This window comes from Lycium ferocissimum, chromosome 8, assembly GCF_029784015.1.
Source record: "Lycium ferocissimum isolate CSIRO_LF1 chromosome 8, AGI_CSIRO_Lferr_CH_V1, whole genome shotgun sequence".
Taxonomy (NCBI): Eukaryota; Viridiplantae; Streptophyta; class Magnoliopsida; order Solanales; family Solanaceae; genus Lycium; species Lycium ferocissimum.
In genome coordinates, this window is record NC_081349.1 from 29,664,026 (window position 1) to 29,888,360 (window position 224,335).

Below are 224,335 nucleotides of genomic sequence, written 5' to 3' on the forward strand. Positions count from 1 at the left end.
ATCAACTAGCTAACCTTGGAGTGCGCATAATTGATTTAGGCGATGCAGGAGTCAGTGTTAACAATCCCACAGTTTCATCCTTGGATGCGGAGATAAAAGAGCGTCAATACGAGGATCCCAAATTGAAGTATTATAAAGGTGTGAAATTTCCAAAAGAAAATTCACCATTTGAAGTCTCGGTAGATGAGGTTCTCAGGTATCAGAATAGGTTATGTGTTCCGGATGTGGCGGGACTACGCCACCGAATTCTAGAAGAAGCTCATTATTCTCGGTATTCTATTCATCCTGGAACGACAAAGATGTACCATGATCTCAAATTGATGTATTGGTGGGATGGCATGAAAAGAGACATAGCAGAATTTGTAGCTAAATGTCCAAATTGCCAACAAGTAAAGGTAGAACATCAAAAGCCGGAGGATTATTGCAAGCAATGGAAATTCCTACGTGGAAATGGAAAGTGATTAATATGGACTTCATTGTAGGATTGCCCCGCTCTCGAGGCAAGCATGATTCTATATGGGTGATTGTGGATAGATTAACAAAGGCAGCTTATTTTCTCCCAGTCAGAACTACACATTCAGCTGAAGACTATGCAAGGCTATATCTTAAGGAGATTGTGAGGCTTCATGGTATTCCAATATCTATCATCACAGACAGAGGAGCACAATTTACAGCTAAGTTCTGGAAATCCTTCCAAGAAGGTCTAGGTACCCAAGTAAGGCTTAGTACGGCATTTCACCCGCAGACTGACGGACAAGCCGAACGTACTATACAGACCTTGGAGGATATGCTAAGGGCATGTGTTTTAGATTTTGGTGGTAGTTGGGATGACCACTTACCCCTAATTGAATTTGCCTACAACAATAGCTACCATTCCAGTATCCAAATGGCTTCGTATGAAGCTCTATATGGAAGGAAATGTAGATCCCCAATTGGATGGTTTGATGTCGGAGAAGTGCAATTGATAGGCCCCGAGCTGATTCAGCAAGCAGTAGAAAAAGTCAAGGTGATCCGAGATCGGTTATTGACAGCCCAAAGTCGCCAAAAATCTTATGCGGATAACCGCCGGCGAAATTTAGAGTTCCAAGTTAATGATTGGGTATTCTTGAAAGTATCCCCGATGAAAGGGGTGATGAGATTTGGCAAGAAAGGAAAGCTAAGTCCTCGATACATTGGACCCTACAAAATCATCCGCAAAGTGGGTCAAGTGGCGTATGAATTAGAATTGCCTTCGGAGCTTGAATTAGTTTACCCAGTATTCCATGTCTCTATGCTCCGCAAATGTGTGGGAGATCCCATAAAGATTGTGCCAATAGATGATGTTCAGATCACAGAAAAGCTAGCTTATGAAGAAGTGCTTATTGCCATACTAGACAGGCAAGTACGAAGACTTCGAAATAAGGAAATAGCTTCCGTGAAAGTCTTATGGCGAAATAACAATCGGGAAGAGATGACTTGGAAAGCGGAAGAGAAGATGAAATCCACATACCCGCATTTATTTCAGCCCCCAGAAGAAAGCTATGACGAAACGCCGAGATGATAAGGTATGTATGCTTTATTTGTATGTATATGGGTCGCGTGTGGCCAGTTTATATTGCTATTATGTTGTGGCCACCGCGAGGCAATGGTATTATGGGTTGTTGTGACAGGATGGTAGTGTCATATTACAGGGGAAATTCTGGCGAAATTTTTCTAGAATCCCCGACGACTTAACATTCGAGGATGAATGTTCCAAAAGGGGGGAAGAGTGTTATACTAAGGTACCAACTGAATTGATAAGCAGGGATAAATTATGACGAGTTTATAGTTAGAAGAAATAATAGTATGATTGAGACAAGAGTACAGAGGAAGAAGAATTGCGACGGATATGAATGTATTGATAAGACAGCTTGTGAGATATTAGGGATAAGATTGACCAGAAAGGGCAAAAAGGTTAAGAAGTTTTACACTATAAGATTGATTACGAACAGGATATTATGTGAATATAATAAGGATGGTTATGAAAATGAGCAAAGCCTAGCGAGGAAGTGACTAAAAGATATGACGTGATCTATGTGACTAAAGTATAAAGGTGAGCTATTGAAAAAAAAAGAGGGGGGATTTATGAAGTTCTTCTACAGGGGAAGTTCAGAATAGAGATTATGAGATAAAGGAAATGATAGCGAGCACAAAAGAAGAAGGGGTTAATTGGAAGAAGGAGATGAAAAGAAAAGCGGGCAAGATAATAGTGCAGTAATAGATTATGACATGTGTAGCCGAGAACACGAGTAGTATCGTGACTTTAACCGTGAAAGACCAAACTATAGAAAGATGAGCAACAAGGTAGAATGAGTGCTAGGAAATGACTGGTATGATAAGAACAAATAGGGATGAACAGAATATGATTTGAAAATGAGAAAGGGATTATGTAGGAGTAGTATTTTCTTAAGGACATAGAGGTATTATAAAATTCCTCGTGCGCAGAAAAGAAGGACGGGCATAGACTGGAAAAATATGGTGAGGGGATACTAAAGGAAGCACCCAAGATAGACGTGATTAAATAAGTACGAATATGGGACAAAAAAAAAGGGGAATACATAGTTATGAATTTAAAGGTGTAGTGCGACGACATGGTGATAAGATAAGACCATTATTGAGACGAACTTGGTATGTTTTTGAGTAAGTTAAAAGCCTGTGTTGGGTACATAGTAAGGGTAAGAAGGCAAAAAGCATAAAGGGGTACTGCGTGCACGCGACTTCACCTCAAAAATAATGGAATCTTTAAGCGGCAAAGATGGTAGGCTTAAGGAACAGATGGTGCAATATAATTTCATGAAAAGAAGCAGATGGTATAGGTTGAGATAAAGATACTATTTCAAGAGAACTTTGGACACTCATCGTTGGAATATAAGTGCTACCTAACAGAGAATTTGGAATGCCTACAAGTATTAAATAATTATTGATTGGAGTAAGAGACCCTTTCTAATTCGGAGGGAGATGTGTTATGAGAACGTTTCAAAATTTGTTAAGACTTTAACTTACTCCAGATTAGGTGATGAAGGTCATCCGGTGAGGTGGACACTATCATACTAGCATTAGAGCATCGTATTTCATTAGAGTTCCAATGTTAAGCGTGCTGGAGTGGGAGAAATTTTAAGATGGGTGACCCCCTGGGAAGTGTACTAAAAGTCCTATAAAGTCGGATATAGGAGAGCCAAATGGGAAGCTAGAGTAGCCTAAGAGGAATTAGAGTATACAGAGTAGGCAAAAACCTCAAGGGGTCACATAGGACGGGGCAGACTGAACCAGTGAAAAGAAGGAAGGTGCATTACAGCTTTAGAAGCAGGGTAAGTTGAATAGCGTTTGGAAATATTTTGTAAACAAGATGGTAGTAATTATGTATACGTATGTATATGATATCCCATATGTGGATATATTAGCGGGTATGTGTATCCCAGCAATCGACGTTGTGGCATATTGGAAGGCATTAATCGGACAGGGTAACGAAGCTCAAGTGAAAAAAAAATGGCACAAATGTTATAAGGCAAGTGATGTCGTTTTTCACTACAGGTTAAACTCGGAAAGTTCTAATACAATGATATTTGGAAAAAAGAAAGAAAGTGAGTAGATGGAAGGTAAAGTGACCAAAATGTCGAAAAAAGCGAAAGAGTAAGAAACATGAGGGAGTAAAGCCTCCAAGAGAGACGACGGGCAAAGCACGGCACTATTTGGATAAAATTTCGAGGGTAGGCATATGAGAGGGATAGAAAGGTGTGGTAGTATGGAACAAAAAGAGGAAGGTGTGGGGTTGGAGAACAGACTTTGACAAGTGGGACGAAAGGATAGTGACCACGACGAGGAATGAGAAGTAAAGGAAAGAATGATTAGGCCGTGCAATGATGCTAAGAGATTTCTAACTCTCGAAAGATAAGTGCAAGACGAGCGGATATCTAAAAACTATCGTGTATTAGGACCTCCTTAATAAAGGGGGGAAGAACATATTGGACTTGGAAGGGATTAGGGCGTTCTCATGCTCCAGGAGGGGAAATTTATTAGCTTGGAGCCAGAGTTCAAAACGATCGCCAATACAAGGAAATCGAAGACACGTATACTTGTGTTATGTGAAACCCATAAAGGAGTAAGAATTTTCGTAGCCCTATGCTTTTGGGTTGTATTGTAGGATTTGAAGGATAAAGGTTAAAGAAACAGTTGTGGCAGAAAGTCCAAGGGTTTAGTTGAACTCGAATTATGAGTTGCCATAAGTGTAGCTGTACTGTGAAGGATGACGAAGGGTGCAGAACCATTACGCATATACATACTTTGGATCGATGGAAGTAGTCCTGGGAAGGAACTAGGAGGAATAGTTTAAGGGACATAACCATTATACTCACTAGTGACAAAGTCATGTTGGGTGAGCACTCGGAATGTAAAGGTAAATGGTGACAAGGATGTAAGGACTAATGACGTTGACCATTGGACCGCAAGTGCGTCTTAGCATGGCATTTCACCCTCAGTCTGACGCGCAGGACGAACGTACTATTCAGACGCTAGAAGATATGTCGCGGGCCTGTGTTATTGATTTCATAGGTAGATGGGATGATCATCTGCCACTTATGGAGTCTGCCTATAGTAATAGCTACCATTTTAGCATCCAGATAGCCGTACGAGGCTTTGTATGGCAGAAAGTGCGGGTCACCGATTGGCTGGTTCGATGTTAGCGAAACTAGGTTAATTGACCCAGCTATGACTCAGCAAGTAGTTGACAAAATGAAACTCATTCGAGAACAGTTATTAACAGCTCAGAGTCGACAGAAGTCATATGCCGATAATCGACGTCGACACTTAGAGTTCCAAATTGGCGATTGAGTATTTCTGAAAGTGTCACCCATGAAGGGTGTTATGAGATTCGGCAGAAAGGGGAAGCTCAGTCCGAGGTATATTGGACCTTATCAGATCGTCCGTAAGGTAGGCAAGGTAGCCTATGAATTATACCTACCACCTGAATTGGAGGCATGCATCCAGTCGTCCACATGTCAATGCTTCGTAAATGTGTAGGCGACCCTTCCAGAGTATTTTCCCTAAGATGATATCCAGGTGACAGAGGAATTAGTCTACGAGGAGCAGCCTATAGCCATACTGGATCGTCAGGTGAGAAGATTGTGTACTAAAGACATAGCTTCCGTTAAGGTAATGTGGCGGAACAATAACAAGGAAGAGATGAAGAATACGGATCCCTACTTATTTCCTATGTCTTCAGGTAATCTAAATTCCTACATTGGTTGTGTTAATTGATGAATGAACTGTATGTGAAAGCTATAAAAGAGACTCCCCCGAAGTGCTTATAAGACCCTGTAAGACTAGTTTAACATTCAAGGACGAATGTTCTAAAGGGGGGGAGGATGTTATATCCCGTATTTTGTACATCGGGACGTTCCGAGCTAACTACGATAAGTTAAGGACAAGACTATTCCGAGATACGAGGTAGAGACTTTTTGACCTCCAATTTTGTTTTAGGGCACAAGTTGCTTGTGATTTCATTGGTATGGAATATTAAGGAAGATTTGGGGTTAAAAGTGAATTATGGAAAGTTATTATTTCATGAACCAAGCCACAACTTGGCCGTGTGGAGTGAGTGGCTCCCACCCATGGCTTGGCTAATTTTAATTCATCCAAGCCATGTGTGGGGCATGGTACACTTGTATTAATTATATATGTAGATGAGTGATGCCAAAGCAAGACTAATTCATCATTTTATAACTCTAGAAACTTGGAGAAATATGGAGAAAAAGAGAGGACTATATTCGGCCATGGCTGGCCGAATTTGAGGTCCATGAGAAGTGATCAAAAAATAATTTTCTTCTAGCTTTTCAACCAATTGGAAGGTCCTTATTAACGTGGAGTAGTTGTTGGAGCAAGCAAAACATTCATTCTTGCAAGACTCAACCCTAGCCAAGTTGAAGAACAAGTGGGAAAGGTAAGGTTCAATCTCCTTTTACATGTGTTATGAATGGTTGATGTGTGTTGTGGTGTGTAGAAATGGATTAAATTCATGAAATTTTGTATATTGATGTTGAGCCATGTAGTGGGCTGTTTTTGTAAGACATAGTGAATTGATTTTACTTAGTATTTTTGATTGTTGTTGTTGTAGATTCTATGATGAAAATGAAGGTTTGATGGTTCAAATTGAAGTTGTAATCGTTTGTGGGCTGTTTTAGAAGCTAATGTGATATTAATGTAGCTTCTTGTATTTATGAGAATGATGTTGTTAACGTGTGGATTGTTGGTGTAGTTCATGAATTTGGAAGAAAGAAATGTGATGTTGTTGTTCCTATTGAGTTTGGAGGTTTCGGGTTATGTTGCATATTGGTTGGGTTGTTTTGAATATTATGCGGGTTGTTTGAAATGTTCTTGAGTCTTGTTCGAAGGGTTTCGGATTGGTACTTGAACGTGTGACCATTGGTGTTGGCTTGATTGTATGCGGATGATTTGAATGTAAATGAAATGCTGTCGAATTATATAGAAAGGAATCACTAACGTTAGAAAACGTTTTGAATTGTTTGTTGATGTTGTTAGTATGGTTGTTGGTATTGTTGTTGATGATTTGGCCGAGTTAAATTCTCGGGGTTTGTTGAATTTATAGGGGAAATGCTGCCCAACTTTCTGTAAGTAAAGTGCTAGCTTGGGATTGGATTCCTAAGTGCCTATGACTAATGTTTGGTGTCTAATGACGTTGTTATAGATCTTGAGAAGCCAAGACTTAAGTTCGGATTAGCTTAGGAAGCGGACGAGGTATGTAAAGCTTACCCTTTCTTTCTTTTGGCATGTCTTAGTTGTAAGTAGGCTATGATACAAGCCTCGGGGTAACTCTATTCTTAAGATCTGAGCATGTCTGCGATTCTTATTCACATCTTGATATTGGCATTCTTAACATGGTCGAACTATGGTCCTTAAGTCTTTTGTATGATTGGGTTTCAAATGTTGCATAAAGAGTTTTTGCTCCTAAAAGATTCTATGTCAAATAATGTCCGTAACTTTCATAGACGGGCTCGGATCGCTTTGATATGTTCGTAGAAGGTTCTATAACGAATAATGTCCCTAACTTTCATAGGCGGGCTCGGATTGGTTTGATACCTGTCCGTGGTCTCCGAGACTTTCCTTTGTATAGTTCTAACGACTTTTGAAAGAACTTACATGACTATCGTCTTAACCCCCGAGCGTTGACTATTTATTTATCTATCGAGTCTGGAATGATGATTTTTATGCATATGGTTATTCACGACTCTGCTCGTGCATATGGTTGTTACATCTTTCGCCGAGTCCCGGCCCGGTTATGTCATCGTGCGCACTATGCTATATTCCGGAGTATGATGTGTTACGGTGCACCGAGCCCCTCGCTAGAGGGCCGGGTACCGCTTATTTTGGTGTTATGATGTGTTATGGTGTTATGATGTGTTATGGCGCTATGATGTGTTACGGAGATATGAAATCTTTCGGAGTATGATGTGTTATGGCGCCAACGGCGGGAGGGCGACCATATTCCCGAGCCCCATGCATGATTTGTGTTTTAATAAGTAAGCATTTTGGTATTCTGGTTATTGCATTTACTTTTTGTACTTCTTGTTCCGATTATGATCCTGTTTACTGTATTTCATGCTTTGCATACTCAGTACATATTTCGTACTGACCCCCTTTCTTCGGGGGCTGCGTTTCATGCCCGCAGGTACAGGTACACGCTTTGGTGATCCGTCAGCTTAGGATATCTATTCTGCTGTTTTGGAGCGCTCCCTTGTTCCGGAGCCTATGTTTTGGTATAGACTCTTCCGATGCATATGTATATGTCTATTCATGGGTACGGCGGGGCCCTGTCCCGTCATATGATTCTGTTATTACTCTTAGAGGTCTGTAGACATATGTGTGGGTTGTGGGTAGTTACTGTTCAGCTGTGTCTGTGTGATTTGTGTTTTGGACGTCCCCCTGTATTATGATAGCCTTGCCGGCTTATGCTCGACATTATCTGTTGAAAGTTGTGACTGCGATATGTACATATATTTGTGACAGCTTTGGGGCGACGTTTTACTTTTCTGTATGTATAAGTTATTTGTATCTTTGTTTCGGTTAATGGGTGTGTACGGGTGCCCGGCTCGGGCACTAGTCGCGGCCTACGGGGTTGGGTCGTGACACCGTCCCTGTCACGACCCGACTAGGGGCCATGACGGGTACCCGGGGGGCGACCACCAAGCACCACTCATACTACTACTCATCATACTCATCCTGTGTTCATTCATTATTCTCACGCTTCTAATAATGGGAAAACCATTTTCACTGTGAAACATATTTATCTCTATATACATAAGCCCTTCGGCTATCAAAATAATATATATACAGCGAGGAAATCGTGAGACCATGCTACCTACACATACGTATCTACGAGCCTCTACTAGAGTACTAGACATATGGACAGGACAGGACCCCGCCGTGCCCAAAACATATATATACACAAAATAATAAATCAATGGCACCTCCGAAACAATGGAGTGCTCTCAAAGTCCCATTGATAGCTCCTACGAATCTGGATCACCTCCCTGTCTACCTTCGGGCATGAACACAGAGTCCAAAAGAAAAGGACGTCAGTACGAAATATGTACTGAGTATGGAAGGCATGAATAGTAACATAAATAAAACGCGAAGAGCAACATGAAATCAAAGACTGAGTATACCTTGGAAGATGTTCGTCATACTTGGTTTACCTTTTCTCACGAATTATGGAATGCACATACATATACATATCATAGTGCCGCATCTGCTCATACACATTAAACATTATCCGTATTCGGCCACATAGTGGCTCGACAGTATCCGTATTCGGCCACGTAGTGGCTCGACAGTATCCGTATTCGGCCACGAAGTGGCTCGACAAATTCACATACCTGTCATTCGTACCCTGCCATAACAAAGCTCGGTATATCTTATCATTATCATTGCCATCAATACGGGAGTCTTTTATCAATATCATCTTAAGAGTCTTGGAAGTCGTAAATTCTAGCTTTTCTTGGGAGTGGGACATTTCAGACATTTTTACTGAATTTGTGATAAGGGAATTATGCTTCTATATTACCTGGAAGGCACAATCATTTCTTCTATGATGATCATCATTATTGTCATGTCTCACTTCTAAAGAAAATAATGACATAAGACAAGGCCAACTATCATGAATGTGACAGAGACTCATACGGTAAGCTCAATCGTCCCATGAGGACATGTGGAACTTTAGTCTTTGGGTATCACTGAGAGGGGAACGACCATCGTAATCGTTGTCACGAAAAACATCCATCAACATCATCATGAGGGCTTTAAGAATCATGGAAGCCTAGCATTTTAGGAATAAGGGCAATATGGAAATCACATGTGGGGTCACAAAGATAGAAATTTCTATCATAAGAACCACTATCAATTTTATCGTAAGATTCATGAAAATTGTGGACCTCTAGTATTTCTGGGCTAGGAGCGTCGTAAGTGTCGTATGTAGTTTGACGACTTATGGAATCATCGTCATTATCATAGAACATATCTCTTAACTTTATCTCATGAGAGCTCTTTGTAACATAGACTCATATTTTTTTGGAATGTAGGAAGATCATAGAAGATGAGGAAAATCATGTCATAGGATTCATGCCTTAGAAAAGAAGGGACTAGCCTTACATACCTTTACGTCTCCTTAACGACTAAGTGTTCTCCTTCCAAGCTCACAACTCCACATCAAGAGAATTCGTGCTAAATTAGATCGTTTCAAACATGCTTGAGTCTAAACTAAAGCGACTAAAAGCTAGCGAAAATTGGGCAGCATTTCCTTTGTTTCCAACAACTTTCTCTATGTAATAAAACAACTCCCACAATATCACAATCAATAGATTTCTCAAGTTAAACATTGTTCGCTTCTCAAATTCACTTTCAAAGTCATCCATAACCATGACTATAATACCACAACATATTCATTCTTCCCATAATACTTCCTCAACGTCATTAGCATTATTCATAACAAGATTATACTCATCTTATACTAAGAATCATGACTCAATTTAACTTACCACTCAAAATACCATACCATTATTTCCATATTTGAGCTCATATGCTACTTTCTTCTCTAATCCAAGTCTTCCAACAACCTAATACTATTAATAACATGAACTAGATGTAAAACTCACCTTTGATTATGTAGGAATGATCTTTGGATGAAGACACTTCACTTGAGAAAACCCCCAACTCCAATACCAAAGGATTTCTTGACTTCTACTAACCCTAGTGAGCCTCTTTGCACTTGATTCTTGGTGATTAATCTTTGATTTCTCTTGGATTTGCTCTTGATTTTGGGCTTAGATCATAAGAAGACTTGTTGAGATAGTTTCTAGAGATTTCTAGGTCCAAAAATGGTAAAATAATGAGTTAGGGTCGAATTTGGTCTATTTATAGTGGTCCAGAAAATTCTGGACCGACACAACATGCTGCGAGCTTTGCTAGACGCAAAGCGTGCTTTTCTAGCCGCATGTTGTGTCGCAGACCTCGCAGCATCACCAAATTTCACTGTCACACTTTGCTAAGCAACTGTGTTACCGCAAAGAGTGCTTTGCTGCTAGCATGTTGCGCCACATATTGCGCCATAATGTGACACTTTGCCAAACTTTTGCCGAAACTTAACTCCGATGGTACGACGAGTCTTAAACCTTTTCGAGGCTTACTAAACATGGTTTTACTCCATTATATACCCAAGATGGACATGTCTATCCTCATGACCTTGAAAAATTTGTCCTGCCTCCCAAGACTAGGACAACTAGCATTCGGCGAAACTCAACGTATGAAAATGCGTGGTGTAACATCCTTCCCCCCTTGGAAACATTTGTCCTCGAATGTTAGACTCTTAGGAATCCTATGATAATTTCGACAGAGTTTCCCCTGTAAATATGCCACTACCATCCTATCACAACAACCCAAAATATATAACGCCACACAGGGCCACAACAATAACAATTATGGCCACGCACGACCCAAGAGCATTAAAGTAAAATATTGCATACCTGAGGACAATGGCATCTCATCTTGAATCTCCTCCGGAAGTGGAAACAAATACGGATACGTGGACTTTATATCTTCTTCTGCTTCCCAGGTCATCTCTTTTACTTCCGCATCCTTTCATAATACCTTTATCAATCTTTCGTTTCTAGTTCTTAATTCACAACCTGGAGCTATTTGGGAGGGCAATAGGAACTTCTCATATGATAACTGTTCTGTAATATCATTAGTCGGCACAACTATGGGAAATTATCAATGCACTTACAAAGCATAAACATATGAGAGTCCGAATTTACCAATTTCAATTCTGGAGATAAGTTAATCGAGCTCTCGAAATCACCTCGCGTCTATTCTCAGGAAATCTCTTAATAATTTTCATGACTCTTCCAAAGAGAATTTCTGCATCTCAACAATGTGATACCGAGGGTCACTGTCGTCAAACTTTCGTATGCTTTCAAATAGTTTATCCTCATTTCAATTAACTCGCGGCAGCTATTCCACTTATCTTCCCGTCTTAGTTCATTATTTTCTTCGAATACCTTCTTATTCAATCCTCTTTACCACTTCATCGTTGACCTTCTTGCTACGCCTTCCTCCTGTCACTCGTATTCCCATTTTATCACCGTAGTAGTATTTAGTACCCAACTCTATTTTCCAAAACAAATTTGCCTGATTATTAATATTTTCTCACTTCTTCATTACCTGAACACTTTTTCTTTAGACAGGTCTCTCTTAGACTACAAATTCATCTCGACAATTGAGGACGCGTTCTATATCCACCTATACCTTTCCCATTCCCTTTCCACCATACAGTTAATTCTTCTAGAACATCTCTCATTTCCTTCGTTGATTATGCAGCCTTGTACTACTAACTCAATAAACCTGTAACGGTAAACTTCTAAAGTACTATAACTCATGTCTCGTATATTTTCTTTACACTCATATCTTTATAAAACATATTGACAATATAGTCTATACGATGAGGAAGCTTTCATTAATAACTAACTTACTCGGTAGCGTACATCATTCTCTTACTTTTTCTAACTGACCTCATCTCTTCTCTAACATTTAGACAACTACTATCTTAGAAGTTCTACTCTCCATACCTTGCTTCGCTAAAACTTGAGTACCATTATCCATACAACCCATTTTTTTTCCTAAGTCTCATCGGTAGTACTTTAAAAGGTATCTCATGAAAATCGCAGATGATGGATCAACATTATCCTTAAGGATGTATAAACATTGTTACTACCACATATCATACTTTACCAATTACCGTCGCTACATAGCATAAAACCTCTCAATTCATACTTGCTTAATAATAAAAATATTTATTCTTCCTTTAACACATTATCAAAGGTGCAGATATACCTGTGACAGCTTCATGGAGGGACTCTAGATCCTGTTGCTCCGCTAATGCTTACGTACGATGCTGAGGACCACTCGAACTGAGCATTTTCCCCCTACCCCTACCCTGACCTACTAGTGTCTGGGAGCCTTGCCCCAGAGGGCACATGGACGACGAAGAACCAGCTGCGGATCCTGTGGGCTGAACCGCACGCCTACCACCTCGAAATGGGTACTCTCTCATAATATGGCCCAACTGGCTGCAAACATCCAAACCCAATCGGCACGGCCCCCAATGTAGTTTACCGCACTGGGTACATTGTGGTATAGATGATCTTATCTGGCCTGAATCACTCCTATACCGAGAGCCCGACTCTCTGAAACTCAGGTCCGATCCAGAATGAATAGGGCGATCGAGCCTCTGGCCTGCAAGTTGTGGTGGTGCATTAGTCGCCGACTGGCCTGAATGTCTAGAATATGACTGTCTCGACCCCCCTCTATAGTCGCTACCGGCACCCATATATCTGGCCCTCTTACTCTGCCCTTTATCTGTATCATGTTCTCCCCTTTGCGGTTACTGCTGCTCTTCTAAGTTCTGGGCATGGGCCTATATGCGGGAAATATCCATCCCCTCTTGCAATGAAGCCGTTAGGCAACCTTTGAACAAATGTGGCCCTAGGCCACTCACAAACCTGTGCACGCTATCTCCCATGTCGGCCACCATGGTCGGAGCATATCTAGCCAATGAGTTAAAATGAAGGCTATACTCCCGGGCACTCATATTTCCTTGCTTTAAATTTAAGAACCTATCCGCTCTAGCTCGACGGACCTCGGGTGCCAAATAGTGATGGATGAAGGCATCTACAAATTCTCGCTAAACCGGAGGAGGTGCATTCTCTTTTCTTGAAGATATCCAATTATTATACCATAAGACCGCCACATCCCGGAGTCTATAAGATGCTAGCTCCACAGATTCAGTTTCGGAGGCATGAATAATCTTCAATGTCCTCAACATTTCATCAATGAAACCTTGTGGGTCTTCATCCGGCTTTGACCCGAAAAACTCCGGAGGATTTAGACTCATGAAATCACGGGCTCTAGTACTAACTGCCCTGTCACTTGGACCCGAACTCTGCCGCTGTGCCTGGGCGGCAACTAACTGTGTCAATAAATGAATAGCTTCGGTCATTTGGTGACCCGAAGCAGCCGGTGGAGGAACTGTAGGCATAGGAGCTGAAACCGAAGCCCCCTCTTGTTCTTCTAGAACAGGCGGAGTGGGAGAAGTATTAGATGGAGCCTCATTATGCGATTCACCCTCTTCTATATTCGTTGGCGGCTCTCTTTCTACCCACCTTTCTATCGTAGTCTTGCCCTTCTGGGCGGCTGTAGCTTTTCTCTTTGGCGGCATCTCTGAAATCATAGTGCACAATTATGGAGGAGAAAATCTTATAACATGGCTCTATCGCACGATTTCATAAGAAGAAGAATAGTCATTTTTCCTAAATGCCCTGTAGCCTCCTGTTTATGAATGTGGCGCACAACACACCATAAACAAGACTCTACTAGACACGGCTCGTAGACACTTCCTAGGACTGAACTGCTCTGGTAAAACTTTTGTCACGACCCAACTAGGGGCCTGAAGGGTACCCGGGGCTGACCACCGAGCACCACTCATACTACTACTCATCATACTCATCCTGCGTTCATTCATTATTCTCACGCTTCTAATAATAGGAAAACCATTTTTACTTTGAAACATATTTACCTTCATATACATAAGCCCTTCGCCTATCAAAATAATATATATATATACAGCGAGGAAATCATGAGACCATGCTACCCACATATACGTATCTACGAGCCTCTACTAGAGTACTAGAAATATGGACGGGGCAGGACCCCGCCGTGCCCAAAACATATATATACACAAACTAATAAATCAATGGCACCTCCGGAACAATGGAGTGCTCTCAAAGTCTGCTGATAGCTCCTACGAATCTGGATCACCTCCCTGTCTACCTGTGGGCATGAACACAGAGTCCAAAAGAAAAGGACGTCAGTACGAAATATGTACTGAGTATGTAAGGCATGAATAGTAACATAAATAAAACGCGAAGAACAACATGAAATCAAGGACCGAGTATACCTTGGAAGATGTTCGTCATACTTGGTTTACCTTTTCTCAGGAATCATGGAATGCACATACATATACATATCGTAGTGCCGTATCTGCTCATACATATTAAACATTATCCGTATTCGGCCACATAGTGGCTTGATAGTATCCGTATTCGGCCACGTAGTGGCTCGACAGTATTCGTATTCGGCCACATAGTGGGTCGACAGTATCCGTATTCGGCCACGTAGTGGCTCGACAAATTCATATACATTTCATTCGTACCCTGCCATAACAAGGCTCGGTATATCTCATCATTATCATTGCCATCACTACGGATTCTTTTATCAATATCATCTTAAGAGTCTTGGAAGTCGTAAATTCTAGCTTTTCTTGGGAGTGGGACATTACAGACATTTTAACTGAATTTGTGATAAGGGAATTATGCTTCTATATTACCTGGAAGGCACAATCATTTCTGCTATCATGATTATCATTATTGTCATGGCTCACTTCTGAAGAAAATAATGACATAAGGCAAGGCCAACTATCATGAATGTGACAGAGACTCATACGGTAAGCTCAATCGTCCCATGAGGACATGTGGAACTTTAGTCTTTGGGTATCACTGAGAGGGGAACGACCATCGTAATCGTTGTCATGAAAAACATCCATTAACATCATCATGAGGGCTTTAAGAATCATGGAAACCTAGCATTTTAGGAGTAAGGGCAATATGGAAATCACCTGTGGGATCACAACATAGAAATTTCTATCATAAGAACCACTATCAATTTTATCGTAAGATTTATGAAAATTGTGGACCTCTAGTATTTCTGGGCTAGGAGCGCCGTGAGTGTCGTATGTATTTTGACGACTTATGGAATCATCGTCATTATCATAGAACATATCTCTTAACTTTATCTCATGAGAGCTCTTTGTAACATAGACTCATATTTTTTCGGAATGTAGGAAGATCATGAAAGATGAGGAAAATTATGTCATAGGATTCATGTCTTAGAAAAGAAGGGACTAGCCTTACATACCTTTACGTCTCCTTAACGACTAAGCGTTCTCCTTCCAAGCTCACAACTCTACATCAAGAGAATTCGTGCTAAATTAGATCGTTTCAAACATGCTTGAGTCTAAACTAAAGCGACTAAAAGCTAGCGAAAATTGGGCAGCATTTCCTTTGTTTCCAACAACTTTCTCCATGTAATAAAACAACTCCCACAATATCACAATCAATAGATTTCTCAAGTTAAACATTGTTCATTTCTCAAATTCACTTTCAAAGTCTTCCATAACCATGACTATGATACCACAACATATTCATTCTTCCCATAATACTTCCTCAACGTCATTAGCATCATTCATAACAAGATTATACTCATCTTATACTAAGAATCATGACTCAATTTAACTTACTACTCAAAATACCATTATTTCCATATTTGAGCTCATATGCTACTTTCTTCTCTAATCCAAGTCTTCCAACCACCTAATACTATTAATAACATGAACTAGATGTAAAACTCACCTTTGATTTTGTAGGAATGATCTTTGGATGAAGATACTTCACTTGAGAAAATCCCCAACTCCAATACCAAAGGATTTCTTGACTTCTACTAACCCTAGTGAGCCTCTTTGCACTTGATTCTCTTGATTCTTGGTGATTAATCTTTGATTTCTCTTGGATTTGCTCTTGATTTTGGGCTTAGATCATAAGAAGACTTGTTAAAAGAGTTTCTAAAGATTTCTAGGTCCAAAAATTTTAAAATAATGAGTTACTGTCGAATTTGGTCTATTTATACTTTCTGGACCGACACAACATGCTGCGAGCTTTGCTAGACGCATGTTGTGTCGCGTACCCGCATGTTGTGTCGCAAAGATCACCAAATTTCACTGTCACACTTTATATAAACTGCGTTACCACAAAGAGTGCTTTGCTGCTAGCATGTTGCGCCACATATTACGCCATAATGTGACACTTTGCCAAACTTTTGCCGAAACTTAACTCCGATGGTACGATGAGTCTTAAACCTTCCCGAGGCTTACTAAACATGATTTTACTCTATTATATACCCAAGATAGACATATCTATCCTCATGACCCTGAAAAATTTGTCCTACCTCCCAAGACTAGGACAACTAGCATTCGGCGAAACTCAACGTATGAAAATGCGAGGTTTAACAGTCCGAACTTGTATACTTCAGTCATGTTCATAAAGGCTTTGCAGATAGTTTCTTGTATATAGCTTAGTTATCTCTTGTCAGTGGTTATGTCGGCATTGTGGGCCCATTATACATATACATATGCATGATATTATATTCATAGTTAGCCTCCTTCACCTTATTTTTCCATTTGAGACATAGAAGATGCAAGTTACAGCTTGGTTCGCTCGGCCCCAGTAAGGTGCCGGGTGCCAATCACGCCTTACCAAGGTTGGGGCGTGACAGGAGCAATCCTTATCCTACGCTGGCATATGTAGTTTCTGGCTGTTTGAGCCTTCTCGGTAATCTATGCAACTCCCAAAATATGAACATGGATAAAATTTGCTTAGAAGCCCATGAATTACATAAAAATGATTATAAACATGATTCGTGAGTGTAATATGCCATGAATATAGATATATAGTATGTGTAATATACCATAAATATAGTCTATAGTATAACTTGTATAAAAACATGGAAGGCACGTAGATTTCATGAAAATAAGCATATTAGTTCATATCTTGCATTTAAGAACCCATGGAATGCAAAGCATGAGTGTTCATGGATTACAGATGGATTCCCAATAACCAAAAATGGAATATTAGGAACATAATAACGAATTATTAATACGAACATGGTATGTCATGGTACATGTACTTAGGGTCATCATGAATTTGACTAGAAACTCTAGTTTTGGTGAAACTTCATAATTTCATGGAGGAACAAGGCGTAGGGAAGAACAACGATATTCCTACACGTGGATAGAAATCCTACATACCTCAATCGCTCCAAAACACCTGAAGAAGAATCAAACTTTGAAGAAACCCAAAAACCTTCACTTGAAAACCCTAGGTTGGTAACATAGGATTTCACTTAGAATTCATGTATAATCATTAAACTTCACTTAGGAATATATAGGAGGGACTTACCTTGATGTATGAGGATAAGGAGAAGAGAGAACAGTCATTCTAGGGCTTGAGGATGTGAAGAATGAAGTGAAAAAGCCAAAAAATGAAGTTTTAAAGTTGTTGTCGGGCCTGTTTTATGCTCACTTTAGGCCCATTTTACGGATTGTAAATCCGACTATGAATCTTTAGCAGTATGCTAGTTTTTTTGGGAAATTTTACGGCCTGTTTTTACGGACCGTAAATTCTGCTGGAGTCGACAAAATACTATTTAGTAAATCATACATAACCTTTTATACAGATCTCCGTTTGACCTCCATAATATAGCATTGGAAAGGTATGTCAAAGAGCTACAACTTTTATGTGGGAAGTTTTCCCATATTCGTAATAGATTTTCTTCGTATACTCACTTTAATTGAAACATTACGTAAACTCACTTGAAAACATGCTCTGTAGAGTAGCTTCCGACTTTACTTTCCCCAAGGACTCTTCTTATGACTTGATTCTACACTACTCATATTGGGTTCATTATACCTCCATCTTATGAGTCAAATCGTAGCCCGAATGCACGAGGTGTTACAATATCTCTCCCTTGGAATCATTCATCCTCAAATGATGGGTCATGGTTATGAACGCAATTGGACATGACATGAGTACATGAACGTGAGGAAACATGACATGGAACATGGAGGCTGAAATAACATGACATGGTTTCATGGAAATACGAACGCTCGGACATGAGACATGAGTAGTGAATACATGAACGTGAGGTGTGAGGCATGAATAAGTAAGGGACATGTCATAGATACAGAAGGTATTTACCTTGAACGCTTTCTGCTTGCTCCTCAAATAAATGCGGATATCTGAATTTCATATCTTTTTCGACTTCCCATGTAGGCTTTTCAACTTTTTGACTCCTCCATAGCACCTTTACTGAGGCTACTTCCTTGTTTCTCAACTTTCAAACCTGACGATCAAGAATTGCCACAAGGATCTCCTCAGAGGTTAGGCCATCCTTAACTATTATAGTGTCAGTAGGAACAATCAACGATGGGTCTTCCACACACTTCCTTAACATAGATACATGAAACACTGGGTGTACAAAAGAGTCAATCTTTTGGTAATTCAAGCTCATAAGCCACTTGACCAATCCTTCGCAGGATTCTATATGGCCCAATATATCTGGGACTAAGTTTCCTTTTCTTGCCAAATCTCATCACACCTTTCATAGGTGAAACCTTTAAGAATACCCAATCATCAACTTGAAATTCTAGGTCTCTACGCCGCACATCGGTGTAGGAATTTTGGAGACTCAGAGCCATTCTTAAACGCTCTTGAATCAACTTGACTTTCTCCATAGCCTGATAGACCAAATTTGGTCCCAACAACTCTTCTTCACCAACTTCAAACCAACCAATAGGTGATCTACAGCTTCGCCTATACAGAGCTTCAAACAGCACCATCTTAATGCTAGCATGATAACTGTTATTATAAGAAAATTCAATAAGAGGCAAATGATCATCCCAGTTACCTTTAAAATCTAGGACACATGCTCTCAACATATCCTCAAGAGTATGAATAGTACGCTTCGCCTGGCCTTCTGTCTGTGGATGAAAAGTTGTGCAAAGGTTTACCTTAGTACCTAATCCTCTTTGAAATGATTTCTAAAAGTTCGATGTGAACAGAGCACCACTATCTGAAATAATGGGCACTGGGGTCCCATGCAATCTGACAATTTCAATACAACTTGGCGTAATCTTCTGCTGAATATGTCGTCTTGACTGGCAGAAAGTGTGCTGACTTAGTAAGTCGGCGATCACCCAGATCGAGTCATGTTTTCATGATGAGCAAGGTAGACCTATTATAAAGTCCATATTTATCATCTCCCATTTCCACATAGAAATATCGATAGTCTGGGCCAAGCCACCCGACCTCTGGTGCTCGACTTTCACTTGCTGACAATTTGGAAACTTGGCCACAAAAACTGCTACATTCTTCTTCATGTCATTCCACCAATAAATCTCCTTGAGGTCATGATACATCTTCGTGGAACCTGGATGGATGAAATATCTGGAACTATGAGCTTTTGACATATTTCACTCTCTAAGTCCATCTATATCTGGAACACATAATCTGCCTTGGTACCTCAAGGTACCTGTCACGCCCCAACCTTGGTAAGTCGTGATTGGCACCTGGCACCTTACTGAGGCGAAGCGAACAAAGTTGTAACTCTGATTTTCTATGTCTCGAATGGCAAAATAAGGCCAAGGAGGCTAACTATGAATATAATATCATGCATATGTATATGTACAATGGGCCAACGATGCCGACATAACCACTGACAAGACATAACTAAGTTATATACAAGAAACTGTCTGCAAAGCCTCTATGAACATGACTGAAGTATACAAGTCGGGACAGGGCCCTTGACATACCCGTAACACACAACAATACATATACGAACCCATACTCGGCAATGATCTAGGAAGAAGTGGAGCCCATGAATCAAGACTAGTACCTGGAGACAGCTTACTGTGGAAGGTCCTCGTCTCGTCTGACTATACCTGCGAGCATGACGCAATGTCCACAAGCAAAAGGACGTCAGTACGAATAGTATACCGAGTATGTAAGGCAGAAATGTAACATAATAAACATATACTGTAAAAAGAAGGATAAGAATCAACCTGGTACTTCTGACTTACCAATGAGAATCTAGTCTGGATATCTCTCTATACTCTCATATATTTAACCACATCTATGTACAATACTGTGTCTCTAACTTACTTATCGTCCCGGTGCTAATTGCCCAACTGATCAGTGGTAACTGCCCGACCGGTCGTAGCACGGTGGTAACAGCCCAACCAGCCGTAGCATGATGGTAATACATATCTGCCCAATCGACCGTAGCACGGTGGTAACTGCCCAACCAGCCGTAGCATGGTGGTAATACATAGCTGCCCAACCGGCCATAGCTCGGCGTTAATAATTGCCCAACTGGCTGCAGACCAATGGTAAATATGAATGTATGTGTTACGGAATGTGCAGCCCGATCCAAATATCCCCTATAGGTACCCTTTATATACTTCTAGTACTCATTCTTTACCTATTAGCTTCTAAGGGCATCTCATAGTCATCACTTATCCGTTAATGCCTACATGATCACATAAAGCTTATAAGCATATTTCTAAGCCATTAGGACTTCTTCCCGATTGACTAAACCTCAAACAAATTCTGAGATACATCATAACCCTCTCCTCTAGCATTAAATGCCTCGTTAGGGATCTTCTACTGTCTCACTATTCATGTCCTACAAAGCATTCCTTAAGAACACATTTCTAAATCATCGGAGTGAAGTAAGGTCGGTAAACCTCCGATTTCCATTATGGAGCTAACATCATTGGCATATCTCATCTTGAAGGAACAATAATCTTAAGGTGAGACCAACATCAATAACATCTTAAGAACATCAAGAATGTAAGCTTCTAGCATTTCTATGAGAGGAATCATTATGGACATCATTTGTAAAAGTTCGTAACAATAGGATCATGCCTTAAGAAAGAAAGAAAAGGAAAGCCTTAACATACCTTTTCGGTCTCCTTAATTACCTAATGCTTGTCCTCCCAAGCTCATATATCTACATCCAAGAAAATTCATATTATTGTTAGGCTTATCGTCACATGCCTATCTTAAGCCTTCAAATTAAACCCCTTTAGAATCTGCCAAAATTCGGGCAAAGATCTCCCCTATATCTTGTACTCCCTCCAATCTTCAAAAGAACTCCCAAAGCACAATAAAACATCAACAATTCCATAATCACAAGATTACATTCAAACTATACTCAATTCAATCCCAAAACTTCTTTTCATAATCAATCCATAACAACAACTTCATACAACCCCTTATACACTCGTATACGACAATTCCTTAACATCATTATTATCCCTTATAACAAGATTATGCTCAAAACATACTAATAACTATAACTCAAGTTAATTCACAACTCAAAATATCATTAAATACATATTTGAACTTTCCCTCTAATTTTCTTCTCCTCAAATCTTAACATAATTACCAAACAAACTCATAAACATGAAACTAAGATGAAATCTTACCTCAAAATTCAAGAACACTTCAATTACACGGTTACTCCACCTTAAAAATACTCACCCAAACATCTTCAAGAAGAGGAGACAAGTGTAGACCTCACTTGGAACCCTTAACCACTTTAATCTTCACTTTGATCCTTGGTTTGGGCTTGGAAATATGTTGGAATATGTTTGGAGAGGTTTCTAGGACTTCCTAGGACTTGGGGCTATGTTAAAAATAAAAATGACCAAAATTGTCATATAGACTTACAGGAATATATGTGCTTGTTGTGGAAGTTGGAGGAATGTTCTAGAGGATTTGGGATATGTTTAGGGGTGTTTGGATGAAAAAATAAGGGTTGAAACCCCTTTTATAGAGTTCTAGAGTCAGTTGGCACCGACCTAGAATTTTCGGGTACTATAGCGCACTGTAGCTGCACGTTTCTGCTCTGCGAGCCTGACTTGTAACGTCCATAATTCTATCCTTTGACGTCATATCGATGAGTGGTTTGTTGCGTTGGAAACTAGACTTCATGAACTTCAATTTAGGCTTTTGCTTTACTTCAAAACTCCTCATAGAGTAAAAGATATTATTTCCCCAAGTTAGCTCATACTTTGTTGTTCAAAGTAATGCTCATCTTTTTCCAAAGTCATACTAACTCAACTCCTTCCACTCAATTCCTTATAGGACCTTCCAGAATTCCTCATATCCATCCTTTACTCATAAAATATACTTAATAACGCTTCGTCCCTTATACTCCAAAGTCATTTTACTTAGCCATAGTTCAACATACTTACGCTTAAATTTGATAAATGCTTCTCCGCAAGTACAGGGTGTAACAGTACCATCATCTCCCCCTTGTTCAAAAGCTGTTGTCTTATGCTTTTGAATCCCCTCCTTTATCTCCAATAAGAATGGATCACTAAATTGCTTCCCCTTTACTTTGGCCACTAGGGAGGAATACACCCTATTTTGAACAACAACTCTGTCACGCTCCGAACCATGGCCTGGGCGTGACACGGCACTCGGTGCTTGACTGTTTATGACTGAGCAAACCCATGGCTGCTGAGTCTAACAGCTGTATCATGAAATCATGCAAGATATAAAATGAACCAAGAGAATATTCTAACTCAAATACAATAGAGGATGCGGAAATAAATGTTGTGAGGCAAAACCAATATAACTGACTAAAGACTGTGTCTACCCTATGATCAAAATACTGTAAGAATAACCAGGTCAAGACAAGACCCTAACATGCCTCAAATACTAATGAACTAACTAATACTCGAAAGCTGGAAATAGACGGGAAGCCCTGAATAAGAGGGGCTCACCAACTAGCTGATTTAGTCAAAGTGCTGGAAGCTAAGCGGCTGCTGTATCCTCCTGAAAGTCAGACTCTGCACCGTGAAGTGCAGGCCCATGCATAAGGACGTTAGTACATTTGAATTGTACAAGTATGATAAGCAACTGAAGCAATGATAAGGGATACATGAACAATAAAGTATAATGAAACTGAATACTCATATCATGAGTTGATCTGTATAGAAACCACCTGTGCAAATATCATGTAACTATGGCCTCGGGCCCAATAAATAACGAGATCTCAAAGCTATGGCCTTAGGCCCAAAATAATTACATATGCATATGAATCATAACTATGGCCTTGGGCCCAATCAAACATGAAGAAACAGGGGTAAAACTGACTACTGACTCTTTATCATGACTGATGACTTAGACTGCATTCTGAGACTCGTAGATTGATTATAAGTCTTTTAGATTAAGTTAGGGCCCATAGCATATATAAACAAGTATGAACATAATCAGAAAACTGAACTCTAACCCTAAGTTATGAAAATCAAGAACTAGGGCAAAATCATAAACTTGTTGGATTACTGGGAACTATGATTATTGTATGAGGATGATTAAACAATGTTCAGCATGTATATAGTATGCTTAACATACCTGGAATTGCTCCCAAACTTGAACAATAATTTGGTCTTGGAAAAGAGTTCCAAGGTTTTGCTCTTTATGCTCTTTAATTGAGTTTTCTTGAAAACTCTATGTTAAGAACATGGTTTCATGATTAGATTAAGAGCATATATGATACAATTGATTTGGAAGAGCTTGGAATGACTTACCTTGCTGTTGTGGTTTGTTGGGAGAAGAACACTTCGTTTCTAGGGCTTGAAATTATGAAAAACGAAATAAAATAACTGAAGGCTGGTATTTATAGGTTCTGGTGCGGGTTGGGAAATACGGACCAAAATACGGTCTGTATACTGAATTACGGTCCATAAACCTGGACCGTAATTCAACATATTTCAAGCAGAAACACTACTTTATGTTTCCTTCTTAAATACGATCACAGTTTACGGCCGTATTTCAAAATACGGTCCGTATTTACCAATATAAAATTCCACAAGCCAAATTCCAGAATGCACAGTGATTTTGGGTGTCACTTTACGACTTGAAATACGGGCCGTATACTGAAATACGGTCCATATTCTGGGGCGTAAATCCCCAACTGACGGATGAAGAAAAATTTCCAATCCCCATATTCTTTATCTTGTTTTCTAAGTCTGGAATCATGGTCAAAGCTTAAGTTAAAGGTCTGAGGTGTTACAATATCTCCCCCTTGGGATCATTCGTCCTCGAATGACGGATTTTGGTTAGAAGGGATTGCTGAAACATGTGCACACGAACTGACATGAGCACATGAAAACTGAACTAAAAGGGTCTGGACTGAATTATCTATTAAGCTGAGTAACTATTAAACTGACTGTCTAACAGGCTGAATACTGATAATGTGGAAACTATATAAGGAAGGATCTGAGAGGGGAAGTACAATACCTTCACCGGTTTCTGCTGATTCTTCAAAAAGATAGGGATATCTGGACTTCATGTCTTAAGAGTTAAGGATATCTGGACTTCATGTCTTCTTCGGCTTCCCATGTAGCCTCTTCAACTTTCTGACTTCTCCACAAAATTTACTGAGGCTACCTCTTTAGGTCTCAACTTGCAAACCTTACGATCAAGGATTTTCACTGGGACTTCCTCGTAAGTCAAACTATCATTGAATGCTATGCCATCAGTTGGAATAACCAACAAGGGGTCTCCCACACACTTTCTCAACAAGGACACATGAAATACTGGGTGTACGGCGACCAAGTCTTGTGGCAATTCAAACTCATAAGCTACTAGACCAACTTTTCGCAGAATTCTGTATGGTCCAATATAGTGGGGACTAGGTTTCCCCTTCTTACCAAACCTCATGACACCCTTCATAGGCGAGACTTTAAGAAATACCCAATCATTAACTTCAAACTCTAAATCTCTCCGTCTCACATCTGTGTAAGACTTCTGGCGACTCTGAGCCGTCTTCAAATGCTCTTGAATTAACTTGACCTTTTCCATAGCCTGATAGACCAAATCTGGTCCCAACAACTCTGCTTCACCAACTTTGAACCAACCAATCGGTGATCTACACCTCCGCCCATAAAGAGCTTCAAACGATGCCATCCCAATACTAGCATGATAACTGTTATTCTAAGAAAATTCAATAAGGGGTAGATGATCATCCCAATTACCTTTGAAATCAAGGAAACATGCCCTCAACATATCCTCAAGGTTCTGAATAGTGCGATCTGCCAGGCCATCTGTTTGAGGGTGAAAAGCTATACTGAGGTTAACCTTTGAACCCAATCCTTTTTGAAAGGATTTTCAAAAAATTTCTTTGAACTGAGCACCACGATCTGAAATAATAGACACTGGAGTCCCATGAAGTCTGACAATTTCGCGAAGATACAAGTTGGCATAGTCCTCCGCTGCATCTGTGGTCTTAACTGGTAAGAAGTGCGCTGACTTCGTAAGTCTGTCCACAATCACCCAAATTGAATCATGCCTCCTAGCTGAACGAGGTAAACCTGCTACGAAATCCATATTTATCATCTCCCACTTCCAAACGGGAATATCAATATTCTGAGCCAAGCCACCAGGCCTCTGGTGTTCGGCTTTCACTTGCTGACAATTTGGACACTTAGCCACAAAATCTGCTACATTATTCTTCATGTTATTCCACCAATAAATCTCCTTAAGATCGTGATGCATCTTTGTGGAACCTGGGTGAATGGAATACCTGGAGTGGTGAGCTTCAGACATAATTCGCTCTCTGAGCCTATCTACGTCTGGCACACACAATCTGCCTCGATATCTCAAGGTTCCGTCAACTCCCCCTTGTTCGCAAGCTGTCATCTTATGCTTGTGAATCCCCTCTTTCAGCTGCAACAAGTAGGGTTATTTATACTGCTTCTCTTTAACTTCAACGACTAAGAAGGAAAGGGCTCTATTTTGAACAACCACACCGCCATCCTCGGAGTCCAATAGTCGAAGCCCAAGACTGGCCAAACGGTGGACTTCCTTGGTCATAATTTTCTTATCTGCATTAACATGAGCTAAACTTCCCATGGAACGCCAACTGAGAGCATCGGTTACAACATTCGCCTTCTATGGATGATAGAGAATATCCACGTCATAGTCCTTAAACAATTCGAGCCATCTTCTCTGCCTAAGATTCAACTCTCTTTGCTTGAAAATATACTGCAAGCTTTTATGATCTGTGAAAATATCAACATGCACTCCATACAAATAATGACGCCATATCTTAAGTGCAAAAACTACAGCTGCCAACTCTTGGTCATGAGTCGGATAATTCTTCTTGTGAACCTTGAGCTTACGAGATGCATAAGCTACAACCTTATCATACTGCATTAAGACACATCCGAGACCCACTCCCGAAGCATCACAATAAACTACGAACCCCTCGGTCCCTTCCGGCAAGGTCAAAACCGGAGCTGAAGTCAACCTTGTTTTTAACTCCTCGAAACTGCACTCACAAGCATCTGACCATCGAAACTTAGACTTTTTCTGATTCAATCTAGTCAACGGAGCTGAGATGGAGGAAATTCCCTCTACGAAACACCTGTAGTAACCAGCCAGATCCAAGAAACTATGAATATTTTAAACAGATATAGGTCTAGGCCAACTCTTGACAGCCGCAATCTTAGTGTTATCAACTCGAATACCCTCTTTGGAAATAACATGGCCTAAGAATGCCACAGACTTGAGACAAAATTCACACTTGGAAAATGTTGCGAATAGCTGATGGTCCTTAAGTGTCTGTAATATTACTCTGAGGTGCTGAGCATGATCTGACTCGCTGCGGGAGTATACTAAAATATTATCGATGAAGACAATCACGAAGAGATCGAGATACGGCTTAAACACTCTGTTCATAAGATCCATGAAGTCTGCTGGCGCATTCGTCAACCCGAAAGACATGACACAAAACTTCTAGTGCCCATATCTGGTCCTGAAAGCTGTCTTAGGAATATCTTTGTTATATCCCGCATCTTCGCGTATTCGGAAATTTTGAAATAATTGTGACTTGTAGGAGGTGAGGTGCTATTTTGATTTTAGATAATATATGTGTGTTGTTCATGAAAAATATTGATGTGGAAATACGGAGGAAGGCCAAGGGCAAAATTAAAATTTTGAAAATTTGTTTCGGAAATTACGAAATACGATTTATAACCTATTGGGCTCAAAAAAAAAAGAAGAAATCAAGGCCCAAAAGAAAGGCTTGGCCGGCCATGATCCATGAGGGATATCCAAGCCCATTTATTTAGTCATGTGATTAGTCATGTGACTAATTAATATAAGGGAGCTAATCTTCAAGAAAATTCAAGAAACAAAAAAGAAACTTGAGAGCTCCATGGGAATGGCCATTCGGCCGAATAAGAAAGAAGGAGAGAAAGAAATTTCTAGCCTTCCAACTTTGATCTTAAAATCTCTTTCTTCTTGAATTCTTAGTAAGTTCAAGACGCTCTTCGACGTGGTATAATTAGTTTAGCGAAAGGACGACGTTTGTGGCAAGTGGAAAATTGAAGAAAAAGGTAAGAATTTCCTTCTTTCATGTTATGGAATAAGTGTATATGTTATAATGATTGGAATTGAACGAGAATTATGGAAATTGTGTTGTGTGTGCATGGCCGTGTGTGGGTGTGAAAGGGTGTATGGCCGAATGGTATGCATGGTGTAGAAAGATAATGAAATGAAATTCATTTAGGTTGTTAGTTGTGTCGTTATGACATTTATGACGTAAATAAAGGTTTAACGATTTAAGTTAATATTGGAGTTGGTAGTATGTTGTTATGGGAAATTATGTGATTTTTATATGAATTGTTATATAAGTATGGAAGTAAGATTCTAGATGTGAATTATGATTGTTGATGACGAATTTGGGAGACGAAAATGTGTTATGAACATTTATGTCGAAGAATGGAGGTTTTGAATGAATTATGATTTCGGTGGAATTTTTGTATGTTTTGCAAATACTTTGTGTAATGATATGGAATACTTCCGGATTGTGTTGGAATGATTTTGATTAGTAAATGAATGTGGAAATATTGAAGTTAGTTGGGAATGTGAAGTTAAGAATAGAAGTTGTTGCATTATGTTGGAAAAAGACTATTTGTATTAGAAATGTGTTTTCGGTTGATTGTTGGTATTGTTGATATTGTTGTGGTTGTTGTTGTTGATATTATGGCCGAGCTAAGTCTCGGGGATGTTGAATTTATAGGGGAAATGCTGCCGAAATTTCGGTAGACAAATATGGATTTGAGTCGAATGCATAAAAGCTTGAAACCTATATTTGGCAACCATGACCAATTGCAGATTTTGAAGCAAACGGGATTTGAGTTTAAGCGAGCGTAAGACGCACGTAAGGTATGTAAAGCTATCCCTTTTCTTCTTTTGGCATGTCCGAGATATACTAGGTTTGAATTTGAGCCTCGGGGTTATCCCGCTCATCGAAACCCGAGTTTGATTTTAGTTACTATTCATTCAAGACAATTGAATCATGACTTCTATGTTTTGTTGGAAAACTATTCAAACATCCATAATTTGCGCAAATGTGATAGAATTGTTTTGAAACCTACATAGCTGACTCCATGAGTCCAATGTTCGTAATTTGTGCCCGCCGCCTCGATTTGACCCGAGGTGGGCCCACTAGTCCCAAGGTTTTTCTTTGTTTGTCCTACTTAATCTACTTTGGTTTGACATAAAGATGGGACCTTTGCCTATGAATTTAAGACTCCGTCTGGTTTGTTCCATAAGTTATTTAAAAGCTCTTAAATGTGAACGACACTAAATTTTCAGAATATGGCTCATAAAGTACTTTTCGAAAGCTTGGTAAATCTAAAGGCTCGCATCTTTTGTGTGCTAATCCTGACCGACTCGATACTTATTTCGAGCCTTCCGATCTTAACATGAGTATGTATATGTATCTGTTTGCCGATTCTTGGAACATAATTGTGTTTGCATATGGCTTCTGCACTACTCTGCTCGTGCCTATACTATGATTTCGTTCACCGGTTCCCGGGCCGGTTTGTGATCGTGCGCACCATGATAAATTCGGAAGTATGCTGTGTTGCGGTTTCCGAGACCTCGCCATAGGGCCGGTTACCGTATATGGAGTTATGCTGTGATATGGCTAATGCTATGATTTGTTTTGCTGACGCGAGACGTCGCGATATGATATGTGTGTGATATGATATGTTCGGGGTTTGTACGGAGATTTGAAACCTTCTGGAGTATGCTGTGTTGTGGCACCAGCGTCGGAGTGGTGACCACGTTCCTGAGCCTTATGCATGATTTTCTATTTGCATTATGTACATGTGTCTTCAGTACAGATTCTGATACTTTGATCCGGTATTTTCTCTCTGTACCCTTCACTTCAGTTATGGTTTGGATTTCTGTACTTTATGCTTTACATACTCAGTACATCTTTCGTACTGACCCCCCTTTCTTCGGGGGCTGCGTTTCATGCCCGCAGCAGGCTACGGAGGTTCGTGATCTCGCAGTAGGCCACACATTCTCGCTATTACGCAGTGCTCCTTTTGATCCGAGCCCGATGTTGGTACATATCTTTTGTGATGTATACGCATTTGCACACATGATTATTTGGGGTACGGCGGGGCCCCGTCCCGTCATATGTTGTTTCGATTTGTAGAGGCCTGTAGTCATATGTGTGGGTCGTGGGTCCTATGTATGTTCGATTTGTTTATGATTTGCATCTGAATGCGGTCCTGTTTGTTATGGTGGCCATAATGGCCCTTACGTTTGTATATGTGCATATATGTTCGGCGATGTATATTCCGCCGCCCTCCGACTTTCGAGGTGACACTCTTGCACGCGCGACCGCTTAAGATAGTATTTATTTTCACTTCTCTAAGCTAATAATGATGAGTATGATATTTGAGTCGATAGATGGACGTGTCACATTCTCCTTGTATGCATATTTGTTGTTGATTCCACTCGAATTTGACGGTACCGATGCAAAGTAGATGGCACGGCTCCGGCCTTCGATCCACGGCCTTCCTAACAACATGTTGTATGTCGTGGGGATATCAAGTACTTGAAAATCCATAATGAACTCAACTGGTCCAATCAACACGTTTAATTCTATTTCTCCAATAGGACGCCTTTGAGCCCCATCAAATGCTCGAATATTCATATCACTTGTTTTAAGCTTGCTAGTATTATATCCGATCTTCTTCGTACTCGGCCACGGCAAATGTTAAGCCCGAGCCTCCATCAATCAACACTTTAGACAATAAACATGTTACGACATTTGACAATATATGGAGCGCTTTGTTGTGACTACATCCCTGCTGGAGTGCGATTCATCATTATCGAAAGGCCGATCGATGATCGTCAAGCACGTGCCCAATCATTAGGCTAATGTCTCACTAACAGTTTCGGTCGAACACATGCTTCCTTAGAATCTTCAAGAGTGCATTTCTCCGTGTACATCCGAACTCAAAAGCAAAGAAAGGATAGGAATACGGGCATTAGTCTTTTTCAACCGATCCACAACTCGAGTATTCACCGGCCTTAATCTTCCTCAAAAATTCTTCGGCCTCGGAAACTTCCGTCGCCTCTTTTTGGAGGCACATCGCCTTCTTTGGTTTGCCTCAATCTAGCTAGCTCTTCCGGGGTATAACATCTTCCCGACCTTGTCATTCCCGACGTCTTAATCTTGTCGACATCGTTTCTTTCCCTCGACATTCCATCCCATGCCTTGTTGATAATTCCGTAGTAACTTTGGTGATATTGCGCGGCAACCGATTTGGCGCTGAGCTATCTCCATAGGTGTTGATGAAGCTTTCCCTAATATCTCGACGAGGACAACCTCTACCACTATAGCCGGAGAAACCAATGACTATAAGATCGCATCTTCCACGCTATTCACCGGTGCAACTATAAATTTGGCGGATCATCATCATTTTCATCTATACCAATCATATTTATCGAGGCCTCATCATGTGTCGGGAGCGGGTTATCCACGATTTGTGCTCGGTTGTTTGACCATGATCTCGCTTGCTTCAATAAGATCTTCAACCTTATGTTTCAACGCGTAACAACGATCGAGTACGGCCTTTTACCCCCGAACGATATGCACACGTTTTAGCAGGATCAAAACTTCTGCGGGCAAAGGATGGAATTCTACCTTCCACGGATATAATAAGTCCGAAGCTTGCGGCTTTCAAAAACAACGCTTAACGGCTCTCTCCAATGGTGTAAAATTACGAAAAGGTCTATTTGGGCGAGGTGCGGGTACGTGTTTGGATGACGAGATCGATACGGAGCTTGGTATGTTGGGCGGTCGTGGAGGTCGGTATGTTGGTTGTGTGTGGTAGACGGGGTAGGAAATTTGTGGTGATTGAGGTTGGTAAGACGACAAAACTTGGTTGCGTGGATGCGATGAATATTGAAAATATTGTGGGTGGGGAGCGTTAGATCGGTATCGTGGGAGGTTGTTGATGGTGGTATGGAGGTGTTTCCTGTGAGCCATTACGCGTCGCTTCTTTTTCTTTTTTCTTTCCATTTCGAGAGCGCCGATTTGTATGGTCTTACTAGTAGACCGCAATGCCGCTAGACTTGTTATTCTCCCCGTCTTAATGCCATCTTCGATCACGTCCCCGCCTTGATCACTTCGCAAAAGTTTTTCCACCCATTGTCACCAAACGTTCATAGTATTCTCGTTCTAATGCCCGAATGAAGAAAGTGACCATTTCTCGCTTCCTCCATCGAGTGTACCTCGGATGCTTCTTCCTCCACCGTATAGCATATTCTCGGAATGATTCAACCGACTTCTTCTTTAATTTTGTAATTGAAATTCGTTAGGAGCGATCTCAAATGAAACTTGTAATGATCCACAAAAGCATTTGCCAAGTCATCCCAAGTACGCCATTTGGTTGTATCTTGTTTGGAATACCATTCCAAAGCTTTCCCACTTAAACTTTGATTAAATAGTTTGACTCTTATCCCTTCATTTTTCCCGACGCCAATCAACTTTTCGCAATAGACTTTCAAATGAAGAAAGGATTTCCGACCCATCAAACTTCTCAAATTTTGGAATCTTGTAACCCGGTGGCAATTCTACCTCGGAAAATGCACACAATTCTTCATATCTCACGCTTGGTTACTACCGAGTCCACGCAAACTTCTATAGCCTCCTCCAAACTTTTGAGCTTTCTATTTATCATTTCATCATTAACCGCCCTTGTCTCCTTTTTCGACTTCGACATAATGATCAACATCCGTGTGACATAGCCCTTGGGTTTGTGTCAATGGCGGGGTCGTGGGTACAAGTATATACCGGCGGAACTTGATGAGGTGCTTGGCGGTATGTACCGAGTCTTTGAAGAAGTAGTCGAAACACGAGAGGAGCATTTTGAGTGACTAGGTGGGTGAGAGGTTCAAAGTAGCCAGGTCGAGAAGTTGGTAAAATAGTTCACTTGGTTAAGTTCGTCTAAATTCCGGGAATGGAGGTGGCATAGGCAAAGTCCGACGAACCCTGAGATGGAGTCATATGTGGCGAGTTTGAGAAAATGATCGATTTTGAAGTACCATGTGACTTAGTTGAAGAACTCGTCGCTCTAGACGACCAATGGTCTCCAAATGTGTTTCTGGTTCATTAGATGATGTGGGATCACTTGTGATCGGTAAACTAAGAGATGGCTCAGATGAAGTGGTTGCATTGATCAAACTTTGCTCCATTTTAGAACGAGTCTTTTTGGTTAACCAGGTGATTAATGATGAGTCAGAGTCTGATTTCTTGGCTTTAGACCGTGTAAAATATGAATGCTCCGCCGCTCCTTAAAGCACAAGTCAACCTTTTGTTTTGAAAATAAGTTTAAAAGAAAAAAAAAATAAGAAAAGAAAAAGAAAACGAGTCGATTATACGGTAAGGACATATTATCGCACATAAACACATTATTGCACATAATACACCGCGTTCTATAATGCAAGGGACCTCTTTATGCCGCAGTAGGCCTAACGAACATTTGAAGGACAAACATGTCTTTTATGTATCATTCCATAACTCTCTTCTAAACAAGAATAATAAAAATTTATTACATACCAGTTAATAATACAAATCAAAGTCAATCTAAGATATCTAATATTTCATCTCCACTAATTTTCTTTGGTTGTCTTCAAATCCTTCGTCATTAATTACATGCTCCACGACAACCTGCAACAAAACATTAGTTTTCCTAAAATATTTATCTATAGAGTACTAGGTCCACATATTCTTCACATTTGTCCTTCAAATAAAACACATAAATAGTGAATAGTGTCACTTAGAGTCATGGACTCATTTGGACATTTGGTGAGGTTGACTAATGAACTCAATACACCAGGGGTATTAAGCTTCCTAGGTTTAAAATGATGCATGTCCTTACAAGGTTTTGGTTTTCGCTCTACCCTAGGTACTAAGAGTTGGCTTCCTATGACACAAGGTTCCCCCAAGCGGACAACTTGAGAGTGAAAAGTCCGTGGCTGTCGACTGCACCGCCGATCGACTAAATCCACAAGATCGATCCAACTAAAGGGATAATTTAGTAGTGCACGGCCGCGAACCGCGAAACCGCTTTAAGTGTGAATTTGTGTGAATTTTCCAGAGTGGAAGAGATATGAACGGAATGCCAACTTAAAGAAAGTGATAACATACATATTACATAGAAAAATCACATAAGGAATAAAACAATAAAACACTTAAAACATATAAGGAAAAAACAATAATAAAGGCAGAATAAAGCAAACAAACAAAACTTTCGACAAATTATTTATTAACCTGAGTCTGTTATGGCTAGAACCTAATTTCCCCAGTGGAGTCGCCAAGCTGTCATACCCCATTTTTAACCGGGTTAAAGTAGAGTACGACATATTGGTGATTCCTATTTTTTATTTATGTTAAGGAGTCGCCACCTAATTATTTAGGGTGAATTAGGACACCTAATGTTTATTAAAGTCATGTTTAAAGTTAATTGTGTTTAAGGTCTGCAAAACTTAAGATTCTAGGTAAGGGTTCAATTAGTCTAAAGGGAAGGTATTAGGCATCCTTTAAGACCCATTAACAATGGTTAACCGACCGTACTAAAATTTAATTAAGTTAAGTGTAAATGTAATATTATAGAAAGAAAAATAATTTTTTGTGAGTGTTGATAAAGTTGTTTAAAGTAAAATTGATAGAAAATAGTAATTGCATAAAAGAGTTTAGTTAAAATAAACTAAAAGAAGCGGAACATGTAATGTTTATACGTATTTAGAAAAAATGAGTCATGCCGATTCATTTTTAAAAGGAGTTAATGTAAGATTAACATTAAATAAATTCTAAAGATTTCATAGAAAGACTATTAGTTTAATGTATATTATGCGAAGGTTGTCTTGAACAAATATGTATTTCAAGTGTTGGAAGGAACTAAAGTGAAAGAGTTATCTGTTGAAACTAGTTCGCCTTTTATTTCTCAAAATAAACTAGCATTAGTGTATAAATCGTGATGTTTTGAAAATCCTAAGATAAAAAAAAATGATTCCTCCAACCCAAGGATGTATAGGCATGCTATTTGAAAAATCAATTACTCCAAATAAATGTTATAGATACTATAAATAGTTTAGAAAATAGAAGTGAATGTAATTTATGAAATTAACTACCCATTACTAAACTGAAACCCTTAATGTCACTAAGGTTTATCTAAATTAACAAACAAGGAAAAATGTTAGTCACACATCACAAATTAAATGCACAAGATGAAATGGAAAAGCAAATAAGTTAAATGGGCTCGACCCATTTCAGACCGCCGTGACTAGGCCGTTGGGCTTTGGCCCGCCATTTTTTTCGACCGCCGCGGACGTATCCGGACGAGGGAGGAGTGATGTTTCGTTGGGCCTTGGCCCAACACCGAATATGGGAGAAGACGACGAGCCGCTTGGACTCGTATGCGAGATGTCATGCAAAAAATAAAAAAATAAAAAGGATTAGTACCGCTCGACGAATAAGATTAAACATGTAAAATATAAGTTCAAAATAAATCGGAGATTATGTACATGTTTTATAGGACTGTCCGAATCAATTAACACGAAATTAAGCAAGCCCACTGATTGCTATATCTCTGATGGCATACCCGAAATGAAAGAGATTAATTACTACCTAATCATGAGGAATTTTAACTGGAAAACAGTGACACTAAATATTCCTACCAGACATGCGGACTCAAATTAACAGAGAAAAAAAAAAAAAGATGAAGTTGAAATAGCAACCAGATGTAAAGAAGGGAGACAAATACATATATCCAGACATGGCGAGATAGACTAATTAACATCACCCACTAGGACTCAGGCCATAATGCATCAAGACAGTATGAATTACACGAGCAAGGAGGTCATGGGTCATTTTTGGTGTCGATTAAAAGATTAACCATTACTACTAGGAGAATATTGTCCATTCAAGTTTATAAGGAAAGTATATATCATGACTTAAAAGCTTTGAAACAAAGATCTAAATACTTCTACCCTATGAAAATATATAAATTGGGACGGTAACACATAGAAATATGACCCGAGACAGTAACATTTTCATTAAACCTTCATACATGTGATTAAAAGGATGAATAAAATTTTAAAAAAAAACCTATCAAAATAAATATTCTAAGTCATGATAACATTTATGCTCATCCACGTGATAAATGAAAAGAACAAGGAATAGGATTTCAAGAAGATTTAAGCATGGCAGTAGCGAAGAACAATAAATTAACTTAACTAAAGTAGAATCATAGTCATGCTTAAAACATTCATTATCCGAACACACAAAAATAAAATCATCCACACGGATTTTCCTAAATAAGCAAAGACACTATATACGGAGGGAGTAAATGAACTAAAATAGAGTCGGATTTACCTTTTGTGGGTGCGATGAACAAGGGATTTGAGGTCCTCTTCGCATCTACTCCTTTATTATGAATAAATTTGAAACTTGACCCAAATGAATTCCAAAATCTCCGTCACAATAAAGTCCACCGAGACAAGAGAGAGCAACTCTAGAAATTAAGGATTCTTCCAATTTTAAAATGTGCAGAGAATGTATTTGATATGGTAGTGTTTCAAGATGTTCAAAAAAAATCCCCCTATGTTGAGTCAAAATCCACCTCTTATAGAAAAAATATGAGAGAGAGGAGCGTATGAGAGAGGGACGAAGGAGCGGGGGAAGGGGGGAGTAGAAGGGAAAAGAGAAAGAGAAATGATTTGGTCAAAAAAAAAAAAAAAATTGTGTCGTTGAAATTAAGAAAGAAGGAGCAAATTAGGGAAAATCTGATATGCAGTCAAAAAGGAGGAAACATGTGGAGCCCCAAAAAGAAAAGAAGGAAGAAATTAAATGGAAAGTTGGAACGTGTGGAGAAAGAAACCAGATGGAAACTTTGAAAAGGATTTTTGATTTTTTTTTTTGATTTTATTTTTTTATGGAATAGGGAAAAAGGGTAAATGGAATTATCAAGAATTTGTCCCTTGTAAAATAATATTTTGACGAAATAAAAATTATAACACGTCGTTTTAAAATACGAGCTTCAAAATGAGTCCAATATTGATATACTTCCGAGCAATTGTTTATGAGGTGAAAATTGTTGATCTTTTCTTAAAGGGGAAGGGGAGGCTACTGGAAGGAAAAATATACTAGAGAGATAAAGAGACTTAATATTAGGGTTCTAGAATTTGGTATGGGCTAGACGGACTGGGTTGTTATTTGGGCTAATTTGGGGCTGCCTGAAATGTTTTCTTTTTTTTTTGGCCTAGTTGATAATTGTGTGAGCAAAAATGAGTGGGCTGCATAAAAGATACTAAACAAACAAGGCTAGTAATATGAACTATAATGGTAGTAATTAACATAGTGACTATTATTATAGTACTAATAATACGAAGAGTGATGAGTAATATAACTACAATAACAATGCTACTACTAATAGTGATAGTAATAATAATTGTATTATAAAAAATATTTATAATAATAGGACAAAAAATAGTTCAGTATTGACTAGGAAGCGCAAAGAAATTATTTAAAGGAAAAGTGGGACAAAATTGGGTGTCAACATGTTGCTGTTGTTGCTGAAAATGATCTTCTTGTTGCTTGTGGTAAAAATGATATCAATATTGTTTGTGATGAGTCTACCTGGTTTGTGGATTCAGGTGCCACTTCTCATGTCACGCCAAAGAAGGAATTATTTTCTTCTTATACTCCGGTAATTTTGAAAATTTACGAATGGGCAATGATAGTGAGGTTGAGGTACTTGGTATTGGCACAGTCTGCTTGAAAAGTAAGAATGGTTCGAGGTTGGTTCTTAACAATGTCAAGCATGCTCCAGATGTTCGGCTGAATTTAATTTCTGTAGGAAAACTTGATGATGAGGATTATGATCAAACCATTGGTGGTGGCCAGTGGAAGCTTCTTAAAGGTTTAATGGTTGTGGCTTGAGGTTACAAGATGTCTGACTTGTACTTATTTCAGGGCTCTATTTGTGGTGACTCAGTAAATTTAGTGGAAAATGATACTTCATCAGAATTATAGCATAAAAGGCTGAGTCATATGAGCGAGAAGGGGATTGATAACTTGGCTAAGAAGAATTTGCTTTCTGGAGTGAAACAAGCAAAGTTAAAGAGATATGTTCATTGCTAGCCGGAAACGAAAAAGAGTTTCTTTTCGCAGTCATTCACCTTCAAGAAAGCATGATTTGCGGAGTTGGTACATTCGATTTGTGTGATCCTTTTAAAGTAAGCTCGTGGTGGTGCACTTTACTTTGTGACTTTTATTGATGATCATTCTCGCAAACTCGGGTATTTCCTTTGAAGTCCAAGGATCAAGTACTTGATGTGTTCAAGACTTTTCAGCCTTGGTTGAGAGACGGACAAGGAAGAAACTAAAATGCATCCGCCGTACAACGGTGGTGAATACATTGGTCCCTTTGATAATTATTGTAGACAGCAGGGTATTCGGCATAAGAAAACTCCTCCAAGGACTCCTCAGTTAAATGGTTTAGCAGAGAGGATGAACAGAACTCTAGTTGAGAGGGTTAGATGTTTGCTTTCAGATGCTAAGTCGCCGTATTCATTTTGGGCAGAAGCACTTAATACTGCTGCTTATGTTATCAATTTATCTCCTACTGTTGCTTTGGAGGGTGATGTCCCTGACAGAGTTTGGTTTAGTAAGAATGTCTCTTATGCTCATCTGAGAGTCTTCGGGTGTAAGGCCTTTGTGCATGTTCCTAAGGATGAGAGGTCAAAGCTGGAAGTTAAAACTAGGCAGTGTATCTTCATTGGTTATGGTCAAGACGAATTTGGCTATCGTTTCTACGATCCAGTTGAGAAGAAACTTGTTAGAAGTCGTGATGTTGTGTTCTTTGAAGACCAGACAATTGAAGATTTTGACAAAACTGAGAATGATAATTCTCAGAGCAATGAAAGCTTAGTTGATATTGATCCAGTTCCTGTGACTATTGCACCTGAAGAAAATCTTCAAAATAATGAAGATCAAGTTGATAATGAAGATAGTGATCATGTTCGTAATGACCCTCAAAGGTGTTGTTGATGCTCCGGAAGATGATGTGGTTGGCCAAGAACCGGTTATTGATGTTCTAGAAAGTTCTCTCGTAAGATCTATTAGAGAGAAAGTACCTTCATCTCGTTATTCTCCCAATGAGTTTGTACTTTGACCGATGGGGGAGAACTCGAAAGTTTTGATGAGGCCATGGATAGTGAAGAAAAAGAAAGGTGGTTTGATGTTATACAAGATGAGATTAAATCCTTGCATGATAATCATACATTTGATCTGGTTAGGCTTCCTAGAGATAGAAAAGCTTTGAAAAATAGGTGGGCTTTTAGGGTGAAACATGAAGATGGTAACCCAGTTCCACGGTACAAGGCTAGATTGGTTGTCAAGGGCTTTAATCGGAAGAAGGGAGTTAATTTTGATGAAATCTTTTCTCCAGTTGTGAAGATGTTATCCACTCAGGTTGTTCTGGGCTTGGCTGCAAGTCTCAATTTAGAGTGTTGTTTCTTGATCTTCGGGATGACGGTTTCCTCCACATAGTCGGGAGGGGGAGAATTTTTAGGTTTTTGGGTTTTCCCTTCCTATGTGGAATTGGATTAATAAAACCCAATCCAATTTAGACCAGGCCAATTTTGCCCAAAATTTCCTCTATATATAGGATCAATTTAGGTCTTATTTTCAGAACACAAAAGTGAATTTATAGCAGCCATATAGAGAGAAAAACGTGAGAGAAAAAGCAGATTTTCATCCAGAAATTTTCTGATAGAGCAGTCCGCTTTAAATTGTGTTTCCTGATTCGTTAACCCTTGGATCATGCTGAAATTTGAACTGGGGGTTCTCAATATCTAAATCTTCGATTTCAATGGTGGAGATCGGATTTTGTGGTCTGTAGCTTCAATTTTGGAGTATGAACAATAACTCGTTTTTGGGGGTGATTTATCTCCTTTCTTCACTAGTTTTGGTGCTATCTTTTATGTATTGTTGCTCCGTGCTTGGCTTTGTTATTGTAGTCATTTGGAGAACATTGTTGTAACTCTTGTTGTTTATAGTGGAGCTTTTGTGGGCCGGAGGTCCCGTGGATGTTTTCTCTTCACCTTGAAGGGATTTTACCACGTAAATTTGGTGTCTCTTCCATTCGATTTATTTTTCCTTGCTTTGCTATTTTATTGTTGGTACAACTGCTGCCTGGATTTCCATTTGTGCTAGTGTTTATTGTCTTCTCTTGATTCAACTAGTGTGAGAAGTTTTGACTTGGGTATTTCTTCCGCTGTTATCTCGTCGTGCAATTTGGTTATTGCTTGTTTCTTCCCAACTGAGAACAACTTTCCTTAAAGAAATATTGAACTTTAAACGTATGTTGTCTGGAAAAATATACAAGTTAGAATATGAAAAAAACATTGTATTCTGTAAATTGATTTAGTCACTTCTCATAAAATGCTTGAATTATAGAGTTGAAAGTAGACTATGCAAAATCATTACTAGAAAAACGCGGATTTTCAATAATGAAAATTCGTAGGAATTATACTCGTCGCAAATATTTCGACGAACTCTCCATCTAATTCCAAATGAATTTTGCAACAAGACATGTTTAGTAGGGGTATTAGGAGGGGAAGATGAAGTTATGAAGCAGCAGAGCACAGATCAACAGACATAGGAGGCTTCTCGGAGCAAGGTATCATGAAATGGGGAATGACATTTCAAATGTGATTGTTGGTTTTTTAAAAGATGGGCAGGGGCAGCAAAAAGAGTTGAAAATGTTGATTGAAAATTCTGTCAATGATTTTTGAAAGAAAAGAAATACAGAAAAATAATAGAGGAAGAAAAAGTTGAAGCCTAAGCCTTTAATGCAGTTGAGAATAATTTTTTATTGATCTACTGGTTTGCTTTAAATAGCTGAGAAAGTAAATAACTTAAGTAGAAAAATCTGCTAAAGTATAGTAGTCATCACAATCCTAATCGCTAAAAGATCTAAAACTAACTAACAAATTCCTTATGAATAGGAAAGCTTATTGACTTAGATTTATTCAAAATAACTAAAGGCAGTAAAATAAAAACTAATGCAGTACTAACGCATATTTCTAACACTGCTCCTTGCTTTAGGAATTGCCATTTAAAAAAGTTCCTCCTCCTCAAGTTCTGCTTCTGTTGTTTGTGCTTGAGGATTGTTCTTGCACACTTTCGTAACATGGCCCATTTGTTTGCAATTTCCATATATTGCATCAGGTCTCCACCAACAAGCAAAAAAACTTCAAGTGTGTGTGTGTGTGTGTTTTTTTTTTTTTTTGCAGTATTTGCAAACAGGATAGTTAACTTCTTTTCTTCTGTTTTGGAAATGAAAAGCACCCTCAATAACATTGTCTTGTTTAAAGGCTCTTCTTTGCTCTTCTGCTTGAAGAGCACTAATTAGTTCTTCAAAAGATATGGTAGAGAGATCTTTCGACTCTTCCAGGGATGAAATTTTAAACTCAAATCTCTCTGGATTATCACAAGATTTTTTTGTACTATTCTGTCATTTTTGAAATCTTCGCCAAGTAACCTGATTCAATTAACAATCAAGGAGATCTTTTCAAAATTCTTAATAATAGTCTCATCCTATTGCATCCTAAGAGATTCAAAATTCCTTTTCATTTGCCTGACTCGGTCACCACCTTGGTACACCTTTCTTATTTTTTCCCACGCTTCTTTTGTTGGCTCACAAGCAATGATTTTAGAAAAAATTGAATCTGCCACTGAATTTTGAATTTCAGTTTTGGCTTTGAATTTTTTGGTTTTCTCTTCTGAATGAGATTTAATTTGGGCAAGGGTAGGATTTTCAGGGAGTGGTTGTAAGGGTCTATCTTCCATTACTACTTCCCACAGATCATAGGCTTCAAGATATGACTTCATTTTCACTGACCAAATTTGATAATTTTCGCCAGTGAAATTTTTTAGTGAACTAAAAAAGAGACTGTGCCATGTTTGAAAGTTGGTTTAAAATGATTTTTGAAAATGGTATGAACTCACAGATCCAGTAAGATCAATGAAGGCTCTGATATCAATTGTTGGTTTTTTAAAAGATGGGACAACAAAAAAGGGTTGAAAATGTTGATTCAAAAAGTCTCTCAATGATTTTTAAAAGAAAAGAAATACAGGAAAATAATAGAGGAAGAAAAAGTTGAAGCCTAAGACTTTAATGCAGTTGAGAATGAATTTTTATTGATCTACTGGTTTGCTTTAAATAGCTGAGAAAGTAAATAACTGAAGCTGAAAAATATGCTAAAGTATAGTAGTCGTCACAATCCTAATCCCTAAAAGATCTAAAACTAACTAACAAATTCCTTATGAATAGGAAAGCTTATTGACTTAGACTTATTCAAAACAACTAAAGACAGTAAAATAAAAATTACTGCAGTACTGAAGCATATTTCTAATAGTGATTGAACAGGCTTGGTGTGCGTGCTAATTAAATGAATCGGATGGCTTAGTTTCTGATTTGGTGTGGTCTTTGCTGCGGTAAACCGGTGGTATCTGTATCCTCTTTACTGTTAATGCTTCTTAGTTATGCATGTAGTCATGTCACTAGCATAGTGTTTATTGTGTATGGTATTCATGGTGTATACCGTGTATTCATCACTTGTACCTACGTGCTTCGGAAAATCAGCTGTAAATGCCAAGTCGACCGGTTTAACATGGAGAACTTTTATTGTTTTTATTTCATTATGTGACACTTTTTTATTTTCTTTTTATTCCTTTAAAAGAGGATGACATCTTATATTTGGTTATCTAAGTAACAATATGCTTTTTCCCTGATCTCCATGTGTTTTTTTTTTATAGTGATGTATTATCTGTCACATTCCGAATCTAGGCCTAAGCGTAACACAACACTCGGTGTTTGGCTGCATAAGACCGAGCGAACCACATGGCTGGTTGAATAAACATGGGACATGTATGCGATGCGGAATATAAGTTAAAACATGAATAGTATGGTTAAAACATGTGAACCATCATAATAATACTAAAGATATCGGTTAAAACATAAGTGCAGAAATAATCTGAAAAAACATGATAATGTAGCCTGCAAGGCTAAACATGACTGAATACCCAACATGACATACTGACTAGTCTATGACACTTCTGACATGAGTCTGAAATACTGAACTGTTGTTGGGACAAGGCCCCCAACATACCTGACTGTCTAACATGACATGAATACTAGAAAGTAAAGACAATGCCCCGAAGGAAGTGAGGCTCACCAATTAGCTGATACGATGAAGCCCTAACAAGCAGATTCGTCATCCTGTAAATCAATGCCTGCATCGTGAAATGCAGGCCCCGAGCAAAAGGGACATAAGTACATTTGGATTGTACTTGTATGTAAAACCGTATGCAAAACCAACTGGAAGAATAAATAACTGCGGGGTGCTCGGGGAATAGGCAACCCAAATCAATAACATGGATACATGAAGTACGAAACTGAAAGCTGTAACTAAAACTGGACTTGAAACTGAAACATAAGGATAACTGGACTTAACTGAATATAAGAAGTATAGTAATAAGCACTCCCTATTCTGAATATGAAATCACTTGTTTTACTGGATTTATAATTTATGGCCTTGGCCGAGAATAAGTGCACAAATATGTCGCAGGCCCAAGTAAGTGAAAAGGTGTAAAAAAAAAAAATGAACTTTTTGTTTCTTCTACCTATAAATCCAAAAGGGTCAACTCGAATAATGTACAACAAGCTCCAAATTGGTGAGGTTTGGGTTTGGGGATGACTAACAATAATCATGGCCAGCCACCAATTACTTTCCATGGTGGAGCTAATTAGTTTTACATGCTCTTCATTTTTGTAAGTATCCTTCCCATTTCCAATAGTTCGATGGCATAAATGAGCCAAACTATTGAATAGTGGCATAAATGAGCCATTTCCGATAGTTCAATGACATATTTGAGCCTTTTCCGGAAAAAAAAATCATGTAAAGATAGTTATATACATAACTGTTCATAAAAAGTGATTTTTAAATGATGAAATAAAAAGGTGATTATTGAACAGATAAATAATATACCAAATTAAGAAATATCAATAATCACAGGTACTTCGGTGTACTAGGAGATACAGGTAGCAGAGATGAGGACGCTGAGATGGATGTGCGGCAGTGCGGGCATAATATGAGAGATATGATTCGGAATAAAGTGATTCGGGACAAGATGAGAGTGGACCCCTTGGTGGACAAGATGCGTGAAGGAAGGTTGAGATAGTTCAGTCATGTGCAGAGGAGATGTGCGAATGCTCCTGTGAGGAGGTGTGAGAGGTTCGCAGTGATGGGCCAGAAGAGAGGTGATTAGGCAGAATATGACACGGTTTCAGCTTATCAAGGACATGACCCTTGATAGAAGGATGTGGAGGTCCAGTATCAAGGTAGAGGACATGACCCTTGAATTTTTTGGTGTCAGTAATTCACCAATTAAGAAGAGTAGTTTATATAGGCTGAAAATCTGAAGGGTCGAATAAGGACTTAATGAGCCATTAACCCAGCCATTAAAGAGGACTTAATGACCACTAACCAGGCCATTCAAATCAACCAATAAATCAACAATTAAAAAGAATTGAAGAGGGAGAGAGAATAAATTATTTATTCTTGGCATTAAACAAGGTTATTTCAACAGGTTGAACATGTAGTGGCTTAACATAAAGTATGATTTGATTCCTTTGTCACGTTTTAACAGGGTCATGCTTGATTGGATATAAGACATGAGTTTTCTTAAATGAGTTTTATAAAAAAAAAAAATTGAAATTTTGTAAATAAATTTCTTTCACTTGCAACTGAAAAATCATTTTAATGTTTTAGAAAAATAAAAGAATCATGACGAATGGGACCTTAGTTACTCCTTCACAACCCCCCCCCCCCCCTTCTCTCCTCCCTCATTTTTTGGATTTTTTTTTAAATCTTGTAAATACTAATTTGAAAAAGATGTTGACGTTTTCTTTTTTTCTTATTTAATCATTTGATATTTAGAATTACCGGTCCAATTTAATAAACACAAATTTCTATATCTCTAAAATTTAAACTCGAAACCTCTAATTAAGAGCGACGAATTCTCCTTCAAATCACGTTCCTTGGTGGTAAAAAAAAATGGTGTTTGACTTGAGACCATATTAACCAAAAAAGTGTCCAGAGAATATTTTTCTCATCCATTTATAGATGACATATAGTTCATTGAATCTTTCCTATGTCACTTTGAAAAATATAACGCATAAAATTATATTGCACGACGTTGAAGATACATTCATTTATTATATGCTAAAATTCACTCACACTCAACATTTATAATAAATCAATGAATATAAAACATGTATCTTTCATAAATATATTTATTACTTAATGAATAAGATGCTCATGGGATTGATGTCCTAAACCGAGTTGAGGATAAAGAAAAGTTCAAATAGGGAAAAAATCCAAGTTCCGTTATAATTGGTTAATAGAAGTCAAACGGTTCAGATTAGAAGTTATTAAAGATCAAACATTTTCCTCTCATTCTAGCTTAAATTAAATAACTAGTGATAACGTTAATTAGTTTAAGTGAAAACATATCGAATATTGATCATCTTAGAAGGGGTAAGATGGGGTTAAAAAAGCTAATCTTACATAATTTTTGGATTTCTTGAACTTTATTATAAACAAGAAAGACATATTATCATTCAATTTTCAACCAATTTTACACTAAAGAATCGATCAAATCAACAATCTGCTAGACAAGAAAATTCAACTGGGATAAAAGTTCTACAAGTTTATTCTATTTTGCACAATAAAAATTCACAACGAGTAATTTCTATCATTTTAGAACAAGTCACCCATTATATAATTATGAAGCCTCAAATTACTCTAATTAATGAAACAAAAACTATTATACAACTTCGTCAGGTAATTCCATTTATTGCGAGTAAGCAAATTTAAGAACCATAAAATTTCACTGACATGCTTGTTTCTGTAAGAATATTATACATGTGAAATACTGATGCAATTTAAGTAGGCGTTGGTCATGCGATATGACATGAAATTATGATTTCATATTTTGATTTCAAATTAGCGTTTGTTTATGAAATTTGTATCAAATTTCAACTTCAACTTCATATCATGATTTCAAATCCCAAATTCTCCAAAAAGGCATGATTTGAGATTCCAAATCATGATTTCAAAATTTTTAAATGTAAAACTTGACTCATAAATTTATATTTATATTTTTTTTAAAAATTCATAAGTTGGTAGAAATATTTACCAACCATTTATATCAAATATAAAATAAATAAAAAATCTGCAAGTTGGTAGTATATTTACCAACTAAATTTATTCTACCAGCCTTTATTTATGTCCACAAGTTGGGAGGATTATATTAAATAATAGTTATATTTCAACTCATGTTCAAATTTTCATTTTATTGAACTAAACTTCGATCTATAGATGTTATATATTTTAGAAAGGTCTTCTGGTAGCATATTGACTTTGTTATGAACTATGATTTGCTCAATTTGGTAAGATTGTATAACAGTTAGTGAAGTTTTGATGGTTTTCACAACTTGTGGGCTTTTTATGTTTATGAGAAAAAATACAACTTAACAAATCCAAACTGCATGTCCAAACAAAACTTCAACTTCAAATCATTCTGATTTCATATTATGATTTCAAATCATATCCAAACGGACCTCAAGTTAAATGATATATAAGGTCACATTTACCAAAATCGCACTCCACAAATGAGATTTATGTGTTAATTTGAATGGCAATTTGAGTAAATAAGAGATGTACTAAGGGCAATATATTATGGACCCAAAATAAATGCGGTTTTATTAATTCAGACTTTTCGCTTTCAACAAGAAGGTTTAATTAATTACTGTGCACGCCAACTACGTTTTGTAAGTTTCATAATCCTCTTTAGTACTGAAAAAAAACCCTAACCCTTTTTTTATTACGAGTTAATTGCGAATTTTACAATGCTTTTGTGAGCTGTTTGTGTTGATAATACTTAAATGTGTGTTGCGAACTTGAGATATTTGAATTTAAGTTGCTAGATATAATCTCCTTGGAGAATGTAGAACATAATCTCAAATGATTTGTAGTGGTTACTAAAAATAGTTGTCTCAAGTTACTTAGCAAGTAGAATGGAACAGGTATTGAGGATTCATAAGGCTAAATTTAACTAGTTTATAGGATTGAGGAGTTAATTTTTTTTTGTTTTTTGGATTAAGGCAGAAGGTTAGTAGGTAGTTGAGTTCATGGCTTTTTCGGTTTCATTATTTTCATTTACATACTGCTTTGAATTGCTTGTCCTTACCTGACCTTTTTGTCATGCTTTCTCTTGAGCTGAGGGTCTTTCAGAAACAACCTCTCTATCTCCAGGAGGTAGGGGTAAGGTCTGCGTATACTCCACTCCCTAGACCCCACGTTGTGGGATTTCACTGGGTATGTTGTTGTTGTTAGTGGGTAGTTGAGTGTTGTCCCGCTCTCTTGCGGATAGGCTTGGTGGGTAGTTAGTATTAGCATTATTCTCGTAGTTTCTTGTCACTGTTACTACCGGTTGTTTCTTGTGCGTCGGTTATTGTGTTATTTTGCTCTCAATGCTATGTTATGCTCTCCCTATTACTTGCTATGCCTTATTTACTTATGTATTTTCTTTTTCAAACTGCTTTGTTTTGCATTACTTTGAGCCGAGGGTCTTTAGGAAGCACCTCTCTATCTCCCGGAGGTAGGGGTAAGGTCTGCGTACATCTACCTTCCCCAGACCCCACATGTGGGAAATACTGGGTTTGTTGTTGTTGGTGTCCAGGCACACCAACTTGCCCACACCTCGACTATTCTACTAGGTACTTGTTACTTCCCATCAGCTCAGAGTACTAGCTCAGAGTACCAGATAAATTTGCCTACCAAACGCTTAGCTAGATGAGAGGAAATTACCTAGTGGTTTTTCGCTCTCGCCAGGATTTGAACTTGAGATCTCAGTTTTCAATTTCATTGATCACTAGGCCACACCGTTAGATGACGAAGAGTTATTGTTGTTGTTCTCTTAAATACAACAACAACTAGGCCTCAGTCCCAAACAAGTTGGGACTTTTGATAGAACCTTTATCATCAGTTTGGGACTGTTGAGCAACTAGGGTGTAAGGTCTAGTTAATGGGTTCGATTTCAGGAATTTCATGAATGCTTAAATATGTTCGCTGCCTATTAAATGGTCTTATGAGACCATGAGTTTTCATCAATGTAGGTAGTCATCACCCATTTGCTCTCTGGAAGCTGTGATGTTGTTGTTGATTGTTTGTCATGTTTGATTTTACTTTGATTTTGTTGGAGTCACGCTTGAAGTCCTCAATCAATTTTGCCTTTCAAAATGTATCATTACGCCTACTACATACTCGTGTCTTTTTATATGTAGATTGTAGATGGTTAGTGCTTGTTATAATCTTGGCAAAATACATAGAAAGCCCCTTGAACTTGCCAATTTTTTCTGTTAGACACCTCAACTAAGGGTGTGACCTCTTGAACACTTGAGTAGGTATAAAATGCGCCTACTGAACACAACACGTTGACATCGCACAACGCGTGATCCTTACTTGAATTTAAGCACGTGAACTGACTAATTCTCCTGACATGACTGAAACAACACCCAACATCATCATCTCTCTCATACCCCCTTCTTCCCCTCTCAAGTCCACCATTTTTGCCCATGCTCATACACTGCTTCTTGGTGGCTGCCATAGTTATGCAGTTATTGTGGGTTGTATCTGTGTAATCAATGGTGAGGGCTTGTATGAATGTTTGGTAGAGATGGTGATTCTGAGAGTTTGCTATTATATTTATTTTAGTTGTCCTAAAAAGTCCAGCTAGGACAGTTTTTTGGTGGATTACTTGGTCTCAATTGCCACATGCCATCCTCTCATTTGGTCAATTGCCATGTCACCCGTGTCTGGATTTGACACTCTTGGTGATGGTTAGTATTGTGTTTAATAGGCACATTTGGCACGTATGTCATGCTGAATAGATTACACACTTAGTTGAGGTGTCTAAATGAGTTTTTCTGGCAAGCTCAGATGGTTGTCTTGTCTATGTATTATGCCTATAATCTTTCTCCTTTTGTCCATCAGTGTGTGCGTTGAGTATTGGTGCAGAAATCGAGCAGTTTTTTATTCTTACACAATTCCCAAAAAAGAAATTGAGGAGTCTTCTAGAGTTTTAGTGATAACCCTGGGGATTGTGCGGAGGATCATTTGCCCTTGACATCTGAGAAGGATTTTTTTTTTTAAACGGTGCCATCCGGAAATGATTTTTACATATGATATTTATATGAACAAATGAGGGTTTCATGATGATCTGATGAATCTTGGTCTCTAGTTTGCTCTTATATTAAATTCAGCTTTATTTCTCACATGTTGCTTTAATGCTTCAACACATTTGGTGTATATTGGCTATAATAGATAATGGTAGTCACTGGTCGTTGTTTTGAGTTTTCAAGAATGCTGAAGATAGTGTTGTTATGTTGCTTTCTAAATGTGTTTGTGTCGGAGCTTTAAAGGTTCATACTGGTTTTACATTCGTGTCCATTGCTTGGTCGGGATTTTGATTCACGAAAATATCTATACTGCTTTCATCAAAGCTCAATGGATTCTCTCTTTAAAATTTCATTATGTCCATCAGACTAGCTAACCTTCACTCTACAAGTTAGGACAATTTTTTTTCGGAACTGACAAGTTGTTAGGACAACTAAATTGCAGAGGTATAAATACTTGGGAGGAAATTGAGGACAAGGGTCCCTGTTTAAGTCTTCCTTCTCTGTTCTTTTGCGTCAGGACAAGAAATTGAGTTGCTTTTATTTTGGCTAAAGTGATACGTTTACTTTAGGTCCAGTGTTTTCTAGTAGCCTTTTAGCCCTATTAGAGCCTTTCAGCTAAAGAGTACTTCTGCAGTTGCTTACGTATTGGAGAAGCTTTGCTCTCTATGGCAAAGTAGCTGGCATAGCTTAATGCAGTTTCTTCACTTTAAATACTCTCACATCTTTAGCCACTAATTGCAAAATAGAATCTATGTAACTAATGACTTCCTGAATTCTGTCTCTGTGCTTGTTACATATCTAATTTGCTTGATGACTAAAAATGCAGGACTTAAAATCTGCTAGCTGTAACAATGTCATCCTCGCATCTACCTGCAACCACAGATTCACTAGCTCAGGCTTCTGAGGCTAATACCCCATCTGAGGCTATCTCCATTCTCTACCGCATCCTTGAGAACCCTTCATCATCTTCCGAGGCTCTAAGGATCAAAGAGCAGGCAATCTTCAATCTCTGTGACCTCCTAAGTCGAGAGAATAGGGCTGAGGATCTCAAAAACCTTCTCATCCAGTTGCGTCCCTTCTTCTCTTTAATACCCAAGGCAAAAACAGCCAAAATTGTTAATAAAGGAATCATTGATGCAGTGGCAAAAATACCGGGCACATCTGACCTTCAGATTACACTTTGCAAAGAGATAGTGCAGTGGACCCATTCGGAGAAACGAACTTTCCTTCGTCAGAAAATTGAGGCGAAACTTGCTGCTCTTCTGATGGAAAACAAGGAGTATTCTGAAGCATTGACACTCCTTTCAGGACTGATCAAGGAGGTGAGAAGACTGGATGACAAGCTGCTTCTTATGGAGATTGACTTGCTGGAGAGCAAGCTCCATTTTTCTTTGAGGAATCTTCCCAAGGCCAAGGTTGCACTTACAGCTGCTCGAACTGCAGCCAGTGCTATTTATGTCCCTCCAGATCAGCAAAGTGAAATTGATTTGCAGAGTGGAATACTTCATGCAGAAGAAAAAGATTATAAAACTGCTTACAGCTATTTCTATGAGGCGTTTGAGGGATTTAATGCCCTTGCTCGCGATCCCAAGGACACTTCATCAAAAAAAGATCCCAATGCCAAGGCCAAATACAGCCTTAAGTATATGTTGCTATGCAAAATCATGGTCAGCCAGGCTGATGATGTTGCAGGAATAATATCTTCGCGTGGATTGGAATATCTGGGGCCGGAACTTGATGCTATGAAAGCTGTTGCTGATGCTCACTCTAAGCGATCTTTGATGCTCTTTGAGATTGCTCTTCGCAACTTTAAGGCTCAGCTTGATGAAGATCCTATCGTCCATAGGCACCTGTCTTCGCTCTATGACACCTTAATGGAGCAGAATCTTTGCAGGTTGATCGAGCCTTTCTCAAGGGTCGAGATTGCAAATATTGCTAAGTTGATTGAGTTGCCTGCTGACCATGTTGAGAAGAAGTTATCTCAAATGATATTAGATCAGAAGTTCGCTGGGACGCTGGACCAGGGTGCCGGATGCCTTGTAATTTTTGAAGACCCTAAGCAAGACGCGATTTACCCGGCTACACTGGAAACCATTTCAAATATGGGGAAGGTTGTTGACAGTCTGTTTACAAGATCTTCAAAGATAATGGCTTGAGTTTTAGACCTTCATCTAAGACTTGTATTTCTTGAAGGCAGTATCTGTTTTAAGCTTCAGCTCCTTCTCTAATGTTTTGTGCTTAGGGCATTTTTAATTTTGATTACTTAGAGGTACGATTAAACATCTATATTTCTTAGTTTTCTTTATGTTCAAATATAAATACCCCTCAAAAGGTTTCACGTAATGTTCATATATAATGTTTTTTGGTCTATTGAAAAATAGGAAATAGCAATATTAAAATCTTTCGTACGCTACATGGTTTAAGTATGTTAGTAGCGAATCTTCATATCCTTGATTGATCTTTCCATACTGGCATTTTTTTTTTTTGACATATATGTGTTCTTCATTAGCCGATCTACTACTATCTATAAGTGGGGATAAGCAGGCAGCTCAGGGTCGACATGCCTGCCTGACATGAGGGTAATTCGGTCATTCAACAATCTACACCGACTCATTTCAGGATGAACTCACGGTCATCGTTTCGCTTCTCTTACTAGTCTATCACTTTGCTCTACGGTTCTGAAAGCTCCTCTATTCTCCGGTACACTTCTTGTCTTCGTTCTAATTCCTTGCTCTTGGTGGATTTTCGTCGATTGTTGCTTTCGGGTTGGTCTTTGGGAATCATCGTTCTTATCGCTTTATCGGAATTCGCGGTTTCATTCTTCTTCTTCTTCATGGGTGAGCTCTATGTCGTTACTGCTATGTTATTAGAATGTGATTTCTATTTCTGTTTCTATTCTGTCGAGTCACTATTAGATTGCTTAACCAGCACAGGGATGGAAGAAATTTCGGGGAAACCTTGTTTAATCTACTTGGAAGTACTGAAATTTCACTACATTTTCCTCCTGGACCATCTTTTTATTTTTTTCCCGGTCGTGAATTTGATGTTGTTGCCGACAAGCTTGAAAAAGTACTCTCCGGGTGAGCTTTACAGCAAATTGGTTAAGCTTCCCATTGTATTCACTGTTGTTTTCCTGCTATTCTGCTTCATTTTGTTTGGTTGTTGGTGTTTGCTTCAGTTCATGAGGATTTTGGGCTTCTTTGGGATTTCCGAAGTTGGCTGAATAAAATTTTCGACTCCTTTGCATCTTCTAAGTCGACTGAAACATTAACTAGAGTTTGACGTATATCGCCAATTGGAAAAGCAGGAATCAAATATAATTTCCAACCCCTTGGAAAAGAAAATTCCCTATAAATCTTATTGTGAAAGAGCTTATTTGTTTCGACAGAAAGACACACACAGAGAGAGAAGGGGAAAGAATGAATAAGCCACTGTTAGAATTCTTAGAAGTGCAGACTTCTCTTTTTGGCTTGTGTTTCTCCCAGTGCTTCCTCTCCAACAAAGAAGAAACAGAACAAGACCTTAAAACAATCTGTATTTGTTTTTCTCACCAGGAAAAGAAAAAAATAGTTTTGCTACATGGAAAACTGATGACATAACAAAATGCAACTTTTCATTTTTATTTTTCCCAAAGTGTGTTGTCACAGAGTTATACGTAATCAATCGTGAGACAGTTATACTCCTTCTGTTCCTGTTACATATTTAATTAGCTCCTTAATCTTAGCATTGGTATTAGATTTTGAAATATGTCGTTTCCTTATACTGCTTGTGTTATTTGTAAAAACATTGCAGCTAAAATATGGGATTTCAAAATGGGTAATGTTAACCATTTCATTGTTCACAGAAACCCATCGATGACATACTATCTGCCTTGCTTGAAGAATAACTGAAAGAACTTCATGCACAATTCATGCCTTTCTGTTTTTATGACCATAAATTATTTCTTTACTGAGTTTGTCTAAATATTATCTCATTCTCCTGCTTGTGTCGAGCATGTTTACGTTTCAACATGTGCTAGAAAGCAAATGAATTATGCACTATCTCAAGCGGATGTGTAGCACAACCTTGCATTTGTAGCACCAACTACTCCACCGAGGACACATAAAAGGTTAGAACTACAAAATGAGGAAATTTACTCAGAATATCTTTCCTGAGCTGACCAAAATCATTCTTCTTTGAAATATTTCTCTGCTTTCTGTAACTCTTTTGTTGGTAGACGGTTTATGTTGGAATGATTTGATATTTCTTGTAAGTATTCCTACTTTGATTTGGTATGACAACAAGGAAGAATTAACTGCAAATTGTTTTATTTTATTATGTGAGAAAATTCTGCGTTTTTAACAATAAAATTGAGGATTAATAGAAAATTCAATTTTTCAACACCTTCCTTACAATATATGAGACACAAAGTTGGAATTGAAATTATCGCATGCTGGTTTGTTACGTGTACTCGCCTCTTTTCAGATTTGCAACTCTTCCGGTGATTTTGTGCTACAAGTTTATGACTTTTGAAGTGACTTCTCTATTTTCTTGAACAACCACTGAGGAGGAGTTAGTAAACCTGTGTATATTAGGGTGACCCGGACCACTATAACCAGCTTCTTTTGCTTATATGTTGTAATGAATGCGCCCTAAAAGTGGTACATTTACCTCAGATATTGCACCTAGGCCTCCCGCAATTGAGTTTCCTCGTTGTGATTTGCCTTTTTTTGACAACTTTAAAAGCTTTGTCAGGATCAGTAGTTTCTTCTCTGCACACTATTCACCGTGGATCTCTTAGTTTCATGTGTAAGTTCTAAATAGCCGTATAAACTTTCAGTCTGTTCTTTTAAATATGAATACAAGCAGTGAGATATTTTTTTTTTAAAATAAGGATACATGCAGTGAAAAGACTATATACGTAAATGTCTTATTTGCCTCCAGACTTTAGGAATAACCGCTGTCTTATATCCAAATTGGCGTGTAGTTGTCGAATGTTCTCAGAGTGAACTATTTGGCTGCCTTAAGATTAATGGCAACTCTTTACAGATCTTGTAGTTGCTCCTTTATTAATGTGGAATGACTGGATTTGTATTCAACCTGTATTAAAAAAAATTCTGACAAGATATTATAAGTTATTATCTAAAAAATTCTTTGTGCATGAGTTTTTTTTTTTTTTTTTTTTAAAAAAAAATGCTGGAAGAAGAATGTTTAAGCCGTGTTTTCTGCAGTCTATTCTTCAAAACTCGATTGTAGAATAACTTAGTTGCAATATTGTTTTGATAATGTTAATAAAAATACTAAGAGGTGCCGCTCTAGCTTCTCTCCATCAAGGCAATCTCATTGTTCAAAATTTGGATAAATATCTGTCTTTTGTTCTTAATTATGTACTTCGAAGCTTCATCTTAAGTTTTGATTTGTTAGGCATTTGCATTTTAGAGGAGCGAATGGACTTTTTCCTATTTGAAATTTACAGAGTTACTTGAACATAACTTTTGGAAAAAAAAATTCGTATTGCAGAGTCGGTGTCTGATTTGGCTTTTAGGGGTTCCAGGGAAATTTTATTGTGAAAATTGGTATATGGAAGTTATTTTTATTTTTTTTTCATTTTAAGGGGTGGGGCTCTACTTACCTTCTTGTGCCTGTGTGTGAAAAATTTTGGTATTTGCATAAGAGAAGTGCTAGAATCTCCAACTTTTAGCACGAACTTGTTCAACTATTGCACTAAGCAAACCTCAAGATCTAAGTTTTAGATTACAGTTGGTTGCAAGACTGAATCAAAATTAGATTACTGCAATGATTGTGCTAAAGGATATTGTTTCACCTCTTTGGTAGTATGTGTTTCACTTTATATATATATATTGGTCTATTGCCATGCTTTCAGGTTATTTAATGTTCTTGCCCCACGTCTTACTGTAGCTGATATATCAGACTGCACTTAGTTCTTACTTCCAAAACTTTTTCATGCACAATTGTGCAAGTGAACCTGCATGTGAAATTGTTGTCAGCTTATGATGGTTCAGGTAAATTTATTCTTTAATTGCTATTCGGTTTTGACTCGACATTCTTTACTGAGAATTTGACTTGATAGTTTTGTGCAGCTTATCCTATTGTAGTTTTTAAGTGTCTCGAGGCACTACACAAATCAGAATTTTACTTAGTTCGGGGTCCCATTACTATTTTATAAAACATGGAGTTCCTTCCAGCCTTATTCCCTTTTAACAATAGGAAATATTAGTAACACACCACGACTTAACCCAGTCACATCTAACATATCATCATATTAGGTTTGCTATAATTCCATGTTTGTGCTTTATTGTATGATGTGAGCGTGATAGTTCTCATAGGGAAGTGGCGGGGTAACTGTAACTGTCTCTTGCATAACCGTAACAACACTTTCAATTAACATGGTAATTGAACCATCTAGATTTGTAAACATGGCACAACATAACAAATTTTGCGATATGCTTTCTTAAAGAGTACAATGTCAAGACTTATCATATGTTTCATGTAATGAGCAGGTTGTATTTTCATATGTGGATGTTGAACTGAAACTGCTGGAGGTTCTCTGTCTCGAGATACATAAATTCAGTAGAGTTCCTTTTTTCAAAATTCCAACAGAAGAGATACATGTGGAGATTAGCTGAATTTTGCTTATGCCGTGAAAACAAATGAAGTGCGAGGGTTGCTTATGTACTTAATCGAGTGGTATAGCTATTCCAAGTTTAGTTTGTTTTACCTATTCCCTTTTCAAATTTTGGATAAGATGGTTGTGATCCTTTGAACTTTCCCTACAGAAACGAACTCTGCTTTGTTCAGTTAGAAATTTTCATTATAACATGACTTATGTAAACAAATACAAGATTGTTTTGCTAATCACTTTAGCCAAGATGGTATGCATCACGTTTACTTTGCTGGCAGCTTATAATAGTTATTGCTGCAGCTCTGGGCGTCTACCGAACAGTCCAGTTCTCACTCAGAGAAGTGACAGAATTAAGTGGGGCAGTAACAAGGACGGTTATTATTCTGTCAAAGAAGGCTACCTGCTTCTGAGCTCCAACAAGGACCTGATTGACCAATGGCCTTGGAAGCTCATTTGGAAAATCAATTTACCGCCTAAAGTCTCCTGTTTCTGCTGGGTCGCTCTAAAAAGGGCTTGTTTAACTCTGGACAATCTCATGAAAAGGAAATTTCATCTCGCTAATAGATGTTACATGTGCCATTGCACCTCTGAAACCATTAACCGCCTGTTCTTACACTGTCCGGTTGCTACAGATGTGGAATATGTTCCTAATTTTGTTTGGTTTGCAATGGGTTATACCTCGCACTGTCAGGGAAGTTTTTGTCTGTTGGAGTTCTTGGAAAGTTGGGAAGGCCATCAGAAGAATCTGGTCTATGGTCCCTGCCTGCATTTTGTGGTGCTTATGGTTGGAAAGGAACCAAAGATGTTTTCATGGTATTGTAACTGTCAGCTCCAATCTCAAGGCTAGATGCCTGACTACTCTTTTTAGCTGGATTAATCTTACCCCTACCCTGCATATAACCAGACTTTTTTGGATTTTATTAGCTCCTTAGTCTTATGATAGATTCTTGGATTTGTCAGCTCTCTAGACTTATGATAGATTTTTTGTTATCTTTGTATGAGCTGACATTTCCTCTTCTTTTGTAACTATGCATCCCCTTGATGCCTTTGTGATTATAAAACACCTACATCATCAAAAAAAAAGAAAAAGAAGTTATTGCTGCAGCTCTGTTTGCATCTACTGTTATTATTTTCCTGTTTCTAACCATTACCTATTAAAGCGGCTACTGTTGGGCCCGTGCATAGCATGGGCATTCCTCCACTAGTAATACTATACACGAGTTCAGATTTATCACTCTTTAGGTAGACAATTTTTGTTAAGCAATAGGGTAGTGGGTTCTAGTCGAGAGGGTCTATTGGAAACAATTTCTCTACGTCACATAAGGTGAGTAATGTCTGCGTACACCTAACCCTCTCACTTATGGGATCTCGTTGGGTATATTGTTGAATAGGGATAGTGGGTGCTACACATATTAGGTGTATCCTTTAATAATTAGGATTTTTCTCGAATCATCAATTAGGGAATTAAATGATTTTTTTCAAAATATTTACATATTTTTTCTTAATCACGCTTTCCAGTAATAAAAGGCAGATGCACCAAACATGACTTCAAATTCATCTGAACTTAGTATATTGGATGCGAAACATAAATGTATATAACTATTTTTTATTAAATTACAATAAATAGTAGATCTGAACTCATAATTTCGAAAGTATAATAGGTTCAATGTTAAAATTTTTAAGGCATAATACATAAATAAGCTTTCAAACTTGGCCTTATTTTTTTAAGTATGCCCTCCAACTTTGTGTGTGCACAGGTAGGCACCTCAACTTGTAAAAAGTTAAACACGTAAATACAAATGCTGATGTGGCACTGATGTGAAACATAAATTTTGTAAGTTAAAGTGTTCAACAGATAAAGGAGACACAAGTTGAGGTGCTTACTTGTGCATACCCAAAGTTGGAAGGCATACTTAAAAGATGAGACCAAATTTGAGGGTCTATTTATGTATTATGTCAAATTTTAAATATTCAAGCTCATAAAGTTAAATCCTGAATCCTCAAGAGCCGAACAAAAATAAGAGTTTACATGCACCCAATGTTTACATAAAAGATACAACAACAATATATTCAATATATTTTCATAAGTGGGGTCTGGAAAGGATAAAATGTAAGCAGACTTTACTCCTAGCTCGAATAGATAGAGAGTCTAGGGGGTGTCAATAGTACGGTTCAGGTGGTTATTTTATAAAATTTATACCATATCAGTTTTTCGGTTATTTCGTTTTGTAGAACCAAAATTAGACTTTTTGAAACCGTCCCATCATCTCGGTTTCTCTTCAATATCGGTATGGTTCAGTTAATATTCTATTTTTTAATTTAAAAAAAACACCGTGTCATAGTCACTAAGTAAAAATTAAAGACACGATATCATGCATACTTGTATAGGACTTTGACAAAAACTCTCTAGACATTTTTACTTTTTAAAAGGTGATGAATTAAGAAAACATGAAAGACGATAAGAATAAAGATTGATCCCACTTATGGTAGTATAAAACAATATTAAGCAAAGACAAAAAGTATAATTTATATCGCGAGGGAGCAAAAATCAATCAAGATGAACTCAAGAACTGAGTCTACTGAGATTAAGGATCTAATAAGAGAAATTTAAAATAATATGAGAGAAAATACATCTAATACTTTGTAGCTTTCTATCCAAGATCGCTGGAATACCTTGTAGCTTACACGCTAGTTGCTACTCGAGACGCTATAACTAATTTAATTTCAATAGGAGTAGTATAATAGGTTTCAGAATTGGAACTTTAGGTGTTAATTACGTTATTAGCCTGTAGTCGATTTCATCATCCTGAACCCAAGATGAAATTTATTATATTTAAATCTAATAAACAGAATATATTTTACATTAGTGAGATATGTTCCTCACTTTGTTTGGTTTGCAATGGGTTCGCACTGTCAGGGAAGTTTTTGTCTGTCGGAGTTCTTGGAAAGTTGGGAAGGCCATCAGAAGAATCTGATCTATGGTCCCTGCCTGCATTGATTATAAAACACCTACATCATCAAAAAAATAAAAAAAATAAAAAAAAGTTATTGCTGCAGCTCTGTTTGCATCTACTGTTATTATTTTCCTATTTCTAACCATTACCTATTAAAGCGGCTACTGTTGGGCCCATGCATAGCATGGGCATTCCTCCACTAGTAATACTATACGAGTTCAGATTTATCAATCTTTAGGTAGACAATTTTTGTTAAGCAATAGGGTAGTGGGTTCCAGTGAGGGTCTATTGGAAACAATTTCTGTACGTCACATAAGGTGAGTAATGTCTGCGTACACCTAACCCTCTCACTTATGGGATCTCGTTGGGTATATTGTTGAATAGGGATAGTGGGTGCTACACATATTAGGTGTATCCTTTAATAATTAGGATTTTTCTCGAATCATCAATTAGGGAATTAAATGATTTTTTTCAAAATATTTACATATTTTTTCTTAATCACGCTTTCCAGTAATAAAAGGCAGATGCACCAAACATGACTTCAAATTCATCTGAACTTAGTATATTTAAATCTAATAAACAGAATATATTTTACACATACAAACTTATTCGGTACCGTTCCATTTTTTTTTCAGTATATTTTTATGAAATTGAAAACCAACCTAATTATTCGGTACGGTTATTAATTTTTACAAAAACCATCGGTTTTTATTTCAAAAAACCTAAAAATCAGTTCGGTATGACACGGTTCGATCGGTTAAGTCGGTTTTTTAAAAACCATTGACTCCCAAATAGAGTCTGTTTCCGATAGATCACTTGTTTACATAAAAGATATAATTTCAAAAATATTTAGCAAAATGGAAAAAAAAAAAGAAATAGAAATAAAAATATATAAAATCGTCCCTTTTTGTTATCACAAAAAAAAAGACTCTCTTGAAGGGGTTTAATTACTGGACACGGCAAGCCTGAAGTTCCATCTTTGTTCAGCAGTCTCTCTACTCCCCCATTTGTTGCTCTCTCGCCGATCTGTAAGTTCTTCCTCTTTAGGAGTACTTAAAAACCCTAACCCCTTTTTAATTATGAGTTATTTAAAACGTAAAAGTACAAACTTTGATGTGAGTTTTACAATGTTTTTTGAATTCTGTGTGTGTTGCTATATATTGGATTAAGTTTAGTCATAAGGTCCCTGTAATCTTTTTTTAGTTTTGTTTAGAGATCTGTATGTAATGGAGAATGTATTGAGAATTCATAAGGGAAATCTGATTAGTTTAGAATTAATGAGTTATTGTTGTTGTTTCTCTTGTATAATAAAGGGAAAAAAGAGAAAGGGGTGTAAAAAGATGGAATTTTTAGCACCTTTAATTTGATATCCTCTTGTGGAGTACTAAAAAAACCCTAACCCCTATTTAATTACTAGTTAAAAATTTAAATTTGATGCGGGTTTTACAATGTTTTTTGAATTCTGAATGTTCATACTACATATATGTGTCACACGTGATGTGTGTTTCGATATTGGATTAAGTTTTAGTCATAAGGTCCCCAGAGTCTTTTTAGTTTGTTTAGAGATCTGTATTAGAGTAATGTGAATGGAATGGGTATTTAGAATTCATAAGGACAATCCGATTAGTTTAGAATTAAGGTGTTATATTTTATGTTTGAAACTGGTAACTGTAGTATAACAAGGGAAAAAGATAAAGGGGTGTAAAAGATGGAATTTTTATCATCTTTTTCGATTATGTGTAAAATAAACCCTAACCCCTTTTTGATTATGAGTTAAAAGTACAAACTCTGATGTGGGTTTTGCAATGGTTTTTTGAATTCTCTCTGTTCATAATACATACATGTGTTGCGATATATTGGATTAAGCTTAGTCATAAGGTCCCTGGTAGTCTTTTTAGTTTTGTTTAGAGATCTGTATGACTGTATGTACTGGAGAAAGTAGAAAAGCGTATCGAGTTTGAATGAAGTGGGTATTGAGAATTCATAAGGGAAATCTGATTAGTTTAGAATTGATGAGTTATTGTTGTGTATTTTTGGAGGATCTGACACGGGTGCGGCAACATTTTTGGAGAGTCCGAGCAACATCCCTCTTATATAATAAAGGGAAAAAGAGAAAGGGGCGTAAAAAGATGGAATTTTTATCACCTTTCATTAAATCTTACCTTACCAATTTTTTTTATCACCTTTCATTTCACATCCTCTTGTGGAGTACAAAAAACCCTAACCCCTTTTTTTTTTTTACCAGTTAAAACTTAAAGTACAAACTTTGATGTGGTTTTACAATGGTTTTTGAATTCTTCCTATTCATACCACATGCATGTGTCACAAGTGATGTGTATTTCGATATTGGATTAAGTTTAGTCATAAGGTCCCTGGAGTCTTTTTAGTTTGTTTAGAGATCTGTATTAGAGTAATCTTTGCGATTGTGAATGGAATGGGTATTGAAAATTCATAAGGGCAATCCAATTAGTTTAGAATTGATGAGTTATTGTTGTTGTTCTCTTATATAACAAGGGAAAAAAAGAGAAAAGGGGCGTAGAAAGATAGATTTTTTATCATCAGATTATGAATTTTCAGCAATTGCGGTTTGAGGTTTAGTTAATTGGGTTCGATTTCAAAAATTTCATGAATTGTGTCTGTTTATGCTGCATATAGAAACTTCAATTTCTGCAGCTTTCTAAATATGTTACAAATCTAGTTCGGAATTAAGGGTTAGTAGGGTTGGTATACTTACATAAAGTCGGAGTCTTTTTAGTTTATTGAGAGATCTGTATGTCCTTGGAGAATGGAAAAAACCTTTCGTATTAGACTAATCTTACCGAGTGTGAATGGAATGGGTATTGAGAAGTTATAAGGGCAAACCGATTATTTTAGAATTGAGGAGTTATTGTTGTTCTCTTATATTAACAACGAAAAAAGAGGGGGGCTTAAAAGGTGGAATTTTTATAACCAGATTGTGACTTTTCAGCAATTGTGGTGTAAGGTTTAGTTAATGCCCTTGCCATTTGAAAATGATATTTTGTGTATCGGTACCGTCTGAAAAGGATTTTACGTATGATATATATGTAAAGTTGTAAACAAATGACAGTTTTATGTTGATCTCATTAACCTTTGTCTCTGGTTTGCTCTTATTTTATTCAGCTTTACTTCTCACATTGCTTTCTATGTCAGACTAGCTGGCATAGCTTAATGCAGTTTCTCTATTTTAATTACTCTCACATCTTTAGTCATTTACTGCAAAATAGAATCTATATGAAGACAACAAGACAAAGTGTTCTGAATGCTGCCTCTGTGCCTGTACATATCTAATATCGTTGTTGACTAAAAATGCAGGACTTGAAATCTGCTAGCTGTAACAATGTCATCTTCGTATCTACCTGCAACCACAGATTCACTAGCTCAGGCTTCTGAGGCTACAACCCCATCTGAAGCTATCTCCATTCTCTATCGTATCCTTGAGAACCCTTCCTCATCTTCCGAGGCCCTAAGGATCAAAGAGCAGGCAATTTTCAATCTCTCTGATCTCCTAAGTCAAGAGAAGAGGGCTGAGGATCTCCAGAAGCTTCTCGTCCAGTTGCGTCCCTTCTTTTCTTTAATACCCAAGGCAAAAACAGCCAAAATTGTTAATAAAGGAATTGTTGATGCTGTGGCAAAAATACCGGGTACATCTGACCTTCAGATTACACTTTGTAAAGAGATAGTGCAATGGGCCCGTTCGGAGAAACGAACTTTCCTTCGTCAGCGGGTTGAGGCGAAACTTGCAGCTCTTTTGATGGAAAGCAAAGAGTATTCTGAAGCATTGACACTCCTTTCAGGACTGATCAAGGAGGTGAGAAGATTGGATGACAAGCTGCTTCTTGTGGAGATTGACTTGCTGGAGAGCCAGCTCCATTTTTCTTTGAGAAATCTTCCCAAAGCCAAGGCTGCGCTTACAGCTGCTCGAACAGCAGCCAATGCTATTTATGTCCCTCCAGCCCAGCAAGGTGCCATTGATTTGCAGAGTGGGATACTTCATGCAGAAGAGAAAGATTATAAAACTGCTTACAGTTATTTCTATGAGGCATTTGAAGCATTTAATGCCCTTGACAATCCCCAGGCCTTATACAGCCTCAAGTATATGTTGCTATGCAAAATCATGGTCAGCCAGGCTGACGATGTTGCAGGAATAATAGCAACCAAGGTTGGATTGAAATATCAGGGGCCAGAAGTTGATGCAATGAAAGCTGTTGCCGAGGCTCACTCCAAGCGATCTTTGAAGCTCTTTGAGACTGCTCTTCGCAACTTTAAGGCTCAGCTGGATGAAGATCCTATCGTCCATCGGCACCTCTCTTCGCTCTACGACACTTTAATGGAGCAGAATCTTTGCAGGTTGATCGAGCCTTTCTCAAGGGTCGAGATTGCTCATATTGCTGAGTTGATTGAGCTGCCAACTGACCATGTTGAGAAGAAGTTATCCCAAATGATATTAGATAAGAAGTTCGCTGGGACTTTGGACCAGGGTGCTGGATGCCTTGTAATTTTTGAGGACCCTAAGCAAGACGAAATTTACCCGGCTACGTTGGACACCATTTCAAATATGGGAAAGGTTGTTGACAGTCTGTTTGTGAGATCTTCAAAGATAATGGCTTGAGTTTCAGAAACTTGATCGGAGACTTGTACTTCCTGAGCTGCTGGCAGTATCTGCTTTAAACTAATGTGCTTTTGTTGTGTTTTATGCTTATTCCAATACATTTGAACTTGGTATAAATTCCGTAGATGTTTTATGACTTTATCAGTGCTATGAGATGTTTGAACTATTTAATTATAAGCTTTCTTTCTGATGATGATTGCTTTATTTTTAAAGATGTCTCTTAATTATTGAACCTTCGTGAAGGTGTGTCCTTTTTGGTGTTTATGGTTACTTGAATGAATAAAGGCCCACTGTTATTGTTTGGGGATGGGTCCTAGAGCAAATAATATGGCGTTCGATGAAGATGTTCAACTATTTGCCCTTGGTTTTATCAACTCAGCCATTGAATTGGGAGGCCCTGCAGTTCGCAGTCACCCCAGATTGCGGAGTTTGGTCCAGGACAAATTATTCCGTAATCTAATGCAGTTTGGTTTGTCAATGAGTCCGTTGATTCTTTCAATGGTCTGCAGTATCGTTCTAAATCTGTATCAGCACTTGCGTACTGAACTGAAACTACAGCTTGAGGCTTTCTTTTCCTGTGTGGTCCTGAGACTTGCACAAGCCACAAAGTCGGTTTGGGGCTTCATACCAGCAGCAGGAAGCAGCAATGGAGGCTCTTGTTGACTTTTGCAGGCGAAAGTCCTTCGTGGTAGAAATGTATGCAAATTTGATTGCGATATCACCTGCAGTAACATTTTTGAAGAACTTGCAAATTTATTATCTAAGAGTGCATTCCCGGTGAACTATCCGTTGTCTCCCATGCACATTCTTGCTTTGGATGGTCTGATTGCTGTTATCCAGGGAATGGTTTTTATCTAAGAGTGCATTCCCGGTGAACTCTCTGTGCTTTTTGTTGTGTTTATGCTTCATTTCTAATACATTTGAATTTAGTATAATTTCCGTAGATGTTTTATGACTTATCAGTGCTTTGAGATGTTTGAACTTTTTAATTATAAGCTTTATTTCTTATGATGAATGCTTCTTTATTTTTGTATCTGTCTCTTAATTATTGAACCTTGGTGAAGGTATGGGGTGTTTTTGGTGTTTATGGTTATTTGAATACTGTTATGAAGGCTTGCTTCTGTTGATTGGTCTTTCAAAATACTATTAATATGTCCCTTCTTTGCTGTTCTTGACTCTTTTTTCACTTATGCTAATAATTTTTCCCGTATATTTTTTGTATTTTCCCCTTGCTTCACCATCATTTCAAGCTTTCCTTTCATTTTCTGGTAATCTCTTTTGTGAGCACTCCTTTATCTTCATTCATATTAATAACAACCAAGAGTTTTGTTCATTTGTGAAAAAATGATAAGGAGTTTCATAGTTTGTGAAAGTTCTCCACATTTATAATCAAAATCTTGCAGTTGAAAGAGAAAGATATACTCCATAAGTAGAGAGTTTCTTTTCTTTTGTTTTTTTCCATACTATTAATATAGTAGGCGATACAGTAAACACATATATGCACCGGGTGTATATATCAATCAACTCAATTTACCGTGATTGAGGAATTTAATGAAGTGAAACTATATGTTAACGAACTATGGTTAAGTCACAAATGATACTCCTATATTTTTAAATGGTATTAAAAGTTCATATGTAATTACATTTAAAATGACGTTACAAAACGTGATGTTTTGAGCAAGTTTGCGCGCGCACCTGGTGTTTTTGTCTACCAAGGCTAGAACGGATGAGGAGAAATTACCTGGTATTTTTTTGTCTCTGTTGAGATTTGAACCTAAAACCTCACGATGTTCAATCCGCTCCATTGACCATTAGGCCACATCCTTGGCCGCTATAAATAACTTTATATAAAAATTATAATTTTCATCTATGTTAAAATTCAGTGAAAATAGGATCTCTTGCCCTCTTACAATTTGAATGGAAGAAAATGATTTTTTCAAATCTCTTATGTGTTTTTTTCCAGATATCTTATGTGTAAAAAATGAAGATCTCTTGTAAAAAAGTCATAAAACTAAATGAAGTTTGTAAAAGACCAAAAATCCAATTCTCCAATTCATCCCTTTATTTCAATGTATGTGTGTTTTGAAATGTCACTTTATATTCTACCATGACATGTTTAAGATCACACATTCATATGTCATTTTGATACTTTTTTTACTCCCTCCGTCCCAAGAGAATTGTCATGATCATATTACGAGAGTCAAATTAACTAATGTTCGATTTGAATTCAGACATGAAATCTTTAATTTTTTAACTTTTTTGAAATAAAAATTACATATTTAGAAACAACATAAAAAGATATTATAAGTTACGATAATTAATAATTCAAAATATTTAGAAAGTATTTGACAAAAATTATAATCAAAGAAAATATTCTTTGATTATCCAAATAGGAACTATGATAATCTTTTTGGGACAATGGGAGTAGTTTTATACTAGTCAAACTATGAAGCGAGTATAATTTGTTAGATACAATTACTTGTATATTACTCCCATCCGGATTAAAAAAAAAAGTATTCACTTAACCTTTTTTTCTTGGGTCAAAAAAAGTTTTCACTTATTAAATCAAGAAATAATTAATCTTATCTTTCCAGATTTGCTCCTATTAATCCCAATGTCTATTTAATTAGGGGTAATTTAGTCAAATTTTTTTTGGAGTGAATAGTTTCCTAAGGGGCGTGCAAATGATTAAGTGGACTCTTTTATTTTTTTTAATTTTATAGGGAGGGAGTACATTCAAACCTCTCTATAATTGTCATTCGTTATAATAGCATTTCACTATAGCGGCCTGATTTTCTCCGAAAACTATTTTTCATGATATAGTTTACTTTTCTATAACAGCATTCTGCCTATAACAGCAGTGGCATCCATTATAGCGGTACCCTCTTTGTAAAATTACCTCTCTATAATAGCCATACTCAAATACCTAATAATATTTTGTAATAAATATATTATGTGACAACAAAAGTGTCGATTAAGAGCCTCAACCTTCAAGGGAAAGCTATTGAATTTTCTTTTACTGAAAGGAAATTCAATAGTTATGGATTCTTTATTTCCTTTTAATTTTTTATTTGTGTGGTACAACTAGTTATGGATTTAGTAGTAATTTATTAGTATTTTTAATTTATGAAATATGAAAATCAATTGAAATTTTAAAATTTATAAGTATATTATTTTCGTTTATAACAAACATAAAAAATATAAAAAATTAATTATTTGGGTACTTTTATTTATAACAGCCCTCTAAATATCAAATGGCAGCGTTCATGGATAACTTTCTCTTCATTTTCTGTCACTATATATTAAGTCTTGTCATTTTATTCTCATTTCTCGATTTTCTCTCTAGTCATCTTCAGCTATAGATCCACACACTGGTAACTTTTTTTTACTTTCTGTTCTTCAATTTAGCGCACTTTTACATCTATATGCTTCAATTATTCACATTTTACTAGTATAGATAATAATCGTTTTGATGATTTTTGTTGATCAATTCGAAGTACAGCAGTTTGAATATAAGTTGTGTTTGTTTTGTAAATAGTTTCACAAAAATAAATAAAATGCTTAGAGTTGTTGACATGTTGTTTAGTTGTTTGTAGTCATCAATTTGGAGAATTTTTTTTTTTTTTTTTTTTGGTGTTCAAATTAATGATTTTACATTGATATGCTTTAATTATTCACATTTTAATAAAAGGAATAATAATTGTTTTGATGATTTTTGTTGATCAGTTCTCAGTACAGCTAAGTGAATATAAGTTGTGTTTTGTTTTAATAATATTTCACAAAATAGAATAAGATGCTACTGTAAGAGTTGTTGACATGTTGTTTGTAGTCATCAATTTGGTATTATTTTTTTTGGTGTTCAAATTAATATATGCTTCAATTATTGACATTTTACTTAAAAAAAAAAAATTGTTTTGAATTTTGATGACTTTTTTTTTTTTTTAATCAATTCTCGGTACAGTAGCGTGAATATAAGTTGTGTTTATTTTATAATAATTTTACAAAAAGAGAATAAAATGTATAGAGTTGTTGACATGTTGTTGAGTTGTTTGTAGTCATCAATTTGGAGAATTTGGTGTTTTTTGGTGTTGTATTATTCACATTTTACTGATAAAATGTAATTATTTAGATGATTTTTGTTGATCAGTTCTCGGTATAGAAGTGTCAATATAAGTTGTGTTTATTTTATAATAATTTCACAAAGAAAGAAATGTATATAGTTGTTGATAAGTTGTTGAGTTGTATGTAGTCATCAGTTTTGAGAATTTAGTACTTTTTGGTGTTCAGTTAATGGTTTGGATCTCCAACTTTTTAGTTTCTGATCTAAAAGTTTAAGATATACGGTATACCATCTAGTTAAGACTTGAAAATTGAGGGATTTTTTTTTTTTGTGGCAGTAATATGATGATTGGAGGACGAGACTTGGCCCAACAGTAGAGTTGCTCCACTGGTGAGCTGAAGGTGGGAAGGTTGTGTACTGTATACGTCGATACTCTCCCTATCGCGCCACTATCAAGAGAGCACTTCGTGCGCGTGGTATGCGTCTTTCACTTGTGATGGTTGACTTTGTTATTGACCACATTGCTAAATGAATTGTTCATCTTTCACTATGTGGACGTCTTCTTTATTGTCTATCCCAAAAAGAATGTCAATTGACTTGAGGAGTCCCACTTGTTCTAGTTAGTTGTGGTAGTTGATGGAATTTGGGGTTGATTTCTCAGATGGTCACTCAACTCAACTAATAGTTATTATCTTAGAAAGTCACCTTTCTTCTTGATTCCGATTTTCTTCAACAAAGAAAGTGACTTCTGAGATAATAACTATTAGTTGAGTGACAATTTGAGAATCAACTCATGGAATTTGACGAACTGTTGTACCCTTTTTCGTTTTTCTTTTCTCTGTATGAGTTTTTCTGGCCCAGGGAATGTGTGAAAGTAATGCAAATGCTTATTGGTATTGCTTTTCTATTTTTGGCAAGCAATGTAATCATATTTACTCCCTCCGTTCATTTTTATATACTAAAATTAGATTTTCCTTTTTAGTTGTCCATTTTAGCAAATTAAGAAAGATTTATTATTTTCTTTCAATATTATCCTTAGCGTTAAGTAACTATATAAAGTATTAGTAGTCAAACTTAGATTTCCAAGACATAATTAATAAGGGTAATTTAGTAAAACAAACCCCTAATAGATAAATTCTTAAGATGAGTGCCAAGTCAACAAGGGACAAGTAAAAAGGAACGGAGGGAGTAATGATAACTGGATCATATACCAATGCCAGATTCATACCCAGATTCAAAATTCACAAACCAGTCCCTGAAAACTAGGTGAGTGGTCTGTTTTGCTTAGGACTCTAGCTGCCATCACTATTCAAAATTGAGAAATTTCCTACTTGTGGTAGCAGCCAGCGACATAGGTAAAATGCACTTCCAATATAATGTGATGTTTTCTTGCTGGGTATAGAGGGCAGAAAACTTTCTGCTTTTATGCATGTGCATCAACTTAATCATCCTTTGTTGCTAAGGCAGTCTTTCGGCAAGGAGAATGGACAATAACCAGATTAGGTATTGTGTCTCAGAGTCTTGATGACTCTCTTACTCATTCATCACTTTATATTAGCATATTTCAGCCTTACATGTGGGGATCTGGTATTCCTTTTTTATTTTCACTAATCCAAGCTCCCTGTTGTTTGGTGTATAATTGACTGTAGCAAGATATAACTTTTTGGTAGAACCAGTGCTTTTTTTCTGCATAGTATTTGGCACTAGGATGGAATGCTAGCAGGGTGAGGGGAAATGGGGTGTGGTGGCGGTAAAGCAAATAGGGGACTAATATGTAGTTACAATGGCGCCATAAATTATGCTGCAGTGTACAATGTTTCTATGTTTCAATCTTTTAACCAAATAACTTTAGGTTTGGAAGGGATCAGTTATCTATCCGCTACTATTGTTTTATCTCCTCCTGAGAAAAAAAAAAAAACTATCGTTTTTTATCTCCTGCAATTAAAGATAGTACAAAATCGGACCTTGGCTTGAATCTATTCCTTTTACCTTTGAGAACTCTGAACAATTACATGGTATTTATATTGTAAAATATTCAGGATCCATTTGGTACCTCATTACTCTCTCTGAGAAGTTAACATATATGTAATATAACAACATTCAATTTTACTGCTGTACTTTACAGACCACGAGGAGTATAATTTGACTACCTTCGAACAATCCCTGCGCAGCACGTCCTTGACTACAAATCCAGAATACAATCCAATTGCACATTTTTTCGAAATGGGGCGTTTAAGGCCACAATCTATTATCAAGGCAATTGAAGAGGAGCCAGAAAATTGTGAGACAACGTCTCCCAGCAAAACTGCTATAGCTTCTATGATTAACTCTGAAGTAAGTGCTGTTTTAGCAGTCATGAGAAGAAACGTGAGGTGGGGTGGTCGTTATGTTTCAGGAGATGATCAGCTAGAGCACTCTCTGATCCAATCTCTTAAGACATTGCGTAAGCAGATATTTTCATGGCAGCATTCAGGGCAAACCATCAGTCCGGCCTTATATCTCCAGCCATTTCTGGATGTTATTCGGTCTGATGAAACTGGGGCGCCAATCACTGGTGTTGCATTGTCTTCTGTTTTCAAGATTTTGACCCTCGATATTCTTGATATTAATGCTGTCAATATTGAAGATGCAATGCACTCTGTTGTGGATGCTGTGACTAGTTGCAGATTTGAGGTGACAGATCCTGCATCAGAAGAAGTTGTATTGATGAAGATACTTCAAGTTCTTTTGGCATGCATGAGAAGTAAGGCATCGGTTGTGTTGAGTAATCAGCACGTTTGCACCATTGTCAACACCTGCTTCAGAGTAGTTCATCAAGCTGGAACTAAAAGTGAGGTCTTGCAGCGGATAGCACGACACACCATGCATGAACTCGTGAGATGTATTTTTGCACACCTTCCAGAAGTTGACAACACACAACATTCCTTAGTTAGACGGCACGGTTCCACCAAAAACGAGGTACAGGTGCACCTTTTTTTTTTATCTCTGAAAGTTATCCTTTGCTGCAGTCTCTAACGTTATATTTCCCAGCTATTGACTTGGCAATCTAACAAAGTATCCACAATCTCCAGTCGTTGGACCCAAAAATCAATAAGAAATGTGAAACATACTATATCAAACAGTGTTACAATTTTTCTCATGAACGGGGGGTCATTGAGTGGTTGAGGCATAGGAGTAAAAGTCCGGAGATCCCAGGTTTGGATTCCAGCGAAAACACTCAGTTGTGAGCGCTCTGCTCCAGCCTTGGTGGATAGGTTTATCCAGTACCTGTGCTTGTGATATGTAGTAAATTACCCATTGGATAAGTCAAGGTGGGCGCAAGCTAGTCCGAACACCATCATCATTGAAAAAAGGAATTTTACCACCATCATTAAAAAAGGGAATCTTCTCACGGACTAATCTTGCCTTATGGGCATCTTCTGATGAAAAAAGAAAACGGGTTGACTAAGTTCTTCCTTTCAGCAAACTTTGCTCGCATCTTTTTTTTTTTTCCCGCCCAGGGGTATGTGGTGCAGTAGGATAAATTGAAGTTAATAGGTTTCTATGAAGCTAATGTAAATATGTTGGTGCTAAAATGGGGATCTTCACTTGAATGAGGTGTTGTCTAGAGATGTCCAACTGGATTAAATAGAGCACGGATACGGTGCATTATATCTGATCTCCTTTTTGCTCAGCAGTCTAGATTGATCTAGTATTTCCTGTGCATTGATCTTTTGTTTTTTGTTCTCTTATTCTTCTACCATATGTGTTCGGAGCATTATATGTTTGAATTTCTTCCTACATAGGTTGCTGGTATCGATAACGAGTACAGTTTCAGTAGCAAGTCGGAGAATGGGAGTGGTCCTTCTGAATATGATACACCACCTTCTGGAGGTTTCACTTCTTCTGCTTCCACAGGTCTGCTTAGTGGTGTTACAGAAGAAGGCATGGTCATGGGTGATAACGGGAAGGATAGTGTTCCATATGACCTACATCTAATGACTGAACCGTATGGAGTCCCATGCATGGTTGAGATATTTCACTTCTTGTGCTCTTTGTTGAATGTTGTCGAACATATAGGGATGGGTCCTAGAGCAAATACTATGGCGTTCGATGAAGATGTTCCGCTATTTGCCCTTGGTTTGATCAACTCAGCCATTGAATTGGGAGGCCCTGCTATTTGCAGTCACCCCAGATTGTTGAGTTTGGTCCAGGACGAATTATTCCGTAATCTAATGCAGTTTGGTTTGTCAATGAGTCCGTTGATTCTTTCAATGGTCTGCAGTATCGTTCTAAATCTGTATCAGCACTTGCGTACTGAACTGAAACTACAGCTTGAGGCTTTCTTTTCCTGTGTGGTCCTGAGACTTGCACAAAGTAGGTTTGGGGCTTCATACCAGCAGCAGGAAGCAGCAATGGAAGCTCTTGTTGACTTTTGCAGGCAAAAGTCCTTCATGGTAGAAATGTATGCAAATTTAGATTGCGATATCACCTGCAGTAACATTTTTGAAGAACTTGCAAATTTATTATCTAAGAGTGCATTCCCGGTGAACTCTCCGTTGTCTCCCATGCACATTCTTGCTTTGGATGGTCTGATTGCTGTTATCCAGGGAATGGCTGAGAGGATAGGCAATGGATACAATAATTCAGAATACACTCCAATAAATCTAGAGGAGTATACTCCATTCTGGATGGTTAAGTGTGAGAACTATAGTGATCCTGAGCATTGGGTACCATTCGCACGTCGACGGAAGTATATCAAGAGAAGGTTAATGATTGGAGCTGATCACTTTAATAGGGACCCAAAGAAAGGTCTAGAGTTTCTTCAAGGAACACATCTATTGCCGGAAAAACTTGATCCCCAGAGTGTGGCTTGCTTTTTCAGGTTCACAGCTGGGTTAGATAAGAATCTCGTTGGGGATTTCCTCGGAAATCATGATGAATTTTGTGTTCAGGTGCTTCATGAGTTTGCTGGAACATTTGATTTCCAAGACATGAACCTAGATACTGCATTGAGGCTGTTTTTAGAAACTTTCCGGCTGCCTGGGGAATCTCAAAAGATAGCACGGGTGCTTGAGGCATTTTCAGAGAGATACTATGAGCAATCTCCGCAGATTCTAGCTAATAAAGATGCTGCTCTGTTGTTATCGTATTCTATAATAATGCTCAACACTGACCAGCACAATGTTCAGGTAAAGAAGAAGATGACAGAGGAGGATTTCATCCGTAACAATCGGCACATTAATGGAGGTAATGATCTTCCTCGTGAATTTCTATCTGAATTGTACCACTCAATCTGCAACAATGAGATCCGGACAACACCAGAACAAGGTGCTGGTTTTGCTGAAATGAACCCAAGCCGTTGGATTGATTTGATGCACAAATCTAAAAAAACTTCCCCATACATCATGTGTGATTCTAAAGCCTACCTTGACCATGATATGTTTGCAATAATGTCGGGCCCTACTATTGCTGCTATCTCTGTGGTGTTTGATCATGCTGAACACGAGGATGTCTACCAAACTTGTATAGATGGTTTCTTGGCTGTTGCAAAGATTTCAGCGTGCCATCATCTTGAAGATGTTTTGGATGATCTAGTAGTATCTCTGTGTAAGTTCACAACCCTGTTGAATCCCTCATTGGTGGAGGAACCTGTTTTAGCCTTTGGCGATGATGCAAAAGCAAGAAAGGCAACTGTTACAGTTTTCACTATAGCAAACAAATGTGGTGATTTTATCCGTACTGGCTGGAGAAATATCTTGGACTGCATCTTAAGATTGCACAAGCTTGGCCTTCTTCCTGCTCGTGTAGCCAGTGATGCAGCTGATGACTCAGAGGCATCTTCTGATCCAGGACATGGGAAACCCCTCCCTAATTCATTGTCTGCTGCTCATTTGCAATCCCTAGGTACTCCCAGAAGATCTTCAGGACTTATGGGCCGATTTAGTCAACTCCTTTCTATAGATACAGAAGAGCCTAGGTCTCAACCTACTGAGCAACAACTTGCGGCTCATCAGCGCACACTGCAGACAATTCAGAAGTGTCAAATTGATACCATCTTCACAGAAAGTAAGTTTCTCCTAGCTGATTCCTTGTTGCAGCTGGCAAGGGCCCTCATATGGGCTGCAGGGAGACCTCAGAAGGGTAGTAGTTCCCCTGAGGATGAAGATACCGCAGTGTTCTGCTTGGAATTGCTGATTGCAATCACTTTGAATAATAGAGACAGAATAGCACTTCTTTGGCAGGGAGTTTATGAACATATTGCTCATATTGTACACTCAACAATAATGCCTTGTGCTCTAATTGAGAAAGCTGTTTTTGGACTACTACGAATCTGTCAGAGGCTGCTTCCTTATAAAGAGAACTTAGCAGATGAACTTCTCAGATCATTACAACTTGTAACCAAGCTTGATGCCCGGGTAACTGATGCATACTGCGAACAAATTACGCAGGAAGTTAGTCGGCTGGTTAAAGCAAATGCTCAACATATCCGATCGCAGATGGGATGGCGAACTATCACTCAGTTACTTTCTATAACAGCTAGACATCCAGAAGCCTCGGAAGCAGGATTTGATGCCCTACGTTTCATCATGTCTGATGGAGCCCATTTGTCTCCAGCTAATTATGTTCTTTGCATCGATGCAGCAAGAAATTTTGCAGAGTCTCGTGTTGGACCAGCTGATAGACCTGCTCGTGCGGTGGATCTTATGGCAGGTTCTGCTGCTTGTTTAGCACGCTGGTCCAAAGATGCCAGGGAAGCTATGGCGGAGGCAGAAGCTTTGAAGCTGTCTCAGGATATAGGGGAAATGTGGCTGAGGCTTGTACAGGGTCTGAGGAAAGTTTGTCTGGATCAGAGAGAAGTTAGGAATCATGCTCTTTCATCCCTACAAAAGTGCTTGACAGGAGTAGATGAAATTTACCTTCCACATGGTCCCTGGTTGCAGTGCTTTGATATTGTCATTTTCACAATGCTGGACGACTTGATTGAGCTCACATCACAGAAAGATTATCGAAACATGGAAGAGACACTTATTCTTGCCTTGAAGCTGTTAACGAAGGTGTTTTTACAGTTGCTTCACGAGTTATCTCAAATGACAACCTTCTGTAAACTCTGGCTTGGAGTTCTCAACCGGATGGAGAAATACACGAAGGTGAAGGTCAGAGGTAAGAAAAGTGAAAAGCTTCAGGAGCTAGTCCCTGAACTTCTTAAGAATACCTTGGTTGTAATGAAATCTAAGGGGGTACTTGTTCAGAGGAGTGCTCTTGGTGGAGATAGCTTGTGGGAACTGACATGGTTTCATGTGAATAACATCGCTCCTTCTCTGCAATCTGAGGTATTCCCTGATAACGAGTCAGGACATGTAGAGTCTGACCAGACAGACATAGGTGAAAGTGCATATGATGAAACTGGTCCAAGTTGAGAAACTACTGAAGCTTATCGCTGAGTCTGTTAGATGAGTTACACTTACGTCCAAATTTTGGGGAAGGGTGGTTTGCATATTTTTGCCATGATATAACATACATAGAGATGAACATCTGCTCACTTTCTCTCTGAGGAATTTGAACATGATCTTTCTCTGATATTGTATTAGATTGAGCATATTGTACAGAATGTAGAGTTCTAACGTAGTCTTTACCCTGTAGTAGTGTTAGACTTATTGCACAATATTCCCTAGGTCAGCCTCAGAACTCTATAAGCTTCCTCGCATGAAAATTTGAAATATCCACTGTTTGATACGTTTGCATACCGTTTGTGTAATTTTGGTCATGGAGAGTGTTTTCCACTTTTTGCCAGTGTAACTCGAACCTTCGACCAACTGGTTGCAGATGTGGAGGTTGCTTGCCACTGAGCTAACTCATCTCATACCTTTACTTTTGTTTTTATATTTTAGCATCATTTTGTGGTCTGGTTCTGGTTTCCAAATCATCTACACTTTTTTCTGCACAATTGAAGATGTGTTTATTATAATGTTGGGAGTCAAAGGTCCTGACTTCGTCTGATTGAGTTAATGCCAGAAGGCATTGGTACCATAGCAAAAATTTAGGGAGAAATCTTGTTTTTTTGTTTTGTGGGGTTGAAGTAGCATACTATTATTAAATACTAAAAAGAGTCATTGCAGATGGTACTGCTCTTAAGAACAAAAGAATTCCCAAAGCGAGCCAAAATATTACATGTACTAAGAGTCGTCATTCTAGTAGAGATAATTCCATTCCTATCTTTGTCTAAGAGGGGTAAACAAATAAATTGGGTAGGTAGATGTATAGTAGATTCAAAATGAGCTAGCTTCTATCCTTCCATGGCTAATATGTCTGTTATTACCTGCAATTGTAAACTAGAGAAAGTGTAAGCATGAGTAGTTTGGTTTAGCAGCTCCAAAAAAAATTCGTGGTATGTCTCAATCTCCAAAAGGAATGGTCCTTGCAATTCAACAATTTTTAGGCCTTTGTGGAGGGCCGTAAGTTCTGCATGTGTATGGTTTGTTTGGATAATTAGATTAGGCTTCCATAGCATCCAATGGTTCAATTACCTTTGTAATTTCTGATGATTCCTCTAATTCTACCATTACCATATATATATATATATATATATATATATATATATTTCGTTGAACCGTCTGTGTTGAGTTTGTAATATTCTTTTTACGAGGGATCTAATGAATACTAATGCGTATAGAGAGCTTAGGTGGATTCTACATATTCACTCGTGATTGCTAGCTAGAATTTAGGAATTACTAAAATTTAGAAAGTTATATGTACTAATGAGTCTTTTACAGTACTTGAGTTTGTTACAAGCCAAAATTAGACAATGCTTGATATTGTTACAGACATGTCATTTAATTTTACAAATAACGACAATAACTACATGTAAAGTCCAAACTAATTCAAGTCGACTGTATCAATCTTTTAATCGGAACTGTTTTAACCAGAAACACAAGAAAGCTCCGTTTAGCATTCCGGAATCGTAACATAAAAAAATTACACCATATACAAAATTAAAATAGAAAACATGAAGGTGGGCTCGAATTGGTTGAGCACGCTTTCCGTAATGTGGATGCCCAAGTTCAAAATCGAATTGCCTCCTATTACACAGAAAATGATTCTGCCATGCGCGCTAAAAGGTAGCGGAAAAGAAAAATAGACAAAAAGAAACATAAATTATACCAAAAAAAAAAAGAAACACTAAAGTCCCGAACCAACAAACAAAGACAGGGGACTATTTTTGGCATCTACCCATCTAAAAGGTAAAGCGTTTTTAGGAATTTTCTCTGTGTGATAAACAATTTCTATGAAATTTCCGATTCTCCCAAACAAAGTTCTAATCCGAGTCAAATCAGTTTTAACTCGTCACTATCTCAATCTCCGATCAAACGTACACCGTACGATTTAATTACTCGTATATTTATCCTACATATAGATGATGTATCTACTTGCTTGTTTTTTGTGGATCGATTGTATATATATATTTTTTTAATTTAATTTAATTTCGTTTGGTTTCTTAATTAAAAACATAGGGTTTGTGAACTGCAAGTGTAGCTAATGCCAATTTTAGTTGAATTTTGAGCTTGATTCAATCCTTTGATTTGATTTGTATTTGTATTTGTGTTTACAGGTTAAATTGTGTAAAGATGAGTGCAGTATTTGAGGGATATGAGAGGCAATACTGTGAACTTTCTGTCAATTTGTCTAGGAAATGCAGTTCTGCTGCTCTTTTGCCTGATGGAGGTAAATTTATCACTTGATTTGTTTTTTTTATTTTTTTACTTTATATGAGTTCTGGGGATCAATATGGAGATATCAATTCTCGGGATTTGCACCCAAGGGTGTAGCCTAGTGGTTAATGAAGTGCGTTGAGAGTTACATGGTACTTGTGCTAGTTGGATGTAGCAGGTACCCCGTGCAAGTTGGCCCGAACACCATGGTTATAGAAATATGGTTCCCTAAAAATAATACTCCCTCCGTTTCAATTTGTTTGTCTAGTTTTGACTTGGCATAGAGTTTAAGAAAGTAAAGGAACTTTTGAATTTTGTGGTCTTAAACTAGAGATACTATATAGAATGTACTATAATGTCTTTAATCCTGTGGTCTTAAACATGCCATGTGGAAAGTTGAAATTAAAGAGTTGCCAAAAAAGGAAAGAGGCATTCTTTTTTAAACGGATTAAAAAGAACAAAAGATGACAAACAAATTGAAACGAAGGGAGTACTTCGTTCTTGTACTCTTGCATCATTATTTTAGGACTGGTGAAAGAATTGCATGTTAATGTAGGGATGAGTATGAGATTTAGAGAATCATTAATTTTGGAGAACTCCTAATTTGCTTCAAAAGACAAATTATATTCCAGTATTGGAATTGAAATAAGCCCGTATAGAGCAGAATATGCATAGATGATTCATACAGCCAACTCTAACTAGTCTGGTATTAAGTAGTTCTTTGATTGATTAATTGGCTTTATACAAAATTATGAGTTTTATGCATGTGAAATTATTATGCTTTTGACGTTAGAGCAACAACAACAACAAAAAAGAACCCAGTGTGATCCCACAAGTGGGGTCTGGGGAGGGTAGATGTACGCAGACAACCCTACCTTTGTGAGGTAGAGAGGCTGTTTCCGATAGACCCTCGTCCTGCTTCTGCTGTTAGAGCCTTGTATGTTATTGTAGATATAAGTGTGAAATTTGATCAAGGATTGGAGAACCCCTTAACAGAGACTGATTTTTTCTTCTTGGAAATGAGAGATTCTTAAGGAACAAGTAAAAAGCAGAACGAAAGACAGTCCAATTCTTATTTTTATGTAGGTTAGTAGTATTTTCGTTAATTTCTTTAGTTTATACTGCTTGAACAAGCAACAAAACAAGCTTCTGATTTTCCTTTTCTGTGTTAAGCCTTTGGTAAATTGTTAAATATCTTCTGTTACCTCTATTTGATGGATTATGATTATAACTTTGCAACTGTAATAAGCAGAGCCAAAAAAGCAACAGACTTCTGAACTTAAAGCGGGATTGGATGATGCAGATGTGTTGGTAAAGTTATTGACTTTTAAATTTATTCCTTTCAAAAAGATTCCATTTTTAGAACTGATGATGAGTGCCGGTCTGCGCTTAGATACGAAAAATGGATCTTGAGGCCAGAAGTTTGCAACCAAGTTTAAAAGCAACGCTACTTGCTAAGCTGAGGGAATACAAATCAGACCTGAATAAATTGAAGAAAGAAGTGAATAAACTAGCCTTGACTGGTGCTAATCAAGCTGCCCATGATTTAGAGTCTGGAGGGATGGATCCACATGCAGTATGTATATTAACATTTCCTTCTCTCCGTTTCTCTTCTTGTTATATTTTCGTTTGAGGATTCCACTACGTCAAACATCCTTTCATATAATTTGACTTGAATGATGTATTAGGATTTGCCATAGAATAGTTGTGTGGTGGTGTTTAACTATGTGGCAGTAGTTTCAAGGGTATATGACTTTGACTTGAATGATATTTTAGCATCCATTGTACACAAGTTTCTTCTAGAGAAGCTAGATGTGGTTGTACATGTACTGTTCACGCTTGGTTGTTGAGGTAAGAGCTGGTCAAATCGATCGGAGATCAGAATTTGCAGGACTTATAAATCTACGACTTATCTAAGGGCAATTTTTTTGGTTGACTTACATTGTCATCCGTCTAATGGTTTTACTTCATATGGTTAGTGGTCCTTGTTGGTCAAGCCCTGACAAGTAATTGATGAAATGCAACATAGCCAAGCATAAAAGAGGTTCAGCATATATTACCTGCTTACCAGTTCAATTCCTTCTCCCTTTCCTACATAACATAGTTGGAAGCATTGATGTGCGGCACGGGTAAAGGACAAGGTTGCTAATGTTTGTTTGGTGTGCTATTCAAGAAATAGATGTAGACAGTAACATATTATCTTGATCCAAATATGTAGCTGGTTGAATTCATGTTTACATGTCTTCGGTGGACTTTGTTTCACGCATAATGAGCCATTATCTGATTTTCACAGGCTTCTGCAAATCAAAGGGAACGTTTAGCAATGTCAACAGAGAGGCTAGATCAGTCAAGTGACAGACTCAGGGAGAGCCGGAGGATTGCTCTGGAGACTGAAGACCTTGGTGTCTCAATTCTCGGTGACTTGCACCAACAGCGTGAAACACTGCTACATTCACATACGAAGGTATGAGACCTTTGATGTTTGCAGTTAGACTTTGTGTCGGATAACCTTTTGAAACCTCCTTTCTGGTTCTAGGAGTCCTTTAGTTTCTTCCTTTCCCTCTATATGCATAGTCTCTACAGTTCTGGTTAGTGTAGCTACCTTGCGGGCTATATTTATTAAATGTCTTTGGTTTTTTACAGCTTCATGGTGTAGATGATGCCATTGACAAGAGCAAGAAGATTTTGACTTCTATGTCTAGAAGAATTAGCCGAAACAAGTGGATTATGGGCTCTGTGATTGGAGCCCTTATCCTGGCAATCATTATCATCCTCTATTTCAAGCTTTTCCGTTGAGTACCCATGTAATTCAACTGAGTTTGGATGTAAATCTAGTTTGTTATCATGTATCTGGCTTGTATGCTATACGGATTTTTATTTTCAGCTGCATTTAAGTGTACATCCTAAATGAAACTGTTTGATACTCAAAAGGAAAAATAAGCACTTGATTGTCTCAATACTGCTCCTATTAACTCTTATCCCCTTTCTACCTGGCATTTTGTATGTGCCTGCTGGCTCCTAGTTGATTGTCAGTGTGATGTGGTTTTTATTTATGTGCCATTCAACATCAATATAAATTGTCCAAATGCTATGTATAGTAGTAAGTGAAATGGGAAATGCACGTTTATGTATACTAGTTAGTGAAATGGGAAATGTACGTTTATGCGATGCGTCAATTGACAAATAAGATTTTGACGTATTGTGCTTTCAACATACACTGTTCATGCTCATGTTAATCACTATTTTATTTCTTAACTGGGATGTCTTTGTTAAAGAAGGTTCTGATAGCTCCGAGAATGTGCATATCTCACTTTGGTCGGGTAAAAGTTTGTTCAATAGTTTATAACACTTCTGCCTTTACATATTTTATGGTCTTCAATTCTTCATTACTTAAAATTTTGAGTTGGATGCTTAGATTTCCAAAAGTTCCAACTCAAATGCGATGTTAAAAAAAAAAAAAAAAAAAAAAAAAGGGGTCTGATGCACGAAGCATGACAGCCTATAGTCTTTGTTACAGTTCCAGCAATTCTCTAGTTTGAACAAAAAGGCCAAAGTGTATTTGCATAATTGCATCTCTTCATTTGTTGTTTCCTTCCAAAATTTTGTTACGTGAGGGAATGAGAGAAAAGAACAGGTCAAAGTTTTCGTGTCAATGTTACCACTAGGCGATGAAATTTGGTGTTCAGATATGAGCAATAAATTTCTTTTGTTTTTTTTAACAAGGGTATAACGATTTATATTCTAAATATTTAAATTATTAAAAGAAAATATTTCACAAATTTTCCAAAATCATGTTGAGGTACCGTGTTTTACGCGAGCTCCACTGGGTCCCATGACTCCATCCTTGAATCACAGCTAAAAATGTGATTCACAAAAACTATCCAAACTATTTACACATACATACTCACTTCATCCCAACTATTGTGACTTAAAGAATTTTTTTTATTTATAATTTTTAAATATGTAAATTTATTTTAAAAATAAAAAACTTTGTTCAAACACACATCAAAATTAATATTTCCTAGTATTTACATGATATAGTTTGATTAAATACGAATTTTAAAAAAAAATATAAAAACTTTTAAAATAGTGTAAAATAACTTATAGATATTCGTGTCGTGCGGTGGTAAATCATGGTAAAGGAGAAAGTTTTTACGTTAAATTATTTTTAAATATAAAAATATTTTTTTTAACATATTAAAAAGAAAGTATAAATTGGGATGAGGTAGCAGGTTTGATCGTCAAAATAGAAACGTGCCACGTAAATTGAAACAGACATAATAACAATTTGTATTTCTTCTCTCCTCTTCTATTCTCCTTTCCCGTTTACATTTATTTCCTCAGGTTCGTTTACACAGTCCTTCAGGCATAGATTTTCTCTGAAAGAAATTCCTGAAATCAATGGATTCTCTATCATCAGTTTCTCCATCAATCGTTCTTCCTCCTGGAAAGCTTTTCCATCACCGTCACGCCAAGTTTACTCAATTCCGGATTTCAATTTTCAATAATGAAAGTTGTAGTATAAGGAGAAGGAGGTCTATGACTGTTTGTTGCAAATTGAGGAGTGGGGGTGAGGAGAAAGAAGACGAAGAAGAAGAGGAAAGCTTAAGGAGAGATGATGAAGTGGAGAAAGCGCTTCGTATGGATGGTACAATTCCAGGCACTCCTAATGAGTTTGTAGAGCAAGTGTCTTCACGTGCTTATGATATGCGTAGACATCTTCAACAGAGTTTCGACAGTAGTAGCTATGATGGTGAACTTCATTTCTCTCCTTCTAATCCTGTTTCTCATTTCGTTTTACTTACTTATGCTAATAATATGAATATAGTGGTTGAAAAGTGGAATATTTTGAATTAGACAAAAGAAATTAGAATCTTGAAAGTTTTCCAAGTTAATATTTGTCCCCTGAGGACTTAGTTCAAGCGTCAAAGATTGAGGAACTTGTGACTTAGGTCACAGGTTTGGGCAACAAAAGCTAAATATAAAAAATAATGTTTCCCCTAGGAATCGAACCAGGGACGCTAGAGACAATTTTGAACACCCTGGACCGGACAGCTAAGCTTTTACATTTGTTCAGGGTATTCAAAAGTTAATATATATGCATAAAACACGGAAAATCTACCTTATATATACAATGTAATTTTTCGCTGAGGGCACCCTCACCACCCTCTAAATCCACCCCTGGCCATGGGAACTAAGTCTGGTATTTAAGTGGAGAACAGTAGAGGAATGGCTCTGTTATTCCCGAGTTTCGAAGTGTTGTGGTTGGTCCTAATGGTTCACCCCAAGTACATCGGTCATCAATAAAAGTTATTGTTCTGTTTTTTTTATAACCATGGAGTCTGGGCCAGCTTGCGCACATCTCGACTAAGTTCACGAATTACCTGCTACCTCCCACCAAAGACAGGTATCAGGTAACTCTGTCCGCTAAAAGTTTGGATAATGGGAAGAAATCACCTAGTGCTTTTGTCTTTGCCTGGAATTGAACCCGAAACTTCATGGTTCTCAACTCACTTCATTGACAACTAGGCCACACCCTTGGGTGCTCAAAAAAAGTTATTGTTAGTGGAATGCTGTCAAACATTTGGAGTTAGTGAAAACTAACTCACAGGGAATACATGATTAGTTTTCACCAAATTGGTGTCTTGAGTCTATAGGCTACCTTTCTGATCTGCTTTTCTATGAGTTCTACTTTCAGATTGGGCCACGTCTTTTGGTTGTTTAAGTAGGTTTGCTCTAAGATCGTTGCAAAAGAACACAAAACATGTATCAAATGTAACAGGACACTTAGTTTATTGGTAAAACATTCTAATAGTACTGAAAAGAGTAACAAGATGGCCTCCACGATCCTTTTTGCAGTGTCTGCTGCTACTAGAGTATTCCCTGGAGTGTTTTCTAGTTCCCAATTTTTCCCCTAAAATGCAAAGAGTCATAAAAAATGAAACAGAGAGGATAACATAAAGTACTATGATCGAGATATAATATGATAAACTCTTTTTCTGTTTTAAGTAAACACTGGTGCAATTACTTATGGAATTTGCCTTTGCTGGTGCCTGAATTAAGTAGCTTAACCAAAGTTGCAGATACCATATAAAAAAAGGTAATAGCTGCTTTGATGAGTTCACTGGATTATCTTAGCTTGGAATAGCTGCTTTGATGAATTCACTGATTATCTTAGCTTGGAATAGCTGCTTTGATGAATTCACTGGATTGTCTTAGCTTTCGTCCTTTCTACTTGTGTTATGATATGAAATAAGGCTAAGGTTCAAGAGAAGGAGACATTATTGACTTGCATTGAGAGGAATCTTAGGCTTTCGATGAAATGTTTAACCTTTAATGCATTAGATAACTATAATTAGTTTAGAGAAGCTGGATATTGTGATTTAAAGGTTGAACAAAGTATTTTCTTATTTAAAAAAAAAAGGTTGAACAAAGTATTTTCTTTCCCCATTTTCTTAACTGTCATAGCCAGTGCTGATTATTATCAAGGCAAATTACAATTGTGCAACATGTCTTGCAAAGATTGATTGCATTAGTGGAGGATGTTGATAAATTTATATCACCTGTCTTTCTTATCTGTTCTTGGAGGCTGTAAGATAAATCTATATATCCTGGTCTGGAGGCTATAAGATCAGGATCAAAGTATCTCTTTCAGTGCTGTTCCCATCAGATAACATTGGTACTACGTACTATCATTGAAGGAACAATACCAATCGATATTCTTTATCCTCCTTGAGTCGCATCCTATTCCATGATCAAAAATGCAATGATGCTTTTGAGATCTTCTCATAATAGTAACTGTTGCTGCTATTATCAGAAGAAATCTGCTGAACATAAACTTTGTGTCCAATATATCTAGAAATAGAAGAACTAAGTAGCTACCTCACAAATATATAAACGAAAACCAAGTATCTAACTTATACAATTAAAAATTTAGCATTTTATCATTCTTATAGGGCAGAACATCTAAGAACAATTGTGCAACATTGAACTTAATTTCATAAACTGTTTTTAGCTTCTTTAAAGCTCTCGTAATTATCCATATGTTACAAAAGTTAAAAATGATGAAAAGTTTCATTGAGATATAACCAAGCACCTGATACAAATTAAGCTAACAAGGAGGCGAGGAAGATAAGTAGGACAATGCACACCAAAAATAATTACTCAACAAAAAGGTAGTCTCAATGCAACTGAAAAATGAATACAGTAGAATGATTACTCGCCTTTATAGAATCTTTAAAATCATGTTCATAAGAAAAATTCGAAAGAATTGAATGAGAAGCCGTATGAGGTGAAAATCTCATGTACGGTTCTGTAGAGTGGTAGTGAGGGTGACTTATCTGTCAACTCTATTAGAACGCTATCAATTTTCTGATGTGCAATAAAGTTATAGATTTATATTTCAATACTAACACAAAAGGAAGTGCGCAACAACCTCATTATATATATTTCTTAAAGAATTAGTTGTTAATTACTATTATACTTAAAGGAGTACTTATTATTTAAACATTACTTTCATTGAAAACTATTCGTCAACTTTTTTTAGTTGATATGATAATCTTTTCTATTCATAATTTTTCATTATCATTGCACTTGTACATGACTAGTGTTTCAAAAGTACATTGAACATTCAATCTTTACCTTAATGACGTACTTGTGGGTCGACCAACTGTAACATGTTTAGTGATTTCAGGATGCCTACTAGGTGATAGGAATCTTGCCTGCTACAAGCGGAACACATAATGTAGGTCGTAGAGCAGACACGCATAATGTAGTGGCTACATTTTGAGCATTTCTCTTTCAAAGTTTCAAGGAGACATTACTTTCAATCTTTTACTGCAGTGCTGGAGGCTAACCCTTGGAGAGAAACACCTAAACCTGTATACGTGCTGACCCAGAGGGAGAACCAGTTGTGTACAATGAAGACCCGGAGAAACCGAAGGTGTGTTTCTTTCTCTTAACTTAAGTGAATCCTAATTTTCTTTGCTGAGATTCTTTTCCTCTTGCAGTGAGGTTGAAAGAGAGCTTGGAATGTTGTTCTCCAAAGGAGGAAAAAGGAAAAATCGTGCAAAGCAGCCAGAAGCTGACACAAGATTTCAGATGCTTGTTGAGGATATCAGAGAGGGAGTACTTGTAAGTATTTGTGTTTGTTGCCTCTTTCAGTTTTCTATTTCATGACATTCTGAGTTTTTTTTTACATATTTTTATAAGATCTCGAGCACGGAAGATCTCGAAGCATTTGTAATCCTTAAGAAAAGCCTTTATGTTAGTACTAATACATACTCTTAAACCAAAGAAGCTATCGTACATTTGAAGCGATACTATGTGTAGATATATTACATTCTTAATGTATGATGCCTGAGACTGTTCCCAATTATGAGCTTTTACCTCAGATTTTTGATAAAACATTTCTCTATCTGCGCAGAGTGTTCAAGAAATAACATTGTAGCCTCGATCTTCGAATTAGTTGATTGTTGGGTGATTAAGACATCCTCCTACATCTGCTGATATTGACTGATGGTTGAGATAGTTCTCTTTCTGTAAATGGTCCCGATGTAATTCCAGATATCAGGTGGAGGATCAAAATTGATAGAGAAAGAATTAGGGAGGGATAGAACAAGTTAAAAAGTTATGGTCTTAAAAATATTTGTCTCATTACGTGACCTCTTGAATTTTCACTTGTATGGAAGTTGTTGACTCTAGTATGCCACATGAATAATTCAAAAAGTTCTGGAAGCCCCCATTTTACTCTTATACTGGCTAGCATCACAGTTTCTGTGCTGCCGTTAAGTGAATATGCAACAACTGATCATTCTTTAACATTAGAAAAAATCAGTTTCAGTTTTCAATTTATGATGTATGTATGTTTATCTTCTTACGAAAGGAGTGTATAGGTAATGTAACATCATCCCAGAGGCTAAAGCTCTATATATGCTTGCAACTCTGATGACTTGAATTCCAATACTCGGCACCCACTTCAACCTAAAGAAAAAGGGAGGAATAAATGATGAAACGGGAGATCATAGTTGGTTGAGGTCTCTTTTATGAAGGAGCACATTTTAGATCGTAAAGATAGAAGGTTCGAGCACTGTGAGCTTTAGACAAAAAATACTTAATGCTTCTATTTTTTCTAGACTGCAAGTACATTTCTCTTTGGAAAACTTTACTGAAGTTAAATTGCTGATGCTGATTTTATCTGAAACATTTGAAAGAGACGGAATGGAGTTTAATTTGTCAAAGTTGTCGGTCTGGCGATTGAATGCGGAAAGAGGACAGTGTCATGTGGGTGGAATATGCATTTATTTGTAGAGACGTGTTATTGCCTTCCACCTTTCCCAGGACTCATTCCATCCCAATGGAGGACAGCTCGTCTATCGGTTATAGGATGCCTAGAATATCAAGTCCGCCTTTCCATAAAGCAAATCAGACCTTTGATTTATATCAGAGAGGTGTTCTCAGGATCTTCATCCAGAAATTCTAGAATTTTTGGTTTTTCATCATCTTGCCAGCTCCAGTGCTCACTCTCCATTGACATTCCTGCTAAATAAAGGCTTTGTCATCTTGCGGCAGATAGATTTTGTTAGCTTTCCTATTCTAGTTTTCTTTTTAATATTTGAGAGCACATTATTACCCTTTTTAGTGACTACTTTATAGACATATATTATGGGTAGACTATGTGAAAGGGAATATGTTGCTAGAAGAGTGAGCATGTTAATCATGCATACTGTGATTTTCATACATAGATAAATTAGGTGATTTACCTTTCTTAGTCTTTCGGCTAAGATCAAATGAAGTTAGTAACTCGGAATTTGTTCTTAAACTGAAAACTAGATTAAGCAAAATTCTTCTGCAACTAATATCTTAAACTCTCTGAAGGTATTTGAGGATGAAAATGAGGCTGCAAAATACTGTGACTTGCTTCAGGGAGGTGGTCAAGGTTGTGAAGGTGTTGCAGAGATAGAGGCTTCATCAGTAAGAAAAAAGCTACAAAGCTACTTTCAGGAGAGAGTTATTTTCTAGTTGTCCTAATATCAATTTGACCCTTCTATAGGTATTTGATCTATGCCGGAAGATGAGGGCACTGGCAGTTTTATTTCGTCGGGGAAGAACACCTCCTTTGCCCGAAAGCCTCCAGCTAAACTTAAGGGCACGCAAACGCTCACTTGAAGACCAAGAGAACTTGATGTAATGTTCCTATGTTTGAGCTGAGTACAGGTGATGCCTATTGTCTAGTATGATAAAAAACATATTGGACACAGTAATATAATTCTTCTCTGTGCAGCTATTTTAGTCTGTCATAGCTCTGACATGTATATATAATATGTCACACAACTGTAATGGTTAATGTATATAAAGGATTCTCAACTGCATCCCTACCCAAATCATCCATTCAAAATTTTAATTTTCTATGCGATCTTACCGAGTAGCTGCCCTCAGACCCCACTTGTGGAATTACACTGGGTATGTTGTTGTTGCCTTAATGGGTAGCTGCAATCTTCTAGTTACTTCTAAAAGCTCGTTTTTAACTAGGAAATAGATTGTCAGTCTCGGATTGACAAAAGAGGCTTGGAGTAGAGATATATCTTAATAAAATAAAAAAATAAAAAAAATAAAAAAATAAAAAAAACTAGTACTACTATTTAAGAGGATAGAATACTTGCGGATGGTTGTATTATGTGCAGAGGCAGATCAACGATTTGAAACTAATGGGATTCTTTAACAGCCTCAAGTTAATATATATGATAATCATTGTGTTCTTTTTTCGAATGATAATTGAATACACAGTTAATTATTTATAGATATTTAATCAGATTTCTTAATAGTATATACATACACATAATCTAGGTGGAAGCTATTGGGTTTCAACTGAATGCATAGGTTACAAGCTAGATCCGCCTATGATTACGTGCTAGTCATAGTTACTTAAAAAAATTAAGAAGCTTATCAAGCACGAAAATCGTACTTCTAGGTTATGGTTGACTTCGCTGATAACAAACATAGTCTTCCTTTTTTCGTGGTGAAATGAGAATTCGTAGAGCATAATTCTTAAGTACCTGGAGGATTTCCTCATTGCTGACGTGACTTTGCATGTTCTTTGGGATCATTTCAAGCAAATTGAACGTGCCTTAAAATGGGAAATCGGCTAGAACAAGAGAGCAGCCAACACATTTTATCAAAACATTAACATAACAATGACTGCCTCATATTGTAATTTGGATAAGATTCAACTTATTATAAAATTCAACATAAATATGCGGTGGCGGAATTTAAAGTTTTGAATTTATGGGTTCTAGATTTTTGAAAAAAATATTTATACATATTTAGTGAATTTCTTAATACAACTATAATGCTATGGCTAAAGTTACTTAGTTATGAACCTGTAACTAGAACTCTAACTTCGTCCCTATAAGTATAGATATTATATAGAGGGAGAGGATAAGTAACATCAACTTATCAATATGAAGTACATGTTTAAGCGGAAAAAGACAGGGTCGTCCCCGGAAGAGTAGCCAAGCAGTTGAACAATTGGAATAGTAAACTCGGAATCAAGGTTTATTTTTAAATTCGAATAGAAATGGCACTAAGAAGAATTATTATCTGTTCAAGCCTTGATAAGCATAATTATTAGATATTTATATTCGTATGATGTAGGATGTACACAATTGAATACTGTAAACATGTTGTACAAGTTAGATTGAATACCATGTTATTAAAGATATGTGGGGTCTCTAGATGATCAAGACTCTTTGTTAACATGGAGTTTACAACGATGAAAACGTTAAGAGATCTAATCTTGTTTCCAATAGGACAAGGTTCCTTTTTCTTTTTCTTACAGCGGATTGCCAAAACGTTCTCCTTTTTTATATTAAACGATAACTTATTAAAGTAGAAACTAATAAATAATTTTATAACCTGATATAGACAACCGTGTTGGGATCGAAATAATCAAGCGACATGCAAAAGCTTCCAATTGCAAAATCTTAAACAGCGATAAGTCAGACGACAACGAACAACATACTAAAAGTGGCATAATATTCTAATACGCTTTGATCAATTGATCTACATATGAAAAACAAATATGAAACCACAAAAATTATTGAGAGAAAAATCTCCCCTGAACAAAACTCTTTGAACGACTACATTATGGATGCATTTTTTTTTTTTTTTTTTTTGTGTGTGTGAGACTGATCTTCAAATTTATAGAAGTCTGAAATTTTTCCTTTCAGAAAAGATTATTCAAGAATGGAAGAAATCTTTTCCACCAAAAAAAGTTTTTTAAAATAAAACATAATTATAATAGAATTCAAACACAGCGGTAATTTTGCAGAAACCTAAGATTATAGAAATGGTCAACTGTATGTGGCCATCAACTTTTTGTCGATTGTCACAAGAACTGTCGGCAGTATGCTGCAATATTTAAAAGCCACCGACGGAATGTCGCCGGTGAGTGGTGCCATTCTAGCTTATTTTCACGTTCTATGGTCACAAAATATAGAAAATTCATGTATAATATACAGGGGCAGATCCACCCTTTAGGGTGGCATGCCACCCCCTAGATTAATAAGTTTCTTATATACTTATGTTGTAATTTGCTTAAATTAGGTTAAATATTTGATCCTGCTACCTCCAGTCGTAAATTAGACAAAGGTGTCAAGGCTGGTAGACATAAGTTTGAATCTATCTTGAACGTTTTTCGATTCCCGTTTTTCTTTGTGTTACCAGTAATTTCCTTTTCGGCTCTCCCAATTTTCTATTTATTTTTTTATTATTTATATTGTCTTTCCTCTTATCTATTATTTTATCTGTAATCTCTAGCTTGAACACACAAATAAAAACTTCAAAAACCCTTAAATTAAGCATTTCTCTTAATCACAAATCCGTGAGTATTTAATCAAAAAACTTGGATTTCAATGGGAATTTTGGATTGAGATCAAAATTCATTTTTTTTTATAATTTCTTTTGTTTATTATTCCCTCCTTTCATGTTTCCTTGTCTATATTTGACTTGGGACACTCTTAATAAACAATAAATAAAATGAGAAATGAATTGGAGTACTTAATAATGAGGGTAAAATAGGTATAAAATGATAAATTATGTCTTATTTTTCAAACTATATAACTTACAAGTAAAAGTGGACATATATTTTTAGTATAATGGACAAATAAAAATGGACGGAGGGAGTGTATTATAAAAATTTATGTTATTCTATAATTGTTAAATTCAATTTAAATCACTTTACTACTTAAATTGTGATGGAAATTTCGTAAGCACTGCTTAAAAAAACATGAAATTTATGATTTATTTTTGAGAACTTGTAGTTTATCTATTCTACATTTACTTATGGGGTGTATTTACCTATTGAAGAATTTTTCTATTATTTTTCTTATTTTGATTGGTGTAATTATATTCCCTTATTGAAGATGTTATTTTACTTGTGCAAATTCATTTTTTAATATACATAAGAGATGCAAGTCCCTTGGTGAAAATGTTAATTTTACTTCTGTTGTTAATGAGTGTTAATGAGTGTGATTCCTTGTTTAAGATGCTAATTATGTTGACTTTTTGAGATGTAATTTTCATATTTGCAAATTAAAAAAAGCCTATTAAGTTGACCCGAATAAACTAAAAAGAGATGAATCCGACCCAAATATACTACAAGATAACATGGAATTAGCTACGGTATTTATCGGTAATCCCTAGCTAATGCGTCGCTAAATAGCTCATCGCTAATTAGATTTTCTTATAATCTGTCGCTAATCCGTAGCTAAATGATATTAGCATGGGATTTTGTTGTTTAGCTACGAAATTTTGTCCGTCGCTAATTTCATGTTTTCTTGTAGTGATATATGTTCCTAACAAGATGTACATTGAAGAAGATTGTGGCACCCGCCACCTTCAAATCCTAGATCCGCCTCTGATAATATAGTATAAAAAATATCTCACAAACTAATGATGCAAACCCCATATGATTTAATTCAATTGAATCAAATGTTTTTCGTAGTCCATTACAAATTTATGTTTAGTTTTATGTTCTTTTTATAAGAAATTTTCATTTTTATACATAGGAGATCATCTGAAAGTAATACATAAGTGATCTGACAATATTATTTTTTTATATTCAAATTGTAAGTGGCCATAAAAAATCATTTCTTCGAAATATCGGAACATATGTGAAATTAAGTAAATCCTATCCATTTTCTTATAATGTACACAATTATCTTATACATATACTAATACTAGACGTCCTAGGCCCGTGCTGCGCACGGACCCAACACTTTAAATTACAGTGCATCTATGTGTATGTAATTGTCTTTGAATAGTGATTATATATATATAGACTATATATTATGTTCAAAACACGATTAATATAACATTGTAATTTGTGCTCCGTATCTAAAATTTTATTATATTAATGTTTGCTACGAATACAAAATCGGCAAATTTATTAATATTTTTTAAAAGAGAAGACTTGTTTAAAAGGAAACTATTTTCCTCTCTTTGAAATAAAACAATAGCAATATTTATGCATCGATTTGATATTTTCAATTTTAATTCGATTAATTTAAAGGTGTAAAATACTTATTATTTTTTATCAAATTTTGATTTGGATAATTCTAATTCAAATTATTAAATTAATTTTACATGTTTAAAACGAAACAAAATAGAAATTGATTTTCTATTTAAATGATGAAATACTATTTTTTAATTTTTGATAAATATTCTCGGTTTAGCTCATTTTACTTGTCATGTTGTCTTTTGCATGGTTTTTTAAGAAAACGTCGATTAGAATTATAATTTGACTAATTTACTTTATTCATTATTTGATGTCTATTTGATTTTTTTTTACGACATTAATCTCTTTTCACATTATTATATCTTATTTTAAAATATAAATATTTTAAGTATATTTATTTTAGTGAACATAACAAATAAATGACATGGCGGAATAGCAAATACAACAGTTTAATATTTAGATTAGATCTCGAGCTAATATAAAAAAAAAAAGCGTATGGTTTGACTTAACTTTTTGAAGAAAAGCGATTTTCATTTGCTCCCACTAATGGATTGATACGCACGTGCAATGAATCCATCATTATTGACTTAATGAGATACTTTAGAAATTAGTGTTTACTACGAAAACAAAGTCCTTTTTTTTTTGGACATTATTTTTTTTTTTTTTAATATGGGGTTCACTTTTTTTTTTTTTGATATTCTTCGATTTTGTTAATATGGGTCCATTTTTTATATTGCTTGGTGTTGTTTAGTATAGGGCCCACCCTTTTGGACATTATTAGTTTACATATATTTTTATGCATATAATATATATATATATATATATATATATACACACACTATGTTCAAAACACGATTAATATAACATTGTATTTGTGCTCCGTATCTAAAACTTTATTATATTAGTGTTTGCTACGAATACAAAGTCTGCACGTTTTTTTTTTACATTGTTTGTTTTTTTAATATGGGATTCACTTATTTTTTTTTATATTGCTTGATTTTATTAATATGGGATCTACTTTTTTTTTCCCCGTGAGTTTGGAGATAGTGGGTTCCACCTTTTTTACTTTATTTTTTTTAATGTTCAAAACACGATTAATATAACATTGTAGTTTGTGATCCGTATATAAAACTTTATTATATTAGTGTTTGTTACGAATACAAAATTTGCACCTTTTTTTTGACATTGTTTGTTTTTTAATATGGGATTCACTTTTTTTTTATGTTCTTGATTTTGTTAATATGGGGTCCACTTTTTTTTTGCTGTGAGTTTGGAGACGGTGGGTTGCACTTTTTTTACCTTTTTTTTTTTTTTTTAATATTGGTTGGTTTGTGTTTAATATATGGGCCCACAACTAAATTGTAGTTTATGTTAAATCTAAAACTTTATTATATTAGTGTTTCTTTACGAATACAAAAATCTACTTTTTTTTTACATTGTTTATTTTTTTAATATTGGTTGGTTTGTGTTTAATATGGGGACCTAATTTTTTTTTTTTTAAATATTAGTTGATTTGTGTTTAATAATATGTGGGCCCACAAATTTTTTTTTGGGGCCCACAGACGGACGACCAAAAAGTGCACCAAAGTGGTGCTTCTATATAGTAGTAAAAAGATAACCAGTACCTCATAGATTAATTTGGAAGCGCATAAATTAAAATGACAATTACCGTAAAATTTGACACATTTCACTGCAACTCATACAAGTAACAAACTTATCTTCACTAAATTTGACCGTGGTTTCAGTACTCTTTGATTATTTGGAAAAAGTATTAGTAGTAGTTAAATTGGATGTGAAAACATTTTGCTTTGTTAAACAAATTGACACTTCAATATGAGTTTATATAATATCCAAGATAGTATCTAATATATCAAATCTTTAACATTAATCATATCTTTTCACTGTAATAAAAAAAAATCATTAAATAAATATGTAACATAGTCCCTCTCATTACACAAAATTCCGTTGTTCAAACAAATATACTAATATTACATTTTTCGTTGTTCAAGTTCATTCATTAGTTATTGAATAGTTGAATCATCGAATTAGCAAGAGATCTCGAATCTTATCTACTATTATAGCTTTGGTTATTCGACACCTGGCAAGATACCATATTTTTTGAAGAAAAAAAAAAATGTTCCCTCAATCTGTTGATTGATTAAAAAAATCGCAAGTAAAGGTGTTTGAAAAGGATCAAATTCCATTGACAAAGTAAAAGAAGAATATTCATTATTCACCTTCTTTATATTATCCTCTCTTCTTTTCCAAATAAATACAGAGGAAGAGACAGACTTAAAACGAGAAAATGACAGAAGTAGTCCCTTACGTTTGTGGATAGGTTCACAATGTCCCTAAAGTATGCTCTAAACAGTTTTGGCCCTTTAAGTTTGTCTGAAGTGAGCATTTGTGGTCTCCGTAAAATATACCTCCTTCACAATTGGAGGATAGTTTTTATAATTTATGCTATTTGTTTTTCTATTTCTATAGCCTGGTACAACTATCTTATGCACAATTTCTGCTATGTATGTTTTGTCTATTTTTTAGCGTTAAAATACAGTTTTTTGTGTTGCAATTTCAAGAATTTCACGAGACTTTCATGATGCTTATGGTTTAGTCTTTCTTCTCCACAATTCTCATCAAATCTAACACACATAATTTGTTAAATATTTTACGGTCACCAAAAATGCACTTTTTTAGCAAACTTAAAGGACTAAAATCATCTCTACCTCTCAAGGTAAGGGTAAGATCTGCGTACACTCCCTCCCCAGACCTCATTTAATGGAATTTCATTGGGTTTATTGTTGTTGTTGATGTTGTAAAGGGCTAAAATTGTTCAAGACATACTTTAGAGACTATTTTGAACCTACCCCCTAACATAAGGGACCCTTTTTGTCATTTTCTCGTCTCGAAACTTCAACAACTACCACACATTCACACATTCAAAAAGAAACGGAAAAACACACACACACACAAGTCTGTCGAAAAAGCAGATTTTTTTCACACACGAAGCGATCAATTATTGATCCATTAGCTTTTTAAAAAAATTATTTTATTCTCTTCTTTTTTTTTTTTTTTTTTTAGTTAATGATAAAAAACGCACTTGAATTATGTTTTTTGGCGAGTTTTACATCTATCACATGTTTTCTTTTTCTATCTGAGTACATCATCATTTATGTATTAAAACACAATTTGACTATCACTTGTTTCGATTTTCTACCTGAACTATTACCACATTCAGTTTTAAAAAAAAAGATAATAGCCAAAAACACACCTCAAGTATCACCCTTTTTTTAGTTTATTTTTCGACACTAATTAGTTTGTAAAACACACCTCAACTATCAGTTGTTCACTTTTCCTACCTGAACTATCACCAACTAGTTTGCAAAATACACCTCAACTATCAATTTTGAAATCTGTTTTGCAAACTAATTGGTGATAGTTCAGGTAAAAAAAGTGAACAACTGATAGTTGGGGTGTATTTTGCAAACTAATTAGTGATAGTCTAGGTAGAAAACTCTCACACGTGATATCAAGCAGGAAACTAAAAAAAAAAGTGATACTTAATGTGTGTTTTCAACCATTATCTCTAAAAAAAAAAAAAATGAATAATTAATAGTTAGAAGTGTGTTTTAATATGTGAAACCACAAAAGCTTAATTTAAGTGCGTTTTTTACTACTCCCTCTGTTTCAATTTATGTGAACCTAATATTATTTGAGGAGTGTATGAGGTGGTTCTTTGACCATATTTTTCTTACGTTTTTTCTAAATTATTTTAATTATGAATCAGCATGAATTATACTCTCTCTGTCCCAAAAAGATTGTGCTCCTTTCCTTTTTAGTTTGTCCCAAAAAGATTATCCTCTTTCTATATTTAGAAACAATTTAATTTTATGAGATGATTTACAGTCACACAAACCTAATATTATTTGAGGAGTGTACGCGGCGGTTCTTTGACCATATTTTTCTTACGTTTTTTCTAAATTATTTTAATTATGAATGAGCATGAATTATACTCTCTCTGTCCCAAAAAGATTGTCCTCCTTTTCTTTTTAGTTTGTCCCAAAAAGATTATCCCCTTTCTATATTTAGAAACAATTTAATTTTATGAGATGATTTACAGTCACACAAACCTAATATTATTTGAGGAGTGTACGAGATGGTTCTTTGACCATATTTTTCTTACGTTTTTTCTAAATTATTTTAATTATGAATCAGCATGAATTATACTCTCTCTGTCCCGAAAAGATTGTCCTACTTTCCTTTTTAGTCTGTCCCAAAAAAATTATCCCCTTTCTATATTTAGAAACAATTTAATTTTATGAGATGAGTTACAGACACACAAATATCTAAGGCTTATTTTGAACCACACATTTTAAAAGTTTTCCTTTACTTCTTAAACTTTGTGCCAAGTCAAAAGAGGACAATCTTTTTGGAACGGAGGGAGTAATATTTTTCAAAATATATAAATTTTATTTTTACAAACTTGAAAAATCTATGGCAAATTTATGATTAAAACTATATAGTTTGATCCTCATACTCTGAAAATGTTCACATAAATTGAAACGGAAGGAGTATTATCTCTTTTTTATGGTTAAATTTAATTTATTATCTCTTTTCTTTTTTTCAAATAGATTCACTATTCAAAAGAAACGGAAAACACACACACACACACACACACACACGTCTGTTGGAAAAGCAGTTTTTTTTTCCACACACAAAGCGATCAATTATCGATCCAAAAAATGAGCGCAAGTGAAGGAAGCTCCGGTTCCGGCACCGGCGCCGGTGCCGGAGAATCAGCGCCGGCGTTAGCATCAACTGAGAAGAAGAAGGAAAAGTCAAGAGTAAGCAAAACATCACAAATACTATGGCACGCTCATCATAACGATGCGAATGCAGTTAAGAAGCTTCTAGAAGAAGATCGAACACTAGTTCAAGCTAGAGATTACGATAATCGTACTCCACTACACGTGGCAGCGCTACATGGATGGATCGATGTTGCGAAATGTTTGATTGAGTATGGCGCTGATGTCAACGCTCAGGATCGTTGGAGAAATACGGTAAAAATTTGATTAGTTTCGGTAAATCTTTTATATATGCTGTGCAAGTATACTTGTATTAGTTGTGTGTAACACGGTAAAAAATTGTGCATTTGCTTACTTTGGGTAAATCTTCATGTATGCTATGTGTGTGTATGTGAAACTGATAATTTTTGAAGTAGCACCGTAATTTGTTTATCAGGATGTTGGAGAAATACGGTAAAATTTGTGCATTTGCTTATTTTGAGTAAATCTTCATGTATGTTATACGTGTATACTTGTATTAGTTGTATGTGTATGTGAAACTGATAATTGGTAGTAGCGGTGTAGCACTGTAATTTGCTTAACTTGGATCGTTCGAGAAATACGGTAAAATTTGTGCATTTGGTTGTTATTGGTAAGTCCTCATGTATGTTATGTGTGTATACTTGTATGACTTGTGTGTGTATGTGAAACTGATAATTGGTAGTAGCACCTAACTTGTTTACCTTTGATCGTTGGAGAAATACGGTAAAATTTGTGCATTTGCTTGTTTTTGGTAAGTCTTCATGTATGTTTTGTGTGTATACTTGTATTAGTTGTGTGTGTGTATGAAACTGATAATTTGTAGTTGCACCGTAATTTGTTTATCAGGATGTTGGAGAAATACGGTAAAATTTGTGCATTTGCTTGTTTTTGGTAAGTCTTCATGTATGTTATGCGTGTATATTTGTATTAGTTGTGTGTTGAAACTGATAATTGGTAGTAGCACCATAATTTGTTTATCAGGATGTTGGAGAAATATGGTAAAATTTGTGCATTTGCTTGTTTTTGGTAAGTCTTCATGTATGTTAGGCGTGTATACTTGTGTTAATTATGTGTGTATATGAAACTGATAATTGATAGTAGCGCGGCAATTTGTTTACCTTGGATCGTTGGATAAATACAGTAAAATTTGTGTATTTGCTTATTACTGGTAAATTCTGCATGTATGTTATGTGTGTATACTTGTATGAGTTGCGTGTGTATATATGAAACTAATAATTGGTAGTAGCACCGAATTTGTTTACCTTGGATCGTTGAAGAAATATGGTAAAATTTGTGCATTTGCTTACTTTCGGTAAATCTTCATGCATGTTGTGCAAGTACACTTGTATTAGTTGTGTGTATATTTGAAACTGATACTCTCTCTGTACTTATTTATGTGATACTTTTCGCTTCCTGAGATTCAAATTGTATGAACTTTGACCAAACATTTTAAGATGTATTTTTTCAACAAATTGATATGAGAAAAGTTGTAACTTATTGTGCTTTTCATGTAGTTGGAGAAACCCGGTAAAATTTGTGCATTTGCTTATTTTCGGTAAATATTCATATATGTTATGCGCGTGCACTTGTATTAGTTGTGTGTATATTTGAAACTGATAATTGGTAATAGCACCGTAATTTGATTACTTTATCCTATTTTGGAGCAAAACTGTTATAGCTGTTGATCTATAGGTTGATTAACTGTTTGATAATAATTATAACTGGATTTCAGATTTCTGAAAATTTGAGTTTAAGCAATGACAAATATTTGTTATCCGTACTATTAGTGTATTAATTTTGATTTGAACACATTTAGCAAGAGCCAAAAAGTAAGCACAATGATATAATTAGAAGGAACAATTAAAATAAGAGAATTTTGGAAATACTTTTCTTGTTGCACGAGATGTGTGCATTTCATTGGTGAAACATGGTAAAATCGGTGCATTTGCTTATTACTGGTAAATCTTCATATATGTTATGGGCTTACACTTGTATTAGTTGTGTGTATATATGAAACTGATAATTGTTAGTAGTAGCTGTTTATCTTATCCTGATTTTGGAGCAAAATTGTAATACTCTCTATGTCCCAATTTATGTGTTACTTTTCGCTTCCCGAGATTCAAACTGCATGAACTCTGACCAACATTTCAACATGTATTTTTTCACCAAATTGATATGAGAAAAGTTGCAACTTATATAATACTAGTTTTCAAATATATAAAATTTGATAATAAAATATTGAGTTAATTTAATCCAATTTAGCTTCGAAGTTTAGTCAAATTTGACTTTCAAAAAGCGAAAAGTATCACATAAATTGGGACAGAGGGAGTAATTGGCAGTAGCACCGTAATTTGCTTACCTCATCCTGATTTTGGAGAAAAATTGTAATTGCTGTTGATCTCTTGATCTGCGCTCTATGTCCACTGGGATAAAATATTTATGCTTGGTAGCCCATATTTTGAGTTTGTTACCCGGTTTAGCCCATATTTGTGTATAAACAACCTTTATAAGCTATTATACAGTTTTATACAAGGTTGATACATTGTGTATAATGCTTCCCCCCAGGTATAATGTTGTATAGTAATGTATATTGGGCTACGTGCTGTAATATTTTATGTTGGGCTGTATATTTTTGAAAATTGGCCCTCAAGAAAACTGCTGCTATTTCTCATGAATCTTACTGGCGTTACATCTTGTCTTATTATGAAATGAAAATTTAAGCATCAGGAATTTGAATTTGAGTCTTCAGCTACTAAATGATATCTAGTAATAAGTTGCAATCACGAGTTTAAAAGTGTGAATTGTTACCAGTGAAATTCATGCGCCATAGGTTGATTAACTGTTTGATAATAATTATAACTGGATTTCAGATTTCTGACAATAAGAGTTTAAACAATGACTAGTAATTGATATGCTATCTGTGCTATAACTGTATGTTTTAATTTTGATTTGAACACATTTAGCAAAAGCCAAGAAGTAAGTACAATGATAGTATCACTAGAAGGAAAATTTAAAAGAGAGAATGTTGGAAATACCTTTCCATGTGCCCTTTGTGACACTATCTTTTCTATGCAATCCTTGACTCTGAGTGAATTTCACCAATCTGCTGGATTTATCTAAGTATTCAATTGTTTGTGACAGCCTCTAGCCGATGCAGAAGGAGCTAAGAAACATGGCATGATTGAATTGTTAAATACATATGGTGGGCTATCTTATGTGAGTTTCATTCCTTTTCCTTTTGATCTATCTAATATCTCGTAATGGTTGTTTGCCATTTGCAAAAGCTTGTATTTATCAACATTTAACGCATCAACTTATTCTTACGTTAAAAGATATATTAGCTAGCATATTTGTCAGGCTCCTAGCTCTGTTGCAATCCAGCCATCCAGACCTAAGGCTGATGAGCTATCAAAGTTGTTTATTAACTAACTGATCTTGTTCTTACATTTCCTGGTGTTGTTGCATTAATGCTTGATTTGCACCTACGTCCTAAAGCTAGGTGTAGCATAGTTGGGGTGCTTTCCCTCTCTTAGGTAGCGGTTATGCCATTATGGTGTAAGCACCAAGGTTCTTAGAGTGCACAAGTATACCTGAGTTGGGCGAAAGACTTCTACTTTTAGCAAATATCTGATTGGAGCTCTCACCTTATAATGAGCCGAGGGCTAATGGTTGTTGGTCGCGACTACTAAAACAAGTCAATAAGCTAACAGCATTGGAAGCAGGACGTTCCGTTCAATTCTTCCCAAGTTACTGAACAACTTTCCTACCTTATGTCATGTTCTGCCACTTCAAGATTTTCTTTACATACTTATTGAGAATCACCTGATTTTTCCTGAGTATGCAAATGGTGTCTTTGAGTTCTTAGGATTAGTCTTTTAGAGCCTTTAATGTTTTAATACATGCTACAGGGACAAAATGGAAGCCATTTTGAACCAAGGCCTGTTGCCCCACCTCTACCAAAGAAGTGTGATTGGGAGATTGATCCTGCTGAGCTGGACTTCTCAAATTCTGCAACCATTGGAAAGGTATGTTTTGCTATACTAAATGTGCTGCTGATAAACTTGTTGGAGGTTAATCAAACTCTGTTTAAGCTAGCTTGTCCAGGTCCATTTTCAAATGAATTGGCAGCTGTAGTATACAAAGATAGCTACTTTTGTACCTTCTTTTGGGCCTAAATTTTTAAATTAGAAAGATGTGTTGTATAGCATCGGAGTAATTTTTTGCAGCGTGTTTAACATTTTATTACATTCCGAAACAGAAAGTGTCTCATAATCAGGAAAGCTGGACTGTTTTGTGCTTGGGGTTGTCATTCTATGTGTTTTTTTGATTGACAATTCCCTTTGGTAATCTTATAATCTATAGTTTAAGAACTGTATGAGATGATCCTATTTCCTTTGTTAACCTTATTATGCAGTTACTATATTCCTAAACGTAGTTACAAGAAAGAAGAGGGACACTCTCTGGTGCGAAGTTGGCTATCCATTTTGCTTCAACCCGCCTATCTTTTTAACTATTTATTTTTATACTGTCATGCTTGATTTCTAATTGCTTAATCTACTCTGTATCATGGACAAGGATTTGTCAATGAGGTTGTCATTTATATATCTAATATGGAAGCTGATAATGATAGGGGTCTTTTGGTGAGATCTTGAAGGCTTGCTGGCGTGGAACGCCTGTAGCTGTTAAACGCATCCTCCCAAACCTTTCAGATGATCGATTGGTGATGTAAGTTCCAGTGTGGGCTGCAGTACAATATCTTGTATATTATGGTTCTGATATGTTGTGCGTCTTTGTTGTCTGCTGTTGTTGTCTAGTTTCACAATTTTTTTTTTCTGGGAGGGTGGGGTGTTGAGGGGGAGAAGAAGCAGGCCAGGAGCTTGTCTTTGGTCTCCTCTGTTATATTTTGACCTTTAAAGTTTTCCACGTCATTGACCAAAACAATAAGAATAACTAGAAGATGCTGCTTTTGCAAGCAAGTTACAGCCTCTAATGGTCAATAAATCTTACTCCCTCCGTCCCAAAAAGATTGTTTAACTTTCCCTATTAGTTTGTGCCAATCGTCTTACTTTCCTTATTAGTTTGTCCCAAAAAGATTGGCACATTTCTATATTTAGAAACAATTTAACTTTATGAGATGATTTACAGCCACACAAATATCTAAGGCTTGTTTTGGACCACACATTTCAAAAGTCTTCCTTTATTTCTTAAACTCCGTGCCAAGTCAAACTAAGACAATCTTTTTGGACAGAGGGAGTAGTATTTGTAAAGAATATTTATTCTGCTAATATTGTAAGAGGACCTGGAATTAAAGTGGATAAGCTTCATATGTTACCCAAGGCTGTCAGCATTCTCAATTCACAATGGTCTCTTTAAGCTTGATACAGATTTATATTATTATAAAAGCAGGCTGTTACTTACACCCTGCTGCAGTAATTAATACTCCCTCCGTTTCAATTTATTTGAACCCATTTGACTGGACACGACATTTAAGAAAGAGGGAAGACTTTTGAAACTTGTGGTTCAAAATAAGCCTTGAAAATTTGTGTGGCTGTAAATCATTCATAAAGTGAACTTGTTTCCAAATTAGGAAAGAGGTCATTCATTTTGGCACGGACTAAAGAGGAAATAGGTTCAAATAAATTGAAACAGAGGGAGTATTTGTTATTTTACTATGATACTGATACTTCCTGATTTAATTACTTTCATGCAGTCAGGATTTCAGGCATGAGGTAAATTTGCTGGTGAAGCTCCGTCATCCAAATATAGTGCAATTTCTTGGAGCTGTTACTGAGAAAAAACCATTAATGTTAATAACTGAATACTTAAGGGGGGTATGTGGTTTTGTTTTTTCCCTATATTTTGGAGTGAACATTGAATATTTCTCTTAATCTTATGATGTACCTGTGCTGATTTGGTGCATGTATTTGTTGTAGGGCGATCTGCATCAGCACCTCAAGGAAAAAGGTGCTCTTAGTCCATCTACAGCTATCAATTTTGCTATGGATATAGCAAGGTAGTATGAATAACTGTTAGCATTTCATACTTCATTTTCCTTGAAATACTCAAGATTCTCTTGATGTCTTCTGATTCTTGAAACTCATGTAAGCTATGTTTGGAGTTGCCTATTTACACCGACTGATGTTGGTAAGCATCATTGATGAACTAAATGTCATTCAGTCTGTTGCTGTTTTACCTTCTGTAAAACACATCTTATTCACATTAGCTGGTCTGTTGAATTAGTTGTAGAGAAAATACAAAAAAAGTACATCCAGAAAATGGTCCTCATAACGTGAACAAGTTACTATACTCTCAGGAGCTCTTTCTGACCTGTGGCATAGTTTCTGTGATTTTAGCCGTATGGCACACCATTTTATGAGATGCTATAGTTATCGGGCAATTTAACCCAACATTGCAATGCCTAGTTTTATTTAAAAAAATTGCATTGCATAGTTTGCTTATGTAATGTTTGATGTTTCTGTGGGCAGAGGCATGACTTATCTTCACAATGAGCCAAATGTTATAATCCACAGAGATCTAAAGCCCAGGTCTGTTTTTCTCTCTGCATGGTTCTGCAATTGTTATGATTCAACTAGCTTTAGTGCTGAATGTGTCAATATTTCTAGGAATGTTCTTCTAGTCAATTCCAATGCAGACCATTTGAAAGTTGGAGACTTTGGATTAAGCAAACTAATTAGGGTTCAGAGCTCTCATGATGTTTATAAAATGACTGGGGAGACAGGGAGCTGTAAGTGACAATGTCATAATTCTCCCTCAATTGATTGACATATTCTTTCAAATGTAATTATTTATTTGTGCTATCTTTTCTATTATCAAAATATAGACCGTTATATGGCACCTGAAGTTTTCAAGCACCGGAAGTATGACAAGAAGGTTGATGTTTTCTCTTTCGCAATGATCTTATATGAGGTAATTCTGACTTCTGAGCTCTGCTTGTTAAGATTAGGTATAGCATGATCGATGAAACAAATAAACTCATCAAGTGAATTTTCTCCTGGTGCAGATGCTAGAAGGCGATCCACCATTGTCCCACTATGAACCATATGAAGCAGCCAAGTATGTGGCAGAAGGACACAGACCTATGTTCAGGGCAAAAGGTTTTACCCCAGAATTGAAAGAGTAAGTCCAAACTGGATCTTGATACTCCCCTTTACTGAAGCACTTACGATCTCTTTAACTATGCATTGCAACAACAACATACTTTAGTAAAATCCCACAAAGTGGGGTCTGGGAAGGGCCAGAGTGTGCGCATACCTTACCTGTTTCCGGTAGACCCTCGGAACTAGAACAAACAATTCAAAGCAATACTGTAAAAAGCATGATAAAGCTGTCTGGAAAAATACTATAAAAAGACATTGCACAATGCATAAATTGATGGATGGGGTGGGATTTCAGAACGGACAAATGTGGCATGGTTAGAAGATGAGCTATAACATCGCAGTAGCATGGTGCAGTAGCTGGGTGTATGAAAGCATTTAAAGGTACTAAAGCACGGTAGAGATTCAGGTAGGGGTGGAATATCTGGGATTTCCCAAATTGAGATTACTTGCTGTGAAAGGTCCTCTTTCAGTGAGCTGTAGGCAGCCTTACTACAGAGGAAGAAGAAACAACTATGAAGAAGAGTAACTACTGAAGCAACTTAGGCAGCATATGCAAGTTCTTTGTTATTAGACTTGATCAGCAAACGTTTCTTTTCGGTTAGAGCATGGGAAAATTATCCTATGGTTAGGAAGATATCATTTTACATTAAAATGGTGAAACTGTGTGCAAGTATCTGCAGAATGGGCTTTGGTAAATATAGATGTCCGGATAAATTTGGTCCACGTGTTTTTGGGATGGTTTTGGAATAAAAAGAACCGGTATGAGATCTTGTTTAGTTTTCTTCTTCTTATTATTATCTACGCATTCACTGGTATGACAATTATGTAGAAGCATCTTTTAGATCTCTCGTGAAGTGAAATATGAAATGTACTTTTCTTCCTCTTTCGACCGTAGGTTTGATATATGCACTGCAAGGTTTATTTCTTTTGACTATTTGCCAAGGTAAAAAGATGGTGGGCTGCGCTTTGTTTCTGCTTTGCTAAACCCAATCAATTTTTTGCAGGTTGGTAGAGCAATGTTGGGCACCAGATATGAACCAGAGACCTTCATTTTTGGATATTCTAAAAAGACTTGAAAAAATTAAAGAAGTTTTACCCTCAGAGCATCATTGGAACCTTTTTACTTCATAACATCAAATTCAAGAGCTGACCAGATATTACATTGAATTCTCCCATCAAACGCACTTTTGAAATTGATATGTTTGTAGGATTGTGCATAGGATCAACTGGATAAGGTCTGCAAAAACTGTTGCTGTACCAATTCTTTATGCCCCATTCAGCATACCAGCTATGGTCGTTGTAGACTTGATCAAGATATTTCCATACTATACCCAAGTAGAACTGTGTGTCGAGAGATTTGTAACAAAATTTATCAGCTTTGATTGTCAGATTTCCTTCTCCCTTCCATCTGTTTTTTTGAATGTGATTCCGAGTGGTACTTGAAAATGAAAGTGGCAGCTGTATTCAGTTTTTTCCCTTTATTACTCTTTGGGTTTATGATCAATTCAAGACGGTTCTAATAGGAAGTTCATGCTTTATTGAAGGTTACAGACATCACCAGTCCAAAGTTTAGTTAAAAATGTCTTGTGATAGGAAAAAGAAAATCACTGATTTATCTACCTATACGTTCTTCTTCTGGAGAGAGCTATTAAACTGCTTGCAGTCAAGTTACTGTATTTCTTCTGTTTCAAAGCATGTTTTATTCCCAGTCCAACTACTAGATTTGTCAGCTAGAGGAAATATATTTACTTTTTCTGTCGATGTGTTTGAGGAGGATGGAAGAGCCAATACTCACTCCCCGTCCCATTTTATGTAAAGGTTTTTATTGGGCATAAAGTTTAAAAGGAAAAGAAAAAACTGACACTTGTGATTCCATGCAGAGATATTTTTGTGGTGATAAAGTTATGACAGGTGAAATGAATAGTTCAACTAGCGTTTTTCGTTTGGACATGATTTGAAACTATGATTTAAAATCATGTTTAGACATGTAATTTAAATATCTTAAGTTTTATTTTCCCTTATAAACATAAAAACTCACAAATTGTGAAAACTATCAAAACTATCCCAATTTTTATATAATCTTACAAAATGAGCAAGTCATATTTCATAATAAAATCAATACACTACTAGAAGACCTTTCTAAAAAATACAACATCAATTGATTAAACTTTAATTCAATAAAAACGAAAATTTAACATGAATAATAATGTAACTACTTTTTAATATAATCATCCCACATGGTAGATATAAATAAAGATTGATGAAAGTTAATGAGGTTGGTAAATGATTGATGAGAGTAATTGTTAAAAATATTTACCAACTTAGGTCTTTTTTTATAAAATATAAACTTATGAGTCAAATTTTATATTTACCAATGATTTCATCTCATGGTTTCAAACCGCATGTCCAAACGCCTACTAATAAATCTAAATTTTGAGACAAACTAAATAAGAAAGTGTGTCATATAAAAATTACAGACGGGGTAATAATAAATAAAAAAGAAAACCGAATTTTGCAGGGGTAACTTCATTGATAATCCAAATTCTATCTATCACAATTAACTCAAAACATTGCTATCCCTCATTGACTGTAATCTATGGAAAATTCTACACATACATATTGCATTATTAAGCTATCAGAACAACATTAGATAAGCTTTTTCTTTTCGAAAAAGGTCTTCAAATGCCACACCTGCAACCCTGCCACGGATAAACATAATAAGATTGACAAGCCGGTCATCCAAGCCATTTTGGAGTTGGTAGATCTGTTCAGTTCCTGCATTTCAGCTTCCCTGCATCGTGTGGAAAATTATCAAGCTAATGTTCATGATGATTATTAACTATGTAGCTCGGACTCTTCAAAAAATGTTATCCCGCCCGTGTTGGATCCTCAAAAAATTATACTACTTTTGGAGGATTTGACATGCACCTGGTTACATTTTTTTAAGAGTCCGAACGACAGAGATTTTCAACAAATGGTAAACTCACCTTTCACGTAGAAAAAACATCTCATCATGGATGGCTTGAACATTTTCAAGCATCTTCTTTAGTTCAAATTCCATTACCTATTAAGACACAGATGAAAGAGGTTTGGCTTTAGTCTCAACTCAAAACTCCACAAGGGGCACTCATCAAATTCATGGTCAATTTCATCCCTTCAGAAGCCCACAAAGTTGATATAACAAAAAAAAGTTCTTGAAACGCAGACAGAGGCTTCTGGCAACAATCTTTTTTCTTCTATTCAATGTACGGGAAGGGCAATACAAAACTACAAATCACTATTACTGCATATAAATGCAAGATACATACCAATACGAAATGTGCATCCTAAAGATTCTTAAGTAAGCTATATTGAGAGCACGAGAAGCAAGCAATCAAACAGATATGAAGCGTCATAACAAAAATGCAACGGGACAAGTCATTTCAAAGCCCAGGCACGATGACGCAATTATCAAGGACATGCTCTACCATTGAACTAAGAGCCCGTCATGCGAGCCTCCACTTGGGGTTGGGTTTTGGGGGTGTTGGGGGGGGGGGGGGGGATGGGGACCTAAAAAGGGGATCCTATCAACTTGTTCTGACCTAGGATAATAAGCTCATGATCTTGGTCTTACTTCACCATCAGAAAGGAAAGAATACTTCCATTTCCAAGTTTAACTCAGACGTAGCTCCCTTTCGTATTTTTGGGAGTGTGAAGCAGTGTCACCTTCTATTTCAAGAAGCTCCCAATCAAGAACTATAAAAAATTATAATCATCAACAAAATCCTAATATGAAAGCACATTTCCCCGATTTTATCACTTATTTGATGACTAATGGTACCTATTTTTTAGTTTGATTACATCGAATGTCAATCTTGATAGGCCTCAAGTTTTCCTCGTTTCAGTAAAAGAGTGATATTATCCTATCAAACACTGTTTACCAGATCTAAAGAAAACTATTGAAATGGATATTCCCTGGCATTTGAAAAGGTTCTAATGCCGGAGTGAAAATTATTAGAAAAGGTATCAGTTGGATGATCGGCTGACCATTTAAAAGAAAAAGGGGGAACACCAAACTGACTGCATTCAGCTCCTACTTGTATTAGGTTACTTAAACACATTATTGACAAGTATTATTTTCTCCCAAGGAATACAACATATCTCGGAAAGATCCACAGAATTGTATGCTAGAGTTAAACATTTGACCTACATTCCGATGCCTGTCTAGTACCTACACTCCTCATCCAACTTCATAAGAGGAATGTAACAGACAAATACAAACTTCCAAAGTGAATAATAACATTATAAGACTCCACTTAGGATTTTCAGGGGGAAGTAATGTGACGTTCACATGGAAAAGAAACAGAGTACAGAAAAAACAAAACTAGTAGAGGATATTTCCGAAAATCTATTTGCAAAGTAGAAAGTTTGAATTGAGCATTGTGAACATATCAACCTTAGAAAGTGGAACATATCAGAAGACTGATCCGTATGAATTCAGTTGCTACAACACCTCATCTTGTAGATGTATTGGACTTTAGCAGTCCAACATTCACTCTCATATAACATTGTTAATCTTATAATTGTTTTATAGAACTTATCTTTCACTTTGGTAAGATTCCTTATCACATAAAACACCAAATTTATCCATTTTAAACCCTCCGATTTTCATTCTCCGTGTCTATCATCCCATTCTCCTAGAACGAGCCTAGATATCTTGATTATCTATATTTAGACACCATAATCCCGTCTAATCTCTCCTCAACTTCACTTTTCTTATGCAAAATAAAGTTGATGGAAAGGTCAAGTCAGACCACGTGCGTGGACAGTTGGACAAAAACAGCTTTAATTCAAATTCAAAAATTTCTGGGCCCATGCCTAGCAGATTCAGTGATAGGGTTTCTTTTCCTTCTTTTCATCTCAAGCCCAATGAAGCCAGCTGCTCTACTTCTTTTAATGAAAAAGTGTTGGGCCAACCTGAAAACTATTCTTATTATAACAGAAGCCCAAAAAGAAAAGCCCACAATAAATCAAAGCCTAATTTTTTAAAGACTCATCAGTGGAGTCCAACAGGGAAAACTCTAGAAAGGAGAGTGCTAGAAGATACGCTCTTCTCTCCAGAACAGTCCCAGCACAACAACAACACAATCATCTCTCTCCCACATGCAGAATTTTTGGAGACTATTTCAGAGGCAGATGACGAAGCAGATGAAGCAAAAGTGTTCATCAACAATCTCAGGTTTCTCTCTCAAAGATTGGATTGGCCAGAGGCGACCTCTTCTGCCTTGGTTTGTTCTGATACAGATTCTCACAACGAATCACTCCATCCCTATTGGCGCCAAAATGATCAACTGGAGACAATAATCCAAGAACCAAAATTAGTGGACACTTCAAAATGGTCAAAGCTAGTTATGGGGAAGGTATGCAAGGCCTTTGGGATCCATGCAAATGGGTTCAAACATGAAATTTTTATTTAATCATGAGAATGGATGAAAATAGACAAGCTCAAGCACAAAGAAAGAGTTCAAATGACACGCCTATCAAGAAGAAACAGGGGAAGAAGAAAGGGGAGATTGAAGTCCAAAATCTAATATGTGGGATCAATTATGAAGGGAGCAACATGAAAAACAGGGGCAGGAACCACCAAAACTATTCCAGATGAAAGTGAAGATTTTAAGCTGGAACATCAGAGGTCTTAACGAGATGGATAAAAGAAGTACCATCTCATCACTAGTAAAAAAATGGAAAGCAGACATTGTGTGTATCCAAGAAACCAAAATGGAAGGTTTGAGCACTAACTTGATACACCAAATCTGGGGGAATAGATGGGCTGATTGGCAAGAGCTGAAAGCCAGTGGCACCAGGGGAGGTATCATAATTATGTGGGACAAAAGATTGTGGAAATGCATTGATTCCCATGAAGGATGCTTTTCTATTACTTGCTTCTTAGAGAGCCTCACAGAGGATTTCAGATGGGGATTTACAGGAGTCTACGGTCCTCACACAAACATTGAGAGGGAGGAATCATGGCATGAATTGGGCGGAGTCAGAGGTCTATGGGCTGAAAATTGGGTTGTTGGAGGAGACTTCAATGTGTGTAGTTATGTGACCGAAAGATTGAATTGCTCCAGAAGATCCAAGGCTATGAGGTGTTTCTCAGAGACAATTGAAGATCTTCAGCTTATAGATTTACCACTTCAAGGGGCTCAGTTCACTTGGTCTAGAGGGGATACTTTGCTACAAGCCTCCAGAATCGACAGATTCTTAGTCTCTTCAGAATGGAATGAAAGCTTCAAAGTCATCAAACAAATAGTGTTACCAAGAGTTATCTCTGACCACAATCCCTTACTGCTAGAGAATGGGGAATGGGATTCACCACCTTCTTACTTCAAATTTCAAAATATGTGGTTTCAACATGAAGGTTTCATTGACTTGATGAGAGGATGGTGGCAGAATTATACAGTCAGTGGCAGTCCAGACTTTGTGCTTACCCAGAAAATGAGGAACTTGAAGAAAGATCTTTCCAATTGGAACAAGGAAGTGTATGGCAGGTTTGAATCTAAAAGAAGCAAGGCCCTAGAGGAACTGACTCTCCTAGAACAGGCAACAGAGACCAGGCTCCCAACTCAAGCAGAAAAGCAGAAGTTCACAAATTTGAAACTTGAGTTGGAACAATTAGCCAAAGTTGAAAAAATTTCTTGGAGGCAGAAATCAAGATGTTTATGGTTGAAAGAAGGGGACAGGAATACCAAATATTTTCAGTCTTTGGCCAATTCACATAGGAGATACAACTCAATTGATAAGCTCATAATTGACAATGTTATTTCAGAAGACAAAGACCTGATCAAGGGGAAATTCTGAACTATTATCAAAATCTCTTCACAGAAACTGAAGATTGGAGGCCAACCTCCAACTTTGAGGGAGTGGCCAGTTTATCAGTGGAAGACAGTGAGGGGCTAGAAGTGGCTTTTGGGGAAGAAGAAGTTCATGCAATCATCCAATCTTGTGCACCTGATAAAGCCCCTGGACCAGATGGTTTTACAATGGTTTCTTCCAAAAGTCATGGGAGTTCATAAAACAAGACATCATGGGGGCAATGAATCACTTTCACCAACATTGCTATATGGTGAGATCCTGTAATGCCACTTTCATTTCCCTGATCCCTAAAAAGTCAGGGGCAATGGAAATGAGAGACTTTAGACCGATAAGTCTCATTGGAAGTGTTTATAAGATAGTCGCCAAACTCTTAGCTGAAAGGTTGAAGAAAGTAATTGGTAAACTGGTCTCTAGTCATCAAAATGCATTCATCAAAGGAAGACAGATAACGGATGCATCCTTAATTGCTAATGAGGTTCTAGATTGGAGAATGAATCAGGAGCCCCTGGAATCATGTGTAAGCTTGACTTTGAAAAGGCTTTTGACAAGTTAAATTGGTCTTACCTAATCTCTATCATGAAGAGAATGGGTTTTGGGGCCAAATGGCTTAAATGGATCAAGTATTGTATCACCACAGTTAAATACTCTATCTTGATAAATAGAGGACCAGTTGGGTTTTTCTCTCCACAAAAAGGAATTAGACAAGGGGACCCTCTCTCCCCTTTTTTGTTCATCTTGGCTATGGAAGGACTAAGCAAGATGCTGGAAAAGGCAAGACAGTTGCAATGGATTCAGGGATTTAGTGTGGGCTCAAACTCAGGAAACATTTTGACAATATCCCACTTACTCTATGCTGATGACACGTTAGTTTTGTGATGCAGACAAGTCCCAAGTTCTATACCTGAATCTTACTCTGAAGCTTTTTGAAGCTTTATCAGGATTACACATCAATATGTTGAAGAGTATTATCTATCCTGTCAATGATGCTAACAACACAGAGGAGCTGGCAGAAATCCTGGGATGCAACATTGGATCACTTCCTAGCACTTATTTGGGCCTCCCCCTGGGTGCCAAGTTCAAGTGTTGTGATATTTGGAATGGGGTGGTGGAGAAATTTGAGAAGAGACTGTCCACTTGGCAACTCCAATACCTATCTTTGGGTGGAAGACTCACTTTGATCAGCAGTGTTCTAGACAGTATTCCAACATATTTTATGTCCCTTTTTCCCATCCCAAAGAAGGTGCTAGAAAGGCTGGATAAGATCAGGAGAAACTTCTTATGGGAAGGAAACAGCAGCACTCATAAGGTCCATCTGATAAAATGGGACAAAGTTTTGCTCCCAAAATGCAATGGGGGTCTTGGGGTCAAAGATCTGGCAATCCATGACAAATCTCTACTTATGAAATGGTTATGGAGATTTGGTTCTGAAAATGGTAGCCTCTGGAAAGATGTGGTCATAGCAAAACATGGAAAGAAAGACAACTGGAGCTCTAACACTGTGAATCTACCCTATGGAGTTGGTCCTTGGAAATTTATCAGTAAGCTAGGCTCTGAATTTTCTCATGGAATACACTTCAAACCCGGGGCTGGTGAGTATATCAAGTTTTGGAAGGATAGATGGCTCAACAATTCTACTCTCATGGTGGATTATCCCAATATCTTTAACATAGCTATGGATAAGGACTCCACAATTGCTCAAAACAGGACTAACAACCATTGGGATGTGCATTTCAGAAGGCTTGTGCAAGACTGGGAACTTGGGAGTTTGATGGAAATGTTGGCAAAGGTGGAAGCTCACAATATTGATGAAAGTGAAGCAGACAGGCTCAGGTGGGGAAGCAAAGGCATTTTCACAGTGAAAGAATGCTATAGACAACTCTGCTCACAAAGTCAAGTACCTGATAGATGGCCATGGAAGCTAGTATGGAAGACCAATCTGCCTATGAGGATCAAATGCTTCAGTTGGATTACACTAAACAATGCTTGTCTTACTTTAGACAATCTAAATAGGAGAGGATTAGAGTTGGACAACACCAGATCCTTTTTTTGCAACACAACTCCAGAGACAGTCGACCACCTTTTTCTTCAATGCCCAGTAGCATATGACCTCTGGAACATGTTCTTGTGTTTTTTCAGTTTAAGTTGGGTGATGCCGCAAAGATTAAGGGAAGCTCAAATTTCTTGGAGTCTTCAGTTAGTTGATAAGACCATCAGAAAGATCTGGAATATGATTCCTGCTGTAATTTTTTGGTGTATTTGGATCGAGAGGAATAGAAGATGTTTTGATGGTTCCTCAACTACCACTCCCATTCATGCACTTAAAGCGAAATGTCTAGTAAACCTTTATTGCTGGACAATGTTGTCCCCAGTGACTAGTACCGATCAGTTTTTGGATTTTATTAGCACCCTAGTTTTAGAGGGAGCCAATGTATAGGGGCTTATAATTCTCTTTTGCTTTTGTCTACCTGTAATTAGCCCCTGTAATTATGCATCTGCTTGATGCCTTTTCTCAATGAAACAACTTACTTCATCAAAAAAAAAATTAAACTTGCAGTAAATATCTTTAGTCTTACTTCTACTTATCCTACTACAACTGTTACTCTCTAGAGTGCTTCTCCATATTTCACGCTTGTGGTTGCGACCGTTGTTGCTTTGGTCAATTAGCACGATTTCGTCATCAAATAGCATATAGCATGGACCTCATCCATTGTGTTGAAGCAATGAGAATCTAAGATAAACCACATTTTTCTATCAGGACTCATCCTCAGAAGGTGAAAATGTAAGTACACACCAAATTGCAAAACAAGTTGAGAATGTCAGGTGTTATAAAAACTCTTTGACTATTGTTCAAAACAAAGAAAAGTAGTCTTAATTAAGAACAACAGAATGCAGAAAATTTTAATTGCAAAACTTAAGATTATGACCCTTGTTTCAAAGAACAAAATCAATAACACTAGGAAGCATGCGTTAACATTAATCTCTCTCTTTTTTTTAATGACATGGGAACCCGCAGCCGCTACCCTTCGGGTGCACACAGGGTAAACCCGGCTCCTGTGCAATAGCTCGCAAACCACACAGGAGAGATAACCCGCACTAGACAAGTCCCGTGCGACGAGCTCGACCCAGAAGGAAAATCCCCTGCTGTTGTAGGCAGGGGGTTTCGAACCTAAGAGAGATTATGAAAGCCCCATGCTCAACCAACTGGGCCACCCTTGCGGGTATAGGCTGTCAGGTTGACCATAGGTTAATCTCTCTTGAAGATTGACCATAGGCTGTCAGGTATTAAAATTCTTTTCTTCTTTCAATAAGAAGTAAGGCATTAGAATTCTAGTGACATGGTTTTATTTCACTACCTCTTTAGGACAGAACGACGGCAACTAAAATAATTACAACTAAGAGTCCAATGGGCTTGTAGACTTTTTATTCTAAGAGTATCAAGAATCTGGAATAATATCTAGCTAATCCACGTCACAAACTTTTGTAGGGATAAAATGGTTATTAGCCTATTCTAACTTCCATTCTTTATCTGTATTTCCTTCTATTCCAGAGGAGGATCATACAAAAAATGAAACCAATAAGTAAGGGCTAATACTCAAAATACCCCCAACGTTTGACCAAAATCCCAACTACACACCTAACCTTTGCGTTGGTCCTATTACCCCCCTGGACAATTTTTTTCAGTATTAAAATGCCCCTTTTTTGCTGATGTGGACAAGAGCGTGACTACACCGCTCAGTGGCGCGTTATAGCCTTTAAAAAAAGCATCTGATGTGTTTTAAAATGCCAACTGGACTACCACATAGATGCCACATAGATAAATTTAAATTCCCTCCATTTTTAGGCTACTTCATCTTCTTCTTCACCCTATTTAATACCCATCTCCATTTTTTTTGTCAAAATAATACCCATTATAAATTTAGAGCTAGGATAGTGATTATTCTTATAATCACTGTTTTCCCAAATCAAATTCAAAAAAAAAAAAAAAATCTGGAAAAAAAAAATTTAAAATCTGGAAGAAAATTCCTACATTGCGAAGTGACTGAACATCTGTGGAGAATTTTCTTTAATCTTAAAGGCATATCCTGGATCATGCCTGGAAAGATTACAGAAGCTTTACAGAGTTGGGAGGAAGCAGGGTCTACGGCAAAGAACAGAAGTAGATGGAGAATTGTCCCTGCTTGCATCTGGTGGACAATCTGGAAGGAGAGGAATTCAAGATGTTTTAAAAATATAGAGAATAGCATGCAGAAGATCAAACTGAATTGTCTTTTGCTATTAAGTTTTTGGTGTAAACAGATATTTTCAGATGATACTGCTACCATAATTGATGTGCTAGATTCAATATGAGGTAGATCAGTTTAGCTTCTGAAGTACAATTGTAAATATGGTTTCAGTACAACCCATGTACTGTGTTTCCCGCTTATATATATATATATATATACAATAGTTACCAGTTTCAAAAAAAAAAGTTGAAAATCTAATCTTGTTAAAGAAAATCTGATTGGAAGTTGCTTGTTTGGAGTTGCTACTTGTTGCTTGATTGGAGTTGTTTAAGCACTAATTCTTTGAGTTGATTTGGGGAGAAAATTAAACTTCATTGCTAGGAATTTTGGAGAAAGCTATGAAGAACACCAAGTGGGTTTCTTTAAATTCTTGATTGTTTGATCAAATTAATGGATGAACTTTGTTCTACTTGGTGTTAGGAAGCTTGCTTTCACATTTGGGTTTTTTTGGATTAGATTTGAGGAAGTTGGTGTGATTTTTTTTTTCTCAACTCCTAATGAAGAAGAAGACGATGATGATGAAGATGAAGGAGAATTGGGTATGGGTTTTCGGATCCTCATACTAAAAATGGAGTATGGAAAATTGAGAGATTTTTTTTTTTTTTTTTGAAGAAGAAGAAGAAGAGTAGATGGATGGAGGAAGGGGGGAAATTAATAAAAAATGGGGGAAATTAAAGATGTGGCACGTGGGCCAGGCGCGTGTGGACAAGCACCTGTTAATAATTGGGGGTTGTCATATTGGACTGCCACATCAGCAAAAAAGGGGCATTTTAATATTGAAAAAAATTGTCCAGGGGGGTAATAGGACCAACGCAAAGGTTAGGTGTGTAGTTGGGATTTTGGTCAAACGTTGAGGGGTATTTTGAGTATTATCTCAATAAGTAATGCCTTATAACATCAATAGCTATAGCAGATTCTCCAGCAGAAGTAATAAACAGTAGCTCCTAAAGTTCAAGCTAATATGCACAGACCAACACGAGTCTCATTACATGTGCAAACAAATGCACAATATGTTAATACCTTGATTAAAAATGTGGAATGATAAATTCATTATCACCTTTTGGCAATTACCTACGTTTTATAAGACCTTTATTTACTGAAAGTTCATATCCTCAATTTACCTCCCATTAAAAGGAGTTCCATCTAGTAGAGACTCCAATATTAAGGGCCACAACGAGCCTAAGTATGCATTGGAGGCAAGATGACGGAGGCAATTACCACCATGCAAGCACAGTCCAATTTTATGAAGATGATTAGTAAGTTACTTTTTTATTTCTTACTTATTGAAAAAACAATTTGTAATTCGATAAGCAGTTAAGCACGAATAATATTCTAAAGAAAGGAAACTGAAAGTATATCACTTCATAAGACGCTCCCAAATTCTGGTGTATAACAACTACTCTTAATTCTAAATTAGTTGGAATCAGCTATATAATACTCCCTTATATCGAAAAATTGGAAGCCTTCAAACTAAATAACATCCATAATTTTCACTGTTTTCTTCTCATGGAAAGGTTAAAATTAGGAAATGTGACAACAGCCAATGGTTGGCTTGAACTAATCACTAATCATGTAGTCTATACAGACTTCTAGAGTGCAAATTTATCATGCATAATGGATGCTTAGGAGCTATATTGCTCCACTCTAGGCAAATGCATATCCAACACAAGCAGAGGGGGTTCCAGAATTGAAGTTTGTGGGATTCTACAACGATCTAAAGTTAATATACAATAATAGCTGGGTTCACAATAAAATATTTATATATATTTAGTTAATTTCTTAATATAAATATAGGGTCTGTACAAAAGTTATTAGGTTCCCGTGAACCCAAACGATATGTGCTAGATCTGCCACTGAACACAAGTATATCTGGAATTGAGATACATTAGCATTTAGCAGGTAGACAGAAGAAGAAAGTGGGCTTACCTCAACAGAGCCTTTCTTGGCAACATTCGTCCAATCTTTAGCAGCTACACCAGTCTTCCAGTCAAAATCAAGAGTAACAGTAACAGGGGGCTTGTGATCAGCAGCAAAGAAGCAAGTCATGTAATCCCCAGTTTCCGCTGTCTCAAAAGCAAAATGCCCTTCAACAACATTGTCCGATTGGTGATAGGTATTTCCGTATGTAGATGTCACCTAAATTACACAAATCAGGTATTAGTTCATCCAAACCAGAAGAATCATATTCATTTGAACAAAATAATCAATCAAACAAACTTTTACCAATATATTTTAACTCAAGCTTTAACCGGTATTGGAATGAAATGGGCCAATCGAAGGGAACATACGGAGATTCATATGGTCGAACTTAGGAGTGGAAAACAGGTGGGTAGGATAGGATATGGGCGGGTCGAAAATGTGTTCAACAAAAAAGAATAAAATATCCAACCCGCCCATATTTGACCCAGATAAAAAATGGGTTAACTGACGGATAATATGGATATCCAAGAAGTGAGAACACAAGTTAAAAGGCAAAATAAGCTTAGACTCCCAAAAAGCAAGAACTCATGAAAAATAACTAGGAGACAAATGGGTATTGATAATACGGATATCCATATTATCCATCTGGATATCCATTTTTAGTGTATAATATGAATATTCCATCTTTGAAAAGTCAGTTATCCAACCCATGTCTAACAGGTCGAATTGGATGGTTACTTGTTTTTTTTGTTCACCATTTTGCCAGCCCTAGTCTTTCCCTAGCTAACTAGCTCGGAATTGAAACTCAGTTGATTGATAGGTATACTCAAAATTGAAGCTTGACAACTCCAGCATAAAATTCACAGTTCAAACCAAAACATCCAACATGCACAAACCACCCTCAATTACCCAAAGATCAACAAACCAAAACAAAAAACTCAAACTTTAACATAAACAGATCAAATAAAGAAACTCAATTTGCTTAAACTGCAAAATCAATTAAAAAAAATAGCAAGAAAAACAAAATTACCCTGACAGTGATTTTGATTGGTAAACCCAAAATTGAAGCTTTACAACTCCAGCATAAAATTCACAGTTCAAACCAAAACATCTAACATGCACAAACCATTCCTGATTACCCAGAGATCAACCAAAAAAAAACTCAAACTTAAACATAAACAGTAAAACAGGTCAAATAAAGAAACCCCATTTGCTTAAACAGAAAAATCAATAAAATAACAAAAAAGGTAAATTACCCTGACAGTGATTTTGTGAGTATCAGGCAAAGAATAATCTTTATTGGGATTAACAATATGGTACTTTCCTACAGTCATAGCATGGCTTTTGATATCAAAATTGAAGCTTTACAACTCAAAATTCACAGTTCAAACCAAAACATCCAACATGCACAAACCACCCTTAATTACCAGAGATCAACAAAAAAAAAAAAAAAAAAAAAGAAGACTCAAACTTTAACATAAACAGATCAAATAAAGAAACCCCATTTGCTTAAACAGCAAAAAAATTATGAAAATAACAAGAAAAATAAATTACCCTGACAGTTATTTTGATTGATAAACCCAAAATTGAAGCTTTACAACTCCAGTATAAAATTCACAGTTCAAACAAAAACATCCAATCTACACAAACCATTCTTGATTACCCAGAGATCAACAAAAAGACTTAAACTTTAACATAAACAATTCAAATAAAGAAACCCCATTTACTTAAACAGAATAACAATAAAAAAAAAAGTAAATTACCCTGACAGCGATTTTGTGAGTATCAGGCAAAGGATAACCTTTATTGGGATTAACAATATGGCACTTGCCTACAGTCATAGTTTGGCTTTTGATATCAAAATTGAAGCTTTACAACTACAGAATAAAATTCACAGTTCAAACCAAAACACCCAACATGCACAAGCCATTCTTGATTACCCAGAAATCAACAACAAAAAAGACTCAAACTTTAACATAAACAGATCAAATAAAGAAACCCCATTTACTTAAACAGCAAAATTAATAAAAATAACAAGAAAAAATTAATTACCCTGACAGTAATTTTGTGTGTATCAGGCAAAGGATAACCTTCACTGGGATTAACAATATGGTACTTTCCTACAGTCATAGCATGACTTTTGATATCTTCAGCTATACATTTAGTCTGACCAGATTGCAAATCAAATCTAAGGGATTTCACTTGTGTTGCAATAAACCCCAAGATTAGAATCAATAATAGGATATTGCTTCTCTTAATCATTGTGCTAACTGTTAGATTTAGGAGAAATTGAAAAAAAAAAAATACAAAAGAATAGAGGAAATTTGAAATAAATAATTGATAGATTTTCAGGGATGGAATGTTGGTCGAGATAGATTCAGATTGAGAGAGAAGAAGGAATATTGTAGTCAAAATAATTTTAAAGGGTTTTTATTTCTAATCTACACGATATTTTCTCCTTTTTATTTTTCTTTTATATTCTGAGAATAAACTAATTTAATTTTAAGCTTTAGTAGGAAAAGATCCAAATTTAGCTCTCAACTATATAAATAATTGTATGGAAATTTAATCGGGCTCTAATGCAGGTATCGAATATCGGTGGGGAAACAACAAAAAAAAAACTATATAAATAATTGACTCATTTTATTTCATGTGTTTTAATTTAATTAGATACGAAATTTAAGAATATAATAACTACTTTTGAATAGTATCATCTTAAACTAAAGGTTTATATTTTTAAAAACTACTCAAACCATGTCGTCTTAAATATATTAAGGAGTGTCATCAAGGTAAAATGATATTAAAACTAAAATTTATTAAATAGAAGAGACATTGTCTTTTAAACAAGTTAAAGAGGAAAATAGTAAGTCACATAGTAAACTAAAACATGTCGATACTATGGTATAAAAATGTGAATTCTGATTGTCCTTTCGGAGAACACCTATTTAAATTTTGGCATGTCAATAAATCTTTAGCAATTTTAGACGTCTGTCATAATTCTTCTTCTTTCTCCTTTTTATTTTTATTTTTATTTTTTATGTATTGTAGAACATTAAAAATTCATTTCTTATTTGTGATTGGGATTGAGTGGGTAATGTTCAATTAAGCTTATATTGTCTATTTTAAATGATTTGAATTGGTTGTTGTTGCATTTGTTGAGTATAAAAAAACTCGTTGAAGAAAATAAGGTAGGTCTATTGATTTTTGAAGGTTTACGTTTAATCTAATTATTCGAAATTATTGATAGTGGTATTAGAAGGTTGCATATCGAATCTGAAGTAATTTAGAGTTGGCTTGGATCAATTTTGAAGCAAAAATGTGTTTGTGATATTTTCGCACAACAAGTTACGGCGACTCGCGGGTATTTTGTAGAATTCTAGCGATTTGTCAGGATTCATAGTCAAGATAATTTTTTGCCCTTAATTTTAAATTCGTTAGAATTTGTGATCAAAATTCTGGCAATTATTGTGACAAGACAAGTTTATTGTATGAGGTGAAATTCGAAATTGACAGGTAAATTAGTTAGATGATGACACGTGGCAATAAGGACGGGTTAGACACGAGTTAGCAGAGAAGATATCCGATCTAGTTCTTGTGCCCGTTGGCAAGCACCTCGAGCCATCCGGGACCGAAGTCATGGCTCTGGAGGAAGATTTGGTCAGGCAAGATAAGGTTTGAGGTTCAGCCGTTACAAAACATTTTGAGATCTTCTCCAAACGGTACTCAGTCATGATCATGGGCAATTAATAGATATTATGAAGACAAGATTAGTGGATCATGTTCCCAATAACATAGCTATAAATAGGACTTAACATTCTTCTTTATGGGTGTTCGAATTCTAATCGACATATAGAGCATTACACTCATACTTAACAATTTTACCAGTTCTTGTTCATTGCTTGGTTATTCAGCTCCATTACATAGCTCAATTCAGGAGTCTTCTCCAATGGCTTTGTCAAATCATAACGTCGAAACCCAGGCTACTTTTATTAGTTATTTAACTGATTAACTCCAATTACATTATTTTCTGGTCATATTGCTATAATCTATTTTTTGCTTATTTAATTTGGTCGTCTCAATCCGCGTGTGCAAATTTAATTGTATGTTTTACGGATAAACATTTATCCTTTAATTTAAAATTTTGGCGAATTGTTAGAATATGCTATATAAACCTGGCCGTAAAATTATTCTTATAAATGTTTTCTTAGCAAAGAATAACTTTGATCTATCAAAATTATTCAAAAATATATTTAAGAATCTATTTAGACCTAATAATCATCTTTTGCCATTTTCTCGAAGAATGACCATCCTCTCATATCTCCAAGTGCACCTAGTTATGATTATGATAGATAGATATGATTGTCTGTCCATTTGTAGTGGCCTATTCATGAATTTGCTAAAAAACAATCTTCACTTCAAAGAAACGTTTCTTCTTCTTCTTCTTCTCCTCCTCTCTTTCCCCTCTAATTTTGACCCCCTTGTACTACTTCACACCATGCAGAAAACACATTAAATTCTTCCACACTATAACAAGGTAAAATTTCCTTGGAAAAATCAATTATGAACAAAACAAAATAACTCCTCATTGTAATAGAACTTCATTAAATTTTATCTCTCTTATCCGTCGTATTTATATGAAAGACTTTGTTCACGTCTACATTGAATATTTAACTGAATTTATACAGTACATGCACTCAAACACATACATTTGTTGTAGTAGACAAAATCTCTTAACCCAGTCCCGAGGAGTCATACACAAAAACAAACGTTTAGTTTTTTTTTTTTTTTTTTCATTTCATTTTAATTAACTTATTATTTCTGCCATAAATCTATTTTTAATCAATTTCTTTTCGGGAAATTTAAATTGCTAAATTCTTGATGTAGTTTATATTTTTTCAGAGTTGTGTTTTAAATGGTAATTTTAATGTGGAAGTGAAAGGGATAGATAAAAAAGAAAATTACCTGTAGTTTTGTACAAAATGATGTAGAGTGAATTAAAAATGTTAAAACTCCAAGTCCATTCCTTTTTAATGGATTTGAAACTCGTAGAAAGTGTTATATTAACGGATTATAAAGTTTAAGCTCATTTTAAATAAGATGTGTTTGTGTAAGCAAAATTTTCAATGTGGCAGACTTCTCTATTTTTTGTTTGACATTAAGCATTTTAAATTTTCGGAATTTATCCTTGATTATTTAATTTATGAGATAAATAGTAATCTATAGACCAAATAACAACGAAAAGGGATGGATCAGTCATTTCCTTCTAAATTCTCCCCATCAATACCAAAGAAATCTTCAAAAAATCTGATGATTAAGGTAAGTACAGTAGTAATCCATAATTCATCAATACTTTTCCATTCTATGCTATGGTCAATGGTGAATAAAAACACCAACAGTTCGGTACTTTTATTACATAGTTTACATATTCAATTCCTATAAGGAAATTATACATCAAATGTACATGCTTTGTTTAGACCTTTTTCTATGACAATTATTATCTGATTACAATTTGCAAGATTATTAACCTCTCACGTGTCATTCTAAAATCTTTGACATTCCATATTCCACACCACGCACTATCTGACGTGATTTGCTTCGTAGGGAATCTTTTTTAAAAATTATTTTAAATTAAGAGGAAAGAGAATTCAGAATTGACACTTGATTAGTTTAATCACAAGTTCAAGCTGCTTTATGCCACTTGACTTTGATTCATACACTAAAACAATTTACTGCTGTTAGTAATATTATTTGGAGTAATGAAGTTTTGATTTAGTGATTACGTCCAAGTTGTGGAGCTGTTTAGGTTAAATCTCTGTGCAAGAATGTATATGTATTCAGACTTATTTGTTTTTATGTGTCTTAGTATGAGTGAAAATTTCATGATATTTTTTGAAAAAAAAGTTGAAAGTTTGTGAGTGAAAAAAAAAAAATTAACTTGAAAAACTGACGTGTTTTTCAATTTTGAGACTCATCATCAAAAGAATTTTCAAAAAATCAGTTCGATGCATAACCAAAACTATTTCGATTTAAAAAATAAATTATATGAAGACTGAAGCTTCGTCTAAAGGAATATGTAACATACCAAAAGTTCCTTTTAATTCTACAATATTAAATTTTTAATATGTCTTTCCATTCTTATAAATAATGTATAAATAAAAATATTAAAATTAAAAACTTACTAAATATAAAATGATTTCTTTTGATTATGGAGTGATTCTTTTGAAATTAAGAGCACAAAAATGGAAAGCAATACACCTAAATTAACATGAAAATATCCTTATAATTTTCCATTACTATATTTTGAGAGTGTTAATTATACCATTTTTTTAATAGATTACGTAAAAAGTACATTTTTGAGTAAAAAATTCAAAACTAAATATTTAAAATATTTTTACTTTCATTATAATCTGAGATCTCTTCCATCTCTGTCATTTTCTTTCTTTAGATCCTGCAACTCTTCACAAGACACACAGAAAAGAAGTGAACAAATACTGTTACAAGTTTTTATCTTTTTACAGAAAAAAAAGTTTTCAGAAAGATCACAAAAAAAGAAAAAAAAAATCATTTAAAGCAAATTGACTCTTGTCAAACTACACCTTTCTTCTGCTACATTCTTGACACCCAAAAAAAAAAAAAAAAAAAAAAAAAATTCATCACCGCTTTATATTATTTTACTTCTTCATAGATTTCCCATTTTCCCATTTCTTGATTTTGTTCCAAAGCTTATATTTTTTTCCATATTGGGTTTTGAAAAGTTCAATTTTTTCATTTTGGGTCTTGATTTTTTAGTTAATCTGGTGTAATAATTTCCCATTTCTTGATTTTGCTCCAAAGTTTATATTTTTTTTCCATTTTGGGTCTTAAAAAGTTCAATTTTTTCATTTTGGGTCTTGATTTTTTTTAGTTAATCTGGTGTAATAATTTCCCATTTTCCACATTTCTTTATTTTTTTCCAAAGTTCAGATTTTTTTCCTTATTGGGTCTTGAAAAGTTCAAATTTTTCTCAATATTTTAGTCAATCTAGGGTGATAATTTCCCATTTTCCATATTTCTTGTTTTTGCTCCAAAGTTGAGATTTTTTTTCCATATTGGGTCTTGAAAATTTCAAATTTTTCTTAATATTTTAGTCAATCTAGGGTGATAATTTCCCATTTTCCACATTTCTTGATTTTGCTCCAAAGTTCAGATTTTGTTCTATATTGAGGCTTGAAAAGTTCAAATTTTTCTTAATCTTTTAGTCAATCTGGGGTAATAATTTCCTATTTTCCAATGTGGTTTAAGTTTTGATGCAATTGGTTATTATTATCTTAACATGCATGTAATTATGAGGAACTTGTGGCTATGAGGAAGAGAAATGGAGGTTAGATCAGAGAGTGAGGTACAAGTTAGAAGCGAGAAAGTACTACCATCATTACAAGGGCAAGTGATACAAAGGACTAGATTAAAAGTTTGGTTTATAAGAGTTTGTTCCAGTATTTTGATATGGACATGTTTGGTTCAACTTATTGCTGTTTGGGAGTTATATCAACCACATTTGTTTTCGGGTTTTAGTGAATATACTAAGTTGTCTGTTCATGTTGAAGAGACTTTGCCTTCTCCTTTGCCTATTCTTCCAGCTAGTGAGTTCTCTTTGTGCTTGAATCTTTATTAGTTTACATGATTTTTTTCAAGTTTTTATTTAGTGTATTAATGTTATTGAAGTATAGTGATCCATCTGTTGTATATTAAGTGGGTGGTAGTTCTTTAAATCTGTATTAGTTACATGATTCTTTTTCAAGTCTTTAATTAGTGTATTAATGTTATTGAAGTATAGTGATCTGTCTACTGTATATTAAGTTTGTTGTAATTCTTTAGATAATAACATAACATAAATGGAAGTGAAGGATCCATATGGGAGATGCCTATAGTTGGGATTAAGACATAAATATTGTTGTTATACTAAGGTCTGGTATTAGAGATTCTTATACAACGTGAGATTTAGAGGAACTTTAGTTTTCGAGAATAGCTAATTTGGCGAAAATGTCAAAGTTTAGCGTTTGAATGAAGTCACCAATACTAGAGAGGATATATATAGTTGTCGCCAACTAGTTTGAGATTTATGCGAGTTGATTGATTGACATAGATTAACCTGAAAAAAGAAAAAGAGGAAGCAGGAGAAAAGCCTGAGTGTGGTTTTCCTAGTTTTTGAGATCTGACGATTTGGAAATACAGCCTTAATAGATTTGTAATCTAGAGAGAACTACCAATAAGATGATATAGTCAGTTTGTCTTCCTATTTTTAGTTTTGTCATTTTGGTGTCCAAATGCCAGCTTAAAGGGTTGTGGTTAGAATTAGGTAGATTTTTTTTTTTTAAATAATCGTGGTGTCCAGGCCAGCTTGCGTGCACCTCGACTATTTCCATGGGATACCTGCTACCTCTAACCAGCAACAGGTACTAGGTAACTCTGTCCACTAAAGCGCAGACAAATGGGAAGAAATCACCTAGTGTTTTTGTCTCCGTTGGGATTTAACGGATTTGAACCTGATATCTCACGGTTCTCCTCCCACTTCATTGGTCACTAGGACACACTCATAGGTGTAGGTAGGGTTTAAATTTGTTTTCAAATGTCTTCTTTCGTTCCAAATTGGTATTCATTTAATGGTGTAGTTCCTTTTGCTAATTGATTTACTACGGATAGATGCAATTATATGTCCCCGTTCCAGACTTCCAGTCCCGTAATCTTGTGACTTGCTGCTTTAAGCATTCCTGAAAAATGAAATCATAATACTATACATTCTGAAAAAGCTAATGAAGTCACCATATCTAAATTAGGGAACCTAAACTCATATTCCTTGACAGACTAAGCATAGATTCAGTGAGTGATTCTATTAGCTTTTCAGAGGATATGTATTCTTTCCATTTAAAAAAATATTCTGAAAAGCTAATGAAGTCGCTCATTGGATCTATGCTTAGTCTGTCGAGGGATAATCAATTGGATCAGTAGGAAGCACTTCCCTACAGATGAAAACAAAAAGACGTTGCGTTTCCTTGAAGGGAAGGTGAGAAAGGTACTGGATGAGAGACTTTCTTCTCTAGTCCTCTCTGTAGCATCCTTATTACAGCTTACTTTTATACGCTAAGACAGAATTCTCTCCATTCAAAAGAGTGAAAAGTCTCGTATTCTTCCCATTTTCCCAGGCTTAATCGTCTAGCATGAATTGTGTCGTAATACAAACATAAGTTTTGCTGAAGTTTTTAAACAAAATAATGCTGCTAGACGAAATGTCTCAATTAAGGAACTAATAAAAAAAAAAAAGACGTAAATAAAAAATGTCTCAAACATAAGGAGATAGATGTAAACACACTTTTAAGGATGAAAGTACATTTGGTTTTGCAATATGAGACATTGTATTTCAATTTATATATCTGCAAGTGCAATCGTACACTTTGTTACCTCACTCACCAAAAAAGTGCAATTGTACACTTTCGCCAGCCTTTTGGTGTAGGTTGGATTTCCTAAATGATGTAGATAAATTCTTAGACTTCATCATTTCCTTACATTTTAACATGAAAATTGATCATTATACAGATTTTTTTTCCCACCATCATTATACAGATCTCAGCACCATATTAGTGCTGTTTTGCGTCAATTAAAGATTTACTTGATTATATTGTTTTTGCGTAAGGTAAGATGAGATTTATTTGATGATCTAAAAAACTTAATTATATCTGCCATTGTACTAGCTGAACATTTAGTGACCAAAAATACTATCACCCAGTCTCATAAGTGTAACATATTTATAGGAACTGTATCTTTCTATGAGTTCCAAATTCTGCTTTTTCTAACATTCATAACAGCTTTGACCTTTGACACATGATATTATGCAGGAAATTATACAAATAATGGGTTTCTTCAAGTGTCCTGCAATGGTGGCTTGAATCAGATGCGTGCAGCCGTTAGTATTTCTTCTTCCGCTTTTTCTTTACACATGATTATCCAATTCATATGGCAAGGAAGTCGGGAACTCTAGAAACTGTATTAGTAGACTCCAGAATTTCAACTCAAACTCCTAATCTGTAGCTAATTCTGCCATTTTTGGAATGTAGATCTGTGACATGGTGACTGTTGCACGGCTATTAAATCTAACTTTGGTTGTCCCAGAGCTTGATAAAACATCTTTTTGGGCAGATCCTAGGTATTTCTGGTGTTATGTAGAAGTGGTTCTTTGACCTATCGTCTTTTATAACAAGCTGTAACATTTCTTGGCAGCAACTTTGATGATATTTTTGATGTGAGACACTTCATTGCTTCACTAAGAGATGAAGTTCGGATAATAAAGAGACTGCCAAAGAGGTTCAGCAGGAGATATGGATACCAACCACTAGAAATGCCTCCTGTTAGCTGGTCAAATGAAAAGTACTACTTGCAACAGGTTTATCTACTTGTTTCTGCAATACATTTTTGTCATATTATAAACACGTGATTGATCTACACTGTTGATTCTTCTTCATGATTGTATTTCCATTTGTCGTCACTTAGAAGACTATTGCTTAAATCTTAAAGCCTTGACACACTACATCTCAACTTGCAAAATACTGCCGTTTTTGCTGTATGTAATTTCATGTACTGCGTTTGATATTGGAGTTAATCCGTATGTAACGATTCTAGTGCCTTGATAATTGAATATTTCTCCTCTGTTGCAATTTATGCCTCATCAATAGTTATTTATCCTGCTCCTTCTCAATTCTTTTTTTTGTTTATTCTGCTCTAACGTATTAGGACTACTGAATGCAGGTTCTGCCTCTCTTCAGCAATCATCAAGTAATACATTTCAACAGGACAGATACTAGACTAGCAAACAATGGGATTCCTCTTGAGCTTCAGAAACTCAGATGTCGGGTGAATTTTCAGGCACTGAAATTCACTCCAGATATTGAGGCTTTAGGAGAAAAATTGGTAAAAATGCTTCAGGAGAGAGGGCCATTTGTAGCATTGCATCTAAGATATGAGATGGATATGTTGGCATTCTCTGGTTGCACCCATGGCTGCACTGCAGAGGAAGCTGAGGAGCTCAAACGGTTAAGGTGATCATCTAAGAACGACTGTTGTATTTTACTAATAAAAACTGAGCTGCTGTGACATTTGCTCATACATTGTATTTACTTTCTCAAGATTTTGAAGTTTCACATTGTTGGATGATTTGATGATTTCACTTGGTTGTCCCACTCCCATCAATACAATTTTCTCTATTTAACCCTTTCGTCTTGACCAACAAGCCTGTTGTCGTAAATTCCTTTCTGGTTCCCTTTGTTTCTTTAGGTATGCATTCCCTTGGTGGAGGGAGAAAGAGATTGTATCTGAGGAGAGGAGATCTCAAGGATTGTGTCCCCTCACTCCAGAAGAGGCAGCTTTGATTCTGCAAGCATTGGGTTTTGAAAAAGACATACAAATATATATTGCATCTGGTGACATTTATGGAGGTGAAAAGAGGCTTGCTGCTTTGAGAGCTGCCTTCCCAAAGATTGTAAGTGATTAGTGATCCTGTTTTCTACTGCCAGCTTTTTTATTGCTAAGGACTTCATTGTGACTATTTATCTGGACACTGTGAGCTAATTATCCTTCTTATCTATTATGTTTAATATCAGGTGAAAAAGGACATGCTGCTAGAACCTGGGGAATTGCGGCATTTCCAGAATCATTCATCTCAGATGGCAGCCCTGGATTTCATAGTGTCAACTGCTAGTAGTGTATTTGTTCCTACTTATGACGGGAACATGGCTAAAGTTGTTGAAGGTCATCGTAGGTACATATTACCTACCGTGCTGAAAATGATTCTGTAACACCAAAAAACAACCATTATAAAGGCTTTTCTTGATTATCTTTTGCAGGTATCTTGGGTTTAAGAAAACCATTCGATTGGATCGAAGAAGACTGGTAGAGCTATTAGATTTGCATCAGAACGGGACACTTCCATGGGATGAGTTTACAGCTGCAGTCCGGCAGTCACATGAGGGAAGAATGGGACAGCCGGTTCGTCGCAGAGTTATTGCTGACAAACCAAAAGAAGAAGATTATTTTTATGCAAATCCACAGGAGTGTCTGTGTGAGAGTAAAACATGTGATGACTTGTTTGGCCCTGATAATTCAACAGCAGTCAAATAAGATATGCAATTCAGAGCATGTGTTGCGTGGATGTTTACTCCATACTAAGCAAAGGGAACGGTGTAAAGTTGTTGGCATGCACACTCGAGATTGGTTAGCGAAAGGCCAAAAATGTGGCCTTCGGTCATCGGGGCATTTTGGAGAGTGTTTTTCATAGATGGGTAGTTTATAGCTGGAAGAAGCAAGAGAAAAAAAAAAAAAAATGAAGAAACAAAGTCTGTCATACTTGTCAAAAAGAAAAGCAGTGTCATGTTAATGTGTTCATTTATTTTGTTCATACGTATTTGCTCTCTTCAACAAGGTGGACTGGGCAGAATGTACTTGATACCACAATTATTTACAGGAAGATAACTCTTTTCACAGTCAAATGCTCTAATTTGTGGAGCGGAGAGATGTAACAGTTCGGATATTTATGTAAACGTCATGCCCAAAAAAGGGTACTTGAAGCAAATCCAAATTGTGTGCTGAGAAATCAGATGAGTTTGATGACCATATATTCATCAGTTCTAATGCATCTTCTTCTATTTGAATGCGAGAGAAGAAATGAAGCGACAGAATTTTTTTTCAAAAAATAACAGCTTTGTTCATCCTTGAGATATTCTGAGTTTGTTTTTTCTAGTTTTCTCCTTCTGTTGAGGATTTCACAAGAAGACAATAAAAAACTGCTCTTTCATATTATTTACATCAGATAAAAGCAACCTCTGAACAGTGGTGGATCTAGAGTGGTATATGCGTATTTAGGAGAACTCAATAGCTTTTGTGCAAAACCTTTTTATGTATTAAAATATCCATTAAGGGCCGTTTGGCCATGGAAATTTTTTCACTTTTTTCCGGAAAACGTTTTCACCTTATTTGGAAATCAACATTTGGCCATGAAAATTCCAAATACAACTTGAAGTTGTATTTGAAATTTTGAAAACACCAAAAAATTTGTTTTCACTTTCAATACATTCAAACAACTAAATATTCTTTGCAAAAACTATAACCAAACACAACTCCATCTTCAACTTCAACTCCAACTCCAAAATACCAGATTAAGTGAAAAATATTTGGTTTTCATGGCCAAACGCCTACTAAATATTTAAAAGTATTTGAATGTGAACCCAGTTATTTAACTTGAGGTTATTATAGAAACCCATATATTTTAAATTACGATACGCCTTTGCGTCTGTAGTCCAAGGTGTATAACTCAACTAGAGTGATCATAAGGTCAGCAGAGAGTTACTTGATCTTTAAGCCTCCTTTCTTGGTAGTATTCTAATTTATCTAGTTTTAGTTCTCTTTCTCCAAAGATATCGTCGATTTGTTGTAAAACCTTCTTCTCTCCGGCTCTTATGCCAACAGCTATCTGAAGCCTTGAACTGAGGTTCCCTTTCTCCATCAGTTTCTCATCCTAGAATAATCATTATGTTCAATTCCAAAAATATGTATACTACATAATGCAGAAATAAAGTGGTTTTATTCGTAGGATTCAGAGTCCACATACCATAGTATTTAGCAGAGTGATTTAAAGGAAGGTGACAATGAAAACATGGACTACTAGAATATAGTAGGACAAGAGACAATGACAATGTGATAGTAACACAATTAGTTAGTGATGTAAATTTTACCTCTTCAATTGTGGTGTGATAGCCAGAAAGTGCAGATTTGCATGTACCTCGTACGACTTTACATATGAGCTCTTCATTTGCTCTGCCGACAGGCAACTCGAGATGACCCCAAACATCATTTCTGGAAATTGATTCCAGTAGGAAAGCATCAGTTCCACCAAGGGCAACCAGCCTTAGATATGGAATCAGAGTAGGCGGGAGCGATTGTCCAAGTTTTACGTTAAACTCAGCAATTTTTCCTAGGCCATTTGACTCTGCTCTATCCATCTTGTCCTCTTAAAAATCGTCGGACTCTGATATTTCCAATGTTAATGTAAATGCATGCCAAGCTGAATTTGGTTCGATGAAGCCATAGCCAAAAGCGATATCAGCATTCCTTTTGTTCAAGCCATATTGGACTAGAAACTGTCAAAATCACCACATATGTAATGTAACATTTTGGTATGAGTACAATAAAGGTTTTAGTTCTAACAACATATGAAGCAAACTAGGCCTGCTTTAGACTCTTTATAGCTGGAACAATTAGATGAAGTATGTGTCTTCTATTCCATTCATTGTATGTTTTTTTATTGGTTAATCTTATTATTTTCATCCTGGAAGACTTTTATTTCATCAATGTATGATCCAATAAAATGCTACATGATGCACACAATTATGAGATAGGAAGTAATGAATGGTTTTCTTCAAAATGTTAGCTTTTCGATGAACAATAGCAGAATGACTTGTTTACTGAAGAGATTTTCTGAATTTTGAAAAACTCAGAAAGCCTTACCTGGTCGCCAGCCTTCAGTTCTAATGGACTTCGAAAATAAAATAACAAATCCCATGAGAACAGACCTGCTGGTCCCTCAACTTCTTGGACATGACCTTCTGTGGCCACTTTGGCACTATGGTTTGCCTGATAAGTAAATCATTCGTATAATGTTATTCACCAATCGATAGCCAAAAATATGGTGAAATTCTATATTGGCAAAGAATAAACGAAAAAATACTGATAACAGTCCCTGGACTCAATTAATACTCGTTTCTAGCCGAAATTGAAGCTTTCGTGTCTATGTAGATGTAATTTAATCATCAACATACTTCTGAATCAATCTTGCAACTAAGATGCATTATGAAGTATGACTTGGTAATGCATTGTGGTCTTCCTATAAGTGGTCATTCATCACTAGAAAACTTCAATTGCTTATCCATGTAATTTTCATTTACTTAATATCTTACCAGGTCAGCAAGGGGGACCAGCATTAGATTTTGACTCCCAATACTGGAAAAGGCCCTTGATTTGAGTATTCCATATGCCCAGAAGAAATCATCCAAGGTTATAGGAAAAGGGAAAAGCTGCTTGTTACGAAGTATGACTTCTTCCATTTTTCTAAATTCATTTTGCCAATAATCTTTCACACTCATTGTTTCGCTTAAAAGTTGACTCCCTGCAAATGATAGGACTACAAAAGTTTAATCACAAGTACCTACAAAATTTAAAATCTTACTTAACCAAACATGCAACATCACATTTCGTATCTAAGAGCAGTTTCATCTTTGCTTAGAGACAGTGCCATCCCATTCTACATATTTCAGAGTCCATAACTCAAATGGTCACTCAACTATCCAAAATTATCTAATAAAGTCATGTTTCTTTTGAATGTACCAAAAAAGTCACTTAACATGCATATATCGCTCAGAAGGTCACTCAACCAACCAAATACCTATTTTATCCTCTAAATTATCAACCTTTGTCGTTTTTGCTTCTCAAATATTATGATGTTTTTTCTCTTTTTAATCTATATTATGGCCTTATCTATACAACAACCAGGACAAGCCATGACGCAATGGTAGAGTTGCTCCTTAGGTAACCTAAAGGTCACAGGTTTAAGGCGTGAAAACAGACTTTTGTAGAAATACAACGGTAACGCTGCATACCATATACCTAACTCTCCCCTACCCCGGACTAGCCAGGAAGTACTATGTAATGAAGTAAGCACTTTAGTAGCAAAACAAGACTTTAAGTTCTACAAAGTGCACGGTGCAACAATATTTACACAGTCAAGTCAGGTCCCTATAAGATAATTAGTGGTAAACTATCTAAGTTAAGACATTAATTAATAACCTCGTAAAAATGGTTAGTAGTTTACTACTATCACACGTTAAACCACATTGATAGAGTTAAAAATAAGTTACACCTCCATCATGAATACAAGAATCTGCAAATTTTACAAGGAAAGCAGATTACCTTGAATCTCAGAGAGCTCCTCTTCAGACCTGCACTGGACACAAAAATTATTCATAGAACAAAAAAAAGACACAAAAGGAGTCACACCAATATATAGTGGAATCAGTACACTCTGGAAGAACACCTATGTAATATTTCCACTTGGAATCATCCTTCCATTTCTCCCTCAACGAGAAAAGAGAGAGACAAATCCAAGGTTCCAATCCAGAACACACATTCCCAAGTTCAGATAATTCAACTACATCTGTGTTTATCCATAACCTTCTAGGTACTTGTAGAACTGTCTCCCCTTTAGATATATCTCTCTTAGCAACTAATCCTAAACCTTCAGGTACAATTCCTGGTTTTACAGGTGTCTTTGCTGTTACAACCCCTTCATCACATAGCCACTGCCAAAATGTTTGCACTGGTTGAGGTAGTTTTGGGTCAAGTTCTGTTGACTGAAATGAACTTATCAAGAATGGTTTTTGGAAACTGTGTAAAGCTTGAAACTTTGTGGTTTTGAGTGGACAAATGAAAGAAGAAGAAGGTAAAGGGTGTAAAGAGAAAACAGAAGCCATTTTTCTAGCTTTGTTACACTGAGTGCTTGTTCAGACACTGGCTTTATAGTTTGATAGATTTCCATATGAGGTTGTTATACAGTTAACATGCCTCCTTTTTTGTTTTGTTTTGAGTTTGCTTTACTGAGCACCGCATAACCAAGAAACAAATGACTCGTTATGGTGGGGTATCTTATTACCTTCGATTTGTCGTTTGATTTTTCAAATTCTATCCAAATAAATATCTCTCCTCCAATTATTTATTCTTTGAGAAAAAAACTTACTAGAAGGGCTGATTTACAGGTACCAGATAGCCAAGAAACAAATGACCGGTTATGGTGGGCCAGTGGGCTTAAAAATAAATATATTTTTCATACTTCATTGCCTTCAATTTATCGTTTGCTTTTTCAAATTCTATCAAGATTTTCCTCCATTCAATTCCTTATTTTGAGAAAAGAACCTACTGGAAGGACTGATTTACGGGCACCACATAGCCAAGAAACAAATGACTGGTTATGGTGGGGTTGTTAGCTTTGAGGTGTGGTCCTCTTATTATGGTGTTCTTTGCGTTCTTGGGTAATATTTTTCTCCTTCTTACAAATAACTTACAGATTCACTCTACAGATTGATGGGCACTTGATTTCCACTGCGAAGTTTATCGATGCTCTGAAAATCCCTTACATAGTTACATTGCCCTTTCTTTTGCTTTCTGTCCAAAACAACAAATTAAAAGTAATGACACCAAGAGAATTTGTTCTTATTAGAGAGTTTAGCACCAATGAGGTAATGATACGTACCATTATTCAACTCGTTAAACTGAGATAAGCTCACTAATCAAACAGAAAGAAAATCACATAGATGAAGTCTGAATATAGTTGGTAGAACCATTATGATTAGCATCACAAGAGTAGTTTGGTTAGTTCTTTTTTCTGATCTACGGTTGCATGCTATTAAACTGAGATGCATAGAGCTAGTTTACTTTTGTACGGACGTATTACAAGGTAAATGATAATTTCTAATTATGTACCATAAAAAACAAAGAATAACTCGCAACTTACACGAATAACTATCTTTTAAGGGTTGTTAACAATTAGTAGCTACCTTTTGTCAATTTACAATTCGTAGCTAGTTTATGGCAAATTCGCTCAACCTTAATTTCTCTGAATATATGTGTCTTCAAAATGATTGTATTCCAATGCATTTAAATAGACGACAGAGCTGCGTATTTTATTGTATTTATATATTGATATATCCTTTTGTTTTGGCTGTACATAGATCATTCAAACAACACATACAGTCAAATATATATAGTTTGCCCAAAAATACAATCATCCCAATACAATAAACTTATATTTACACTAAAAAATGACGAAATACACTCAAATCTGAGATACAAGAAGGAGAAGAAGCCATGGATTCCGATTAAATACACTCAAAAAATGACGAATACACTCAGATCTGATATACAAGAAGGAAAAGAAGCCATGGATTCCGGTCCAATCTCCGTTCAAATACAAAAAAATACACTAAATTTTTTGACAAATACACTCAGATATGAGATCTCATATTTGTTACTCAAAGATCTCATGTTGTTCAGCAGTCTATCGCACAAGCAATAGGCGAGTACGATTCATGAGTCCAAGTTTGATGAATCCTGTCTAAGGCGAGGAACCGGCGCCGGAAGATACATATCTGAGTTCAATTTGAACACTGAGTCAAGTTTCGCGTGGCTCCGGCAAGGAACTGGCGCCGGAGGGAACCCGTCGAATAAAGGATTAAAGAGAGAGAGAGAGAGAGAGAGAGAGAGAGAGAGAGAGAGAGAGAGAGGTGAAATACAAGCTATAAACCTAATGTATTTGGTATAGCTATGAATGGTAATTTACAAAATCACTGTAACTACTAAATATAAATAAATTAAAAGGTAGTTATTATCAATAATTACCTCTTAGAGGTAGCTATGCCAAGTAATTTTTTCAAAAAAGAATGAAACCTTCAAAAAAGTGGTGGTTTAAATTAGAGCAGCCCATTATGCATTCATTGGGCTTGAATGACACCAGCCTATTATCCTTCCACTGCACAGAGCGGGAGCTAATCGCTGCTCTGTTCACCAGCCTCACGCAGTCCACCCCGTTTTAGGAGCCCAGCAGCCCATGCTTTCAATTGGGCAACATGACCCAACTCTGTTCTTGGATCGGGCAGGCCAGAGAGTAGCCAACAAGCCCTACCTTCTGGACAGGCCCAATATTCCACCATATTGATGCCCTCACCTGGGTTACAAGCCCATGCTACTGAGCTAGAGCATATGAGCTTTGTTCCCTAAATAAAGAAGCAAAGAGCTATATTTATCAGTCACTAATACACATATTATGTTCTTAAGAATTGAATATCATGCTGTGATACTCTTAGCTTCTTTAGTTGACTTATTGCAATTATCAATCATCCCAATAAAAAAGAGATGTTTTGAAACCTCTTAGGCGGTATTGATACATAATTTCAGTCAATAGCCAGCATATTACTTGGAAAGTAACGGGAATTGATCGAACTTATAGGAAAAATACAAGAATTTCAATTAAAACATCAGAAAATGGAATTACATAACTCTAGTACATTGAAAGAATGTAAGGAATGATAAGATAAAAAACTATTGCCACCGTCGCAAAATAAGTGCCGTTTTCCCATTTCGAGAGTCAATTTGCTAATCTTTGAACCTAAATTGGATTATATCAACTCATTATTCTAAAGTTAAAATTTACAAACCGTTTGGACATAAAAAAGTTCTTATTTTTTTTCAAAAAGAAAATCAAAATATTATTTGTTTATACATTTGGCTGATCTTTTTGTAAGTCTTTGAAGTTTCAAGTTTGAAGTGAAGTATCCTTTTCCAGTCAAAAAAACCTTTAACTTTTACTAACCAATTCTTCAAACTTGATTAATCAACCAAACTAATTACCAATGATTATATGTATTTTTCGAATACATTACTGATTATTTTTAACCTTAACACGCATTTTTAATTTTTGTCCTTAATTGCCGTATCCATAGAAAAAACTCTAATTACGCACATTCTGTCAAATGAAAAAACAAGTGGTAAACAAAAAGCACTACTCTAGTAAGGAGTATTTTGCATAAAGGATTCTTGACTCCCTAAAAAAGGCTTAAAAAAGCACATTCTGGCCAACAAAAAGAATCCCCAAAAGGAAAAAGAAATGAAAAAGAAAGAAAAGGTCATGTATTAACTGGAAAAAATGACAAAAATGATCCCTTATATTTGAGGCTAGATTCAAGATAATCCCTAAAGTATGCATTGAACAATTTTGGTCTTTTAAATTTGTCAAAAGTTAACACTTTTAGTCTCACAATTTATGTTGGTTAAATTTGACAAAGAAACAATGAAAAAAAGAAGATTTAAACATAAACACCAAGAAAGTTCCATCAAATCCTAAATTGTGCAACACAAAAAATTGCACTAGACACTAAAAGGGGGAGTATAAAAGGTAATACAAATTACACCTCAAAAAGTCGTACTAGACTCTGAAAATAAATAAAAAAAATACAAAAAATTGTTCATTTATGTGGGTTCCCGCTAATTTCCCCTTTTTTTCCATAACTGACATGTAGGGGTAAGGTCTACGTATACTCAACCCTCCCCAAACCTCAGAGGCGGACCTAGAATTTTAAGTTTGCGGAAACCACTATTTTATACATGCAAAAACCTACAACTAGCCACAAAGACTGAATAGGAATCGGGTCAGTTAATTTTCAATTGATTCGATTAGGTCTATTAGGTCTTTTATTCTTAAATAAATAAATAAGTTTCGTTTAGTTTAGCTTTTTTCGCACTTGATTTAAATATTTAAATTCTATTCAGCTGAAAGAAATTACCCAAAAAAATAAAAAATTGAAAGAGCACATTCATTTAGATAGATTGACAAAAATGTAAATTTCTACATTTTTTTTTTGCTAGATTAATTTACCTTCAATATTTTTGAGTTAGTTTTTCCATCTTAATTATTAAATTTTATGACAATTATTTGCAAAACAAGAGCTTCACATTTTTAATCTATGAGAATCAACCAAAATGTCTAGTAAACAAATCATTTTAATCTCTCAAAAATAAAAAAATTACTGCCAAATTGTATTTCAATTTATATCAATATCACATCATCAAAAAGAGAGAAAAAGCATATATTAAATAAAATAATTCAAATTACTTATCAAAGAAGTTTGCTTATGAAGTAAGATTGAATTATAGAAACAAAATAATAATTGGTGTAAATAAATTAAAAAGAAAAGATGATGATAAAGAAGCAGGAGAATGAGAGTATTTTTTTTTTTTTAGCAATAGTGGAGAACGAAAAGAGGAAAAGAAAAGGAAGAAAAAAGAGAAAAGCGAGGAGGAGACAAATCAGTTGTCTTTAGAATTAGTTACCAAAAAATACTTATATGCAGAATCGAACTCGGATGCTCAGTGAAAGAATCTCTGCGGCCTACATTAACCAGTGCCACTAAAGCGCCTTTGTGCATAGGCAGTGCCATTTAATGTACTCATAGGTTTTCTTACAGATATTTACATATACACTCAAAATTTTTGCCGAAGTGTGCGGGTGACGTGGCACTCCTATCTCTTAAGGTAGATCCGCCCCTATCAGATCTCACTTGTGGGAATACACTGGATATGTTATTGTTGATATAGTTTGATAAATATTTGGCAGAGACTATTAGCGTTAATTTATTGCAAATTTAAAAGACCAAAATTAATCTGTACATACTTAAACGACCATTTATAACTAACCTCAAACACAAAGGACCATTTTCGTCATTTTTCTTGTGTTAACTGTATAACAACCTCATCTGGAAATCTAGTTACTTTGATATCCAGTGTCTCAACGACCACCTCAGTGAAACAAAGCTACAAAAATGGCTTCTGTTTTCTCTTTACACCCTTTACCCTCTTCTTCTTTCCTCTGTCCACTCAAAACCACAAAATCAAGAACAAAGTTTCAAACTTTACACAGTTCACAAAAACCATTCTTGATAACAAATTCACTTAAGTTAGCAGACCTTGACCCAAAAATACCACAAGAAGTGCAAACGTTTTGGCAGTGGCTATGTGATGAAGGGGTTGTAACAAAAAAGACACCTGTAAAACCAGGAATTGTACCTGAAGGTTTAGGATTAGTTGCTAAGAGAGATATATCTAAAGGGGAGACAGTTCTTGAAGTTCCTAGAAGGCTCTGGATAAATCCAGATGCAGTTGCACAATCTGAAATAGGGAATGTTTGTTCTGGATTAAAACCTTGGATTTCTGTTGCTCTTTTTTTGTTGAGAGAAAAATGGAGAGATGACTCAAAGTGGAAATATTACATGGATGTTCTTCCACAGTGTACTGATTCCACTATATATTGGTGGGTCTGCCTTTAATTTGTTTCTTTTTTTGTTTTTATGAATAATTTGGGAATTTGTGTTGCTAATGAAGGTTGCTTTGTATGTTCTTCAGTGCAGGTCTGAAGAGGAGCTTTCTGAGATTCAAGGTAATTTGCTTTCCTTGTAAAAACAAATCTTTAGCAGGAAAACTGCAGATTCTGATGGAGTTAAGTTATATCTATTGTCAGTGTAATTTTGAACTCTATCAGTTTAATGTGATATGTAGTAGGCTATTAACCATTTTTACCAGGTTATTAATTAATGTTTTAACGTAGATATTTTACCAATAATTATCTTATAAGTGATCTGACCGACTTGTGTAAACATTTTTGCATCGTGCACTGTGCAAAACTTAAACTCTTGTTTAATTACTAAAGTGTTTGCCTTAAACCCATGACCTTTAGGTTACCGAAGGAGCAACTCTACCATCGCTTCATGGCTCGTCTTAGTTGTTTATATTGTCATTGTCTTTAGATTTTGGACTATTGAGAGTTATTATATGGTTACAAAATCTTTTGAAGCTTGTTTCTAGCTTTGGATGCAATCTCGTATATTGTTAGGCTAGTTGATGGTTTTTTATGTAACCTATGAAGTTGTGATCCCTTATGACTTTGTTAGAGATAGTAGTAATGCATTTATACGGGGTTGTTACATGATTGTCTTGATTATACTCCACAATCAAATATGTAGAATGTGATGGCATTGTCTCTAACTATGATGAAATTGATCATAGCTAGATAAGAAATGTGATGTTCCTTGCTTGGTTAAGTGATAATTTAAGTTTTCGAGGTACTTGTGATTAATTTTTTTTGATGCTATCGTTCGCAGGGACTCAATTATTAAGCACAACGATGAGTGTGAAAGATTATGTGCAAAATGAATTTCAAAAAGTGGAAGAAGAAGTCATACTACGTAACAAGCAGCTTTTCCCTTTTCCTATAACCTTGGATGATTTCTTCTGGGCATTTGGAATACTCAGATCAAGGGCATTTTCCCGTCTTCGGAATCAAAATCTTATTCTGGTCCCCTTTGCTGACCTGGTAAGATTTTAGGTAAATGAAAATTACTTGAGCAATTGAAATTTTCTACTGATGAATGACTAATTATAAGAAGCCCACAATATCTCCTAGCAAAAGATAATGGAAAATGAGAAAAAGATTGAATACTAGACGACAAGTTAAACCTAAAGCTTCATGATCTTTCATTGTTTAAGTAAGGAAAGAAGAAAGTGTTGGATTCAGAATCAATGCATCTTAGCTACAAGATTGATTAAAAAGTATGTTGATGATTAAATTACACCTATATAGACATGAAAGCTTTAGTTTGAGCTAGAAACGATATTAATTGAATTGATGACTGTTGTCAGAGTTTCTTTGTTTGTTGAAGTTCTTTAGTATTTCATCATATTTTTGGCTATAAAACGATTGTTAAATAACTTTATATAAATGGTTTACTTATCAGACAAACCACAGCGCCAGAGTGACCACAGAAGATCATGCCCATGAAGTTAGGGGACCAGCAGGTCTGTTCTCATGGGATTTGTTATTTTCTTTACGAAGTCCATTGAAACTGAAGGCTGGAGACCAGGTAAAGCTTACTGAGTTCTTCAAAATTCAGAAACTATCTTCACTACAGAACAAGTCATTCTGCTATTGTTCATCGAAAAACTGACTTTGTGAAAACAATTATCCATTACTTCCTATCTCCTAATTGGATGCATTATGTAGCATTTTTGTTGGAACATATCCTTGAAATACAAGTTTTCCAAGATGAAAATAATAAGATCAACCAATAAAAAACATACAATCAATGGTATAGAAGACACATACTTCATCTAATTCAGAAACTCTCTTCACTAGACAGCAAGTCATTCTGCCTTAGTAGTTTCTTCATATGTTTGATTGAAGATTTTAAGTACTTCCATTAGAACTAAAACCTTAATGAATTCATGTCAAAATGGTATATAATAGTTCTGGTGATTTTGACAGCTTTTCATCCAATATGACTTGAAGAAGAGCAATGCTGATATGGCTCTTGACTATGGCTTCATCGAATCAAGTTCAGATCGTGATGCATTTACATTAACATTGGAAATTTCAGAGTCTGATGATTTTTACGGGGACAAGCTGGATATAGCAGAGTCAAATGGCCTAGGGGAAACTGCTTACTTTGACATAAAACTTGGACACTCTCTTCCCCCTGCTCTGATTCCATACCTAAGGCTGGTTGCCCTTGGTGGAACTGATGCTTTCCTATTAGAATCTATTTTCAGAAATGCTGTTTGGGGTCATCTTGAGTTGCCTGTTAGCAGAGCAAATGAAGAGCTCATATGTAAAGTCGTACGAGATGCATGCAAATCTGCACTTTCTGCCTATCACACCACTATTGAAGAGGTAAAGTTACATCACTAATCAGTTGTGTTACTATCACATTGTCATTGCCTCTTGCCCTTCTATATTTGGTCATCCATGTCTTCATTGTCGCCTTCCTTTAAAGCATCCTGCTAAATTCTGTGGTATCTGGACTCTGAATTCTATGAATAAAACCGCTTTGTTTCTCCATTATGTAGTAAGGGGTCGTTTGGTTCGAAGACAAGTTATGCTAGGATTAGTAATGTTAGGATTAGTTATGCTGACATTATTTCTTATCGACTGTTTGGTTTGTTGTATTAAAAATAACATGCATGGCATATTTCTTAAAAAAATTATTTGTTTACAAAAATACCCTCCACATTCTTTAGCTTTGAGGGACGTCAAGGGAAGTTTTGTCTTTTAATCATGCTTATCCAGGAATTAATAACCCTGGTATTATTAATGCCATAGTTTACTCTGTGTAAGAATAGTACTGAATAGGGTGTATAACTAATACTATTATTAGTTGCACTAGACTTATAGTTGCAGCAAATATTGTGCTAAAATTTTATACCAGCATTATTCTACCTAATATACCCTACCAAGCGATCCTTAAATGTATTGTTTTTTTGGCATTGAACACAATGATTATTGTAGGATGAGAAACTGATGGAGGAAGGGAATCTCAGTTCAAGGCTTCTGATAGCAGTTGGGATAAGAGCAGGGGAGAAGAAGGTTTTACAACAAATCGACGATATCTTTAGAGAAAGAGAATTGGAACTAGATGAATTAGAATACTACCAAGAAAGGAGGCTTAAAGATCTTGGTCTTGTTGGAGAACAAGGAGATATTATATTTTGGGAGCCAAAGTAAGGAACTTTCTGCTGATCTTATGATCAGTCTAGTTGAGTTATTACAGCTTGGACTTTAGAGGTTACTTTTAATCTGATGTAAATAATGAAAGAGCAGTTTTTTATTGTCTTCTTGTGAAATCCTCAAGCATCAGAAAGAGAGAAGCTGAAAAACAACCTCAGAATATCTCAAATGTTGTATTTGATTGAGGCCATCATTATCTTCCATTTGGCCTCTCATCTAAAGTTGTTATTTTTACAAATGATTTTTCTTTCACTTCATTACCTGTCTCGCTTTCTAACAGAAGAAGATGCACTAGAACTGATGAATCTATGGCCATCAAACTCAACTTAGCACAAAATTCGGATTTGCTTCAAGTACCCTTTTTAGGCATGACGTTTAGATAAATATTCAAATTGTTACATATCTTTGCTCCACAAAGTTCTTGTTTTCAGGCACTAGAAAATCCCAAAATGAAAAGGTGTACTCCTTACTCAAGTTCCTAGTGAAGAAGGAGCAAGATTTCGGTGATTCCGTCTTTTATTAATACTTTAATCAAATCAATTCAAACAAATTAAAAAAAATCTTAAGTAATCTACTTCTCATGCCAAGATAAATCGCTCAACCCTTAGTTGCTATCCAAAGAACCTTGGGATGCATATACTGTCTGTATATTATTCCATTCACTTTTTTAGGTCCTGATTTCACCTTGATGGTTAGGCCACCACACTCTTAAAGTCTACACGCGATAAATAGGTTCATGAAACTATAACATATTTGCTTATTTGAATATATTTTCTTTAATTTCCACTGGCAAAAAAAATGGTTCATTACACAAAATAAAAGCTAGCTTTTTTACGAGATACAAATAGAAATTCCTCTTTATTTGATTTGTTACGAAATTGACCATAGATCAGAATCAGATTACGTAAGAACCAACTGCAAATAGTCTATAATAAATCATGCGTATAACTTAAATGACATACAAAAACAAACTGAAAGAACATACACATTATATTTTCCCATGAAACCCATGGTATAGAAGCTACCAACAAGTCATCTACTTCAACTATACAAATAAAGCATGCAATATTTTGCTTGTTTGAACGTACAGGTATAATGCTCATGTACAATTACAAATTAGGCCAAGGCATACATTCCATACCAAAAACCATATTAGCACCACAAGGATGACCGCAATAGCGAGAAACGCGATATGCATAAACTTGTGGAATTTGTGACCATGTTGCAGGTGATGATGATACTACGGATTCCTTTCCCTTTCTTTTTCGGATTGTTACTATTCCCTAAAGACTACGGACTGCATTAATCACTCATGAAGTTGTTGATTTCCCAGCTATCATATATATTCCGGAATAATAATGATTTAATTAGTGATATTAAATATGTTAATTTGCACTGATAAGGTTAAAGATACACTTCTTTTCTTTTTGACAAGTATTGGTTGATTCTGTATATTGTATCAATATTATAGGTTGTATATTTCCATTTTCTAATATTACAATCGCAATTCTTGTATTTTTCCTATCAGTTCGATCATTCTTTTCAAAATAAATTTCCAGCTGAAATGATGACTATTGTCTAAACTTTTGTATCGATAACATTTGAGTGTTCAGAGCATTTTATGGTTGATAATCGAAATAAGTCAATAGAAACTTAGAATATCACAACATGATAACAATTTTCATGAAGTTGATCTTTACATTACTCCAAAAGTAAAAGAACTATGTCCTAAATCCAATAGCAGATTAAGAAGCACCTAGTTAGAGAAAAAAAGAGGAAGAAAGAATAATAATTTTTCTTTCCTAAGACATAATTTATCCTTTCGTTTCCATTCTTTTCCCACATCGTTGATGAAAATACATATCTACCAGTTTATTTGTGTAAGGAAGTATAGTAGATGACGTCGAGCTCAGCAGCGTGGGCTTGTAACCCAAGCGGGGACATTAATGTGGTGGAATATAGGGTCTGTCCAGAAGGTAGGGCTTGCGTGGCTAATTCTCTGGCTTGCCCTGTCCAAGCTCAGAGTTGAGTTCTGTGGCCCAAGCGAAAGCATGGGTTGCTGGGCTCCTAAAGCGGGGTGGACTGCGTGAGGCTGGTTTCACAGAGCAACGATTAGCTCCCGCTCTGTGCAGTGGGAGGATAACAAGCCAGTGTCATTCAAGCCCAATGAATGCCTGATGGGCTGCTCTAATTAGACCACCACAGTAAGTTTCAAATTTATTTTTGGTGTTGAAACACTTAGTGACGATTGTGTGATGCAAAACTGAAATGAATTCTTAAATCTTTTTGGGTTGGTTTTTACAAGATAACACTCCAAAATATATCCTAGGTTAGGGAAAACGAACATCTATTATGGTTCACAAACATGCAAAGACATGTCCAACGCTTTAACCGTGGAAGGATAACAAGCCAGTGTCATTCAAGCCCAATGAATGCCTGATGGGCTGCTCTAATTAGACCACCACTTTTTTTGGGCTGAAAAATTACGTAACGTGGTCCACTCTATTCGAGTAAGTTTCAAATTTATTTTGGTGTTGAAACACTTAGTGACGATTGTGTGATGCAAAACTGAAATGAATTCTTAAATCTTTTTGGGTTGGTTTTTACAAGATAACACTCCAAAATATATCCTAGGTTAGGGAAAACGAACATCTATTATGGTTCACAAACATGCAAAGACATGTCCAACGCTTTAACCGTGGAAGGATAACAAGCCAGTGTCATTCAAGCCCAATGAATGCCTGATGGGCTGCTCTAATTAGACCACCACTTTTTTGGGCTGAAAAATTACGTAACGCGTGGTCCACTCTATTCGAGTAAGTTTCAAATTTATTTTTGGTGTTGAAACACTTAGTGACGATTGTGTGATGCAAAACTGAAATGAATTCTTAAATCTTTTTGGGTTGGTTTTTACAAGATAACACTCCAAAATATATCCTAGGTTAGGGAAAACGAACATCTATTATGGTTCACAAACATGCAAAGACATGTCCAACGCTTTAACCGTTGTAAAAGTATGTATGTACAGTATTTATTTTGACTTCTCTAAAAGCAATTTTCCTTATAATACATCGGTAGAAAAGTGAACTAGCTGTATGCATCTGAGTTTAATAACATGCAACCGTAGATCAGAAAAATCAAGGCATAGAAAGAGCTGATTATTTATAGAAAAGAAAAGGCAATGGAACTGCTAACGAAACTACTTTTACGATGCTAGTTAATCATGATGGAACTACCTCACACTTCATCTATGTGATTTTCTCTCGTTTGATTAGTGAGCTTAGCTCAGTTTAACGAGCTGAATAATGGAGTGTATCGTTGGTGCTAAACTCTCTAATATGTACAATCCACCTTTCTTGGTGTCATTACTTTTGTTGTTTTGGACAGGAAATGAATTACTTCTGAAAGGAGATTTGGCTTTGTCTAGCAAAATTGTGCCTATGTAACTATCCCCACAATTAGGCAATGAGAATGATTTAAGCAACCAGACGAAAAGTGTTGTGAATCAGGCCCAGATACACACTAACAGGTCTTGGGCCGGGTCAAAAGGCTTATTTGGGATCCAGGCCCATTTAGTAACTAGTTAAAAAGGACGAAGAGTTAGAAAGAGCGGTTATGCGTATTGTTGAGATGTTGAGAAAACTTTCTCTTCATCTCATCCCTTGTCTCTGAATCAAAACTTCTCCTCCGCATTCCTCTATATGTGTGTTTCTGTTCCTTTTAAGGATTATATTCATTATTTGCTTGTCGTTTCCACTTCTCAGTGGTAATTTGGGTTTCCAGTGATTATAATACATATCAATATTGAGTTTGTTGCATTGATGCTTTCATTGATCGTACTCCAATGACTTCGGTGATACTAGATAGATTTAGCGGTGGCAATCCAGAAGGGCGGAACGTTATTTCACCTAGCTTGGCTTCTTAGAAAAGGACTGGCTACCTCTTGCTTCCTTCTATCTCGATGGTGCTGCTTGAGATTGGTTCCAATGTTTATATCGCAACAAACAATTTTTTGATTGGAAGCATTTCACCAAGAAATTGGCACTACATTTTCGGATTGACTCAAAGCTGATCCATAACCATGTCAACATTGCCCTTGATCTGATGCGAAATTTGGACAAGAAACATTATCTGCCTCACATCTTTTTGAACAATGAAACATTAGAGGAGGTCTCAGGAATCTTTTCTTCTCTTATATTTCTCAAAAATAATTTTCCATTAGAAGACGAAAAAGACTCTTCTTCACTTATATTTCTCCGACGGTCCATTTGAAGTAGTTTCTAATTTTAGAGTGTTGGATAGTTCATTTTCCATTTTCATTTAATACAAAAACATAGCCAGCCTAAATATTTAGATTCTCGATGCACACTGTCAAGAGAGACCAATATGAGAAAAAGACTTAAAAATCATCTTGGAACTGCTTCTAGATTTCGAAACAAGTGTCTGTCAAGAGAGACCAATACGAGAGACTTAAAAATCATCTTGGAACTGCTTCTAGATTTCAAAACAAGTGTCAAGCCAGCAATTTCCAAAATTTCAACTGATGGCATTGAAATGTGCAACTCTAGGTGAAATACAGGTCTTCCAGGCAAGAATAGCAATATCTAGATCATTTGAACATAGCACTATGTAGAAATGTAAGATTCCCACAACATTAAAAAAAATTGGCTGCCAGAGATCCTGGTTGGACTAAACAAGACAGAAACTTTCAGCAACAAAGCACAGTAAGAAATAGAAAGATGCCGCAAAAAAAACTTCACCTCTTTACCCTTTTTTAACTCTCTGTAATTCAATGTTTAGCAGTACCACCGTACGACTATCCCACATACTGCGATAAAGTGTTAAGGTCATTTTGAATTGGCTCATGTCATAAGAGAAGTTTCTCTTTTTAAAAGTTGATGTTTTCAGATTTCCCACACACAAGAAACCCTAACTCGGTGATAGCCTAGAACTCCTTTGGTAAGTCAACCAGGGCGAAATCATAATTTTTACCAAGCGAAAACAATAATATGCGGTTTTTATAGTTCCATATGACTATTAAGACTAGTACACCAGCAAAACTAAGAAGGAAGGAGCTGTCTCTGATTTAAGCACCATTTTGATGGTCAATAACAGCCGTTGTACTCACTTCAACTTCTATGTTTTCTTTTTTTATCCTGCCCTACACACCAAAAGGATAAATAATAGGTGAAACAGACCATATTCTAGCTTTTATCATGCCACATAATCAGATTGAAGGCAGGGCTAGGACCTGCACACAGAATGCAAGTACGAATATAGAAGGTACAAATTGATAAACGCCATGGTATACATCGCACTAGGAAGTATGCAGCCTGTGAGGGTCATTTAGTTTTCTGTTGATACCATTTCACAGGTATTGCATTGGTATTTTGTATGATGGTCTTTAACAAAAGCCCCATCTGTATGAAAATAATTTCTTTTGTGTTTGGAGCACAACAGGAGAAAATCTTAAAACAGGACCAAAAGGTAGAAAATGTAAGCATCATTACATTACTTTAGCTTTCATGAAGTAGCCTATCTTTTAAAAAGATCATTTCTCTATGTTACTTATTCATAAAATGGCCAACCTACCCGAATCACATGGCTAGAAGAGCTACAAGATAATGAGTTTCAATCAACAACAAAGAAATGAGATATAATGATCTAAAGTGATTAAAAACTCTAGCAAAAGTCATATGAAGAGTACTAACATGAGCCCCAGGAAGTTTTACACACGACCTAGAGCACAGTGCTGAATGCAGGTCTAATGTTAAGCTGCTGTAAAAGATTAACCACATTTTCCAACATAAAACGGTATTTTCCTCTTGGTATGGCAACAAATATTCTCTTCCGAATATCTGGTTGAGCAGCAGTGCAACAGGATTCACAACAGTTTGTAGTACATATGCAGAGGACAACATTAGTGGCTTTAAAATGCATCGCACATGCAGATACCCGTCATTATGACGATATGATGGAACATTTAGTAGCATGCAATTATGAACGATCAGGTGATTAACAGCACCACCAGGATAGAGTTAAGATATCTACTTCATTTGTTCTGTCAAGTCTTTATAGGAATTGATAAAAGCCATAGATGGTAAGGATGCACATATTTACAGTTCAGTCACTTAAGATTTTTGCAGGCAACAGCATTGAAAAATGGACTCAGAGCAAAGGCAAAGAATGGGACTACAATTAAATTTTTTGGTCAAACCATATTTACTACTTGTCTTTAGCAAACAATTGAAAAACCAAGAACTCAGGTACGGCAGCGAATAAGCAAATGAAGTTTAGTTGATGTCAAACTCTATTAGTACTAGGAAGGATTAACTCTTACCAAGCAAGAGCTCTTTAGAACTAAGTAGTTTGTCATTAAGAAAAGTTAAACTATAATTTCAGCCGAGCTCTCCAAAACATGGAATTGATGTCATCGACGAGTAATGAGACCAATGTCTCGCTCTATACTAAATTAAGATAAAATTAATAAGCTATATGACTGGCTCCTGGATCTTAACAGCTAATCATTTTTTTTTTTAAAACACCCTTCACGATTGGCTACATCTCTTAGCAACTGATCATAGGATGTAAATAAGATGCGATAGGCACATTACCAACCTCTAACAAATACAATCTAGCATTCTTATCTTGCTCATTCTATTTCCCGCTAAACACACATAACATAGAGAGTGTAGCTGGTCTTCAAAAGACTCAAAACAATAACCAACTAGTATTCAGATCAAATTCTTACTTATAGAGGAAAAAGAACTGGATCAAATTTCTTGAGACACAGTAAAAAGTCAAAAGCTCGCAGAAAGAAATAGATACTCCTACACTGATGAAGAATACAAGATGGAAAGTAGTCAATCCATCTGATTTTCATTAATGCATTCACACATTAATCAACAATTACTGTATACCAATTTTTGAGAAAGGTAATGACAACAATTACTATACCAATTCTTACAGCAACAGCAACAAATTTAACAATTCTTATTAATCAAAAAGTAGCTAATAACCAAATGACAGAACTTACAGATCAATAGTTAAAGGTAATCGCTGGAAATTTCCTTCTGCTCAGTCCAGCATCATTATATCATAAATCAGAAGAAACTACAGAGTCTACACACAATTTCGCCGAGTACACAAAAGATACAAGGCAAATGCAACCAATTATTCAGTTCAAGAGAAACCACGTTAAAATTTAAGGCAACTTCAATATAGTTATTGAAAAAAACTGGATCAAATTTCTCGAGACACAGTAGAAAGTCAAAACCTTGCAGAACAAAATAGATACTCCTAAACTGATGAAGAATACAGGATAGGTAGTTGTCAATCCATCTGATTAATACATTTAAACAAAAATCAACATTTGCTGTACCGATTCCAACAGCATCAAATTCATTTTTATCAAAAGTAGCTAATAAACAAATCATAAATCAGAAGAAACTACAGAGTCTACACCCAATATCTCCGAGTACACAAAAGCTACTAGGCAAATGCAACTAATTATTTAGTTCAAGAGAAACCATATAAGGTTAAAATTTGAGGCAACTTCAATACAATTATTGGAAATTATATCATTAGCTAAAAGATCTCTCTTTTCTTCCCTCAATTCAAAAGAATCTCCCAATTATCAAAATCACCTATAACCCCCCACCCCCCATAAAAAGATCAGTTTTTTTTTTTTTTTTTTTTTTTTCTGATTGTGCAGACTTACTAACTATCTGAATTCCCTTCCAATTTGGTGTCTGATGGCACCGATATAGTGTCGCTGCCTTCATAAATGCATTTACACATAAATCAACAATTACTATACCAATCCAACAGCAACAAATTTAACATCAAACTCTTCTGCTCAGTCCAGTATCATCATATCATAAATCAGAAGAAACTACAAAGTCTACAATCAATTTCGCCAAGTACACAAAAGATACAAGGCAAATGTAACTAATTATTCAGTTCAAAAGAAACCATACTATTGGAAATTATATCATTCAAAAGAATCTCCCAATTTTCCACTTTTTAATTATCAAAATCGCCTATAACCCCAAAAAAAGATCAGTTTTTTTTCTGATTATGCAGAGTTAATAAACCTTTCTTTTTTTAGCTAAGAACTACTTGAATTCCCTTCCAATTTAGTCTCTGATTGCACCGATACGACGTCATTTCCTTCATTCTTTTGCTCTTCCTTCTCCTTTTCCTTTACGTCTTTCTCCAAATCTTCTTGTGCAGCTTTCTCAGCTTGTAATATAGGTGCATAATAATCAGCATGTGCTTCCATACATTTCTTTAAAGCTGATGTAACTTCAAAACACTTTTCTACTATATCTTCTTTATTCTTTTCACCTTCTTCAATACATTTTTCCCACTCAGTAAATGAATCTTTACATCCACCACCTTTCATAAACAAACAAAACCCACATTCACCCTCTTCTTCTTCTTCTTCTTCCTCGTTTTCTCCCAAAGATGTGTCGTTTTCACCAATTTTTTCCTCATTAGGGTTTTGGTTTTTGCTGGTTTCGGGTTGATGGGTCGGGTCAATTTCGGATTTTGCTTCGTGGGTCGGTTCAATTTCGGGTTTTGATTGGTGGGTCTGGTCAATCTTGGATTTGGATTGTGAGGAAGACATGGTGGTGGAATTTGGGGAGTTAGGGTTTGAATCTGAAAGAAAGTTTCCCATGGCTGCTCATAAACCTCAACTTAAACCCTCTTTTTCCAGAGAATAATTAATATTTTACTTTTTTGTTGACATGGCCTTTTTTTTTTTTCTTCTTATAACTTTCTTTTTCTTTGGCAGAAAGTCACGTCCATTTTCGTTGTGGACAAGTCAGAGATGGTTAGTTAACAAAATCAGAAAATTAAAGGAAAACTAACCCAAATATCCCTAAAATACAAAATAATTACCCGCTCCATGCCCCTTATAAACTAATTAACCGCTGTACTCCCTGGCCCAAAAATATTTACCCGACGTAACCCCTCGCCTAAAACCCTTTCTCCATGATATCATCGCCGTATATTTATATGTCGTGATGGTATCATGGAGGACTAAGAAGTCCTTTTCTTAGTCCTCATGATACCATCTCAGTATATTTATATATCCCGATGGTATACATGATCTGAGAGTCTTAAATTAAGTATTGAACGATCATAAATGATCTGTCACAATATATGTATATAAGATGATAGTATCATAGAGGGCTTTTTTCGAGAAAAGTGTGTCTTTTTGAATGAATAAACATGATCGTCCATAATACCATCTTAGTATATTTATATATCATGATGGTATCATGGAGAACTAAGAGAAGGACTGAAGCAGTCTTTCATGATACCATCTCATTATATTTATATATCATATTGGTATCATAATTTGAGGGCATCCCGGATAAATAGTTTTGATTTTTTTCTTGGGGTACGAAAATAATGGGCGGGTAATTATTTTGGTTTGAGGGGGGGCGTGTTGTTTCCCCAAAATTCAATCCTTTTTGTTTAAGAGAGGAATCTTTTTGCACCCTTAGGTGTGACTCAGTGGTCAATGAATTGGTGTGCCCTAGCGTTCAATGAAGTGGTTGAGAATGATATCATATTCAAATCCAAAGAAAGACAAAAAGTACTAGAAGGTATCCCATGAAATTAGTACGCAAGCTCGGACGCGGTTATCAAAAAAAAAAAAAAAAGAGAGGAAATACTGCTTTTCCATTATCCATATATTCTTTATCTTTAGGGGATCAATTTTGATTAATATTTTTGCAGTGAAATTATTTTTGCATGACTAACTTAAAAAAATTAATAATGTGCATGATTGAAATATATTTAAAAATACTAATCAAATTAAGTGTTTAAGGGTCTATTATACGTTGTCTTACCCTATATTTCTGCAAGAGGCTGTTTCCATTGCTTAAATCCGTAACCTCCTGATCACATGACAGTAACTTTACCAGTTATCCAAGGCTCCCCTTCAAATTAGGTGCTTATATGATCAAATTAAAAGGAAATTTAGCAAACGGATTTGTAACTTTTATTCAGTCAAATTTATTAATGCCAAATAAAAAGATCTGGTCTTTTTTTTCAGGGTTGGCACAACAGAACTAGTATCTTTTAGATAAAAATTAACCTTAGAAGAGAAGATAATATAGATTACTCCATTTAATATAAAAGGAAATACACATGGTATTATTGGTTTAAATTCATCCACAAAAGGAATGTTACAACGTATAAAGTTAGGGAACACATAACAATATATCACTAGTTCGAAATTATTCTCAACGAACAACTGCACCATTACGAAAACTAGATTAAAAATAAAAATTGCTTTGGTCCGCTATGCCAGCGACTTTAACAATATACAATTAAGCAATTTTTAAAAATATCCCTTTTGTACTCCTCCTCTGGTATACAATTAAACAATTTTTAAAAATATCCCTTTTGTATTCTTTCTCTCCTCCTCGTCACAGATTTCAAATTGTTGTATGCCAGGCAACATTTGACATGTGAATCACTTTTGCTGGATCCAAAAACTCAAAAGTTTGGAATTTCAAAGATTGCTTTATCCACCTTTAACTTTACTTATAAATTATAATAGATCAGTGCTTAGGAAGAAAATGCGAAAAGCCAAGCAAAAGAGAGTAGTAATATTTAAACACAAGTCTACGTATCAATTTTTAGTAATTGGCTAAAATTTTGAAGTTCCTAATCCATCTTTTAAATCATTAGGCAAAGTAATAACTACGGGGACTTGTCATTTTAATGAATCCACATTCATATATTTTCACTATTGTACATGAAGGTATCACCTCGAATTGGTGCACCATATCAAGTATATACTGTATATGCAATCTGCAGCTCATAGTTTTTCTATTAGAAATCACTAGTAGGATTAAGCAATCACTCAAACCAATATAAGAAATATAAAGAAGCTAATTAAACAAAAACTTGAAACTCAATATTCCTCCATATTAAACAGATTAATACATCACTTAAATTAAAAGTGTAACGTTAAAACCTCTTCCTAATATAACTTTTACGTACATGGAATCCTTAAACCAATCTAAGTACTAAAACTTTCCTATTTATTCTCTAATAATAAGAAGAAGCCTTCAGAATGCGCCTCAATACACTTGTTTAAAGGAACTTATTGTGTGTATTCTCTTTGTTTTTCTCCCCTTCTTTAGCACATTCTTCCAACTTAATAACATAGTCTTTGCACCATTGCCCCTTCATGACCATGCAAACTGCCCCCCATTCACTGGTTCGGGTTGATGGGTCGGGTCAATTTCGGGTTTTGATTCGTGGGTCGGTTCAATCTTGGATTTTGATTGTGAGGAAGACATGGTGGTGGAAAAAGAGTGTCCCATGGCTGCTCTTAACCCCACTTTCTTCACACAATAATATATAATTGTAACAAGGAAAGAAATATTAGTAGTGTATTTGAGAATTTTGTGTCATATGTATTTAAAACAAATACGAAAATAAAATAATCCTATACAGATTTGTCTAATTTCTATTGGCTAGCATTTTAACAACTTTTTATTATGTGTACACAGCTGTTTTTCTTCAATTTGGATGGCCAGATATGTTTTGTCAACTTCGAATGGTCCAGATTCGTCCACAGCTCCATAGTATATTGCTCCTTTTATGACGTGACTTTTTTTCTTTTCTTCTTATGTTGAACTATTTCTTGAGAAGAAAGTCACGTACATTTTCGTTTTTGCTTTGGAGATGGCTAGTTAAGAGAGGAAAATACATTAATATTTTACACTGGAGTTGTGTTTGCATGACTAACTTAAAAAAACAAAATATGACGATGTGAAATATTAAAATTAATGTATTATTTGAGAGACTTGATCAGAATCTGATTATTTTGGACTTGGTTAAGTGCTTATATAATGATCAAAATAAAAAAAAACAAAAAAAAACCAACTTAGCAAACGAATTTGTCTCGTGGATTATGGTAGTTCTTAGTTATATTATTCAATCAAAATTGTAAACGCCAAAAAAAGAACTTGTCTATTTATTTGTCAGGGTTGGCACAACACAACTACAGTATGTAGTATCTTATCTTATAGATAGAAAAAAGTACTATTTGCAAAAAGAAGATAAAATTGGATTACTCCATTTAATGGAGAAGGAAACACTTTGTTAGGTAGTATTGGTTTAAACTCTTTCACAAAAGGAATTTTATTAACCTATAAAGTTTGGGAACATATCAATGTATCACTAATTCAGATAATTATTCTCAACTATGAATGAACATGCAACTGCACCATTGGCTTGAAGAAAATTAGAAATTAAACATTGCTTGGTCTGCTATGACAGGGCAACATGTGTGATCGCATTCACTATCTTCGACTTGAACAATATACAATTAAGCAATTTTTTTATATCCCTTTTCTATCCTTTCTCTGGTATACAATTGAACAATTTTTAAAAATACCCCTTTTGTATTCTCTCTTCTCCTTGTCACTGCGCATCTTGCCTTGCTCTGAAGCTATCAAGTTAAAGGGCCAATAAACAACCCTTGAAGAAATCTGCAACTTCTGTAATCTGCCTGGTCTTCTTTTTTTTTTTTTTTTTTTTTTTTTTTTTTTGAATGTTGACCTCTTTCACACACGCTCGACTCTTCTCGTCCACCTTTAAGCCAAAAATGTAGGATTTTCTTGAGCTTAAATGTCAAATTGTTGCATAACAGGCAACATTTGACATGTGAACTCTTCATGGTGAATAACATTTGCTGGTTGCTAAAGTTTTGCAGTTGCTAGCACTCTGATAAGGTAATGGATAGATATATGTTCATCTTTATTCTTCTTTCTCCTCATCCTCTTCATGGTAAGCGAAAGGAAGTGGCACTGACTTGAATGCCCGATATTTCCCCACATTGTTCAAGTGCTCATTTTCCAACCTGATAAATTACAATGTATCTCAGTTCATGTACAATTATGAAGAAGATTGTACTTGGACTGTGGAGTATTCCAGTGTCATTTTACAGAATTTCAAGATCATAAATAGATGTCAATAAATTCTCCCTTTGTCGGAATTTCTCGAAGTCACATTTGAAGATGATCACTAGAGGATGAACCTGTAAACCTTAATGACAATGGGAAGGACTGTGCCAACTGAAAATCTAGCAAAAACAGATTGTCATACCTGAAAAAATTCCACATGCCTCGTCGAATTACTTCTAAGCAAGCAAATATGCTTGAGACAGTACTTCCTCGCAAAGAAGGCACGTTAAATTTTAATACCAGTTGCAGCCAAGCAAATCTAAGCAAAACATCCAAGACCTGTAAGAAAGTTGAAGAAAAAATTAGAGTAGCTGACAGATCATCTTAAAATGAATTGAAACAGCTCTATTGACAAACGGAAATTACCATGGCTATGAAGTATACACTTTTATGGCGCAGTATGAGCTTATCACGCAAGAACTTGTTCTTAGACTTCCTTCTCAACAACCCCCAATCTACAACTATATCCCAGTATGTGTTGAAAAAAGTTGTGATAAGTGAGCTAAGTATAGCCAACACCTCCCAAGTCAAACTCTTTCTCAGTACATAAGCTGTTTTAATAACGACTGCCAGAATTGTCAAAAAGTATCTCAAGCCATTGTATGCCTGTGCTTGATCTTTTTCTTCAAACAGTCGTCGGACACACTGCAGTGAAATCATAAACGTCTGTAAATCTACTGTAAAGGAAAATATTTCCTGCTCAAGTATTGAAAGAGATGGCATAAAGATATTGTCGAGTTATAAAGTTGTCCCACATGGGTTGTGTAAGGGCTTCCAAAGGTATCTATATATGTTTTACCTCCATTCGATCTTTCATATGTTATCAGAGCTATCATTTTGTAAGCCCATATTCTAATGTTCATATGTTTGTACTCAAGTCCGCGCATGAACTACAAAATTAGGTTACACATGAAGGTGAGTATTGAAACTAGTTATTCCACAGTGATTGTGTAAAGGCTTCTAAAAGGGATTGTAAAGTCTTTGACTACTCCGTTATCTTAAGATTCTGCTTTGGATGCTCATATTGTTCATAGATATCATAGTGGAATTCTAGGTTCAATGCTGATGACAATTTCAACTTAGCAACCATTTACTGTGGCTTCAGTTTTCAGTAGAAGCAAGACATAATTAACAGTAGTGAAATAACAATCAAAAGATGTTGTCAAACCTGGAAAAACCGAAACCAATAAGGTATGATCGCCAGAATGAAGTAAAATATGTTATAGACATTGTGACTTTGGCACGAATTATGACCATGCGAAGACTTAACCCAAGTATAATAGCAAATGTAGTACTCCAAACTCCTTATTGCTTCAACCTGTAGTATATAGGAAGTTAAAACCGCTATAACAACTAAAAGACGAAGTAGAAACTAAACTCTACAATGTCGAGAAGTCACAGAATTAACCTGGCTAGTGAGCTGGTCTGCTAGAAAGAAATCTGGAAGAGTAACCTGCATAAAATGAGAACTTAAAGAGAGAATTAACCCACCCAGATATAACTATATGGTTTTGATTTTCGACTCATTATCTGTTGAATATACCTTGTAAAGAGGAGCACAGATACAGCGGAAGACGCATTTTATTAGGAACAAACGGCTTGAGCGATAAATGATGTTAAGCGGGCAGAAAGTAATGGAAAGAAGAACCTGCATAGAGAATTATCTTTGGTGAAAAGAAAGTAAATTATGCAGTAGAACTGATGAGTCAGAAAGCTCTAGACTCTTACCATTATCAATCCCAAAGGAACATATTCAATACTTGTTCCATATACTTCTGCTCTTGCATTCATGTGCAGATGCATCAAGAGAGCGGCAAGGACGAGCATTGCGAGACCATTGCTAAGAAGAAAGATTTCCCTATAGCTTAACTCGGTCCCTTGCTTGAAACCAAAGATAAACGCATAGTTGATTTTGTAGCGCCTCCAGAAATAAATGTTTGTAGCATATAAAAGCATATGCAACACAATGTATGCATAAAAACTGCCAGACAATTCAAAATGTATCTCTAGTCATATCAGGCTCAGGAAAAAACTCAAAAAGTGTAGTTTTTTATCTGTGCTGGTATTAGTAAAAATTACATAGAAAAAGAGTTTGATCCTCCTTTACCTGTAAAGTGGGACTATCTTGTCTAAATAAGAGGTTCCTTCTCCTTTATCAATCAACTTCCTATCATCTCTTAATAGAATGACAGCAACTAGTAGAGCAATCGAGCAACCAGAAAAAAACCCTGTAAATTGTGAAGGATAAATTTGGAAATAAAGCAAAGGATCAAAATACAAAGGGTATTATAAAAATGCAAAAAGGAAACACTATATCTTCTGTACTTTATAATGATAGTACATCATACTTTTGTATTACTTGCCTGACAAGAATGTTATACGATGTTTTTCTCTTTTATGCCTGGGACGCAATATCTTCATGCCTTCTCTGCGGTTCGACTGTGAAAAATGCTTGATGAAGGTTGTCTCCACCCTATCCAGAAGACTGGTAACCTAAACAATGACATGATATCATCAATTATGTAACAGTCAGTTTCAAGTACAACACTGATAAAAGTTCTCGGTTTTACAAGTACGACATAATTCTAATGGCGCAAGGATAGATCAGACAAACCTCCTCAGAGCTCCCGAGGTAAGAGTTATCCACCATTTTCAAGTATGATCTTGCTGCTTTTCTAGATGTAATCTGCACATTGGAAAAAGATTGACAATTTTCAGGATTTTAACATCCTACATGACAGACTGCAGTGTTCCTAGAAACTTGCTCAAAAAGTTGCTTTCACCTATAAGCAGGCTATTGAAATAAGCTTTTGGTTAGTGAAACCTAACCTTCTCATATTTTTTGAGGATCTTGGAGAATGCAGACAGGTTTATATAGCTGGTATCAGTTCATCCAGGAATTACCAGGCCAAATACATAGACCATTGCAGACAGAAAATTAATTAGATTGAAAAAGTTCTTTTGGAAAGGAAATCAAATCAAACTTTAGTTTTTGCTACCTGAAGTGTTTCAGATGGCGAAGTTTTTGATATAACTCGATGAAAATAAGCTTCAGCCTGTGTTCAACCTTCTTTAGTTCCTCTTTCTTATAACTCAAGTCATTCTCCTTGGATTCGCTCAAGACACCTCTTATGGTTGACATGGGACTTTCAAATGTATTAACAATCTTAATGTGATCTAGGATTTCAAGAGGATCTGTTTTTGTTGAATCAGTATCTCTATTGTCTCTTAAAGTATTGCAGCTGACGGGAACCATGGGATATGAAGCATTAGCCTTAGAACCCTGTCTTCCATAAGTAGGGTCAAAACTTGGGCTGACAGGCATATCCTCTGTATCTGCACATTGACAGTAAAGAATCTGAAAATGCACTAGAACCAAATATGCATAAACATCATCTCCAGAAATAATAAAAAGTTAGCGTAGTCCTGAATCTCAGTTCTCTCTGCCTAATTAGACCATGAAGCGAAAGATAGTCATAGAGTTGGGCTGTGTAAGCTGCAAGTACTAGGTCGGGATTGGAACTTGGAGCCAATGAAAATACAGAAGATGGGACCTCTCTTCTCGAGCTCAAGTATTAGACTATTGAACTCTCTTAATCTTACCAAATATAGAATATCCCCGCAGCTCTTACCAAAATATCAAGGTTACTAGTAAACTGTATTATTTGATGAGTTATTGTTCATTTTGTCAGTGAGTCTGCTTCTTAGGGGATCGACATCATGCAAATCCCAACTATCAGTTTTAGTGCTATATACTCCCTCTGTCCCAATTTATGTGACACTCTTTCCTTTTTAGTCCGACCCAAAAAGAATGACACCTTTCTATAGTTAGTAACAAGTTAACATCAAACTTCTTATTTAACCTTTAAATGATTTATAGCCACACAAGTATCTATGGTTTGTATTAGACCACAAGTTTTAGAAGTCTTCCTTTCATTTTTAAACTCCATGCTTAGTCTAACACCTTCACATAAAATTGGGACGGAGGGAGTAGTTACTATCTGCTTAATTCATAAACTCCTATTAGGCCATGTAAGGGTCATATTCTCTCTCAAAGTTGCATATCTACAGGTGAAATTCTTGAAGTGGGTGTGATTGTGTCCCTTACCTAAATTCGTCATTCTGAGAGGAGATGTAATCCTCGAGGGTGTTGAATTGTTGATGTCCAAGGAAAGACGTTGAAGGGAAGCAAATGCATCGAAACCCGGATCCATCACCTTGATACGTAAGGCGATCAAAGCATCCATCTGTTTATTCAGCAAAGTTACTTCCCTCATGACTTCATCCACCTTGTCCTTATAGAAGGTATTAACCTTGTTGAATTCATGGTCTAGTTTGTTAAAGAAACTAATTTCATTCTCTGCTCCTTCAGGAGAAGCCAGGAACTTAGTTTTGTAAAACTTTCTGTAGTTTTCGTGTTGCACTGTGTTCACCGCTATCACCTGGTCCTCAATATCACCAGCATTCTGAGCACTTCCTTGTAGATTTAGACCACTAAAGTTCCGATATAATGCCAACCTCTGCTCTAAAGTTCTTGCAGGCGTTTGAGGCTGCTCGCTTTCCTTGAAACGGCGGATCTCCTGTAGTATATGTTTGAGTCCAGTATAGTCCACATAAGCTTCTATCCACTCTGGGACCATTTCCTTTTTGAATTCCTTACCAAACTTCATACTTGCGATTCAACAAAAACTTAATATTTGTACTCTTTACTGAAATAAAGCAAACTCCTGACTGTTGGGGATATTTCTGCAACTTCACATTCAATTTAGCAAGTTTCAGTGAGATAAAGATTCCAAATAATAAACAGAAATGTGTGCCATTAACAACTGACACAGAAAATGAGAATTGCGCATCCAATTACCCGAAAAATTTGGAATCGCAAAGATTACTTTATCCACCTCTCAATTTACTCATTATATCCAAGATCAGCACTTAGGAAGAAAATGTGAAAAGCCAAGCAAAGATATAAAATCAGATAAAAGAGGAGGCTGAATGGAAAAACCGCTTCCAAAATCCCCCCAAGCACATGCTTTGCTATGGTCGAGGGGGTATTGAAATAGTGTTACTTGACACCTTTCCAAAACTAACAAGAATATGGTTAGATGGAGGTAAGGCAGCTAGCATTTAAACACAAGTGTATATATGTCAATTTTAGTGATGATGGGCTAAAGTTTCGAGTTCCTAATCCGTTTTTTCATCACTAGGCAGAGCAATGACTATCGGGATTTCCCATTTTGATGAATCCACATTCATATCTATTTATCACTATTCACTACTGTACAGGAATCCACATTCATATCTAAGCATTCGTAAATGCAATCTGCAACTCAATACTTTTTTTCTCACAAATCACCATCATTGTCAACTTTCCACTTACTGATAAGAAGCAATTACTCCAACTAATATGGTAACTGAACCAGATAATTGGAGAAAGCTAATTAGATAACTTCATATCTTAATAGTAAGTCTCATAAACTCAATGTTCCTCTATTATCTACTATCTATTGAACATATTACATCATTTTAATTGCTGATATGCAGAGAAACAAAACCCAAATAACTTTCAAAAAAAAAAAAAAAATCATCTTGGCTAAACCAATAATCTATCAAAATACTAAATAACGTGAAAGACCCAAATCATCAAAATTCCAGAATTTAGCTTATAGTAGTAATTAGTACGTAAAAACATCATTAAGCAGATAATAATGCTTCATTGAACTAAGAAACAGAATGAAAACACAAACTAACAACCTTTCCACTTTACCAATTACTCTTCAGCTCAAATACAAAACCCAAACCCAGAAACTTCCTAAAAATAGAAAGTAAATATCATTACATGTTGAACTCAATTCCACATACATAGCCGCCATATTTCTAACCGCACTACACAAATAAAACTCTCATTTCCCCTGTAATTTATGTGCCAAATACTACACACATATATACATAAGCATGTATGTATATGTTTATGTGCAAAGTATATCCCTAACACTGCTAAAAGGATAAGAATTAGCGACAAACAAATTCTGTAGCTAAACAGTATTAAATACTGATGTACTAATGACAGGTTTTCAGAAAATTCTTTTAGCTACAAGCAATTTAATGACAATTTTTTTTAGTGTATATTTATGAAAACTACATGCATGATTCCCACTATACATGAAAAGTTGGAAATGGGTCGATGTGTACCTTTTTCGACGTTTGAAATTGCTAGGTGATGCAGAAACTTGAGAGCTGATAAAGAATGAATGCTGGGAATTTATAATATGCCCCGTTTTAATGGAAGTTTTATCAACTTTTTTTTTTTTTTTTTTTTTTTTTTTTTTTTAATTTTCTTTGTTGCTTGTGTAACCAGACAAACGTCTGCCGTAACGCGCTAGTTTAGTTAGTTAGAACTTAGATCTCTGCTAATCTCCTGTTTGTCAACCTATCCTAATACTGTGGTCTTAAGCAATCGTGCGATGACGTGTCTTTGTTGACTTTGTAATATTCATATTTTTTTCTTTTGTAGACCCTTTGGAGAATCTTTCCAGTTGTAAAGCATAGTTGATTTAAGTTTAGATAAAAACACCTCATTCTTACTAATAGGAGTATTATTTTGTCAATATGAAAATCAGTAAAAAAAAAAAATTTGTGAAATTAAAAGGTCGTTTTAATCAAAACTCTAATTATAATTTCCTTCTTTTTCATTTCATACCTCGAAATGCATTCTTCTAGCAGAAATGCGGCTTGTATAGTTCGGAGGATTAGAAGAGCATGTGGCTATGAACTACAATGTCGGGGATTCGAATCCCTCCTCATCCACAGAAGCACACACTAAAAATATCATCACGTCTCAATTCCAAGAAAAAAGCACGTCAAGTATATTATCAATTGTGAAAATATATCTTAAATTGAATACATTTAAAACTGTTACTCTGTTCATTTGTTTGAAACTGGGAATATGAACAACTTCACACTGATAATTATTTTAATTATGGTAGATTAATTGTCAACATAAGTATAGCTATATTATGATGATTAACCTATAAAATACTGATACTTAATTTAGAATTGAAGTATAATGATTGTATGTTGTATAGGTTGATTGTAGAACCTTAGGAGAGAAGCTTACGGTGGTCTTGAACATAGAGGATATGCCTTGTATGTACTTATCAGATTCGTTTGGTCCTCCATTATTTTACACGTGTCCTTCAATGCGCTGTAGCATCTTTTAATATATGGTGTGAATTTCAGCAGAATTTTGATGCTAATGTGGCGGTCCTCATTTTATGCTATAGCAATTTCATACGCAACATTTTTATCAATCATTCTCTCTTTTCGTACCCCAAAAAAAAAAAAAAAAACCCTTTTCCTTCACAATAGGGAAATGGAGATTTTGGTTTGAACGGTTTTGAGTTAAAATTTAAGTTTTATGTATTAACAGTGTAAACTATTGAATTGTTTGTCCTTGTGCCAAGGGTCTTTCGAAAACAGTATTTTTATCTCTCGAAGTAAGAATAAGATTTGCGTACACTTTACCCTTCCCCGATCTCACTTTGTGGGATTTCACTGGATATGTTGTTATTGTATTAATAGTGTAAAATATAAAATGGTTATAATAGATATGTTTAACTTCTTGTTTAAAGAAAAGTCCCAAGTTCTTTTTAGATTTAATATACAAAAAGTTGTTAAATAAATCAAATCCCAGATCAAGAAGTTGAGGTCTGATCCAATTGAAAATTTGAGTTCATGCTCTTGAAAAAAGGAACCATTCATACGGCCAAGTTATTTTAAATAATTATAGTTAAACCTATTGATAAAATATTATTCGACAATCCGATTAAAATATACTAACTAATCAACACGTTATTAGAGGTTAAAATTCACTAAAAATGTGAAAGATCTCTACAAATGTAACTTAAATCCTTCGAGTACTTAATAGGTGTGGCCCTCGGATGTTAGTGGTGGATGGATTTTAATTACTGTATAAGTTTGTAATTTGTGGCAGACAGAATATACCTTTTTTCAAATGACTTCCAAAACTATTTTCTAAACTTGGTTTCGGAATTTATCATTCTGCACAAACATGATAACAGATCATTAATTGCAATCTTTTATGACGTGATTCATTTTAAGGAAATACTACTAGCTTAAAAAATAATCCGACGTGAAAACTATCTAGGGGACTGTCATAATATACATGTATAATTTCTCTAATTTTGATCTCTAGGTTGCCCTACTAGTTAGTTTATATAAGTGATTTGAGTTCATTCTTTTCCTGCTAATCAGTGTTGAATAGTTTAAGTAAGCTAATTAGAAAATAATTGTCCATGCAACTAAAAGAACACACCGTATTGGGAATATTGACATTCTAATACAGCAAGTTTTAAAAATATTCTTTAGATTAAAAATAAAAATCACTTGTAGCCTTGGAATTTCAAGTTAATATTGAGAGCTACAGCCTTACAGGGCCCAAAGGGTGATCTAGTGCGCAAATTTCAGCCGATTGTCCTTTTTGGTACAGTTATTTAGTAAATAATTTTATTTCTCTCGCAAATTATGAACCTTTCAGATCACAATCTAAAGATTTCTGAGCAAATTGAAAAATCATATAAGAAAATTTTAGACCACGGTCTAAATTTTGTAACGTTGGATGATAATCTAATGTTTTGTCAGTTCCAAAGACCATACTTTGTATAACTTTTAAAATACGGAACATAATCTAAATGATAGCCTAAAAAGGAAACATTTACGTAAATCCGCTTCTAGTGGGTCGAAGAGTTGGTGTAACGCTCTTGATAACCAAAACTCGAGTACCCACAGTCAACAGAGGCCACACTTGTTTACACGGAAAATCGATACAATTGAATTTGTACATGAGGTCAAGGACACGTGGATCAATGTAACCAAAATTATGATATAGCAAGTAATAATTAACAAGACAAATGAAAGTAAAGCATAGCTAGTTGTGTAGCCTGGGCCTTGGAGAGGCTTTGAGCTAAAGTCTCCGGGCGGTGAATCGCTATAAACACCACGAATTAAGCAAGAAAGAAAAAATGCTAAGAATAATATGAATACTCTGTATTGTTGTATAATGTTTCAGATGTCCTACAAAAAAATGAGTACCTCTATTTATAGTAGAGCTAAGGAGTACAGATTCCATGAATCGTGCCCGCTCAATTACCAATATTAATGTTGTAATAAAAGGCAATAAAAAGTAATAAAAGGTAATAAAGGGATTTAATGCTATGACAATGAATGGCAATAATGCACATTTAAGAACGGAGGATGACTTGGGGTTTCTTGTAACGGTTCTGCATTGAATGACGTTTAGACCATGAGTTGGCATGTTCTCCTCCCTTTGTAGTTTCTGTCTAAGCGGCTGGCAAATTCTCTCTCCGAGCGTCGTTATGCTTTTCTGGAGCCCCTCACTTGCTGACTCAAATCTGACATGTCACCATCGCCACGTGTCATCCTTTGATACGTTCACTTGGTGTCGACGGATTTAACCCTATACAACACTAAATTAATTCATCTCATTTGCCTATTTACTTTATTGGCAAAAAAATATTTTATATATTAGTCGAGGTACATGAAAGCCGATCAAAAAAATTACACTGTCATAAAAAAAATGAACATGGACATTATAGCGCGTTACTTGTTGTAAAGAACTACTTTTGAAGTGCCTATGATTATGAATGTGAAAACGCGATTGAATGTCAACGTGCTAATCCTAAAAACTTGGTTTCGTCTACATTTCTTTGGACCTATAAATGCATTTTCTTCCACTCTCAACTGTACCTATGTTGGCAATGATATGTTACACTTATCATCTAACGTTAAACAACATATATATATAGCTACATTAATTCTTATCCCAAATACAGCATATTCCTTCCGAACCCCCATTTGGTTGCAATATATTATTTCTACATATGCTTGACTATCGAGTTTCCTCATCATACTTCTAGTTTTGCCAATTTTTTATTTTTTTTAAGTGGGGGTGGGGGTGGTTGTAGGAACATGCTTTTATAGTATTCCACTTCTTAGATTGTTAAATATGAAAATAATGTACAAATCATTGGAGTAATTTCATTTATATCGGGAATATCAAGTTTAGTTTGTGTGCACGTCAATTGTTCCATTGTATACCTGCTACGGACTTACTTTTTTTTTTTGTTTTTGGCTGAATTTAGTCTCTGCTCTTCTATTATATACTAGATGGCCTATGCCCGTGCTGCGCACGGGCCCAACACTTCGGATTATAGTGTATCTATGTATATGTAGTTGTGTTTAGATAATGATAATATATATATATATATATATATATGTTCAAAATACGATTAATTTAACATTGTAGTTTGTGCTCTGTATCTAAAACTTTATTTTATTCGTGTTTGCTACGAAAAATTTATTAATACCTTTTAAAAGAGAAGACTTGTTTAAAAAGAAACTATTTTCCTCTCTTTCGATAAAACAATAGCAATATTTTGAATATCGCTTGATACTTTCAATTTTAATTCGATTAATTTAACGGTGTAAAATACTTATTATTTTTTATCAAATTTTGATTTAGATAATTCTAATTCAAATTATTAAATTAATTTTACATGTTTAAAATGAAACAAAGTAGAAATTAATTTTTTCCTTATTCTAAAGAGTCCATTATTATTGATTTAATTGTTTGATTTTCTAAGCATTTGTTTTTTAACATTGTTTGTTTTATTAATATGGGATTCACATTTTTTTTTTTTAATATTGCTTGATTCTGTTAATATGGGGTCCACTTTTTTTTCTTCCTTTTTTTTTTAAAGGGACAACGGACGATGAAACATGGGTCTAAACCCATGCTTTATATAGTTTCTTCTTTTTTTATTTTTATCTTTTATATTGCTTGGTGTCGTTTAGTATGGGGCCCACCCATTTTGACATTATTAGTTTGTATTATATTTATGTATATAATATATATATATATATATATATATATATATATATATATATATATATACACACACACACTATGTTCAAAACACGATTGATATAACATCGTAATTTGTGCTCCGTATCTAAAACTTTATTATATTAGTGTATGCTAAGAATACAAAGTCTGCATTTTTTTTTTGACATTGTTTATTTTTTTAATATGGGATTCACTTTTTTTTATTATATATATTGCTTGATTTTGTCAATATGAGATACTATGTTCAAAACACGATTAATATAACATTGTAGTTTGTGCTCCGTATTTAAAACTTTATTATATTAGTGTTTGCTACAAATACGCATGATGTTTAATATGGGCCCACAATTATTTTCACATTTATTAGAGTAAGGAAAAAAATGAAAAAGTAATTAAATTCTATCTTATTTTAATATATAAGTATTTTAAGTATGTTACTTGTACAATAATTTCATTTGCTCCCACTAATGGATTGATACGCACGCGGTAATGAATCCATTATTATTGACTTAATGAGATACTTTGGAAATTACATGAATATTGTTTGATTTTTTAATATGGGGTGCATTTTTTTTGACATTATTAATTTGCATTATTTTTAATATATATATATATATACACTATGTTCAAAACACGATTAATATAACATTGTAGTTTGTACTCCGTATCTAAAACTTTATTATATTAGTGTTTACTATGAATACAAAGTCTTTTTTGACATTATTTTTTTGAATATGGGGTTCAATTTTTTTTTTTTTGATAATGCTTGATTTTGTTAATATGGTCTACTTTTTTACCGTGAGTTTGAGATGGTGGGTTCCACTTTTTTTTTTATATATTGCTTGATGCGTTTAGTATGCGGTCAATATATATGAGGCCCACAATTTTTTTTTTTTACAATTTTTTTTATGGGCCCGTTTAATACGAGCCCAATTTTTTTTTATTTTTTTATATATATACTATGTTCAAAACATGATTGATATAACATCGTAATTTGCGCTCGTATCTAAAACTTTATTATATAGTGTTTGTTAAGAATACAAAGTCTGCACTATTTTTTTTGACATTATTTATTTTTTTAATATGGGATTCATTTTTTTTATATATTACTTGATTTTGTCAATATGGGATACTATGTTTAAAACACGATTAATATAACATTGTAGTTTGTGCTCCGTATTTAAAACTTTATTATATTAGTGTTTGCTATGAATACGCATCGTGTTTAATATGGGGCCCATATTTTTTTTTAACATTGTTTGTTTTTTAAATATGGGATTCACTTTTTTTTTCAATATTGCTAGATTTTGTTAATATGGGTCCACTTTTTTTTCCCCGTGAGTTTGAATGTGGTGGGTTCCACTTTTTTTTTAATACTGGATGTTGTTTAATATGGGGCCCATAATTTTTTTTTACAATTTTTTTTAATACTGGATGTTGTTGAATATGGGGCCCACAATTTTATTTTTTTTTTACAATTTTTACTATGTTCAAAACATGATTGATATAACATTGTAATTTGTGCTCCGTATATAAAATTTTATTATATTAGTGTTTGCTAAGAATACAAAGTCCGACTTTTTTTTTTTTTGACATTGTTTATTTTTTTAATATGGGATTCATTTTTTTTATATTGCTTGATTTTGTCAATATGGGATACTATGTTCGAAACACGATTAATATAACATTGTAGTTTGTGCTCCGTATTTAAAACTTTATTATATTAGTGTTTGCTATGAATACGCATCGTGTTTAATATGGGCCCGTATTTTTTTAACATTGTTTGTTTTTTAAATATTGCTTGATTTTGTTAATATGTCCCACTTTTTTTTCCCCGTGAGTTTGGATGTGGTGTTCCACTTTTTTTTTAATACCGGATGTTGTTTAATATGGGGCCCACAATTTTTTTAATACTAAATGTTGTTGAATATGGGGCCCATAATTTTTTATTTTTTTTATGTTGGTGTTGGGGGGGGGGGGGTCCACAGACGGACGACGAAAGAAGCACCAACCGGTGCTTCTAATATAGTAGAAATATTTTCATCTTCTTTATTGACTGTTATAGCACGCCCATGGGTGTTTATCTTCAAGTAATGTATAACACCCATCGTGACTAGTCATAGCACTTTGTAAAGCAAAATTATAAAAGAACCTACGACATAATTTAAAGTTGAGGATATTACATAAGATAGATATATATTACTCTTGTTTCGGATAGCCATGATGTATAATATAGCCACATAATCCATGCTTGCTTTAATGTCAATAAATAGATAGATGTCCAAATGTATAATACAAGCCAATAAGCAATCCTACAAGGAAGTTGCTAGGCTTTGCTGTTTCTACCTTTCTAATTAATTGGTCTCCATATTCTTTGCAACTATATCTACGTTAATCTATATGCTTATTATTGTTTATCATCCAACAACTCCTGTGATACATTACCTCATAAAAAAAGGGCAATTACTAAAACGAAGTCATTGACATCACCAAACATTCTGTCAAAAATAATTAAAGGCTTAAACTAATGCTAAATTGTAAGCAAAAAAAGACTATTAGAAGGGAGAAGCTAGGCGGCTCACATTAGTATTATATTATAAGCTCTCCTTAAGTTAAGAGGATTCGACAATTTATATATTATTATTAAAGCACGAATGCAAATGTTGGTTGACAAAAATAGTTGTATATTATCAAAAACTATTATTTGTTGGACAACTTAAAATTGTACGTTGAAGATCCTCTCCCTAATATGACTTTTTATGGGATTCTAAAACCAATCAAGTTCCCCCTTTTATTACGAATGCTTACTCAAAATGCAATTCCCGATCATGTAGAGATAAATTATATTCTTCATTGCATGTATGCTCTCTCAAAATTTAACTAATAAAGCTTATATGCCTTTTTCTTTGTGAATATATTATTGCTTTTATACAATTGAATTCGGCCTAGTCTTGCTTGATAACAGCCTGTTTTGTTTAATCTTCTTGGTCGTATTTTGATGAATTAAAATTTAATTACTTATATTATAAGACCAAGACCGCAACATATTTAGTTTACTAATTCGTTAATAGAGAGGGTACAATCGAATTACAATACAAATGAATACGTATTTAGCTACTGAAGAATTTAGAATGAAAACAATAATTCCTAAAAGGAAATGTGTCTACAATGGAAACCAAACTCGACCAATAATCTCAAACATCTACAAAAGGATTCATTATATTTTATACCTATTATAGAAGCATGAGTGGTATGTCGTCAACCACAAACAAACAAACAAAAAAAAAAAAATCAAGGTGAGGATCCACATGTGTGCTGTGGGTCCTACCAAAACTTTCTCTCTCTAAAAATTCCTCGCATTTTTAGGCTTATTGTCACTTATGCCCTTATTTTGTGTTGCTGTTTATATTATGGGGTATAAATTTATATTCCCGCATCATAATATCTCACAAATTATGTTCCGCATCATCAAAAACTTATGGCCATAGGCATAAAATTTAGGAAAAATAACAGCCTATGTCTATTTGAAAAAAATATTTACCCGAAATGACTCATATTTTTAATATTACCCAAAATGACCCTTTTATACATTACTACACACTTTTATATAAGATCGACACATTATTTACAATAAGTGTATAATGTTGTATATCGTGTGTATAAACACTATTGTAAAAAAAGTTGGCTATACAGATGTAAATTAAAAATATAACTACGTGGATGTAATATTTTATGCTGAATTGTATATTATTGAAATTATTCCTAAAATTAATTGCTAAAGGCAAAAAATGAAGAAAATTGTATTAAACCCTATCCAACAACTCAATCATGTTAAATAAGAATAAGAAAGAGCTGGCAAGAATCACCTCACTAATTTACCAATTTTAAATATTTGCTTATCAAATTTTATTTTAAGGTCAATTTTTTATGTCAATTTGATCAACTTGTAGAGAAAATGAAGAATCAATTTACTTTTATATGACTTAATAAATGTTTCATTAAAAACAAAATATCCTACAAACCTAACACCTTATAAACTGTACAACATATTTATTTTGAAAGATGGAATTTTTTCTTTCAACAATTTGTGAAAAATATAATGAATTAGGCCCATAATAGTAATATGAAAAATTGAAATGATTTAGTAGTGTGCTTCAATATTTTTACAATGATAGGATCCAAATATTTTATTAGGATAAAGTTTTTAATTTGTAATAGACAAATTCCTTAATAGTTTAAAAGATAGGAGACAATTGCAAAAAGAAAAAAAGGACATTTAAATAATGATAATAAGTTTAGAAAATGGTAAAGGTACGCTTAGAGAAAATTTAAAGTAGAGAAATTTAGGAAAAAAGAAATAAAGATTTTAAATTGAACATAAAAACCGCTAAAGAAGTCATAAAACCAAAAGATTTAAAACTTATACCTTTGAGTAAGGATAAAAATGCACTAATTTTAGACACATACGTCTCACACAAATAATGAAGAACAACATCAAGAAGACGAAATATAAACGGTCAACAAACGTATACACATATTTTCTTAAAATGATGAAGTTGGTCTATACTTAAAAATTTAAGACTACAACAGATGCTAACACATGAAAGTGCTTTTCAGTGCTATTGAGTAGAAAGAGATGATGGCATGAAACTCGGTAGGAGAAGGTGTATTTCAAATCTTTCAATTGGAGAACCAAACCATGAAAGTCATATATGGGGAAGTGGACTAACTAAAATAATTTATTGATTTTTCAATTAATTGAATTATAATACTTGCTATAATAAAAATTTCATAATTATATTACTAAAAGGTACTCTCTCTATCCTAATTTATGTGGCATAATTTGACTAGGCATGAAGTTTAAAAAAGAAATGAAAGATTTTTGAAACTTATAGTCTAAAACAGGTCATAGATATTTGTGGATTTAAATCATTTCATTAAAGGTAAAAAAGAAAGTTTCAAGTTAAATGATTTCTAAACATAAAAATATATCATTATTTTTTAGACATATTAAAAAGAAAAGTGTGGTACTATTTTTTGTGTTGGGCCCGTGCTAGCATGGGCTTTCATCATCTAATACCACTAGACAAGGCCCCGTTATTCATTTTTTTGCGCGGAGTGCCCTTCGTTTGGGGTGGTCTTTAAATTTTGCCCCTCATATTTGAAATCTTTAAAATTTGTTCTTCTATTAACACCCATAGGTTCCAGTGTCCGAACCCACGCGTAGTCAAAATTTTAAAAAAAAAAAAATCGCAAGGCAAGTTTAAATTTCGCTGGTGCCGGACCCGCATACTTTTGTTAAGGAATTACCAAAGTTAAGCTACGGACCCGCATACTTATGCCTTGTAGGCGTATTCTGCATAAGATGCGGTCCGCATAACTTTGATAATTCCTTCACAAAGTTATGCCGGTCCGCATAAAAGTTTGCCCATTAAAAGTATGCCCCCACCGCATAAATTTGTGAAGGAATTATCAAAAGTTATACGGACCCCGCATACTTATGCCTTACGGGCGTACTTACAAGATACGGGGTCCGGCATAACTTTGATAATTCCTTTCACAAAGTTATGCCGGTCCGATAAAAGTTTGCCCATTAAAAGTATGCCCCCACCGCATAACTTTGTGAAGGAATTATCAAAGTTATGCTCTTAATCTCGATACTTATGCCAAGTTCCGCCCATAAGGTACGAGTATGCCGGTCCCGATAAAATGTGTAATTCCTTAACAAAAGTATGTTGTCATGGCATAGCGAAATTTAAATCCGCCTTGCGAATTTTTTTAAAATTTTGACCGCGCGTGGTTCGAACCCTGAACCCATGGGTGTTAGCCGAAGGGCAAAAAATTTAAACATTTCAAATATGAAGGGCAAAATTTAAAGACCACCCCAAAAGAAGGGCAATTCTGCGAATTGCCCCCCGTTATTTGAGCGCTATCTGATCTTTAATCCTTTTCATGACATATTGAGTAAATCCCACATTACCCCCCTAACATTTAAGGGTTGGGAAACGATACCCCCTTCACATATTAAATGGGAATGATAACTCCCTTATGTAATATTTTCGGGTGAGAATTTGCTTTTTCTGAATAAAGATTTTTTTCTTTCTAGAATTAAGTTACAAAAATATATAACTCTTATTATTGTCCCATTCACCTATTCCGTCGAAAATAATGTACTTATCTTGTATAATACAACAAATACTTGGAATAATTTGTTAATAAATTTCAAGCTATGTGGCATTCGTTTTATCAATAATTTTTCATAACATAAGTTAATAACAAATGTTGTTTCAATAATTTTTCTTCCGTAATTTTAATTGGTTGGATATAATTGGTGTTTAAAGTTTTAGGGTTTTTGAAAAAAAATTGTATGAACTAAAATTTGAAAAATTGTTGGTTTTCTCTTCAAGAGCTATGCTATTTAGGATCTCTTTCGGACCATTCGATACTTCTATTTAGAACATATATAAATCTCATTCAACGTATACGTTTTATGCCAAATTACAAATTTTGGTAAAATTTTACTCTCCGTACCAATTGATATGAAAATTTTGACTAGACAGAGTTTTAAAAAAGAACTCTAAAAATTTGTGGTCTAAAATAAATTATAAGATATATGTATGACTATAAATCATCTTATTAATAGTGAAATGAAAATTTTAAAATTATATTACCCCCTCTGGTTCAAAACACTAGTTCACTTAACCTTTAACACACCCTTTAAAAAAATATTAACTCCTAGCGTGAAGTTTATTAACAAATTATTCTAGGTAGTTATATCCTAAAAGATAATTACATTATTTTCAGCGGAATAGGTGAATGTGACAATAAAAAGAGTTATATATTTTTGTAGTTTAATTCTCAAAAGAAAGAAAAAAGATCTTTATTTAAAAAAAAAAAAAAACTCACCTGAAAATATTACATAAGGGGGTTATCGTTCCTATTCAATATGTCGAGGGGGTATCGTTTCTCAACCCTTAAATGTTAAGGGGGTAAAGTGGGATTAACTCTGACATATTTTAATGCTTTTAAATATTTGATTATGTTTTTCTCACGTAGCAATTTATGTAGGATGAAATAATGGATGTACACTTTCACAATAACAATCCCACGAGGATTCATATTCTTAGGAATTGTTATTCAATAGATATCCAAGACATTCTGATCTACCTTTTAATCATCTAAAAAATTAAGCCGATGGTGTTTGCTCATAATGACTTACTTTCTAGAAATTTAAGTTTTTGGGAGAAAACTTGCAAGTACAGTTTGAGTGGGTGGGGGGCATCGACCCTATCTTATGAGTGTTCAAAATATAACAGTTCTGATGAACAGTCACTTGCATGAGGATGAGCAATTTCATTTCTTCAGGCACTATTTGGATCCTGACCAACCGAAATGGAGGTATCTGATGAGGACCTTGAAGCTCTCTATATTGAGACCAAAAAGAAATTGCTTTTACCCTATTTACACAGTATTTTTCTCGACGAAGAGAATGCAATTGAACCAAGTTGTTCTCCACCACAACAAGGTGAAACAAATTCAAATCACCATTCAACAACTGAAAGATAAGACATCATAATTCAAAAATATTTCAAAGAATAATTACTGATATGCCTTGCATGGGGAAAGAAATCCAACCCTTCAATTGCATAAACACAGTTTAGAGCAGCTTCAACTAGCCTGATCGTTTCTCATACATACTGACTACCAATACCGGATAGAGGAAAGAACAAATCCTTCAACAAAACATGCAACATGCAAAACAGGTTCTTCAGCAAGAGGCCTTATGCAATTGTGCACCCATGGTGCATATTAAACCTTCTTTCTTTCAAACAAAAAACACTCTACCAGAACAACAAAGTTGAAATTGAAGAAATTATGTTGGACTCTCCACTTCAAGTTGATCAACGACTGGAACTATTCTCATCACCAGGCTTAATTCCACTGCAGCAAAAGAAATGTGGTAATTTGACTCGACCACAGACCCTGCATGTTTATTTGCAAGCAGAAGAACGTCAATTGTAGACCTAGATGGGACGACCAACAAAGAAAAATGGAATTGGGAGCACAAAAAAAATCTTTGCATTAAAAAAGAAAATGAAACATGACATTAAACAATTGTCTTCCTTCTGAGGAACAAGATAAACATCATGGTGGCGATAAAAACTCACACCCGAATCACAAAATCATGCATGTCTTTCAAATATCATCAGTTAAAATTTAATTTCCTACAGGATCTTTTTTATGTGTCAACAGTTATAATCTTATTGTTTAACAATCATTGAAGCAAGATGTTACACCATCGATTCAGGAAAACAATATAAAAAGCACATGGCTTTAGTCTGACCCCTGAGCTAAGTTCAGACAACCGGGTAAAATCTCAAAAATTCACTCCATCGGATAGCCAATGCAAGCTCAATAGTGGGATATGTGATGAAAGAATAACACTTTTTTTTAATAGGTACTGAAAGAAAAACATTTTGTTTCCTTCTTGCCGACCCTTTTTCAATTTAATGGCAGCCCAAGTACACTTTTACTTTTTCATTGTCCCATTTTTCCGAGGGGCTTTCCCGCCTATCAAAACTGTCCTTGAGACATAGAGACGTAGTCCGGCTCTCATGCTAGTTCTTGTCAAATGCAGAGTAGAATTTGAAGCTTATGGGTTTAGGATTCTAGCATTTTTAAGTTACTGGGTTCTAAACTAATAAATTGTATGTACTAAATGGATTTTTTTTTGACAAATACAATGTCTAGACCAAGGTTAATGGATTTGGCCGAACCCGTACCTCGGTCTCTAGCTCGGCCCCAGGTTCTTGTCCAAGCATGAAAGTTCCACTATAGGGAAAAACAATGTACTATAATGCTTTTGTTTTGTCGAGCCTTGCTTTGGTCTCTAGTTTGAAGATGGGACAAATAATAGTATTCCAGAAGCACTAAGAAAGACTTACAAATGTCGATGTATCCAACCTTTTGTTATTTACAAGCTAAATAGAGGATGCAGGGTTTTAGCTTACTAGCTAAACATTTCATTTTTGAATATGTTTCAATTGAGATTAATTTATGGGAAGAAGCATAAAATTTAACTTGTTGGCATAAAGCACTTACGTGCACCGCATAATCACTGGCACTGGTTTTAGAGCCTTTGGTCCATTTCTTATGCCTCTCTTATGAGGGGATACCTGCATGATCAAGCATATCCTATCAGCATAACAAATTGTGATGAAATGTGAACTATGTAACACAAAATTTAAACAAGTGTGCCAACCTGGCATGCAAAACTATGCAAAAAAGCACTAAGAAATAGGGGTCAAGGAGGTAGTCTAATTGACAAGGCTCCCATTTTCAGATAAAGATTCAGAGTTCAAACCTATGACCTTCTCCCGAGAAAATGTGAAGAAGGGTTTTTGTTAGGATTGTATACACTCCTTTTTGTGTAGGTAGTTGGATATATTCTTCCGGAAGCTTAATGTTACACATTGTAAATATTTGCCACTATATTAATGCAACATTAGTGAAATGATTTTTAGCTTTAAAAGGGGAAAAGAAATGCAGACAGTTCATGTGGATATATGCAGAAGCAAGCAAAAAGCCCTCCACATGAATAACCTATTAAAGTGTAAAGGTTATCAATCCTGCTGCCAATTATTAACAAAAAACCCGTAGAGTTATATATGCGGGGGCCTACAAAGCCACATTTTACCAGAATTCAGTTTACAGCATAGGGTAGCTAAGATCAGAGGAGCACTTAGAAAAGTCTTATTCTGGGCATCTTAATTTAAGTATCAACTCCATATTCATGTATTTACTGGAATCGAATTAGCTTCCCCCACCCCCTCACCATATTGATCGTTGCTAGCTTCCACAATATTAAAAATAAATAAAAAATAGGAGGTGTTCTTGTCCCAACCATTATTCTACCATTATCTTATTCTTCCATTTTATTACTACTGTTGTTTCTTTTACTTAACTATCTTTACTATCTTTGTTGTCAATACTTTCTTTTCTTCGATATTTTTATCATAACCTTTTACTCTGATATTTCTCAAACCTGTTTTAAGAATGCTTTTCTTGAGCCGAGGGTCTATCTGAAACAGCCTCTCTACCCCACAAAGGTTAGGTTAAGGTCTGTGTACGCCCCACCCTCCCCATACCCCACTTGTGGGATCACACTTGGTATGTTGTTGTGGTGGTTGAAGCTTAAGCTTACTACCCACTTTCATATCTGGAATTGTGTGGAAATTTCCTGGTCAGATCCAAGCTTCGAGGTTTGCAGGAGAATAAAGACCAAAAGAAAACAAAAAGCAAAGGGGGTCATTTTCTATTCTAAGCCACCACGAGCGGAAACTATTTGCTCTCTCCACCCATTTCATTTGACCCAGTACACGCCGATACCTGACACAAAGCTCACACTTTGTCTTAATCTCTTCTAGTTTGCAAGGGGAATAAATAAATATAAGCCACCTCCCAAAGTTCTCTACCCACATAGTTAAGGGCACCAACAGAACTCAGATATTCTTAGTGCTTCAATTCGGACGGATTTTTTCCCAACAGCACTTATGTGATGGTTCTATTTCCCAAATAAAGATCATGATTGTAATTTTTTTCCCTAAAGACGTCTTTCCAAAACATCCTGAATCTATCATCTACCAAGTCTATTACCTCATATTCGAAAATAGAAATACACAAGATCTGCACACATAAAAGGTTTTGCTTCACATATGAGCACAAGAGACTTTGCAACATTATTGATATCAACTCACAACCTAATTAGAACTAAAGACGATAACATCACAGAAATGAAGACAAAAAGAGTATAATGTAAAACTTAATACAACAATTAGCCGCGCTGCAACACTGTTCTATCCAACATTACCCATCAAAAGCCAAAATTCATCGCAATGCAAAGCTAAACTCAAGACTCAACAGACAGGTGTAATATATTAATATCATTAAAAACAACTACGTCTCAGTACCAAACAAGTTAGGATCGGCTATGAATATTATGCACATACAAACGAAAAGTATTGGAAGTTGTTTATACTTTCCAAACATAAAAAAGAATCTCCGAAAGGCAAAACGATTTCTAGAAAGCATAGGCTCTACAGTAAAAGTGCTAACATTTAAATCACATTCTCAACTAATATTTAATCATCAGGTGACCTTAATGTTTCCAAAATCAATATTAGGAGACTCTATATACACAAAAGACTACATGCCCCAAAATGGATAGTAAAGGCGCCTAGAAGAACACTAAGCAATATGGTATCCTAAAACCCTAAACCCATCAGGTAATAACTAAAGGTAAGTTATATGCACAATCTAATGCTTTCTTAAAACACCTATTATAACAAGTTCCTTTATCATTTCTTAAAGATTACCAATCAATGCTACTCCCTCCATCCCAATTTAATGTCTTACTTTCCTTTTTGACCTGTCCAAAAAGAGCGTCTCTTTCTATATTTAGTAAGCTTACAATTCATTTTAGTACATTATACACATATTTAATTTAGGACCACAAGATTCAAAAGCCTCTTTTTATTCCTTAAACTTTGTGCCCGATGAAACTAAGACACTTATTAAATAAAGTTACTGCATTTGATTTTTTAAATGACCTGATTGTGTAAATATTTTCTATACGATCAGCGCACAGAACTTAAACTCATAACTAAAATTATAACCTTAACTATCACTTTAAAAAATAATAAGAAGAACCCCATTCAGGGAATCCAAAAAAAAAAAAATCATCTGCAGCTTAATTACAAAGGGGACAAAAAAAGGAAGGATCTTGTTTACCTTTTTCTTGGGAACAGCCATGAGGTCCATAAATCCTATGTTGTTGTTGTCATGTTCAGGTAAAACGAATGATGGTGATGAAGCTGTAGGGTGATTAAAGGTGTTATCAAGTGGGGCAGGTATGGCTGTTTGTGAAAATCTTCGAAGGCCATTGATGTAAATGGAGTTGCTTCTAAGTTTGGCTACTGTAGACGCCATTTTCGCAAAAATGGAAGCTTTAGTTGCTGAGGTAGGAGAAGGTTTCACATATTGAATCTGAATTTGAGGCCCAAGGATTCATATTGGGCTTGCACTATCATTTTGGGCCGTTTTACGCAAGGATATTGTGTGCTTTCGGATGACACTAAATCTATGTTGGATATTTTTTCAATATTGATCAATAAAGGCAAAACATTAACTTGTCGTCTAACATGCGCGTTAGTGTAACCTTTTTTTTCCATAAGATTTTTAGTTTGCTAAAAAAGATGTATTGATTATGGTCTAAAAAGTCTAGAAATTTTGGGTAGTTTAACGCGACTGGCAGACCACATTGTACTCAATCAAATAATGGACACTGACTCTGATTTGAATTCTCTCCCTGGCTCAATGGAAAGACAACTAAGTGAAATTTAAAAGAAAAAAAGGATCATTTACTAAACAGCTACTCCAAAAGAGGACAAGCAGCGAAAACTTAACATCATTTTGTTGACGTATAGGTCCAGCATAATATCTATACAACATAATGTGTATAAATAATATGCTTGCAACTTTCTTATTTAAAAACTATTTAATTTCATACCCAAAAATCAGGTATTTAAAAAGGAGAATTTTGAAGTTGGCTAAAGCATAAATTCAGATTTCATATCTAAATTTGAACTTCATTCAAGCAACACGCAACTTCAGACCCCATGTCTGAATTTTGAAACGTCAAAATCACAATTTCACCTTTAGGCCCGCATATCTAAAGTTAATTCTAAGGTGCTAAGCTTTAAATTTTTTATAAATTTCGGTTATTCTTAAATAATGGGATCCTAAAATTAATTATTTATGCACTCTGCCCCAAGATAATAAAGTTGGTTAGCCACAAAAGAAAAAATCAGTCATGTATAACTAATGCGACATTTTTTTTTTTTGGGGGTAACATTGTGAAATTCCATAACAAACAAAACAAGAACAAACTAAGAGCACCTAATCCCAACACCACCTTCCAGTAAGGCTGTGATGAGTATCAAGCCTCAGGAGGAAACTAGTTACAAAATTGTTGCCAGAAACTCCTACATCTATGTGCACGTTTAGACAGCTTAAAACATTTTATTCTTTCTACAGTTTCTCGTTTTATCTGCTCCACCAATCCACCATATGAACTAACTGTATAGTAGTTCCTTTGAATAATTTCAATTCGTAACCCTCCAAGTATGATAGATCAAGCCCCCCAACATAGCAGCAGCCACTTCCTTTTTTAATTTCTTCCAATGCCTTCTCTTGATTGCTTCCAGTACCTGATGAATTCCTACAGGCACTTGAACATCAAACCACTACAATAACTCAGCTTTCGCTGTCCTGAACCAGTTACAGTGTATCACAAAGACAACATGTAGAGTCATCAACAGGGATGTGCAGGTTTAGTAGTTTAGCCTTAGTTAGCAGCCTTCAATGCACTGCAAGCCACACTATAAATCTGTGTTTTGGAGGTGAGACACAATTTCCTATCAGTTCAGCAACATTCAATTCCATCTGAGTACCTGACAAGGCAATGTAACTCCTAGGTATAGAGTAGTCCCCTCTCGCAGTAAGAGTGTATCTACCCTGAACATACCATCCTCTCATTGTATCCTTCAGAGAAATCAGCTTCCTCCAATACCAACTGTTGTCCAAAGGAGCTTTGTGTACCCATATGCTAGTATCATTTTTAATGTAAATCCCATGGACCCATTTAACCCATAGTGAGTCTTTTTTCAGCACAATCTGCCAAAGAAGCATTCCAACAGAGGCTATATTCCATTGTCCACAACCTTTGATATTGAGTTCTCCATACTTCTCAGGAACATATACTTTGTTCCAAGAAATAAGTGGTATCTTCCTCTTATCTTTTGTGCTACCTCAAAGGTATTCTTTACATTTCTTGTCCACCTCTTTCACTACACCTTGAGGCAGAATAAAGACTGAACCCCAAAAACCTATGGATTGGAAACAGCATGCAAGCACTACCTGCAACCTGCCTGCATACGATAGTTGCCTAGAATATGTGGTCTTGATCCTCTCTGTAATCTTATCAATCAAAAGATGACATTCTAATTTGCTGAATTTTTTAGATGAAAGGGGTAATACTTGTTATGGGATAATGCGACATTTCATTGACGGTATTTTACCGGCATTAAGTTATACAGGACCGGGTGTATAATAAGAAAAAGTACATTAGTAATGTATTGAAATATATTAGTAATGTCTTGAAATTAAACTATTTAACATAAAAATATCCTTTTAGATTAACTAATTCATGTATAACAATCCAAATTGACATGAACTCCTAAGGGAAAAGAAAAGAGATACGAGAAAATACTTTTTTGCACTCAATCTATTAAATTAAAAAATTTATTATAAAAGTCTTGGTTAAAATAAATTTATAATGATTTCTAAAAATGGAAATAGGAGAACAATTTTTAAGAAAAAGACAGTGGCATAGGATAATTGAGTTGCAAAATGAAAGGCCAAAAGTAGGAAAAGCCAAACTAGGAATAATCCTTTTATTTGATATATACAATACAATATGAAACCTTTAACAACCTTAACGACTTTGTTCCCTCCAAAACAATTTTATAACTGCAAATCTTTAATCCATGACAATTCCAGTACCATCACTCACAGTAGTGCCTTTTTCTTGCCAAAATTTCAACACAAAGTATTCAAGAAAATACACATTTAGTCCAATTGAATTTGACCCTCTTTCTCTTATACCCAAAATCAAATCTTTAAGAGACCTCAAGCAAATTCAAGCCATTTCCATAAAAACCCACAAGCAAAATGATATCTTTTTTATGAGTAAGCTCATAAATTTTTGTACAACTAATCCAACACCTGCTTCTATGCACTATGCACACCACTTGTTTGATAAAATTCCTCAACCAGATATAGTCCTTTTTAACTTTTTGGCTCGTGGATATGCTCGTAGTGACACCCCATTATATGCTTTTGTTGTGTTCTTGAAAATTCTAACATTAGGTATTGCTCCTGATTTTTATACATTTCCTTCTTTGTTGAAGGCTTGTGCAGGTTCAAAAGCTTTAGAGGAAGGTAAACAATTGCATTGTTTCTTGATTAAATATGGCCTTAACGACGATATTTATGTTTGTCCTGCACTTATGAATATGTACATTGAGTGTAATGACAATGGTTCAGCTCGACGCGTTTTTGATAGGATAGTGGAACCTTGTGTGGTAATGTATAACGCGATCATAATGGGATACGTGAGAAGTAGCGAGCCAAATGAGGCTCTATCGTTGTTTCGCAAATTGCAAGTGAAAAAAATTAAGCCTACTGAAGTTACGATTCTAGGTGTTGTTTCATCGTGTGCTTTGTTGGGTACATTGGGATTTGGAAAATGGGTGCATGAATATGTTAAGAAGAACGGGTTTGATCGATGCGTTAAGGTGAATACAGCACTTATTGATATGTATGCAAAGTGTGGGAGCTTACCTGATGCGATTTCTGTTTTTGAAAGCATGAGTTATAAGGACACACAAGCATGGTCATCAATGATAATGGCTTATGCTATTCATGGTCGTGCTCGTTGTGCAATATCTTTGTTTCAAGAGATGCAGAAAGCACGAGTTAGTCCTGATGGAATTACATTTTTGGGTCTACTCTATGCCTGCAACCACAGAGGATTGATCGAAGAAGGTTTTAGATTTTTCAATAGCATGAAAGAGAACTACAGGATTGTACCGGGCTTGAAACACTATGGATGCATGTTGGATTTGTTAGCTCGGGCTGGCCGACTTACTGATGCATTTAACTTTTTAATGGAATTGCCAATTAGGCCTACAGTTTTACTTTGGCGGATATTGTTAGCTGCTTGCAACATCCATGGAAATGTCGATTTGGGGAAGTTGGTACTTGAACGAATCTTTGAAATGGACAAATCACATAGTGGCGATTACGTGATTTTTTCAAACATGTGTGCACGAGCTGGGAAGTGGGAAGAAGTGAATTATATCTGGAAAGTAATGAAAGTTAGAGGGATTAAAAAAATTCCTGGCTGTAGTTCGATAGAGGTTGACAATGTACAGCATGAATTCTTCTCTGGGGAGGTTACGCGTATTGAGCACAGGGAGCTGCACCAGGAAGTTGACAAGTTAATTGAGAAATTGAAATTGGTTGGTTATGTTCCTGATACTTCTATATCTTTTCGTCCTGGATTAGAAGATGAAGATAAAGAAGCTACTTTGAGGTACCACAGTGAAAAATTGGCAATTACTTTTGGTCTTCTTAATAGTCCACCTGGAAAAACAATTCGCATTGTTAAAAACCTTAGAATCTGTGGGGATTGCCATTCAGCTGCAAAATTCATATCACTTATCTTTAAACGACATATTATTATCAGAGATATGCAACGGTTTCATCATTTTGAAGGCGGAAAATGTTCTTGTGGGGATTTTTGGTAACATCAACAGGAGCAAATGCAGAATTTTCTTGTGATAATTGGGTGTTCTCATCAGATATCAAAATAATTTGTCTCACATATTTGTTTTGCTAGTGAAAAGCCAAGCCCGAGGTTATAAAATAAGTAGGTTTCTTGTCCTTCTTTACTACAGTATATTACATTCTACTCAGTTTCTTTAATTTTTGTAACCCATAAATTAAAGGTGAAGCTACACTTTCTTAAAATCAACTGAAGTGCCAAACAGCACTAATTCAAGAAGATAACCTAAAATTGGATATGTGATAGCCCTGTATTGTGGAAAATGAAATTTAAGTCTACAACTAACATCTTTGAATACTGTACTTCCACTTTGTTATATAATTTCCTTAATTTTCCAAACAAAGGCCTAATTGATGTCCTAGATGAGACCATTATATGTATTAGACGACAGAGCCATTTCTGGTGAGTAACTAATAATGCTTTATGAAAAGAAAGCGCCACATATCTTGAATACATTAATCTGCTTGATGAAATTCTGGCCGCCAACCATTAGTTAGAATTTTATGAGTTGGCCTGTAAGGTTGATAGTACATGTGGTACCTATTCCTTCTTAGCATGCTTTCCACATTTCTGCTATGATGAGTCAAGTCAAGAAATGGCTCCACTGGCCACATGCTAACTGTCCAGATTGTTCTGTTAGAGTAACGTTAGCAGTGCGTTGTTCACTTGATTTTACGCTTTTCCTCATGAATAGAACTATTACTACTAAAACGAAGTTTGGTGATCGTTTCCATTACACACTGGTAATCCTGATGATTCCTAGTTTTCATACGTGTGTATGTATAGCTCTAGACGGCAAACACCTTCTTCAACTCCAATAAAAACCTTATGTGCAGACAAGGATGGGATACTACCACCCTATGCTGATCAAGCTCATTATATTAAAATGTTTGTTTGTTTTCTGTGCCTCACAGAGTTTTGATTTCTTTTACTTTGTTCAGCAAGCAAGTCTTCCACTTATCACTAGTTCCTCATAGAATAGGATATTATTACCCAAGTTTGAACTTTTCTAACTTTAAGGTTATGTTTGCTCTCAGTGGCCACCAGCACAATGTGACCAAAAACGAAGTTGTTGCTATCCAACTACTGGAAAGCCAGCACTGGACTTTGTGATAACTGAATTGCAGGATTAAGAAACTAATCGAGAATTCAAGTAACTGTAGAGGAGTTTCAACAGAGGAAACTCGAGCTTAACAGTTAAGAAAATGGGGGATTTAGGTGATTTTAGGAAGAAGAAGTAGGATAAGAGAAAGGATATATTTTCATAGATGATTGTAGAATGAATTGAATACAATGCTATATAGATCACAGCTGATCCCATTTCAATAACTGCTCCAACTGCCTAACTATTTTCTTGACAGCTGTAACTAACAAACTGACAGTTCTGGACTAACTAACTAGTCTGTTGACTAACTAACTAACTGAGTAGGAAATTCTCTAGAATCACAATATTGGCAACTGAATTACAAGACCACAAAATACATGTATCAGTACTGCCATCCCAGAAAAGATCCTTGTCCTCAAGGATCAAAATCAGGGAATCTGGTCTTGAGAACATTGAAATACTCCCATGTAGCATAATCAGCAGACAAACCAGTCCACTTCACCAAAACTTGAGCTACTGCTTTGTTGCCTTTCTTCACCATTCTTCTTTGTAATATGGATTCAGGATTGGGACAGTGAGGGTTAGCAATATCAGTGGTGGGAGGGTAAGCAATTTCAGTAGGTACAACATGACATTTCTTAAGAAGAGAAACATGAACTGTGGGGTGGATTTTGACTGATGGTGGAAACAGTAAAGTGTAAGCTACTGGGCCAGCCTTCTTGAGAATTTGGAATGGACCATAGTATCTGGCTGCTAGTTTGTGGAAGGGTTGAGAAGAGAGGATAGATTGCTTGTAAGGTTGCACCTTGAGAAACACCCAATCCCCTACATCAAAATTTCTGTCACTTCTATGGTTGTCTGCCTGCTGTTTCATTCTGAGTTGAGCTCTACCCAAGTGATGCTTCAAGAGTTGTAGCTTCAATTCTCTTTGGAGTAATGTATGATCAACTTCAGCTGAAGCTGATTCCCCAGGTAAGTAAGGTAAATGGAGAGGAGGGGGCCTGCCATAGAGAGCTTCATAAGGGGTTGTTTTAATAGCTGAATGGTAGGATGTGTTATACCAGTACTCAGCCATGGGTAAGCAAGAAAACCAGTTAGTAGCATCTTCAAGACAAAAACATCTCAAGTAGGTTTCTAAGCACCTGTTTAAGACCTCAGTCTGACCATCAGACTGAGGATGATATGCTGTAGAAGTGTTCAATTGCACACCTTGCAAGTTGAACAAGTCTTGCCAAAAAGAACTGAGGAAAACAGCATCCCTATCACTAATGATAGAATCAGGTAAACCATGGAGCTTGACAATATTATCCAAGAAAACTTTGGCAACAGACTGAGCAGTATAGGGATGTTTCAGAGGGATGAAATGCCCATACTTGCTTAATCTATCAACAACCACTAATATCATCTCATGACCCTGTGATTTTGGTAGACCATCAATGAAATCCATGCTTATCTGTGACCACACCACCTCAGGGATGGGAAGAGGCTAGAGTAAGCCTGGGTAAGCAGCTAGATCAGACTTACTTCTTTGACACACAACACAGTTCTGAATAAACTGTTTCACATCCAACCTGATGCCTTTCCAATAGAATAATGTCAACAACCTTTTCAAGGTTGCTTCCACCCCTGAGTGACCACCTTGAGGACTAGAATGCCATAGTTTGATGATTTCAGACCTCAATTGAGGTACCTTGCCAACTACCAGTTTCCCCTTCCTTCTCAACTGGTTATTCAACCAAGTAAATTGTGAATGAGCATCAGGAGTAGCCAGCAGGTGTTCAATTAAGTCTTTGAGCTCCATATCAGTGGCCCAACTAGCAGTTATAGCTTGAAGTAGATCAGTGTCTGTAGGAGAAATCAATAAGGTCATAAGCTCAGCACCAGTCACCCTTGATAAAGCATCAGCTACCTTGTTTTCCACCCCCTTTTTGTATTCAATAGTGTAGTCAAATGGTAACAACTTAGTCAACCATAGCAGCTGAGAGTTGGTATGCAATTTTTGTTCCATCAAGTACTTCAAAGCCTTTTGATCAGTCTTGATGACAAATTTCTGGCCTAACAGATACTGAGACCATTTTGTCACTGCATGAACAATGGCCAGTAACTCTCTATCATATACTGATAAGGCAGCATGCTTAGGTGATAATGCTTTACTAATGAAAGCTATAGGGTGACCTTGTTGCATCAGTACAGCCCCAATACCATATCCACTAGCATCAGTCTCCACCACAAAAGTCTTGGTGATGTCAGGTAGTGCAAGTACAGGAGCCTTTGTCAAAGCAGATTTCAATGCTTCAAAAGCACCAGTTGCTTGTTGAGACCATTTGAAACTGTCTTTTTTCAAAAGATCAGTTAATGGCCTAGAAATCACTCCAAATCCTCGGATGAATCTTCTATAATAACCAGCTAATCCAAGGAACCCTCTCAATTGTTTCAGAGTTGTTGGCATAGGCCATTTCTGAACTGATTCTATCTTTTGAGGATCAGTAGAAACCCCTTCCTTGGTAATGAAGTGTCCCAAGTATTCAATCCTGTCAACCCCAAAGAAACACTTACTTTGCTTGGCATACAACTGGTGTTTTTGCATCTCTTGAAAAACAGCCCTTAAGTGTATCAAATGCGCTTTAATATCTCTGCTGTAAATCAGTAAGTCATCAAAGAAAACAAGCACAAATTTCCTTAAGAATTGCTGAAACACAGAATTCATCAAGCCTTGAAAAGTTGCAGGGGCATTTGATAGACCAAATGGCATAACAAGGTACTCATAATGACCTGAATGAGTCCTAAATGCAGTTTTTGGTACATCCTCAGTAGCCATTCTCAGTTGGTGATAACCAGCTCTGAGGTCAATTTTTGAAAAAATTTCAGACCCTCCAAGTTCATCTAACAAATCTTCTACTATTGGAATAGGAAATTTGTTCTTCACAGTAGCTTTGTTTAAATCTCTATAGTCAACACATAATCTCCATGTACCATCTTTTTTCCCAACTAATACAACAGGTGCAGCAAAGGGACTACAACTTGGTTGAATGATCCCTTGTTTAAGCATTTGATTAACTAAGGACTCTATCACATCCTTTTTAACTGATGGATACCTGTATGGTCTTTTATTGATTGGTTCGGTACCGAGTACTTTCACAACACTACCCTATGATCAAACACTCCTCTAGAAGGTGGGAGTGTAGTTGGTTCTGCAAATAATTCTTTAAACTCAAGTAGTAAACTGGCTAGGGCAGGATCAGTGACAGATGTGTTCTTAGTTTCTAGAGAATACCATTGTCTTTCTTCATTCAAATTGGATACCAACTGAAGCATATAGAGTTGTGTATGGTTACCTGATGAAATCTTGGCTAGTTTCCCAGCTCCAGTGTTCAATATCTGTTTACCAGCACCCCTTAGAACATGTTTCTTGCCCTTATACATAAACTCCATTGTTAAATTTCTGAAGTTCATTTTGATATCACCTAATGTCAATAACCACTGAACCCCTAGGACTACCCCACAGTTGCCCAAGGGTAACACCAAGAATTCAGCTGAAAATTCTGCTCCTTGTAATAACCAAGAGATCCTACACATCTTGTCCACTGGTATGCTACCATTTCCTGTAGCAACTGGTTGAGAAATGGTTTGAACAACAGGACACCCCAACTGTTCCACCAGTGATGGATCAATGAAGTTGTGTGAACTTCCTGTGTCCACCAATATGTGTAAAGGTTTCTTAAAGTGATAACCCGTAACTCTTAAGGTCCTGTACCCCAGTGATCCATTTAAAGCATGCATGGAAATCTCTAATTTTTCTTGGATTTGCTCTATTGCTTGATCTGACTCCTCAGTTGGTGATTCTTGTTCACAACACTGATCTTCTTCTTCTTGTTCTTCTAACTCAAGAAGATATAGTTGCTTCAAATTCCTGCACTTGTGGCCTGGAACATACTTCTCATTACAAAAGAAGCAAAGTCCTTGAGCCCTTTTTTCATTCATCTCTTCTGGTGTGAGGGTTCTTCGGTTGAATCCTCTTTGAGTTGGTTGTCCTCCTCTATTAGGTGTTGGCAAAATAGGTTTGTTGTACTGCCCCCTCTGATCATTAAACCTTCTTGAAGAATTTCCCACATTGCTTGAACTCATAGCAGGAAAAGAACTTTTTATTACAGCAGCAAGATATGCCTCTTCCATTCTGGCAGATTTGTAAGCTTGTGTTAATGTGATAGGTTCAGCCCTCTTAACAGCAATGTTCAACTCAGGTTTCAGTCCTCCAATGAAGCAACTGATAGCATTTTCTTGAGACAAGGTGACCCTAGTCAAGTTCCTTTCAAAAATAGCCTGATACTCCACCACACTTCCTAGTTGCTTCACCTTCTTGATTTCCTCCATGGGATCATCAAAAGCTGTACCAAATCTTTCCACCATAGCCATGATATAATCATTCCAAGTAGCAGGTTGAAGGTATTTTCTATATCTCATAAAGGACAAATGCCATTGTATGGCTTCACCCTCCAATTGTAAAGCAGCTACATTAACTTTCTCATGGCCTGGAACATTTTCCATTTCAAAGAATTGTTCGATTTTGAACAACCAAGAACTTAAATCTTCCCCAGTAAACCTTAAGAAATCCATTCTTGACCATCTAGAGAAGTTCGAATGGTGAGAAGTATGGCTAGCAGGGCTCCTTCCTCTTTGGATCCTTTCTTCGGTTCTGGCCCTTCTTTCTTCTGAGTGGTCCACCCTAATTGGATCTTCTTGTTCGTGTTCCATTGGAAATTTATCTCGTCTACGTTCATCTGTATTTGTGAGTTGATTCTTCAATTCGAGTACTGTTTGATCCAGTTTCTTCAAATTGGATACATCACCTGCCAAGGTTCCCAATTCTGCTAACATCTTTTGCATCATCTCTCTCAGTTCTCCCATTTCAGAAGGAGAATCTCCACTAGTTTGTTCTCCATTTGCCCTAGTGCCTTTTGCCATTGATGCCGAGGATTCAATGGCTCTGATACCACTGATAACTGAATTGCAGGATTAAGTAACTAATCGAGAATTCAAGTAAGCGCCAGAGGAGTTTCAACGGAGGAAACTCGAGCTTAACGGTTAAGAAAATGGGGGATTTAGGTGATTTTAGGAAGAAGAAGCAGGATAAGAGAAAGGATATATTTTCATAGATGATTGTAAAATGAATTGAATAAAATGCTGTATAGATCACAGCTGATCCCATTTCAATAACTGCTCCAACTGCCTAACTATTTTCTTGACGACCGTAACTAACAAGGCCGACAGTTCTAACTAACTAACTAGTACGTTGACTAACTAACTAACCGAGTAGGAAATTCTCTAGAATCACAATATTGGCAACTGAATTACAAGACCACAAAATACATGTATCACTTTGGCATTCACGGGCTTTGGCCAAATTACAACAATGGTTCCTACCCAAAAAGTTGTAATACCACAATCCTCTATGATGAAACAGAGGTAAGCTCAACGGATTGCAATATTACGTGTTATAAAGTGATGCTTTTTCGTACCTTGGCTCCGGCACACTGGCATTTTCTCGGGAACATATTTAATTTTGCCGAAATGGTTGCTCAAGTAAGTTTTCTCCCAAGTTTCTACCAGTAGAGTTCCTTTACTAACTCTACTCATGAAAATTTATGTTGGTCCAGATTGAAGACCTGATAAGTAGCACGCAAGAGAACTGGCCGACACTAGCCTGTCCAAGAAATAACGGGACAAGATTCTGGTCACATGAATGGGAAAAACACGGTACCTGTTGACTTCTTGATGAGCATTCTTACGTCAAAGCAGCTCTGACCATTAGGGAGAAGGTGAATCTGCTTTCAGTTCTTAAGAACACAGGTACTTATAGTTCTAAAACATTTTGAATTTATCCGTCCAGTCAGCATCAAATTATTCTATTAACTCTTGACATAATTATGTTGCAGGAATTGAACCAGGAGGTTTTTACAGCTTGGAAGCCGTGAAGGAAGCTATAAAAAATGGAACCGGACACGAAGCAGCAATACAATGTAATAAGGAAGCACATGGTAACAACCAACTGTACCAGGTTTATCTTTGTGTTGATAAATATGGTACAGACCTCATCGATTGTCCAATACTCCCCAAAAGGAAATGCAATGAAACTATTGAGTTCGCCACCTTTGGTACAGAAGCCTTCGTCGAGGAAGGATCTTCCTTCACTCTTTCTCTAGAGAGTGACCAATCTTCAACCCAAAGGGCGGAGCTAGGAATTTTGTCAAGGGTGTTCGAATTCATATAATCTATATATTAAGGGTGTTCAATATGTAATATATGTCTATAATACTAATAATTGACATGTCTACACGGCTGTGGCTCCACCACTGCTTCAACCTGCTAGGCCTTTTCTTTCCCATGTTGCATTGTGCCTTCTTCTGAAATAAGATTGTCCCGGCTTAGGGATTTTCCATATTTTTATTGAGGTTAGTTGAGATTTAGCTGAAGCAACTTTGTGCAACTTATTTTGATGTACTTCTATCGTGATGATAAAGTCAAGACTATTGGCTTCTTGTAATTGAACTTCCAGTTATTCACTACGATTCTCAACCAGAAAGATTGTGTTGTTTCATACTAATGGGTTGATTCCCTTTCTTATCCTGTTTGAAAGTCTATCTTTGAGGGGCCGTTTGGTTCAAGGGATTAGGCGGGTTATCCTGGTTTAAATTTTGGGATTAAATTTATCCCATGTTTGGTTGGAGATATTAGCTAAAACCGGTATTATTTTTATCCCAAAATCTTGGTACAACTATTCCATACACAGGGTGGGAAAAGTTATCCAGGTTATAGTCTTGGTTTTAGTCCCGGGATTATAGTTCTAGGATATCCTGCTTTTGAACCAAGCGACCTTTCAAGTGGTTTGTCCGTCCATATTTTTTGGATAAAATGCAGATTTTATTTGGATAATCATTGTCAAACTGACCACATTGACTATGAAGAAAGAGAGAAGCTTCTTTTAAAAGTTTTTCGCAATTTCATAGGCCTAGCCCCAACAACCATCAACTCCTTACTGGATTGGAATCGTGAACATCGAATAAGACCATTCTCATGTCTGACATAAAAGGAGTACTATAATCAACTTGTATGGACCTCTTTGTTACAAGCCAACTATTAATCTGCATTTTGAAATGGTTGCAGGGTCTCAAGTTCTATCTTAATACTAATAGTTTATCTATAAATGAAGCTAGAATTATTGCAACCACGGCTCCTTGTGGTCTGCCATTGAGATTATTATCATTTCATTAAGCTGTGGTTGATTAATTAGCACTGCATTAAGATTGTGGCTTTGCCTTTGATAGGGACTTTGGTTCGAGTCCAACTCGTGAAGCAGTTTGTGACTTGTGAATATACCTCGAGATAACGTTTTATCCACTACCCATCCTCGAAATCTAGTGTAGTTCAGTCATATAGGACTTGAACTAGGGGCTTTCTCTGTTGGTTTAATTGACCGTTAGGTGGAACGTGGCGAATCCAAAATTTAAAATTAAGGGTGCTAAACTACTTTTAACCTGGAATTGCTAGTGAGATTGGATGCTAAGTCAATATATTTGTATGCATTGCCAGTTCCTCAATATAATAATAGTGTTAATTCCATGAAGGAAATGAAAATTCCAGTCTTCCAGTCTTTTTTGCTGGCATCCTATCTCAAAGAACCAGTCATATATCATGTGTACCTTGCTCTTCTCTTGCAAATTGCGATATCACATCACAGCTTTCCTGTTTTTTGAATGGTGGTCCTGTGAATAGAGGTAAAAGAAGACCAAAAAAAAAAAAAAAAAAAAAAAAAGGGTCATTGATGAGATTTACAAAAATTTTACTCAAATAATTGTGGATAAAGTTTTTCCGAGTACGGAACCAAAATAACGCGAAAACAATTTTTGTAACGAAAATGGGTGCCAAAAACTAAAAGTAACAAAAATAAGGTTAAAGCATGAATTTCATGTATTATTATACCAACACACTGGTTTATCTGAATTTGTTACTTCTAGTTTTTGGCACTCATGTTTGTTACGAAATATACCTTTTTTGCCTCATTTTGGTTTCGAACTCACATTCTGCCCCCTCCTTCCTTTCTTTCCCCACAATTTTGTAATAAACTAGGTGAGATTCAAGAACAAGGTATTTTCCTTCAACATAAAGAGCATGAATGAGCTAATTAAACATTGAAATAAAAAGATTGGAATTCAAGTCACCAATCTAACTGAAATCTTGTAATGAAAATTGAAATTCGAACAACCTACTGGTGCCCCATCTGACTTCAATTTTGGACCTCTAGATACGTCGATCGTACAAATAATTGTTGCACAATCTATACACGAGTGATTCTGGTTTTGTTATACGGTTTATCTAGCTAGTACTTGAACAAGATATGTAAAAGGCGTCAACATGGGACTTGAACAGGAAAATCGTCAATCTCATCCGTCCACGCATTCTTTTCTTTGGCTGCATTGACAGTCTTCAATGCGCGCCAAACAGCACTGTTACATTTGAAGCCTGATCCGAAACCAATTTGCCATGCTCTATCGCCCTTCTTTATCCTCCCTTTGGCCTCGGAATAAGCCAAATTGTACCACACCGAGCTGCTTGAAGTGTTTCCGAACCTATAAAGAGTCATTCTTGAAGGTTCCATAAGTGCTTCAGGAAGATCAAGATTCTTCTGAAGCTCGTCCAGCACGGCTCTCCCCCCGGCATGAATGCAAAAATGCTCGAAAGCCATCTTGAAATCCGGGATGTATGGTTTGATTTTCCTCTTAAAGACGTTCCTCGAGATTAACGAGGCGAAAAAGAGGAGCTGCTCGGACATTGGGAGGACTAGTGGGCCAAGAGTTGTGATATTAGCTTTTAAGGCCTCACCAGCTACAGCCATTAGGTCTTTTGACAATGACATGCCTTTTTTTCCATCCTCTTCCTCGTCTTGGTACACACAACTGAATGCTCTGTCGTCCGCGCCTTTATGGGTGCGGACGACGTGCATCAGTTGATATTTCGAGCGCCAACGGTCGGAGAAACGGTTCGAAAGGAGAACAGCAGATGCACCCATTCGGAAAATCATATTTGGTATTAGCTTTGATTTATCGTTCCCTGTATAGAAGGCTGATGAGACTATCTCCGTGCTTACTATAAGTGCATAGCTGTTGGCTTGCCCCTGTTCAATCATTTCACAAGTCAGCAATTTTGACTACCATGATATACATTTTCACTCAGTTATCATATAGCTATATGATGATGTTTGATTAGATACGGAGTTTAACAAAAAAAAAATTATAACATACCATAAATATCCTTAGAACTTGTGATATTAAACATGCATATTTAATAATATTTATTTTGACAATGAAAAAAATATTTCTTAAAGATTGATGGATGAAAGTCATTTTCGTTCGTACATATTTCAGCTCATTACGTTATAATATCACCAACTTTTATTAAACTAGACATCATTATTAATGAATATGGTGTTTAATGAACCTTTCAGAGTGTTAAAGACTAATAATGATGTCTAGTTTAATAAAAGTTGGTGATATTATAACGTAATGAGTTGAAATATGTACGAACGAAAATGACTTTTACCCGTTTGGATTGACTTATAGCTTAAAAATGTTTGCAGTTTAGTTCGAAAAAATAAGTTGGGAAATCCAACTTATTTTTTTTGGCTTATGTTTCTTTTCAAATTATAAAGTACGCTTTTAGATAAACCAAGTTAAATGTTCAATTATTTTTAAGAACCTTATTTTAAGACAAATGACTTTTAAGTTCTGGCCAACCCAAACACTCAAAAAAGCTGAAAACAGCTTATAAGCCAACTTATAAGCCAATCCAAACGGGCTCTTTCATCCAAAAGCGATAGAATTTATGTTCCCTCTTTTGGTAGAAAAATGCCTCTTGGGAAAGATTCTTTAGCAACCAAACTTCAGAAAATGACTTATCTTTTCAAAACCATTTTTCGGCAAGTATTCTCCTTCATACCAAACACACTCCAAGAACAATATAAAAAGTATAAAATTTAAAAAATTCCAAACTTTAAGATATTGATCTTTTTGCAACAGACTTAAAAAAAATATAGGGACATAACAATAAAATTCTCAGTGAATAAGTTATTGGAACCTTCATTGAAGTGTTTCTCTATGGAGTATTATATATTAATGAGGATTTAACTTATATATATAGATAGAGCAAAAATGTTTACACCATCAGTTCAATATAATTGATTATTAACTGGTTATTTCTTTATTTTTTAAGTTATAATATCAAGCTCGCCATGAAATAGTAAGCCAACTTAATCTAGCAATATAAAAATTCATACACTCACAATGCACAGAACTTAAACTCATGACAAAACTCTCAAAGGTAGAGAAAGAAGATACATTAACCTGTAAAAGCCTGTTAGCCAGGTCCACGGAAATGAGTCCAGCGCTGCAGCCCATACCCCCAAGGTTATATGTAATCACATTGACTCCAAGCTTATAATGGTTCACAACCATAGCAGAAAGAGATGGTGTTGGATTAAACATACTAGAATTCACAATAATAAATCCAATCTCTCGAATTTTCACTCCGGTTTTCGCCAAGAGATCATCAATGGCACCGATGATAACCAATTTCGCTTGATGTTGGTTACTCTTGAGAGAAAAGTTCGATGGGATCCATTTATCGACTGGAATATAAGTCTTATCACTTAAACCCGACTTATACAAGATTTTCTTCTGAAAGCTCAAACTATCTTCATCGAAAATGTCTGTCAACTTCTCTACTAAACGTTCTTTTGATATCATGTAACGTTCATGTGGCTTGTAACATGCGAAATTGACTAAGTAAACATTTCGCGGACGACTCATTAAGTATACAGTGGCCAAAAAAACAACAAGGGTTGAATAAGATTTCAACATGGCAAGATTGTCCATGAGGTCTTCAACAGTAAGGGTTGAAAGATGAAGTCCCACAGCAACAAGAATTGGCACAATGAGGAGATAAATTGCATTTGATATTAGGTAATGGTATCCAAGTTTTACATATTTGAGCCTAACAGAGAGAAGAAAATTGGGTAATTTTGATGATTGAACTTCTCCATTTGGAGCATTTTCTGCCATTGCTATTTTGGAGTAGAGATCAAGAGAAAATAAGTAAAACAAGAAAGATGGAGTATGATGAGTTTTAAGGACAACAAGACTGGACAATTTAAAGAGTGAAAAAACTGGCAACGAACTCACCTCCTATTACATTAATGTGTCATTAATTGACAATGCTAAGTCAATTTTGTTATTTACATTTATCAACTTGCCATTGCCGTCACGTTAAATGCAATTAAATACGTAGCACATGTTGTATACCCCTACCTATATCCATGTGGGATGCGGCTCACCTCCAGTAGGTGATCCCTCCAGTTCCTGCAGTCCCACCCTAAATAAGCTACACGTGTCCCTTTAATTAATTAATGGACCAGATTCATTTGGTTAATTACACAACATTAACCATGGTTCCCAGCATTCTCTCTCCTCTGTACTTCCACTGCCAGCAGCAAAACCTTCCATGCCTTAATTTCATGTCATCTCTACTCTCTAGGTCGTTTAGTTGACCTTTATAGTTTTAAAGAAACCCCAAGTAGAAAAAATTTCAGTCCCAAAAAAGACAACAAAGCTTTGTCGATCACCATCGCCACCAAAATCAGGCTTTGAATGCATTCTCCTTGTTTGGATTTTTAAAATAGTATAACCCAAGTGCATCTCTTGGATTTTGTTCTCCTCTACATCTTCAGAGACTTGGGATGAAATGTGGTTCCTTTTTTCTTTTATCTTGGTGTGAAAATAGTAGCAAAAAGGAAGGATTTTCTCAACAATCTGCTCTTTTCGGATGATTGGAATGATAAGGAAGAGTTTTCTGGTGGCAATCAAAGGAAAGAGAGAATGCTCAGAACCATGGTTAATGTTGTATAATTAACCAAATGAATCTGGTCCATTAATTAATTAAAGGGACACGTGTAGCTTATTTAGGGTGGGACTGCAGGAACTGGAGGTGAGCCGCATCCCGATATGTGTCGGAAAGAAATTTCATTCGTGATACAAAGATAAGCCTAATTATTTTACTTCTAAGAAAGCGTTGCAGATTTTAAAGTAAAATGTCTTAAATGGTCACTCATATGGATGAAAATTACTGCGTAGTAAAGTGATGTATCTTTTTCTTTAATTTCTTTGTGAAAAGACTCCCTGCCTTAGAAGCTATTTTACATGAGATATGAATGAAAGCAATATTGTTATAGAGAGAGAATGAAATACTAGAGGAGAATTTTAGGACTTCAAGAAAGATAGGCGAATGATATCTATACCTGAAAGCACGTAACAAACTAAATAAAAAACTAATGGAATGCTAGAGGAGCTAACCCACTAAACTAATGGATATACGCATAGAGGAGTAGACTTAATTAAAGGTGTACGAGACTTCCTTAAAGTAGAATACAGCTTAGTTGATCCGTAGACAAGTTACTTATGAAATTATTTATGACTCAAGTACATCGAGCAATGTAATCGAACTTAGAAAATTACATCGCTTGCACTTTTTCTTTGGCAAAGATGATGCTCTCATTTGGGGACGTGCGAGGGTAATAATTACTCGATATTGTTCGGGTAAATAGTTCTTTTCCCAATGCCAACTTGTTCTATTTGATGCTTGGTTGGAGCTTATTTGCAAGCATAATATTTGTCTTTAGTCCTCTTCAGACCTATAGATTCATGAGTAAAAGCATGTTTCATAGTTGATTCAATAACCACCATTTTTCATGGGGGAACTAATTTCATACGCATCTATTGTTTCTTTTAATTGATATAAATGTACTAAATTTGCTCCTGATCAATATTAAGAATAACTATCTTCTTGAAAGGATCAGGGGCGCGGCTCCACTCCCTCGCATAAGTCTTACGCTCTTATTCGTGGCTTTTTGCTCGTCTTTCTGATTAATGAGTTGTGTTGGCATGCCATCTCGTACTAAATGCTTAGTTGGTATGCCATGTAGGAGCCATATACGAACTAATTACGCCAGTTACATAAAACCCAAATATCTCAGCCCAAACACTTGATTAGGAAAAAAAACACAAAAACCCTACCTTACCGACCCAATAAATGTGTCTAGTATAAATTACTGTCCCTTGCACATTAATTTCCCCAAATATTTCCATCTGGAAATCAGAAGAGGGGCCCTTGGGTGATTTGTTAGTGTTCTAACTTCTAACGACTCCGGCTATAAAATTTTCAATAAATTTATAGAGAGGGACCCTTAGGTGATTTGTAAATCACTTATCTCGATAACTAAACCGCGAATTATCCATTTACCATCAAAATCTGAAATGAATCCATCTAAAAGCACGGAAATGCACTAAATAGTATAAATACTTCCTCCGTCCGCTTTTATTTGAGCAATGTATTAAAAATAAATGTTTATTTAAAAAGTAAAGAAGATTTTTGAATTTTGTGGTCTTAAATTAAAGATATGTATAATTTACCAAAATGTTCTTTAATCTTGTAGTCATAAATATGTCATGCGGAAAGTTAGAGTTAAAGAGTTGTCAAAAAAAAAAAAAAAAAAAGAGACATTCTTTTTTAAACGGACTAAAAAGGAAAGAAAGACAAACAAATTGATACGGATGGAGTATTAATTACTGAGCTGCGCAACTTTCAAAGTATGCTTGATTGATTTCAGTTATTTAGATGATTTATAATAATTAGGGGCGATATAGTTAATTGTCATTTTATTTTTTGCTTCTTAAGCGGTGTGTCAAGTCAAACATGTACAAGCAAAAATGGACAGATTATTCCATGTTATATGCTTAGCATTAATTACTTATTTTTCAAGATCAAAAACTAAAGAACAATCAATATGGGTATTGTGGTAAAATACCTATATCAATTACTCCTATTATTTTTTTAAAGAATGTGCAAAGTCCAAATTGAACAAGTAAAAATAAACGGAGGAAGTAATTTGTTGTGGTTTGCGCCATTATTATATTGATTTGTTACGTTGTTATATGAACTAATATCAATATTCTTTTATATATCACTTAATTCAGTACATGCTACTAAATTATGTCTAATTAACTAGAGTTATAAGAAACAACCTCTTTATCTTCACAACATTCCTCAGACTCCAGTTGTGTTGTTGCTAATTAACTTGTCTTTAGTGTGAGAAGTATGATAATTTTATTATTGTTGAAGAAATAGAAATTAAACATAAGAGACCAGAAATAGGCAAATACCATCTCTTTTTCTTTTTCTATTTTTCATCTAAAAATTTATTAAAATATAATGTAGGTTAAAGTGAGATGGATTTGACGCACTTGAGTGCGTGCGTTTTATACTGAAAATCACAAACGTAGCAATTTTTATTTTTTCAGTATTCTTTCATAGCTAATATAAGCCTCTATTTGTCGATTCCCTATTTAAAATTAGAACTGTGTCTTCTTTCTCGACTGTGAATTGACCCCAAATAGCAATTCTTTACATTGTTACTGCCTCTATCCCAAATTATCTGTCGTAGTTACTAAAAATAGTTATCTCAAATTATATGTCGTTTTAGAAATTCAAGGCACAATTAATTATTTTTTTCCATTTTACCCTTAATAGAAATTTGTCATCAATGGATATGACACATAAATAGAACAAACATTTAATATAATGGAGAGAAATTATAACTTAGGCATAAATAAGGATAAAGTTAGTCAAATACCCCTCCTAATTAATACAATTAGTTTTTAGAATTTAATGAGTTTTCGACAACTAAATCTAGGTGTTAAATACAATAAAAGTATTGTATTTATCTGAATATTTTTCGACGACTAGACGTTAGAAAGTGTAGTAGTAAAATATTCCCATGGATTGATGCTGAAAATCTTCAGAAGTTTACCGACGACTTTCCGATATATAGTTGCCTAGTTTTCACTATTACCGACGACTTCCTATTGGAAAAGTACGTCGGTATTTCATCAGACATGAATCAGTTGGAAGTCTGTTCAAAAATATATAAATCCGTAAGAGTTGAAATTCAGCATACGGTGTTGGATTTTCGCCTGTAAGAGATTTTTGGACTCCAACATAGTTTTGTTGGGTTTCTACTTATCAAAACTTCAAAATCCAGCACCGACTGTTCGAGTATTTCTGAGTTCAAGTTGAGGGTATTTTTGTCCAAAAAATTTTCCGTGCCAAAAGAGAATGGCTAAACATTAATAGCTTTAAAATAGTGGCTAATATTTGATAGCTGGTGTTAAAAAGAGGACTTTACCAACTTTATCCTTGAAATCTGATATAAATATTTCAACAAAAACTCCTAAACATCAATAAATTATACCATGTTACAAAACAAATACAGAAAGCACTATGGCCTAACTATTGTTACATCAACAATATGCCTAAGAACATCTTGCACACTTTACTCTCCAACAACTACTCCCATTTAAGACTCTTATACCAAGCCATATGCAAAATTTGCTCCACTTAAGTACACGTACTATTCACCATCTCTGGCATACACCAAAAGTCCCAAAACAGTGCAATAACTATTCCAACCATCAGAATTAAACCAAAATACCTACCAAGAGAAAGTATTTTCCAACTGCAGCAACTTTGAATATGAGTTGTAAAATAAATACTTATCTTTTCTGTTTCCAGAAAATATGAAGTGTATGAAAAGGACACCAACTATACTAATGTCCATGCAATGTTGGTCTTCCCAAAAAGCAAGTCGAACCTGCCATACTTTAATCAGATTCCCTCTTTTTTAACATTACCAATTCAATGTCTAAGACTTAGTAGTATTTAAAATAAAAATAAAAAATAAGAGCATAAAGGAACAGAAATGAAAGAATACACGGGATGTACATTTCTCAATTGGATGATTTAGGGATGGAAATTGGCTTAATCCGCAAAATTCTCATGCCCGCAACTTTTTGGGTTCTAAATTCTAGAATATCGACATTAGGTGTCAGTAACTGAGTTCTGAACCCTTAAGTAACTTCTAACTCCGCCCTGCACATAAGTCCTTTTAACATTATAGTTTTTCCATTGTATATTTTTTCCTTTGGAGGATTTTGATATTGGTAAACTTTGATCTTTATCAGCTGAATTTGCTTTGACAACTAAATTCGGTAGATTAATATTTGCTATTTTAGGTAATTAGGTTGACTATCAAGTCTTATACTAGTGTATGATTTAAGCATTATTCAACAGTAATTATATAGGAACCCCAAGTTTGAGTTTTTTATGTTGCGAAGAAGATAACAAAGCTATGTCAATCACCATTTCCGCCAAGATCAAACTTCAAATTAATCTTATTGTTCGGTTTTTTCAAATTTTAGAATTTTCCGAAAAAAAGTGAAAAATTTTCATGGCTAAACGGGTGCTAAATATTCACCAGAATCAAAAGTATGAGTAATCAATTCAACTCCGGTCCTTTGACTTTCAACACTGCTATAAGAAGTAAATAGAGTAGCAGCCACCCTATCTAAACTCAGTCATAAATTCATTGACTTTCAACACTGCTATGAGAAGTAAATAGAGTACCAGCCACTGGGGCGTTCATAGTTCGATTTGGGTCGGTTATTAATTAAAATCATAATCAAATCAATTTATTAGATTTTTAAATATCTAAAACCATAACCAAATCAAATAAAATAATAACCACCGGTTTGATTATTGTCGTGTTGGTTCGGTTTGGTTCGATTTTTCGCCTTATGACTAGCCTATGACTTATCAGTAAAACATTAAAAAGTTGAAAAAGACATGTCTTTTTTTTTATTCAAACGATAATTTTTATTTATAGTTTAAGGTTGAACGATATATATCATGGAAACATTTTCATTATTAGTGATAGTGTAGTACTCAAGTTACCAAAAGTTGCTAAACTATTACATATAGAGCTAAAAACTAACTTAGTAGTGGCTGCACCATTTTTGTCATCTTAATACACATACCAAGATATAAAATAGAGCATAGCTGCTTTTAGTTCTTGTTACAAACATACATATTAATTAAACATAAAGACTACCTAAAATAAAAATAAAAATAAAAATATATGAAATAAAAAAACTTTGTGTAATGATCCCAAACTTTGGGGCAATACTTGCATTTTGCCCTCAATTCTCCTATTTTATTAAAAAAAAAAAACTGTGTGTAATGATCCCAAACTTCAGATGTTTTTCTATCATTATCCCCAAGACTAGAGTCTCAACTACAAGGAGTTGTTCTTTTCTGCTTTTTAGGAGGATTACCCACGAAAGAAGTATTAGGGCATTCACAACGTATGCTTGAGTTGCGACGCCGATCTTTGATGTTCTTAAGTATTCTTATAGGAGCATAGAAATCTACAACCTCTGTCCTTTCAGCACTATATGAAAAATATTACAAGTTTCGGACCCATTCAGATAAGAAAAAAGAAAAGTATAAATTCGGAAAAAAGAAGAAGAAACAACCTAAAATCAAATGGCTGACAAAGAAAGGTTAAAAATTTAAGTTAAAGACATTAGATTCTAACGTGAGCTTCTGTTAGTAGGTTTACACTTAACACTTAAAGAGTAAAAAGACTTAAAGACATGGGCTTTGACATACTCTTAAAAACACGGGCCTTAAACAATCATGTGAAATAAGTAGATCAAAAATTAAATTAATAATTAAAAGGTATAAAATATTTATAATTATTTATGAAAAACTAATATTATACATATAAATAATTATAAAATTTATGTATATAATTTATCGGTTTGGTTCGGTTATTTATTCGGTTATTTTTTAATAGAACCATAATCAAACTAAATATTATTAATTTTTAAAATTTAAAACCAAATCAAATCAAACCAAATCAAATATCAATTTTTTTATTCAATTTGGTTAAATCTTCAGTTTAATTAACCAAAACCGTGAGCACTAGCAGCCACCCTATCTAAACTCAGTCATAAATTCATTGACTTTCAACACTGCTATAAGAAGTAAATAGAGTAGCAGACACCCTATCTAAACTCAGTCATAAATTCACTCTTTTATTATATTCATGAGAGCCAGCGGCGTCCGTAGCCTATAAGGTTGGGGTTTAACTAAACCTCAAGTTTTGAATATGGAGCTTAAATTTATGTGTAAAAAATTATTAAAATTGTAATAAACAGTAAATATGAACTCCTAATTTTAAAAATATAATGAGTTCAATGTCAAAAATCTATAAATTGAACCCACAAAATTTAAATCCTAAATCCGCTACTGATGACAGCCCTAGCTAGTCACGTTAGGGGACAAGTTATACTGGACAAAATAGAAACGACACAATCCAGATTCAAGAAGACCAAAAAGCTCAAACCTCTTTGATGTAGATGAATGGTACTTTAGCTAGTATAAATTTTGTAATTTAGTAACACAGTTGATCGGAGGTTGGGTTTATGTCCCCCTCCTTTGTCCATTTTGCTATTTCTATTATTATATGAGGTAGAGATCAATATCAAATTCCACCATCGCAGGAGGTGAAAGCCTGAGTGTTTACTATATTATATTTTTCTCAATTACTGAAAAAAGAACAGATGGAGCAGAGGAGCACAATAAGCAGAACATTTGGTTACAAGACCACATATTTCTCAAGTGGATGATTGAAGTATAGAACTGAAAATTAGTCATAGGAAGAGACTTATTGCTTGGCCAAAAGCAGCCGATATTTTTTCCCTAAAAGCTTGGTCAAACACCTCAAGTTTTTAAAATAAACACTTTTGGCTTCCCAAAAGCTTGGCCAAATAGGCTATAAAATGTAGTAATCTCGGTTATGCAATATAATGGTAAATGTTTAATGAAAATCAATGCAATTGATTGCAGGAATTCAACCGGATGGAAGATCTTATCGACTGAAAAAGATTAAGAAAGCTATAAGGAAAGGAACAGGTTTCACACCTGTTATAGGGTGCAATATTAATATTTCAGGCTACAGCCAACTCTTAGAGATATATCTTTGTGTTAACAAGTCTGTTTCGAATTATTTATCAACCATTGAGTTTCCTGTCTTTTGACACAAATCAATTATTTATCACAATGTTATCAAATGAATCGTTTGACGTGCTTCTATTGAGTTCAAATATCTGATTTCATCATAGTTTTTTTTTTTTTTTTTTTTTTTTTGTTAAAATGGATGATTTCAAGTTCCATTTTGAAGCTTTATACTTATATTCTTCATAACTTATAATTTTTAAACCGTGATCTAAAAGGTTTATAAGTTGCAAGAAAAATAAAAAAAGAGTTATACACTAAACAGTTGTCACAAAAGGATAATTGGCGAAAAATTATGTTAAAATATCCAACCCAGTTTGGTTCTGGGCCTGGGCCGAATCCACCATCTCAAAAAAGTGAATTTACTGGTCCAGTTAGGTTCATTTGCACTTTTTGTCCCTCTTTTGTGCTGGTCTTTAATTTTTGGATTTCAAAATCGAACTTAAGGCCTACCTTCTGTCTTGAGAATTTTTTTTTTTTTACTGAGTTGAGGTTCGAACTCCAAACCTCATGGTATTAGGCGAAGGGCAAAAATTAAAGACTAGTATCTTTGAAGGGCAATCCGCACAAAAAAATGCGTTGGAACATAAAATATGTGAAATTTGAAAAAAAAAAAATAGTATTTGAAAAGAAAAAAAAATGATATTTGAAAATTGAAGTTGTGTTTGGACATAAATACAACTTGAAAAATGTTAAATTTTTGTGAGTGATTTTGAGTGAAAAATCGGAAAACAAGTATTTGGAGTTTATCGAATTCCGAAGTATTCCAAAATTAAAATCCAAAAAATTGTAACAATTTAATGCCCAAATATGACTCCGCAATAAAATTCCGGGAAAAAATGAAAATTATCCATGGCCAAACGGGTGTACGCGTGTTACTTTTGAGAAACATTTTTCATGAATGAAATGATATAACGTTTCTAATTTTATGTCAAAATCTTTGTTTCCTAAGGTACTTGTAATTGATATCGACATGAGTTTGTCCATGTCGACATCTCAATAATGAAATTCAGCCTACAAATGTGCAAGTACATGTTCTTGCATACTTAAAAGATTTGTTTCTATCTAGTCTTGTTCAACATCACGGTTTCATATTGTACTTTTTGTCAAAGGGAGTATTTTTCTCAAGAATGGAACATTCTTTTTAGTGTAACGAATTCTTGTAATGAATTTTTTATACTACTCTATTTTTATACACTATTAATATAGTTTAACTTGTTACAACGGGTTACTTATCATTTATTTTAAGTTATCAACCAATGCTAATATTGACTATTGAATAGAGTTACCTGTAATTAACTGTCGTAAAAATTTGTTTATGCGTCAATGTTAGAATTTAAACTCGACATTTCATTAGAAGCTAAGTTAAAAAAACAAACAATCAAAAAAGAAGACAGAAAATCATGTGGCTACTTATCATTGAAGAGAAGAAAAGAGCAATAATTTAGACTCCAAAAAAGAGTGAGAAGTGAAAGAAAGTTGTCTATCGGTCCAAATAGTCATTGTGCTAGTATGAACTCTTCCTTGTGTTCACATACAATTGCTTAAAATTTAAGGATCTTAAGTTGTATTTAAGGAAAAATTTTGCTGAAAAATGCATAATTCAATGAATACAATAAAATTGTATATGGTATTTTGTAAATTTATGCTTTAAATTTACCATATAATCTTTCAAAGGATTAGCATGAAGTATAATATAGCACACAGAAGACAGATCAAAAGACACATTTCAAAGAAACTTTTAATTTTTTTGTAATATTATTTTGTAGTAATACTTTTAAAGAATATTGCGATAAAAATTTTAAAAATGTTTCAAAGCACCAATATAGATTGTCAAAGTTGGTTTATATGGTTAATATTTAAAATCAAACAGATCCAAAAATGATGTGCATTTTTTTTGTTTTTTTGCGATATAAAATACGTCTCTATATATTTATTCAAATGTAAACTTATTCGGTAAAGGAGTTTCATTGCAAAATGGAGTCTTCAATTACATTCTGTTATAAAATTGTCTATAAAATTTTAGTAATTTCAAAGTTCTAAATTTTAAGCAAGGAATTTATAATAAAGAAAATCTTACTCAAATTCAAATTACTAAGTATTAGGCAAGAAATTTATTATAAACAAAATCTTACTCAAGTATAAATTTCAGGCAAGAAATTTGTTATAAATAAAATCTTACTGAAATTTCAATTACTAAATATTAGAAGTCCTTAAATATCTCAAATAAGAAAATGTCGATCTTGCCCAATATGAAATCCAATTTAAACGTGAAAAAGTAGATCAACATTTTGTGTTGGAGCTTCTTGCTTTTACAATTACGCAGCAAATCAAATATCAGACACATTATGAAGAATTACTTACATGTTATTTTTAAACTTAATTGTGTCAAAAGAATTATGATACTATATCAGTGTGAACGTAAACTCAACAGTAATCATGGGGCAGAAATGGAGAACATAAATGTCTATTAATGTGATTGATAATGAACAATAAATTCATGAGGAAGTGCAAGTCTGAAAGAGCCAGTTGCCAATAATTCAATTTATCTGGCCTTAAAAAATTAAAAATATCATACATGTAGCTTTTATGTGAACCGAGTATATTCTATTTGCCTTATAATGAAACTTAATTATCTTAATACAAAGAACACACTTTATGACAACCTTCTATCTTCCAAGATTGAGAGAACACTCTTTAATAGGAAAAAAGGTAAAATTGATCCCTTAAAATCTGCTGAAATTAATACCATAAAATAACATTATTGGACTATACAGTATATCCCAAAAATCAATGGCATCTTCACATTGTCAACAGCAGAAACACTAATAGGGATAAAAATCCGAATCAGATTTTAATACCAATCCCAAATTAGGAAGCTCCTCAATTTCACACTTAGAAGTTGCCCGTTCACATCTTCATATTTTTTCCTATAAATAACAAGCCAAAATCACTTTATCAGTCAGTACCAATACACCACTTTGGAGTTCACAAATAAAGAGTTTTATTTTTAGAAGCAAATAGAAAAACAAAAAAAATGGCTTCAAATTCAGCCACTTGTCTTTTCTTGATTTTCTTCATTGTTACTCAGTGTCTATCAGTCCTTAATGCTGCTGAAGATTTCGATTTTTTCTACTTTGTTCAACAGGTTAACATCCAAATTTATTTAAAAACTAAATGTCTTTTTTTTTTTTTTTTTCCTTTAGTTTTTTTAATTAATGTATATTTTTTTTCTTTTATGCAGTGGCCAGGATCATACTGTGATACTAAACAAAGTTGTTGCTACCCCACAACTGGAAAACCAGCAGCAGATTTTGGAATCCATGGACTTTGGCCTAATAACAATGATGGCACTTACCCATCAAACTGTGATCCAAACAGTCCTTATGATCAATCTCAGGTACTCAATATTCTAAAGAAGCCTCTTACTCTAATTCCCATCACGAATTCAAGATTTAAACTTGTTGGTTTATAACTTGTATTTTTGAATTATGGATTCAGAGTTTAATTTCTTGTTATATAATTAGTATTTTTTCACTACATATTTGTGATTCGTGTTTAGAGTACTAGGTTCAATAGAACTCACATAAACTCTTGGGCGGATTAAAGGGTGCACAAGGGGGTTCAATTGAATCCCTTTCGCCCAAAAATCATAGTCATAAATATGATAAAATATTTTTGTGGCTATAGATGAACTTTTGAATCTCCTTGGCATAAGGAAAGAATCTAGTGTAGTAGTAAAGGGGTTCAAAAAATTGCTTTATGTTGTAGAAAATTCGTCAAGGGTGTTCAAGATTTAATATATATGTATAAAAAGTAATTTTTTTAATCTGTATACGCAATATAACTTTTATATGAACTATATAATTATCCGATAGAGGGTGTACAACTGACCCCTCTTCCATCTATGTGGCTCCACCACAGGTCATAGGTTCAAATCCTGGCTAGTTGTGACACTCTAGCATTTTGTCGAATCCTTTTAAATGCATTTTTGGCGCTGCCACTAGGATTGCCCAGTTCAGATTATGTAATTACAAGTTTTTAAATTGACTATGCAGATTCGTGACTTAATCAACAGAATGCAACAAAATTGGCCAACTCTAGCATGCCCAAGTGGTACTGGCTCAACATTTTGGTCACATGAATGGGAAAAGCATGGCACTTGTGCTGAATCTGTTTTCACAAACCAACATGGCTACTTCAAGAAGGCTCTTGATCTCAAGAATCAAATTGATCTTTTGTCAATTCTTCAGGGTGCTGAAATCCACCCTGATGGAGGATCTTATACCTTGGACGACATTAAAAGTGCGATTAAAAGCGCGACTGGATACACTCCTGGTATCCAATGTAATGTAGACGAGTCGGGTAATAGCCAGCTTTACCAGGTTTATATTTGTGTCGATGGCTCGGGTTCAAATCTCATCGAGTGCCCTGTTTACCCTAGGGGGAAATGTGACTCCAGCATTGAGTTCCCAACATTTTAAGCCAGTTTTTGTTCTTTGGCCTCGTTTCATATGTCTCATTGTGTTATCTATTTCCTTTGTACTATTTCTTGTTTACTAATGTTAGAATGTTATACATGTTCCCTAATCATTGGAAAAGGCTATGCCTTCTTTGGAGAAATAACATATTGAAATTGACATTTCTTCTTAGTACTCACTACTCAGCCCTAGAAAGTATTACTATTGAATTTTAAATATCTGATGTTGCAAATTGGACAACTCAATAGACAAAAGGTCATTATTCGAGTTGCTATGCACGAAGCCAGGGGCGGAGGTAATAAGGTGTAGAAAAGGATTTAATTGAATCTTCTTCGCTACACTAGTAAATACGGTGTAAATAAGGGCATTATCTTTTTGGGTTACTTTAATTAAACTGATTAATCCCCTTCTAGTAAAGTGACAAGGGAATGTTCAAAAATCGCTTTAGGTAGGCAACTAGTATATTTTTGAGTCCCCTTATGTAAATTTCTGACTCCACGAAGTCATTCAAGGCTCATGACCCATGCAGCGAGGTGTATATTTCGTGCTCTCTGTTTAACTATGAAGATAACCAAAAAAAAAAATGTACACTAAGTTCTCGTTATGCATGAGGTTTGGAAAGACTGGACTATATTAGGCTATTTTAGGTAGGGGTATTCATGGTTTGCTTAAAAATCGATCCAAATCGAAAGCCGAGCAAACGATTAAATAAGATGATTTTTGTTTGAGTTTGGCTTTTAATTTTTCTTAAAAAAACAGATAATATTTGGTTTAGTTTGATTTTATAAAAAACAAGCCAAAGAAAAAATCGAACCAAATCGATAACTTATATACACAATTTTTATAATTATATAAATATATGTACAATATATTGATTTTTATAAATAGTTTGTGAATAATTTTTCATCAAAATTTTATTTATCTCTAATAGGATAATAAACTTTAAACCTCAAGCCCATTTTTATAAGAAGGCCATGAATCCAAACTCGATCATTTACTTAAAATAACTACAAGATTTACCAAGATATTTTTTGTTTCTTATAAACTTTATGCACTCGATCAGAGCTTATAAATCATAAGACATTTTATTCATAATTCAAGAAAATTATAACCACTACAATAAGAGGGTAATAAAAGATTATACGGATAATATATCAGTAACCCCTGAACTATACCCAAAGTTCCAGGGACACGTCTTTCCTTTACGGTGGTCCTATTACCCCCCTGAACTATTTTAACGTTTAATAAACACAACTCCAAGTGATGACATGGCATAAAGAACCAAACTCTTAGTGGACAGTGAAATACACACACTGCCACGTGTATTTTCGCAATTTTTTTTTTTAAAATATGTTTCATTTTTTCCTTTTTATTTACTTTTTAATTCCAAAATACAATGGAAATATCACTTTATATTTAGAAAAATGAAAAAGACAATTGTTATTGTTATTGTATGAACCTAAAAAAGAATTGGAGGTGCTGACATATTCGAAGGTTGTTGAAGTTTTAAAGTTGAGATTCAAGTGCTAAACTCATTCTAGATCCTTAGTTGCTGTTGAGATTCGAAAATGGAGAAAGAATTTCGACTCCATCATTGTTGAACCTTGAAAAAGCTTGAAGAACAAAAAACATAATTCTTGGTTGTTGGCCAAATTGATTACTGGAGTTTGGTGATGATGTTGTTGTGAAGTTGTAGTTGAAATTTAAGCTTGATTAGTGTGGATTTTATTGAGTTTTTGTTGAATTTTGGGACCAAAAATGAAGAAGATGAAGAACATTGCCTTTTTTTAAGTTCTTGAAAATCAACCTTTTGTAATGTTAATTAGTTATGTATACTAATTAATCGTAAATGCGTCCAATTAAAAAATGACACGTGTCCATATTATTCAGAAATTTAGCTCATTTTTCGTCTCTCACATGCCTCCAAGAGAGTGAGCACACTCTCTATGTCACCTCAGTATCGAAGGGTGTATTTATTACACTTTAAAATAGTTTTTTTTTTTGGGGGGGGGGGGGGGGTAATACGATCCCTGTAAAGGTAAAGTGTGTCCCAGAAACATCGAGTATAATTCAAGGATACTGATGCCTTATCCCCAGATTACAAGTTGGAAAATGATGAAAAATTCTTTTCTAATTTAGAAAAAAATGAAAGAAAGAAATATCATTAGATTTCTTAAAAATAAAAAAACCGAAGCAAACCAAACCAAACCGCTAAATGTATACTCCCTCTGTCCCAATTTATGTGATACACTTTCCTTTTTAGTCTGTCCCAAAATAATGATACATTTCCTTATTCGGCAACAATTTAACTTTAAATCTTACATTTTATGGTTAACGAGATAATTTGTAACCACACAAATATCTTTGACTTATTCTAGACCATAAGATTTAAAAGTTTTCCTTTATTTCTTAAACTTCGTGCCCAGTCAAACTATATCACATAAATTGGGACGGAGGGAGTATTTCATTTGTTTTGTTTAATTTTAATAATTCTAAAGCTAACTAAACAATTTGTTTTTTATTTTAACCAAAAATCAACCAAACCACACCCCTAATTGTAGGCATTTTTCTTAGGCCCCGTTTGGACATGGTTTGAAACCTGGTTTGGACATGCAATTTGGATATTTTAGACATAAAAACCCCACAAGTTGTGAAAACTATCAAAACATTCTCAATTCTTATACAATCTTACCAAATGAGCAAGTCATAGTTCATAACAAAATTAATACGCTAATTCATAACAACCGGCTCAAAATTAATACTAGAAGACCTTTCTAAAAATACAACATCAATTGATCAAATTTTAGTTCAATAAATAAAATTAAACTATGGGTCTTTTTTTACAAAATTAAAAGGTTGGTAGACATAAATAAAATTTGGTGGAAGTTAATGAGATTGGTAAATGATTGATGGGGATAATTGTTAAAAATATCTACCAACTTATCGGTCTTTTTTTTACAAAATATAAACTTATGAGTTGAATTTTATATTTAAAAAAGTTGAAACTATGGTTTCAAACCCCAAATCATGCCTTTTTGAGTGATTTGGGGTTTGAAACCATGACTGAAAATGCATGTCCAAACGCTAGTTTGAAATTATGGTTTGAAAATTCATGGTCAAACGTCTACTTAAGAGTATTTTCACCGCTTTAATTCATAGGCAATAACTTTTACTGTTGCGTGGAGACCTATGGGTGTGAAACGGGAAAAATAATACTCCACGGTACTACTTTTGCTTTTTCTTTTTGCACATGAGATTGGTAACAAAACTCACGTTCTCTGTGTATGATGGACTTACATTTTGCATAAAAAGCTAAGAATGGGTAAAATGAAATTCTTTTATTCGTTTTATCTGTGGCAGCTAGAAGATGAAAAAATAGTGCCGTGTACGTTGTTGCCATTACCCTTTGAAACGCCAATACCTAACTGAAAACAATATTTGCACCAAAAAAAAAAAAAAATGGTAAACAAAAAAGCCAAACGTGAGGACTTTTCTTGCTCGTTTTGGAAAACTTTTTTTTTTTTTTTTTTTTCTCTTTCTAACAAATTTCCCGGAATAATCAAAACATAAACACTTATAAAGAGGAGCAAAACAAAACCCAACTTTTTTATTGTCCAAATTGTCACATCGGTCGATTAACATATATTTTTGGTCAAAATTTCATGTCCATAAAAACAAGTTAATGTTAAAGGATAAAATCCTGTGTGGTCGATAAAATGTACAAGTGTAGACTCAATCGAAGTCAATTAAAATTGATATCTAACCCGTAGTTTTCCAAGACAAATGTACCTCCAATAATTTGTTTAATGCATATTAACTTTATGAAGGTGACATTTTTAAATATGAATTTTGCTTTTTGTTCCTTTACTTCATTTCTTCCTTTTTCTGGTTTCTTTTTTCCTGACCCACTGCATCTGCAGGTCGGCAACCTTTTCGTTACTCTTCCATTTCCTTTAGGGTGTGTTTGGTATTAAGAAATATGGCTCTCAAAAATAATATTTCTCATGGAAAATATTTTTCATCACAATGATGACAATGACTCCTTCATTAAATTATGGACCTATGTTATTTTCTTTACAAGTACCCTAATTCTAGATGTGAATTCAGGATTTGAAGTTTAAAGGTTCCTACAATGATCTCTAATTAATCTGTATACAATGATAATTGGGTGCACCGTCAAATATTCTCTTATATGTATTTAGAAAATATCTTAGTACATATATTGCTTGTGGGTAAAATTATTGAATTCACGTGAATCCACGTATATAATTACATTGTATATAGACTTGACTACATGTAATCGAAATGGTATAAGTTTCAATAATTGGGAAGGATCTTTTTGTTTACTCATCGAGATACTTCCCACATATATTAAAGCAATAGATTAACCCAAAGGGGTGACGTGTTCCTATATCTTTCTATTTGTTACTTATTAAAAGTCTAAAGGAAAATTTGCAGAATTAATCAAGCATTGATTGTTAAAGCGAAAATCGTGGATTGGATCGGGCTAATAACCTAATTTTGATCTATATTTATTCTGTTCATATAACAACAACCTGTCTCCATTAATTAATTAACTAGTTTTTGAAGAAATTTTAAAAATGGTCCCGAGAAGAAATTAAGTAAAATAATTTAAGTTTGTCCAATAATGTCAAGGAAGTGGAGAATAATCAAGGTTATGGCACGATAAGAAGGTGCTTATAAGCTTCTTCAAGATTATCTTTACAAAAACCACATTTTCCAATTACTAGTACTTACCAATTATAGCCTTGGAAGTTTATGACATTAAAGTTACTACACTTAATTAAGCGAATAAGTTTCATGGGACGAGCCTATATAGTCAACCTGGTTGTCCTTACCTTCTTATGTGTACCCACATAAATGAATATATCATGGGAAGTTTTTTTTTTTTTTTTTTCAATTACCAATTTAGCTATCTGAAATCCACTTGTTCGACTAATTCAGATCCGTGTCGCATAGTGGTTCATTTAAAGGAGATTCGCCCCTAACAAGAATTTCTCCATTTTCAAACCCACTCAAAACCTGCGATTAAAGATGTAAGAATCTCAACTATCCTATCACATCTCTTGAGTAAGGGAAGTTAATTTTCATAAATCTTGGTCCATGCATGATTGAAAAAGAACAATAACTCCTCATATTTCACACATAACGTTTTAGAACTACTTTCAGTAAAGTTCAATGGCTATATGACGAATTAGAAATGTTTTTGCTTGATGAAAAAAACAAAACCTATTGCTAACTATCAAACGTAGCTCAATACATACGGCTCCTTACTTAACGTCCAATTGAACTTCCCAGCAAGAAAATAGAGCAGTTTAGTTTTTCTTTTTTTTCTCATTGAAACATTCCTTTTAGATCTACTTATTATTATATTTTGTAGGGTGATCGATTTAAAACTTAGGAGAGCACTCTATTTTATTAGGTTTAAATTGTTCATGAATATCGAGTAGTAGAAGCTAATTAATTAATGCGTAACCCCAAAACTTAAGCACATGAAGATAGAAATTGACAACTAGGACATTGACACATGGGCGTACTCTGAACACGCAATAATATTGTAAGTAAATAATTTTGCTACACAATTAGTTGGCATATACTAATCAGGATATTCCTTCACGACGTGACTTGTTTGCCTATAAATTGAGACACAACTATCAAACTAACAATATTACATACTAAAAGAAAGAAGAATTTAAAGCTTTGAAGCAAATTCTAAAATTTATCAGAGGAGGAATGATGAAACCTCAAAAATCATTGTTGATCAAGTTCTTTGTTGTACAATGTTTGTTAGTTCTTTGTGTTGCGTCACAAGACTTTGATTTCTTCTACTTTGTTCAGCAGGTAGGTCCTCTAACTATGTTTTGTACGTAGTAGGAGTTTATAGCTTCTATATATCGATCAGTAGCAAAATAAGAAATTTTAACAAGGGAATTCAAAAAATTCAAACTTGTGACCTAAAGTAATTTTTTAACTAACTTCCCTATGCTGAGGATCAAAAATTTAAATTCGAACTTGTGACATAAAGTAACTTTTGAACTAACTTCGTTTATTGATTGTGGATCTATACGCTGTAATTCTTAAAGCTTATAACAATTTTTACACTATCAAATCACCTAATGTTTGTGTTTTTGATATACAGTGGCCGGCGTCTTATTGTGATACAAGGCGTAGTTGCTGCTATCCCACCACTGGAAAACCTGATGAAGATTTCAGTATCCATGGTCTATGGCCAAACTATGAAAATGGCAAATGGCCACAAAACTGTGATCATGAAAGCTCTTTGGATGAATCTGAGGTACACATTTTCAACTAGCTAGTGCTAGTTAGTACAAGCAATAATGGTTTTAGTATTTGGTTTACGACAATTTCATTGTCCACTTGCAGAAATGGGGTCTTTTATTGTTGAAGTCTTCCCTGATAGTATGTTTTTTAAGTTTCAATATCCATATATAGAAAATTTCTTTAATTAATGATATATGTATGGATCGTTGACACTTGAGTCAATAAAAGACACCCCTAGTCTCATAGTATTTTTTAGGTAATTAATTTTAGACTTGTTTTAACGTATATACTTCCTCTGTCCCATTAATTTATTTGGTACTACTACTATTTGAGGAATCAATCTTTTTTTCTTTGATTACGATTTCTCATATTATTTTTAAATTTTTTGAAGTATTTTCTCCGTTTCTACTTAAATAGCATACTTAGATTCGATATGAAATATAATATAAAAAATAAATGATAATTTTTTAAACTTATAGTCTAAAACATATCATAGCATTCGCATGGCTATAAAACTTTTAAACTTGTGGCCTTAATTAAACATGTCATAATATTTGTGTGGTTATAGAAGCTTCTCATTAAGGATGATATGAAAAATATAAATTATTTCTAAATTTAAAATTAGATTGTCAGTTTTTTTAAAAAAAACTAAAAAAATTGTATCATATAAATTGGAATGAATGGAGTATAAACTCTATAGTCTATTGATTTATACATCAGTACTTTTTCACGTAATGTTTAAATTTATAAATTTTATTTAAATAAATTTCGAAGAATCTCAAGCAAATTCATACTGAAACATAGGCACTTTGACTTTTGTACTCAGAATTCCTTCACATAAAATGAAACGGAGAGAATACTTCAAATAATTACATGTACGAAGATGACATTTCACAATAGATCTTGATCCTTAATCACGAAAAGGATTGAAAATCTATTAGGGTAGCTTCCCATTTCCTTCAAATCTTAGCTAGTTAATGACGAAAGAGGTTAGAAACCTCCCAAAATTAAATGAAACTCTGAGCCAATAATTTCAACTTTAGGTACAAAAGTGCCTTTATATTTTATCTTACACATATACAGTAACATTATGCATGCATGTTGTCAAGTTGGTAGTATGGTTCTTGTGCTAGAGTCGTGAAAAATGACATCTTCTACTGAAAAGACCAATAAACAGCTGACTTTTAGAGGAATTCTCATTATTTTGGTTTTGACAAAAAGTATAATCTGTTACTCCTACTTTTTGCTGCCCATGTTTCGTTGCTCAGGGTTCTTGCTTTTAGGTATGGATTTGTACATTTGCTGGGATACTTTTGCTTCGACGCAATGTTTTTCTTTCGTTGTATTTATACTATAATAATAATAATAATTCTTTTTTACAAATGCCATTATATATTCTTTTATAAATATAAATTCTTGCCTAGCGAGAGGCTTGTGGCTTTGATTAGACATGGTGGGACATGGCTTTTGCTTCTACGAATGTTATTTCTAATTGGTCATTTTGTCTTTTTGAGTTGAATGAATGTCTTTTTTAATCCAATATTTTGCTTTTAAAACCATGTTTACAATGGTAATTATAAATGCAGGCAGTAAGATAAATATTTATTTCTTAATTATAAATTGTGTCATGCAGATATCAGATCTAATAAGCACAATGGAAAAGAATTGGCCATCACTTGCTTGCCCAAGTAGTGATGGTGTAAGATTTTGGAGTCATGAATGGGTAAAACATGGGACTTGTTCAGGTCTTGGCGAACGTGCTTACTTTCAAACAGCACTCGACTTCAAGAACAAATCTAACCTCCTTCAAAACCTTAAGAATGCAGGTCTCTGTGTGTTTATTTTCCAACTACAATTCTTGTTTGTCAACATTACATCTTCTTTACACTCAAGTAAAATATAATTTTCACATTACCAAATAGAGGCAGGTTCAGAATTTTAGGTTCGTGGGTGATTTAGATAGATTTTTTGACACAAATACAAACCCCTAACGTGTAGCTCCATCCTGCTCCCTGCTATCAAATTAACCAAAAGATAACTAGCAACCGTAATTAAAAAATGATAATAACCTGAAATATAAAGCAAATCACGTTGTTAGAGTATATAAATTAAACCTTTTTGTTTATATCAATATTATGGTAATAATGTTTTTTTAAAGAGTTTTAACTTCTATACATTGGCGTGTACAATAATTTATATGTGGGTCAGGTCGCGTTAAGATATAGTAACCCCACAATATATGAGATTAGTAATGTTTATAATAGGTTATGATCTGGAAAATAGTGCAGCTCACGTGGTGCTATAACAAGTTAAAATGCATTGATAGTGAAAAATTCTTATACCTTCTGTGTATGTATAAGTTAATTTTTTTGTTTTTTACTAGAATCAATCATGCTGCTAACTTAATTTTGTGTTCATTAAATAGGGATTCATCCAAGGAATGGAGAACATTACAGTGTGGAAAGCATTAAAAAGGCAATTGAAGATGGAGTTGGACACACACCTTTCATAGAGTGCAATGTGGATTCACAGGGGAACCATCAAGTATACCAAGTATATTTGTGTGTGGATTCTTCTGCATCAAACTTCATTGATTGCCCAGTTTTCCCACATGGAGGAAGATGTGGTTCCAAGATTGAATTCCCTCCTTTCTCCTCAACTGACCATGATGAATTTTGAATTTAATTTTATTTTAAGTTTTAACTCATTAATTCAACATGATCATATTCTTGATCTTCTCTGTTGTATTTTTAATTGAAAACCTTCCACATTTGTACTAATAAAATTTCATTCCAAGGTAAAACGTGTATCTGTTAACAAGATGTCAAAATATATGTAGTGAAAAAAGTCAATATTGCTCTAAACTATTCTAAATAGAATAAATTTGTTTTCCGTTTTGTGTTTTTGCTCAAAATTTTTCCGCGTTAGTCAAGTGATTCACTTTTGCTCCTGCCCCGCTAATACACCTTCAAGACATATAAAAAGAATCAAATTTACCTCTAAACTATTCGAAATAAGATAACTTTATTTAAAACACCATTCAAAGTTAAAAGGGAAAATTTCAGAAATATACAAGTTGGTCACTTACATTGTAAAAAAAAAAACCCAAAAATTCATTACAAAAAATAGCCTAAAATATACAAATATATACAGACACTTATACTAACATAACCAACATATACAAATATATATACAAAGGCTGAGAGAGAGAGAAAAGTCTGGGTCATTTTTTTAAGAATTAAAAAAATTAGTCAGTTTTGGTAGCATTGTTGTCCCAATAAACATACAGTGTAATTTTCTCAAGTTAAAGTCATTTTGGGCCATCTTCTAATTACGGACTCTTAGTAAGTGATAGCACATGACAGATCTGAAATTTGAAAAGAAAAAAAGAAATGGGAAATCTACATGGTGTAGCTAACATTAGACCTTATTTTTATCTAGTAGCTATACTTTAATTAATTTACACCTCATAACTAAAAAGTGTATATCAATTACATTCCATAACTAAAACATATAAAATAGGTTAAAATAAAAAAAGCAACCTTTATATTCACATTTTTCTCTCTCCCTCCCTCCTTCTCCCTCGCTTCTGCTCTCTCTTCCATGAAAAACATATAATTCGTCTATTTTCTAAACTATGGGCCCTCCATATTAGACTTTGTAAAATTTGCTATATTCCCTTCCTATATCTCTTCCATTTCCTATTATTCCCACTAATATTTCTTTTTTTACGCGTGATATCAATTATTACTAATTTTTTACGCATCTAGTCTTCAATCTTCAAGAAAAGAGAAAATTCGAAATAGTTATGGTTGTGTTGTTCTTTGTCCGGACCTCTCTCTTTCCGCTTTTCTCGGATCTTAGAGCATTTGTATTTATTATTTTTGAGTTTTTTGGTTAATTTTTTAGATTGTATTCATTTTATTATTTTGTATTCAGTTTTTTTGAGTGTTTTTGTTATTTTTTAGTGTATCTAGTTTTTTTATGTATTCAATTTTTTGTGTATTACTCGTCGCCTTCACTAAAAAAAAAAATTTGTATGCAACAAGTTGAATACAATATTTTTTGTATTTATGTTGTTTGAATACCATTGATTTTTAAATACGGAAAGTGAATACAATGTAAAATTAGCTATAGATGAATACAACTGAGTTAAATACATTTGACATAAATACAGCTGAGTTGAATACATATGATTTGAATACAGTGAAAAGAATTTTTGAATTTTTTTTATTCGCTGTATTCATGAATACAACTAGGCCGTTTTATGAATACAGCGAGCCATTTTTTGAATACAGCGAGTAAACTGTAGCTGCGAAATGTAAATATTGAAACTGTAGCTATGGCAAATTTTAAACCCCCAAAGTGTAGTCATTTATGTAAAATTCCCAAAAGAAATTGTAGTATTTGAAATTAAGTTGAAAAGGGTATTGGGCAATTGAAGTTTAAGAGTTTGTTGGACTAAGAGAAGCCCAGATGAATTTGCCCAGCATTAAGCCCAACAATCAGCTCAGCTCAGCTCAGGAGGCCCACATCTTTATTTCCTTTATTTTGGTTACACTGTATTTATTCATTTTTACCAGCTTTATCTTACATAAATATAAAATAGTGTTGGGTCTTTCTACATTTGTATCGAAAATTTCGTCCTAGCAGTAGGGGTGTACATGGACCGGGTTGGTTCGGATTTTTTAAACACCAAACCAAACCAATTGCATCGGGTTTTAAAATTTATACACCAAACCAAACCAATAAAATTCGGGTTTTTCAACCTCGGTTTTCTCGGGTTGTTCGGTTTTCTTGATTTTTCGGGTTTTTTTTCGGAATAGTCTTGATACAAAACATATAACTTTTACTTTAATTATTTCTTTAGTCCTAGTAAGATACAATTACATAATTAAGGTGTTTCTTAAGAAAATAACACAAAATGTGAGAAGAGTGATGATATTGTATTAAAATATTCAACAAAAGCTAATATAATCGGTTAAAATAAATATTGTTAATTAACAAGCCATAAAAGAAAATGACCATAATCTAAAAATACTAAGTCATGCTAAAATAAGTATTAATTATATGACAAAGAAAAAAAAAACTTAAGTTATGTATTTTTACTCTCTAAATCAATTATGCAAAACTAAAGAATAGATATCCAACATTATTGTTATTTCTAGTGGTAAATTGAATTTCTTTTGTTAGGATTAGTGTTGAGTTAGTTTTGGTTTGGACTTTATTTGAGTTACTAACATCCATAGGATATAAAACTTATTGACATTCAAAATTCTAAGTTCAAGCTTGAATAATATGATAATAGATAAACAAATTACGAAAAAAATTTAAGAAATATTTATAAATTACTTTACAAATAAATATTTTTATGTATAAAATATTTTAAAAATTGAATACATGTAATGTCGGGTTGGTTTGGTTCGGTTTGACTTTTTTAGTTAAAACCAAACCAAACCAATTATGTCGGGTTTTTTTTTCCAACACCAAACCAAGTCAAACCAAACCACTAGTCGGGTTTTTTTCTCGGTTTGACTCGGTTTATCGGTTTGGTGCGGTTTGTCGGTTTACTTTGTACACCCCTACCTAGTAGTATGTCGGAATCTATGATAGCGAGCACTTATCTCTTTAATGGGCTTCATGACATGCAAATTCCGATATGTTGAATTAACAGTCTTATCATTATCAAACAGTTGTACAAAAAAATATTTGTCAACCACCAGATAGAGACTAGGAATTAAATTCAAGCTTCTTGAAAAGTAAAAGAGTGAGGCATTTGAACTAGTTTGTTCGTGCCTCGACTAATTTCACAGATATCTATTGTACATATAACAAAAATCACTTAAGTAGTATTTTTGCTTTTGTTTTTCACTTTTTCTCTCCATCTAGTTTCGTATTGGATCCAAACTGTTGTATAATTCTTGGACCTTTTGGAGATTTAACCTATGATAGTAGGGCTGGGCATAAATACCGAAAATCGAAAAAACCGAACCGAACCGAACCGAACCGAAACTTTAACAAACCGAACCGAACTAGTTCGGTTCGGTGTTTGGTGTCCACCGTAAAAAACCGAAACCGAAATAGCCGAACCGAAAAATCGAACGCGCACCGAAATTTAATACATTACCCAAAAAAAAATTAAAATAGTTCAGACCCATTAAGTTTAAAGCAAAAAAAACCTAATTGTAATAAGTCCTCTTTTGCATTTGTATCCCTAATTTTCCACTTCAATTGAGAAAATCAAATATCCTTAACAAAGAAAGGTAACTAGGATGTATCTTTAGGATTAATGCATGCCCTTTATGTGTTTTTTTAATTATTCTTACGGTATGTATATAACACCTAGTAATCCTATATCAGGATTATAGTTTTCTGTTCTTGTGTATCCTGTTTGTTTGATTTTGATTTCAATTTATCAGTTTTATGTTTTATTGTTTTTGAGAATATGAATTAGTGTCAATGGAATCGCTTCTAATATTATATAAAAAAAAACGAATTGAAAAAACCGAAACCGAACCGAACCGAACTTTAAAAAACCGAAACCGAAAGAACCGAACCGAACCGAACTAGTTTGGTTCGGTGTTCGGTGTCCACCTTCAAAAAATCGAACCCGAAATAGTAAAATCGAAGTTTGATAAAACCGAACACCTTTGCTATATGATAGAAAACAAGTACAGTACTTAATAAAGAACATTATAGGTGTCGTATAATGGTTCACCGGTGCATAGATGTGAGTCTGTGACTATATTACTTAATGAAGACTTGTTTATTATGAGATAATTGTAATTTAGATTTAAGTTATATACGGTAATAACGTAAAAAGATTACACTACCGATATAACGTGACTTCCTATAGCTAGTTAGTCAAAATTTATTCTACGTCGCAGTTAATGCTTTTGAAATAGCTAAATGCAATTTCGTTTCAGTTATAAATAATTATGTAAATTATTTTGCACGCCACCCTTTACTGTGCAAATTTACAAAAGCATAAAGAATAAAAAGGTAGATTATATTAATCCTTGACCAACTTTTTCTAGTCCGCCCGCCACATGTCTTCACTCGTCAATATCGTTTGCTTAGGTTTACAAGCTTAAATAAAACTTTGAATTATTAAATCACAATAGACAGCTTTAATTACGGGCAAGACAAGGGAACTTTAAAACACAAACAACACATATTACTATGTTGTCGATATTTGACAATTCAATGGATAGAAGCTTAGTCACCAAGACATTTTATTTTTATTTTTTGAAAAAATAAAATAATACTATCGAGATAACTAATAAAATAATTTTGAGCTTCCGAATATGCTAAGATCGTAACAAGATGGAGAGAACTAGGTGATACGTGAACATAACTATAAATAAATCCTCTTAAACGATTTTCCTAACGTCATGCAACTTAGTAATCATAAAATCACTATTTAATCGAAATATTCTTAGATCATGATGATTGTCGTTTATTTGGATTTCTCATCTATTTTGTCGACTATGGAACTTTTTTTTCTTTTTTTCTATAAGTTTGAGAAACGAAACTTATGTACGAAAAGTTATTTTCTTGTTACGTTTGCTATAGGGAAGAACACCAACAAATTCATATAATCTTTTTTTTTTTGTTGGTTTGGTTGCAGGAGGTACTGGGCAGGTGAGCTTATGAAATAAATGAAAAAATGAAATTAAAATAAATGCAGCTATCAACGTTGTATCGTTAGATGGTACGTCTAATTTGTTGGCCAACCGACAATCATTTTATGTTAAACGTTGTGTATTGTTTACTAACGTAAGTTTAGGGTACATGAAAAATATTCTAAGTACATGCTATCATTTTAACAACTCTAGTTACTCTACCACTAGGAATAATTAGGAATTGTCTGACCAATTTTTGTACGCAAAAACCAAAAAGGAAAGTTCCATTTTGCATACGCGTTGTGTTACAATTTAGTCTCAGCTTCTACACACTTCGTTTATGTTTCTTTTTTTTTTTTTTGTGGCAGAATTCACAAGGTAACTTTTGTTACAATACAACCGTTAATATTATTATATAATTCATGTTGTAATTGGTGTTATTATTTTTATTTGATGTTGTTGTTGTGGTGCCAAAAGTATAATATTATTTATCGAATTTGACCGACACATCTTTGTCCCTAAAAAAAAAAAAAAAAAAAAAAACGCTAGACTTGCTTAAAGCATACCTAATTAATGTTTTATGCTTATAGTTGTTGCTTTCAATTTAAGGTTTTACCAAATGAGCCATAAAACTAACTTAAACCTCGTCAACCAAAAAGTACAGTCACAACTAACCTCAAAGAATCTAATTGATTCTAATTTTTCCTTTCTTGTTTCATTTACTTCCCCCCTCCCCGAAAAAGAAAAAGGAAAAAAAGACTAGCAATGGGGCATACGAAAATCTAAATTCAATTAAATGAAAGTATATATGCACGCAAGTAATCTTTAGTTTTTCAAAAAAATGATTTGAGTTAGTGGTTACGAAATATCAAATGGATACACTATTTCTTCATGATAATTGGTGCGAGTTATAAAGGAAAATGCATTTTGAAAAGTATTCTGCTATAACCATCAAAAAAGTTACATCCGCCCCTGATTTACAAATTTATTTGGAAATTGAAGACGAATATCAGTGAAAAGGAATTGTATATGCAAATATTAAGTCCATGTGTTAGGTGGAGCCTTATAAATCTTCTATAAGTAGAAAGGGTAGAGGTAAAAGTTAGAAAATTTTGTTTTTTTAAGGTTAAATTTGCTATTTCTGAACTCTTTTGAACAACAATGAGCGTAATTCGTAATCTAAATTATTTGGGATGAACTTATGAGGAGATTTCAATTTTTTTGGAATTTAAAATGACATGTTTTCATAGTAAAGAAAATGACACATTTTCAACCCAGCTAGTCATTTCAAATGAATCTTCAAAGAGCAAAAAAGTGAGATTGTTATAAAATAATAAAATTAAAATGCAAGAGAACATATATATGAAAGAGACTTGAAGACAGATATGATTCCTTTCTCTTATGTATATCTTCCATAGGACATGAGTGGTCCTATTTATAAAAAAACTAATTTAGTAATACATTTGGTGATCACTAACTAAAGATAACTTTACTTTGGTGATCACTAACTAAAAGATAACTTACGCGATCGATCACTAAATGTTTGAATGATACATGGACATTCACTATTAAATATTATTTACAACACTCCCCGAACGTCCATTAATAGATAGATAATGTACCATTAAAACCTTATTAAGAAAAATCCTGTGGGAAAAAGTCCTAATGAAGGAAAAAGAGTACACATATCTAGTAGTTCGCTTTGATAGCTGCCTCATTAAAACCTTATCAGGAAAACCCAAATGGGACAAAACCTTGGTCAAGGGAAAAAGAGTACAGCGTGTATTTGCTCCCCTTGATTAAAGTATCACATAATTCTTGAAGATGATGTACTCCGATCTTATATATACCAACTTATCATATCTTGAGGTTGGTAATATGTTTGTGATCAGATCTGTCAAACGACCTGGCTGATAATCTACATCTTCACTCCTTACATAGAGTTGCATCATCACCATATAATATTATTAAAGTCACATAAACATTCTCATTGGCTTCATAATCTATCGATGTTATCATTCTATGGTTTGACTGTCATGTATAATAACATGGTTTGACAGTAATCCTTCATGGAAAGAGATAACATATTTGGATCGAACTCTTATGTCGATCAGATGAATGCCCTGTATATCCAAAACACTTGACAATATTGTTGACACCCGATTTTGTCCCACCTTTCCTTCAAAATACCCCATTTTTACGCTTCTAATATTTTTAGTAACTTTTTATATTTTACTATAATTATCAGCCTCTTATTAATACCGGCGTTTCGTTGCCATTACTGCTACTATCATTATTGTTATTATTATTATTATTATTACCAGTATTATTATAAGTCGCGTTTTTATCGTTTCAGCATTTTTACCGGCTTATGCGCACGCCTCGCATTTATTCTCGCGCAATTAAATAATAGTGTTTATTTACTATTTGATTTCAAATATATTATCGCACGGCTATTACGACATCATTTTATTTTATCTGAGCACTAATAAATACATATCTTTGTATTTTGGCACACGGGGGTCATTTATGCAAATTTAGAAGCCCAAAATAGCACAAGAAGAAAATATATTTTAGCCCATCTGTTCCAATCAATTTATGAACATTTTCGGACCAGCCCATATCATCTTAATTCACTACTCAGCCTACATTTTATTCATCAGCCCCATTTTAATACCCAGCCCAATTTTTAATACCCAGTCCATATTTTTTCATCCGCCCAGCCCATTATCCCTTAAATCCGACCCGACCCGGCCCAACTTGCTAAACAAATGAAACCTTAGGTTTCTTTTACATTTTCAGCCGCACATACCATTCTCTCTCTCTCCTCTCTTCCTCTCTCTTCCGCTCCCTTCTCTTCTTCATCATCATCTCCACTCACCGCCACGCCCCACCACCGCCGCTCTTCCCCGCTCCTCTCTCCTTTTCACCCACCGCACTTCCTTTCTCTTTTCTTAAAAAATCGAATGAAAAAACCCTATAAATAGTGGTGAATTGAATCGGTAAAGGAAGAGATTTTTTTGGATTGATGAAAATTCCTCAAAAACTAAGTCTTTAGCCGCAAAATCCCCTAAGCAATACTAGTGCATCAGCTTTATTCCCGAATATCGAGTCAAAATCCTAAGTCATTTTTTTGGTTTTCGTTTGTCTTGGTGTCGCTTTGAATCCGAGCATCGCAAGCTCGGATTTGGTAGTTTTCGAGGTAGATCGGAGATTCGTAGCCTCACTTCGCTGCACCCGAAGAAGGTAATACACCTTCCATTAGTTATTTTTTAGTAAATGTTTGAGTATTTAAACTACTTATGTGATTCGTTTGATCAGTTATGATTTAGTTCCTGTTTGTGTTTGTTTTAGTTGTATTACGATGTTTAAGCTTAGATTAATCCCGTGTCTAGTTCCGTAGTTGTTGAGTTCTATGGTATATATCAATTTGGATTAATCATGCGTGTTTGTCCATATTGCTTATTTGGTCTTCATTTGATTAGTTCTGTATATTAGTTTGTAATTTGCTAATGATGTGTATGTGCTTACCTTCAGTTTGTTCCGTAGTGGTTCATTTTATGTTTTGTTTTGATTAGCCATATGTATTCAGCTTATAGCACTTAAGTATAGTTTGCGTATGCTCAATAATGATTGGACACGATTAGGTCGTGTTTACTATTATTCCACATATTAGTTTAGCGAGAAGGCACATTGATACAAATGTGTATGCTCCGAGATATTTTAATAGTTTAATATAGAATGGAATGTTATTTATGTTTGACGTCTCTTTCATATTAGCTGGGCATAAGTATGTTT

General features: G+C 35.2%; 17 protein-coding genes and 2 pseudogenes across 24 annotated transcripts; 12 read left to right on the top strand and 7 right to left on the bottom strand.

Annotated features, from left to right (window-relative positions):
- LOC132066242 (probable xyloglucan 6-xylosyltransferase 3) overlaps positions 1 to 19,087 on the bottom strand; it is a 22,685-nt pseudogene extending 3,598 nt beyond the window's left edge.
- A 27,492-nt stretch (positions 19,088 to 46,579) lies between these two features.
- On the top strand, positions 46,580 to 51,292 carry LOC132067905 (26S proteasome non-ATPase regulatory subunit 11 homolog). 2 transcript variants are annotated; one of them, XM_059461305.1, is made up of 2 exons: positions 46,580 to 46,626; positions 49,776 to 51,292. In XM_059461305.1, exon 2 carries the CDS (start codon positions 49,801 to 49,803, stop codon positions 51,103 to 51,105), a length of 1,305 nt encoding a protein of 434 aa, XP_059317288.1. In that variant the 5' UTR covers positions 46,580 to 46,626; positions 49,776 to 49,800; the 3' UTR covers positions 51,106 to 51,292. The 2 variants fall into 2 exon arrangements, with proteins under 2 accessions (XP_059317288.1, XP_059317289.1); XM_059461306.1 differs by lacking the exon at positions 46,580 to 46,626 and adding an exon at positions 46,654 to 46,795.
- Positions 51,293 to 59,440: 8,148 nt separating this feature from the next.
- Positions 59,441 to 63,348, top strand: LOC132067906 (26S proteasome non-ATPase regulatory subunit 11 homolog). Of its 2 annotated transcripts, none has more exons than XM_059461307.1 (2): positions 59,441 to 59,553; positions 61,859 to 63,348. In XM_059461307.1, exon 2 carries the CDS (start codon positions 61,884 to 61,886, stop codon positions 63,153 to 63,155), a length of 1,272 nt encoding a protein of 423 aa, XP_059317290.1. In that variant the 5' UTR covers positions 59,441 to 59,553; positions 61,859 to 61,883; the 3' UTR covers positions 63,156 to 63,348. The 2 variants fall into 2 exon arrangements, with proteins under 2 accessions (XP_059317290.1, XP_059317291.1); XM_059461308.1 differs by having other exon boundaries at positions 59,472 to 59,520; positions 61,848 to 63,348.
- Positions 63,349 to 66,439: 3,091 nt separating this feature from the next.
- LOC132067907 (ARF guanine-nucleotide exchange factor GNOM) lies at positions 66,440 to 74,939 on the top strand. Its single transcript, XM_059461309.1, has 4 exons — positions 66,440 to 66,529; positions 67,553 to 67,691; positions 69,341 to 70,173; positions 71,001 to 74,939. Exons 3-4 carry the CDS (start codon positions 69,439 to 69,441, stop codon positions 74,613 to 74,615), a joined length of 4,350 nt encoding a protein of 1,449 aa, XP_059317292.1. The 5' UTR covers positions 66,440 to 66,529; positions 67,553 to 67,691; positions 69,341 to 69,438; the 3' UTR covers positions 74,616 to 74,939.
- A 1,456-nt stretch (positions 74,940 to 76,395) lies between these two features.
- LOC132067908 (vesicle transport v-SNARE 12-like) lies at positions 76,396 to 79,861 on the top strand. Of its 2 annotated transcripts, none has more exons than XM_059461311.1 (6): positions 76,396 to 76,436; positions 76,805 to 76,917; positions 78,157 to 78,215; positions 78,298 to 78,480; positions 79,198 to 79,368; positions 79,548 to 79,861. In XM_059461311.1, exons 2-6 carry the CDS (start codon positions 76,821 to 76,823, stop codon positions 79,698 to 79,700), a joined length of 663 nt encoding a protein of 220 aa, XP_059317294.1. In that variant the 5' UTR covers positions 76,396 to 76,436; positions 76,805 to 76,820; the 3' UTR covers positions 79,701 to 79,861. The 2 variants fall into 2 exon arrangements, with proteins under 2 accessions (XP_059317294.1, XP_059317293.1); XM_059461310.1 differs by lacking the exon at positions 76,396 to 76,436 and adding an exon at positions 76,443 to 76,571.
- A 1,514-nt stretch (positions 79,862 to 81,375) lies between these two features.
- Positions 81,376 to 87,274, top strand: LOC132067910 (uncharacterized). The gene is made up of 5 exons (XM_059461312.1): positions 81,376 to 81,657; positions 84,747 to 84,846; positions 84,914 to 85,037; positions 86,781 to 86,876; positions 86,956 to 87,274. The coding sequence occupies exons 1-5, from the start codon at positions 81,444 to 81,446 to the stop codon at positions 87,091 to 87,093; spliced, it is 672 nt and encodes a 223-aa protein (XP_059317295.1). The 5' UTR covers positions 81,376 to 81,443; the 3' UTR covers positions 87,094 to 87,274.
- A 7,152-nt stretch (positions 87,275 to 94,426) lies between these two features.
- On the top strand, positions 94,427 to 104,847 carry LOC132067911 (serine/threonine-protein kinase VIK). Of its 3 annotated transcripts, XM_059461313.1 has the most exons (12): positions 94,427 to 94,445; positions 96,158 to 96,479; positions 99,387 to 99,461; positions 100,154 to 100,270; positions 100,876 to 100,970; positions 101,956 to 102,076; positions 102,179 to 102,258; positions 102,731 to 102,790; positions 102,869 to 102,990; positions 103,087 to 103,172; positions 103,267 to 103,382; positions 104,368 to 104,847. In XM_059461313.1, the coding sequence occupies exons 2-12, from the start codon at positions 96,162 to 96,164 to the stop codon at positions 104,492 to 104,494; spliced, it is 1,317 nt and encodes a 438-aa protein (XP_059317296.1). In that variant the 5' UTR covers positions 94,427 to 94,445; positions 96,158 to 96,161; the 3' UTR covers positions 104,495 to 104,847. The 3 variants fall into 3 exon arrangements, with proteins under 3 accessions (XP_059317296.1, XP_059317299.1, XP_059317297.1); XM_059461316.1 differs by lacking the exons at positions 94,427 to 94,445; positions 96,158 to 96,479 and adding an exon at positions 96,956 to 96,968; XM_059461314.1 differs by lacking the exons at positions 94,427 to 94,445; positions 96,158 to 96,479 and adding an exon at positions 97,034 to 97,108.
- A 1,026-nt stretch (positions 104,848 to 105,873) lies between these two features.
- On the bottom strand, positions 105,874 to 118,861 carry LOC132067912 (transmembrane emp24 domain-containing protein p24delta9-like). Its single transcript, XM_059461317.1, has 4 exons — positions 118,474 to 118,861; positions 116,428 to 116,637; positions 106,351 to 106,427; positions 105,874 to 106,154 (listed from the first exon to the last, which is right to left on the bottom strand). Exons 1-4 carry the CDS (start codon positions 118,681 to 118,683, stop codon positions 106,010 to 106,012), a joined length of 642 nt encoding a protein of 213 aa, XP_059317300.1. The 5' UTR covers positions 118,684 to 118,861; the 3' UTR covers positions 105,874 to 106,009.
- A 4,003-nt stretch (positions 118,862 to 122,864) lies between these two features.
- On the top strand, positions 122,865 to 129,040 carry LOC132067913 (rhamnogalacturonan I rhamnosyltransferase 1). Its single transcript, XM_059461318.1, has 8 exons — positions 122,865 to 124,040; positions 126,291 to 126,358; positions 126,510 to 126,598; positions 126,673 to 126,835; positions 127,198 to 127,487; positions 127,723 to 127,927; positions 128,049 to 128,206; positions 128,292 to 129,040. Exons 1-8 carry the CDS (start codon positions 123,776 to 123,778, stop codon positions 128,563 to 128,565), a joined length of 1,512 nt encoding a protein of 503 aa, XP_059317301.1. The 5' UTR covers positions 122,865 to 123,775; the 3' UTR covers positions 128,566 to 129,040.
- A 525-nt stretch (positions 129,041 to 129,565) lies between these two features.
- On the bottom strand, positions 129,566 to 133,171 carry LOC132067914 (ribulose-1,5 bisphosphate carboxylase/oxygenase large subunit N-methyltransferase, chloroplastic-like; annotated as a pseudogene).
- Positions 133,172 to 137,783: 4,612 nt separating this feature from the next.
- On the top strand, positions 137,784 to 141,852 carry LOC132067915 (ribulose-1,5 bisphosphate carboxylase/oxygenase large subunit N-methyltransferase, chloroplastic). The gene is made up of 6 exons (XM_059461319.1): positions 137,784 to 138,349; positions 138,447 to 138,475; positions 139,197 to 139,408; positions 139,830 to 139,955; positions 140,357 to 140,761; positions 141,377 to 141,852. The coding sequence occupies exons 1-6, from the start codon at positions 137,862 to 137,864 to the stop codon at positions 141,590 to 141,592; spliced, it is 1,476 nt and encodes a 491-aa protein (XP_059317302.1). The 5' UTR covers positions 137,784 to 137,861; the 3' UTR covers positions 141,593 to 141,852.
- Positions 141,853 to 149,446: 7,594 nt separating this feature from the next.
- LOC132067916 (uncharacterized) lies at positions 149,447 to 150,371 on the bottom strand. The gene has a single exon (XM_059461320.1). It carries the CDS (start codon positions 150,276 to 150,278, stop codon positions 149,706 to 149,708), a length of 573 nt encoding a protein of 190 aa, XP_059317303.1. The 5' UTR covers positions 150,279 to 150,371; the 3' UTR covers positions 149,447 to 149,705.
- A 3,372-nt stretch (positions 150,372 to 153,743) lies between these two features.
- LOC132067922 (phosphate transporter PHO1 homolog 10-like) lies at positions 153,744 to 160,516 on the bottom strand. 3 transcript variants are annotated; one of them, XM_059461328.1, is made up of 15 exons: positions 160,348 to 160,516; positions 158,705 to 159,342; positions 157,596 to 157,932; positions 157,426 to 157,474; positions 157,211 to 157,282; positions 156,960 to 157,089; positions 156,704 to 156,824; positions 156,325 to 156,577; positions 156,140 to 156,244; positions 156,005 to 156,049; positions 155,765 to 155,914; positions 154,963 to 155,241; positions 154,739 to 154,875; positions 154,029 to 154,493; positions 153,744 to 153,980 (listed from the first exon to the last, which is right to left on the bottom strand). In XM_059461328.1, exons 2-14 carry the CDS (start codon positions 159,264 to 159,266, stop codon positions 154,391 to 154,393), a joined length of 2,343 nt encoding a protein of 780 aa, XP_059317311.1. In that variant the 5' UTR covers positions 159,267 to 159,342; positions 160,348 to 160,516; the 3' UTR covers positions 153,744 to 153,980; positions 154,029 to 154,390. The 3 variants fall into 3 exon arrangements, with proteins under 3 accessions (XP_059317311.1, XP_059317310.1, XP_059317309.1); XM_059461327.1 differs by having other exon boundaries at positions 159,458 to 160,516; XM_059461326.1 differs by having other exon boundaries at positions 158,705 to 159,348; positions 159,458 to 160,516.
- Positions 160,517 to 173,107: 12,591 nt separating this feature from the next.
- LOC132067917 (uncharacterized) lies at positions 173,108 to 177,617 on the bottom strand. The gene is made up of 3 exons (XM_059461321.1): positions 177,329 to 177,617; positions 174,641 to 174,714; positions 173,108 to 173,521 (listed from the first exon to the last, which is right to left on the bottom strand). The coding sequence occupies exons 1-3, from the start codon at positions 177,524 to 177,526 to the stop codon at positions 173,440 to 173,442; spliced, it is 354 nt and encodes a 117-aa protein (XP_059317304.1). The 5' UTR covers positions 177,527 to 177,617; the 3' UTR covers positions 173,108 to 173,439.
- A 2,394-nt stretch (positions 177,618 to 180,011) lies between these two features.
- On the top strand, positions 180,012 to 188,875 carry LOC132067919 (pentatricopeptide repeat-containing protein At2g02980, chloroplastic). Its single transcript, XM_059461322.1, has 2 exons — positions 180,012 to 182,090; positions 188,766 to 188,875. The coding sequence occupies exon 1, from the start codon at positions 180,145 to 180,147 to the stop codon at positions 181,966 to 181,968; it is 1,824 nt and encodes a 607-aa protein (XP_059317305.1). The 5' UTR covers positions 180,012 to 180,144; the 3' UTR covers positions 181,969 to 182,090; positions 188,766 to 188,875.
- LOC132066243 (extracellular ribonuclease LE-like) lies at positions 188,680 to 189,379 on the top strand. The gene is made up of 4 exons (XM_059459592.1): positions 188,680 to 188,691; positions 188,766 to 188,865; positions 188,908 to 188,958; positions 189,045 to 189,379. Exons 1-4 carry the CDS (start codon positions 188,680 to 188,682, stop codon positions 189,377 to 189,379), a joined length of 498 nt encoding a protein of 165 aa, XP_059315575.1.
- Positions 189,380 to 191,317: 1,938 nt separating this feature from the next.
- On the bottom strand, positions 191,318 to 194,290 carry LOC132067920 (3-ketoacyl-CoA synthase 20-like). The gene is made up of 2 exons (XM_059461323.1): positions 193,506 to 194,290; positions 191,318 to 192,280 (listed from the first exon to the last, which is right to left on the bottom strand). Exons 1-2 carry the CDS (start codon positions 194,220 to 194,222, stop codon positions 191,516 to 191,518), a joined length of 1,482 nt encoding a protein of 493 aa, XP_059317306.1. The 5' UTR covers positions 194,223 to 194,290; the 3' UTR covers positions 191,318 to 191,515.
- Positions 194,291 to 205,060: 10,770 nt separating this feature from the next.
- Positions 205,061 to 206,780, top strand: LOC132067921 (extracellular ribonuclease LE). Its single transcript, XM_059461324.1, has 3 exons — positions 205,061 to 205,276; positions 205,373 to 205,528; positions 206,187 to 206,780. The coding sequence occupies exons 1-3, from the start codon at positions 205,166 to 205,168 to the stop codon at positions 206,610 to 206,612; spliced, it is 693 nt and encodes a 230-aa protein (XP_059317307.1). The 5' UTR covers positions 205,061 to 205,165; the 3' UTR covers positions 206,613 to 206,780.
- A 5,505-nt stretch (positions 206,781 to 212,285) lies between these two features.
- Positions 212,286 to 215,715, top strand: LOC132066819 (intracellular ribonuclease LX). The gene is made up of 4 exons (XM_059460020.1): positions 212,286 to 212,471; positions 212,770 to 212,925; positions 214,546 to 214,738; positions 215,338 to 215,715. The coding sequence occupies exons 1-4, from the start codon at positions 212,364 to 212,366 to the stop codon at positions 215,589 to 215,591; spliced, it is 711 nt and encodes a 236-aa protein (XP_059316003.1). The 5' UTR covers positions 212,286 to 212,363; the 3' UTR covers positions 215,592 to 215,715.
- The last annotated feature ends 8,620 nt before the right edge of the window (positions 215,716 to 224,335 follow it).

Coding starts and splice junctions, on each gene's coding strand:
- LOC132066243 (XM_059459592.1), top strand. Junction 188,866..188,907: donor ACATGAATGGGAAAAACACG/GTACCTGTTGAC, acceptor ACGTCAAAGCAG/CTCTGACCATTAGGGAGAAG. Junction 188,959..189,044: donor TTCAGTTCTTAAGAACACAG/GTACTTATAGTT, acceptor ATTATGTTGCAG/GAATTGAACCAGGAGGTTTT.
- LOC132067912 (XM_059461317.1), bottom strand. CDS start 118,683: ATGATTAAGAGAAGCAATATCCTATTATTGATTCTAATCTTGGGGTTT. Junction 116,638..118,473: donor CACACAAAATTACTGTCAGG/GTAATTAATTTT, acceptor TGTGTAATTTAG/GTGACATCTACATACGGAAA. Junction 106,155..106,350: donor ATGTTTTTTCTACGTGAAAG/GTGAGTTTACCA, acceptor CACACGATGCAG/GGAAGCTGAAATGCAGGAAC.
- LOC132067911 (XM_059461313.1), top strand. CDS start 96,162: ATGAGCGCAAGTGAAGGAAGCTCCGGTTCCGGCACCGGCGCCGGTGCC. Junction 100,271..100,875: donor ATTCTGCAACCATTGGAAAG/GTATGTTTTGCT, acceptor TGATAATGATAG/GGGTCTTTTGGTGAGATCTT. Junction 102,077..102,178: donor TAACTGAATACTTAAGGGGG/GTATGTGGTTTT, acceptor TATTTGTTGTAG/GGCGATCTGCATCAGCACCT.
- LOC132067915 (XM_059461319.1), top strand. CDS start 137,862: ATGGCTTCTGTTTTCTCTTTACACCCTTTACCCTCTTCTTCTTTCCTC. Junction 138,476..139,196: donor GGAGCTTTCTGAGATTCAAG/GTAATTTGCTTT, acceptor TATCGTTCGCAG/GGACTCAATTATTAAGCACA. Junction 139,409..139,829: donor TGGTCCCCTTTGCTGACCTG/GTAAGATTTTAG, acceptor TTTACTTATCAG/ACAAACCACAGCGCCAGAGT.
- LOC132067919 (XM_059461322.1), top strand. CDS start 180,145: ATGACAATTCCAGTACCATCACTCACAGTAGTGCCTTTTTCTTGCCAA.
- LOC132067920 (XM_059461323.1), bottom strand. CDS start 194,222: ATGGCAGAAAATGCTCCAAATGGAGAAGTTCAATCATCAAAATTACCC. Junction 192,281..193,505: donor TGGCTAACAGGCTTTTACAG/GTTAATGTATCT, acceptor ATGATTGAACAG/GGGCAAGCCAACAGCTATGC.
- LOC132067908 (XM_059461311.1), top strand. CDS start 76,821: ATGAGTGCAGTATTTGAGGGATATGAGAGGCAATACTGTGAACTTTCT. Junction 78,481..79,197: donor GAGGGATGGATCCACATGCA/GTATGTATATTA, acceptor TGATTTTCACAG/GCTTCTGCAAATCAAAGGGA. Junction 79,369..79,547: donor TGCTACATTCACATACGAAG/GTATGAGACCTT, acceptor GGTTTTTTACAG/CTTCATGGTGTAGATGATGC.
- LOC132066819 (XM_059460020.1), top strand. CDS start 212,364: ATGATGAAACCTCAAAAATCATTGTTGATCAAGTTCTTTGTTGTACAA. Junction 212,472..212,769: donor TCTTCTACTTTGTTCAGCAG/GTAGGTCCTCTA, acceptor TTTGATATACAG/TGGCCGGCGTCTTATTGTGA. Junction 214,739..215,337: donor TCAAAACCTTAAGAATGCAG/GTCTCTGTGTGT, acceptor TTCATTAAATAG/GGATTCATCCAAGGAATGGA.
- LOC132067910 (XM_059461312.1), top strand. CDS start 81,444: ATGACTGTTTGTTGCAAATTGAGGAGTGGGGGTGAGGAGAAAGAAGAC. Junction 85,038..86,780: donor ATATCAGAGAGGGAGTACTT/GTAAGTATTTGT, acceptor AACTCTCTGAAG/GTATTTGAGGATGAAAATGA. Junction 86,877..86,955: donor CAGAGATAGAGGCTTCATCA/GTAAGAAAAAAG, acceptor ACCCTTCTATAG/GTATTTGATCTATGCCGGAA.
- LOC132067906 (XM_059461307.1), top strand. CDS start 61,884: ATGTCATCTTCGTATCTACCTGCAACCACAGATTCACTAGCTCAGGCT.
- LOC132067905 (XM_059461305.1), top strand. CDS start 49,801: ATGTCATCCTCGCATCTACCTGCAACCACAGATTCACTAGCTCAGGCT.
- LOC132067916 (XM_059461320.1), bottom strand. CDS start 150,278: ATGGGAAACTTTCTTTCAGATTCAAACCCTAACTCCCCAAATTCCACC.
- LOC132067917 (XM_059461321.1), bottom strand. CDS start 177,526: ATGGCGTCTACAGTAGCCAAACTTAGAAGCAACTCCATTTACATCAAT. Junction 174,715..177,328: donor TGGCTGTTCCCAAGAAAAAG/GTAAACAAGATC, acceptor TTGATCATGCAG/GTATCCCCTCATAAGAGAGG. Junction 173,522..174,640: donor CCAGTGATTATGCGGTGCAC/GTAAGTGCTTTA, acceptor ATAAACATGCAG/GGTCTGTGGTCGAGTCAAAT.
- LOC132067922 (XM_059461328.1), bottom strand. CDS start 159,266: ATGAAGTTTGGTAAGGAATTCAAAAAGGAAATGGTCCCAGAGTGGATA. Junction 157,475..157,595: donor CGCCATCTGAAACACTTCAG/GTAGCAAAAACT, acceptor AACTGATACCAG/CTATATAAACCTGTCTGCAT. Junction 156,245..156,324: donor TTCCTTTGGGATTGATAATG/GTAAGAGTCTAG, acceptor TTCTCTATGCAG/GTTCTTCTTTCCATTACTTT.
- LOC132067913 (XM_059461318.1), top strand. CDS start 123,776: ATGGAGGTTAGATCAGAGAGTGAGGTACAAGTTAGAAGCGAGAAAGTA. Junction 124,041..126,290: donor TTTGCCTATTCTTCCAGCTA/GTGAGTTCTCTT, acceptor GATATTATGCAG/GAAATTATACAAATAATGGG. Junction 126,836..127,197: donor AAAAGTACTACTTGCAACAG/GTTTATCTACTT, acceptor TACTGAATGCAG/GTTCTGCCTCTCTTCAGCAA.
- LOC132067921 (XM_059461324.1), top strand. CDS start 205,166: ATGGCTTCAAATTCAGCCACTTGTCTTTTCTTGATTTTCTTCATTGTT. Junction 205,277..205,372: donor TTTTCTACTTTGTTCAACAG/GTTAACATCCAA, acceptor TCTTTTATGCAG/TGGCCAGGATCATACTGTGA. Junction 205,529..206,186: donor GTCCTTATGATCAATCTCAG/GTACTCAATATT, acceptor TTGACTATGCAG/ATTCGTGACTTAATCAACAG.
- LOC132067907 (XM_059461309.1), top strand. CDS start 69,439: ATGGGGCGTTTAAGGCCACAATCTATTATCAAGGCAATTGAAGAGGAG. Junction 70,174..71,000: donor ACGGTTCCACCAAAAACGAG/GTACAGGTGCAC, acceptor CTTCCTACATAG/GTTGCTGGTATCGATAACGA.